The 288,358-nt window shown below is 30.8% G+C and overlaps 3 protein-coding genes and 3 long non-coding RNA genes across 9 annotated transcripts; 3 read left to right on the top strand and 3 right to left on the bottom strand.

The window, feature by feature from the left end:
- Window positions 1-16,379: 16,379 nt before the first annotated feature.
- LOC139907153 (uncharacterized) lies at window positions 16,380-36,256 on the bottom strand. The gene is made up of 2 exons (XR_011783557.1): window positions 36,163-36,256; window positions 16,380-25,714 (listed from the first exon to the last, which is right to left on the bottom strand). It is a non-coding gene; the product is annotated as an uncharacterized lncRNA (long non-coding RNA).
- LOC121129650 (uncharacterized) lies at window positions 25,999-27,532 on the top strand. The gene is made up of 2 exons (XR_005868468.2): window positions 25,999-27,195; window positions 27,315-27,532. It is a non-coding gene; the product is annotated as an uncharacterized lncRNA (long non-coding RNA).
- A 23,228-nt stretch (window positions 36,257-59,484) lies between the features above and the next one.
- Window positions 59,485-82,232, top strand: LOC121129196 (polycystin-2-like protein 1). Of its 2 annotated transcripts, none has more exons than XM_040724884.2 (14): window positions 59,485-59,668; window positions 73,381-73,527; window positions 73,591-73,704; window positions 73,760-73,863; window positions 74,065-74,399; window positions 75,632-75,856; window positions 78,707-78,810; window positions 78,871-79,226; window positions 79,596-79,685; window positions 79,749-79,901; window positions 79,976-80,053; window positions 80,783-80,928; window positions 81,560-81,748; window positions 81,809-82,232. In XM_040724884.2, the coding sequence occupies exons 2-14, from the start codon at window positions 73,392-73,394 to the stop codon at window positions 81,894-81,896; spliced, it is 2,118 nt and encodes a 705-aa protein (XP_040580818.1). In that variant the 5' UTR covers window positions 59,485-59,668; window positions 73,381-73,391; the 3' UTR covers window positions 81,897-82,232. The 2 variants fall into 2 exon arrangements, with proteins under 2 accessions (XP_040580818.1, XP_071749547.1); XM_071893446.1 differs by lacking the exon at window positions 59,485-59,668 and adding an exon at window positions 69,162-69,303.
- On the bottom strand, window positions 65,514-67,746 carry LOC121129197 (sugar transporter SWEET1). 3 transcript variants are annotated; one of them, XM_040724885.2, is made up of 3 exons: window positions 67,572-67,746; window positions 66,706-67,155; window positions 65,514-66,648 (listed from the first exon to the last, which is right to left on the bottom strand). In XM_040724885.2, exons 2-3 carry the CDS (start codon window positions 67,057-67,059, stop codon window positions 66,313-66,315), a joined length of 690 nt encoding a protein of 229 aa, XP_040580819.1. In that variant the 5' UTR covers window positions 67,060-67,155; window positions 67,572-67,746; the 3' UTR covers window positions 65,514-66,312. The 3 variants fall into 3 exon arrangements, with proteins under 3 accessions (XP_040580819.1, XP_040580821.1, XP_040580820.1); XM_040724887.2 differs by having other exon boundaries at window positions 66,706-67,131; window positions 67,572-67,708; XM_040724886.2 differs by lacking the exon at window positions 67,572-67,746 and having other exon boundaries at window positions 66,706-67,176.
- Window positions 82,233-85,588: 3,356 nt separating the features above from the next.
- Window positions 85,589-87,159, bottom strand: LOC121129644 (uncharacterized). Its single transcript, XR_011783619.1, has 2 exons — window positions 86,951-87,159; window positions 85,589-86,769 (listed from the first exon to the last, which is right to left on the bottom strand). It is a non-coding gene; the product is annotated as an uncharacterized lncRNA (long non-coding RNA).
- A 19,590-nt stretch (window positions 87,160-106,749) lies between these two features.
- LOC121129766 (ras-related protein M-Ras) lies at window positions 106,750-225,124 on the top strand. Its single transcript, XM_040725493.2, has 6 exons — window positions 106,750-107,002; window positions 192,239-192,461; window positions 212,204-212,286; window positions 222,262-222,450; window positions 222,670-222,801; window positions 224,614-225,124. The coding sequence occupies exons 1-6, from the start codon at window positions 106,994-106,996 to the stop codon at window positions 224,965-224,967; spliced, it is 990 nt and encodes a 329-aa protein (XP_040581427.1). The 5' UTR covers window positions 106,750-106,993; the 3' UTR covers window positions 224,968-225,124.
- Window positions 225,125-288,358: the final 63,234 nt, after the last annotated feature.

Raw genomic sequence — 288,358 nt, 5'->3', positions numbered from 1 at the left:
GGACACCCCTGCAAGTAGCTAAGCATGTTCATTGCTAGTGTTGTAAATCGTAAGCATTTTTAGTATGTAAAAGAAACCGAAAATTAACTTGATAACCCTTTCAGTTTGTAGAATGTTTGGGGTTGGAGGAGATCAGCTGTAAGCAGCTATAAAACGAGTGACGTTAACACAAATCTTACTCAGTATCAAGCAAGTACACGGGTAGAAATTACTCGCTTTTTTATCCTCGATTCTAATTTGAGTCCATCAATGACTTCCAGATATCCCACCCCAATAAATCCTCAATAAAACTCTCTGTCAATCATGAGCACACACGCTCGTCGTTACACTTTATTTGTTCATATGATCTTCTCAAGAACGAAAGATTACAATGTGCACTCGGTAGAATGTCTAAAATCTAATTGAGTTATGTATCTCAATTTTTTTCAAAGTTATGTTCGATTAGGGATTTTGTACGTGGTGTGTTACATTGTCATTGACCAATCAAAATTTAATGGCCTCTTACTGTGAGGATATATACTCTTCGTACAAGGTAAGATCAAAATCGATCTGTTACTTTTGCTGTAATCCTGGTGACTAACAAACAAAGAAACAGAGGGAAAAGTCTAACCTCCGTTCAACTTAATTGTAGTAGTATTAATAACAGCTTTATAATATAAAAAGAACACTATTCAGGTTGCCAACAACAACAACAACAAAAGCCCGCGCACTATTTGTTATTAGGATTTCAACCAGATACATTATTCACTGCCCATTTATTGATTTATATTCGACAAAAACTACCGTCTTACTAATCTACTTTTCATGTACCATTGCGTCGAATAGATTTATTTTTACTTTATAAGCACATGATATTTATTTTAGTGACTGTGAGATCGCGCAGTCTGAAACAAAACCGTTGTGTAAGTATAGCCTGTTTCCTCAGAGATTAAAAGAAATTATTATTATTAAATCAAAAATGCCTTCGGGACAGCAGAACCACGAATTCCAAAGCCTTTGATTAAATTTAGATTTTAAAATAAAGCCGAATCAATAAAATGTGAGGTCCATTCGGGTTTTCAAAATTGAGAATTAACTCACCATTTGAGTCTCGAACTGATTTGATAATTATTGGGATTGATGCAACACTAAAAAAAATATTGACACTTTATGTATTCTAAATACTTGTAGACATACACATATTGAAATTCAAAATCCAAAAAATTATGATCCGCATGAATAGAATTAATATGTATTCTAAATGCCAGGTGATCTTTTGGATCAGAGAACCCTCATTTTTTTTATGAGCCTGTCTGCACATTCTTTTCAATACATTATTTAAAAACGAATAACTATAAAAACAACGTAGTTTTAAGGCCCATTAAATGATAACATGCAAAAAAAAAAAAAAAAAAAAAATGAAGATTAATTTCTATGAAGATCTTTAAAGAGGAATTATTTGACCCATGCTGCAAATGAAGACATTTGCGTCACGTTACACATATGGTTGGAATAAAAAGTAATGTAGAACAAACTTTCCGTAGCTATTTTTAGACAGCAAAAAATTTGCCCTTAAACACGTGCGTTTTTTTTTTTTTTTGTAGGAAATCCAAGCAGTGGTTTATTTACTTAAAGGTGTTATAATTATTCTTTAATTCTTAAGAAGGGAAGATTTAAATGCAAAGTAACTGCTAGTCAGAGATGTAAAAAGTTTTTTTTTTACTAAAAGTCAACTCTCAATTATTTGCACAAAAGTCCAAATCAAGTTCTCGAATATTTCAATAACGGGTTGAAACATATTTTTCATGTGCAAGTCAAGTCATAGCTTGCTAGTCCAAATCAATTTTTAGCTTTCCAGTACAAGTCAAGTCTCAAGTCTTTGATTATGAGATGAAATTAATTTAAAGGTTTCAAAATATGGAATCGAGTCCAAGCCCCCCCTGCCTCTAGTGCATGCAATTTGAAAGACGGAGAATAACACAAAGGTTTTGTTGGGAGGTTGTAAGTAGTGATGCACATAGGGAACCTTTTGGGGATGTTAATAAAAAGAAACCAAAAATCAACATGTTAACCCTGCCAATTTGAAAATGTTTTGGAGGAGAGAATCTTAGTTGTCATGACATTTCATTAGATCAGCTGATCAAATGAGGGTAGAAGGCAATAAACAAGAACATAGGCAGGGATTACTCGGATGTCGATCCTAAATGTACTTTGAGTTGAACAAGGACTTACAGAGTTATCCCTCTTCAACAAATCCTCAAGGTTACTCTCCGTCTTTTATGAGGACACCCGAATGCTTAATTAGGTTTGTGAATACAATTGAATATTGTAGAAAATGAACTTCACAGCTTCGGAAAAAGATGATTCACTCTTCAGTTTCCCAAAAAAACGTGGGAGCTACAAAAATGACCCCTATTTTCGTCACTGGTTTTAGGTGAAAGTCCTTGTTGGACTCAGAGTAGAATTGATGATCAACATTCGAGTAATTCATGCATACCTATTTTTTTTGCTAGATACTGAGTTTGATTTGTGTTGATTTCCTTCCCCGATCTCTCATAGCGGATTTTGGCTAATCTAATATAACATCATGAAAGCATAGTTACTCTTCTGACAGCAATTCTTTAAACTGTGAGAATTACTATATCTAGCTTCGTTTTTTTCCCCCACATAAAAAAAAATGTATACTTTTAAAAACTTTATAACTTATCTAGATTGACTGAAAAATATATATATTTCCCCTCAGGTTTATAAATGAGCAGTGATGTGCATAATAAGTTCTGCCGGTTGTAAAAATAAAATAATCCAAAACTTAACGTGGTAATCCTAACAATTTGAATAATTTTTTGGATTTTTGCCTGTCATGACGGTTTTTTAGATTAGTTGCAAGGACACCTGCGAGAAAGGAAATAAAAACAAATCCCACACCGTATATTTCTAGAAAATATAGGCTGGAATTACTCCGACGTCGATGTTCCATTCGACTCCAAGTTTAGCAAGGACTTATACATAGAACTCCAGAGCAAACCCTCATTAAGAGTTAAATAATCATTATAACAGCTTTGTAATATCAAAAAACCTGCTACTATTACCAACTAGATAAATCCGCTCCTGTTTACTAGGACATATTTGATACACCTTTACAGATGAGGGTTCTTGTCAAGAGGAAAAGTAATTCTTCTCAGGGAAAGTGGGGTTACACAGAAATTTTTGCAATATAATCAAAATGCCTACCCCAACTTATTTATGACAATCTTCAACGTGTCACTAGAGAGATCTCACGTATCACATTTTGAGAGCCATTGTACTAGATAATGAAATTATTTACTAAATTGACTGTATCAATTATATAATTAATAGCTAATGTAGATTAGTTTAAAAGATAAATCAAAAGTAAGAACATATAATTATCGCTAACAGTAAAGTATTTTTTTTCTTTTAATTTTTCTCCTTCAATGCTATCCCAGTGGTTCGAGTATTGAAAATGAAATCAAACCTAGGGTGATGACTATGGAGGGTATAGTACGTACTACATAGCCCTGATTAAAGCTTGTTGTGAAATAATGCAAAAAGCAGGGGTTTTTTTTTTTTTGTTAAAAAAGGAATGCATTTTGTCAAAATCTGTTTTTTTTGTCTCGATTTTATATATATATATATATATTAGTTCTGAGACTCGGTCCAGCACCGAATTTTTTTTTCCGGTTTGGTCTTAAGTGATTTTTTCTAGACCGATTTTTCCGTCCTGACTGCAGTGTCAGACCGTGGACCAATTTTTTTCGATCTCAATTTATGACCTATTTTTTTCGGTAAATATTATGAGATACCAATTTTTTTTAATGATCAACTGTCATTCATTTTTTTCAAAAAAAAATCTAAAGTACACGATAAGTTCTAGAACAATTACTGTATACAGATAAGATATATATTGCATCTTAAAAACGTGTAAAAAGCTGTTTTTGATACAATTTCTCTGTCTTCAATATCCGGTTTATGATGTATATCAGTAAATACTTTTCGATACATTTTAGTAATTATTCTGGACAACAGAGTTATGCTACCATCAATGCTTTTCCTTTTTCTTATAAGATTGGATAAATACTTATGATGGAAAAGTGTTCTTGCCACACATTTTCTTCCTTAATTGCTTTTTCAGACAAGAGGGGTAACGAAGGAGCTTTGTATAACACCAAGGGAACAATGTGGATAATCTAAAAATCAATCCATCTGATAATTTTAAAACACCTCCATTCTTTTACTTTATTGTAGATAGTAGAATTTAGTGAAATCCAGTTAGTGTGTGTTTCGCCATCTCTCTACAATTCAATGCCCCAAAATTACAATTAGATAAAATATTCATGGCTGTCATTTTTTTTTTTTAAATCACTTGTCAAAAATATTCTATCAAAATTGTTAAAATTTTGTCAAAAAGTCCAATCTCCGTGATCAAAATCATAAAAATCGTGCTAAGAACTACATCACTACCTATTTATAAATGTTTTAAAATAAGTTTTCCTTCATCTTTATCTCCTTGGTGATCAAAACAGTGTTTCGACGACGGTTGAACTCTCAATTATTGTATACACATTTTCGACAATTGGCCTTTCAGAGTGTGGTCCACCTTTGACATCAAAATTACCGGAACGCAATCAACGAAACTAAAATTGCACGTAATAATGTGTTACAATATCAGGACCATAAACATTGTTCAAATTTTCAGTCACTTGGCATGCAGTTTCGACGTTTATCGAAGAAAAACAGTAAAATATGCCAGATTGTGTCTTTGCTGGTGTCCATCTTGGACGCACGCTCAAACAATCACAAAACTGTCGACTGCAATGGGAGATACACATTACAAAAGCCATTTTTTAATGTATTTTTTTTTTTCAACACTTATAATTTTCTGCACAGGCAACTCTATATTTTTGAACTACATGAGCCTCAACTCACAAGGTTTTTACTTATTATTATCCTGAAAACGTAATATGTACCTGAAAATAAGGGAGAAGGTTACCTCATCATTAACCTTTTCTTTGCACAAAAAGAGAACGAATCCATTTCAGGGTTAGGCAAAAAATGTTCCTTATACATGTACCTATAACACGCAAAAAAAACAACCAAAAAAACACAAAAAAAAAAACAGCCATTGAAATACAATGAAAGACTATGAAATTAATTTTCTAAGCGGATTAAAACATGGATTTTTTTTTTTTTTTTGCAATAAGTGCAATATAGTTTTCAGAGATGTTCAGTTATAATAAAAATTACAACTTTTACACAAGGACGATTTGTTTGCCAAATCGTGAGTTATTTACTCGATAAATGCATTAAAATAATTCATTCTTAATATATATTGGGGTTTTCCTGGAGAAAGGATTTCTCCAGGAATTTCTAATGTTAAGAAACAACGGTGTCCAGGGATTATGGGACCCTGAAATACCAAAATACCAAGAGACAATCTCTACTGGGAAATAGATATACCATATATCAAAAAATAAATAATATTTAAAAATGAATAAACAATTTACACGTCTTCCTAAAAGGCATGGCTCATATTTTGGTTTGTTAACGCAAAAACAATCCTGAAAAAATATCAAGAGAATGAATAATTCACAATGCATTATTTTACTTCATACATATAAACATCACATTATTTGAGTCTATTATGGCCTTCATATTCCAATTTCTAATATGGATTCAGGGATGTCTGCAAAATTATTTATAAATATATTTTTTTAGGGGAGGGCTTGGTTTTCAAATTTTTTTTCAAAAAAATTTGAAATATTAAATTTTTCGAAACATTTTTTAAATTTGAAAATTAAATTGGTGATATTATATAGAATTCCCATAAAATTATTTTTTTAATAAAAAAATTTAAAAAATTAAACTTTCTGAAATTTGGAATTTTTTTTGAAGAATTATTTTTTGAAAATCGGGGGGGGTACAGCTCCTCCAGCCGCCCCCTGTGGACATCCCTGGGATTTAGATCCTTCGGAATTTTCATTTGGTATATATGTGATATTCTTAAGTTTCGATATGACCCCTTTCAAATAGAATTGGCTTTATCTTTTTTAAACGTATCTGATAATTTTATTGATTATTAAGTGCAATTTGCAGCACATTTGAATGATTCATCAAAATAAATTATTAATAGAATTTTTCCTTAGAAAACCAGATTAAGTATACAAAAGTAATCCAGCCTCAATTTTAAGAGAAATAGTTACTTCTTGCTTTTGTGTTGAATATCAACATATTATATTTCAAATTACTCTTCTTTGAACGTTAATATTCATACTAATTGATCAATTTCTACTACTAATATCAAATTTGTTGCCGTTCTAACAAATTTTGTTAATCTATTTATAGACTATAGCAGTGAATAGTTATAACTTATTAAATAAATTGCACTTGAATACAATCAGACATACGTCGTTTCTAGGAGCTAAAAAATTGTGACTCATATTTTTTATAACTTATTCTATGATATCTATAAAAAAACTCAGATAGGATACGTTTTGACGTTACATATCAATAAAAAGCATCTATGCATATAGAACTAAATAGGGCACTTGGTAGAGTGCAAACCTAAGCCTATGGTCATTGTTCATAAATTGGATATTTAGTTACATGAAGCAATTTTATTGAATCTACATAATGACAAAAATTTGAACTCTGTACCTCAATATGTTCCGAAGTCATCGTCGATTATGCATTTTTAATTATGCATTTTTAATTAACGTTTGCACCAAGTTTAATAAAAATCGATAAGTAACTTTATCCCTAATCCAGTTGACAAACAAACAAGGGCAAAAACAAAGCCTTCCTTCAACTTTGTAAGGGGGTTTCCATATAAAAATAAGAGTTTTTTTTTGAAATCCATAAAAATTGGAAAAATTTGCATTAAATACAATTAGAGGTGCGAAAAAGCTCAAGTCGAGATTCAAATCCATAATGATAAGATTGAGAGAGACGCAAGTTTTTGAATGTATAATCAAATCAAGTCACAATTGCATAATAAGACTTGTCACTTAAAACCACGTGCCCGAAAACAAAATGAAGTAAAGGTGACCACGAAAATACTCTTCTAAAATATTTTGTCAATTCTTCCAAACATCTCCTGACAACAGCTTTGTAGGAAAAAAAGGTTATTAAAATGTAAGAAGAACCTTAAATATCCATTTCTGTATAACTTGTGTACAAGTTGCAATATCTTCGTCTTAAAATACATTATCTATTTAAAGCATTTGTCAATCTAATTATCAACTATTAATGGATACTATCATTTCGTTTTGATTTATTAAAATTACATGGTAGTATGTATTTATTATTAATATAACTCTGGGCATTTAAACTTTATAACGTGCCACATAGTAATTATATTTTATTTATTATTATTACAATAGCTAAAATATACACCATTAACATTTGGAATATTCAATAATGGTACTATCCTTATCCCAAGTACTGTAAATCAAGCTGTTGACTCGCAGAAGTTTCAGGGCGAGTCCGATTACCGAGTACGATATGAAGTTAAAGACTGAATCCAGCTTGAAATTCAAGATCCGGTCCAGAGTAAAAAGGGAATTTCCAGTCCGAGCCCCGAATCTGGCAAGTCACACACCTAGATAGATATACTTATGATGTAATATGTCTATCAATCTTGATGAACACTACACGAAAAAAAAGATGAAAAAAGAATGAGTAATGGAAACTTAAGTAATATAGTTTTGATTTTCATACAAAAGATAAGTAATAATTATCTTCAAAACTCAACATTTTCGATTCGATTATATATATTTAGAAATATTATATAAGAAAAAACAACTAAAAATTATTTACATTTCCGAGTTTGATGTAAAGGAAATAATTGCATTCGTAAGATCACAGTACACACAAAAAAAAATCTAAAAAAACAAACCACAAATGCGTAAATGCAAACAAACATAGGAATCTTTAGAGTCCACGGGCTTGTTGTAAATCCATCATTTAAAATTATATATCTCATTTGTTGTTTGCAACTTGTACGCTATATTAGTTCTTCATAGCATCTCTCTAAAAGTAAAACGCTATAAACAAAGATTATATAAAATATTATTATTCGTTAATTGATATTTTATTAAAAGAAAAATAGAAAAACGATTAGATGTAAATAGTAATAGTTTACTATTATAATGTTTATAAAAAAACTCATCAGACAATGGAAATTATGAACTGATTGTATTCACAATTGTTTGTTATTGATACCTATTATAGATATAATATAATAATAAGTCTATGATATTAACATACAAAGAACGGATGAGGAGGAGGAAAAAATGAGATACATTTAAACAAACATAACTATTTAATGGAAATTATAGATACAAAACTTATACCTATATCAATGTGAATATGAGCTAAGGAATCTTAATTAATATATATATATATATAGGTAAAGATGAAGGTATAGCTGTGGTAAATACAATTAGACTGACCCTTATTTTATTTATTTTTCGAAATGTTATGGGGACATAATCTAAAAATCAATATATAGTTTAAGCTATAGATGGATATTTAGAAGATTTGCGCAGAGTTATTGATGTTGTAAATTTGACAATTTTATGAAACAAATAGAGTTTTTAACCAAAAAAAAAAAAATAATAAATAAATAAATAATGTGTCAAAAGGTAAATTATAGTTTTTTATAAAATGATTGTTTTTGTATTAAATAAAATAACGGTGCATCGTCTATCACGAGTACTTTTTTTGAACTATCTATTTTAGTTGTAGTAAAAATGTAATCCATTATTTTGAATGACTTTTACTTCATTCATTCTTTTTTTCCCCATTAATGTTTCTCTCCTTGGCAATCAAAACAGTGGTAACTACATATGATCAGACTCGAAGATTTCTGACATTTGTATCCAAATTTTCTACAATTAGTCTTCCAAGTCTTTGACATCAAAATTATCGTCACGGAATCGACGAAATTTAAAATTGCCCGTGATTGGCTGTTACAGTAACTCTACCAAAAATATTATTCACATTTTAAGCCGCGTGGTTTTTTTTTTCGTCTTGTTTGAAGAAAATATCCCGTATTTTCTCTATGCTGGTGTCCATCTTGAACGCAACCTCAAAGAATACTGAGTCAAAAAGTCTCAAAACTCTATAAGAAGTTCTTTTAGTGGAAGTTTTATCTTTCTAACACCATCTAGCGTATACAGATCGCACTCATACATCGCTAGATACCCATTAATAAAGCCATATATTAGAAAAAACAATTGATTTCTTTTATTACACCTATTACAAAATCATATTACAACATAATATATAAATTTTTTTAATCTTTTACATTGTGGAATTGGGAAATTTACGACTCCGAAAGCCTTTGTGCGCCACAACTTAACATTAATCAACATGCCTCAAATTTGATATTTCTTCATTTTTTATGAATAAAAACATTTTCTTACTATGTACACCTGACATTTCGGGGGAAAAAATGTGAACCAGTCTAACGCATGTACATAAAATACCTAAATGGACAATCTCAATATTTTTTCCTTTGGAAATTATTCTGCTAATTAATACATCAAATAATATTACGCAATAATATATTTTGCTCTAAATATTTTAAATATTTATGTGGAAAGATTTATGTACATATTTTGTATGTACATATTCTATAAAAGAATATTTTGAGTGGTCTTCATTATTAACCATTTTTGTAAAGTATATCCAATACATCCTCAAAGGATGAGTTTTTCATTTCAAAACTATGATTTTTTTATATATTTGGGTATTAGAATAAACTTCCATTATACAAGATTTGATTGAGTGGTTTCATGTGACGTACTCATGATGTAAGTAGGTCACGTTATCTTGACGGCCTATTTGGCAAAATAAACAGTGTATTTTCTTTTCCTTGGCTGTTATCAATATACTTTCACTCAGGAGGAGTTAGCTGTCTCTTGTACTACGTACACCTATATAGGTATATCAAAATCAGATTGAACATTTGTGTCTACATATAAAAAACAGAGTTTTACCTTAAAGATTAGCTACATATTTATAATTGTAAGACTCAGAGTAGAATTAAGAATCGAAAAGTTGCTTTTCTCCAAAACATTCATCAAGTTGTCAGGGTTTCTATGTTAACTATTGGGATCTTTTTTTTTAACAATTAACAATTTCTATCACTACTAATATGTATTAAAATATGTTGTTCTGATATTTAAAAAAATTATTATTTACACAGTGTAGGCAATAAATTAACTATTAAATTTGTTAGAATTATATATTTTTCTCCGATTATCCTATTTTTACCATCTCGAATCGATCCAAACCAAAATTAATAAATATTTTTATAACCTGGATGTTAGATTTAATTGAAATGTCACTCTACTTCAAAACAGGTGTTCGTTCTTTTTCATTTTTAAAGGGATTTATTGAAGTTTCTTTAAGTTACATTTAGATATTTTAGGAAATGTGTACATCAAATTAAATAAAGATAGCCATAGACAAAGGATCTCTTCAGGCAAATCTATCAATATTCGGGAATTATTTTTCCTACTAGGTGCTGAAACCTCCTTTTTTATAATCCGTGTTAATCAAGCTTTATAAATGGTAAAAGGGTGGCTGTGGTTTCATTCTTTGGGCAATATATAAAGTTTTCTTGAGAATAAAGTTTGTGTCTACTATACGTTAGAGTAAAAAGGACGTGCATTTACCATCGAAAATAAATATAGTCACATTAATAGAATTCAGTTGATTGCTTCAATTTCTAACATACAAAAAAACGATCTTTTCAATTCATTTTCATAATTTAAAATTACAAAAATTTATCAGTGTATAGTCAAAGGAGGACGTCACTTATTTGATATGATTTTAAAACTGTATAAAAAAAAAACTTTAAATATGTACTATTACTATGAAACAAATATAATACTTTTCTGATTTATAAAACTTGTTTTATTTCCTTTTAAAAACAGCAAATTACAAGGCAATTAATTTTAAAACATCTTGAAAAAAAAGAAATAAAGGCAATCCACAAAAGGAATATTATACAAAAAAAAGCTAACACTCAACCATTACTGTTACTCATCAAAAACTATCATAATTCCATCAATTAATTATGAAGTGCTTTTAGAATATTCTTAAAATTTATCTCTGAACAATTTCGACATCATAATCCTTATTATTACTAAAGAATCAAGTGTAACTCACTTCCCTATAAATTTCTTTTATTCCAGAACATCTAGTTTATATATTTAGTTGACAGTATTATGATATTTTTTATAGGTAATGTAGTATTTCCCTTTAGTCTCCATTTTGTATTGAACATGCTACCAATATCTGAGTACGAGTTCATCATCTTCTACGTGTATGAGCTCCAAACATATCATGCCTCACATTGCCCAATAGGCTGTGGTTTCGGTTAATAATGCAATCCGTGACGTTAGTTAAAAATCTCTAGTGACATTTGATCTACGTATATCCAAATATTATGATTGTATTTATTCAGTAAAAGTCCTGGCTGTGTGCATAATATATAAATATGTTTTTGATGTTTAAGTTCATGAAATGCATAGCTTATGCAATCCTTCATTTCATTTGATATTAAACAAGAAGAAGTTTTGCCTAATAGTTCTTTCAGGAAAATAAATAAATATACCTAATATAATTAGATACGGATATTGAAAAGGGCATAAGGAAAAAATAATTAATTTGTAATCGATTTAAAGGTTTGAGCATTCATTGATTTGCTTTATGAATAAGTGGTACACGATTCAGATATGCCAATATCAATGAATCATCATTTGATTTATAAATTGCATATATAACAATTTGTAGCATGTTTAAATAGATTGATTTACAATGCACGTATTTCTACGTGTTATTGTCTACCCCGTCCTTAAATATAATTTCGGTCAAACCTGTATTAAGCAGTCAGACAAGTGAAACTGAAAACGTTATAGCTTAGTGCAGGTGACCTCTTAAACCAGGTTTGACATTTTCTAACAATTCGAAATTTAAAAACATAATATATCCGATAAGTATTGTTACAAGCTGAAAGTAAATTGTCCTTAGACCAGGTTCGACTAAATACAAACACAAAAAAATTAGGAAATTTTGTTATGTGCTTGTGTGTATTGATTATTCAGTAATTTGATACATTTTGACTAAATTGTCTGTTCTTTAGCAAAAAGTTTTTGCTAATTGTCGTGAAAAGTCTTTAAAGAGTATTTAGATTCAAATTAAGAGCCATCTAGCGAGTAAGAAACAATTTATGACAAATTAAAAAAAAATTGTAGGTTCTTCGTAATTCAGAAAATAATTTTTCTTTCTATCTATGAATTTTAAAGAATATTCATTATAAAAAAATTGTCAAAATAGTTGCACTTAGATGGATTTTTTAGCATAATGTTGTTTTTATGCGAAGTAATTCATTGAAAGAAGAATATATTGTTCTTAAATGAATTTTATTATATCCTAATCGCTCTTATCTAGAATATATAAGGTTGATCTGGGTCAAGAATAACTTAAGAAAACAGTTCTTTATAAAGGCGATTCATGTTATTCTTCATAAATTTTTGATTTATTTTATAACATTTGGTTAAAAAGTTATTTTTTCTTAAATGAAGGTCGGAAAAAGGTCACAAGGTATCCCAATTCGCTGATAAGCTACAATTTATGCTACTACAAATAATTATCGTTGTTTAGAACGGATAAATACTATAATCTCATAAACATATATAAATTATAGAAGGTACTACCAATATATAAAGAATGGTTACTTTTTATAGATCCAAATGAGATCATAACATCGGTTAATAGTTGGTAATTAGTATGACTGTAATAAAACTACTACGTATTTCACACCATTAATGGCATTACCTTGGTTGCACAAAAATATGCAAGGTGTTTTGTTACCAGCTGTCGACGTTTCTACTTTTTTCCCTAATCAGTGCCTTGAACGTTGATGGGTTAAATACAAATCTGTTCTTATAAGCTGTCAATAACTATTGAATAATAGTTCAATAGATGGGAGGAATGGGCTAACAACTGATTTGGGACCTTTTTGAAAGTTTATTCAGGCATAAAAGTTTGCGTAATATACATAGTAGCTTGTACGATTTGCTTAAACAAGTTGCTAATTGTAAAGAATATCGGTAAAAATTATAGAAATAGTGAATAAAGTATGTACCTTCTTTTAAAAGTTGCTTCTGTAAAACGTGTTTTTCCAACACTTACTTTGGAGAATAGGCATACAACTGTTTATTTCTAGTTGCATATCTGTATATATATATACTTGATTGCATACAATATATGAATAGATATGTACATATTTGTACAAAAAGAAGACAATATATAAATGTATAATGTTGACAAATGAAAATATGGAGTGGATACTTAGCAAAGTTATTGTTTTGCATTAACAATTCGATCGACTAAATAGATTTGCAGTTACAAACATAAATGTATTTATGTTTATAAGTATACTCATATTGTAATACTTTGGATGAAATATTGACTATAGGCCTGGGATGATATTATAATATTTTACAAATAATTAGATGTACTCGTATTTCTAAAAGTATTTCTTTTACTTTGTAATAATTGTTTTTTTTTCGTATGAATTTAGTTTTAGTCCTTGTTGGTTAATGATCAAAAAGAGTCACTCGTGAGAGTAATAAAGTACGAATTGATCTATTTGATCCTGGTTTAGTAATGTTAAAAAGATGCCCGTTCCAAAATCAAGATAGCAATTGTTATTAATGCAAACTTGACAAGGGTTGGTAATGAATAAATCTTATTGTGGGTTTATTAATCACCAGAGAGGCAAACTTTGTGTAGCACAAATAGGTACAATCAGATGCATCATTCGTTTATCTGAGGGTTATCTATGGGACCTCTGTGTATTAAGCATTCATGGCTAAAAAAATTACAAAACATTTGTTTTCCATTCCCTCTAAATTTCAAATTTATATAAGTAATAATATAACGGTATTTATAAATTTTAGGGCTAAGCCCCCAAAAGATGAAAGCTAGCAGCGCCCTTGCTTGTCTCTATAACTATTTAATCGTCTTATTTATATGCTAGATAAGATGTATATGCTAGCGTTCTCTTTGCATTCATTGGACTTTAAGTCGTACATACAATTTAATATGAAGTGGTGTGTAGAGGCTTGTCAATTTAAGATTGCTCTTACCATTAATTGAATAAAAGATTTCATTACGTAAGATTTTGATATCCATTACTACTTTAGATGTTATACGTAATAATTATTGAATTATTTATATAGTGGTATTTAAGATGTTTTTGTAGATAATAGAACAAATTGCGCATCCATATATTAATTAGTAAGTTGAATCATGATCATGTTATCAAGGATAATAAAACTTTTATACTGGAATTTAGGCTAAATTCATTATTCTATGTAGACTGAAGAGTTTTTGAAGTAGTTCATGTAATTAAATGACAAGTTAAGGATTTAATTACGTTATTTTTAGCAGGTAGGTGAAAAAATACTTTATTGCATGACTATGAATTTATAATATATATAATATATGTGTTTATAAAAGTACACAGTGCGTACAACAAAATGTTTGGTTAAATTTTCTCATGTTTGGTGAGAAAATAGTGTAACAAACGATCACTGGCTTGCAAAGTCATCAATAAGGTATCTTCTAGAAAAGAATCTAGTACTCCAAGTGGTTTATGCTCAAATGGCAAGAATATGTCTACTACTTCCTCAAACTATCAGCAATAAGGTCATGGATCAAGTTCAACTGCTCTGAAGGAGACTAAATATTAGCAGCATAAAAGACTCAAAAAGTATTTCATGAGTGCTAACTTTTGGTCACCTTAATAACCAGACATTGGGAGCGAATCCAACTTTAGATGTGATATGCTGGAGACATTCTTCTCCAAGATACTCTAAACTTCAAAGTCCAGGGATGGAGTTCAGGGCTGGAAGAGGCCTATATTGAGGCAGACCAGAAGTCCGCCTTATTGTTGCTGGAATAGTTTTGGTTCTTCTTGGCTGTTGGGATAATAATTGACTTCACCATCTTGTAAGCAGTGGAATGGAGATGCCAACGGTCTCTGCTGCCTTCTTGTTACTAACACGTGTTGCCTTTTCTGTTGTTGCTCCGATATTTTTACCTTTAGAGACATTGGTGTTTCTACTGTCCTTTGGTTGCGTCGAAAAATATCGTAATTAAAAATAACTAGGATAAAATGGTGATTTAAGGCTACTTCAAGTTTTGGTTCCTCGCTCCGTAGGGATTTTTTTTTGCTTCATGCGGAATATAGTGGAGGGTTACTTAAAGGTTAGTGAAAGACATATAGGGTAAACATAATTTTGTTTAAAATATATCAATTTCAGTAGGATTCGCATATAGTGTTATAAGCATTTATAGCTTATGTTATGGGACCGTTCATTTTAGCGTATGTGCGTTCTATGTATGTACATCTAAATGAAAAATAATCGCGTAATCATCCCTGTAATAAAATACACTGTTATTATGACTCAATTCTGGGGATTTTTTTGTTAAAATATAAAGTAAAATATTAATTTAGTCGTCATTTAAAAAAAAAAGAGTGTCGACGAATACTACTAAAAAAAAGTATTGTTTAAAAACCATGATTTCCAATAGGTTAAATGCAAATCCTCAGTTCATGAAATATATATTTTAATCATCAATCCTTCATTGGTACAAAGAGAAAACATGTTCACTTGGTGATTGCGAAATAAAAAAAAGTATGTACATGACATATATTGGTCTACGTATTGTAGTATACGTCTTAAAATACATAAACGCCATTGATTGCTTTTCTTCTTGTTCCTTCTTGAAATAGATATAATATACATATGTACATATTATTGACTTATAGCCATATTGAATCTTTAGATTCTCTATCTATAAATCAGTTACGTAATCTTTTGAAATCTTGAACAGAAAATAATCTTTTTTTATCTATTTTTCAATCTTTCTCCAAAACAATACAAGAAAGGTATTAAATTAGTGGATAGTTAATAAATTATGAAATTATCAGCAACTGATGAGTTACCATTAAAAATAACGTTATAGAACTTTTCTAAAATTAAGATGCCAGGGGTTGTTACTCATTTATCGATTATATTTAGTAAACAATTGAATCTACTTTTTGATAAAGGTCCATAATTAACTTATAAAAGTGAGGGAATAGGGTCTTAACATGATTAAATATAATAATGTAAAATTATTATATCCTGACTTTTTCATTACCAAATCATTTCTACTCGAGTTCTTGTATAGATATCATATTAATTTCCATGCTGGATCCTAAATACTGTCAAGAAATGAGCTTAAAATTAAACTTATATAAGTCTTATAAATTTAGAGATACCATTATAAAGTTTTTGTTATAAAAAGTTTGGTAATTTTTTTTTTTTTTGGTTAACCTTTATTTACGAGAGAACAATAAACATAAGCAAAACAATTTTCAGTTTGTTGATGTCTCCCACCCGTATCAAAGCTCTATGAATTATTTTCTGTTGAGGCTCAATCAACCACTCAAAATGATCCGGATTTTGATCAAAAAAAGATCTGCTTCGCCCTTTAGGATCTATTAGATGCACAAACTAAAGTCAGTGATGGTATAGGGTGCAATTAGCTGGTTTGGTAGGGTGTTCATTATCTGCGTGTCCTCAGAGGTCAAAACTAAGAGAATTTAACACGTGGAACCATCCTGGAGCAAACCCTCCAGCAGTGAACCAATTCCCACTTCATGGGAGACTCTTGGACCTTACAACAAGGTGGTGCTCACTCTTACTCATCAAATATGACGTCAAAGTAGTATGAGACTCATCGTTTTTGGAGCCACAACTTTTATCATTTATACAATCCCAATTTGAATCCAATGGATGTTGAAATCTGGTCCATTTTGGAAGAAACGTTCTGCCAGAAAATCAACCCTATTTGGATGTACTGAAAGCCACATTGAATTAAGGGACTGGGGCCACATTCTCAAGGAAGTGACTCAAGCCTAGAGTGAAGTCTTGCATAATAGACTCAAGGCTATAACTTTAGTCACCTTCAACCTAGTTTACTTTTCACTCTTGACATATCAATTTTCATATAATTTTTCAACCATTTTAGAAAAAAGTAGTTTATATAAATAACATAATATCAGTTATTACTAATTTAACCAATGCAGTTACTCTCCCCAACTGTTTAGACATTATCTATTTAAATTTTAAATTTTTTCAGATTTGAGTTCAACATATCACTTTTCGGAGCAGTTAGTCCAGATGGTTGATAACCTGAACTTGAATTAACATGATGTTAAATCATTAAACTTCGATGCAGCTGAAGATAAAATAAGATTTATATTAAAGATAACTGATCAGTAGAATTGTAAGCTGTAATCATTTTCAATATGTACAAATAAAAAATAAAAAAAAACCCCGAAAATTAACATGGTAACCTTCACAACTTGAAAAATGTTTGGGAGGAGAACTCCTTAGCTAACACAAAGTTTAATTAGATTGGCTAGATGTACCTATGAGAGGAAGAAAATAAACACAGGTCCCACTCCATATCAATGAAGGACACCCACCCCCTCCTAATAATTCCCTAGTGTTACTCTCCATCATTCCTGAGCACACTTACTAGTGATTGCTTTATACTAAGATGTTTGCTTATCAAAAATCAGTTAATATTGAGAACAGCTATGGCAAATAAAAACAGATTACTAGCTATACAACTATTTACACGCACGGAAATGCTTAGAATTGACATCTCTGGGTATATCCAAATGTTAACATAGACTAAGTATATTTTAAAAATCTTTCAATTGTCACGGCCTGGATCCGGGTCCGGAAGGAAGAGCAGGCGTTGGCAAGGTAGTTCCATGGTGTATTAGTTATTGTCTACTTGGTAGAAGCAATCAGAGAGTCCTTGATGGTTTGATTTTTTTTTAGATTCAACGTAACCCCAGATAAATAATCCATTAGATTAAGATCCAGACTGCTGCTGGGTAATACTTCCTTCCGAATGAAAGCATAGCAGTGATAACTCAGCCACTTGAGCAACAGATCTGGGATCATCAGTCTCCAAAAAACCTTACGAATCTTTTGCATGATCGGGATTGAGACACCAGTCATTATTGAGACCTCCTTATGTGAAATCTCCATGTTGTTGTGAACAAAAATCATCGTCACAGCTCTACACCGTTCCTCCTCTGTAAATTTGATCTTCTTTATATCTGGAGTAGCTATCGCCATCATCCCCAAAACTTTACTAAAATTTGTTGATAAAACAACATTTCTGCCCGCAAAAAAAAAAAGAGACGCTATCATAAAAAAATCTACAGCACCCAAGCGCCGAATAGATCTTAAACCCTATACATATGTGGATATTATATTTTTGTTTGCAGTAATTAAATTATTATAAGGTATTCAAGTAATACATTGTACTAATGTTTCTTAACTCATGCATTTATTAAATGGGAATTTGTCCTAACGCATCTATATCTTTTAACCCATGTATACACATTGTTCATGATATTTGCGAAGTTTATGTTTTACCTTTGTTATTCAAACTTATGATATCTACATATGAATGCATTCATTTTAATATTTGTTTATTGGTCATACTTTCAAGTTATGTACAAATCTTTCAATTACTTGATGGAGGTCATTTCATCAATTATATATGCAATTGTAGAAGACCAAATGATCATTTCATTCTAACTCATTTTCCTTCGTTAATAATTATTTGATTAAAGTTTGACTTGTATCTTTGTCTATCAAGTTTATGAATGCATCTTGGCTTTATTGAATATTTACCTCAATTGAAATGTTTGTGAGGTGTGTATGAAGGTAAAGGGAGAGCAGGGCTAGTTGGTACACAATGTTTAGTTAAAGCTTTAAAACAAATTGGAGAAAACGTCTGTTAGCTTGAGTAAATTTCTTGTCCTGTAAATACAGAAATGAATAAGGAACAGGCTCGTTTTCTGAGTGACGGGAGTTCAAAAGATTTATATCATTTTAATAGAGATGGATATTTTGAAAGAGCGCGAGGAAAAGGCGGGAGCGAGACATATGGTACTACTCAAGGTAACTGGAAATACAAGGAATGTCAATAATATACGCGGGATTCTTTTCAAATTGTTGTACGGTCCCGAACGCGGGAAAACCTAAATAGAAGGATTGTTTTTGTGACGTCAGAGTCGATGTGAAGAATTCATAATATAATATTGTTTAGTCATCGTTTTAATAGTAATTAGTCATAAATTTCCCTAGTAAGCTTCTATATATTTAGTAACTGCCGATGGAGTTTCGCAATCAAACTTGGATTTATGCGGTTACCATTTGTGTTCATTTAGTATACATTAGCATATGATCATGCTTCTTTTTTTTGGCAAATTTTAAAGTAATTTTTGTATGTTTTCAATATATAAATAATTTCCTTCAATAATATTTTATTTTTAAGGAATATTTAGTTTTAAAAACTAAAAAGCATTTTAGTTTTAATTATTAACATTAATCAATTCATAATTATGCTGGAATTAAATCATTGAATTTAATAGTATATCGGCTATGACGTCACCCTCCATCAAAAAAGGAAAAAATAGGAAATCACGAGGTGGAAGACACACATCAGTCCAAGTATGCGTAATTGACATACCTTGTATTTCAAGTTACTTTGGTACTACTAAATCAAGACCCTTTTTAATATCTGGTGCCTGATATGTGATTTTGGGGTAGAAAATGAATTCGAGCTATAAAGAGGAGAACTTTCTATATTTAAAATACCATTATTGCAGTAAACATATTATAATTATATTTAAATTCATGAATATTTATTTTCTTATACATTTTCATATCAATTCAAAGCAAAGATAGGTGTGAATTTTACCTTTATGTGGAAATGTTGATACCTCCACAACTTATTTAATAATAAACAAATAAGAAGAAAGAGCACACGCATTTGTCGTTTTTCCTTGTCTAAACGGTAATCTTCGGTATTAACGGTATTTTCTTTACAGAGATTCCTTCTTTGCATTTAAATAAACAGATATTCTAATAATATGAAACACCAGCATGTAAAAAAAAAAGAAACAGAAAAATATCATGGTGCCCCAGACCATTTGAAGGATGTTTTGGAGGAGAGCAGCTTAGCTGTCATGATGTTTCATTAGATCAGCTGCGAACAGCTATGAGACTAAAAAAATAATCTCTGTATCCCCAATCCGTAAGCAGGATTTTTGTGTGATGTCGAGCCTCAGTTATGCTCTGAGTCTAACAAGGGCTTCTGCAACAAATCCTCAGATTTATTCTTCGTCTTTTATACACTTTTGATTATTTTGTACTTATTGTTCTCTCTTCAAGAATAAAACAATAATTATGGGAGCTTTGGTAAATAAATAACTATTTTCAGGTAGTAATTACAAAGAGCCCAATTTTTATAATGAAACACATATAATATACAAACTATTACACAATTAAGTCTCCCAAATCAAATAAAGGTTATAAACGATATCTATAATTATTGGGGGGGGAGGTTGCATCACAAAAGGTTTTAAGATTTACAAATCGTTATATTAGAAAAAGTAGTAAAACCCGGTCTTTTTTGAAAAATTACAAATCAATTTTTGTATTGTATAATATGAAGAAAATCATTTTCTATTTTTAAATATGAGTAAGAACAGTCAATAAGTTACTTTCAACCCTTAAAAAAAATCTAAAATTCTAACTAAAAACTAAGAAATCTCGATTTAAAGAAAATATTCAAAAATCTTCTATTTTAACGAATTTTCAAATAAAAAAACACATTTTGGTTCTTAGAAATGAACAAGGATTATAAATTATGACAATATATCTACCTAGTAGGATCTATAGGGTTAGAAGATATTTACAAAGTATATTCAGTGTTCACAAAGGTATTAGGAGGGGGTGGGGGTTGCAAACTACAAGCTAGGATGAAATACACACATAATTAATCAGATGTGAACTTGGGAGAGTGGGGGTATGCAAAAAATACAGAAAACATGAGTGTATGGTTTGTAAATGGGCCCTTAAGAAAATTATATAGTATTCAATATCAAGTTGATATAAATATATCCGAGTTCATTCTACAAATTGTACGATGGACAAACTAAGGACCTTAATTCTTTTATATGGAAAAAGGAACATAAAGGATTATATCCGAGTAAATATTTCCCATGGAATATTTTATGCATGTATATTTAAGGGAAAATACACTTTTTCCCATCGTGAATCATGCAAGGGTCCCTCTCACACGAGTAAATTTTACATATGTGGTATGTCAACATAACAACAATTATGAAAAAAAATCAAGAAAAGGAGAAAGTTCCAATTCATTTTTTACCTCATATTTATATATGTTAAAGTCAAACTAGGGATTTCATTACTTTTTTCATAAAATAACTGAGGATGATTAAATCATGAAAAATTAAAGAAATAAAAAATAATTTTTTAACAGAAAAACCATCATTTTTATTTACCAATCACAGTAAATGCTAAAAAAAAGCAGTAAAGATATAATTAACAAAACAAAGAATAATTTCCGCAGTTCTATTAAAGTTATTGGAGTATTTATGGTTACTATTTGAACAAGCAAGACTACAGTGGCACCTCCTATTACAAACTGTCTCTACATTAAAACACTTTCATATGTTTGTCTGGAACTGATTCTCGCCTCTAATGCAGTTAAAGTAGAAAAATCTTTGACCACCAGAAGGTGTAGGTCTTAGACCTTGACATATTGAGCGGGTATTATCCGTTTTAATATCATAGTTATTTAGTATTTGCTGAGGACAAACGTCGAGTTGATTTCTGGATTACTTTGTTCCCCAAAAACTAATTTAGAATCCCTCCCTTTGATCAGTTGAGTCCTCTTCTTTCCAAACTTTCTGCTTGATTCTTCCGACTTTGTTTATAGATAAGTCCCCATCTCCAAATCACTCATTCATGATGGTCTTGATCTCGAAAGATGCCCTGAGTGCCAATGGACAGGTAACAAAACAAAATTAATTTCAAAAAACTTGTAGGGGTAGGTTTTGTTAATAACTTTAGATAGTCTATATGGACATACGATCTGGTAATTTTATAGTGGGTGTAGAGTGAAAACTTGATACTTTTTCCTAGAAGTATCTATTCATTTTAAAATTCAAATTAGCTAACGCAGAGGTACCAAGTTACACGGATACATACCTATTGAACTTTCTTATCCTTGAATTTTTAGGATAGAAATCTGTAATATTTTCTGAGGAAAACATTCAACATTCACTTAATTGAAATATTGGTTAATTGATCTTCGACTAAAGACAGTGCTCAGTTTCTAGAATACATTGTTTAAACTCTTAGTTGATTGACAAAACAGTCATTACTTACACAACTATTATTCTAACATCTTAAGAATGCAATTATACATAAAATGACATATTTAAAGGTATATATCTCCTTAACCAATTTTGTGGGAGCATTTAAATCAGCATGTAAAATTACATTTGAATCATGTACTATCATAAAAACATTACTTAATTAGCTCTTTTGAAGAGTACATTTTTGTATTAAAATCCATCTGCAGCTGTATTAGTTCCATAGTTAACTTGAAAGTGTGTACATAACCCAAAGTTAAACTGAGTTCTAGGACAATTGGGTGATTCTTTTTTTGCTGATTGGAAGTTTTGCTGAAGGACCATTTTAGATATTTGGCCGAAAAGTGATATTTAATTCATATATTGATAAATGCAATCGTATTGGCGTAATATTATATTCAATTAAAAATTATTGTATATTAAATAGTTATTGTTAATTTACTTTATAGGTATGTCATATAAGGTAAATTATTATGTTTTCTTTTGCAGAAAAATATTTGTTTTATTATTTATATTAAATGTATCAACACAACACAGCAGTATGCTGTAGGAATTTAGTTCGAACCTTTACCGTTCTAGTACTTTAAATAAATTAAATTATAAATAAACACAACACCAACTCGAAAGGAAGAAGTGTTAGTCCCTTCTCCGTTATCAATTAATGATCATACGACATGATGGATTATTCATATTGGATTGAGGAACAAGGATAATGTTAGGCAATAATCGTGACCTTTCCATATAGTTGGGCCCAACCATGCGTATTGCAATTAACTGAATGAGATGATTGTATGAGGTGTCGAATAATTTTTTTTTTGAGATGTTTCTTTAGTCATTCAATATGTACTCAATTATTCAATTAATAATTTAATTATTGGAATTAAATACTGATAAAGGAATTAACTTGAATATTAATTTTATAAATTAATGAAGCTGTAGCCGTATTCTCATTCTAAATAGTAAATTAAATTAAATGAATATATAGAGTTGTAATATTTATATTCTTTGATAAATACCACTTGAGACATTTATAACAGAGAAGGTTACCTATTCAAATGTCATTGTATCATATTAGAGAAATGAAGTTAAAAAATTCGTTGAAGTAGGATATAAGTCAGTAGTCACTTTTTATGATTCTCATAACTTGGATTTGAGATATGAATTCACGGTCCTAGATATACAACTACGATGATTCGAGTCCGTAAAGTGACTACGTAGTGCAGACTGTTTCGTACTATTTGGCCAAAAAATAAAGTTCACAAAGAGACGAATAACCGCGTTATCATCTTTCTTTTCCGATTCGAGAAAGTTCGATCAGTACATAGGCTTACAGTTTTTCTCACGTACGTCCCTCATTTCCTCTTGTTCTTCTGGTGCACTAACTTTGAGTGCCTTTCTGAGTCTTCTCAGGGATTTACCTCACTACAGCCAACAGCTTCTTCTTCTGGCACATTATGAATCATAGGGAAGTGGGAATCACTACTCTTGCCTGATATTATGCTTGTTTGTCAATCCATAAGTATTTTCCAATATGAATGATCCATTTTGTCGAACAATGATTCATTAATAACGAAGAAGTGATAAGCACTTCTTCCATTGGAATTGCTGATGTTTTTGTGTATGATTTAATTTATTTAAAGTGCTACAATGGCAATGATTTGAACCATACCACTGTGTTTATCTAATTATCATTAATGAATGTATTTAAGAAAAAAATATTATTCTACAAAATAACAGTAATTAATTTACTGTATATTACATATATAGAATATGAACAATACCTATTTATCATAATATCATTTTAGATTTAATCAAAATATACAAATATTGTAAATATCGTTTTTCGACGAAATGTCTGTTTGAGAAATTGTTCTTCCGCGAAATATCCATTCCCAAAAATGTTTTCGTCCAATAGTCCACTCACAGTTAACCTACAGGACCTGAACAGACACACACAGCAGCATTTTATTCATATAGATACATTTTTGATGACTAAGGTTAATGTATGGACGTAAAAAAAAATTATTTACCAATTTTAGACAAGGATCATATAATTCATATTTGGAAGTATATCTTAATTATATATTTAAAAAAGTATAATGATTATATTTATACATCACTACATACCTTTCATGGTTAATCAATTATTTCACCGTTACTTTATTATTTCAACATCTCTATCAAACAAGTTTAGGCAATTGGTATAAAAATACCCTGTTTTTGTAAGGTATTCCAACACAAATCTCTGAAAATGTCTAGTTGCACAGTTTGACTGCAACATATACATAAGGCCCCTTCAAATTCGCCTTTTTTTTTAACAAACATGTGAAAACTGATATTATTCCCATTATGTCAGGACAGGGAAGATGTCAGAGAGCATCTTCCCTGTCCTGACATAATGGGAATATACAACATACAATAGTAGTCCTTGGCTTATGTTATTATATTGTTTGTATGTTCCTACATTAATAATCTAAAATTATCACAAAATATTGATTTGTTTACTTGCATATTCAATATTTGTTATTTGCCTTCATTTGGTACCCCTTTCAATACTCTGGGCAGCTGCAATGAAACAAAGACAAAGTATCTCAAATTTTGCAGCGCTAAAAAAAATAACTTCTACAATAAAGCTAAATTGCTTTAGTGGAGGCATACCCAATTTCCAAAGTCAAAGAAAATTTTAATAATTAGCTAGTTTAGGCCTTGGAGAATAATATCAGTTTTGATATAAATAATTTAAAAAAGTAAAATTTGAACAGGTCTAATATACGTACATACACGCCAATATTTTAGTCAATTATAAGCATTTTATTCAAACTTTTGGGACGAGTTAGGATACCCAAGAATTTTCACTATCTTTTATAACCTTAATGTGACTTACATATATAACCTAATTTAGCCACCATATAGCATTTCAAATTAAAATCAATTTATCATTATTTTATTGAGATGATACATTTTGACAACTTAGAGCCTTAATCACGGGAAAGAGAGAGGTGTTTTTATGGGAAGAACAAAGAAAGTATATATACAAATTGAGATCAAATGCTTCTACCAAAAATTGGGGTTGAGGACTTGTGGAGCTGAGGGATTTTTAGAGAACCTTGAACATTAGCTGGCTCAAAAAATTCCGTACTAGTAGAGATATTTGGCGTATAAGGGAGCTACGTCCATGTTTGTATCTAATGACATTTCATGGGCCCAAATTTTCTAGCAATGCCCATTATTTTAAGTGCCTGTTACCAAACTGAGCCTGTATAAAAGAGAACCGATACCATGACCGGTAGAGCCACACAAACTGAACCAGGTACCACCTTGGTAAATATGTATATACACTATATGTAAATTGTGCTGTTCAACTGGATCCTGAAAAAAATATTAAAACACATAGGATCAGTCATTAGAATGTAGAAATCATCGATAAAAATAAAGTCAAACAGCACCTGTGACATAAATTTATATTTATAAAAGTAACACCTATGCTATATTATATAGATAGCTACTACATTCCCATAATAGACTTGATTAAACAGGTATCAATTGGATTCTATAGCTCTTGCACTTACAACAGTCACACAGTAAATTATGGGAGTTCATTTTTATGTTCGTCATGTACATATATATATATCAGTTGATGTATACCTATTCATTATACGCGTACTTATATATTTCCCAGATAGATCAATATATCATACGTATTATAAATGTACCTTTGTAGACCTAATGAGGTCAAAGAAGTGGAAATTTTTGATGAATCACTTAGAGGAACGTAAAGCTACACATATATAAACGGAGCAGTTCTACCTATGTACGTGTGATGTAATATTCAATTGAAGAGGGGAAAAGTCTTATTGATGAGTATGTAAGAGGTTCAGTGACTATCAATGATTCTTTTTAAAGAAATAAGTCTTATTATATCCTTTTTGTAATTAATAAAAAATAGCGTTATCTTGTAACTCTTCCTCCAAAGAGAAAAAAAAAGGCGAATATCAGTTGATAGTCTCATATTCATCTAACCAACTACATATTAAATTATTATTGGAAATGTTCACTGCTTAGGAAGAGCTAATTCAAATTCAACCAATCAAAGTTCAGAAAACTAATAAGGGGAAAAGAACTAGGTAAGAAAATCATCGGTAATTGACAACAAAATAAAATTCAAATTTATAGATTTAGTGAGATAACGTCGTATGCCAGATCTATAATTTTTATATAGTACTTTGTCAGGTGTTAACAGGCTAGCTTTTAAACCTTTATTTGGACGGAGAGGGCTAAAAAAAGTATGTATTTGATCAAATTTTAATTTGTTACGTAAAAATATAATACAGCAGGAGCAAACTAAAAAATATTTATTATCCGTCAGGGGTGTGACTCACAGTCACTTGTGCTAATATATGTATAGATTCCTTAAGGGCGCTAGTATCGTTTAATATTATATCAACTGTTGTGTAAAGCCGGTATATTGTTTAGCTATTTTATTTTTTAATAATATTTCATCTTTACAAATTGCAATATTGGCATTGCGGTATTTCATATTTGTAAATTGTAAGATAGTTATTTTTATAATTTATACAAATGCCATCGTTTTGTGTTGTCCCTGAGTGCTCGAGAGGATGATAATTTCGATTCCCTTCAAATGAAGCTACATTTCTTAAATGGTGGATTGCTCTGAGACGAAAAAACGATAATGGCTTACTCTGGAGGCCATCACCACACTCTGTATAATGTGAAAACACTTCAAGCCAGAAGATTTCCTAGTGTCAAGACAAACTCAAGCTTTCGTTGGCGGAAAAGTATATCGGCATTTGAAACGAGATGCAGCCCCATCTATTTTTACTTAGTCAAAAGTAAGTAAAAATGCCGTTGAAATTTTTTTTTCTTTTGATCAACATTGAAAATGGGGTAAGCTTAAGGTCTTTAAATCTTTCTAAGAAGTTTTAATTTATAAACCCATACTTTTTTATAGAATGGTAACACAACACTGGCCAACACAATTTTTCTTGCATGGGTTCTTTAAAGTGAATCTAACTCCATTTTGGCTGTTGATTCCAAATCTGTCATTAGTTTTTGCCTATCACATCAAGTTTTTGAATAACGGAGTGATGAAAAAATACTACAACACATACCAAAAATCTACGATTTATCTACAAATTTACGAGAGAAAAATAATACATTAGTTTTGTTTTTTGTGATTTTATTTGCATATTGGCTGCTGATTTCAATGTGTCACTTGTTGTTGGTTATCACATGAGGTTTTTGAACTATAGGTTGATTAAAAGGTTTTATTTTATTTTTCAATACAAGACACAACAATCTAGTTTTGTTAAAACATACAAAACTAAAAAAAAATACAAAACATGAAAGTACTAACACATATTTGACAAAAATCAATATTATTACAAACAAAGAATGTTATATCAAACTAGTAGATGCAGGAACAGTGTATTTTTGTTTGTAGACAAACATATTAGTTCATTTTTGGGGTAAACTTCCTTTTTGATGACGCCCTCTTATGTAGAGCATATGTCTCAAAGAATTTTTATACAAATTAAGGTATCTCCATGGTACAATTCATCATAAAAAAACTTACCTTATAGTGAAGTTAGTATTGTAAAGTGTCTTTAAACAAAATTTACCTGTACTCAAGTTTATCAAACTTACTTAAATAAAATAAGTTAGTCAAATAATAATTTAAATAAGACGCAGTGTGATATAAAATAATTATATATTTAATCTCAGTCACTATAAACATATGGCAGCAAAAAATAATATGTAAGGATATGGATACATAACAAAAAGGACCAGGTATCTCCTTTTTGATTACCTCTTTTGATGAAGTTGTGAAATAATACTCAACCCTCGAGATGAAATGACCCTACTTAAAAAATTATACAACTATTAACACCTATACCAAGGAAATCAAAATGTTTAGTCATAGCTGATTTGATATGTATTTTACATAATAATCATTATAAAATTTGATGAGTGGAGGCAGTATATCCTCATTAAAGAATTTAGTAACATAAATTTCTCCATATAAGTATCTTCAAATGTGAAGAAATAAAAAAAAACATTTTGATTTCCTTGTTGCTCGTAGCTGACCCTGAATTTAACATAAAAAAGAAAAGCCGAAGTGATAATTATCAGTTTTGAGTATCTAACTCAAAAATACTAGAAAATTTACACCAATATTTTAAAACTTAGTTATTTATTCCCATTATATCAGAGATCAGATTCAGATAAAAATACTAGTATTTAGATTTCTATAAATCGTATGACTGCAAATTCTTAATGAATGTTGAATAAAAATTATCTTGACTTTCATGAGAAGATATTTTGGTCATTTCCTTAGCTTCATGTGAACGAGTAATTCATTAATGGACTATATTCGTATTATCTTGAAAGATCCTCATCCAAAAGGATGAAAGCTCTTCATTATCTTCGTGAGTCAGTCCTTGCTCACTATAGAAACAGATTCCGAGGATTGAACTTATTTGACATTGGCATCGAAATGAGGAGAGACAGTCCATACTCATCTTTAAACTCTTTTCAAAGAAAAAAACCCATTTTCTTGTTGCCTAGCCTTGTAATAGTAGCATTGACTAATAGATGGCTTAGTTTTAATGGATTTAAATCCAAATTATAATTCAAGGACTACTAGTGAGAAGGACTTGTTATATTTCTTATTTCTTGAAAAGAGTAGATGCTTGAAATTCACTTCTTGGGTTATCCAACTCATCTTTGGAAGAACCACTTTGAGTCAAGAATACTTTTAATTTAATTATCACTTAATAAAAATTGAAGTCACTCTCATAAAGTCTCAAATAAGTAATAACAATGAGTAATAAAATTAATGTAGTTTTGTCAACAGGTCACTCAACATGGTATTAAGTCTTTCTCTAGATAGTATTCTTTGGCCGGATAATCATAATTATACTTCAGAGAGGTTTATTACTTTTTTGCAATGTGGCGCTACTCAGTGGTGATGATGTGTTTACATACGAATATAAGTAAATAACCCACTTGTCCTATGATTTGAGATATTTTGGTTTCTATTCAAAACAGAAACACCCTCAAAAATGGATCTAAATCCACTCATGGCTATTGATCTCCATAGCGCTGCTATGTGAAGCAGATTCCACGGGCCTAAATTCTAATATAGGTAGGGGTAGGGATAAACCTGTGTTGGTTTTATCTTTTACCTTTACGTAATTCAATTAATTCAATCCTGAGGCAAAGATAAAATACTCTTTTTTTTCTTTCCTTTTTCAAAATTTGAATTTAATTTCAAATTTAATTTTTAGAAAATAAAATGCCGGCCTTTTAGAATTATTTTTTTCAATTGTATTTAAAAAATAAAAGTATTTTCTCAGATGACCATTTATTTAAGAAAATATTTTCGTTTTTTTTAGAACAAGAATGTACGAGCAGTATTGTTTGTAGTGTTCTAAATTGGTCCTGGATCTCTCTGCTCTAGACTTCTATAAGTATTGATGCTAATTGTTTACATTTCTAGCTAAACTTTTTTTTTTTTTGAATTGGCAATCTGAAGAGTTATTTTTCTTTTGCTAAGCTGCTCATTGTCATAATAAGAATCCTTGATCCTCGCTAAAAACTCAAGCGAATCTGACTTCGAAATAAGTAGATTTTATCCCTAAATATATAGCATTGTACATTGAGTTGGTGGTATAAAAATATTTAAAGGTAATTGAGTAAATAGCCTACTATTAAATAAATAATACACTAACAGTTGGTAAGAATTCCACGTAATTAGATACCCTTTGGGCCACTTCTTACTCTTTAAAAAAAAAGCTAATGAATGTGATGGAAATTGTTTTAAGCTTCTATGCTGCCTATGTCTAGCAGAACAATGTATCAGCAAAATTGTCAATTTTTGGCATAAAGTAGGTATTCTTGAGGAATTCTATGATACTGAAAACTATTTTGCATACAAAGTCATCGGATAAATTATTTTTTTGATTGGTGAAACAATACATCTAAATAGTATTCTCCCCATTACTTTAACTCTCCCACTAAGTATATTGAGTGTAAAAACTAAAAATGTAAGCAATACTTTACAGAAATATAACTGAGCTGCCCCCTAGACCTCTCCGATGTAAGGATAAATACAAATTTGATCTTCAACCCATTAAAAATAAAATGATACATTCTTGTTCTATTATCTACATTTTTGGCTCTCCTGTAAAATGTGTTAAAATCAGATACATTTTTATCCACGTATGAAATTCAATTAATATTAATACATACTAGGCATTTTAATCAGAGTTGGTTTGAAAGTGGAAGGAGTCTGTGGCAATGTATGGGGTTGTAAGTTCTTTTTTTGAATATTTTCACTTAAAAAAAAAATACTATAATTTTATTTTTTTCAAATGGCCTTTTTTGGTTGCAAAAAAAAATAATATAAAGATTCTATTTTTTTGTTTAAAGGCCAAGCCTTCTTTGGCCATTTTTTGACATTTTTTAGACAAAAATATATTTCTGGCTATTTTAAGACGACCTTTCCTTTGTCTATTTTTATGGTCTCTTTATAAAAATATCTTTCTTTTAAATATATTTACAAATTATATCAAGAACGGGTCCTCAAGATAGTACCTTTACTAAAAGAGACCCTCACCCATATCAATGTTCAACTTAGTGATAAACATTACATCAAGGCAAAATAAAAATCTTATGATATTACAATTCTTTATTTCCTTAAATAGTGATAATTATCAAATTAAGTTACACAAGTCGTTGTCAATCGATAAACAGCACTTTAATGTACACGTGGTTTAAATAAGATTACAACTTAAGATGAATATCTTTATCAATCCCTTTTGTTTTGAGTATGCAGTATTTAATATTAAAAATATATGAATTGACCAATTTGATACATTTGTTAAGTACGATAATAAAGTTATCCTCACTGAGTAAAGTTTGAGTTTTCATAAAAATGATATCCACTGATAGCAAAATAATAATAAAACAATTAATAGGGTATTATTACAAAAATAAACTTTCTCAAAAAACTGCTTTTACTCCTCAAATATTTGGAATATTTGACAAAAAAAAGTTATATTTTTCGAGCAATACTCTGGATTATAATGGATATAGTCAAAAATCAATTATTTTTCCAACAGATGGCTTTATTAATGGGTATCCCGCGTTGTATAAATGCAACTGATTTACGCTTAAAGACATTAGAAAGATCATATTTTGTACTTAAAAAAACTTTGTCGACAGTTTCTTTTTATTTATTCTTTGAGTCACATTGTTTGAGCGAGTGTCAAAAATGGACACGAGCAAATAAAAATACGATTTGTTTTACAGTTTTCTTCAAGAAAAAGGCGAAAAAGCAAGGCAGCTGGGTGAAAATGTGTATAGTGCCTATGGTTCTCATACTTTCTTTAACAATCACGTGGTATTTTGGTTTTGTTAATTCTATTGCGGTAGTTTTGATGTCAAGGATGCATGACGCTCTAGAAGGCCAAATGTGAAAATGTGGATAAAATAACGGAAACTGTCGAGTCCAACTGTCATGTGAGCACACATTTGATTTCCAAGGAGATAGACATTTATGAAAAATAAAATTCCATTAAGAATAATGGATTTTTTTTTACTACACCTAATTTTATAAATTTTGATTTAAAATTTGTAATCGTTTATTTTTTATTGGTGGAGAAATTGAGCCAATTGCAACTGTCCTTGGTCTCTTTGACTATTCATACAGCAGTTTTTGTATCTCATAATTGATTATTTTTTGACCAAATAAGAAAAAGGTGTAACTTTTTTTTTTAACCAAACAGCTAATATTGAAGTAATATGGATGTATGTATCTCTCTCTCTCTATATATATATGTAGTGTACATAAAAATGCGATAAGTGAATGTTGATTAAATGCCTACAGGAAAGTAAATTTCATATTTATGTTTGTAGATAGAAAAAATAATTAATAATAAAATAACAATAATTATTTATTTGAATACATATATTTCCAAGTATTGAGTGAGAAATGTATATTGTAGTTATCATAAAACAGATGTTTCGATCGATTTGTTTGTTAGTGGATGTCGTCATTGACACGAGTGATGTTCAAATTCTCCCTTTTAATCATTCTAACTCAGGTGTTATCATACAATATATGTATGTATCTATTATGGATATGGTCAATTTGAAATTGATTGAAAATAACATTATTTTATTTTGTTACTGAATAAATTACAAGTGGTAATATTCGGCATTGACTAGAGTAATTCGGTGTCAAGTAAAAGACAAATTTTGCTTTAACAATATAGAAGAAAACTCCCAACGAATTCTTGGGATACTCTCCATTTTTTCATGAGCAGACGTAACTACTCAATATCAATTCATATGACGTGTTCTCTCATCAATAATAATGATAATAATTTGAGAAAATATAATAAAAATATGATTGTATGACTGATGAGTACTTAAGCCTCTAGAGCACTCACTAACAAAAACATACAAACCGGTGTTCCCTGTATGCTAATTACAAAACGCCTGCAATTATTGCCATAAGAGACCAAAAAAAAGCTTGATAAACATTATTGGTACTCTGCCCCTTCGATTAGAGCAGTTTATAAGGGATTTCAAAATTTTCAGAGTGCCCATATGGGCACAAGTGACTCTTCCTTCCCTGAAAAGGTTATGGTGACTGTCTTTCGGCATTTGCAAGGAATAATCCTCATCGACAATCTGGAATAGGATACAACTATTATAGGTGTATATTATTCATCGATATTGGACCGTTTGTAAACCGAGCTCCAACAAAATGCCCACGGCTGGCTCACAAAAAAGTCATTTTCCATCATGACAATGAATCAGCTCACACCTCAGTAGTTGTGGTTGCAAAATTAATGGAAATATGGTTCCAACTCCTTTCACATCCCCCCTATTCTCCAGACATTGTTCCCTCGGACTAGTATGTGTTGCCCAGTTGGAAAAATGGCTGGGGGGAGGGGGGATATTAAATTCAAACGTCGAGGGTAATTAGTAAAACGAATTTTTATTTTTGAGACTTGGACAAATCCTATCATTCGGAAGGGATCAACAAAATAGAGCAGCGTTGGAGGAAATGTATAAACCTAAAAGGATACTATGTAGATAAATAAAAAGGGTTACCCTAGACAGTATAGAAGTTTTTATTTTTGCACGGAATTTTCAAACAATCCTCGTATTTTTAAGATATACAGGGAGCGGGGATCAAATTGTCGCCAAAATATTTTTCTACAAAAAACAACACACAATATACATTTTTTGACTTTTTTATTGAAAATCAAAACTATGACGAGCATATAGGTATAGAGTAGCCATTCATTCGACATAATCACCGTTGGCATCAATAACGGCCTCAATACGGCCTCTGAACCGGACGCAGGCTCTTCTGACCATCTCATTGTCCATGTTGCCAAAACCTCCTTGATGGAGTCCATCAGGCTGGCCTTGGTGCTATGGGGATGTCTGTTGGTATGTCTCTCGACATAGCCCCAGACAAAATAGTCCAAAGGATTATGGGAGTTCTCCTCCATTATTAACCAATAATAATAACTTCTTCACTCATTCAGTAATATAACACAACCCCTTTATAATTAGCAGTACATATATAAATTAATAATAAAAAGGATGAAGAAACAGATCATCACAAACTGGCAAACTCCAGAAAGTTATATGATAAAATAATAATAATTAATAATGATTAGACCACATATATAAAGTGAGTATTCCTCATATATTCATATCGATAGAAAAACAGACAAAATTTGATTTATTAATATAGAAAATATTACAAAAAACTTATATACGATTGGAACAGTATTTGCAATAAATGCTCAAATGGAAAAAGGTAGTCGCGTGCCTAGTAATTTTGTCACAGTACCAATTTTTCCACACTGGTTCCATTTTTAAAATGGGTACATATAAGTATTTTAATACTAAAACTATAAAATGAAAGTGTCGTAAAAAGCAATTTACCTTCCCTATGATTTTTAATAAACTTCTAGTTTTTAACTCAGAAATTTGATGACTTTTTTTTTTAAAAGTTAATTTATATTCTTGCTTTTTTTATTTATTAAGAACGATTTTTTAAAGGGATATGCTCAAATAATTGGGGGAGACCTCTTTGGATGGCAATCACAGTTTGTACTGTTCAAAACGTAAAAGTGTAAGAAGTTTGCGTAAATTAAAGTCGTTAAGTTGCATAAATCTGTAATAAATACTAATCAACGATATTAAATATGAATCTAATATAAAATAAAGTTAATCTTTTTGACTCTAAACTATTAATTACTTATTTAAATTAGTCAAATAATCGACTTAATTATATTATTCAATTTTGGAATGGTTTTTACGCAGCCTTGCTGATAAAAAATTCAAATCGACTATTTTTATGACACCAAATCTTATTAAGTTATAATATAAAGTTTATTCTTTAGTTAAATCTATATATAAAACAATTGAAAAATATATATTAACTTCCAAATAAGATCCTTCATTTTTTTCGATTTTTGTATGTTTATCAAGATAACATAAAAAATCATTAATCTTTCGTATACCTACTGCAATATTTTTATAAATTGATTTAAAATTTAAAATTAATCTATATATTTTTTTCAAGTCAAATTTCATAGCTATGAATTGAAACTATCCTCCTAAAAACGTGATTTTTTTCAATAGTGTCTAAATATCTAACTTATGTTGATTGGAATGTTTAACGGTAAATTTTGTGATCTAAACTATAGATAGCCATAATAGACGTGGTTTTCAAGCCGAGGGAAAACATGCTGTAACATAGTGTTATTATTAATACAGACCATGAACCCACTAACAAAAATTTTATTTTATACCTAATAGATGCAGCTTAGAACCTGATCCAAGTGATCAAATAACCAGTAACCAAAACTCAAACTAATCATTTTTATGCAAGATACGTCGTATATCAAAAAAATTTCACTTATAAGTAGGAACAAAATAACTATGGATAACTTCTACTAGTATTAGATTCATCGAAGGCGTTATTGTTGTTTAAAATATTAAATGAACATGTTAGAGAGTGATTCTCAAAATTTTTACGGTATGTACCATCCGAGAAAATATCAAAATATCCATGTACCAAACTCAATATGTGATAGCAGAATCTTAATTATTTATAACGTTCCTCTACTTACCAATAGAGGGACATCACATATTAAAATTAGATACTTACTCCGCCAGAGCATGTGAAGTTCCCTTTCAGCTGTGGACATATTGCTATTCATAAATAGATGATAGTCCAACACAATCCTGTAACCAGAACTATATACAAAGACAGCTCTCCAAATTTTAGGCCGTGACTAAGATTTTTTTACTGGGTCGACTAGCTTTTTTATATTGGTTAGATGGGTTTGAATTGAGTAAGTAAAAGTAAACCCTACCTATGGTATTATAATTAGTCCGCCGGACCTAGAAATTTTCTTTTTAAGTCCATATATATTATGTATATTTCCTTCTCTAGGAGTTACCGAGTAACGAAGCTACAAAAATGGAGTTTAAAGAGAATAATTTCTCCGAAGGGTGTTGTCCATTGAGCAACGTTGCTTCATAAACTTACTTATTTTTTTTATAAAAGGCCAAATTTTAAATAATAAATATTTTTTTGAAATTTATAAATTTACTTAACATTTATGTCATGATTACACCCTTCAGTAGGCACAGGTCTAGAGGAACATTTAAATACCTATAAACAAGGACATTACCATCTTTAATCCATTTGGAGGGGGGCTTAACCCCAAAAATTATCTACACAGTTTTATAATTACCGTGAATATATAAATAGAGAGGGTTGTAGAACGAAACAGAAGAAGAAGATGAGAAGCAAACGAAAGATAGAAAGAGATAGATTTAAAAAAGAAGCGTTTCTTAATGACCTCGGAGGCTCCCCAAAAAATATCATAGGAAAATGCTTAGTCATTGTATATGCCTACTTCCTTAAGTTCAGACTGGTCTCTTCGAGCATTTTGATTTCCATATGAGATAATGATACATGATATGCTTCTGTAGTTCTATGCAAATAAAGTATTAGTTATCGTTATATTTCGCTTGGGGCACAAACATCGTTTTTGCCGGACCTCGTCATCTAATGTCCCCCTCGTAGTTACTTATCTCCTCCAATAGTTGATGATAATTCTACATATTTAAAATTTTGAGTATTTTTTCATAGCTTTTGTGAAGGAAAGGTTGAGAGATACTAGCAATGTAATCCATGGATGAAAAGGTTAGATAACAACACATCACATAAACAATGTACATTACTCATTATTTCTCAGAAATTTCACTCTTTTAAAGAAAAAAAAAAAGAGGTTTTCCTTTCAAGGTAGGAAAACAAAATGGCACTCTATAGTTTTATAATAAAAAAAATACAAACATACCTAATATCTTTGCTACTTTTTTGCAAATACCTACAACGCATATTATTATCATCTTCTAAATAGGGGGAAAAACCACACGACATTTTTTTATGCGTTGTAGTTGTATTAACAATAAAATATTTATGGACCGACGTAGCTCAATTGACAACGCACTTAGGAGAAATTATTCTCTATAACTCAATGGAGGTAGGTTTGTTATTTGATAGCTCATTGAGGAGAAGTGCATATTTGAAAGGTAAATTTTGAAATTTTTCGTGAACGGACGTGGATTTTTGATTTTTTTCTGAAAAATTAAATTTTTTATAAAAAACTATGGATTAAAAAAAAAATGTAATATTTGAATTTTTTGATTTTTTTTTAATTAAAAAAACCAAGCTCCTTCCTAAATATAATCTTGCGGACGGAATGTAGCAACAAGCTTGTGTGTTAAAGCTCAGCACGTCATAGTAAAAAAGAAAGAAAAGGATAGTACATTTATATTTAGGGTTATTAATCCTTGCATTTTTAATGTGCAGGTTTTTATTGTTCTTTCATTATTGAGAAGAGAACATCCAAGTATTTAATAACTACGTGTGAGTTTGCTCATAAAAAATTGAAAGTAACACAAAGGCTTTGTTCAATACTCATGTTTAAACAGTTCGTCGACGCTTAATACCTCGGAGGAATGCTGTTTACAACCGCAAGTATATGATAAATTAAGAACTGACATAGAAGGTGGAACAAAAAGATGAACCACACAAGATATTACAAAATGGGGTCCTCGACATTGATATACTAGTCACCTCTTTAACTATTCTTCCTTTATTACGCAACAAATTTATAAACCAAGTGGCTATCGATATTTCCTCAAACATAATTGTCTACATTATAATTAATTGCAACAACCTCCATGAATTCAACCTCTTTGTAGTGAATTAACAGAGTGAATTCAACTAACAGAATAAAAAATAGTAGACGTCAGTAGGAAAAATCATATATTGACATAGTCCCTGTTATCTGAAAAACAACATCTTAAAAAAACAAATCACGTATCCTAAAAAATATCCTCCAACTCTAGATACTTTGAGGGAAAGTACAGTGTGCTCATGCGAATCGTGAACGATTTTTCCCCAGTTCAACTTATCAAGAATTTCAAAAAGATGTTAGACAATGAGACTTAATAATTTTTTTTTTTACTTTATGTTACAAATAATATAATCTCAAACTGGCCACCCTTGGCTTCTACCATGGCCTCAAACCAAGGGCTTCTTCAAGTATTCCTCAACCATGTCAGCCCACTCCTTCTCCGCAGCAGCCTTTAAGGCATCCACATGTGAGGTTGCTCATGCCTTCTTATTGATGGCGCATCAGATCATGTAGTCAAGAGGGTTATAGTCTGGTGAGAACGGAGGTCACATTGACTCTGGCCAGTAATACGCCAAGTTATCTTTACACCACTTTTTAGATTTTTTGGCTTCCTCTCGTGGTAATGAGACCTTTGGAGCAGGGGACAATGCAGCAGATCTTGTCATCACCGGGTAGACTTGACATAAGGGAGATAAATTTAATTTATCTTCAGTCTCCGTTATGTTATGTGGTCATTCTTTCATATTGGTGAGATTTATACTTATGACGTAAAAAAATTGGAAGGGCTTTTGAAATGTTTTCCAATGGATGTAGTGTTTCAGATATACCGTGTATCTTGTTCAAACTAACAGGTGTATTATGCTACTTGGATTATAGCTTAAGTATGTACACACTACCTAAATATTTATATTACTTTAAAATTGGCAGTGGACATGTGAGGTTGCTTTATCTTTTAATTTATTCTTTACTTTTTAAAATATCTGCTCTACCTTTAAAACTCGACTCGACTCAAGTTGTCGCATCACTATTTTTATATCCACAAAAATGCAATTATATGTTCCAATGATGTATGATGTAGCCTTGAGCCTAATAACTTGTTTTAGGCCGGTCTTTTGAAGAAAAAAACACATTGAAAAACAATGTATATTTTTATTCACAAATCCATTACAAGGATAATTCGACACAATAATACAAATTTTTCACAAAGAACAGATAAATGATAAAAATGGCATACTGTCACATACTAATTATTATTACGATCATCACCCATTCTTTTTCACCAAGTGAAAGGCATGTGCTCTATGGAATAGAGTTATAAATTCTAAACATTTACTAGCGTGCAACTTTTTTGTAGTTGGGAATGTGAATTTTTATTTTATATTCTAAAGCTGTAATAATTAATCTTCAATTTGTGAAAAAAGAACTGTTAAATATAAAGTTACCACTAATGCATGTGTTCATGAATAGCGTAGAATACCAGAAAGGATTTATTAGGGAGTAAGTCCTTGTTGGACTCAGAGTAGAACTGAGGATTGACATCGGAGAAATTTCTGTATATGCCCTTTCCAGTTAAAGTGTAGCAGCTATGATTTCTATTGTAGCTTCTTTTATTTAATCTAACTAAACGTAACTACACCTAAGCAGCTATTCTACCAAATATTTACTTTAATTGGTAGGTTTACCATGTTAATTTTCAGTTTCTTTTATTCTCGCATATCGTCAGTGCTTAAAATTCACAACTTTAGACATTTAAAGTATGTTTAATTTGTGTTTATGTCAATAAGAAACTAATATTATATGAAGAATATTGACTTGAAGACATACCTAAGTAACACTCCTAATTAATTAAGCAAATTTTGATTCATGTGCTATAGGTTGGCTTCTCCTGATCTACAGACTTCTAATGAGATTTCTGGAGTAGAAATTTTCTCATAAATCAATGCATAATTCAAACCAAAACGTACGATTAATTATAAAACCATTGACAGGAATAGAATGAAACATCTTCATGCATTGAAATTTAGAGAATCATGTAATATGATACAATTATACGTCAATTGATTACATTCAACATTCAATGAATACTAAAAACCAGTATTTTTATTTCATTTGGCCACGTCGTCAAACTTCCCAAATAAACAAGGCTTCATTCATTTTTCTTAAATCAATCACTACCTATGTATATATCAGAGGCATCCACAGGATTATATATGTTTTTGGTTTTAAAAAAAAATTAATTTTAAAAATTTTTGCAGAAGAAAAATCAAAAGCTTTATATAAAAAAAAATGAAAAAAATTTCAAAAGTTAAATTACAAATATTAAATTTTTTGGAAAAAAATTTCATAACTCCATAGCTATTCACAAAAAATTAAAGTTCTCGGAAAATAAAGTCTAGTAAAAAGCAAAAATTCCTTAATTTGGTGAGAGGGGCCACATCCCGTCCAGCCCACTTCCTGTGGAAGCCCCTGTGTATGTACTTTAGACTGTCCTTTTTTCAGACTAATATCCCTGTACCCCTGCAAAAAGAAATTTTATGCCAGGGAGAATTTGGTCAAGTTCGAGGCCCCTCGTGCCATTTTTGGTGCAGTATAGTCCATATATATTTTTTAATGAGATTCTTGCGTCCACTTTCAGTAAGTTTTCCCTATTGCAACATCCCCAAATATGAATTCTATGAGTCAAAAATTGTACATTATATATTTTTAGTATTTTTATTATAGATAAAAACTATTTTGTACTTTTTTTTTAACAATTTACGGGGTCTAAGATGCCCTCAATGATTTGCAGGGTACCTGTTTCATCAAAAATAATATAGCAAAATTTTACACTAGGTGAAAAAACAGTTGTTTCACTGAAAGGAAGAAACTATTAATTGAAAGAAACAACAAAACAATGATCACATTCGGGGAAAAATATGAACCTCAAAATAGCAAGGTTAATAGAAGTACAAGGTTACCATCATGCAAATGGGCTGGCTAGAATTCTTATGTATCGTACCGACTACTGGGAAAGACATTAAGATCATTACAAAATACGCAACCAAACATTTTCTATGACGTCACTATTAAAAAGCGTGGTGGAAGTCCAACATAAGTCGTGCACGTATTATGGTATAACCCTGTATTTGTATTAACCCGGCAAAAAGGGACAGTCTAAACAAATTATACTACATTAGTCCTTCATACAACTGATAAAATTATCAACCCCATGATTTTTTAAGAACATAAACCAACATCCTAAAAAATATCCGGAGATCCTTTTTAGAAGTATTAATGCATAATTAATCCTTGAGAGCCTAATGCAATATACATTCAATACATTTACTTTGACGCATTTACTCAAATCTATTGATGGTCTTCCACCCACATATCCTATAAAGCTCCTTTTTAAATTCTTGGAATTGTTGATTTTTTTATATCTACAAATCTAATTTGGTAACTTTACGTATAGTATATATTGCATATATATATACTATTACAAAATGTCTTGAAACGAGCAAACGATAACATGAGCAGGCCCGTGACTACGAGTATGGTGTGTGGGAGGAAGGAAGTAAAACTTCCATATACAAAAATTGGTTGTCAAATTTCTAATATTTTGTCTGAAAGACAACGGTTGTTGTCTAACTTTAAATAAATTTGTCGAAGGGTTACATATTTAACCCTCCGTTACTTTCCTGAGACTAAAAGTATTTGTCATTTCCTAATTGTTTCATATTTTTGCCTCACCCTTTTAATGCCAATTCTTAGTTTATCCTATAATAGCGGTAGTACCCGGCATTGCTTAAAGTTATTAGGCGTCGACGAACAGACAAAATGTATTTTATGAATATAGAACAAATCCTTAATGTTGCTCTCCAATTTTCATGAGCACGACGTATGACGTGCGGGCAAACTTATACAATGAACCCGGTAGGGTTTATGGTAGATGCAAGAAAAAGTTGTAATGCTTTACTTTCTGACATGTAATCTCTTTCAGCCTCATCCTTCAGTTGACGGATTAACTCCTGCAATTATACTGTGCATGGTATACGTTTGCCCCCATGTCATACTTTATTTCTTTATCCAAATTGAAGACAGAAAAGGTGGATAAACACTTCGAGAAGCGAAGAATATATTCTTTAATTAGGTGGTGAAGGATCTCGACTTTTTGAGATCCTTCATACGATTAACACTTTGGTGGATCATGAAAGTAAATTAAAGGGCTCACTATGTTGATAAGGTTGTCTCTAATGAAATGTTCTGGGGGAGGGACTCATCCCTTAATCCGTGGACTTAGGGATGAGTCTGGAGGAGATACCATCTCATTAAGTAAAGCATTACGACTTTTTCTTGCATCCACCATTAAATCATTACGGGTACATTCTATAAGTTTGCACGCACGTCATACTATCTCTTAATTAGAGACAGCAACAGTAAAAAGTTGAAATAAAAATGATCGAATCGTTAGAGTATTATTGTTTTCAGGAATATCTTGTACGGGAGTTGTAAATCACTCGATTTGTGTTATCTATCCCCCATTGCGCATGAGGTCTTTATTTATATATTTTGTATTACATTTTATGGATTTGGATCCTCTAAAGTACATCTGAAAGCGGAAGTTAATGTAAAATAATGAAAAATCTTGATTCATGGTAGATACAAGGAAAATTCGTAGTGAAAAACATATTATGAGACAAACTCACAACTTCCTCCACATAATTAGACCTTCAATCTACTTCAATGATCATCCAAGTTATTTTCTAATTATTAAAAGGTTGGAATGATTGAATGTCAACTTTCTGATTTCGCTGTCTCTCATTTCGAAATATTAGAAAGTATAACGTGAGGGAAAACGTATTTAATGTACCTGATATTTGACTCATTATTATTATTTTAATGTGTCGAGTTTTGATCAATTTATAGAGTTCCAATCAAGTCAAATTTTCGAAAAAAAAAAAAAAAATATCGAATCATTTTGTCAATGAATAAAAATTGAAATAGCATTTACGAAAAAAAAAATCATTAAAAAACACATTCTGTAGAAATTTGTTGGGCAAAAAGTGTCTAATTTTTTTGTATTAAAACAAAAATAGGTAATCTCCTTTTATATACATACATAGAATATATAAAAATGTCCTCTCGATAAAAAAAAAAAGTTCTGACTTAGTAGACCCCCTCCCAAAAAGACAGAAGACACATCATAGTCATGCCCTTGAATATCAATACTATGTTTCATTATCAATAATTACCGGACTACTACATATCATCCATCGTCTCTCTTATTTTACAATTTTGACCATAATATAAATCTACTTGTACTACGAGTAGAGAAAAGATGAGAACAACTATTTTGCAAGGTCAAGTATGTTGTTACAGGTTGAATGCCAAAAGTAGAAAACTCGTTTTTGAAAGCATTTACTTACCAGAAAAAAGTTTAATACGAAAGGTTGATTTTTGACAAGAGATAAATATTTATTTCACACTTTTTGAACATATAATGTATTATTAAAAAAGTAAGACATAAATCATATTCTAATGTACATAATTATTCAAATCAGGGATAAAATGCTACACTGATATTACACACATACATGTGTAGTAGAACGGGAGAATTCATTCTTATGACAACTACATACGTCAATACAAAGGCTAGCTTAGTTCTCCGAAGGAATCTCACAAATATTGTTGTGATATTCCTTATTTAGGACCGAGGACCACAGCCCTACCACACTTTTTGGTCCTTACACAATGTAAAGTTGATCCCTCATGACGTCATTGAGGGTGTTTTTCCTTTATCTAATTATTTTGTTGTACAGACTCATCCATCTAAAATGCAGTACTTTTTCAAAAGAACAAAAATGGTCATATTTCAGAAAATATCCTCAAAGTGGGGAAGTTTAATTTATAAATAAAATTGAAGGATACATAATTGACATCCTCAATCAATATAGCCGCCTTTTGCCTTAATTACCAGTTCTAGCCTGGTGCGGAAATTTGCTAAGCAGTTATTTACAAAACTCAGCTCTAGGTTGGCTCAAACAGTGATGATAGCGGCCTTCAGTTGGTCCTTTGTTGTGTATCGGGCTCCCGAAAGCTGCTCTCTTGAGGTGCTCAAAAACACTTTAGTCCCAGGAGGGGGGCGGTTGGGGCTGTGGAGATACATTTGCATTTTGCAAAAGATTAGAGATTTTTAATCGGGTCACACACTTTACTCAAATCCACGGTGGTCTGGGTTATGTAAAATTCACGAGCAAGGCCTCTTCTGCCTTCAATGGTGCCTTTAACTACCTCAATCAATTCTTTTGACCTCTTGGACCATGATTTGGATCTTGTGGGACCTTTTTGGTATCAATAACGCCAAAAATACCTTATATTTAATAAGTGGAATAGAAATGTATATAAAATTAAAAGGAGGATTCAAATAATTAGGGTTGCGCTCATTTAGATCAAGTCAAATCAAGTGCATATTTTTCTATTATTAAGTACTCTAAATACAACAGCTACATCAAACTTTTCTAGATCAGAATATTTATTATCTCTCTCTGCCTATCTAAGCCAAGTAAAAATCCTTGTCACCTCCATATATTTCTTTTTTTATAGTTAAGAATACTGATAAGGGGGATTTGAGTTTTGTATTTAAAAAAAAGAAAAAAAGAGGGTATTTGTATAGAATTGTATAAAAACAATATGTAAAAAATTAACGAAACCTTGCAGGCTTAAGGCTAACTCATATTAAAAAAAACTGAATTTGACTTTTGAAGAGGTTAAGCAACGAGCTAAAGTACTACTTGGCTAATGACATCATACTAAAAAAACCAGTTATTATTATCCATTTATTCTTAAAGAGAGAACTACAAGTATTGAGTAACTACGTATCTTTTGTCTTCTCCATATTTGATTCTTACGCATTCTTTGTATGAATCTTATGAATATTATAAGCTTATAAGATCGTGAGCTTTTTGAGTTGTAGTAATTATTTTTGAGGACTAGTTATTATGGAAAATAATATACTGTTTTTTTTCCAATTTGGTATTAAATGATTTTTTATGGCCGATTTGGACCAATATTTCGATTCAGAGATCTTAGTATAATAAGGCAATCAGAAAGAGATTTACACAACCACAAAGGCTTGAGAAACTTGAAAAATTGTCGATATCTGGAAAGAGTAATTACAAAGTTTCGTTCTGAGGAGGTTGGTCTCTTTCCTTACTTTAAAAAAAAAAAAAACAGTTATTACTTTCTCAAGGAGGTTCATAAGTTGTGAGACTGTAAGTAGTAGACATCATCATGTTCGTGTATCCTCTAATCTGGTAAAATATCAATGAATGTTGGTACTTGCTCGATAATATTTGTTTCTTCTCCAGTGTTCAGTACTTAAGCGGATCAGAGCTTAAAAACGAACAAAAAACCAAACGAAAAACACTTGTGGAACGTCTTGAATGTCTTAAAAGTATTTAAGACGAAAAGTGGATATTGAATCAGAGTTTAATATCATTAAAAGTATAAAACTTAGGTAGGTAAATTAGAACGAAGTCTGCACTTATTGATAAAAATATCAAATGCTCTCCCTAAATTCTTGGCATAGAAAAAATAATTCAAAGCTCCAAAAAAAAAAATAACTTATAACGGCCAAATCACAAGTGATCCAAGGGAAGTGGCGTAGAAAATGTCTTTTAGTATACACGTAGTAACTGTAAGAAGGATGCTTTATGTACTTTTTGTTGTAAGTGGAGATACCCCATGTGAAAAATACTAAGCGAAGACCTTGATAAGGACTGCACCTCTAAATTCTAAAGCAATATACGAGACGATTTGGAGTCTCTGATTTCTAGAATTAGATTCCAAGTTTCAGTAAGTGCTACAAAAAAAGTTTCAAGTCCCCAGGAACTTCTGGCCTGCATTTTTACTTTATATTAAAGTCGATGTGATTATCAGCAAAGTACAGCTATATACTGTCCGCTGAAATAGGTCCAAGTTCCCTATTGTGCCTCGACATACTCGTGGATCGAACTTTGGACTTCTTGGTGGTGTTTGACGAAAATTGAGGAGAACTAAAACTATGATTATATATTGATATTGCTTTTAATCATTCTGAAAGATCAACCGGAATTTTTTTATGGAAGTCCACTTGTCCACTCTCTCTCTCCTTCTTTTATTATTTTTTTTTTCTCTTTTCTTTTAGAACAACTTATAGTCGTGTTACATACTTCTAATCATAATTAAGTTGCTTAGATAAACTGCTTCCTTCCCCCATTATCAGTGTTGTGAATGTTGATTGGTTGAACTTGAATAAGCTCTTGTTAAGCCATTTTATAGTTGGGAGTAATGAGTTATCTACCCACTTCTGTAAGATTTTTTTTCTGTTTATTCTTGGAGGAAAGGTTGTTTGAAAGCAATGAAGGTAAGGACGTCTCCATGGACCGATTTTCTCCCCATCTCCCAATTAATTATAGGAGTTGTACACAATAGGCAACCCTTTAAACTTGATATGACGCCTTTAAAACATGAAAACACACATGAGGTCATCATTTTAATGCATCTATAAAATGGGTTTACATCGAATTTTAAAGGAGACTCATCAACAACGTTTTATTTGTGGAATTGATATTGACCTAATTTTTAATTGCAACCGATCCAAATTCAAGTTTTTTAAAGGACCGAATTAGTTTGGTTCAACAAAATTGTAAAGGTCTCGGACCGATCTAGCATTTTCAGACCGAAAGCAAACTTTAGTGTATACCTTGATACTAAAAAGTTGTTCATAACCACTTTTCAAAGAAGGATTCAACTACTCAAAAAATAAACATAAAGGAACTCAATAAACAGGATAAAAAGTTTATCATCATAATATGAGACACCAAGAAAGGATGATGTAACAAAATGTTATTGTATGTAGGTATTCAACAACTCTTTTAAGATCACCTTTGTTTTGATAGTAATTTTAAGTACATAATTCAACTCAATTAACAAAGCCTTTTCCAAATACAAATATGTACATACAAGGTACACGATTTTAAAATATTATTTTGAGACGCTGTCATTTTCTTTAATACATACATATTATATTTTTACAGAATGTACAAAAGAATAAGACATTTAATTTTCAGGTTTGCCAGATTTTATGCAGTTTGGCTATGAAAAATTAGATTTGGCCTTTTTTTAATATTTCGTCTAAAATAGAAAAATAAATTTATATTCAATAGTTTTATTTCATATATCAATTTTTCAACAAAATTTGACTTAATAGGTTCTGCAGCCCATTATAATATATTTAGTGGTAATACAGCCCATTATATTAAAAGAGTAAACATCCCTGATCAGAGCATTTTCACTGAAATTGATATTATATTCAGACAATCAAACAATGGTATGATAAGAAATGGTTACAAGAGACTCCATTTTATTTTGAAAGATAAACCTCGTCCAACAAGTTGTGCAGGAGGACAGCTGGTCCCTAAGGTGGATCAAAATCTACAATAATGATCCACCTCTTGAACCTGCGGTTCTTTTGAACAACCCGTGGGTGGGTTGTATTATAGGATATTAAAAGGGGTATTTGATGTTAGGAAAGCGGTGGGGAATAATCTACCTTTTGGACAAGTGGTTCACTTGCACAACCGGTGGGCTGGGGTGTGTCATAGGATGTTAAAAGGGGTCCATGATGCTCAGGATAGCGGCGGCTATAGATTTTTCTAACCTATTAACTAAAAATATAGTTGCTAAATAGGATTGAGAGAGTGATAAATGTTATATTTATTAATAAGGGATAATATGTACATATTGAATTAGTCTATCTAAGGTTATACGTCCTCTTCCAGCAACGGCAGATAGAGGGAATGGAAGGAAGATACTTCTAACATTGTTGTCTCAAGAGATGCTCTTATTCGGAACCCCGTATTTCACGGGACACGACGGGATGAAAATTCATCCGAGGAAAACTACGGAGATTCATAAAGGTCTACTCCTTCCTTGGGAAGATTTCAGGATTGCAACAATGAAGAGATCCATTCACGATGAGTAGGGAATTTCTATAAATAAGTAATAACTTATTCCTTATCACTATGAATGATAAATAAGTTATAAGAGTATAAACAAGACTGTCGTTTTTCATCATAAAAATGGAAATACGCCGAGTTCAGAACAATATACAGAATCATTAAAAACAATTTTATTGTCATAAAAAACCCTTTTACATCAGTTTTATTCATAGTACTTCAAATTTGGTGATTGTCTTAATGACAATAAATGAGACTGAACGAGAATATTCCCAAATTACTATAATCTCATATATTTCTGAAACCTAACAACTTGGGTAAAAACTCAGATCAGTTTTGGATTCTGTGCTGAAAGATAAATTATATTTTTGGCTTCATTTCATTGATAATAATTTCGTATTCCCAGTGCAATCATTCCATAGCGGGGAAGAATTGGCGAACTACCAACTGATTTTGAAATTTTGTTTCTGTTTATTTTTGGAGATAAGGTTTACATGATACAATACAGATTACTACTTCTATTCTAAATGTTGAGTAATGGAATAAAGATCGTCATGCGAGAGACAAAGGCATCACTTAAATGCATATTTATACAAATTGTACAAATAAGTTACTTAACTCATAGATGGGAAAACTATGGCCCACGAATATTTTTTGAAAACCTGTAGCATATCATGTAAAAAAATAATTAAAATGGAATGAAATCCCTCAAATATTGAATATAGTTTGCAAGGATCAAGGAAACGTTGGTATTTGTTCTACTAATATACATAAACAACATAAATCTGAGATTGTACTGATAAAATATAGATCCTCAAAAAAAACAAAAAAAACAATCCTGCTAACTATAGTGAAGCTTGAACTTTTGGACAAGTAGTTGAAGGAGCAAAACTTTGTTCATTTCCCACTTTTAACCACACAATCTGTCTTCATATAAGCATTGTCGGAGAATTACAGTTCTCAGCTCTTACAGTTAAATGAAATTTTATTGGACAATTTGTTGATTTTTACAGTAATGGAAGATTAGCTCCCCTTTTACATGTGATATTAAAACAAAAAATGATGAACTGCAGTTAGAACTAGTGTTGTGTCAGTTCTTATTCAGGACAGTTCAGTCTTTGTCTGGTCCAGTCCAGTTGAGTCCTGCTTATCATTACTAAAGAAGATAAAGTTTGGTCCTTGATGACATCACTCAACTTTATTTCTTCTTCTTTAACCAGTTCTTGTACTGACAGTCCGAAGGACCGACTAAGGACCGGTCGCAAGGACTAATCGGAGCAGTCTTAAGACTGGAATGGACCAAATAAATAAGGAACTAATTGATTTACATGTTAATGACTTTAATGAGTAAAATGAGTGAAAATAAATCATGGATTGAGTTGTATGCATATTTTAACTCAGATAAATGTTAACAACACAAAAACTTTACAAAAAAAACAAACAGCTTGTGATATAGAATCAACGTATATTTGCGAGTAGAATTTTTGAATACTCGAAATTAGCAATTCAAGGAACATGTAACTGATCTCAAACTGATCTTCACTCTGTTTTAAGAATCAGAACAACCATCTTCACCCCTAATTTTGACAAGTCTCTTAATGATTCTGACCAAATTCATATAAAATCATTATTACTCGTAGTTCGAATACAGGTGAGCTACTGCTTTTTTTTTTTTTTTTCTAATACTATGTTATGTAAAATTTAACTATAGTAGTACCTTTTCTCTGAATCTACTCCTGAATGCGGCCCTACAGCTAAAAAGTTTACCCTCCCTATTAATAACACATTTGGACTGTAATTGCCAAAAATCTGCCCTTTAAGCTATATATAATAATGAAGAAATAGATCATGTTATTGTCGTTCAAAAGGAAATATAAACCTTCATATGTTTATATGAGTATGCCCATTTATGCTTGAGACAAATGGATCCACCAATAGCTGTTGATCAAACTTGTATGACGCAATGGATTCACATTCTTTTCAAAAAATTAAATTGCTTGAATGTTTCTTATCATAACGTAAATAACATTTACCCATTTTAAAGCTAGTCAAGAACGAGTTTTGAGTTCTGCATCGAGTCGATTGGTTCATGTTTGAACAATATACCAATTTTCGAGCTTGTTGTTTTGAGTTCTCTGTCGAGTTGACGTTTTTGTGTTAGAAAAATAAATAAATTTTCAATTTCGGTCGAGTTCGAGTTTTTGGAGCTCTGCTCAAATTCGTATTAGGACAACATACAGATTTTTATGTTCGGCTGTTTTCGAGTTTTCTTAATTTCTACATACAAGGTAGTAATGTTCTTTTTCTTTTTAATATAATATCATCTCTTTTAATAAATAAAGGCGGAGCCTTGGCATGACTTTTTTTACCATCTTTTTTTAGTAATAATATATATTTGAAAAATCCTCATTACTTGAATAATTCAGTAAAAGTTTGAGTTCAAGTCAGAATAATTCCAAACACCGCGTTATCCAAAATCCGCAGTGTTTGAAACAGTTTGCCCTGAGAGATTAAGTTAAATCCGAATCCAAAACTATAAATATTCAATAATTATAACAGACAAACCCTCAACATTAATTACATACGATGTAATATTTCTTTTTTTTTTTAAATCACAAATCAAATTTAACATAATTCTCTCCTTGTCCTCCAAATCATTATAATTCATCCCTTAACACCCACAAAACTATAGTCATCATCTATTCCTACGTATACCCAAACCCAGTTAAACAATAGACACCCAATCCTTCATATTTTATTTACACATTCCCTGACACCTCCACAATATATACGCGTATGTAAATGTCTATGCTATTATTCAAATCTATTATTCATGTATACATATTATAATCAAATTATTCCTCATTTACCAACTTATTAATTAACTTCTTCATATTAATAGTTTACCTTTAATATTTTAGGGATCGTTATTTATATATGTACGTTTAAATGTCACGTCGTTATCTACTGACATTATATGGCACTTTGTTGTCAGCTGTCGATTTGTTCTTTTCTAACGGCGTAACCTCACAACGAGCCTTTTTCCCTTTTAAAACGGAAAGAGAAGGAAAAATTTGATCAAAATCTATTGTTGAATCATAACACCGCCTTCAAAAGTGAATACAATACTTTGACTTGATGAAGACCTAAGCGATAGGGAATTTCTAAAACCTATTGACCAAATTATTTTTTTGATTATGAAAAATAATAATGATATATTTTTAGATTCATTTATTATATAACTAGGAGAACATTAAAAAAAATCTTTAACTTATTTATTGAAATGAGATATACGAGGGTCGTTTGAAGAGTTCGTGAAAAGTTCAAGAGTGCACTACTGGTGCATATCGAGGTTATGTTTAGTTAGTAGCATCTCTCGGAAGAACACACACCAACTTTTAGGTAGATCGGTTGATTTATTTCTGTTTGGCATTCGTTTGACTCAAGGAAGTGGAGTGATTTTCAAAAAATGGAAGAAAAGAATGGCATGTCTTGATTAAACATTGCATTATTTTAAACAATTTGTAGCCCTTAAAATATTTGTTTGTTTTTTTACTATTTTATGAAATGATGTTTAATCAACACACGAAATTATAAACATATAAACATTGAAAATCATTGCTTTCCATGTGTTTTAAACTAATTAGATCATCAAATTCAAGCTCTTCACCCCGAAAAACTTATAATTTGATACCAAAATCATACTTATATCATAGTAGTAGTGTTGAGTTTCGGGTTGGAAAGCCTAAACTGATCTAAGACCGTTATGATTTTTGAAAGACCTGAAATAATTCGGTCCTCTAAATAAGTACCGAAATATTATGGTGTTACCTCGTTAAGGCAAAAATACCTTTTTTGATTTATGTTGTAAGTTGTAGATTACCTCGTCCCACTTTATTTGTTATTGCTATTAGAGTACAGTACAGTACATATTAAGGACAGGAATACCACTTGTTGTTGATCCCTCGTCGTATGTGTGTATATGAAATTTTATAAAATATATATTGGCCATTTCATTATTTCTACGAAGAAAATTTGGCTATAATGCAGAAATTCTAATGGTTAGCTAAAATAATACTCGGCAGAACTATAATACAGTACCAAACATCATCCTATGTCCAATTTTAGTATTCGAGGTGATTTCAAAAACTAAGATGATTATGAAAATTTAGCAGGAAAGGTACATTTAGTATGTTCGATTTTTTTATTTTTTTATGTTAGTGCCATGAAAATATATTTACTGTTTCAGCTCTATAATATATTTAGTTTGTTTGTGAGAGGCACAACGGTTAGAAGTATTTGGCGTGTTTGTCGATTTTTTGCTATTGAAAAAGATGGTTCAAAGAATTTTCATCAAATTTAGTGTAAAACATGGTACTAAGTGCTTCAAAACACTTGAAAATTTTACGGTGGCATACGGTGAAACTATTATGAATAAAAATAAAATATTTACAAGCGGTACAAACTCTTCCAAGATGGTTGGTAATATGCCAACGAGGAGCCTCGCTATGGACGCCCAAGCACGTGAACGACAGATGAAAACGTTGAAGCAGTGAAGAAAATGGCTTTTGAAAACAGTCGAATCACTATCAGAGAAGTTCCTGATGATATTGGCATATGGATTGGCTCGTTCCATATAATTGTTTCAACCGTTTTTGGCATGAGACGAGTGTCAGTTAAGTTTGTTACAAAACTGCTTAATTTTGACTACAAAAATCGTCGTATTTTGTATCCAAAAACAACATCACATTCATGCCTCAGCCACCATATTCATCGGATATGACCCCATGTAACTTTTTTCTTGTTCTCAAAAACTGAAGAGACCTATGACAAGTGATACAAAACTCCATTTGATTTTAGCCGGAGGTTTTGCACTCTACCGAGTGCCCAATTTATTTAGTTTATATATTGTATCTCATTAGTAAAATAAACATACCATTAAAATGATAGACTGTTCGTGTCTTTGCCAGTGGGCAAACTGACAAGATTTGCAAGGGATCAAATACTTGTTTTCTTTACTGACACTCATACACTTTTTCCTATTTCTACATATTTATCTCGGAAAGGTTTGATAGATACAATGAAAGTAACGGTGTGATGTATATCCTTTTTTTTAGAACCCCTCTTTTAATTAAGGCTACCTTGGAAAGTATGAATTCATCATTATAAAACATTCATCCTTGATTTAAATCATGGCTTTGATAAATATAGACTTGACAGGTGAGATCCATCTTATTTATAGTCCGTCCCTCAGGGTACAAAAAGGATTTAAATTTGAATGTGCACTGTTGGATAATGTTGTTGTATTTATGTATTTTATTCTTCATGGATTATTATTGCTTATGTTATTTACGAATACATTCCAATTTGAGTCTATATATCTACTCATTCGCTTTACCTACATCACATTAAATCTATAGCAGCCAAGCAGTCAATCTAAATATGGGTTAACTAATGAAATTTGCAGGACGTCGTGTATAGTGTAATATTTTACCCTTCTTAAGTGAAAGGAGAAGTATATCTTATCAGTAACCATACTGATAGTAAATATATATAAAAGTAAGTTTTTAGTTGAATTGATAAATAATATAACTAGGGGTGGGTTTTTTGTAAGAGCCCGGGGAGAAGGCAGGACTGAGACATATGGTACACCTGAATTAAAATCCTCTCTAATAGTAGAAAAAGATAATAAAGAAAATAACCTTCTACAATCAAAATAGCATTAGTACAAAGGAAAATATTTGCATTTTATTTAAATTAATATATTTTTATTTTATTATGCATTTTTAAATTAATTTACACCAAAGGTAGACGAGAATTCTTCTTTGAGGGGGAGACATTACAGACACACATACGACAGATTAAATAATGAAAAAAAAAAAAAAAAGAGGACACAGGTTTTACTTTTCTAATCGCTTTACTAAGTTTTTTCTTTACACAAATCCCATCTTTACAATCCTTGTATCTCTTACAGGGTTGATAATACTTCTTATATTTATTTATATACTAGTGTTGTGACGGCACCAATATTTTTGTTCCGGTTCTGCTACCAATATAGGTATCAGTATTTTGGTCCTTTTCAATACTTTTGGGACTAAAAATATAAGAAAAAACTGTCATTAAAGGGAATGAACATGCTCTTGCAGAAGGGTCCATCGGACTAGGATTGTGTCAGCTCTTATTTAGGACTGAAAACTGCAGTCTCGTCCAGTTTTATCAGTCCTGTATATCAGTCTTAAAACTTATAAAGTTCGGCCCTTGATGATGTCACTTAGCTTTATGATTCAAAAAAAAAAAATCAGTTCTAGTAACAGAAATTTGAGATGTTATGTTATGGACGAGTCATTTTTTTCATGACGTGTTGTATGTATCTGCAAGTACTGGATCCAATCTCATTTTATTATTTTTAATGCATCTGTACCCCAATGACGCTATAGTATAAGTAATTCTAACATCACTGCAACAGTGAGTCCCTGCGAATCGTAACCGAATTTTCCCTAGTTCAACTTTATCAAGATTCTCAAAAAGAATAAGAAGTATACAGTGTGACTTTATATATATAGGATATTTATTTTACTTAATATATACATTAAATCTTTCAGTGGCCACCCTTGGCCTCCACTATAGCTTCTATCCTAGGTCTGAAGGCCTTGTAGATCTTGTTCACGTATTCATGCGACATGTTGACCCACTCCTTCTCCGCGGCATTCAAAAGGATGGTGATACAGGCGTTCTTCTTGATGGGACTCCAGATCCTATAGTCAAGAGGGTGGGAGTCTGGTGATGAAGAAGGCCACATTGACCAGGGCCAAAAATTCCCCAAGTTTTCTTCACACCACTTTTGAGTATTTTGGCCTATTGGCCCGTAAAGAAGTCTTTCTGAAAAAATATAATTCTCCTTGGGGTGTTTTGTCTTCAACCAGAGATATTGGCTACCAAAAAATCCAAGAAGTCCGTTATCCTTTTCTGGTTTTGCTCAGCAGTTCCAGGCTTCCTCTCAAGGCTCTTTTTGCTGTTTTTCAGCCTTTTAATATTTGGTAATAAGATCCTTGGAGCAGAGGACAATGAGAGAAATCTCGTCATAAATCAATCTTGCTTAAGAAGGGCTGACATACGATTTTTGGGCTCTATCTCAGTTGGTGAATAAATTTGTTTTACATGTTTTATTTGGTTTTATTGCTCTACTAGTTGATTTTACGGTACAAAATAGGTAAATTATTTAATACTATGCCCCAGGACAGACTGTACATACATAGACATACGAGTGTCATACTTAACAGGGTATTAGCCAAGGTCCAATGTGAAGATATGATACTAGATAATAGGTGCAATCATGTTTCGACATTTTTGAGTCTCATTAATTCAATTTTTCTACAACCCAGAGAGTACTTTTTGATCTTTCAACCCTTATTAAAACCATTAGTGACCCTTTCCGCTCTTGGATTTAGGTTTCTACTAACCCTTTCACTATTTTAGTCAATAATATTTTAATTATTTCACTTAAGAGCTACTAACATCGTAGTCCTTTCACTCTGGAGAAAAATAAAGATCCAACTCCTTCACACGAGAAAGAAATAACTTCCAAATATCCCAATAGAATGTAAAATATATTTTCATGTCAACTATTGATTTTCTACTACTTTTGTACTTTATTTTAATGTCTGAAAACCAATTAGTTGGTTGAACACGAATTGAAACCTTGAGCAACTATCTCCACTAAATGAAAATAGTCCAATACTGCTAGATAGAAAGGTTGCTTGATACAATGAAGAGCAAATTCAAAAAATTAGTAGTAAATTTTCATCCATGTCACCAGTTGTAACATAAATCAACATAAAGTCATTTTAGGGGCCCTATAGTTTAAATGCATATTTATTGTATATAAAATTGATCAATTTCTCCACAAAAAATATATAAAAACTTTATCAAATACCTTTCAAAATGAAATTAGATTAAATAGCTGAATAGATAACAACTTGATGGCAAAAAAAAATAGTGAAATGTGAATTAAAACAAATATGTAGGTATTGAAAATTCCTATAAAAAGGCTAGATATATATATACTTTGATAAAATCGAGACAAGAAAACAAATTCAAAAGCAAATAGAAAAAAGCTGTATAATGATATGATAATTATCCCATTTTTTCCAAAGCTATAAACAAAGTGATGATTCTCTTGTTAGAATCAGGATATTTCTTGGCTACGTCAAATTATTTTGGAGAACAAATTTATAAGCTACACCATGTAAATAGTAATGTAATAGACACTCGTTAGAGTGCAAAATCTCCCCCTAAAATCAAATTGAGTTATGTATTTCAATTTATTCCAAAGATGTGGTTGATTATGTATATTTTACGTTTTTTGTTACACTTACCTTGACTTCCCATATTTATTGGCCTCTCACTGTGACCATATATAATCTTTGTACTAAGTTCGGTCAAAATTGATCCGTAACTATTGCCGTAAACCTGGTAATTAAGAAAGAAACAAACAAACAGAGGGAAAAAAATAATACATAAACTTCGTTGGCGGAGGTAATAGCATATATTATAAAGCTAGACATTTGATAAATATATTTTTTAGTGAGTAAATGGTTAAATCCTTTTATATGTTCGATACAATTTTGAAATCCTAATACACGGTTGTCATTATAAATTCATTAAAAAATCTCATTGGTTAGGCCCCCAAGATGACTGACGTCAACTATTCTGACGTGATGTAAAAACTAAAAAAAATATGTATCTTTAAATAAATACCGACAAAGAGAGGATACTTAAGATCAACTTTTGGGTTGGTTTAAGTCATCTACAGAAGAACAATTTTACCTCAATAAATACCTTCATAATTATGACCTAATATCAATTTTATAACGAATCAAATATTAATGAACAATGGGATTAGACATTGTATTAACTACATAAGTAAATTATAAAGCAAGCAACAGCTGACATGAAAACCTGCAGTAGAAGCTCCCTCAAGTAGTTTACAATATGTGTCTATTGATGAATGAAGGATTTAATAACCTTATTACTTATTATTGTATTTTCAACCTTTCCTCATAAGAAAGAGAAAAAAGCTGAAAATTATATGGTATTTCGCCAATTATTCCCAACAATTGAATTATCATTCAATAATTATTTTGAATTGTTCCCAGATTACAAGAACTAATTCAAGTTCAAACAATCAACGTCTAGAACACTGATTACAGGGGAAAAACATAAAAACAAAATATAGTGTGTTTTTTTTTGTAAAAGTGAGATAATGCCGTGCTCCCGAACAAAAATATAGCATGTATTTTTTTTCAGCTGTCGATTTTTAATGATTGCTTCAATTCAAATTGTTCCTTATTCCATATTAATCAAGCACAGTGTATCCGTCTGTTTAATGAATCATAATTCTTCTTATCTAGCTAAATATCTTAGAACTGCGTCACTACTTGATTTAAGAAATATCAATGTAGCTACAAGTGTGTCTAGCTAAAGCTCAGTGCTTCATATTTTAAGGAAAAAAAAAAAAAAAAAAAAGATATATATTATCTATATTATTGTAAGACAGTTTTTCTGTTTTTCTTTGTTTGTGGACGTCCTATAAATCCAAGCAAAGGTTTTACACCCCTAGTTGTAGATGAGTAATAGTCCCATAGTTGTGAAAAGGAATTGGTTAACTAACAACTCATTTTGCTTTACTCTTTTTTTTTTCCAATGGTTTTATAAACCAAATAATAAATTATAGATAAGGAATGTGAAAATAAATATCCTAAACATACCTTCTGGTTCAAAATTAAAGCCCACCATTCCATTTGTATTCCTTTGAAACATAAATTTTAAAAAATCACAAAGGAATACAAAAAATAGTGTTTAACATTAAAAGATCTAAAATCAAACACGTAAAGCGTATTATTATTTTTATAAATTAAAAATAACCAAACTACCGAAAAAAACATATTCAACTTAAAGCTAAATTTAAAGAATATTCATAATAATAACAAAGTTTTTCTCCTATGTTTACTTACTTTTCTGCAATCTATCGATTATTGACTAGTTTATGATAATATCTAACCCAAGAATGAAAACATAGTCTCAGACAAAGTCCTAACCATAGGAATTCCCCCTAGGAATACGCCAGGAAAATCTACATGTCTTGCTGCAGACACTATGTTTACCTTCAGATATGTATCAAACCCGGAATTTTTTGGCAAAAGTAAGTCCACTTGCTATACTTAAGTGCTTTAAAACTTATTAATGCCTACTATATTGCCCGTATTTCAGAGCTGTTATTCATTTCCAGAGGAAACACAAACAAAATATGGACTTTCATATGGTTTGAAGGTCAACCCACCAAGCCTAATGCGTTACGTATTAATATACAGATATGATACCCCTTGACACGGTTAAATAGATCCTCGACAATCCTTACAAGGTGAACTGAAGAAAATGTAGACTGTTGAAGCTTGGAACTGGCCATCAATTTATTTCCTTCTCTCACAATTTAAACAACTCCTACTCCTTTTCTGGGTTGCAGGGAGGGATGCAGTCGGAGTTTCGGATTCGGGATCAGGAGTTGGAAAACTTTTACCGACTCCGACTACGAAAATGATTATGTTTTATGTAAATAGAACTTATTTATAATCAAAGGCTTACATTGAGTGTTCGTTATGTTTTTTTCTTAATGGTTAAAAATGTATATATACGTTCTCAATAGTCTATATAATCACAATTTCCGAATAAGTCGTAAATTATAGTTATAACTAGCCACTAGAAATGCTAATTCATTACTTAGCCTTGTAAATAGTCAATGCCATCAGTTTAAAGTATAACGTTGGAGTGAGAGGTTGTATGTATTGTCGTTCCTCAGTTAGGAATGCAATTATTCATTTAAATTTTAATCCCTTTCATTTGTTTTTAAAATATATTTTATTTATCCGGAGCACAATTATTTACTACATTGAACTAATAACTACCTATAGATATTAATTAAATCTATAGTTATAGTCCTAAACTCAAATGACATAATAGAACTTAAATAGTCCATAAAATTATGTGTAGGACATTTTATGTACCAAATCCACAGTCCTAGTGCCCGAACAGATCAATCAATACCTTCTTCTAAATTTCTTATTCCATTAGGTCTTGTAATGACAAGTAGGCATGACACTCAAGATACCATGAATTCAATTAGTTGGACTTCATGGTATCTTCAATGTCGTGATATATTCGCAATTGAACAGAATTCAGAGGTATTCCTCCTCTTCTTCCAATACCTACCTCACCAGTCTTGGGGATGCAGTTGTAATATATAATGTAGATTGAATTAATAGATATATACACATCTGTAAACATAATTTCTTCCATTGAGTAATCTAAACTTGATTTGGAGATGTAAAGGTTTTATATTCAAATCATTTCTCTACCAAGAACATTGATTTTATCCTTGATCAAGGAACCATCAATTTCGGAATTTTTGTTAGGCTTTTATTGTCTCTGAGGAAGAACAACAGTTTTTCTCACATTTAATTGTTCTCACGATGCTTTCTTAGAAATAAAAGAAAAGGAGATCCTAACACAAATTTGCTTCCTCTGCACTTCCTCGCCTATGTCTCTGTTTCTTTTAGGAGAAAGGTTGCGAGAATGAATACAGCTTTGCCCTTGACTATAAAAAATTATATCATATTATCATGAAAAAAAAAAAACATTTATAAATGCAGCATGTATGCATTGCATTCTTCATGTAATATGAGGATACAAAAATGTCAAAGCCATTAAAAGTTTAACCAACTTACATGCAGTGTACATCAAACTATTTTTTTTACTAAAGAGTCGCATTTTTTGCATTATTTACCTAGATATGTCCATTCATTTTAGAAGGAGTAGCAAATGAAATGATTTTTTTGTCTGCTCAAACATATACATATGGCTGTATCGTTTATGAGTTTATATTTTTCCTGCTGCACAAAAACCTTTCTACTACAAAGTTAAAATTGCTCATTTCTAAGCCTCTTGAATAGTGTATAATACATATAATTTACCATTTTCAATGTGATTTCCCGCTCCTTCCTTGGCCCAAGCAACGCCGGGTAAGCTTTTACCAGTAGAAAATAAGTAAAAGTAAGATTATCACAACTTGATGAAGTGATGGTTATTGAACAAAAGTGCGGAACATTACTAATTAATTTTTGATAAAAAAGAGAGGCTGTAAATCATTGAGCATATTTAAAATCCTTAAATCATTTAATACATGCGTTACATTTTTTTAATTCATAAATCAAACCCTAAAAATGATAAAAAGTACGATTTTTGACTCATGCCATCTACATACATGGGAAGGTAATAGAGGCTGAAAATGGCCAATTTCAATTTTTTAAATTAAATGGCCAAATAAGCTTTAAACTTTGTTAGAATCCTTTTTTATCTGTCCCCAGTAGAAAATGTCTTTATGCGGGAGGGGAAAATATTTACATAAAATCGGGACAGTCTAATATTACATATGTATAAATGGATATCATATTCCAAATAAAATCCGTTGGAATGTTCACGATAAATTTCATTATATAAATATTTCTTTTGGAATGATACGGCACTTATTTCCGTCATTGTACAATATTCTTTGAAATTTTTATTCCATGGATTTTTTCAAGGTTGCCAAATAAGTGGCATTATTTTATGCTTGTAAAAAAGATGCCAATTTACTGTTTGTCTGCCTTACAAGCTTCATACATTAATCAAAAAAAGCTAGTTTGGTAGCAGATAATAATAAAGAACGAAATATCATCCTCAGATCATTTGAAAGATCTTTAAGATCATTATTCATATAAATTCGAACATAGTAAGTGCTTGGAATAGGTTATGAACGTTATTACCACCACAAGGATGAACAATTCAATCGTTTGACGCTGACATGTGCTATTGGTGGTCCCATATAAAATATGTTGTATATTTTCTTCTTAAGTATAAAGATGTAATTGATCAGCTAGCTTGTATAGTAAGATGTTTTATCGACTTAGAATTATGCAGATGCCCTCATTGGACGTCATCTGGTTGAGCCTTTCCTTTCTTTGCCTACATTGGCAAAACCAACTTAGAGCAAAAATATTTCAGTGTTCCAAAACTTATACCTAGAAGGAATTATTAGATATAGATCCTTTACTTTTGCTACAAGCAGAGTAACAAGCATTCAAGTTTGTTTCCTAGGAGAAGTTCCATAATTGAAAGTATAAAGAAGAAATTTGCAATACTATACTTGATGTAGCAGGTAAATTTCAAGCTGAACTACTTTAGATGATACTTCCTAAATTGACCAATGTATTTTAAAAGCAGAAAGGTGACATTTATGGCTTGGGTGAATATGATGAATCTGCTTAGCACTCAGTTAGTCAGATAATAAAAAAGTTAGAAAAAACATCCATACACGGTTCGAGCGCAGAATGCAGTTTAGCCTTAATCAACTATGACCTCTACAGAAAGGAAGCTAAGTTTGTGCTTTATCATCCCTAGTCAAGTCAATTGATAAGAGATCGTTAGTATATCTTAGAAACTATGAAAAACTGGTCAAGAAAGCCGGGAGAATGCCCAAAATTTTCCTAGTATGGGATTTAAAAGAAAATTAACTTAAAAACAAAGAATGCTGGATAAATAAATTGCCAATGTTAGAGTTGCTCGGTGGAGAAATAAAAACGTAAAATATTTGGAAAAAAGGGTAGCCTATTTACTTCGGGTGATACAATAAACAAATATCTCCGAGCTGACATAAATTCGGGTATAAAAATACAACGTCTCTATTTGAAGTACGCTATACCAGAGATACATCACTATCTGTACAAAAATCAAGGGATCTTTTCCGCCTTACGAGAAACATCAAAAGGCTACCTCTGAATACTTATTCAATAAATATATAAATGTTTTTCAGTATCATTACTTAAATACTAATATCCCCTTAGAAGACTTTATTCAATCTTTAGACAGTGTAATATAATTATTTAATATAGATAGGTTTATTATACATATATATATATATACGATCATTAATATTATATATCTGTAGAAAAGTAAACGTACAGGGTTCGGAAGCAAAACGTGGACTGTCAATAAATGCTATTTATGTAATTAAAATAGAGAGGTTTTGTAATTTTTCCAGCATATTCCGAATCTTATCTAATCTTTCGTCATGAGTACGAGGATATCAGACCTTCTGGATGCCAAAATTGAGATGGCAGAGATTATGGACATTGTGAAGTGCTCTAGGAGTCTAATTTTTAAGGTGGCCTAGATGATAAAGGATGGAAAAGGCTTCTCCCCCTCTAGTAATACGCTGTAATAAATGAGAATACTTATTTTCTTGTTTAGATCAAGTTTATTCGAAATACAATGTTAACGTAACGTAACGTTTTTCCTAAAAATGTTTGACTTCCACCACGCTTTTTAATAGTGACATCAATTAGTATAACTGATACCAAAAGTAGCTATATATCGTCTTCCTTTAATTTTGAATAGAAATTTTTTTCGAAAAAAATTCAGTTAGACTACTGCTTTTATACTCAATGACGTCAAAATCTGTCTGCCTTGCCAACTTGTCTTGTCGGTACGGTACATAAAAATATAACATACTAGCAAACCCGATTACATAATGGGATCACCTTGAATTTCTATTAACCTTAGTATAGATTATTTAAATACAAAACAAATAAATATCCCTAAATACTAAATTCCGAACTTTTGTCATTTCGGTACATTAATCACATGGTCAAAATATTATTTCAAATTACATAATCTGTGTTCCTCTATAACTCCTAATAATACAATTTATAGTATATCTGCCGAATTATCAATAATTAATAGTTTTTGGGACCTTACCTTACATTATTTAGGTAATAATACAAGAATACCTGATTAAAAGAAAGGTTGCGAGGTTATTAATATCAAATGTTTCTTACATTTTTGATAATATTAATTATATATTTCAACTTTAACACATTATTTTTAAAGATAAAATTATTATCATAAAATATTGATTTATCTATCTTCAAATCTCTATGACACCTGAAAAAATAGCATCTCATTCAATCTTTGTAATGTACAGACAATCGAACTTTGATTAAATTCCACATACTTGCCAAAAAAACAATTTTTTTACGTGTATCTATTATGTTACATGTTATAATCATATTAATGGGTATGCAGAAGTCAATATTCTACTCAAGTAAAAATCCAAACTTGAGATCCTATATAAATATGTTTCAAGCATAATGTATCACGCTTTAACATATTATAAATACAATATAAATAAAAACAACTTCATTTCCGTGTGAATGTTTTTTTTCCTTTTTTGAGATTTAAGATCACAAAAAGGGGATTTTACAACTACATATCCCATAAATTCTTACACTCCGAGAATATTTTATTTTAATGCCCATACACTGAATGTGATTCTATCATTTATTGACCCAATGTAATCCCGTAACCAGACCTATATTCAACCCAAAGTATAGAGACTAGGATTTCTCTTTGAGCATGTAAGAGTTCATTTTTTATTTCAGGAGATTACATTGGTGAGTTCAAATCTTCTTCAACAACAAATGTATTTCAAGATGATTAGATGCTAAGATATTTTTAATTAAATATTAATCTCTATTAATTAAAGAATCAATTTACTTACTGACGTGATCTTAGAGTTGTAGCTAATTTATCTCTTTTGTATATTAAGCAGTCTTTTAATAATAAATAATAAAAAGGTTTTCCAATTTAAATAGATATTTCAACAGATTATTCGACCTATGTTTTGCATATTATCATAAAAACATATTTCTACATAATCCAATGAAACAAAGTTGGTAAAAAATGAGTTTACTAATTTTTTTATACGATGAATTTAGGGATCGATTTTGACGAAGTATGTAAATTGTATATAATATTATAAAGAATATCCGCTAAGGAATTTTTGGATAACTTCTTAAATACGGCGAAATAGAGTCACAAAAGTTAAATTTCGAATTTTCTAGTAAAAAGGAAAAATTCTCTAATTTTTTTGGGGAGGGAGAGCCTACAGCACCTCCAGCCCTGCGGACACCCATGATATTTGAAGTGATAAAATAATAGATACCTATATTAAAAAGTCACTTTTAAAAATATCTTTTGACTAATAAAAATTAAATAAAGTAAAATTCAAACGTTCTTCTCGACTTGGTAATGAATGCATCGCGAGACAATGATTGGGGACCTCTAGTATGCATAGTTGTTTACAAATAGCCAAATAAAGAAAAAATTAACTCATGTAGCACCAAATTCAATTTGAACTTTGGAATTTTGGTTTGAATTTTTAAGATTTTAGTTACATAATCTTCTTATGAGAGCACGAGTGAATTTAAGGCACACTTTTCTTCAAAAGTTATTAAAAGTAGAATTATTAGCAAAAATGAAACCACTTAAATAACTTTTTTAGTCATGGGTGATGGAAGTTTTCAAAATCAAGATAGCAAATTAGGAACTCTATTCAATTTTGTAGCGTAGATTTTACTAAAAGTATTAATTTCATTTCGAAAAAAGTGACTTACCTACAATTTGTGTATTTGATCCACGATATGTACTAGCCAGACCGATATGGATTTTTAGGGGTCAATATTTGTTTGAAGTTACAAAAAATGATTGATATTTATTTCAAATTAAAGCATGTAAACGCAGTAAAAAACAATCAAATGCATAAGTCACGCTTTGGGTTTCTTAAAAATGAACTAAAAATGGTGTAATTTTTTATTTAAAGATGTGAATTTTGATATTTATGAGGAAATATCGTTAACAACTATCTATAATTAATTTATTGACGTGTCAATAACTTGGTAGGCTCTAATATGTTGTTAAAAATAAATCAAGCCTATATTTTTAATTTTTTATATTTGATTAAATGTCATAGTCTAGCATGTTGTTCAATTAATTAATATGCTTGCAATATATTATTAGTTTCAATATTCAATTGACATCATTTATTCTGATTCCAACACTATGGAGGAGACTTGTTACACCTGATTTTTATTATTTATACTCGTAATATATATATATAAATATATTATGGTTTTTTTTGTTTAATTTCATGTTTTACTTTAATTATCAATCACAGTAAATATTAAAAAAAATATTTTTTTAAATTATATTATTAACTTTGCTATATTTCTGTAAATGTTTTATTTGTTTATCTTATATGTGTAATTATAAGTATTTACTTTATGCTGACGAACTGTAATAAAAAGTAAAATAAATGCTTGAATATAACAAATAGCAGTTTTTACATGTTTCTTCCTGTTGTAACATGTCTAATCCTACCCTGCACCATGTTTCCTTCTACCCTGTATCAAGTATCCTACTTTTGCATAGTTTCGAATACACCAATAAATTACTATTAATTATTACACTACATCAAAAATACTTTGGAATTATTTGTCTTAGGTTACCTATGTTATGTTGCCCGGGCGTTGAATTATCTTTTAAATTGTGAAACTTATGACAGTTTAAAAATAAATTGATTTTTTGTAACATGGATCCGGACTCTCCCGTGTATATTCAATTAAACACTTGATTCATTTTTAAAATGTTGAATTCCACAGATTTGATTTGAATGGAAGTTTATTAATTTTATTTTATTATTATTTTTAAATATAAAGAAGTTTCTCAAGTATAAACAACTGCATTTCCTCCTATGTCGCCCACCAGACATAATCATACAACAATTCAAACTAGATCAACTCCAAATCTTTATTTTGACTACCTACATAACAAAACGAAAAAAAAATATTGCAAATATTATTATGTTATAGCCCACAAATAGGACTCAAGAACAAAACTCTTGATCTAGAACATAAGAAATGATTTGAATATAAATATTACATTTGCAACATGAACAAGTAATAAAACCTTTTCTTTTTATACAAACTCTTGTTTATCATACATAATATTATCTATATCTCAAAATTGCAAATTAAGAATGTATTTTTCAAATCTTCATTTTCAATTCATACTATTAAATAATAAGGATTAGTCAATTGGAAACACAGCAAATTACACTTTAAGGTCATAAAATCCTTTTTCAATATAATAAAAAAAATGTGATGGACAGAGGTTTTTGGGCTCGATCACACAATCAAAGACTTGATTATATTTGAAAAACCAAATTGGAAGTCAAACAATGATCAAAATAAATTATTTAGAGTAGGGTATATAGCTAACGTTATAATGTGTATCTCAACCAATCTGAGAAATGGATTTTTTTTAGAGTAAAGTAACTAACTTCAAAATGTTGTTGTAATTTTTTATTTAAAGTTGTTAATTTTTTTTATTTAATTGGTTAACATTATTATGGGTACCTCAGCCCATAAGGCGAATTTGAATCCAATAATGGATATTTGGGGGTTTAGACTAATGAAGCTAAAAATATATACTTGGATAATGTTATATTCTTGATTTTTATTCACAATTTTTTGTGTTAACGCTGCATATTTATAGGATACGCCCTTTTCGAGATAAAACAAGAATATAACTTACTTATGTGAATGAATTGGTTTTTTTTTCTCACTAAACAATGTAAAAACGAACTATCAAATATATCAATATTTACATAATACATAGAGGTACATTAGTTTGGAACAGTGACCTTAAAATATATATAATACTGACAAAATAGTCTTGAACACTTGAACACCAAAATAAAAAATCCCAAATGAAGATCGAGGCTTTTAACTTATATAATACTTTCTTTAGAGAGACCCTCTTTTTTCAAGGAATAACCATTTTTGGAAGGATATACCGCAAAGAGAGAAAGTTGAAACATGGAAATAACTGCATTTGTCCCATTGGTAAAGATTAAAAATGGATCTCCCTTACAGAGTCCGTAAATACCCCAAAGCGAAGAAACAACAAAAACGAATATAATTATATAGAAAGGTAAAACCTCTGTAGATTTGGTTTGGAATACATGGCGTAAAGAAATTAGGGGTGAAGCAGCAAACGCTATGGATAAAACAGATCCAAGCAATCCAGTATAATGTGTAATACGAGCCTCTGATTCAACGATAGTCTGCAAAAGTAAAATGTAGATATATCATACAACATAAAAATTCAAATGTATATGAACCTTAACTCCATGAAGAAAAATAATGATTAAAAAGGAAACCAAACACTGGATTTTAATGGGTTTCATCTTTAAGCTTGGACAATAATACGTAAATAATATGGAGTATGCAACGTGGATCACGCATCCCAAAAGGTTTACGAATAATATATTTGAATCCTTTACGGCTATTCCATATCTGTACCAAACATAGCACATCAATGCTCCAGAAATAAATGTAATTGAAGATCTATCGCCAGTCGTTTTGCCTTTTCGAATGGCCAAACATACTGTGACCCCAGAGATGAATTGAAAAATGGTGAAGAGTGTAGCTACATTCCCAAGGTAATTGACTATATTCTCCGACACTACCGGCATTTTTGAAGAATAGAATATACGTAGTAAAATAAGTATCCAATCCTTTTTGTAAAGGACCTCAGAAACAAACACCTCAAAGTAAATACGACTATCAATCTACAAATGATAAAATAACAGCTGTAGCAAGACAATTTAAATATACAATTATTAATATTATAACTAATACATGAGTTATACAGACGACTGAGTTTTAATACTATCTACAGAATCATATCATATCGCAGGCCTTTAACAAAAGTGTTACAACTGACATTTTGTAATTCTTTTTTTTTAATAAATGAAAGATTATTTTTATATAATATATTTGACATAATTCTAAAAAAATCCAAACATCAACTTTCTAACAATTCAATTTCCAAAACCAATATTTAGAAGTAGGCCCACAATATGCAAATATCTTAGAGCACAAAATCAAATAGTTCTGTTCTCTTAAATTTAGTATATAATAACTTATAAAAAATAAATCTTGCTAAATAGATTGTTAGTAATACTCTCTAGTCTATAACTATTACCTTTCTCAATACTAGAGGACTTTATTAAGATAAACCAATTCATGTGATTTCGACCATTACCAATGTATATTTTGCATATGTGTCACATTTCTCTTAATATTTTTATTATAAAAATAATTAATATATAGTGTACTATAGTCTATAGATTATGTTTTGCTGGGACTATAAGTTTATGTACAATTTCTTTTTGGTTCACAAAACCTTTAGACGCGTGTAGGTATTTATTATATACAAATACACAAATTAGTAGACGGAGAGAGGCAAGAGAAGTGGAATGGAGATAATATGCTTCTCTTTTCTCCATATTTTGGTCTGCTATGCATTATTAAATTATACTACTACATATAAAGAGTTAGTGGGAACTATGATTATGTGTTAAAAAATATATTGACTTGTTAACTTCTGTAGATTTCTATTAGAATATCTGAATGTCGTTGCAATTGCCAAACTAAAGAGAATAGTGTAAATTACAAGGCAAAATAGAGATATCCAAGCATCATATTCGGTTATGTTAGCACGATAATTACAATGGAACTCTATATTCATTATATTCTAGATAAATGACTAATTAAGATCGTTGTAAAAATATACATAATATAAAGACAATGATGCTTGGAAAATATATTGAAAAATGACTTGAATGGAGTCGGTCAAAGTTACGAGGCAACTAATATACCGTATCAATATATATGCTGTCATTTTTTTGATTTTTCATACCTACAAGGGTATAATATGAAAATAGGATGCAAGTCCTCCTCTACATAGTCCCAGTATAAGTACAATACTTAGTAGTAAAACTGTATTTCTGAGGAAAACAACGGATTTTGATTGGCTATATGGTGTAGATGACGTCCTCTTGATTTAAGTGAAAAAAAGCTAAAACACAGAAGAAGAAGTTGTAGTGATATTTTACGGACATCATATTACTATTTGTAATTGATTAAAATATTTTTTCAAAAATAGGATTTTTTAAATTATTAATGTTACATAATATTATAATGCAATTTTATGATTGGACAGTTCATCAAAGTACGTAACTTTTAACTTATTAGCTCTTAAAATATGTTTTTCCTAGAGATAACGTCATGTTTTTATGAAGAAAAGAGATAAAGACTACCACTACTGTCAATCTTTCTCATCTTATCGGAACTTTTTGATTTAGTCATTCACAAAACCTTTCATGTGTATTTAAACTTTAAACTGCACCCTTAAATCATCATAGTATTTAAATACCTAAAAAGTTACATATTTTGTTAATTATAATTTGAATATGAGTTTTAATGTCAAAAATATAATTCTTTATGGGGTGATTGTAAGCATGTACATTATCCAGAATGGATTATATACATTATCATATATTATTTGATTAATATAACATAATTTTTGTATTTTTGAACGCATTGTTTTAATTTTACGTAATTATGACTCATTTTCAAATGCTCATAAGTCCGACAAGAACATTGAATTAAACTAAAACTATGATTCTGCAAATATTTTGCTTAAACTAAAAATAAAATGCTCCCGTTTTGGATACAAAAAATCAAATTAAAATCAATAAATGAATGCAAAACTTTATTAATAGTTGTTGATATAGAGTTCGTGGCTATGGGATGAATATGAAGTCAATAAGTGTTGTCAAAACAAATAAATCCAAGGAATTATAAGTTTTCATTTGTACACAAAAAATATTTCTAGAGTTCATTTTCATCCATATTGGCTCAAAGTGAAAAAGGTAAATTATATACTTAGACAAGCACTTACTTAAAGCAACTCTCAGCACGTTATTTTTTCATAGTTCAATTCCTTTAAATAACAAGCATTGTATGTATTTTAATACCCAATTAAGTCCAAATCCAATCAGTTATGTTTCGACATATTATTTTTCAAATTTCAAGAGCGTTTTATATTGATATAAACGAAAATTCTGAGAATCGTACACGATATTAAAAGGACTATTTCCCCTAAAATGAAACTATTAAACGTTTAAATGCAAAATGCATCTGAATTTAAGAGCCTTGTACAATTACATCCTATGCTGACAGTTTCTTGTAAATAAAATGTTAATTCGTAGCTCTGACAATCTCAAAATTTCTGTTATATCAATGGAGCAAGACAGTCTTGGCTGATGAACTCGTAAAAGATATTAAATTTATGAAAAATTTTAATATCGATCTTGTACCCTAGGGTCACTTTGAATCTATGTGCTCTACATCTCAGTGTCTTATTTAGGCAGGGGATTCGTAACAGAGGAGCTGCGGTCCCCACCATTTCAGACTGCATAATTATCATATAGCAGAAAAATATCAAAATGTGTCTTCTTTTAATCTAAAAAGATACATTTATCTGAGATAGTCAATATTTACCTTTTTCAGCTTGTTATATATTTAAACTTGCAAAATTTTTGGTCTCCATGGATTGGGTACTATGTGATCGGCCAAAAAGTTTGTTATTTTGACTTATTTTTGAATTTTGTTTTAATTAGGATTTTTTTGAATATTTTTAAATCATTAAAAAGTCTACATTGTGCTCTGGTTAGTTATCTCTTATTTTATAAGAAAATAACACTAGGCTATTTTGGATATGGAGTCCAAACAAAGTTATGAGTCTTTTCATTTCGAGTGCGAGTCGAGACTGATGTCGTAGTTTAATTAGGCTTAAGTGCAATTTTAGTAATAGCATCCATGCAGGTTAAACTCATTTCGAATCATGTGATATGAGATCTTAATTTCGTTTATATCTCATTTCAGGGATTCTATAACCGATAAAGGTTCAAAAATATAATAAAAGTAGAGTTCAATATAATTATCTCACAAACATAACCTAATATGATACCATGAATAAGCCTCTTCTGCCTTGTGATTTTGACTCTTCTGCCTTATGATTTTGACTCTTCTCTCTAGATATATATTTTTATATATATGTATGTATATTTATTAATAATACTAGGGAAATCAAGTTTTCTAAAGGATCCCCACTTTATATAGTATGTACTACTTAGTAATACAAACCAATAATAGTTATTTAACTAATAATAAGAATGATTTTTAAGTATCTACTCGCCTGACAAGAATCTTAATAAAGAAATAGCATTTGCAAGTCCAAAATAATACCGAATGAATTAAATATTCGTAATATAATTTTGATATATTTTGAATATTTTCTTCAATCAAACAACTTATAATTATCTCTTAGTTATTGATTTATTTTTGTAAAGATCCCAGATTTAATAATAATAATATTTAAACACAATGCTTCACTCATTTAAATCATTATTTGTACTATTCATGAACTAAATACGTTTGTAATTTGTAAATTGGTCAATTTATTTCAATCTTCTCAAATGAATACTTGCATTTTTGAGATAAAGTTTGGGATTTGTGTACTTTACTCTTATTCTTGTCCTAGTTTTCACAAAAAAGACAATCAATTCCTTTGGCTAACTAGGATAAAGTTCAACAAGAGGATCAGACAGCCTATTAAAAACATTTGCTCTTTCGTCAATGGCGTCATCATGAATACTGTGAAATTCTTGGATTTTATATTCTAATATTTGGCAAAATTTCAATAATTCCTCTAAAGGAATGGTAAGGCCTCCCGAGGAACAAGTATAGTCCAAGAACTAGATTATGCCAGTGAGGTTCTGCTTCACTTGTTTTCCGTCCAAGATGTGGATTTGATTTTTTTTGCTAAAAATACGGCAATGTGGGCAAGACCCTGATCTGAGCAATCACTTTGAATTCTGGAGCTTTTCTTTGTTAATGTTACAAAGTCTCTAAATTTTCAGAATGTCTTGAAACTTCCTAACATTCAATTACATCTAATATTTCTTTATGTGATTCATTAGGCTGATTAATTGTACATACAGAGAAGTCATAAGACAAAGATTTTGTAAAAATTTGGACATCACCTCTCAAAGCTGATTGCTCATTTTCATTAGCTTCTTCCTCGACTGATAGATTTCTATGGATTAAGTTATGATTTTTGCCCATCATGATAATTTTTAATCTTCGAAAGGCCTCAACCGGAGACGGGTGCTCATTACTGCCTCTGAGGGTACGAATTCGAGAGAAAATTTCCCCTAGACAATCCTTATTTAATTGAGTTGTTCAAATAAAGCTGATTCCTTCATTTTTCATGCATTGAAACATTGCTCCTAATTGAGATCAATATTCCCTTTTGAAATGGAAGCTAATAAGGTTTACCAATTACATTCATTCCTAAAACTAATCTTTCCGTTTCATTCAAAGGATGGAGTTGTTCATCAAAATGTTAGCCGAATCCACATGAAAGTTTTGTCTTGCTGTAATAGTACTTCCATTAATGCAATCAAACCAATCATTGATAATTTTTATAATTCTTGGAATAATATGAGTTAACACTAGTCAGTTACACTCAACTTGGTTCCGGGGTGACGTCATCAAAAAATTATCAGCTAACATAATCGTCTCACTTCATTATTCTTCCCTAAAGACCTAACCAAGTAGCGCATCGAAGGCTAACGTTATTATTAATGAAAAAAATACTTTGCTCAAAATTTACTTGTTTTTGGCCACTAGAGGTATTATTATTACAAGTATTTTGGAGAATCATTTCCTGTTCTCTCGTGAATGAGTAAAGTACTGTATTGTTTCTACTATTATTTACTTCATTATTCATATAATTTTTGCTTGAACAATTATGGAGAAGGAATTATGATTTAAAATGATTGTCACATTGTTGTTTCAAATTTGCTTTATAATAATATGTAAATATAAAATATTTAAGACTAGAATAAATTATATACGTATTATTACTTATTCAAACTTATTAAGACTACGTAGTACGTACAGTAAATAAATGAGTGACGTCATATAAAAGCGACATCTTGCGAAAATAGTGACCATACTATTTCCTTAGGCTAACGGTACTCGATGTGCTACTTGGTTTAATGTTTTATTCTTCCCATACACATTACCCAGAGATGTTGGTAACTATTTTATATTTCATCCATAATTGGGTGTTGCTAGTGCTGGATCAGTCTTAGGACTGATTTCCTCATCAATCTCCCCCCTTCAGTCTTTTTTTATCACTTCAATCTTTTTTACCATTCAACGGTATAGCTATCTGGTTAATTTCTTCACTCCTAACTAGAAGAATATAAAAAAGAAGAAAATAATGAATCATATCTAGAATACTTGAGTATTATACGTTTATGTCACATACCTTCTGTGACGTATTTAATAAATTATGTAATTTCAGCTGTTGTAGTTACCATAAAATACCGGTAAGGACCGGTCCTAGGACTGACACATTTTTTTAGGACCGGAATAATAGGATTGCAGTCTTTATGGGTTTTTTAGACGGATCCAACACTATGTTTGGCACAACATTCACATCGACACACATTTTCAATTTGATGTATCGTACTGACTTCTGTGCAAGACAGACAGATTATGACCAAAACACGCAACCAAGTATGTTCTATGACGTGACTATTAAAAAGGACGGTGGAAGTCAAAAAGCAGTCGTACATGCGTTATTATAGTCTTTTATTTCTATTAACATTACAAAAAACTAGCTCTTTGTTAGGTGAATTTTCGAATCCCATATTTTCTGGTAGAAAATCGCCCCTAGCCGAATTATTTAAAATAAAAAAATTATTTTTCTAATCCCCTCCTCTTTATTTGCCCCCTCTAATTTTTGGCACCCTATAAAATATTCATTGCGGGGGGGGGTGAGACAATGGACTCTGTAGCTCCTCCTGCCACTGAATTTATGAACGAATATTTTTATATATCATGTGTGTTAATTTCCTACATATTCCTATAAGGTTATCAAAGTATGGAAAGCATAGAACAGAGAAGAGAAATTGATGACTTTGATGAATTAGAACCCCGTGATGAATGTTCCCTCGTCATGGAGGACAGGAGAACTCGCCGTGCTGCCTGTTGGAAAACTTTTACCCATCTACTTAAAGGTACCTGCAATATAGTATTATCTTTCCTTTTCAACTAGCTAAAGAAATAAAACTACATAATAGGGATATGGTCAACGAAGGACATGTTTACAGGATATTATGAGAAGGAAAAACATATTCGTGCATCCTTACGGGAGTTTGTCATCTATATTGTGTTTTTGGTTTTATTGAGTGTGGGTAAGTTTCAAAAGTACATAATATATTGACTTATGAGATCATAAATCCTTCATAGTAACTCTGAATATGGTATCCCCGGATATGTATCGCTATTCCCAAGTTCTACATCAATTGTTCACTTCTCAAGAGTCCATTAAAAGAATCGACCAATTGTGGGAGGTAGGTACACCAGTGTTAGTATGTTTATCGGTGTCTTTAAACAATTAATCATAATGTTTTATTGGGAAATAAATAAAAAATAATTATTTGAAGAATTCAGGCTCAAATTTGGGGAAAACATTCTAGATTGTCGTTGCGTTGAATGTTATATAAAATAAAACACTATTTTATTTATGTAATACTAATATGTAGCTAGTTTAGTTCTTAGAAAACGATTTTTTGGATGGAATGTATAGGGAAACATGGTATAATGAAGGAAATATTGAGAATCTTAATATGTTATGTAAAGAAAACGCAAAGAAAAAAATATCGAAGGGCCATTGTTTGATTGATCCCATGGATCGAATGGTTTTAAATTCAAGTCGGCTAATTGGAGTGCCTCAGTTACGTCAGCTCCGTATCCGTAATGACTCTTGCCTTGTAAATAGTAGATTTAGAAAGTGGATCAACGTTTGCTATGGACATTATTCTAGGGAAATTGAGAACGTAGATAGCTTCGAATCAATTATTCCTAGGATATATACCAATCCAGACGCGTAATTATATATAACACTAGTCAACAAATAATTATTACCCTTGGATTGAATTACTGTGTTCTTGATTGCTTTTACCCCGAGAAACATGGAAATGAGATGCATTACTAAAAAATTCTAAAATTTGACCCACACAGAGCAACACTTCATATACTGTCGATAAAAATAAATTGCTTAATTAATAAACATTTTTTGAAGCAACAAATCTGTAGGAACAAGTCGTTTGTCTTCACTCTTCAATAAAATATGACTTTTTGCTATTGCCAACAGAAATTAGGAATTCAATCGACTTTCGGAGTAAGGCTCGACTTTTTGTCATTTTTTTTGTACTTGTAAGCCATTTTCTCTAGATTTAGAACCACAAACTACATTGTGTGTTTTTCCTTTAATTTAGATCCTTCCAAGGTCAATAGAAATACAAAATTTGACCATCATGTAATCGGGTTTACTAGAATTTTCAATTTGATGTATCGCACCGACTGCTGGGTAAGACAGGAGAATTTTGACAAAACACGGAACCAAAAATATTCTATAACGTCACTATTGCTAGAATTTTCCATTTGATGTATCGTACTGACTTCTGGGCAAGGCAGACGCGCAACCAATCATATTCTATGACGTCTTTGTTATAAAGCGTGGTGGAAGTCAAACATCAGTCATACACGCGTTATGGCTACCTTGTATTTCTATTAACCTTGGATCCTTCAATATTTAAAAAAAAGTACTCTGCAGGTCACAGAAGCCAAAATTTCGGGGAATAAAGATCAGTTTTATATAATAAAGACTAAACCATTAGGGGCGTCCGCAGGGGAGGAGCTGCAGCCCTCCCCAAAAAATTAAGGATTTTTTTGCTTTTTACTAGAAATTATTTTTTTCGTTCAGGCAAATGATGCAACAAACCAAAAAAAATTTAATACTTGAAACTTTTTGTGAATAGCTCTGGATTTTGATTTTTTTTTCGACAAGTTTAATATTTGAAATTTTTTCAAAAAAAATAATTTTCTGTGAGTTTTCCAAAAAATTTAATATTTGATATTCATTTTTATGTGCCAAATTATCGATTTTTGAAAAAAAATTTCAGACATTTTTAATTTTTGCATTTTTTTCAAAAAAAATCAATAACCATGCCCCCTCTGACCATTTTAGTCCAAGCGTATCAAAAAATTGAAAATTTGTTGACTAGCTGATTCATTTTTTGCACAATAACTCACACTTACTTATTTTATGAAAATTAGATGGATATATCAAAGTGAGAAAGAGCTCAATGAACATAATTTCTGGGGCCAACTTGCTGTGTATAGTGGAGCAGGATCAGTACAGACTCTAACCAAGGATCGGAAGAGTACAAGTAGAATCATACAAGAGCTTAAAGAAGGAATGTGGATCACAAGAGGAACTCGATTCATATCTCTGGATTTTACGTTATATAACGTCAATTCCAATTTATTTTCAATAATAAGGTAAATAAATGAATAAAATGGAAGGTTAATTGATGCATATTGATTTTCTATGGACTTATTCTTTTCAAGTGTTTTCTTCTGCTTAAATTAATTTTCTCTCCAACATTTCCTATGGCTACACGCATATATTAACTATTGTAGAGTATAGGAAAAGGAATATCCTATATATGAAACGGTCATTCTTTTTTCCCCTTCCATTTTTTGGCCTACTAAGGCTATTTTTTATAAATACACTTATAAAGAGACGTAAGGATTGTTGATGTCAGATATTTTGGGGGCTTAAACAAACAAGTTTCATGACAATAAAAAATACTTTTTACATAAATATGTAGTAAGGAAAATAGTCGACTATTGTATGTCAAAATGGAACCAAAGAATAAAAGGACTTACACATTACTTTGCATTAACAAATCATCTCTCTAGTGCATAGTTTTATAATATATGGGACCCTAAAATGTATTCAAAATATGTTATTACTACATCGTTATTTCCATATAGTGTAGATAAAAGTTAACTATTACAACGGAAAGAATAAGATATTTTTCTCTAACTTTTCCGTCCCTAATCAATTAACCAAAATTGTACATTGCTTAGTTATTTTCAGTACATATTACATTGATTTTACTCAAATATCACTGTTGATCATTTGTATCAAGTAGTATTCAATCCAGGTGATATGTTTTTTTATTCCTGAATCTATTTGATGATATTTAGTGAACATTTATTGCAACTTTACAAATTTGCTATCAAGACAGCGTCTCCAAAACTTGAGAATACTTTACGGAACAGTTAGAGTGTCAAATTTTTTGTCCAAAATGCATGGGTTCGTCTTTTAAAAAATTGAAAATTGACGTTAGATCAAAAAAAGAGACAAAAATAATTCAGAAGATGACGGATATTTCAACTAAACATCAATTTTTATGTGTTAAATTCATATAAAAACGAATCTTTAGACAAATTTCTGCTTACTTTATTTTATCTACGAATCCAATATTCTATTAAGACTCCATTTTTTTTCCACCTGAAAAAAAAACAAAAAACAAAAAAACGAAAGTGCACTTTTCACCAATATTTCGTTTTGCTCATAACTTTTTTGATTTTGAAAAATTTAGAAGACATCGTTATTCGTAAAGTTGTTTTTTGAAATGCCAGTCACATTTTGATTTATATCTCAATCCCTATCTACTATCTATTCTCCTTCAGCTCCGAAAATTATTTTTTTAGTTTTGGGTATAGAATGAGCCCCTTATATGACCCCCCTTAAGAAAATTGGCACCCCGTCTTAGCTTGATCAGGTTCAAAAGAGGCACCCATACAAAGTGTCAGTCTCCTAGTTCCAACAGTATGGGCACCCATGAAGGACACAACAATACACCAATTCTAATACATATATTCTGGGTTGTCTATTGAAATCTGAACACTTATTAATTAAATAATTCATGAAGGCTGATGGATTCTTAATTAATTCATCTTCCGATATATTAAATCATAAGCAACTAGTTACCAAACAAAAGAAACTTGAGCTCTCTAGCTTACGTACAAGTCGAGAAAATAACACTTGAACGTGTTTGTGATTTTCATTCGCGTACTCCAAGCAGTTGGGCATCTCCAGGATCTCTGTCTACGCCGTCAGCATGTCTGAAACATTGGAGATGAAGAAGAGCTCTATCAAAAAGGCCAAACTGGACCCGGAAGAGTTCAAGAAAATACCCCAGGCCAATTCCCCTAAAAGTCATTAAGGCCTATGCTAGAGATCTCTGGGTTTCACACGAGACTGTCTAGAGAGCTATCAAAAAAGTGGTTGGAAAGAGCCTTGTCAGGGTGGAAAGGTTACTTTTGACTCCAGCGATGAAAAAAACCCGTATTCTCCATTGAAATACTCTTTTTTGACACTTTTGCCCCCCCTTCCCCCTACAGTCCTAATGTCAATCCCCTCTATTACATATTTTGGGTGCATGTGTAGAGGAAGGCCGGAAGCGTCCTTCATCTAAACATCGATACCTTCAAGGCCACTGTCAGCCAGCACTGGGACACCATGCCAGAGGACTACATCCGCAGTTGGTACCAGGCCCTCCACACCCCCTGTGAGCCATCATTGACGCTAAGGGCAGCTACATTAATGATTAAGATAGCTCAGACAATCATCTATTGATTTAAAATTCAAAGTGTTCAGATTTTAATGGACCACTAGGTATACAGATTGGTTTATGGTATACATCAGGGAGTGTTATATACAATGCACCCTGGGGCTTTTTTTAATGCATTCAGACATTAATACCTATAGATAACCCTTGCTTGAATAATTTAGGGACCTTGTGTAGGGTTACAGTATTTTGATTTCCGGAAAGGAGGACATGTGGTCCGATCAATGAGACAGGATGTGAAAAGAGAACATTTCGGGATGTGGGGGTGGAAGGACGGTTGATCAGTCAAATATATTGTCTCATTGGTAAAGAAGGGATTTGTGTAAAGAAAAAACTAAGTATTTTGTCCGTGTGCTCTTTCTTCTGTTATTTTCATAATTTAATAAGTCGTGGGGTGGTTAACATCAATCTCTAAAAGAAGAATGCTTGTCTATCTTAGGTGTAAATTGATTTTAAAACATATGATAAATAAGTAATTATGAATTTAAACATATTTACAATATTTTCTCTACATCAATTTTAAATATAGAAGGCTCAAGTAATTCATTCCCCCCCCTCCAAAAAAAAATAAATAATGATCATCGTCATATAACAGGAAGATGATTTTAAGAAGTGTCTTAATTCAGAGGTACCATATGTCTTGCTCCCACCTTCTCCTTGCACTCTTACACAAATACAATCTCCACTCATTACATTTCTCTTAAAGGTTCAGTTATGAATTTCCACCAACTGGAGGCGTGGTTCCTTTGCTCACAGTTGATACGGTGAAGCTCCTACGGTACTTGGATAGCTCTGATTATGTCATCATGGGTAAGTATTAGTATCAGACATCATATAAATGGCATGACACTGATTTGAGTAACTTGATAGGTTCCGAGATGGTTCTTGCCTTATTTATTTTGTATTATTTCATTGAGGAGTGTCTTGAAATACATTCTCAACGACTCAAATATTTTAAGGGATTTTGGAATATTCTGGATCTGTTTGTCATCATTGTTACGTCTTTGGTTTTAGCTTTTAACGTATACACGACCTATAGTGTTACTTTTCTCCTAAGAAGTCTTCTTTCAGTGGATGATTATTTCCCAGAATTTATTTCACTTGCTAGAACATATCAATATTTGCAAGAAGTTTCCGCCATTGCAGTATTCATCGCATGGATCAAAGTATTTAAATACATTTCATTTAATAAGACGATGCTTGAATTATCTGGAACTCTTCGTCAAGTAATCTAAAGACTCAGAGCCGTGACTAGGATTTTTCTTAGGGGATGATTGTTGGCTTACTTTATGACAAACCTCTAAAACATTTTTTAAATTTTCATAGAATCTTATTTATTTATTTTTTTGACATAATAAAGTAATAATATCAGAAAAAACTTTTAAAACAATTATTTATTTATAATAATCACTAAAGTTAAAAAAATGGACGACATAATTTCATTTTTTGAGAACAAACACTGCATTTACATAAAATATTTCAAATTTGACAACATTTGAGGGGGGAGGGGGTGTACTTTTTCCTACCCGGAGTCACGGACCTGTAGAGACTTAAGAAGTTGTTTAAAATATAAATTTTTCCCACCTTTCTTTTAGAGTGCACCAGACGTCCTTGGATTTTTATTCATGTTTCAAATCGTATTTGCAGCTTTTGCTAATGTGGCGTATATCATTTTTGGTTCCAAAGTATGTATTTATGTACATGACTACACAAAAAAAATACTAAATGAATTAATATTATTCGGATAGATTTCGTCCTTCTCCTCAGTGATTCAAACATTCTACTCTCAAACCAGAATTGTTCTAGGGGATTTTGATTATGCGGCAATGGAAAATGCAGACTCAGTAATTGGCCCCATATGGTTTGTTTCGTATATATTTTTTGTCTTTTTTATACTCATGGTAAGTGTCTTCTAAATTTTAACAAAAAAATATTTTATTTTAGAACAATTCAAACGGCTTTTATCTTTTCACAGAATATGTTTTTGGCAATCATCAGCGATAAATATTCATTAGTCAAATCAGAAATTGAGGAACAAAATGAAACTTTTCAAGTAAATATTCAAAATGATGCTTACATTTAGTTTGGGAGAAATAGAGAACCATGCTCCCAAACGATGCTAATACAATACTTATTTAAATTTAATTCTACAAAAAAGCATAATTGCGACTCTATATTGTGCTTAACAATAGAATAATATTAAATGCGTCCATGAAAAAGGTGTAATAATTGTATAAACGTAAAATATATTATCTTGTCTATAACAGTAATAAATGCAATTAAATAACGACCTATATATAGAAGGTCATTTAGAAATTTCAAGAATAGTTGAGATGGACATGTTATCTCAAGTTATTCAACCCTCGAGTTACGATCCTGGTTCCCTAGAATTTGGAGTGCCCCTGTTTAGATCAGAACCGGTCTTAGGGGGCATTAAGGTCATTTGCCTCGGTTCTCCACTTGATTAACCAAAAATTTGGGGCACCAAGAAGAGTAGATTTTTCATAAATTAATAAAAAAATATTTTACGAAAGGTCATTTGGAAAGCCTAAATAATTACAAGACCCTGCAACAGAAAAATGTGGATTCGAAATTATTTTCTTACAAAAAAAGATTCGAAATATACTTTTTAATTCAAATTTAAAGAAAAAGAAGAGGTAATTTAACTTTGCCTTAGGACTCACTCAGGATAAAACTGGCATTCAACATACTTTCATCAACTATCTTACCTATATTAATGAATACCTTGAGTAAAATTAATTAATATATGCTTTATTTTTAGGTATCAGACTATTTAATGAGAGGATATAATAATTTAAGGGAAAGGATTTCGTATCGAGACAAGCTCATAGATATTCAGACTACAATCAAAGCAATATCTGAAGATGGAAAGGTCACTTATCATGACATTCGGAGTGCTATGAGAGAGTAATTTTGAGTCCTTACTTCTATCAGAGTAATTCCATAAAAAAATTAACAAAAAAAAAAAGAATTTTATACCAATGACACATATTTATTAGTATATTTCAGTTAACAAAAATTTCCAAATCGACTTTATTTGTGTATTAAATAAGCATCGGGTTTTTTTAATATTATTTTTTGTAAAAAAAGGTACCTAAGGAGACTGTTGTGAGCATTTAAAAAAAGGGATCGAGGCTCAGCATGAGTTTAATTTTTCAACTCAATTCATGATTCTTGCTTAATATATTGAAGTTTTCAAATAATATATAGTAACTTCTATGTATTTAAATGTAAATCAGTCAATATATTTTGGAATGTAAAGAATATACAAGTAGTAAAGTCAGGGTAAAAATTGCAACATGCTTTGAAATGAATGCTATGTAGAAAATCCGGTCTAAATTTAAGATCTTCATAACTCCTATTCAAGTATAGCCTTTGGATTTTAAATTTAAGTGACTTTGATATATGATTGAACACTAGTTCTAATTTTTTTTTTTTTAAAGTTTTAGAAATTGGATGTCTAAAGTGATTAAATTATTTATGGAATTTCTCATAAGCTCTTCGTTGAATAAATAACTGTACCTATTTTTATTATTAGTTTAAACTTTACGGATATAGAAATTGATTTAATTTGTTTGCCATATCAAAATGAGGATGGAACTTATGATTTCCTTAAGAAGAACTTTGATGTTCCGGCCTATGACAATGAAGAAGTAAGAGTTCCAAGTGAGAAGAAGACAAAATGGAATGAATCTATCCATATGACAACGGTGGACGAGTATCTAAAGTAACAATTTAAGAGGCCTTTAAATGAAATTTAATTGTACTAAAGACTTGTGTATTTTAGGGTACTCAAGAAAGTGAGTAAGTTGGAAGACATTTTATTAGACTATTTGTTAAAAGTGGAGAATAGCTTGGACAGAAAGTCTCCGTGATGGATTAAGAAAAAAATATATTTCCAAATTAACACTTTACTTCATATATAATCACTTTCTTAAAACAGCAAATGGACATATCGCATACATACATTTATTAATAAGCTTTACCAAATGTATTAAATTTTCAATTTTTTCACTTTTCAAAAAAACTTTAACCAGACAAACGTTTCATTTTTGAATGATTAATTATCATATTTCACACTGTACTATTACATAGAGCCTTGTATTTAAAGAAATATATAGAAATATGGATTCAATATCTAGTTAACTCATACACTGATGTTATATATTAGATTAAATGCTCTGAACTTTCTGGATAAATTCACTTGTCTTGACTTTCCTGGTCGACTTTTTGACCGCTGATGATGGATCTGGGATAATCAGTCTCCAAAAGAGCCTTACGAATCTGGATTCGGATCTGTATAGGGATGCCAGTCACATTTGAGATCTCCCCATTTGAAATTCCCATAGTGTTGTGCACAAAACATCGTCATGGCGTAATGCCGTTCCTCCTCTGTAAATCTAATCTGCTTTATATCTGTCGCCATGAGGCCAAATAATTGACTTAAGTTTGTTGATACAATAACATTTCTGCCAGAAAAAGGAGACACCATTAGACAGCTATATCATAACAAAATCGCCAGCACACGCAGTTTTTTAAGATAAAAAAGGTACATCCATAAAATCTACGTCATAGTTGTATAATATATTGCAAATTATTGTTGAAAAAAATCAAGAATATTTGTTAATTTTTCTTTGAGATATTGGATAAAAACTTTGTTTGAGAGGTAAAATTAGTTATTTTTGTAGAAATACCCTCAGTATTGAATTGTCTTTCCTGTAACTGATATCATTTGAATTATTCATTATTTTTCTTCTTTTATCTAAATCTTTTACACTTCACATCAATCATAATTTTTTGTCAAAGCAAGGCCCTGAAGAGTTTTCTTGGAGTGAATTTATCCAATCTATAGGACTAATCAGTGATCTATAATGACATAAATCTTGATTCCCCTTGATCTTAATGATTAACGAGCTTTTCTCAGATATTTACCCATATATCAGTGGTGACGTCATCATAAATCCATATTTATTATAAATCTAAAAGGCATAAGTATCTGATGCTTATAACATGATTAATAAATACTTAAATTATACCTTTATTAAGAATAATGATAAACTTTTTTGCGTTTGCCTATTCTAATATAAGGTTATATGATTATTCGCCAAAGGACAATTGATCATTATTCTTTCTCTCCTCTAAAACATTCTTCATATTGTCAGGGTTACCAGGTTGGTTGTCGTTTTTTTTAACATGCCTGTTCTACACTTGATTTTCATCATTGCTTATCATTTATGTTATATGTATATGGAACTTATGATACAAGAAACCTGTGAGAAAAGGCTCAAGTGCACCCGCTACAAATGCAGTAGAAGGAACTGAGAAATAACTTCAATGACATATTATAAGTTCAAGAGGCCATTTATCAACATTTGTCTTACTTTTATTACATAAGCCTCCATTTATTATTAAATTCAAATAGTCAAATTGATACTTTTACAAAAAAAAAAAAAAACCTGAGACCAAAATAGGTCGAACCTGTGAATTACTTAACAACCAATTGATTTGAGGCCTTTTTTCGGGGAAGAGATTGTGAGATAAAATAAATGTAACGATATGATTAGACATAATATTTGTTACAACGTTTAAAGTATTTCCAGAAATTACACAAGAAAAGCATTTTAGGTACTTAAGTCCTCATAACATTACCTTCTTCTTTTCTATAACTCAAATTAGGTATGGAAGAAGTAATTTTGTATTTTCAGCTGTATTGAATGCTTTGTAAGAATTCTAACAATAATCCAAGTATGACCCATTTTGTTCGATGACAACGAGAATCCAACTTCATATAGCCTTTGTCGCTATTGGCAAAAAACTAGGACAACCAATGTTCACAGGCCTCTATTGATGCCAAATGTGTTCGCCCCAGAGCGTTGGACATAGACAAGAGCAGGTATTAGTCACTTGGTGCTAGTTCCAGAATATAGAGTTGAGGTATAAGAACTTCCCATCCGAGCTCCCAGAGCTTCTTACGCGTCATCAAAGATGTGTGTGGCCTAGCTTTGCCTTAATGAAACACGATTCTTCTACTACTCACCATTTCTTTTTGTATCCAATCTTCTGAAAATAGTTATAAACGGTATCATAATCTATGTTCCGCTCCTGAGCGATGCTACGACTGCTAATATGAAGGTCCATCTCGATATTTTTCATCATTCGATAACAGTTCTTCCAGTGGCTATCGGATCATTCATCTCAACTACACCAGAACAAACTTGCTCGAACCACTGCTGCGCAACACAAACTGAAAGAGTATTGGTCCCGTATGTATCGCAAATATTCTTGGTTGCATTGGACGCGTTTTTCCCTTTCATATAGTAGAAATATAAAATATGGCAAATTTATTCCTTTGAGATATCCATACTTGACGCACGGTAATTCACGACTGAAACGGCCAAGCAAAATACTGACCAAGTGTTTGTAGAATACATTAACAACTTTACAACACTTTATTGCATGATCCGATGTAACCAACAATGAACAAGATATACTTAGTTTAAACAAAGGGCGTGAAATACGAAATTATTTACATGAAAAATATGATGATATATGTAGTAATTTTATTGATAAGCCATTTTTATTAAGAAATTTGGAAAAACGGTATTCAGCAAAAAATAATTATTAATTTGTAAAGCAATCAATCTTTATTTGCTGAGGAAACTACTCACCAAATGGCAGCCGAAGATGCCATAAATATACCATTCAAAAAATACAAATTTGGTTATAATTTCAAATATGTACAATGCTAAGCTTATGGCCATGAAAATGCTCTCCGTATTCATAAAAGTATTTCTGCGGCAGAAACATACGAATCTTATAAGTCTTTTTCACAGACTGGAGTAGGGCACCAGTTACATTTAAGACATCCCCATTTGAAATCTCCATGTTGATGTGGACAAAAATTATTGTCACGGTGCAAGACTGTTTCTCCTCTGTAAAATAAATAGTGTTAACATCTGAAGCAGCTGTCGCCATGATGACCAAAATTTCGCTAAAGTTTGTTGATATAACAGCGTTTCTGCCAGTCAAAAAAGAAACACCATCAGGCAGCTACGTAATAACAAAATTGCCGGTGCTTATTTGATCTTAAAGCCCTTTACTTAATAACTTTACTTTATTTGAATGTGAAGTCTTTATGACAATGGATTACCCTGGCATAAGAGTCAGTACATAACCTCTATGTATGTTACTTATACCACCTTAGGAAAGAGCATGCATGTGGTACATATTAATATGTATATTGTACTCAGATACATATATATAAATAACTTTATTTCATTAATCATGAAAATTTCTACTCTATGTTGACAAATAAAAATGATGTCAAGTGAAGGATAATTATTTTATATTTATCATCTTATACAAAACTTTCTTCAACTAAAATTATATTTAATAGTCGTTCATAACGACATTAATTGTTAACCCAATGGTTGTATAAAAATATAAGAATTAATTAGTGCTTCAGTATTTATCCCAACTTTTCTCTGAATAACAAATAATTATATTTACATTATTGTAAATGATAATAATTAGAATGACTGGATGGTATTAAAAATACTCTTTAAACGATTCTTTGACTTCTTATAATTATTTTTCTTTCAATCATGGAATTAGATACAAAAGGTTCTATAAAAAGAGGCTTTTATCCTTCTTTTACTCAACATATAAAAAAATTATAACGAATTACCTGTACATACATACATTACAACATTGGAAATAAATGATTTTAATTATATGATCCTAACCTTTTTACCTAATGTTGTGAATTAATTTTAAGGAGGATTGCCTTCTGTTTTTCTCTATTTTTTTTCTTGGGATAAATTCCCAACTGTTTTACAAAGAAATATTACATTATAAAAATATTACTTGATTAACAATTTGTCAATAATACATTATATTTTGTGACATTAAACACGTACATTGGAGGCCTTGGAGAAGAACCGTCTATGTAAAGTTACTTGAATAACCCCAACAATTGCAACCATTGTAATATAGAGGCAACTCCTATAATCAATCATGTGTGTGATTGCTTGCAATCGCTCAAAATCTACAGTGCGGCGCACTTTTAATAAAAAGATTTGATGTTCTGTCCGGAAGAGATTGAAAACAATTTTCTCGAGGGATTTTGCACCAAAATTAATTTCTCTCATCGGTTCTACCTTTTGCTTGAGAGTTAGGACATCCAAAAGAACCACGAGTCGGGATCCTTTCCCATTGTTGGAGAAACAAATTTTTAAATCGTGCTCTGAATGGGATTCATATTCGAAAAATCCATTTCGTAAGCTTTCAAAGCGATCTAATTGTGCTCCATGTTCTCCATATATGATTGCAGTGAGGTAGCTATAGGAGCCATCGTTAATGTTGACAGAGCGGACACTATATTCAATATTTGCTATTGAACCCGTGTCAACTTCTAAAAAGAAGCATTCCAAGGATTGAGGAAAAAGAACAAAGTTGAGGCTGTGTGTCTTCTCCTTGATGACGACCATGTTTTGATTCTCTTCCTCCCAAACACGAAACTTTTGTTTACCTTTTGGATTTTTAATATAATGTGAAGTTTTGACTCTTGCGGAATTTTTCAGATCACTGGGCATTTTTTCATCTGCAGACATTAAATATTTTGAGTTTTCATTACATGTTGCGGTTTCCGTATAACTTACCAGGGACGTCCGGAAGATGTGGGCTGCAGGGTGGTAGTTCACCCCCTCCCCCCCCAAGAAAAGAAAAATCAGGAATGTTTGCTTTTTACTAGAAAATTTAATATCTTTAATTTTTTCCCAAATCTTTCATCTTCTGTGAACAACTGTGGATTTTTGAATTTTTTTTTTTTTTAAACTTTTTTCCAAAAAATGTTGATTTGTTTTTCAAAAAAAAAATCCAAAAAACAATAATAATAAATATTTGTGGACGCCCCTGAGTACATACTTACAGGTAGTTCATCTGAGTCGGATTCCCGAGTCACAAAGAAGAAAACACACAGTGATACCAAGAATCGCATGATATGTTTGAATGACAAAACTATTCTGTGAGTTGTCACTAAATTCTCACTATTGAGAGAATTGATTGTCTTATTAAGTTAAATCAACACACGTGTACTACTATTAATTCGTGGATATCTCTTTAATTAAGGCTCTACTTTTGTTAGCACTCGAAAATGTGTGCCTAGTTAGTTAAGTGTTTCTCGTTTCCAAATAAATAAACGTAAAATAGAAAAAGAATTCAAGAGTAGTGACATCAATTTATAGATTAATTAATTATAAATTAATAAATATCTTTTGCTGTACTCTAAAGTTACTTTTCTTTAGGATGCCAGTTGTTACGATATTAACTTTTTGATTTATTATTCAATTTGTAGAAGTTACTCGGTTGTTGTATTGTATAAATGCTAATCCATCAACAAATATTCGAATATTGGTCTGTCTAAATTTATTCTATTCCGTCGTCTGCGGATATGGGAATGTAATATTTTGAATAATGGGATTTATAAATAATTTAAAAAAAATATATATAAGCAATCTCTTTTCTAAGGTCCTTATGACATGTATGCTTCCTGAAAAAGTCATTTGAATTAATACAATTATTTAAATCTTAAAATGTACGACATTATATATATTTGGATTAGGGATACCTGATTTATTTTTCAAAGTTCAAAACAATATTCAATTTTTGGCCCTGTAATCTATACACTATGTCTCAAAATAAATGGTACATTGATTAATCAGCCTATTTGTCTCCTGTTAATTCGAACAGATATACTTGTTGTATTAAAAAGTTTCGAAAGTACACTAAAAACAAATTTGAATACAAACACTGTTTATAACTACATAGTCCAGCAGTACGGCTCATTTATAGTTCAAAAGTAGAGGTGAAAATATTAAAGTCCGAGCCTAGTCCTGTATTTTGATTTGAAGGTCAGATCAGAGGCTGTGGGTGGAATAAAGGCTGGATCATCAATCAAAAAGGTTGCTAGTGAAATGGGAGAGAAGAAAATTCTTAGCATCAAGGCAAAAATTATTATTTCCAAATCTTTGGCGAAAAGGCGTCAAAGCTACAGAAAATTGGGTCGTCGTTTTTTGGTCGAGAATGGAGAAATGTTCCGTTTTGAGACTGTTAAGAAATCTCAAGGAATTCAAGTCTGGGGAGCAATGTCATCTTCTGGGCTCTCTGACCTTCACATAACGCCTCAAAGCTTTCGCTTGACAGCTCATAGCTATTTCTTAGATATATTGGAAGGTCAACTTGTAACCAATTGTGACCATATAAAAAACTACTGGTCCAATTTCATCAAAAAAACTGGTTCACAGGAGGTCTGATGTGACTTTCAACACGATGGTGCTCCTGTCCACACTGCTGCTATAACTGAATCATGCCTCAAAGACCAAAATCTTCAGCTTAGGGATAAGGGGATGTACCAGGCAATAGCCAAAACATCAACCTGATTGAAAATCTTTGGTCAATTTTGAAAGACAAGCTTGATAGTCTGTCTACTGGTCCTCGAAATTTGAAAGAGTTGGAGAAAATTCTAACAAGAGAGTGGAACAACATTCTTCTGGGGACTCTTCAAAATATAATTAATTCTATATTTTCGTAGCTAAGGTTCTAAGATTGTAAGCTAAATAGAAATATATATTTTTTGCACTATGTATTTATTCAATGTACCATTTATTTTGAGACATAGTGTTTGTATTTAATTATTTGTTTTTATTTAAGATTTGTCTTACCAGATTTAATATATAAATATATGACTGTACCTATATATAAGTCTTCCGTGATTATTCTAAGAATATATCCGCGATATGATCGGCTAATACAGGTGCCAATTTCCTAACATAGGTTATTGTACTTCAACTGTATTACCAATGTTGGTAATGTTGTGTGTCAAACTGCCCATCTATGAAGCAAATTGCAACAGTAGTTTTTATCGATAAATAATATTAGAAAAAATACTGTTTATTGGTATATTTGAAACCAAATTTAATGTAATAAATATATCCTTTTATACTCTACAGCCTTTTCATGATTAAGGTTCAGGTACCGCTCTCAACTCAGAAATAATATTCTTTTCTCTCCTTTTAAAAAAAAATAATGTCCCAAGTTGCTCCGAATAGCGTGAGTCAAATTACCTCAGGCTACTTTTAGACTTCAAACACTAATATAATATTTACATAAAAAAAAAAATGGTGATGAAATTAAGCTAAAACTTGAATTCCAGAAGAAAATTAATTAACATGAAAAAATTACTCCAAGGTTGTACATTCACAAAATGTGTTATAACTCATAAGGATACCCGCACAAAAAGTCGTAGCTAATGCAAGCCTAATTGGTTGTTATTCCTCGAAAGTACTGGAGACCAACTCTAAGAAACTTGTTAGAAATTGAAGAAAGTCAACTTGCTGGGGTATCCTTTAGTCCTTATACAATAATTTATCAAGTTAAAACCTTTACACATTAGTTTTATTCATTATTAGCATCATGATACTTGTTGGCCAATAAGTCAAAACAGTTTTCCCCCAAATGTAATAATTCACGCCCAGCTCAAACTACTTAATAATAATAATGTGTTGCTATATAATGAACGTATGTGTCAACAATAGGGAGTATTATATCCTCGACCATCCTCTTCAGAACAACTGTAGAATACTACTGCGCAAAAGAGCGATATTCCTAATTACTCCTTCCCTATGGTTTTAACTGGGGGATCTGGCATAATCAGAGATGTAATTTGTATAAAAGCACAAGGAGAAGGCGGGTCGAGGCATTTGGTATTACTGAATTTGAATAGGAGCAGCCTTTTATGTGATTTTGAGGGCGAGAAAATGAAATACTGTCATAAAGAGGAGAACCTTCAACATTTAAAATTTCATTAATGTACGTAAAATATTATGATAATACTTAAATTCATATATATTTATTTTATTTAAATTTTTAAAAAGTATTTACATCAAAGAAAAGCGAGAATTCTTTTTTAAGGGTAGATGTTAACACCCACATGACTGATTAAAAAAGAAAAAAGAGTACATGCAACAACCGTTTTTCCTTTTCTAATCTTTAACATTAGTTTTTTCTTTATATAGATCTCTTCTTTAGAAACAATATAGAATCATATTCCCAGAGTTTTAATTAATTAAATGCAGTTATACAATTTCACTAACATTTAATGTATGATTCTAAATTAAATCCTTACATATGATTGCAAATTTTCTGAACTTGAAGTCATGCAATTTACTTTGTTATTTTTTCAGCAAACCTATCGTAAGGAGGAAAACTCCACACGGATACGTTTTCAAAACATATCTGTATTATTCGGATTAAAACAGTTTCGAATCCACATTTAGAGGAGTTCTGCTTAAAACGTCTCCGTGTGTACGGGACCTCATTCTATATTTTAGTTCTATATTTGTGTTTAAGAAGCTAATACAATTATTTATTAAAAAGAAATTATATGTAAATTATTATGAGTTTGAGGTCCAAGGCCTCTTAAAAAAATAGAAAATCATGGTGTTATCTAACTAATATAAAAATTTACAATGTAGTTTTTACTACTTTTGTTCCTTATCAATGTTCTATACGTTAATTGGTTGAACTCTATAATATGTCTCATTCATGTTCTAACAATTATCTATTGTATTGAAGATTAGTCTCATATCTGGACATAATGGACTAACAACCATCTGATTTTGGATCTTTTTAAGAATTATATTTTTAAAGAAAAGATAGTGAGATATGATATCAATTAGATTGCATTATGGGATTTAAAGCCAAAATAGGTTCCCTTCGCCTCCAGATCTGAAAATCTAAGTACAATACAACCTGACTTGTCATATGTAGGTAAGTATTTAAAGAATTTTTATAAAATATAATGGCTCTAAAAAACTGTTGCAAAGTGTCAGTTCATAATTAGTCATCACAAAAATCCTTTAGATATGGCCTTAAAAATTTGTGTGTTGGATAGAAATATGAATTTAATCCAATTTTCAAATAGGTATTTTGTATTCGATTAAATTCTTAAAATAGACCATACTGTTATATCATCATTTAGTTAGAGAAGCTTCGAACATATTTAACAGCTGTTAAATTCAATGTACATATACTTTTCGTATATACATATAACATCATGTGTCAGGTAGCTATTTATCTATGATTAAAATAGTTATATCCAGAGATTATGTAGGTATGTCAATTTTAACACTTTCACCATACTTAAAAAGTAGACAAACAGCGCTTTATTTGAATATATAATTTCCATTACATATGATCTCGGAGATTACAAAAATCGAAAATCGCTTAAAAAGTCGTCCGTGGCATTTTTAAAACATCGACAAACCATTGGGGGAGTTTGTGGGAGGGGCAAGCCTCCCTCACCCTCAAGACATATAAAATGAACATGTATATTTGATATACTTAGTATGTAAATAAATAAAATTTGGTAAAATCCTAGAACCCATTACAAACTCTGCCTATGGATGAAACAGATTGATATTGACAGTATAACTTCCCTGATGACGAATTTGCCCGGTAGCAAGATGGTGTCCCTGCTCACACTGCCAATATGCCACAGCGCATCTTTGCAGATCACATGTCCTTTGTGAAAGAACATGATACCACGATTTTCGTATGACGACTTTTTCATATTGATAGTATGTAATCACTTTAACAATACTCTGAGGGTCTCTGTCAATGACATTTGATAACAAATGGACGAGGTCACAATGAAGATGATTAGTATTACAACACCTTTGAAAACAATTACAGTGGCTGAGAGTGGTTACATTGAGTTCTAAATTATGTACATATACTTGCCAGCAAACCTTGTGAAGTATTTGAAATATACCATTGGACTCTTACAAATCAATATATTGATTGGAGTTTTTATTTGATGGACGTTTTAGTCATCCAACACTCTGTATATATTTGTTTGGAAAGCAATCAAAATATCGCTTATTTCTACAAAAATAAAAACAGTTGAATAAGTGATGACAATGGTAAAACTTTTGACGTTCCTTTCTCCACATCTTTTATCAGAATTGTCTTTTTTTTAATATTTTGTTCATACTTTGAAGCTTTAACTCTTTTCACAAAGCTGTTGAAGAGCATTTTATACGCTCTGCGAACACATATAAAACTTTTAGAATCGTAATTTAATATCAGATAACATTAAAAATAATGGGACAAAAAGACGTAATTTCTTAACGTTGATTGGTTGAATTAAAAATATCCATTGTTTAAGCTGTGAGCATTTCCCAGCAATTATTGAGTAATAATTCCATAGTTGAAAATAGTTGGGGATTTACCAACTGATTTAGGGCCTTTACTTCTGTTTCTTTTCAGAAGAGAAGTTTCGAGATACAACAAAAATAAATTTTGCCTCAGCTATTCTTCATATGTGGTCCATCAACACAGAAGGAAGTTATTATGATTTTTCTTTAATTGAAGTCGGGATTACATTTGTATTCTTTGTATATTAAATAATCATCAAATTACTCTGATTAAACCCTTAGAGGCTCAAAAAATTGCACTTATAATAGCAAAAAAATCATTTTCATAATAAAAAAATCAGAAACTGTAGGAATTTATAAACAATAACGTAGTCATATTAATTCTTTTTTTTTTTTGCAGGCGTTTTGCATGTATTTACAATCGAGTTTGAGTATTATATTAAGTAACAAAAGTTAGTACATATATATGTATAGAATTGTATAAGAACGGTATGTAAAAATGAATGAAATCTCTCAGGCAATGAGGTCAACTGCTATTTTATACAATTATATACTATAAATATGAGATGAAGACTCATTTTTAACAACAAGTTGTGTATAGTTAAGGCTCAGTCAGGTAGCGCTACAACGACTAAAGTACTCCATGGCTCCTCATATCATATCAAAAACCCATTATCCACGGGAAGTTCTGGTTCTTGGCGCTGTTAGTAGCAAGGATCAAGTTTTTACACTCTTCATCTTCAATCAGGGCCTGAAGGTTAAAGGCAAGTTCTATACATCGAAACATGAAAGGCCGACCTTACATATTGTAGCAAGACCTTGCCATACCAGCAAATAACACTCGATTGTATTGATTCTGAGCATGCAATGTACGTCATGCCGAGTCTTGGCTTCTTAACTCGCCGGAATTGAAACCTTTAAACTAAACTATTTTGTCTGGAGCAATGTTGAAGAGTTTCTAATGTTGGGCCTCTCAACACCTCAAGATATTTTGGTAAAGGAGAACATTCCAGACTTTACTCAGTGGTACGGTCAAGAAGGCAGTGGGACATTACGAACTTTAGGAGTAAGAGTTAACTCGACCGTTGAGAAAAAAAAAGTATGCTTAGGAATGGAGGATGTTGATTGATCCATTTTTGCATAGCTTTAAATATCCCGACTATATAGCATTTTGACAGACGTCACAGATTGTATCATAAACGGAAGTAACACAATGTTGAAGGCTAGAGTTAAAATATTTATTAATACTGAACATTGGTACTGAACTTGGCGCCAAGGAAAACAGTGATATTTGTATTGGAATCCCTTTTGAATTAATATATTTTTACAATTAATGATGCTTAAGATGGATTAGGAACTATCACAATAGGATAATTAGATGAAAATATCCAGGCCTTCTAAGTGTAATAGTACATTTATTTTCAACATTATGTAAATAAAAAAATATTTTTAATACATACATAGGAGAAAACATGACATAAAAATGATTATTAACATCCAATATATGAAACCGATGATCAGTTGAATTTGTGAATTGTTTTTATTATTATTTTCCTTCCCCTTCTTGAAGGTTTATAATTAAAGATGGGTTGTTTGTTCAAATAAATTACTGTTTTGTGATTAGAAAATGAAAACGGTTGTTGCATGTTGTCTTTCTTCTTCCTTATTTTTTTATTCATTATTTATTAATAATTGTTGTACAACATTTCCCTCTAATTACTTTCATTAGTCAAATGCCTTAAAAAAAGTTCCCCTCCTTCCTGGATTGTATTTAATTGGATCTCCATCTATCTCAGAGTTTATATTTTTCCATTTGAATATCCTAGCAATACACCTTCTCATCCTCTCTTCATGTTCTGTTCAAGGCATCTTGTCTCTGTGTGCCTCACTCGATGGATCTTATCTTCTTTAATGGACGGATCGTTCATTTTGCAGATGCCCCTTCCCTTTCAAGGTCTATGATAGTGACTTCGGACTACGTGAATCATTGCCTCTATGTTCAAAAATATATAAATTCCTCCAAATCTTCTACGGAATAATCGTATACTGCTATATGAACTAATGAGTTCCATAAAAAGACAGAATAATCCACTGAAAGCCCAAGTGAGGAACAGAAAGAGTTCTCATCGTCCATCCACTGCTCTTCCATTGAAACTCTCAAGTTCTTTTGTCCTTATGTCAACTCTGCTTCGTATAAGAAAAATATCTCATTTATAAGAGTCATTCAGTTTCTTTGATGTAAATAACACGGTAATAACTTATCTCAATCACAATTTCCATTTATAAGGCTGGGTTTATGATGTATAATCTCTATGGATAATTACCTATATAACCTGGACCCTTTATTTCTTTATTACATGTGTGCTTCTTTTTCATTGGAAAACGAGTAGAAGATAAGTCTGGACTCCAAAGGATAATGTGCCTTTCTTTTCTCGATAGTTTTGTCTGCATTCCAATGGACATTATATTCAACTAATAATTTTTTTTTGAAATAAAAATGTCTCATTTCATTTTGTATATGTATAGTGTCACTAATAATTTGTTGAATTTATTTATATTAATCACTTCTATATCCTATGATTTGTCCTTTTAAATTTGTCTGATTCTCTATTTATAACTTCTTTATTGTTATAAATTAGTTAATATAATTGTTTTTTTAGTTGTATTTTTTTAAAATTTACCCATACTTATTTAACTTACTATTATAAGCATACGTTATAGTACTTTAATAAATTATCTTAATAATGTTCACTATTTCACTCTAATGATACAGGCGTCATACTTCTTAATAATTAATATTTCTACATAATACCGAGCTTTGTACAAATTCAAGTAACGTAAATAATAATTATATTTGAAATATTGAAATTCCCTACTCATCGTCAATGGATCTCTTCTATGTTGTAATCTTTAATCTACTTTGCAAGGAAGGAGTCGAATCTCCTGTCTTGAGATGGGTGATCAAGTTAGAAGTGTCTTTCTTCGATTTTCTCTATCTGACTTTGGTCCTATATCTTGGAGAACATATTTGAAGAGTTGTCGTCTCATGAAAAAATACAAACCCTGATTTTTGCAGTTGTAAGTTAAATTGTATCTGGATTTATGCACAAGGAATATCAACTGTTTGAATGGTCTCAAAGGGGGTCTTAGCTTCAAATGGTATGCAAGGTGTTTGTCTAACATCCGTTTCTTTGGGTAAATACTTGTGTATACTCCATGGATTCGAACATGTAGATGTGGAATTTATTTAAGATAATTTTAAGTATTTTTAGTGTATTTGAAGTATGATAGGATGAAGACAGATTTTATTTCTAAGTGTTAGCCATTAGTTTTACATTACTCTTTGTATACTATATCATATTAACGACTTTAAGGGAAGTTATTTAAGAGATCTCAATGTTAATTGATCTATAATTTATGGATAAGAAATTTCTTTTAATGAGTTTCACAAAGTAAATCAAGTATTCCTGAATTTGAACATTGCTATTGTTAACCGTTCTTGTGTAATTTGAAATATAGAAGATTCTCATTTCTATAGTAGAATCACGTGATATTCTATACTCCAAAACCGTAAATTTATTCATTGGTACCATTTGTATCGCTCCCGCTTTTTACATGCACTCGCTCGATTCCCATTCCTAGTCATAATATACAGGCTTGTAAGCGATTTGATTTGTACCAAGCACTACAACAAGATAAGAAAAACTGGAACGTGCACTAGTTGAGAAACTCCAGGAACGACTGCTACCTTACCTATGTGGTCGATGACGTTCCACCAGCCAACCATATTAAGTCCTTAGCCTCTGTCATTATGCTGGAAATCGTGGTATCAAACAGGAAGAGGATGCCACAGTATTTCTTCCCAAAAGGCCTAAAAATTGGAGTCAAGGAGTACCTGGACGTCATCAATGAGGTGGTCTTGCCATTGGGTGACCAAGAGGGAAACTATGGGTTCCAGCAGGACTATACTGCATCCCTCCCAACACAAAAGAGCTTAATTTATTACTTTTAATGGTCCATTTCCTTACATTCTCGCCCAAATAATGAGCCTCGGCCCAATGATTCAGAATTATTGAACTGGTTACAAGTTCATATGTTCGAGTTAAGGTAGAATACTAGAAACTTTCATGTTCTATTAGAGCCTTCAAAAAGTACCCCCTCAGCCATTGCCACAAAATAGGTCTCCCTAGCGTTTGTCCTTGCTTTATCAGGCCTTTAAGTAATATTTAAAAAACTTTTTATGCAAGATTTCTTTTTATTCCATTCAGATCTAACTTTTAATTGCAGATCACCTTTATAATTGAGTTGGAGGAAGGGCCTTATATTAAACCACATCGAAGGAAGACATTTTTTGAGGAAATATCCAATACATACATATGAGATTGTTAGTTCCTTCCTGGTACATCATATTTCTCTTGTATTGGAGAATGGAGAAGAGCGTTCCTTGAGGAACCTGTTTTTTTGCATCGCACCGCTTTAATTCGCCAACACAAAAATACCCTATGTATTTTGTTGTCATCTGTCGATTCCCTTTTCTCTCTTGATACGTCTTGACGTCATTTTTCAATGCATTATCCTATAAGTATGCTCCGTTTCCAAAAGAACAGAAATACAATTTCTTGTTGATCCCTCGTCGTTAATATAATATATATATCGGCCATTTTATTATTTCTATGTAGAAATTACTGATAACTACTCTTTTAATAAAATATTACTAAGCAATATAGTATCGAATAAAATAATATGTAGACTTTAATAATATGTAATTGATTTTAAAAAGGGTGAAGAAATAATATGAGAGTGATAGTCTGGGATGATATAAAAGGTAAATGGCAGTTGCCATGATTGACTGAAAGGTAAAGGTAACGACATGATAGATGACTTCAGATTAAATAATTTATGTCTCATCTCTTGTAGTTGGATTTGATCTCCTTTTTCTAATTTATTAAAAGTGTTGAAACTAGTGCTTCTGATTTGATTTCCTAGATGGGTATATGTTTTTGGTTCATTTTTGAAAAATTTGTTATCAAGGATGCCTCATCCTTACTTGTATATATATATATATAGAAAGAGAGAGAGGATATCCGCTTGAATATACACCTTTAACCTAATGAATTTTAAACTTATAGTATGGATTAAGAACTTATGTGTGGATTATTCAACATGTTAAGTATGAATTAGTATACATTTTGCCTTTTCTTAATGAAAAAAATTGTTTTTATCGCCACTTCTCAATCTGAAGACACGGCACATAATGAAGTTGGGTTAATATTTCTTTCGTTTCGAATTGATTTTGATAATTTATTGTGACAGCTTTTACTTCCTGATATATATTTATTACATTATATTTAGATATGTGATTACATTGATCACTCAATGTAGTAATTTTGTTCCAGATATCTGTACAATTCCTGAGCCTCTTCGACTGTTTCTTAAGAAATAAATGAATTCATGTGGTTAACGGAACATCAGAATCCTTTCCAAGAAATTAAAAATATTCTTACATCTTCGGATAGCCAGGGTCTATCTCATTTTTATCCTCTACTTCCAACAACTCATCTTACAGATGCTTTAAGACTCAAACACTGACTGAAGGAATGTATCTTTTCATGCTAAAGGATAGGCACTACTCTGTTGGAATCTGAGTCTTTTATATAGGGGGCTAATTAATCAATTATTGGCAACCCTGATTATATTCACATTTTCCCGCCTCCAAAAGTAAGAAGGTTTTTTCTATTATTATTAATTTATTATTCATTCGAAATATAGAACACAAATCGTATGTACCTGTCTCATTATTATTTTGTGTTTGATTACATGTAGAGTTAATTATACAGTCTGTTTATGTAAACAATCCTTGATTATATTGAGAGAGGCCTAAGTCTTCATATACTCCATTACAGTTCACATATTTAATTATTTTCTATAGTTTACATTGTGTGGTTTTAAAATTAATAATTACGGCGCAAAAATGAAACTTGCTTAAACGCCAACTATATATAAATAAAACGTCACCTATACATAAAATGCTTTCTAACGCTTTTTATGTAATGAAAATTGTTTATTTCATTATGTTTATTATACTATAAATCATAAGATATGTGGTCATCAACACCTTAGGCCATGGATTACTAAACATTTCGATAAACTATTCACAAAATCACGCAATCTCTCTAGTATATAACTATTACTGTTTTGATTCAATAAGGTATATAAATATTTTCTTATATGTCAATTAGATATAAATAAATATTATTTTGCATAAAAGAGATTATTCTTCTTAGACGTTAAATATGCCTTCAAATTGTGTGCTTTCTTAATGCCATCCTGGTAAAACATCTGGTGGAAAGCTCAATGATAATAAAATAAGAACTTATTTGCATACATTTACATCAAACATGGAAATTCTTAATTAATGGAAATAAGATATTATAATAAATTAGATAACTGGTAAACAATATTATATATTCATCTTAGTGATATCTGATGAGTGTTTATATACGCTTATTATTGTTTATATAGATGGTAAATCCGTTGACAGCTCTAAAAAAGTTGCTTGCTTTCTTCATTTTAAGTATTAAGATTTTGAAGCAAAAACTAAATGGACAAATAGAGAACTAAAAAGACATATCTTAAGAAAAAGTGCTCTAACATCTTTAGGATTAAAAAAATAACTGATAGTTAAACATAGGACTAGTATTATTTCAATGGATAAGGTCAGACGTAAACGGAAAAGTGATTAAATATATATATAAGAAAAAAAGTTTTTAATCTTTCAAATTCATTGGAGGTCAAACAAAAATTAGATATCAATTGTCTACCTACAAAATTAAGGCTAAATGTTTTGTAAGGGCCATGAATGAACACAAATCTATCAAATTTAGAGTTGTAATGAATTTTCGTATTGCATTAGTTTTAATTGGGTCCGCAGAAATACCATTGGAATCTACTAGGAAGTCAGGAAATTTTACCGAGTTTCCAAATTTAAACTTTTTACATGTTAATAAATGTTTACTCTTTCAGAACATCTCGAGTTCGTTCAGGGAGTTTATCCGGACTAGAAGCCATAAACTTCACTTCATTTTTCAATTTTTTCCGGTCAGGGAGGGGAACTTTCCTAGCAGCGAATTGATGAACTGGTGTGATTTTCTCACGTTCTTTTACATAGATTTTCATTTTTATTTATATTTCACATACTTATGTATCGAAATATACTGTCAAAATAGAACCAATTGGAAACATCAGTAAGACTATCAATTTTCTATATCCCCATTTTTCAGCTTAAAACGTTCAAAAAAATTTAATTTTTAGTAACTAGGTATGTACATACAATCCCCATGAAGTAATAATTATGGGTGATGAGTTAGCCGGGAGTTAGCAGAGTCACGGGTATTTACTCACGGAGTCGGTTTGAAACACAGATAATATCTATGACTTTGATTTGTAATTTTTAAATAGCAGCAGATTCGAAGCTGGGATCTCTAAATAGTATAAATATAACCTCACGAAACTATTCGAAACTGGCTCATGTGATTACATGCAATTCCACACATTTGTCTTATGTGATCTGCTCTACAAAATGCTCAAATAAATATCTCAGCCAAACTAAAAGAATATTAAAAAAATCGGATAAGTGATCATATGAGATATGTCGATAAATGTTTGGAAGTAACTGGAGAACACTTCAATTCGAGAGGACATTATAAATCCAATATGAAAGTACAGGGGCTAGGACAAGTCCGCCTATAAGATGCGATGTTGACATGATATACTTGCTTTTGGTTTGAGAAAAATGATGGATCAATCAATTTCAGTCAAAACACCCACACTGGAATGAATAAAAATTGAATTTGATGTTCATTAGATTGACTTTAAAACAGTTTGGTTCTTTAAAATAATCACTTTTCTTAAAATATAATTATGAATTATAGTAAGGTTAAAATCTTGTAAACGGGAAATATTCTAATATTTTATAATTAATATATTAATGTACTCGTATATATTCTTGATATATTAGTTTATATATTTTTAGTTTGAAATTTTAATATTTTTATTTTTTTGTGAAAACTTAAGAATTTAAGAATATTCTTATATTATTATTTCTGAAGTCGTCTCCAAAGGAGACGAAATGGATAAAAAGTTACAGATCCCATACACATCTAATCTTTATTGTGCTGATTGAGTCAAGTCCGTCTTCCTTAAAGTTTATACCAGATGATGTTGAGATAAAATTACAACTACGACAAATGTTACAGGCTTATAATTGTACAAAGTTCAAATATTTCAACAAGTGGAATGTATCGTCAAAAATGATGTATTTCAACACAACAGGTAGTGTGCTCCTTCTGATAGTATTAGAACTCGTCAGTACAACCCTGCTTATAATAGAACAATAAATGAGGGGGCCGAAAAGAGCCACAACTCTCGTTCACGGGACAGAAAAAAATATATATTGCACAAATACTACAGTTATTCAACTGTCTCCGATGGAAATAAGTTCCAGGGATGTTGCTTTTGTAAACAATAATTAGTGAGAAACTATACTACGGCCCTCGCAACAAATGCCAGCATAATTTATTATTTTGAGGGCCCATTTGCTTATATTCACGGGCAAATGATGAGTCTCGGCCCAAGAATCAGAATTATTGAACTGGTCAAGTTTATATGTTTGAGCTGATGTCGAGTACTAGAAACATTCATATTCGATAAGAGCCTTCAAAAAGTGCCCCCATCCCTATCCTACTGTCACAAAATAGTTCTCCCAAGCGGTCGTCTTTGCTTTTTAGCCCTATAAATCATATTTAAAAAGGTAAAAAAAATAAAATCTTTGATTTTTTTTTTTTTTTTGTAAGTAAAATGGGAGAGGAAAAATAAAATCTCTTTTTCAGCGTTCCGTTCACAGGCTTGTGAGGCCCACAAAAAGATGGGGTAGGATGACTCCATGGGATTCTTACAGAAAGAAAATGTAAAGACTGTTTGTAATAACATTAAATGTAGTATCAATCTGTTTTTCTAGTTATTGGAAAAAATGACGTACTTGGCTAAATACTAAAAATGTCAAGATACACGATTTTCAAAATACAATGATTCAATATATGTAGTTAATCTAATATTGATATGTTAGGGATTTTTTTAAATACAGATTTTGTTGTATAGACTTCTTGATTTTCCTCAAACTTTGAAATTATGAAATTCTGAATCTTTTTTCATTTTTTTTTATTTTAGGAAAAGGTTGAGAAAAACAATCAAAAATGCCTCTATTGAATAAATATCTCAACATGATACATTTGCATTAGGCTAGAGTCATTTTTAAATTATTGAAATATTAGGAATTTGGTGTCCTCAAAAGTATTTTTTTGTCTAAAAATAGCACATCAAAATTTTAAATTGGTTTATGTAATTTTAAAGATTGCTGAAGAGTCATAAATTTTGAAATTTTTACACTTTCTTAGATAATAATAAAACAAAAGCACGATTTATTCTATATAAAATTTATCGAAATACAAATCCTACAAAAAATATTCTATATATTTTTATGATCATTTTGTTTTTACGAATTTAAAAAAACAAAATAAAAAAGATTAATTTAATTGAATGAATTTGGGGCTTTCAGATACTCCTCAATATTTTTTTCAAAGTTTAAAATTTTCATATGATACTTTTGAGACTGTTACATTTACACAACCCACTATTTATCAAAAACTACTTTATGGAACAAAAAGAGAGAATCACGTAAGTAAAATTTTGATTTTTCTATTCTGAAATGTTAAAATGATGCGTGCTATAGGTGATTCATTAAATTTTCCTTGATTTTTTATCTTCTTTTTTTTGGCTCCATACAACTTCTTTGGAAATAACTTGTTTTATACTTTTTATGGGATAGAAAAATGTTTCTCAAAGTTATTTAATGCAAAATAACGAAAAATGATATTGGCATATATATATGTAATAAGTTTTCGCCTTTTTTCTATCTTTGATCAACATGTGCTTCTTAAGTGTTTTCATAAGAAAATACAATTTTGCATAGATAATTTTCATTCTATATTACTACTTTTCCTCACTAGCCTGAATCGGAATTTGAACTTTTTTGAAAAACAAACTGCCCAAATATACATGTCATAAAAGCAAAATGACCAAACCTTGTGATGCAGTCTGTTATGTGAAATCTTCTTTATAACTCTGTCAAAATATCAAGGAAGTCCATGAGGAACTTTAATTTCAATAATTACAATCAACTTATAATTCATTTATGAATATATAAGCGAGGAATTATAATAAAATAATAACATTTTTCATATAAGTAACCTTAAACATAACTTTAAAATGATCGATACGAGTATATTTTCTTTGATAGTCTTTGGGGCTATTAAATAAAGTAATAAGCCTTAAATTTTCTTATAATGAGAAAAGAGAAGCGGGGAAAAAAAAAGTAAAAAAATAAAATATGAATTCATACCTTTAAAAAGAACCATTAGCTATACTTAAAAGCAATAATGGCTTAGCTCAACTTTCACGGGAAATATCACTGCCTCAAGACTAGTGATGTAACAGATCCTTAAATTACGGTTTTGGGTACTATGCTATTCGTTGCTTTATTTTTGCTCTGTTCATCCTCTCAATTTTAGCAGTTGGAGTCCAACCCTTTTCCTCGATTGAGTTGAAGATCCGGTTCTTTATTGCCCTATTTTCTGTAGAAATAGTACAGCACAGAATGATCAGGAAGAGGTAGACACAGGCCTGCCTCTACTGATATAGGTGAGTCAGGCGGTCACCTAGGGTATCCTCAGAGGGGTGGGGAAAAATCTTAGTAAATGAAATAATTGGTTATTATTCTCGCATTTTTAGAAGATAAATTATCTTCTAATTTCCAGGGGTGGTAATGAGCCACAGACCACCACTGGATAGAGAGTATTTTTTACTTTAAATGCTTACTATCAAGCTGGTCTGAAGGAAGGAGGGCACATATTAGATGAATGATGTCGTTTAATTCTTTTATGGGGCTCAGCACTAATTCGCGATTTACGAACCGGTTCATTTTGCAAGAACGGGTTCCTTTACGTATTTTGAAGAACGTTTCGTCGGTAACTGGTTTTTCTCAGTTTAGCGTTTTGAAAACCGGTTCGAACTGGACATCTGTTACATCACTACTCTCAACTACAAATTTGCTGTCCTTTTATCTAAAATATTTTAGTCTTTTTGAATTTGATCTTGTTTTTATAACTTTTTTGATATTGCAGAGGTGATGGAACCAATTTGTAAGTTAATTTGTATTGTTTGAATCCGTACAAGGTGTTTGCAAGTGATAGGACCAACCTCTTTGATACGTTCATAAGCATATACGATATAGGATGAAATAAGGTGACTTTTCAAATTCCACGGCACTCGCTACGATCATTTATTTACTGTTTCAGCTACATAATATTTTTAGTTTCTTTATGAGAGGCATAACGGTTACAAGTATTTTGCGTGTTCGGTTATTCTTGCTATTAAAAACATGGATCAAAGAAAATGCATCATATTTTGTGTAAAACATAAAAACACTTGAAATGTTGATAGTGGCATACGATGAAACTGTTATGAGTAAAAAAAATGTTTACAAGTGATACAAACTCTTGCACGATGGCTGAAAATTTGCCAATAAGGAGCTTCGTTTTGGACGTCCAAGCACGTCAACAACAGATGAAAAAAGAGTAATAACTGTTGACAAATCATGGGCATATATTTATGATATCAAAACCAAATCCCAATCATCCCAATGAAAGAGCCCAGGTGAACCAAGACCAAAAAAAAAGACGTCATGTTCTATTAAATGTCATAATAATGATTATGATAACCACATCTTTGCTTGTGAGAGATCTTTTTTGGCCAAAACAACACCATAATAAATCCTCCGCCACTATATTCCCCGGATTGACCCCCATGTGACTTTTTTTGTTTCCAAAAATGAAGAGACCTTTGAAAAGACGGAGATTGGCAACGTTTGAAGAGCTCAGGGTAATACCGAAAGTTGCTTATGAGAAGTGCTTCAAGGATTGGAAAAAGCGTTGGTACAAGCGTACTGCATCTGAGGGGAATGTCATTGAAGTATTGATGAATAAATAAACATTTTTTCCCCTGAAAATAAAAAGTCACCTTACTTTTTCAAAACACCTCGTATATGATGGACACCCTGACTCCTTCAATCCAGAATAATATTACTAATGTTCTGCTCGTAGATACTTTAATTGCTCCAATAATATTACTTTAGCCTTTCATTGCTATCTAATGTTTTGTTCGACAAGTTTTTAATTCTATTTTAATGAAAAAGAAAGTTTTGGCTTGTAGAGGACAAAACAGTTTAATGTATTCATACCAACACGACACATTATCTTTACAAGTTTGATTATATAAATTATATGCACAAATAAGCTTTACTCTTCAAAAGTATTGGTTCTATTAGATCCGTTAACCATTTCAAAAAATATTCGAGAAGTCTGACTTGAGGCATGCATTAGAGGCTCGATCTTATGAGAGAACAGTTAAGGGAAGGACTGAAATCCAGCTAAAGATCGGATTTGGAATTTTATTCTATAGTCTATGTACAGCAAGTCTTAATGAAGTCGTTACTTAAGGCTTGCACATATTCATTTACAACCTGATATAAAAGTTAACTTAATTGATCGCCATATCCATTCTCTTAAAAATATTTTGCCCAAAAGTAAAACAAAGCATGGTTCAACAAGGTGCGACTTCAGATTCAGGAGTAAAATTACTTGCCTCGGATTTGTAAACAAGCTGCATCCTTAGTCTTATATGGGTGTCGGTCCCCCTGTTAATGAGTGAGAGCGAGTGAAACAAAGAATTATAAGTATTTTTTTCCGTCTTTTGAGTTTTATGGCAGATGATGACGTCATAAAAACTTTGACCTATTATGTTTGCTTAGTCATCACTGATAAATTGTACATAAATACTCACTCGAAAGGGAAATATCCGAAATTACCCGTCAATAGTATAGATATATGTTCCATCTATTACATAATCAAAGATGGTGTTGTATAAAATATGACCTGCTGGTATGTAAAGGTATCAAAACCGTAAACGAATTTGGACAATTTGAAGAATGTCTTGGAGGAGAGCAGGAAAGCTGTTAGGGCGTCTTATTCTGGGTAGGAAATATATAAAGACAAATTCAACTTTTTATATAGACTGAAATTACTCAAATGCCGATCCTCAATTCCACCCCTAGTCCAGGAAGGACTTACAACAATAACTCCCGAGCAAAACCCTCATTATTACTCCAAGACGCTATTGATTACTTTAAACTTAAATATTTTCTTCTCAAAAATGTAATAATAAGGATAATAACTTCATAAAAAACAAAAAAAAAACACTGTTCGAGTTTCAGTTTTCTAGGAAATACTTTAACACCTTTAGTGTAAATGTCAAATAGCAAGTAAAACGGATAGCCGTCAATTAATACAAATCCGAATACACATTTAAAACTGATGAATAATTATCTGTAGGGTAACCGTTTTGCAGGTAATATGCTCATATTTTGATGAAGACCGTTAATATAATTTTTCTTGAACGGGGATACCTTAAAAAATCAAAAAAAACAAAACATTTTAAACCCTCTTTTTTGGAATGACCTTTTTATATATATATAAAAATTTGAATAACCAATTGGAAATACTTTAAAAAATAACAAAAAATCGAAATTGTAATTCTATAATTTTTTTTTAATTACAAAAAATGTATATCAGATGGAGTTTAACCCCCCTCCATTCCACATTCCAAGTAGTTTTAATAGACACAGACGTTCAGTATTTACTTCCTATGACGAGTGTGGTCTGAAAAGAGTCCGACCTAAGAAAGATACAAGACAACATTATTTATTTTATTTTCTAGAGAGTCTCCTTGTACCACTACACGTCTTCTCCCAGCGATGGGCCCATATATATAAACCGTCCAAATAGTACTTGGTCTTTTTCTCTGCAAAATAATTGTTATTGGCTCAATTACTGCAAATTGGATGTACTAAGTTTAACAGAGCAAGCCTTTATATATCTGATATTGTTTGAATCTATTACAAGGTTACACTCTCAAAAACACGTATTCAATGACAGCTACAAACTCCATTCTGTCCATTTTCACAAAAACACAAACATCAACTCACTCAAACGACTGTAACTGCGCGTCGAAAATGGCGGTAAGTAATTGTCAACAGATGCTAGATGTATGTGACTCGCTTTTATATACGAGTGCTACCGTCTTTGCGTTGGGGTCGGAAACTTTTCAGACACACCTCGTATTTACTCATAAAAGATGAGTAGTTGTTCCTATTTCTTTAGGAGCAAGAACTTGATACTACCTAAAAATGCGATACAAGCATGTTTAAGCATGTAATAATTTCTTGTATTCCTTGCTTTCACTATTGCTTTAAAATCCTTGTTCGTACTTTAATATTACTATCTCTTTACGTATGTAGTACACACATGTGTGTGTGCGTTGTGTATGAGTATTTATCTTGGGAAGACAAGATTAAGAAAGTTTCAACACTGTCAGTTTTATAGGCGCTTTACCCTATAACATAACAAATAGTGTTAAATAAGAAATATATATAAATAAGGAATTAAAATGTTGTGAAATATTTAACGATTTTCTAAAGTATTAAGTCATTAATAAATCTCTAGACTCGTTGCATTATACAGAAGTATATTCCCTTTAGTGTTTATTTGTATTGTGAAAATAACTTCAGGAAATCATAGGGCTTATTGATGGCGCAGGTAAGTGATTGATTATAATCCATGCCTATAAAATATAATTGTCGTTGCATCTTTTCATCAGAATACTTTTATATCTAATCTTACTGGGTTAAAAATGAACGGCATTTTGTTATTACTGAATTAAGAATTAAATAAATATTAATTTTGAAAAATGTATTAGCTATTTTATGATGAGTTTTTGTTAAACTGACTATTGAACTGTTTGGTTTTGATTATGAGGGAACTAAAGGCATATTATAGGCATAGGGATACATCCTTAGCCGGTTGTTAATCGTTCCAAAATCATTCCAAAATAAATGTTTTTCATTGAAAAATATCATCCAAAATATTTTAATTTTAGAGACCAATTCTTAGGCTCCAATCATTATATTAATAAAAACTGTATATGGAATATAGTTGTGTTTTTTGTAGTGAACTGACAAACCGGCATTCTGATCAGCCTGAAGTTTTGGAAAGTGAATACCTAATCGCATCCTTTTAAAATATGAATATATTTTCCCCCTTTCTATTTTGTTTGACAAATAATATTTTTAAATTAAACTAAGAACAAAAGATATAATCTAATGAACCCTCCTTTGTAGATCTGAAATACTCCAGTATGCCTCACTGGAAATAACCAGTTAATAGCCAACAAACATTATATTGAAAAAGACATCCATTTTTACAGCTTCAAATATTACTAATAAACATATAACATAAATTAATTCATTACTTTCTATTAGTCATGTAACAATTTCAAAATTTTAACGTCTTCTCCTGAATCTTCAAAGCCTAAAATTCTTACCGTAGAAGAATCTTTAAGCGATAAAGTCATTAGAAATCAATCTCAACTGTCTATGATACAATTTTTAAGAAATAATTAATAATTAAATAAGGCATATATTAGGAATAAAACTAAACTGTTATCGTCTATGAAAGATACATAAATCTGAATTAAACTAGATCAAGTTGTTTTGAGCAAAATTCTTGTATGTAAAGTGGCGCCACTGTACACTTCTTTAGTAAACAACATCTAGTTTTCTATTGTGTTTCTATCTTTTAGCTGCAAGACTTCTGCTTAATGTCACCCTTAACCTAAATTTCATCAATATTATTTCGTAGTAACTTATTTTTATCGCATTGCGTGTTGATTATAGAATAAGAGAGTCTACAGGATTATATAAATATATATATACATTATTATATTATTATTATTTTTTTTTTTTTTTTTTTGGGGGGGCTTGGTTTTTGGATTATTTTTACAAAACATCCAAAATTTATAACTTTTTTTAATTTATTTTTGAAAATATTACATTTGTTATAATAAAAAAATCAAAAATCTATAGCCTTTCACCAAAAAAATTAATTTTTTTGTGATTTTTTTTAACTCACAGCTATTCAAAAAATTAAATTTTTTGGAAAGAAAAATTCAAAAATCTGCATCTCTTTACGAAACATTTCAAAAATTAATAACTGTTTACAAAAATTTTTTTTGAAAATAAATTTATAATATTAATTTTTCTTGAGAAAAATTTCAAAAGTTATATTTAATATATGTAAAATTAAATGAGATTTCAATTATTAATTTTTTGAAAAAAAATTTCAAATATAAAATTTTCTAGTATAAATCAAAAATTCATTTTTTTTTATTGGGGAGGGGTGTGGCTACAGCCTCTCCAGCCCACCCCCTGTGGCCTGCCCAATTTTACTCCCCCTCTTAAAATTATTTTTCGAACACGATTTGGAATATTCCGGCTAATTTTTGTCAAGTACACTACCTCAGTAAAAATTGCCTTTTTAGCCTAGACATACTCACGCCATATAAATATAAATAAAATAGTTAAATTGTAATAATTTATTTAACTTCTCAAAAGGCAAATAACACTCTACTTGACAAAATTAAATATATACATTAAAAAAAAACCCACTATTCTTGTCTATGTAAACAACTGCAATCATACTACAATGAGGAGGTATTTTACAATACTATTTAGAAAAAATGATGGCTTTTAGTAGACACTTAAATTTTTTGAACGTTTTTCAAGGAAGTTCGGGACTGTTCGAGACGGATACAACCCTAGTGCCGAATAAAAAAGTGAACATTATGCAACTTTATTCCACTCTTAATTACCCCATAAAAGAAAAAAAGGACATATCTTTTTATTTGGAACAACGTAGTTTAAATAAATGTGTCAACCTTTCTAACTAAAATATGGACGACCATCCATTCATCAAATATTTTGCATGTACTAAGATGGTAAAATTCTGTCAGGGTATACTTTTTTGCGACACATTTTTATCATACATAATACTACATTCCTTAATATAAAAATAGTTTTTACATATTTAACTAAATGAAGTATATGATAATATAATATTACATATTATCTTAGTCATGCTAAGAACTCGTCTACTACATATACAATAGGGTGGTTTGTTTTTCAACTTTTTCGAATTTCAATTACGGTTAGTTTGGAAAAATTGTGATACGGTAAAGAAAAAACCTATGAAAAATTGAATTGTATTTCGAGGTCATCTTTAGGTAGCACATTCAATTTAAAGTTTCAGAGGAGATAAATTCTCTTTATTTCGTCAATTAAGATTTAAAAAAAAGCATGAATCATTACTATGCATTAGTCAACTATGATAGACATAATTGCAATCTATAAAAAGTATAAATAAAGTTTTTTTCTTAAGCTAACCCATGGAGCATAAAGAAAGAATAAAAAAAATAAAAAAATATCTTTATTTTCTGATAATGCAATAAAATGATACGCACTATATGCGGATCATAAAAGTTTCCTAACTTTGACCATTAAAAAAACAACTTTCCTTATACTTTTTATAAGCTTACAAAAAGAGATTCGCAAATATTTTATGCAAATTCACTAAAAATGTCTTTTTCGTATCTATATTTATTAAGTATAGAGTTATGGTTTTGTTTCATAATTTCATCGAGATTTAAAGATTCCCTCATAGGAGAATAAAATTTTTTATTCGTAATTTTTATACCGTATTAGCGATTGGTCACATTAGTCATAATCGGAATTCGAGAAAGGTTCAAAAACAAACCTACCTAATCTACAATATATACATACGTAGAAGGTAAACCTTGAAAATTGTCCTTTGAATAATTATTGACGCCTTTCATAGCAAAAATAATTACAAAGTATTTAAGAAAGAGAAATTAGATTTATAACATGAAAATAAACGACAAACAATTACAAACGAACAAATTTGTCTTTTAAGTCAAGTAGGATACTATTTTCTTTCAAAAAGAAAAACACATGTTTTAAGAAATAAAGAACAATCATGAGGATTTAATGAGTCTATTTAAAAATGCTCAAACATTTGCAAATTTTCTTATAATTTTTAATTTTCATGACAAGATTATTTACATCACTGTGTACTCCACGAAAAAAATCATTTATATATATTTTTTCAATTGACAGAATAGTATTAGATGTTTAAATATTCTGTCAAAATGGGGGAAATACTCAATGCATTTGTCTCTGATAAGTACCATATTGTTTCCATAATGTTACTTAAGTTGTATGAATGTAGCTATATGTGTGAGTCACTTAAATTTAGCTCATAGGCTTATATAATAGGCATATTGACATAACTTCTCTGTTATAATGTGTGGCAATCAGGCTGTAGAAATAGTGCGGGCAGACGTGGTTTAATTTGTTCAAATGATAGATAGCGGTCAGGACTTCAAAATAAAACTGTTTGTTCAGTTGTTTCTTACATAACTTTTGTGTAATGACCGTTTAAAAAACATGTATTCTGTGACAAACGGAATCAAAAATTCACACTTTTTCATAAAATCCTGGCTTTAGATAGCCATATCTACTGATAGGAAAGGACTACAGGGTTGATTTACATATCATTTTATTAAAATGATGGCCAATTTGAGTCAAACTACTTAATACTTCCGATTTTTTTTTTTAAAGAAGCAACAGAAACTTATTTTTTTAGTAAAATATCCATATTTCGGAACTTGTGATATTGTGCAATCATATGTATGACCAGCAGCTACTTGATAATGACTAAATCAAGGTCCAATTTGTGAGAAAAAAAACTACAGGTTCTCAAAAACATAGGGATGTGACTAATTGATTCACTTGAATTACTTGAAAATGCTGAAAATATATTTTTATTTCCGCCAGATTAGACATATCTTTACAAAAATGAGTATATCTAAAAAACCATTGTAGATTTTGTATTTCTGAATTTATATTTAAAGTCTACATAAAGTTTAGGTTTAAAAAACATATATTACTTATAAGAATTAGATACTTGATATTTCCCAATTTAGGCAGTGAGACCGGGATGGAATCTCAAACCATGTCATACCACAACTATTCCCATTGAAACCTTTTAATGAAAAGTTATTTAAATGTGTACTATATTTATTAATCAAAAATACAACTTTTCTGATTTAAAAGCTAGTTTATTTGCCTTTTGGAGAAAGGAACTTGATGTTGTCCCACCCTGCTTTTTTATTTGTTTATACTGAGTCAGTTTGGCCTATAAATTATTCAACCTGTATAGTATATACTAGGAAAGGAGTAATTTCCTAGAAAATTCATGGTCATTAATATTTTGCGGGTGTTTATAATTTAGTCTTACAATGTTTGATGTAACAGTTTTAATCTGCAGGATCTTTTCATCATTAAATATATATTTTTTCTCGTATGCTTTCCCTTATTTACTGAGTGGTCCATTAGAATCTGAACACTTTGAATTTTAGACTTCAACAAGATATAATTTCTTTACTACCAATAGAATTTCGACAATATTAATACTATAAATAGATGTCTGAGCTATCTTAATCATTGATCAAGTGCTCTTAGCGTCAATGATGGCTCCCATGTGGCTATGGAAGTCCTGGCAAGTGCAAGGGATATAGTCCTCTGTCATGAGGTCGCAGTGCTGACTGACCGTAACTTTGAGGGCCTCAGTATTCGGATGACGGGCACTGCAGGCCTTGGCCTTCACATGGACCAAAAATATGTAGTCGAGGAGGTTGTCATCAGGGCTGTAGGGGGCCAAAGGTGTCAAAAAAGATTTCAAAAGATGGGGTTTCTTTCATGGCTGGTGTCAAAAGGGGCCTCTCCGCCCTCACAGTGCTATTTCCGCCCACTTTTTTTATAGCTCTCTGGAAAGTCTGACGTGAAACCCTAAAATCTCTTACATGGGTACTCATAGACTTGGGGAGATTGGCCTGGGCTATTTTCTTTCACTCCTTCGGATCCAGTTTTACCTTTTCGACAGAACCCTTCGTCCTCTCCGACGTTTTGTACTTGCTGATGGTGTAGATGTTGGTCCTGGACATGCCCAGCTGCTCAAAGTCCTCAAATTGAAATTCGACGATCACGTTCAAGTATCATTTTCTCGACTTGTACCTAGGCTAAAGAGCTTAGGTTTGTTTCGTTTTGTAATTAATTATTTATGCTTTAATATATTGAAATATGAATTAATTTCAATCGCTCAACCTTCATTCATTAATGAATTAGTAAGTCTTCAGATTTCAATGGGTCACCCGGTATACTAATGTAAGTTCTAAAGAAAGCAAAAAAATTATAGTTTTATGAGAATCGAATAATGATTAATTGTCTGATGTTTTGGTTTACAACATTACGATCTACAATTGTTATGAATTATATCAATGATTAGTGCTGTTAAAATATACCTAATTTGTGATGAAGATAACATAATAAATCACTGGAATGGACACTCGATCGATTGCAAATATCCGGTCATTTTTCCTATATAAAATAGCCTTTTTCTCTATGTTAAGGTAAAAATGTGCAATGTTGAATTCCCTGAAATTTAATATTTACTGCATTCATACTTTAATATGTGTTTTATATAATTAAATTTATTGTGCCATAAAGAGATGATTTCAGCTCTGTTTCTCAATTTGTTCAAAAGTGATGATCCGTTATGTGTGTTTGACCTTTTCTCTCACTTTGACCTTAGACTTTTTGCCACATAATACCTACATAATGACACTGTTTTGGGCAATAAATCTCAATTTGTTTCAAAGTTATGGTCGATTTGAGATTTTTTTACGTTTTGTGTTATCTTGAGATGGATCTCTCAAAAGTTAATGTCCTCTTACTGTGACCATATATCAGCTTCATACCAAGTTAGATCAAAATATATGTCTAACTTTTGCTGTAATCCTGGTGACGAACAGGAAAATTCCTTGCAGAGATAATAATTAACCTTCAAATGCTGCGACGTTTTCATCAATTTATTGTAACTTTTATTTTCATCTATAAAGTTATTACAAGTCGAAATATTTGCATCAAAATTATACCTTGAAAAATGTGATTAAAAAAGGCTCTAAAGGCCGAACCTATGTTTGTTGAAGATTTTAATGGTCATTTTTGTATTCTAGGGATGAAATAACAAAAAAATTATGTGGATTTTAGCCGGGAGCTTTTCCAAAACCTGAATTTTGTTACAAAAATTTTTAATACAGCAAATTAGGTTTATAAATTATATGGCTGCTTTATATCATTGAAGATTGTTTTTTTTTTTAATTTATAAGACTTTTGATTATTATGTATAAAATTTTCTTTCTGTCGGTAAACAGGATCGGGTTTAGGGAAGACATTTGGGTTATTTTCTTGGGTCCTGCTCTAGAATATTATATATTCTCTAAAGAAAACAAAATTTGAATGAATTTATAATTTAAAAAGAGCTTCATATAGTCCTATACCCTGCACATAGCAATCCCAGCCCTAATGGCACAGCACATATCTTGATAAATTTCAAATATTAATGTTACAAAATAACTTTTAATTTTAAGGATATGGATTTGATAGAATGTGTATTTTAACAAAATGTTTTAAATGTGCAAGCAATTCGTAAAAACTATGATTGACGAAGAGAACGAGTTTTATTGTATTTTTAAATGATAGATTTTTGTGTTAAAGAACAAATTGTTTACGTACACGCGGGACTATTTGACGTCATTTCATGTTTTTTTTACTCCATTTTTTTGACAAATGTATATTCCTGATATATAAGAATATCAAATATATTTAAAAAAATGAAAAATTTTAATCAAATTCTTTATTTTTTTGCAAGCAGGGAATGTATTGTTGTTTTGTAAACTTTGCTGTCAGGTTTTTGTTTATATATTTAGAAAAATATAAGTAAACATGACTCATAGAGTGCTGGTTTTTTTTTTTTTTTAGCTCTTTTCTATTGCAAACTATTAACAAATACATTTATACAGTAATACCTCGGTACTGGTACAACTTATAAGTCGAATAATTTGTTATTCGACTAAGAAATATTATTATTGTCTTTATGGTTCAACAAAGTTTTTGGAACTCCGAGAATGGTTCCTTATACAGTCAAATCTGGATGTAGAAAATTGCTATTTTTTAGATGAAAAGGGGTATCCAGAGTTTTCTAATATCCAAAGTATGTAAAGAAACACAATTTTTAGATACTTATTTAAATATCTATTTTAGAAATTCCTCATTTCAAGGGAAATGGTATTTGATTATATCCTGTTTTTATCAGATCATCCAAAAATTTTGGCTTATTTTTGAGCAAAACTGTTTTTGAGGCCACTTATGATAAGTAACCGTATTGATTGATAATCAATATCAAAAAAATTTAAAAAGAATTATGCAGAGCAAATATTTTATTGCCAGCTTTCGTTTTGTACCGTTAAAAAGGATTATCCTTTTATTGATTAATTATAATAATACCATAATAGGAAAAAAACTGGACTTTATACGGTTTTTGTACTTCGTGTTTCTTCTATGGGAAGTATTTTATGTATGCAAAAATTGGCATTCAATAGAACGTTAACTATAAGCGTATTTTTATTAAATCCTGATAGACTGTAGTTTGATACTTTTATTTATTCTAGCCATACGTTGAGATGCAAAAAATAGGTGGATTACCTATGAGTGTTTTCGGTATCGATCATAGTTTCTAAACAAAACTTTTTATCGAGTCCTAATATACATTTATTTATAAATATGTAATTGTTCTAGATTTGTTGTTTCAATTGAGTTTTAAATGAAGGAAAACAATTTCTTATTATTCGGGCCAATTGAAACGTATGTAACAAATTTGTTAATGATTAAAGATCCAATTGGAGTTAAAGATTTTGAAATTGTGAAATATATATTATGAAATTCACATTTAAATTTTTGAAATCATTCATATTTCCTATTTACAAAATGAAGTAAAGCTTTAGTTCAAACAAGATTGTTGATATTTAAAAAAATTTATTTATGTATGATTATATGCATAACAAACTTTTAGATAAAATTATCTGTGGAAGCATATATTCAATACATCAGTGGTATGGTGGTTTAATCAATTGATGGTCAAACGGATTTTTGGTATATGTGGAACAGAGATGTTTTTTTTGCTTTCGTAAAATGTGAAATTTTGATTATTGCATTATTTTAACTGTGGATGTAAATGTGGTTACTTCTTTTTATACCCGCAAATTTGTACAAAACTTGTATAAATATAAATCAAAATGCTACAAGTACTATATATAAGATATCGAGCTTATTTTCAATTAATCATTACGACATAAGTTTGGGGTTTCAGAAAGATATAATTTGTTAATCGTTTAATAAAAATATTACATCTTTATTTTGATAAAAAATTGTCTGAAATATTCATTACTATATGCGAATTTTGAAGAATGAAATGCATAACTATCAGCTTCTGATGAGGTTGTGTATATTAGATAGAATAATAGCTACAATATTATAATTTTGTAGCGACTGTTACATTTAAAAAACGTAGAATCTAAAAAAAATCAAAAGGAAATTACTTTTAATCAAAATGGTTTATTATATTCACTAAGCCTCAATTCCAAATGGTTAAGTAAACGACTACATCTAAACAAAGGTATAATCAGGATAAATAAAGATTATCATCAGAATATATTTTTTCAGGCGTATACTGAAAAGTATTGGCGATAATATGTATATGCACAGGAATAAGAAACATAATTAAATGTTACTGCAAGTCGCGTTCCTCATTCTGTAATGGATACACAACCACATTTCTCAACCTATGTGTACTTATTGTTGAAAAAGAAAACCAAACGTATATGAATGCTGATAATTATGAGCTGAAATGATGCCTAACACTTTATTCTTATTTTTGTTATCTGTTTCTTTGAAAATGTCTTGCGTTCATCTTATTTATGTATATTTATTGCAGATAATAATCATAATTAGAAGCTTTTTCTTTTTTTAACGAGATATACTCGTGACCTATTCAAGAATTGTCATTTTAATACTTTAGTTGTTATTTCTGGATGGACAGATTTTTTAAGTGTCTTGCAATTATCCCTGATTTAAAAAGGAAAAAGAATTAAATAAATAAATATAATTCTAATTGAAGACAATTGAAAACGTCATTTAATATGTGATGTTTTATGTTCAAAGCTGTTTATAAAAAAGTGTCGAAATCTTTTGTTGTTTCTCAAATGGATACACTCAAAAGACAGATCAGGGTAATGGTCGGACCGATAAACTAGTACCCAAAACATCTTTGTAAAAAATAACTACATAATACCTCCAAAAAAGGAGCTCTTTTTAGAGGGTTAAATTAAAAAAAAAGTTTTTAGATCTTTCAATAAATTATCCTTGTTTACCTAGTTATTGAGGGGGTAATTTTGAGACTTAACCCTTTTTATGACTAGTTATGTACAAATGATGCCAGATCCAATAAGATATTTCTTATTTTTTTGTGAGGTTATCATTTGTTTTGAAATAATAAATTAGATTAATAAATTGTTTGTTTTCCGTTCTCTCATTCATTACGGGGGAATTTAAATCCAATTAAAAGGTAGGATTTTTGGATAGTTTGATAAAAATGAAGTCATTTATTGATGGCCAGATAATGAGACAAATTTTCTTGTTATGTTTTTGTTTTTTTTTCAAAATGTGGATGACATTTTTGTCAGATTTTTCAGTCACTTTAGGCATTAGTGTATCATTCTATACGTGTTATTTATAACTGATGCTAAATACATATATGGCTACAAACGAATCAAGAATTTTAAACTATCGAGCTCTACCCGAGTCCAGAGTTAAATTGCCCGTGTTTACTCCGTTTGAAAAAATAATACTAGTAAAAATCAATTTCTAATACTCATTATTGAACACAATTCCGTCACCAGATCTATATCGAAAGAGAGGGTCGCAACTAGGAATTTTTCCTAGTTTCTCTAGTTAGAGATGATATTTTTATTTACTAATCATGTTGTCAAGCATAATAATTTAGTATTGGACACAATTCTGTAGGTTTTAAAAAACAAACAAACTATGTTTCATATCTGTCTCCATAACATATAATTCAAAAGAACAGGTGGTTAAATATAAGTGACGTGGAAGCACCAAAGATATATACTTGTTTGTCCTATTTTGTTTAGCTCTTTTTTAAGCACAAAACATCATGATTAAACGCCCCATTGCACAGTTTAATTAACATGCAACGTATACATTTTTGACATATATAATTTGCAAAGGATAACGTTTTTTTGTACAATCGCTTGCTTGACCTAAATTTGATTGTTCTTCAATGCCAAAGACTAAAAAGACGCTATCACTTACTACTACTCCATAAATGTAGATCATCTAAGCACAATTGACGCCCAAGTAGTTTATACATTTTCTTCATTATTTAACTTAAATGATGCTTAAATATCATGTTGATGACTTCAGTTGCAAATAGTAGAATGAATGCAACTTATGAGATGTGAAAAATGTAATGTGATAATAATTTTATTAGACAAATTATTTCATGGTGATATTTGTCAAAAAATGTCGTTTATTGAAGAAAATAGAGCAAAAAAAAAAAAGTGAAAGGAGATTAATATAAAAAACCTTGGACTATTTTACAGGCAATTAAATGATCTATGTTATGTAGGTAAATGTTGAGAAATGGTGCCAGCCAGAGAATATATAGTTGTTTTTATAGAAATTTATGCATGTTGCATGTAGATAAACAAATATAGGAAGTAGTTAGTTATGAGGACTGCTGTTATGTAAATAAAATAATCTACAAATGAGCATTGCAATCCTGAAAATTTGAAAAATGGGAGAGCAGGTTAAATTTTATTGTGTTTCATTAGATAAGTTACAGGCAGATACGAGCGGAAGGAAATTAACACAAATCCCACTCCCTATTCAGCAAGGGCATATGTAGGAATTACTCAATGTACGATTCCCAATTAGTTATGTTCTGAGTCCAACAAGGGTTTACATTAATAACAAATTATCAGATGTGGGATTAATTCAATATAATACAATTCAAAGTTGGGTTGAAATTTGGCGGGACGGGGATTATGATTTCTGAGACTATTGCAGATCCATTTACTCTACCTCAAATAATACCCATTCAAGGCCATTTGATAAGGTTTAAATTCCAAGGATCAAGACTACAATGTCATAATTGTTTTAATTATGGGCATACTAAAAATGTATGTAAAGCTGAGAGTATGAAATCAAATGAATATGATAATTTTTTGCAACAATTTATTATGGAACATGGTAACAAAAGAAATGAGTCTTCAAACAAGCTTAAAGAAGGGCCCTCTGACTCTATAGAAAGCCTGGAAAAAACCCCGAAAAATAAGCTGCTTTCACGACTGAAACAGATATAGTGGATATTGAAGATTTGCAAAGTTCTGTCGAGGAGATTTTCTCCAAATTTAATACCAGTGAAGAGATACTGAATCTAATAAAAGGAGCTGATAGTGACATTCTTTCCGCAATTATTCTCAATACTGATGATTTTGAGGCTACTTCAAATTGAATTTTCACGAATTCTTGCTCCTTCATTAAAAAAAGTAAACCAAGAAGCACAAGGAAAATATGACTTTGATGAGCAAATTAGCTTGGGAACTTTAATAGTAATCCCCCAGAATGGAAAAGATCCTAGATTTATATAAAAAAAATTAAGACCCCTTACTGTGCTGAATAAATCTTATAAAATTCCCAATGGTATCCTCCCCAATCGACTCCGTAAAATCTTGCCACCTATCTTCCTCAAGGCACAAAAAGGATTCATAAAAGGGAGGCGTATGGGACAATTCGGGAATAATGGACTCTTTGGACGGAAAATAAACAAAAGAAAACATCACAGTTATAGCAATTGACTTTTTGAAAGCCTTTGATAGTATTTCCAAACATCACATCTTGGAGTGTTTGAATAAGCAAAGGTTAGAAAGTAACTTCATTTGAATGATCTGTTCACGAAATCTCTGCACCGAATACGGACGAAGAGGAAACTTTTTTTACATTCAGTGAGGTTGCAGACACGATGACTCACTAGCCCCTAGTCTCTTCATTATGCTAGTAGATCAGCTAAGGGAAAATAGTATTTTGACATAAAATTAAAGGTATTACCATAGACAATCTCAGACACAAGATAGAAACATACGTGGGCCGTATAACAACATTATATATATTTTATTATATGCAGCAATTGTTTGTTTTTCACTTTATTTCAATGCTTTATACAATGTGTTACAATCTAAACGTTATAAAATATCGGGAAAAAACACAAAACTACTTCAGAATCTGAAAGTAATGAGTACATAAGAGGTTGGGAGAAAAAGTAATTTTGTATTTGTCAATGCTTTATACAATGTGTTACAATCTTCCGATTGAAACCAAATATTCCCCGTTCTGTTTGATAACTTATTGCCAACAAGAATCCAACTTCATACAGTCCTTTTAATAGAAAACCTTGTCCCCATTGGCTAAAAACTCGGACAACCAATTTTCACAGGCCTCTATTTAGAACTAATCTCTACTTCTTTACTAAGCAGCTTCAAACAGTCTAGTTGTTCACAGTAAAGTGCATAATTGAGCAGAAAAAAATCGCTCTAACCACTGTTTAGCAGCACATACCAAAATATTATCGGCCCGTATACATTCTCAATTATCTTGGTCACTTTAGACGCGTTTTTCCCTTTCAGGTCTAAAAATCTAAAATAAGGCGATTTTTTTCCTTTGAGACCTCCTTATAATTCAATACTGTTCAAAAGAGTTTGTAATATACAATCACACCTTTACAATGCCTTATAGTATGATTTGATGTGACCAATATGATAAAAAAGAACAAAGAAGATATTCTTAGTAAAAAAAAGGGTGAGAAATGCAATATTACTTTTTCCTTATCCCCATATAATAATTTTAGTGTTTTTGTCATTGTTTAAGCTTATCGCCAAATATTTATTAAAACTGTTCATTTTGGTTTTTATTGAGTTTGGAGAGTTATAAAAATGTTATGCTCTGTTTTAAATTTGTGAATTTTTGAAACAATTAAAATACAACAATAATTTAAATTTCGTGTAGATAAAGTATCCATCCTTAGGACCAGTTCTAGAAATTTTTCCTAAAAATGTCTATGGCTTGAATAGGACAGTACACATATCTCATTTAATTCTATTGGAATACCATACCCACTTATTATTTCTATTAAATTCAATAATTTATTATATTACATAACAGAATAATTATAAAAAAATACCTTCCATGACGTCACAAGGGATAGAGTTTACCTTCTTAGTCTAGATTTTTGAATATCATGGTCCGGTTGTCTTGACGAAGACCAAATCTACTATATTAAAATGTTTATTTTTGTAAAGAGAAAAAGAATAATTATTATCTATGTCCCTCGGGTCAGCTGGTCTGAATCCCATAGTCACAACACTACAAAACTTGTCATTTCTATAAATAAATGTCACTATGACTTGTTCCACACTTATTGAACTTGGAAATTGAATTATGCGGAAATTAAAGATATTTTTTCAAATCCTAAATAAGCATGACGAATTTCTTTGTGTTTATACGGATCTTTATGCTTACATAGGTCAATATGAGACAAGGAATGCTTTATACGTGGAACTTACACTCTTTTCTTGACCAACTAAAGGATGTTTCTTTGAGGAGAATAAATATGAAATTAAAGGGATCATATTATTAAAACAATAAATATTTTAAGTAATTAAAAAAAACTTTGTCGGTATATTTATCCAAATAATGATTAAAATACATGTGTGTTTTTTTTTTTTTTAAATTCCTTACAACATTTAGTACACGATTGTTTAAACTCAATTTCATAACTATTGTACAAATAGAAAAGTAGCCTTATGTTGTTCATAAAAAAGAAAGGGAGAAAGAGTGCACGTTCAATGAATAGAATATTCTTTTAACTAATTACATCTCATCTAAAAATATAAGAACCCATTTACTCATGGAGTGACATCTGTCCAAAAAAAATTATATATATATATACAAAATATACCTTAAATTTGTACGAGAAAACTTAATTTTTTATTGAGAGTACTTTTTAAAATTTGTCATTCAAGGTTCCAATTTTATATTTATTTTTTTCATATAAAGGCTTTTGAAATTATATAAGTATATGTACACATATAGTAAGTAGGTAGTCGAATTTCTGAAGTCCTATTGTTTGCTAAGAGTATATATACGTACACAAAAAGTACTACAAAACCCTTAGACTTCATTATTGATTTTTTTCCCCAACTTGGGATAGAATAAAAAAAAGAATGTCAATTTAGTTCAAGGATAATGGATCTTTGTTTGATTTTGTCAATAAATTAAATTGGATCATTATATGTAGTATTTTTGTATATCACCACCATATCATTTATTATTTTATATCAAATATTGACTGGGTTGATAATTTTATACACATAATTATCACTAAAGCCATCATAAAAGTCCTTGAAATATTTTTATTGATTTGCCCCAATTTTTATCGATATATCTTTATATATGACTAAATATGGAATAAATGCAATTATCTTGTCCTTTTCTTTATTTCAAAAGATCTGAAAATATCTTGAGACGTAGTTATAGACAGTCAAACCTCGTATGATACAAATATTCCCGCACATTCCCCCTGAAATATACATTATTAGAAATGCAATTTGTGTAAGAGCGTGAGCAAGATATATCGTATTACTGAATTAGGACCCTGTTTATATTATCTGCCTGTAATATATTTTTGTGGAGGGAAAAGGAATGACTGTTAAAAAGAGGATCCCTTCTCCATTAAAATTGAATTAGTACAGGGAAAATAATATAATTGTATTTAAATTAATATATATTTATTTTATAATGCATTTTTCAATCAATTTACACCAATGATCGACGATAATTCTTCTTCTAGAGAGAGAGATGTCAGCACATAATGAACATAAAAGAAAAAAAAGCTCAATTAACCATCTTTCCTTTCTTGATCGGTATTCTTAGTTGTTTCATTATACTGATCCCTTCTTGATATATTACATATAGAGTGGTTTCACTTACGTCATATATTGTATCATAAATCGGAGCCATATAGTTGATATATTTGCAAAATGCAATGGACATATTTCTAAGAAATTTTAATAAAAACTTGTCCAAAACAACTTTTTAAATTAGAAAAAAAAACTTAACATCTGTTATGGATACATCTTGGTGCTAAAAAAAAGCAAGGATATTGGAATTTCATCAAACTAAAAGGTACTGAAAATCCATGAAATGATTAGATTTTTAAAATAAAACTTTATTTAGGATCCATTAGGGACAAAAAATGTAGGAAATAGTGCATGAACAACCTAAAAAAAAAATATATTATCCGCAAGAGTGTGAGAGTCTGTAACTTGTTTTTAAAGTAATGGCGTATATTGAGAAGAAAATGTAAGTACCATATATCTACAGGGTTTATTAGCAAAAAAGTCCTGTCTTCACTAATTAATTTCTGAACGTAATTACAAGACAACTGGAAACGATATCACAATTTTTTATTGAAGTTATCCAAAACCACAATATTAAAGATTCAAAATTCAAGTTATCTATCATCTGTGGCCTCACATACCTCAACACATTCTGAAAATTTTGGCAGAATCAATGAAAACCTATTCCTTGACAATGTAATCTTTTAAATCAATGACATTGTAATGGGAGGTTCTACAGGCCTTTTTCTGTTGCATCAAAAATCATAATTAAGTGGATTCAAATCGGGGGAAAATGGGGGACATTTTTCCTTTGACCATAATCTCCCGAAGTTGTCCGTACACCATTTTTGGGATTGTTGCTGCTAAGGCATAGAGCTCTGTCTAGCTGCCAAATATAGTTCTCATTAGAGTAATTCTCGTCTACCTATTCAGGGCTTTACAACGTCCTTGCTATTTCAGAAGGACGAATTTGGACACAAAGGAAATCTACTACTTTTTGCCTTTGGCATTCTCTCTCCGTGATTTTCTAGATGAAATGACCTCAAACCAACGCTAGTGGATACATTGTTTAATTATACATTCAATGAGGTCATTTTAATTTATATTGTGCCTTACTTTAGATTCAATGTTTGCGGAAAGACACCGTATTATTTTGCTTATTAGCCCTATATATTTTATATTTAATAAAATGGTCATTCAGGGAGTTGTATTATTTTGCAGCAAGACGGTGCCATACTACAAATGTCGCTTTGCTTATAAACTAATATAAGTATGTTATAATGCCCTACTGGAGAAAAAAAACTTATTTTATCACATCGTAATACATTTTTTTACATAGTGTAAACTATTTGCATATTCACTTTTATAATTGATATCATATACTTTTAATTCATATTAGGGTTATTTATAATATGGTAAAATAAAACGTTAAGGACATAGATTTTTGATGGACAGTAAAGGTCCAATTTTTTTTTTTTTGTTAATCCCGTTTTGACACCCAAATACATATGTACATACACGACAATAGTTGACTATTTTTATAATTTAAATCAAAAAATAGTGTTTGTTGGGATTAAGTTCTGGAGTGCAGGGAGAGAAAGATTATTTATTTGCCAATGAAGTCATAGTACTGCTAACTCAGCTACTTCAGCAACCACCTGGGACATAAAAAGGCGCTAAATATTGTTGCCAAACTCAGGGTACACCTTTTGACACATTTGATACCTCCTAATTTGAAATCTCCATATTGTTGTGGATGTAAATTATCGTCACGGTACAACCCCGTTCTTACTCTGTTTTTTTATTTCTGGAGCAGCTGTCGTCGTGATGCCGAAACAAATCACTTAATTTGTTCATACAACAACAGTTTTGGCGGCAAAAAAAGATATTACCATCAGACAACTACATTATAAGAAAATCCCCGGCTCATGCAAACACCGATTATATCTTAATGCCCTGTAGTTATTTAGGTTCTCAAGATAGTCAATGCTGACGTCACAAGAAATACTCTATTTGGCACAGAGACAGCACGCAATACGTTCATCCAAAACTAATGCAAGTTGAGTTGAAACTCACCTACTTCTTCTTCCAACTATCCACCCTGAAATTATGTGTATGGTATGTAGCCAATTAATTACATCCTTCTCTCCCATTGTTGTCCACTATTTCTCATTTAAAGCTCATAAAGATTTGCATAGCTTCAAGATTATATTTAAATTCTGCAAATTGAGGATCGGAACGCTAATAAGAAGGAGAATGATGAGATACATCAATAGTTGAGAAAAAAAAATAGAAAGGATAAACTTTGTTGTTTCCTATTTGAAAATGATATGCTTAAAATTCACTTGAACGTTTCGTAGCTCTGGATTGGGATATGACCTAATTCTGATTCCGTTTAGTGGTATTGTTGCCACGGGGGAGGGGGGTATAGTGATCCTTCTCTATGAATTATTGTGATGTCAGTCGAAAAATTAGATGATTTATCCTGTGACTGTTTAAAATAACCTATATTGGCGATGTTTTGAGTATGAACATGTTCCATCATAAATCATTAATCTTTTCGATGATTTAAGGAAACAAATGTCATGTAACAAGATCAACTGATTGGAATATGCTTTAACGAAGAATTTAATGTGCAGACCAGAATAGGATATCAGTAGTTTTTGCTTTGAAGAAAAATCCTTGTCCCTTATCCTACTTTATGTGCTATTGTTAGTAAGTTATTGATAGCTCTTTGCATCTTCATATCTTATGGAAAGGGATTTACGAACAAATAAAACCTATTTAATGATTGAACCTGGACACTTGTGACTAAACTTGAATAGTTTGAAGCCAAAAGTTGACAAATTGTAATCAAAGTTTTCAACTCACATTATTTTTTTGTAGTTTTATGAAGGTATTAACATTACTATTTTTTGATTTGTTTCAATGCCAATCATAATACTATGTACATGAATTGATTGTTTTTTCTATAAAGTTTTGGGTTGTATTACAATTATCCCCCTTAAAAAAATCTATGGAGGTCTGAATGACTGCTGCATCTGTCAAAAAAAGATTTAAAGTTAATAAGTTTAAGAAAATTTAATATGAATTCACAGGTATAAAATATAATGATCGTAAAAAAGCATTCAATTTGTTTACGGATGCTTCTTGCTTATACTTAGTATCATATATAATAGTTTATATGGTTAAAATGTTCATTTTTTTAATAAGAGGGCAAACATGATAGGAACGTACCTGTTTTAGGAATTTAAAGGGAAGCAAAATATATTTAAACAAAAGTTTACTAAAAAAATGATTTTATTATTTTCCAAAGGACTATTTTATTTTATTTCTATTTAAATATTTATTTATTTATTTTAATTGTATGAGTACTTTTCTGTTTGAAAATAAGCTATCCACGATTGCCTGGATTGTATACATCCAAATTTTAACATGTTCTAATGATAAAGTTTCATAGCAAAGTTAAGTTCACCACATTATGTCAAGATGAGGTAAAAAGTAAGGAAAACAAACTTTAAGTTTAGTCCTTATTTTAAACTGACGTGTGCTATTTCAATACACGTCATAATTGCATGAATTAATTCCCCTTCAAATATATAAGTAAAAATCATATCCATTCATTTTTGCCAAATAAGGTAATACGAGCCAAAATTTCTACATAACATATTTTTTTAAGGAGTTGATAATAAGAGAAACAATATATTTTTTTCTTTACTCAATGACGTCTATGAAATAACACACAGTGTTTTTGCAATGAACATACTAGACAATGGAAAACAAACAAAGATCAGGCTAAATGACGTTACAAATTTTAGTTGTTCCTTGAGTTTTTATTCATTTTTTGAATAATACTTTATTCATGTACTCTTCAACAATATAGAATAATAAATTTATACTAATAAACTATTCTGTGTAATCCTTCGACTGTCGATACAAATAGTACTTTTTGGTTGCAAAAGTTTCTGGATAATAAAGAAAAGGAGAAAGTATGATAAATTACCATCTCAAAATAATAATCATGTGTAGATATTACTTGAAGTCAATGTTGGAACTTGAGGAAACACCTCCAGGGGTTTTAACTTTAACAGGCTTGCTCTGCGTTCCATCCCTTCTACACTTCAATACAGTTACTTGAATAATATAGTTTGAATGATAATGGCTGAAGTTTAGTTACATTAAACTATGTTTTCTTTCTGAATCCACTATTACACTAGGGACACATCAACTCCCTTGTGTGGCACATAGATGAATGTCATAAACAATTTTAAAGTCCAAGTGAACTAAAGTCATAATACCGTCACCAAGAATATTATAATTAATTTCCATGCATAAAATAAATTTGTGAAAGTGAAATACGATGGAGTTCGTGTGATCAGGGATTCTTATTATGAAGACGACAAATCTGTTTAGACTAAATGTAAGAACATTCTTGAAGGTTTTGATGTTAGTTGACTGTATTTTGATAGTTTTTGATTGTGGTACTTGATATTTTCTAGAATATTATATACTCTTAAAAGTTTTAGAACCTCTATTATAGACGAGTGGTTCTCAAATAGGGTTTCACGTACCCCTTGAGGTACTTGGAAGCACTCCAGGGGGTACTCAAGATTTTGAAATATACATATATCTAGAAAATAGCATTTATTTAAATACAGGAAGCGGGGATCAAATTGTCGACAAAATATTTTTCTACAAAAAACAACACAAAATATACATTTTTTAACTTTTTTATTAAAAATTAAAACTATGACGAGCATATAGGTCTAGAATAGCCATTCATTCGATATAATCACCGTTGGCATCAATAACGGCCTCAACACGGCCTCTGAACCGGCCGCAGGCTCTTCTGACCATCTCATTGTCCATGTTGCCGAATATCTCCTTGATGGAGTCCATCAGGCTGGCCTTGGTGCTATGGGGATGTCTGTTGGTATGTCTCTCGACATAGCCCCAGACAAAATAGTCCAAAGGATTAAGGTCGGGAGAGTTAGGAGGCCACAAATCCTTGGTTACGAGTTACATAACAGTTCTCGGTTAACCACTGCATGGAGATTTTGGACACATGGCAGGGTGCTGAGTCCTGTTGCCACACCCAGGGCCTGTCTCCGACCCCCTTGGATCCAGGGCAAAACCACCTTCTCCATAACATCCAGGTAGACCTCTGTATTGACCTTTAGACCCGTTTCAAACATGTGGGGAGGCATAACATGACCTTCACTGCTGACCACCCCGAACACCATGACCGTTGCAGGGAACTTGGTCTTCATTACCTTCCACACGTGGCTGGTGCAGGTGTTCTGCTTGTTGACCTTCTGATCTTGACAGAAATTCTTTTCATCAGAGAAAACCACAGCATCCCGGGCTGCTTTGGGTGCTTGAGCTTGTTGAGCAATTTTGTTGACTTCATCAGCCTGTTGTCCTTTGCCTTCTTGGTCAAGATCTGGCCCACCTGCATCTTGTAGCTCCTGCACCTTAAATCCTCAGATACACAGTCCCTTATTGTTTTCTCATGGCAGCCCAGATCCCTCTCCATGGCCTTCATGGACCTGGTAGGGTCATCCTCAACCATCTTCTTCACCTTGTCGACAAAGTCAGTGTCCCTGACCTTCCTGTCGGCGCCCTCCTCCTTGGGTGCTCTCTTTATGGTGGCATCAACATCCCAGGTGTCCTCTAGCTTCTTACGGATACGCTGAACAGTCCGTAAATTCACTCCTAAGGTTGAAGCAATCGTTGAATTGGAGATTTCATTATTAACCAATGCCATGACTACGGCGGACCTCAAAAGCTCCTCGTTCCTCTTATAGCTCTTTATCTCCTCATATGATGACGGCATGATGCTAACTGAACTACGTATCGTCAGCTGAGGAGAATAGCTTTCCTATTTGGTAACCGGTTTTTTATTTGATAATGTCGTCTTCAAGTTATCAAGGTTTAAAGTAGGCGACAAGTTTGATCCCCGCTCCCTGTATATTATGCCCACAAATGTAGGTTTTGACTCTTCTGCCACCTATTAGGAAAAAATATATTTAATAGAAAGAATGAGTAAAGTTGTATGAAACTAACAATGTTGAGGCAGTATAAGTCTCTTTTTTTTTAACTGAAAATGCTGTCCCTTCAGGTTAAGGTATGTATCATTAAAAAAGGTTGAAAACCATTGATTCAGACTATTGTTCTTAGATAAATATTCCTTTCCCATAAATTCAGATATAGAGCTCATAACTTGCTGAAATATTAAATTTTTTTTTTTTTTGAATTTCTCCTTTTCTTAATTTTTATTCGAGATTGCTTTTGTGTTGACACAGCACATTTATTGTAGTGTGGATAGATAGACATAACAACTCACTCCTAGCTGCATTTTTTTATGAAAAGAACATTCATCTAAGTAATTGTCCTCGATTTTTAATGTCAGGAGAACATATTATAAGTATAAATACAATACATTCAAGACACATTGCTTTCACATTGAATATCTATCTCAATCGACATTCATTAAAAAACCCCAAGTATAATTGCAGTTTTAAATTCTTATAAATATAGAATCCCCCCATACTCTTATTTTGATCTTAGTGCATCATCTATCCTTTTATAACGATATTTTATTTTCGTATTCTTATAATAATTAGTACAACATCCGAATCGACCTAGATTTTTACAAACAAATCTATTTCGTTATCTGTATAAATTTTAAGGACATTTCATTTTTGAAACATACTACAAATAGATAGAACTACATATTAGACTAGTTCTTAAATTTGTTTTTTCGAAATGTTGGAAAAACAAATTACGGAATTGTTGATTTGGATAAAAAAAGAAAACATTTATAGATTAAAGGTTCTGCAGGACCTTTGAAATAAGATAAAATTCTTCCTTAAAATAGGCTACATAAAAACAAAAAAAATAAAAATAATGATTTTAGGGGAAAGTGTTTGAACACTTTCCCAAAAATCATTATTTTTAATATAAAAGTATAAACAATAGGGGTGGGGATTTTATATCCAGAAAATTTAGGGATCGTGTATATTTTATAATTTATTTCTCCAAATTAATTAAGCAATTCACTAATTTTTTGCTCTGACAACTAAGAATTTATAGTGTAGTCAACAACTAAAACCAAGCACTTCCAACTCCCACCACAGTCTCCAAGGAACTCCTTGTCCTTATTGGACTCTGCCTCGAGAATAGAAGCCCTCAAGAACTCCCCATACAAAGTAGTCAAAGGTGCTTAGATCCGGCGAGCTAGGAGGCAACATTTCCTTTACCCTAACCAAAGAGATATTAAACCCAATTTAAAATTATAGCATGACGATGTAAATATTAACATAGGTTTAAGCTCTCTAACACAATTATCTATGAAGTATTTACATCCTTGAGAGTCTGTGCGACACGGAGGGGCCCAATAATGGCTATTTCAAGTATTTTGATTTTAATCGTTATTTAGTCTTGTGAGCTGAATCTGATGAGCACACTTTCATGACCATAGATTTCAGTGTTGCCAAGATATTGAGGTCTAAACTTGTTCTGGATTTAAAATCCACACCTTGTATATTGATGTACCGCGTATAGAGCGCATTTTGTTGTTCTTTTATGAAAAACCTAAGATCCCACAGATATTTTTTCTATAAAATTGTGAAATTTATAACTTTAAGGGCCCTTTGCAAGCTTTATATATGGAACATTATGGCTCAATATTTTTAGACTACACTACATATATCCTGTCACCATTTAGAAAAAATAAAAACTAATTTATGAATCAGTCTATTATTAGAAATAATAATTACTTTGTATTTAAAGCCAGGGTTAATATTTATACCAATGTATTAAACTTATGTAAGTGTAATTGATAACAAATTGAAAGAAATTGAAAAATGATTCGCATTATATATCCAACTTGTCCTTACTTTTGAGTCATTTACACCATCAACTGATAATACTTTCTATAAATAAAAAGTGTGTAGACTCTTATTTCTTTCAGACTTTACATGTCTTACTGTATCATTAAACAATATCCCTGCGAATAGTGACAAAGAACTGCATACCACAAATAGTCTTTAAGCTTTTTGATGAAATAAATTTGTTCATTAAATTTCGAGTGTCATACATAGGAATTACTTTCAGCTGGGTCATTCCTTGATTGTATAAATACAATCATGATTGGCTTTGTTTCAGATGGAATTCCTTGCTGACAGATTTAGATTTATTTAAATCCTTTGTAGCTACGTGTATCCGTGCGGGTAGGTCCCTCATTCCATCAGTTTATTCTTCTACAAATTTGACGAGTGAGTTCATTCACTATGGTCATTGCCTACATACAATTATTTACTGTCATGATGCTGCCAAAATATTTGATAAACAAGGAATCCCCCAAAATAATATAACATTTGCAAAAAAAAAATTAAAATGCTAATCAATAACTTTGTGAACCATTTCTCATCCAAAACTGTTTGATTTTAAGAATTATATCAGACAAATTTTGTATTAAAACAAAAAATAACACATTTAAATTTACAATTAAAAATAAAAATGTTACCTCTATCATTCAAAAAATCGGTCCTGGTCAACTGACAACAACACTTTTCCCTTTTGAATAAGAAGGAATTTTGTGATTTAAAAACGTTTGTAGGATTGAAATTTTCTCGCAAAATTAAATTTTGGTAGCATGTTACTTATAGACTTGTAAAAATAGGCCATGCATGTATATTAAATAAAAAGAAGTGGAAATCAGAATGGTAATCTGTAAAATTTTAAGAATATATTAAAGGAGAGCAACATAAGTACAGATGAAAATCGTGTGTATAGTGTGCATGTTAAAAAAAAAGAAACTAAAAACCCATATGGTAACCCTTACAATTAGAAAAATGTTTTGTAGAAGATCAGCTCTAATCAGCTGAGGGTCGAAGGAAATAAACAAGGACCTTGGTAAGAATGACTTCAATGTCGATCTCCAATTATAATCAGAGTCTTACAAGGACTCGCAATTATAACTCCCCAACAAATACTCAAGGATACTCCCTGTCTTTTATTTGCACACACGAATGTGCAATCAGGTTCTGTATATATTTGAATCTATTTAGGGAAGAAAGTTTTCTGCTCGTGAATTAAATAATAAAATAAATTATTCAGATCGCCAAATCTAAAAAAATCATACAATTTACATGACTAAACATAGTTGTCATTAAATCTTGTTGGATTGGCTACAAACAAATATGAGAAAAACTAAATAAATACAAGTCCAACTCCGTATCTTGTAAGAACCTACTCAAGAGTCATCCCGATTTTGATCCTTAATTATACTCTGAATCCAACTGATAACTCAACAAATAATCCCCGATGTTACTCTCCGTCATTCACAAACACACACCCTTTATACTGAGATGCAATAACCTAAAGAATTAAAGAACAATGATTATAGCTTTGGGAAAAAAATATAACATTATTCAAGTTGCAAATACAGAAAGTTTTGCTCATGTTTAATGTTATATTTTTTACAACTCTAACGTCTTTACAAATGTATCTTTTGTGAAAATTATAATTATATATTATTAATTAATTCGGAAGTTTATACAAAAATAACTCACTCAACTATTTGAATCAATTTCCATCCTCTCAGATATTATTTATTGTAAGAGTTCATTAAAATGGATCAGTCAGTAAATTAAAAAATATGCATCCTGTTGAAATGTATACAATGTTCTATATACGTCATTACATGTACATTAGGGTGTACCATTTTAGGCTACATATTGATGAAAAATTAGGCTTGAAAATTTTCATCCTTCGAAGGCAGTAATATCTCAGCCCTTTACAATGGTAAAGATGAGGTTTTTTCTTCTAAAATTGGCTAATTTCAAAGGACTTGAGAGGTCTGAATTTTAAAAGTATTAAAGTCATGTAACATCTGAAATCTCAACTTTTAGATTTTTTTTCTTGTTTACTACCACAAACAACAATTTGCGAACAAATTTCCTTGGACTTGGAAGAAAAACCTATTTTTCTATACTACAGTTGGCGTGAGTGAAATAAAAATTCATTCCTTATATTTGTTGAAAGATGAATTCAATTCAAAATTGAGTAAAAGATTCAATTGAAATGGAATAAGGCATAATATTTCTAAAACTAAAAGTCCTGTTAAATTTAGATGTCAGTTAGCTTCTTTTGTTATTATGAGGATTTTGATTGGTCCATAAATAAAGAAAGTATAAACACATTTAAATGAAAGCTTTTCCACGATTTTCATGCTAACTGGAAGCATTTATTTGCATTCTCTTTTTTCATAAGCTGTTACCATTATCAGTTAACTCCATATCATACAAGTAGATCTGATAACATATAACATAATTGATTAATGCAAGACCGGATCGAACATTTGAGTGTACTCATAAAAGACGGAAAGTAACTTGATTAAATTGTTGGAGTGTTATAATTGTAAATTCTTGTTGGACTTAGAAAATAATTGAAGATCGACATGAGAGTAATTTTTGCCTATGTCATTGTGAATTTGCTCTCTTCTTCCTTGTCTGGAGGGTTTTGTAGCTGATCTAATCAAATGTCATGATAGCTAACCCGCTCTCCTTCAAACCAATCTTCAAATTTTCCGGGTTACCATGCTGGTTTTCGGGTTCTTCTTTTAATGCCCTTTAAATGCGAACTATTTTCCTTATTGGTAATAATCTGTCGGCAAATATAGGAAATATAAATAGATTGTCATTTAACTTCAAATAACCCAAGTAATAACGTAATTTGTAGAAATAATTGTCATATTCTGTTTTGTAAATGAAATAACAAATGTTTATTTAAATTAAACCTCGTACTCAATTTTGATTTATATAAATCAATCAACAAATATTAGATACATGAATAAATTTATATTTCACTCCAAACAAACCTTGTACCTATATAGAACGTTTTCATAGACGTCATAATATGAACAGACAGTGCTCTGGAGGTGAAGGATATGTACTAAGTTTTAAAAACTATAATAAAAATCTTCCTTTTAGGTGCGTTGTTTATTTCACATACCGTGGAAACACTTTTTAGGTATTCTTATCGAATGAAGTTCTTGCAATTGAGATTTCAAAAATGGGTTTCATTTCACTTAAAGTTCAAACATCTCAAATCCTTTTTAAGTAGGCAATTTCAGCCGGAAAACATTTTTCAATTATCTAAATGTCTGGAGTTCTCTAAAATGACTATTAAAGGCTGAAACTTTGCAAAGAACCCTTTTTTATTCATACAAAGTATACAATCCCTTGATGCAGAGATAATAAGAGATTATCCTAACAAGAAGAAACTCTAATTTACAAGAAAAAATAAAACTAAAACTTTAAAAAAAAAAGATTTTATTTTCATAGTGCTGTTTATTTTATTTTTTGTACAGTAGTGAAAAATATTTTCATAAGTATAAAATAAATAAATATAGGAAAAGTGTGTAATGATTAATATTCATATATTAAATAGACGTTGCAAAATTCACTCAAAAAGTGCTTAAAAATATTTTTATTTGCATGATTTCAACATCAAAATGGTCCTACATTGAATAAATACTAAAATGACAAGAGGCGTTTTTGAAGATTTTGATCATTTTTTAATGAATTTATTATTATTGAAGTTGCTGATATATTTTATATATGGATTTCAATGTACTATTTAATATCATTAATATTTACATTAGGATAAAAAATAATTGTCAACTCAATCTCAATTTGATATCTACTTACACGGTTTAGTAGTAACACTTAAAAATAACACTTTGACCATTTTATGTTTTAGGGTTTCATTAATTTCTAGCCAGTTATTTACAAATGTGCTAAAACCATCTATAACCATCTATTTGTCTTGTTTTAGCTACTGCTCTTTGAGTGATTAGTAAACCAAATCTTTTGCTGTATACATCAGTCAAATCGTCTGAGTTAACGAATAAATAGAGAAGGTTACAATTTATTTAACTGCATTATCAAAATATATAAATAATTGCCAATATTCATTTTTAATGTTTAAATAGCATTCTCTAGAGTATTTGTGATAAAATGTAGATTCAAAGGAATATGAAGAATGTTTATACAGGGTGCACAACTTATATATGGCGCCACTTTAGCATCCTCTCTTAGCCAAACGCAGGCACTTAGACAGCACTTTTTTGTCGTATAGCTTGTTCAAACATTTATAAGTTTGAGACTTTGGGACTCTGTGAGACACCTGCTCATAAGATAAGAATGGTATTTGAGGCCTCTAAAGGTGATTTTGAGGCAACCGCAATGCGAAATGAGATCAAAAGTCGAAGTAACAATTTTGACAACTTCATTTTGTTGGACTGTTGTACTCCAAGCTCGCCGAATCGAAATCTGATTGACTTTTTTTGTAGGGTGCAACTGAACCCCCCTACAACAATAGGATCAAGAAGAAATTCCAGGATTTGCCAAGGGACATTGTAGTGAAGGCCTGCTTGCACATTCGGCCTCGTAAAGAGGCTGGGATGATTTTATTAAATAAAATAAATTAGAAGCCATCAAGTTTTCAGAATCTGTTTTTATTTTTTAAACTGATTATTAGTTTGAAAGAAAATTGTGTTTGAAAAAAAAAAAAATCATTTTCGCGGCACAGATAGCTTGCACACCCTGTATATTATGTAGTATGTACTCAACGAAGTGTACATACAGTTGTTCAGGCAAGTCCATGTACATTGATATAATATTAAGTATAATATTTGATGACTCATTCTATAACTCTTCCTCTCTTTATATGTAGGTATGGAAAAGCACATCTATCGTGCGGGTACACGTCTAAAGCGTGTTATCACATATAACGTGCGTCTACGCGTATAATTACAAATATAAATATATGCATATTTACTCTTGTTAGTTGATTATAGGAAGTATTTTTTAGAGAAACTCTTCTCCCGATATCATATATATCAATAACGTTTACACGCACGATAGATATAGTAACACGGCTTAAGACTATAAAATAAATGTATATATATATATAAATGGGTACTAGGACAATTGCCCGTGGAAGACTGTCCCGGAGAAAATTGCCACGGAGGAAAATAGACCGTATTTTTTTTCAAACTTCATGATGAATAATAACATACTATAAAGTTACTTCATACTATTTATGAAAAATGTCATTTCTTTAAATTCAATCCAATCTTCTATGAAATGAATCGAGAGGATTGGCAAGGGAATGAGGGGGGGGGGATAAAAAGCTTTGTGCCTCTTAAAATATGGTTGATACGGCCCTTAGATTGCTAAAAAACCCTTCAAATTAATCCAATAGATCCAAGGAACCCTCTCTAATACCAAAAAATATATTAAGCCCTCGAGTTGTGCGGAGTACCTGGGGGGGTACCCCTGGATCCTTAAAATCACTGTCAAAGCATCACATACATCCAATGAACTCCTATAATACCATAAAATAGTTTCAATCCCTCGTGTACTTGGTGGTTTTTAGCAATCCCACACTACCTCTCGGCAAATTCGACGGTGGAGGGAATTCAACCATATTTTAAGAGGGCCTAAGCTATTTATCACCCCCCTCCACTTACCAATCCTCTCGATTAATTTCCTAGACGATTGGATTGTATTTAAGAAATTATATTTGTCATAAATAATATTAAGAGTAAATTTATAATTTATTTGATGATTTTTTTATATTAGATTATCCACCGTATCGATGTATTCTTGTCCAACAACGATTTTGGACGACCCTCACGGAATTCGTCGTGGGGCGAACTCTGACACACTATCTTATTGTACAATAAAAAAGATTATTTATGGTACAGTGAGATGGTGTGTGATCCTCATATAAGGAATTAAGTTCATCGATGCACTATTGTATGGATAACCTTCGTCAAAAGTTATGAAAAATTACTGCTCGAAAGTATTCCCGAGTCAATTTCATTTATTTACCCCAAATAATACATTAAACTTCTATAAAATACTCAAATCGCGTATTATTAACAAAACGTTAGTATAAAGTTGATAATTGTAAATACCCAGCTTTCTGCTGAATACAATATATTAAACATAGTTCCTTTGAAGCCTTTAATATAAGTGGCAACATTACTCGAACATTAAAAGTAATAAATATATATGTTAACATTTCATCATTCAAAATAAAATTATTTATAATTTATCTTGAATAAAATTCCTACAAAATATGTTTAATCATACAAAAATAAAATAAAATGAAGGATCATATTAGGAAGCTAATATTTCTTTCATATTTTTTTCAATTCCTCTAACAATATTATATATAAAACTAAAAAATAAACAGTACCTATGCTAGTATTTCAAAATATTTGCTGTCAAAAAATATTTTGATTGATTTTTTCATTTCAAATTTTAATTTTTAAATAGAAAATTTAGTGAATAAATTTATAATTAAGTTGATTATTTGACTAATAATCAAGAGTAATGATGTGATATCAAGGATGAATCTCAAAATTTAAATATGAAATATACAATGATATGTAAATATGTTTTAATACATTGAATAAAGATATTAGTCTACTCAAAGTGCTTGGTGCAGTCGGTAGGCGCTCACCACCACCTCAGATCGAAGATTCTGAGAGCACTATTAGAAAATTATGTAATGATGATGACTCAACAAACAGAAAAGAACTAATTTTAAATCATAATATAGTCTGGAGATGTAGAATAAAATGGATCACGCCATATAAATCAACATTGAAATGAAAATTATGTAAAAAAAATTATGGTTCCTATAGAAAACTACCTAAGAAAGCAAATAAATATGGCATTGTCAAACTAAAAACGCTGGGATACGTAAGATAACGTTTCATGCTTGGATGTTAAATTTAATTCTCAGAAACGAAGATACGAAGAAATTTTTATGATCTAAATCACGTGATTTATCACTTGCGGAAGTAATTTTGATTTTCCGCAGTGATGAGAAGAGAAAAGTCTAGGAGGATGCATTGAATAGAAAATCATTAGCATTAATATCTAATGTAAAGCAACAAAGTATTAAAGAGATAAGAAATAACAGTAATCAATATTTTAGAGGTAAGAAGATTAACTTCAATTATAATCTGTTTCATATCCAATGTATGTTGAAAGTATTTATTTCCGATTAGTAATCTATCGACGAATTTATATTTTATTTTGGAAAATTTTGCGTAAACTTTTGACTGCTCATTAATATTACTTTAGACGGCAGGCAAAGATGCTTTTACAAAGACCTTAGGTTCAATATGCATGTCAGAGAAGAGATTTCATTTTCTGAACTTAGTAAAGATTAATCCTAAGTTTTAATAGCAAAAGAACCTTGACTCACCGCTAGTATAAGACTGGAACTAGGGATGGATATCAACTTCAAAATATCTCTAATATATCGATATTACATAAAAGATATAAGCAGAGAGTTAAAAAATTCATAATAATGCAAGTCTTTACTAAATTTCAAGTATTTGCTACAATGAGAGCAAGCTTGAGACTACTATTATCGATGTGGATCCACTTTACAATAGATAGAAAAAGCCTGAAATTTCAAGGAAAATATTGACAAGAAAATGAGATTTATATTTTTTTTAAAAAAAGGTCACTCAAGGAAAACAAAAAGGATCTATAAAAAAGGTAATTAGAAATGTCTTTTCTAATAAAAGTGCCTGTATTTTATTTAATACAATAATAAGATTTTTGGCCATCTCTACACATTTTGGTGAAAATCCCATTTCCCAAATTTGTATACGATCATCCAGTCCTTGACTTAATTTTGAGCTCATTTCAAGTCCATTTTAATAATAAAGGGTCCATAGTATTAATACTTTGTTGAGTTCAGTATAAACTAGTTTTCGAGTTCAATTCCAATTAGCTGTCGAATCAGGCCAAGTTGCAACCCTTCCAAATATGGAATCAAGTCCCGATAGAGTTGCAATTATCTTTTAGATACAATAAAGCCCGTAAATTTTGAATCTATTGGGGATTTGTGACCACCAAAATTGAGATTCAATCTATTTGAAAATTATCCGAGCGGTTCGTATTTTCAGGAGTCTATAGGTCAATTTTTGGTGGAATAATGGGCAAAATAGAACTATGCCTCATTACCCAATAGATACTTCTCAATTGTCCATATCGTTTTTCGTGGAGTCTATAAGGTAAAGGTCGTGTTCCTCAGGATAATAGGCCAGAGATTCAATGGGGAAAGGAAGAATTCTTTGCACTAACAACATCAACTGATTGGTTAATTATTATTCTGCTTTATCAATTTGATAGGCATACAAAAAATCAAAGACTGAATAGAAAATTAAATATGAAGATCTGTTTGAGAAAAAAATCAAAAGAGTTGATAGAAAATTAAAGGAAGACCTGTATGAGGCAATAGTGGGGAAAGTCTTCAAACTACAAGTTCGAGTCGAGTCTTAAGTCTTTGCTCACGAATCCAAGTCAATTAATATTTTTATGGAGTCCAGTTCAAGTCCTCACAAAGTAAAATATATTTTGACAGACTACCTTAACTTATATCTAGTGAAATAATTGAAATAATTGAAATGATTTTTGAGTTCAATTGAAGTTTCGAGTTTTTTATTTTGTGATCATTCAAGTATCAAATCTTGACAATAAGGAATTGAGTCCAAGTTCCCATTTCTGGTATGAAGTGTATGGCATCAAAAATATCCTCAAGACTTTCAAAAATTAGCAAAAAAATGTTAAATAATCAAATTCAATTTGATGTCGGAACATCTGAAGTTTAATTTTCTGGTCTCTCCATCAGTAGAAGGGGATATATAAATGTCTTGTAATTTGGCATTTCGTTCTGTTGCTTCAGAAGTTATTATTTTCCTGCATATATTTCAAACTCCAGTATTGTAAGAGATCAATACTTATTTCAGGCTTACAATACATATTACCATGCATAAAGAATATTAATTAGATGAATAATGAGCAAAAATATTTAATATTTTCGATGTTAATTAAAAGTAAGATATTTTCTTTAAATGAGATAAGATTCACTGAGTGAGTTACAAAGAGACGAGATCTCTTAAACATGAAGTTGGAGAGAGGAATGACAGGTGGATACAGATCAATATATCCAAATTCTTCTTACAAAAGATCCATCCAAATCACTGTAAATGAAATCTCTTTCCAAACAGTTTCAACTCTTTTCTCATCTTATCTCACCTCCCTTCCTCTGCTGAGAAACTTGTTTCACATACACAAGGATGAAGAGATTTCGTCAATCAATAGGATAGAGATCAACAACATCCTCAGTCTATGTAGGCGAGTGACACACAAAAGTGACGCAATTGGGCAAAACGGCTGAATTTATCCAACAAAAATTAAAAAGGCAAAAGAAGAATAGAAAAGAATTGCCCCTTTGCTCGATGCTCCAACAAAAATTGACATATTATGTTTTTTTATCCGTCATTGTTATTAAAGTCTTTATTTTGACTTAAAAGAAAGGTTATTTATTTAAAATATCAATTAATATTAATTTTTTATATATTTCAACATTCTTTCAAGTCCAACAATAATAAAAGTAAATAAAATGAGTCATTTCAAATGATTCAAGTTTATGACTGTGTGTTATGATAATTATTTTTTAAATATTCTGAAAAATATATTTATATTTTTTGATGTATCAAATATATTGTGGAAAGAGTAGAATTTAAATTTTCACAATTTTTGATACGCTTATTTGAATGTCTTAACTTTTTTTTAAAGTCAGTATTAAGAATAATCATAAATATTGGATAGTGTTGAATTCGAGTCAATTTTTTTTAGTTCGGTCGAGTTTTTATGTTTTGTGTCGAGTTTAGTTCGTTTTATAGCAGTATATCATTTTTCGAGTTCGTCGAAATTCAAGTTTTTCAGAATTTTCACATCTGTATTATTCTGCCTTTTAATACAAATTGCTGAAATTGGTCTGACCTTGCCTTGTAATATTGTGTTACAGATCAACAAAATTTGATTGATTTTTTTTTGTTAAATATTTTGGGTAATTGTTAATGACTTTTTGGGGATTTTAAATTAATACTTCATTTGTAAAAATAAGTAGTTCTGGAAATGGAATTATGGCAAACCCTGCGTATTAACTTGTCTTTCCTGCTCATTTTTGTACTAAAAGTAGACATTTGACTAATCATTACTCAAACTTTTTGATTTTATACGATTATTTGAATTCAAATTTAGTCAGATTTTTAAAATTAAAATTCGTACTTTTTTATTTTTAGTTCGAGTAATACTAGAATTCATCACTAATATTTGTTAAGACGGGGAAATGATTATTTTACACAAATGTGCCCTTGAGAATTTTTGTTTTTTTCTTTCTCGTATAAAATTATTATTTAACTTTCCCGAATTATTATTGTTTGCTTTTTGAATTTTTTATGAACTATTCACACGAGAAAGTATAAATAAATGAATTTATACATATACTTTAAAAAGACGGTAAACGTCTGCATTCTCTTATTTCTACTTCCGTATGTCTCACTTTAAAAAATGTACATTTTTGTATCCTTAATTACACTTGAAATAAAAAAGATATTTCAATGTAAACACATAGTAGATAAACGGATATTAAAATCGTTCAAAAAAGATATCTTGTCTCTACCTTTATTCGTGTATTTCCTAGCCGCTTTTCCTAAAAGATAGAGAAAAAAGGCTCAAATCAATAAGTAACTCTCAGCCAATTCTGCCCAACGATGAAACTATTTTTCAATATTTGTTGAAAATGTCTAACAGCTTAAGAAGAGTTCATTCTCATTTAATTATTCAACGTTCAGAACACTGATTAGAGGGGGCGGGGGGTAAAATGCAATGTAAAGTCTTTGGTAAGATGACACCTTGGTGGGAACCCAAAACTTGCTGTAGCATGACTTAATTGAATCAAGAAAAAAATCACTCAAAAATAATTTATGATATGTTTAAATAATATTTTTACCTGTATTTTTTATTCAATTTGTTTTCCTTTGCAAGCAATAACAACTTCGACACACCGAGGAACAGATTGGGAGTTCTGTACGATAAAGTACGTATGGATGGCCTACCAATCTGTCATGATGGCAACTTGGAGCAAATAAAATTCGGGTGAGAGGTGTGGTAGACATTCTTCTCTAAGACATCCCAAACTGCAAAGTTAATGGGTTGTACGTCAGGGCTGGAGGATGGCCATAGTTGCTGCATAAGTTTTCAGTCTTCTTGACTGTATTGGGATGTAATGGATTTATTGATGTAGTATGCAGTCCGGGTAGAGATGTTAACCGTCTCCCCAGCCTTCCCTGCTCTGACAACAGCGTGGAGAAAATTGTTCCCGCGTTGTCTCTTTTGTTCTTCCTCCGACATTTTTAAACTTAGAAACATGTGATAAAAACAAATATTTTTATTATTTATTTTAGCTGTCATTTCGTTGCGTAATGAAATGAAATTAATTTGCATTAATTAAAATAATTGGAGATACAATAGTAATTATGTAAATGCTACTGCAAGTTTTGGGTCCTCATTTTATATTTATTATTGATAAGTATTTTGTTTTTTTTAGAGCTCAGAGATGCACATACTTTGAACTATGTAACCCAAGACGACTCACAACATTTGATCTAATTTGAACACTATAGAAAAGTTTATAAATATACATAATACTTCTTTTATGATTAAGGAATACATTTATTTCAATAGACATTTAGGTGTTTATTTAGCACATACACCTTTTTTGACTTACATGTTTATATGTTTCACGATGAAATACTCTTTTAAATTGAAATGGAGTCTTTTAGTCACAGTTTATGTAACAGCTTCTTACAGAAATAGCAAAACTGTCTTATTTCAGTTTTACACTTTGAGAAAGCTCTCTAGAATACAACATAGAAGGCGATTACCTTATCCTCAATTTATCTCCACTAATCTGGAGGTATAAATATCAAGTGTAAATATGGATGTTATACTATTATGGTAGACTTGTTGGTACATATAGGTATAACCTTTAAATGTACTAAAACTTGTACTGAATCAGTTTAATTAGTGAACTAAAGTGCTTTACTATGATATATATAGAGTTGACATATTTGTTATGAAATAACTACATTTAAAAATTTAGAAAAAATATCAGTTGTTATGTTGCCTCTTTTTCCTTATCCATTTATTATCTATTCGGTCCTCGTAGTGTTGAAATTTAGATGGGCCATATGTCTGGCTAACATCTTCTCATTTTTACTTATAAAAATGTAAACTCTAGTTATATGTAGCGTAGGTGTAAATAATAATACTTAGACTAACTAACAGGGGTCTTTAAAATTAGTAAATTGTATCTCTACCTGCTATAAAAACGTTAAACCTACATTATAATATCGCATATCAATATTAATTGGATAATACATCAGCCTTTTCTCTAAAAATCGAAAGAAAAGGGTTCAATATGAACTACAAATAATTTTACCAATTAAGCAATTGTCTTCAACTTTAATCAATATTTTCTGTGTTCATTTAAGAGTGATTAATAATTCATACCCATTTAAAAGACAGTGATTATCAGACTGTGGTACACACACTACCTTTAGTAGTGAGGGAGGAACATCATAAATAGGATAAGTCTTTACTATCGTATATTCAGTTTGACCATAACACTAGGAGATTTTAATTCTTTACAGAAGACTGTAAAAATTTTGAGAATCGCTGAACAATAACATTTATTTTATTGGTAGGATAACGCCCTGACATCTCTATTACATCAAAAATTACCCTGCAGCTACTTTTGTAAGCAGTTTTTCTTCTACTCTTGTTAGAAACTTTGATATTTAATATCATTCATTATAATTGAATTTTCCTAATCTGTGAAATCATTCTTATTCAAATATATTTTTACACTTGTGTAGAATTATGTATGGGCTAAAAAAGAACCAGCCGTTTTTGTCTCTTTTATCTTTCATTTTTTTACTTCCCTGAAACTTTAAACAGGAATATGAAGCCAGGTGCGTCAGTAGGGGCTTGTTTTAGGTGTTTTTTTTAAAGAAAAAAATACTAAAAATAAGATATTTTAGAAAACAAATTTCAAAAATTAAGTTTTTTGTAAAAAAAATTGGAAAAACCACAGCTTCTTACAAAAAATTTAATTTAAAAAAAAAATTCAAATATTAAATTTTCTGATAAAAAGAAAATATTCCTTAATTTATGGCAGGGATACAGCCCCTCCAGCCTACTCCCTTCGGACGTCCTTGGAAGCTTTACTTACCTTTAGTAGTTGTTGCATATGAAACAAATGGCATACTTTTTTACCATTATATTGCATATAATATGTATTCATAACCTGAAACATTAGTTGGATAAAATAATATAAGATTTTATAGAGTTTAAAAGAGATAAATAATCATAGAGATCATAATAAACTATTATGACCTTAGACATGCTCTATACATACACAATTAAGATTAAGCATCTCCTACTCACGTTACCTTTCCCTTTTTTCTATTCATCGTTCAGGTAGTTAAATAATGAGAATGCCTGGAAAGCATTTTGTGAAACCTCAAAAAAGCAACTGGAAATGAAATATTCTACGAATCAAATATTCAGAACCATGGTTCTTGTATCTAAGATATCAGTATCAAAATATAATTGTATCAAAGTTAATTCAATCTTAGTTGTTGGAATAATTAACTCTTGATCTTCAAAGTGATTGATATAGATCCCTGAGGGTTTATAAGTATTCAAAGTTAAGAAAGTGGGTTGATAGATGGAAAAGGGTCAATAAAGCCATTAATTTTCGATTTTGAGTCCATGTGTATATTCAAAATCATAAAACTTTTTTTTATAAATCCATTAAGAACAATGGGGAGTTAGATGGGCGGGTCAAGTAGAAACCCTAAAATTCAGACTGTCAAGGAAACTTTGGGCACTGTCTTAGAGGCATTCAAGATGAAGGAGGCGTGTCTTAAAGTCACGGAGAGGATGGAAAAGGTACGGGCTACAAATGGAGAACACTTCATATAGTGTTACTTTTCGGTCAACTTTTAAAAACATTTCATTAAATCACTTTTTCCTTAAACTTCCGTTCGTAAACATCCTATTTTTAGTTAATGAACTAGAATAAAACGTTACCCCAAATATTAAACTATTTATTTACATTATCAATGGCGAACATAGACTCAAAATTTAAATTACGTTATATAAGTTCATGATATTTTCCTAACTATTTCATCCATTTTGCAATTGCATTTATCAATTAAAATGTGTATAAAACATTATTTTCTTAAAGTTTCATCTTAACAACAAAATAATTATAATTGTATGAAAATATTATTTTGAACAAATTTTAGCTTCTAATAATGTACACATTAGTTTTGATTAAGTTGAATGTGATTTATAAAGTAACAGCTGATATTACACTAACAGCAACGCGTATATCTTCAATAAAATAAAAAAGGAAATAGAAAAGCCAAAGAACAACTTAAAAGTTAACAAACTAATCAAATTCACCAAAACTTTATTCAAATGACCAAATTTACAAATAATCTCCAGAAAATGCTGTTTTACAACAGCAAATATTTGTATTTTTCAGAAGAATGTTTCCAGTGATCAAATGTATTTGAAACTGATTTTAAGCAATTGTATAGAATTAGGGGTACAGAAAATCCCAGTTTACTAATAAAAGGTTAAAAATCACAAACTTACAGAGGATTTTGTCAAAAGGTATATACAGTAAAATTTATGCTATAAAATATGGAGGCCTAGCTTTTGTACACGCGAGGTTGAGCCTTTTTTTTAAATGATATTTGCTTTTCCTTTATATAAATTCAATTTGAAGTACTCAAAAATATAAGATCAATGATGGATTTTTAAATTCATCAAGAGTTTTGAGATCCTTGAACTAAATAATGAAAGACTCTATCATATATTTTAACAGCATAAATATATAAGCCCTTAAATCGAGTAACATTTCAGTAAATATGCAATATATACAATAATTTTCCATCTTTTTTGTAGGAGAAGTTTGAAAAAATGGATTTATAAATCATGAACTAAAATAAATTAACCAATGCTCAATGGAAAGGAAATTTTTCATAAAAGAACAATTGAACAATTTTTTTTTGAATATGTACTATAACCTAATTATGTCGGAGCTGATAATGGAAATGTCCTTAGATTTTTCTTTGTTCTATGCAAGTTCTTACTATATCTAAATGTTTATATCTTAAAAAAAGGAAAAAAAAACCCTGATTCCCATAATCTTATATGAACACGTAATTCATGCATAGGGGATACAAAGTAGATCATATGAAATAATCATAATTGATCTAATTATATAAACAATCTATCACGATTCATTTTTGATATATCGAATTTTGAGCTAAATTTTGATACATCAATCAAAGTATAGATTTTAATACAATCAAGTTTGTTTTTATTGATCATAAATTATATTGTTTTTTTATTCTTTTTGCTACTTTCGAATGAGATGTTATTTAGAAATTAATCATAATATATCTAGAGGGGACCGCGGACACTAGTTGCAACACTTTTCTTTTTTTACACAAATAATGAGACAAAAGATGACTTAGAAACCACCAAAATTTAAAACCACATCCTTACTACATCTGTCTATTATGAATTGAATCTATGAATATATTATATTAACGCGTAGTTTCTTAATAAAATTGCATTTTGTCAAATGTCTCAACTCTCGTCGGTGTCGTGATGAATAATTAACTTTCAACGTATTTTAAGCAAATCAAGACGTATTCAAATGTATTTAACTTATTTTACTTTGATTAAATAAATTTACTACCACAACTCTTGGTTGGAGAGAAAATTGAATTTAAAAAATCATTGTTCACAAATTATATATATAATTTGTGAACAATGTTTGTTTTTTTTGTTGGAGAAAAAGGGCTTGTTTCTACTACAACGTACATTGTGCATATTTATATATAAAGAATGTGCTTATATGCTTATAAATAAATGCTACATATTTTCTGTCTGATCTTAGCATATTTTTAAAAGAAATGATCTTTTTAAATTGAATTATAATGATCACAGACTTTAAAAAAACATAAAGGAAATGTTAAAATTGGGTTTTAAGTTTCATATAATAAAATGTAATTTATGTTGTATGCATATACTAGTCGTAAGTACTTATAAGCATCTACTTGATAGAGTATTAAAGGGAGAGTGAGGACGGGTGCTTAGACCTATTTTGATATCTTTCCCTATAGAATCCTATGCTTTAAGATGTTGGAACTTCAAGAATAATTTTTTTATGGATACAAATATATATACATCTTACAGCTTAATAGCTTAAATATTTTTAAAAATGTCATTTTTAATCATTTTAAGTAGTTTTTGTACAAAAAATATAGATGAAAAACTCGATTGAATGTCAAGAAAGACACTAAACTAAAATATGATTTGTTATGAGTAATACTCGTTATATATCTTATAATTTAAGTATCAAAATTACTTAAAACAATGAAGGTGAAGAGGAATAGCTAGAAAAATGTCACTTATCAATAATCTTCTCCCTTATATCTACCTTATTTTTAAGGAAAAAATATAAATATTTATATTTTCCACCAAAAATAATATTTTTTTCAAAACTAAATTTACTTTTGTTAAATAAAGATTATAAATTAAAAGCATCCAACAATTTTTCAACTAATGACAATGATTGTTTATAGTATTACTATTTAAAAATTAAAAGCATAATAAAAAAAAAAATTTAAACATAAATTTTAACACTATACTTTATTTTGTTTGTTTTTTTAGTGCCGATAACACCTATTTATTTTCAGAAGATACAGCAATATATGTCAATTGTAAAAATAGAAAAGATATAAAGTTGAAAAATGGCCAAATTTTTCATCAATACCCATACATAGAGTGAAATTTAAATAAATCTTACAAGTTATATTAAAAAAAAAAAAAAAAAAAAAAAAATAGGGGCTTGTAAGATATAATTTCCTTCTTCGTTTTCCTTTTCTTCTGGCCAATCACCCATTGTAATTTTCCAGTTACATTGTTTTTGGACTATTTCATCCACTTTGCAAATTAATTACAGCACTAACGGACGTGTGAAGAAAAGGTGTTATGAATTTTCAATCACCAAGGCACAGAAAGTGGTTTTTTAATAGTGAAATTTAAACCCCACTCCTAGTTTGAAACAATAACAATTTTGGAATTGTTATGACTAGTTTAGGATCTATTTAGATCCCAAAAAAATAGTTTTCCAACTTTTCACATCTGAGAACATGAGAAAAAATGTGGGATATATAACAAAATCCAAAATAAGTATATTTTTGAACAGATTTAGGAGTGAATAGTCATGTTTTTTTTCGTACAAAGATCACGTTTTATTTAATTTGAATTTATATCTAGAATAAAATAATGTCAAAATAAAACAGTGCTATCATTACAGAAAAAAATCAAGAGACTGAATGAGAAGGCCAAAAAATAAATTAAAAAGTGAAATTAAACCAGTAATTAAAGTAAAACGGAGAATAAATATAAACAAACTAATTAAAAAGTCGTAGACCCCCTTTGTCAGTATGTGATCAGTTTGTCAACCAATTTCATAATATCTTCTGGGAGTGAAGTTTTTAAAGATTTGAATTTTTTTTTTACAATTAATATAATTTTTCTTGTTTTATATGATTTTTAAATTTATATAATCGGCAGGATAAGAGTCCCGAAAAATAATTAGGAAAGATTTCATTACTAGAGAGCTTGTAGCTGCATTATATAGGTGTAAATGAGAGATTCAGTCTTTATTCTTAAAACAACTTTTGATTCATTGGGGTTGAATATTCATAAATTTCCTATTTGTAAGTCTTCTATCCAAATGATTCAGAGTGATCGAAGAAAAGATCAAGCAAACGCCATATAAATTGTTTTTAAAGACAAAATACTTTGGGAGTGAAAATTACTGCCTGTTTTGAATAACTGGAAGATGCAAAAAGAAAGTTTACCGATTGTCTTTACAAATGAAAAGCAATCCTAGACTTGGAACTAAAAAAAAACGCGCAATTTCTTTGCTATGATACCACAGCTTAAAATACGTTTCGTATTAATGGTACCGTTATGCTGTTGGAGAAATTTTTTGAAAGATAAATGTTTTTATTTGCTACTCATTGATTTAAAAAAGTATTTTTGAAGTTAAAATCAATTATGTCAAAAAAAATCCAAATAGTCATCTCTTTCAAAAATTACAAAAATATTCGAAAAATATAGTTTCCTTCAAAATAGACTCCTTAGAGTCATTAGTACAAAGTAACCTCTGAGTTTTAGAAATTAAAGAATTATTAGAATATTATCCCAGTGAGCTATAAAAAGAAATTGTTGGAGATGACTACATGGAGCTCAAAGAACTATCCATTATATTTTTAATTGGAGATAATGATAAAAAAATTAAAATTTGTTAGTTAGATGACCAGACTAATATATTCTCTGAAAATATCCTTAATAAGTTCCCCGCTTAAAATAAATAAAGACAATAATATAGTGTTATTAGATCTATGTTTATTTATTGTAACAATATACGTTAAGCCTTGGCTTCAATATGTTTTAACAGTCAATGCACCACATAATGATTTATGCTTGTTAAAATCATTGAAAGGCTACAAAAAAATAGACAAAACAATATCAAAATCTGCCTAAAATAAATGTACTTATTATTTGTGGTATTTGAATGATGAAGCTTCTACCCTTTTATTCTTGGATGATGATGTCGATCAAGACACTAAAGAAAAAATGGTTGTAAATTTAACTAATGAAAATATCTCGGACATGACAAAAGATATGCTGCATCGAATGGAGCATTTGAGGGTCCTTGTTTTGGTATGTGAATGTTTTAAAATCTAGTGAAAACTTTATTTAGTGTTTCATTAACAACTCTTCTATCATTATATGAAATTTGATTTCTGATTAAAACAATATGTTACTTCTTATTGGTCAAAAGCAAGACACTGCTTTCCCGTTTCAAAATTGATGATTATATATTTCTTGAATCTCCATTTTTATAATATAGTAATTCTGCTTAGATTGAATACAGCTGAGATATACAAAAAATTACTTCAAAAGTATACGAAAGATTTCCATGGTTTAATTAAAGTACAAGAGGAACAAAAGCAATGTCTACTATAATTTCATAAAAACAAAAATATATGTATCTCCTGAATGTAAATAAAAAATTTAAAAAAAATATATCCAATAACATTAATTTGTTGCGTTATTAAGTAAAAATGATCCTAATATATGAAATAACGTCCTAGTATTTATAAATTCTGAAAGATACACTCAACATTATCACTTTATATAGAATAGGGCGAACTGGGCAAAGTTGAAACATGTTTTACTGAATTATTTGGAGATACTTCAAATTAGACAAACCAAAGTTTTACACAACAGACATACATCTATTTACTAATAGTGAAACCAGCTAAAATACAAAAGTACTTTTTGTGTAATCTATATTTGAATGGAAATTTCCCGATCCACCCTACAATCAAGTCATCGAATTGACTTTATCTGTCGTCGGCACCTTTTATCGTTGTCTCAGAGTTTTTTTATATTTTTTTGAGTAGCTGAGATCAAATAGAGGGTATGCATTTTTGAAAAATAACTTATGATTTTATGGGACGGCTTAATGTATATGTTAAATGTTCATTGACCACAAGTTTGCAATCAGTTAATAAGTCATGTTTTATACTCTTTTTGTACAATTTATCTTTCAAGCAATTTTTAAGAAGGGTGAAAAATATACCAAATCGATAATAAATATATTTTCTTTAAACAGTTAGTTAAAAATACAATTTACAGGGTTGGTGCGATAATGGCAAACTATTCTCTATTTCAATAGGATAAAAAAAAAAGGGGTTGTAGTTCATTATACGATTTTTATTATTAACTAACTAATAAATCAGAGACAAGAACAAGTTATTTTTATCCAATGTGTCCACCCTCTATCTTGATGCATTTTTCAATCTTCTTCTTAAACTTCTTATAAGGTGAGGGCACCAATCCCTATCCAAATTGTCCAAAATATATTATGTCTTTGGTTGTTAGATGCTCCCTAGTGCCTTGTTGGAATCAGAGTCGATATGAGGATCGACATTGGAGTCATCCTTAGCAATCTCCTTCCAAGATACAAAGTGGGATTTTTATTTATTTTCTTCATCTCATAGCTGCTTCCAGCAAATTTAATGGAAAGTTAGGACAGCTAAGCTGTTCTCCTCCAAAACATTCTCAAATAATCAGGACTACAATTTTGATTTTCAGTTTCTTCTTTTTCAGCATACTCTCAGGTCATATTTTCTACAACTCTAAATATTAGAGTAAATTACACTGCAAATAACCTAGATTTCAGGGTTGTTATGACATGCAAAAAAACTAAATATAGACAGATCTATTAAATTAGCACCTTAGTTTAAGTGTCATTCCATTCCGTCAGTCTTTATGTCTCATTAACTAAAAGACAAAATGCAGTTACATATTATACAATTATTTGATGGAAAAATATTATTATGCTCATTCTACAAAAAAAAAAAAATGCATTTGCAAAGGTTGAATATAATTTTTCAGGATTAAATAATAATAATAATAACAATGAAGACACAGTATTTGGGTCAAATAAAATAGTTATTAATAACGATAAATTTAAAGAACTTTGTTTTGAAAGTACTATGAAAGAAAGTATGTCATCATAGGGAAGACCATGTTTAGTGTCAGGTCTTATTTATTAGGCTCTATTAGTATTTGGGACCAGTGCTGAAGACCTCGGTCCTTCCGACTTTCAGTGCTAGAACTTATAAAAAAAAAGAGTGACGTCATCAAGGACGTTATGAGTTTTTAGGACTGATATGGAGGAATGAGCAGGGGTATTCGCAGGGGTGAGCTGCAGGGCCTGTAGTCCCCTTCCCAAATTAAGGAATTTGGGCTTTTTACTAGAAAATTTTATATTTTAAATTTTTTCCCAAAAAATTTTATATTAGACATTCATTTTTGAATTTTTTTGAGAATAGCTATGGATTTTTAGAATTTTTTTCAAAAAATATTTAACTTTTTTTACAACAACTATTGGTTATTCAAAATATATTCACATATATCAGTAATTATTTAAATATATTCAAAGATTATACTAGTGAGTACTTTTTATTCAAACTGCATTTAAATGTAACATGCCAAATGTTACACCTGTCTTTGTATATATAATTATATGGATATAATATATCACTAATCAGTATAATAGATCAAATAAATTCATTCTCACAAACCACATTAATTCTGGTTAATTAACATGCTTACTGTGAAGCGTAAATATCTATATAAAATAATAAAGAATGTTAAAAAATACGAGGGAAATTTGTACCCCCATTTCAACTGGCACCTTTGTACTGATCATAAATAAATCTTAAATATTTCCAATATGACTGGGGTTTGAATTATGATAAAATTATAAAAAGGGATATCGAAATCTCTTTAATAAAACATATTTCCCTGTTTGTTTGTGGTTGCCTTATTTTTTAAGTTATTTATTAAGAAGTATCCAGGCATATTTTTAATTGCCTTTTTTTAAATCTAGTGCGTTTATCTTGCTAAGCTCTAACTTCACCTGAAAATGCTTTCCATATACAACAGTATGTTCAGTTCCACCATGGAGCAGCAAAAGTCAATCCATAAACTCATTGTAGAATTGTTTGAGGGGGGCAACGATGCTAAACCACTCATAAAAGTCACAAAATAAGTAAGAAGCACCATCTATGACGTCTATAATTACCTGAAGTTGGGTATGGGTTTTTTCCATTCCACATTTGGTTCCCAGAAACCGAAAAGAGGACGCGCCACTTCCTGGATGGGTTCAATGACTGATCATGCTCGAAGGAGATCTATCAGGAGGACTTGAAAATTTTGTCCAGATAATTTTGATCACCCCTGTATATCTTAAAAAATAACAATGTAGCAGTTTGGGGTACTCCCACTAATCAATAATAATAAAAATGATATAACTTTTATAAAAAAAAACAAAAAACAGACAACTGACTACATAAATATTGCTCCTTCATAAGTAACTAATACCCCACAAACTCAAACAAAGTCAAAGTTACAGAATTGACAGGCAAACTTTGTGTTGTCCCGTGTTGGAAGTCCCTCCCACATTTTTTTTTGTTAATACGGGGTTTCCACTTATTGCAGTTTTTTTTTTAGGAAAAAGACTAATCTATGCAATTCGCAGTCTACTATAACTTTTTTTTTTAAAAAACCCAATAAAATGGATGAAATTATTTTTCAAATCCCTTTTTACTATTTTCTTTGTTTTTTTGGTGAGGACAATAAAAATCTTTTATTCATCTATAAATTATTTAAAATAATGTATACAAAATACTTGTAAAATCATCATAAAATTTAATCCTTATTGGGTATTTAATTGATTTATAAGCCGGTCATTTAAATACTGTAAAATTTAAATAGTCGGAACTTAACAAATATTTATTTAACAACCTTTTTAATAGCGAGGTTTTGTAATAAATGTTATAAAAATTGATTTAAAAAAAGTAAATTAACTTTTAATGTCAGAAAAAAAAACTATAATATTCTAGTGGTCTTTTTTATTAAAACTTAGAAAAATATTTATCAAATAACGTTGTTGTTGTTTTTAGAAACTAATAATTTATTCTTATTTTATAACGAAATTTTTTTAAATATCACTATTTTATCTATTTTTATGGTCTTTTTGAAAAATGTTTTCATACAGTATAAATTTAATTTTAATAAATTAAGATAATGGTCTGAAAAGTTTCCTACCTCATTGTAAAGATGGCAGTTCTCGTAAATAGAAGCTAGTCACATCTACATAGCATCGGTTGACAGTTACTCCCCAAAGTTTCCCCCATTTTGGACAAGTATTTAATGGCAGCTCGATACTCAATTTTGTCCATTTTTACAAGGACACTAACAAAAACTGTGCCTCCAAAATCGCTGAAACCTCAAATTTAGTACTTAATTTTTTTTTTTTTTCCAAATAATTTAATATTTGAAATTTCATATATGATTTTTTTTTTCCAAATTTTTTTAATCTTTTTGTAAACAGCTGTGGATTTTTGAAATTTTAGTAAAAAAGATAATATTTTATTTCGTTTTTCAAAAAGTTTAATATTGAAAATTAAATTTTGAAATGTTTTCATTCCACGTCAAGTGTACACACTCTTTTGCAATTTACAGCATGATCATCACCGATTTTTGGTGAGCTTGCTTTTCTTTATGAAACAAGAGTGTAATATATTAGGATTCTGTGGCCATTGTAGGCCTGTCAAAGTTGGGCTGAATGATTTATTCGAATATACACATGACAATAAGAAGATATATTTTTGCAGTGAAGAAGTTTATCGAAAGAAAAGACTAGTTTAAAAAAGGTTAAGTTTTGTAAAAACCATTCATGTTATACAAAAACTTAATTCATTTATTCTCGAATTAAACTGATCACTAAGAGTCCATATATATATTGAATCAGAGGGCCAAAAAGTTGAATCTGCTATATTTATTTAAGTTTAAATGAAAATAATTGATTCCATCATACTGTTATTTTTTTTGTTATTTTATAAAATATCCAAATTTTTAGTTATATTTACTTACCTAATCCTAGTTAATTTTATTAATCAACAGAAAATATGTATATTATGTAAAGTATATATATATACCTGGAACAATAATACTAATACGCTATAAATGCGGTTACATACTCCAGTTAAGACACTCATTGGAAGTGATCCATTAAGATCCTACTCTAAATTTTGTATATGTTTGAAAACTTATACTGATACATGTTCTACTAAATTTAAAACAAAATCGGGGTTTACTACTTAGCATGGGTACCATTTTAAAATCCGCACCAGACCCTTAAACCTTTATTTATGATTAAAATAAGTTAATGATTGAATACAAGTTAAACTTGTTTTTTTTTTTGTATCTTTTGACGTAATTTGTGTTAAAATCGAGGCACTACGAGCGGAATTATGGCCTTTTGAACATCACTCGTCCAATGCATAAGGCCCAACTTTGAGTGGGTCTAGAAGGGCCTAGATCAGTCAAAGGAACCTAATATTTCAGCTCCCCAAAAATTATCAAAATCAGTGATGAACATACCGTGATAGTGTGTACACTTGACTTTGAATACTCCTATATTGGATTATATACATTCTATAAAAAAAAAAGAACTTCATTAGTCATGACATTATGAAAAATGAAGAAGTCTCCTTTGTTCAATGTAGGTTCATAGCTCCTTTCAGGTCCTACTACCTCCTTTCATCATCAAATTATATTATGAACCAAAACAAAATAGAGAAAAAAAAATATTCTACAAAGACAACCATATACTTTTCCCAGTGTATACAATATATACATATATATTTATACCTATGTATATACAAAAAAAATAAAAAAATAATAACTTCGCCTTACATTGATATAGTAACTTTCTCAAATAAGGCATAATTTTATCGATTGATTCAATTTCTTGACATGAATGGAATCGATTACACACACGCACATGTAAAAGTAGGGATACTTATTTTTTTACTGTTGATTTTGCTTTAATGAACTTATGATGCCCTTTTAAATACTTCAAATTTAAGAAATGGAGAAGGGCTTATCCCAGATTGAATCATTTTAGATTAGATTTTTCTCTGAAAACAACTTTCAAAGTATATAAATATTCGAAATTACATAAAATATCCGCCATTGTTGTTCCTGCAGGCCTAGATACAGCCTCTGAAACTTGTTCAGGCCTCCACAAACATGATTTTTTTTGTAGAAGAGAACTATAAGAGACACCTTTTAGTCATTAGCGTATCTTTTCTTAGGCTATTACTAAGGTTGCTCCCTTATCGGTCTAGCGGTTCCGGTTCTTCGGCTGCTAGAAGTCGATCCCAGACTGTTATATATTGTTTATCAGTCTCGGTTCATGTGCTTTTGTTCGTAATAGAATATATGTATAAAGAAAATACAATTTATATATTATAAAATAAACAGTCAATTTTCTGAGTTGAGGTTTTTTTGTGCAATTACAGCGGTTTTTTAATTATTGTTTTTACATCACCCGGGTATTACAGTTGTATGGTAGTTCTAAATTTATAAGGACTACTTATGGATCTGGAAAAGTAGTTTTAGGCACCAGACGGGGTAAATGAAAGAGGGAAGGGGGTAGAGGGGTAGATTGTGGATCCAGATCTGCTACTAAGCATGCCAGGGCCCTATAATATGATAATTATAATATTATTTTTTAAGAAAGGGGTTCCCAAACTGTACCATGCCAAGGCCCCCTACACTAATACATTTTTAGCTGCTCGGTTCCCTTTATACGAAGCATGTGTACTATGTATGTGTAGACTGAACGCAATCCTCAATTCTCCATCCTCCCTACTAATCTCCCCTCATGGCCTTTGAAAAACATTGTATTAAGCAACCTTAGTTTTTGGGGCCCCTGCTGGAACTCGGGGCTGGAATTCTTATAAGGTAACTACGACCCTTTTTCTATCTGATATATTTCATACACCGAATTTTCTAGCGACGTCACTTGTTTTAAGTACTTTTTACCAAACTGAGCCTGGATAAAAAAGAACGGAGACCAAAGACCCAAACCTAGAGCGATAAAACTGAGCCGAGAACAAAACTGTTGAAATAAAATAACCAAGAGTGGGACCGACAGAACCTGAACCGGGCACAACCTTGGCTATTACTCATCATTGGCCAGATAAATTTAGTTGCCTATGTTAGGAGAGTTAGTGGGTCACCATTTCCCGGAAATGACATTCCTTACGATCTAACCTAAGGAATAGACAGGGGAACGTCCTTTGCATTCCACTCAATCATTGCTTAAGAACTCTTAGTGCCAAAGAGATCCTTCCAGAGGTTTTAAATGACCTTCATGGTAATTCTGGACAACACAGCGATTGTAAAGGCATCAGTAATAAAATTTGTGCTCATAAAAATCATTAGTCCAGCTTAGCTTGGAGCGTCCTCATTGAATTCAAACGGCTTTACCTCTATTGTTCAGTCACATATCTATGTATATGTACAATTTTGTAACACTATCTTCATCTTGTTTATATATTAATTTGTTCTAAACACCTTGTGCAAGTATATCATATCATTACTCTTCATTATGGGACAAAAAGACATAATATGAGATGTGAAAATTATTTTAAAGTATTTGTTATTTAATTTATTTGTATTTTTAAGCTATTACCCTATCCCAACAATTGACAAGACTACCATTTCTAAGGTTTCATTTATCAAAATACTATATCTAAAAAATAAAAACGAAGCAAACTTTTAATACATAATTAAAAAGAGAGGCAACTGCATTGACGTAACAAGTACGTGCATTATTAATTAAAAGGAAGATATGTTTATGAAGAAATACAGTCCTACCTCGGATTACGAGTATAATTTGTGTCATCCATAGAAGTGCTCGTAATCTCAACTATATCCCAAATGTCGCTTCTTTCAAATATACAGAGTGACCCCGTCAAAGTTTTAAAGTTCAATTTTAATATAATTAGGGTATTTATTCAAATAACGGAAATTTTTTATTAATAAGGTGTATTAATATATGAATTATCCTAAATTACTCAAAGTATTAGCCTCCAGTGACGACGCGTTTATGCAGCCTGAAGCAGAACTTGAACAAATGTCTTCCTGATTAATTAATCCCCAACCATATTTATTAGAGGCTTTGAAGGCGTCAATATTTGAGTGGGGGGAGCTTATATAGAGTGTTTACTAACGGTTATTGTTAAGTACTCGCTCAAGAACCTTACTTTTTGATTTGATTACTTACCTACCGGTTTTCTTTTCTTTTCCTCCTTCAGTGACGTTACCCTTATTTTAATTAAACATATAACATTTCAAATTCTTACATTTACTTTTTTATATTTTTTGTTTGTATAATTATTATTTAAATGTAGTCTGTTTTCTGTTTTGGATTACAAACTTGTTTGATGTTTGACTACTGACATATGTATAAAAAAATATATAAATGGGTAGATTTTTTGTATAAGATAGCCAAAATGTCTTGATATAAGTAAGGTCAAAATATATAAACGTCGAGGGATCAACAGGAGATTGTATTCCTGTCCTTTCGGAAACGGAGCCAAAGTAGAATACAACTTATCACTTCGATTATTTTTCAAAAAGAATAAATTATAAAATAACTATGACATATCAAGTGAGATGAGTGAATCGACAGCTAACAAAAAAAAACAAAGGATATTTTTGTATTAGTAAGGTAACGTCGTGTGTATCAAAATTAAAGGCTTAAAATTTCAGCTCAGAAAGAACCTCATTTTTAATAATTTGTGATAATTATAAAGGCAGGGGTTGTTTGCAGTAGTGGTCTGAAAGGCTGTAGCCCCCCACCCCACACCACACACACACAAAAAAATCAATTATGGATTTTTGAAATTTTTCTCCAAATAATATAATTTTTGAAATTATTTCATATATAAAATATAATGATTGTAATTTTTTCACAAAATATTAGGTTTCCAATATATTTTTGATATTTATTTTTTTGTGAATATCTAAGGATTTTGTAAATTTTTCTACAAATAATGTAATTTTTGAAATTATTTTGGAAATTTTTATATTTGAAATAAACTTTTTGAATTAATTTTTTGTAAAAAGCTGGGATTTTTGAAATTTCTTGTAAGTGGTATGTGGGTTGTTGAAATTTATTTTAAATAGCATAGCGATTTTTAAAATTTTTTTGAAAAAATTGAATATTTGTAATTTTTTTTTTAATGCCCCCCTCTACCTCCCCCCTCTCCCATATATATATATATTATAATCTTGTAGACGCTCTTATTAAATTAAAGGAATTAAAAATAGAGAAAGTCCATGCGGAAAATTTCAATGTGTCATACAGTATTTACATAACTTTTTATATGCCAATTAGTAAGGGCTCAAGGATTGTATATGTCCTGAAATGTCCATTGAAAATGAACCATTGCTCTCTAAAGTGTCTCACTTTCATGGGTATCCCCGTATTGATAACTCTTGCATACCCATTACAAAGTTATGTATATGTATAATATCATACATAATTTTCCCCTGTACTCCAAACAAGCATTTACTTTATTTTTTTATATTTCTCTTTTTCTCACTCATTATTCGTACTTATGTTTTAACTCAATTACAATCGTGGAAATAAAAACTGTCGTTAGTTGATTAACAGTCCATATTAGAGCATTTTTTATATTATATCTTTCCATTTTTTATGAAAAGTAAATATAACTACTATTTATAATTAATAAAATAAAGGATTTTCTTTTATTAAAAATGTGTATATTAGTATTTATTAGGCTAAATTACTCTAACTAAATTACTTGGCTAATCAGGTATGAGTGATATATTAGGATGGGGAAGAAGTAATTACGTTTTTTCTGCCTCTTTTTTAATCAAGTATACCTTGTTCATTATTCGTCTTATCGGATCATATGATTACGTCTTGAAAAGGTTTGAGTGTGTACTAAAAACGCTTTTTGAATTGTATTGCGCCTGGTCGTAATTATCGTGAGTCGAGTCTGGAAGGAAGAAATTTGTCGTATATTATGAATAATGAAATAAAATTAATTTAAAAACGAACAACAAAAATAGGAAATAGGAGTTTCCTTTTATTTTAGTCATGCTCCCAGATACTAAAGTCGTAATTATGAATTTTATATAGCGTGCAGGCACATAATTTATTTTTTGGAGAGGGAATCAAAGTTGTTTATTTTTGTATTTCTTTTAAAGTTTGTTTTATACAGTTTTGAAAATCATATTTTAAAGATAACTTTCCCAATTGTCCATAAATTGAACTTCACTATTTCAATAGCCAGTGATTTTTTTTTTTTTTTCATTTTACAATTGCTCTTCTTTTTTATAAGACATTGAAAAATATAACAAATCCGTACTTTTATATTTTTGTTTATAAACATAAGTTTATAACACTTATGAAATTGTTTGAATAATCCATTATTAAAATGCAATTGAATTATTTCAAAATTCATCACCAATATAGACAAGAAAGAAATTTATGTTTTTTATTGTTTTTGCTAATATTTGAAGGACGCACTATATATCATAGGAGAGACAGGAAACAGTTGCAACAGGTGCAGCCAATGTTATTGCATTGTTTATTTTTATTGTACGATTAAACTTCATATTAATCATGTTTATTAGTTATAGCAGCCCCCTGAATATGTTTTTGAGAGTTAATGTATTATACTTATAATACTGTAGTAATCTTAAGCCCTTGCCTTTGTTAGCGAGATAGTTTTTTACTGGTTGGTAACCTGAAGAGTGCTTCAAAATTTATATTCTTTTATACTTGAAGAAGGAAGCTTTAAGTATAAAGTATTCACAAGTGCTGATGGATGAACAGTAGCACCAAAGAATTTTTGTAGAGTTATAATTGTAAGTCCCTGTTGGATTCAGAAGAGAATTGAGAAACAACAATTCAATAATACTTGCCTATGTTTTTTCTTGATATAGAGTTGTATTTGTGTTTATTTCACTCCTTCCACAGCTGTTTGTAGCCAATCTAATGAAACACTTATTTTCTTTTCATGCTCTTATGTTCAATGATCTCAAATAAAAATCTTATTTTATCATAATCTGCATCAATACATTGTAATTGAATCATTCCACAACATGAAAAGCCTTGTTATTTATTATCAGAAAATTAATTGTTTGTCTATATTTTTAAATTTTCTATTTCGATATTGTTTAACAGTTGGAACATTCAAATGGAATTACTATCAAAACTAATAACTTGTGTAACCTTTAAAAAGATTCAAAATATAGAAAACATATTAATATATAATGTAGTTAAATTTAACGAGTACAAGTAAAACCAACTTGGAGTAATTGAACCAAAAAAACCAAAACATTATGTCGATGGAATAAAACCATTACATACATTGTATTATTTAATCATTCATATCTTGTCAGTGGCATTTATAATTTGAAAATTCCCTGTTATTAAATCCTTCTTTTCCCCGTAAATTACGTTATTATTATTGGATATTTGAGTTATACATATAATAATTCATGTGAATCGTTTGACTCGAATGATGGCTCTATTGTTATTTATACAATTGCTGTATCTAATGTAAAAAAATATATTCATTTCCGAGATTCGTTGAGCCTTATGTAATCATAAACAAATATCATACTTTGGGGCTTTGAGTAGGAGTAAGATATCAATCCTTTCCAGTTATTTGGATAATTTATATTTGAAAGGATCGTACAAGTAGATTTAAATTTTCAATATCTGGAGAAGGATATGAGTTTGTTTTTATGTAGCATCAGAAGGACTCGTTGTCGTCTGGGAACTGGGGCTGAGTTTGGAGGAATATCTAATCTCATTGACTGATTATTGATCATGTAATCTACTAAGACCGTATCTTGTATTAACTATGAATATATTTTTTTGGTATTTAAGAGGTTTTGATAATTGAACTTAAATTTTCCGTTATCTAAACTTATTGTTGTCAAAAAAAAAAAAAAAAAAAAAAAAGATATAGAAAGATAAATTATGACGTATGGACAAAAATTGTTAACTATAACTTTTCATTTTAAAAGGTTTTAAAGTATTTTCATTTAACTTAAGCATCCATTATATGTTACATTTGATACAAAACTTTTTGAAATCCTCGATTGGAGTTGTTTAACAATTTTTAGGCTAAAAAACTTCAGCAATGGAATTGCAAATCAATAAATCATAAAAGAAAGGGAGAAATGCATATTTCTTATGACTTTAGTATGTGGATAACATATCGCCTCAACGAAAACTGCCATATGACCGGTTTTTCAATTGTCAGTCTAATTTTAAAGGTAAAGAAAACGATTCATTTCTCAATAAGCATCCGTAAAAACAGTCAATCATTTGCATTGAATATAAAAAAATTAAAACAAAAACTCAAAAATCTCGATTTATAAAAAAATTAAAAATCTTTGAAAAAAAACACACCCATTAGTGTCCTTTTAAATGAACAAGGATTCTAATTTCAAACAATCAATCAATTTACACAAAGTACTAACCTATTGGGTGTTCTGGAGTTAACTATGATTAAAACCGGTGTTGTATACAATACTAGAGTTAATGATCTGTTTGTTCATAAATTCAATTGATTTGTCTCTCCGTTACCACCTCCTGTTTGTCATTATTGATTAAGTTTATGTGTATATATTTTCACTTTTCTGGTACAGCATTGACCTAGTTTGAACACTGTGCTCTATGCACTTAATTGAATATATTGAATGACTTTCTCTGTAATGATATATTAAGGTGGTTTGTTTTTTCCTTTTTTTCAAATTTACATTTCGGCTAGTTCAGAAAAGTTATCTTGTTGTAAAATGCAAAACAGGACATCTATTTCAAAGTTTGAAAGAAGACAAAAGTTATTTATTTTGTTCAAAAGGATTAAAATACAGCATTAACCATTATTTTAGATTTATTAATTATGATAGACATTACTCTAGTCTATAAACAAACACTAAAAAAGTTTTTTTTTTTAAGCTACCTTATGGATAGAGTCAAAATAGATAATCATGTAAAAAAAAAAAAGGATGCGCAGTATACGTGGATCATAAAATTTTGTTTAAAACTTTTTTCTCACTTTTTGTTCAATTGGATTACATTTTAATTAATTTTTTAAAGATTAAGAAAATGTCTATCAAAACTATTTTATGCAAATTCAAAAAAGGTGTCTTTTTAGGATCTATATTCACTAAGTAGAGTTTTTGCCTTTTTTCGTAATTTTATCGATAAGTGCGACCTAAAAATGACTTTGTAGAAAAATGTAATTTTTATATAGGTAATTTTCATATAATATGACAACTTTTCCGCGCTAGTGCAATCAAAATTCGAAAAATGTTGAAAATCAAACCCCTCTAATATATGAAAATATAAATCATTTATTATATTATACACTATGTATAAGGAATGAGGTCAACCTCATTTGTACTTGTACTTAAGTGTCCTTAAGTCCTCTAATTTAGTAATTATACTTTAATATTCATCCAACAAGAGTACTGATGTTTAAAAAGTAGTACTTATGAATAATTTAATACATCAACAGGGTACACTATTTATACTGCTACATTGGTGTAAGCACGGGCACTCAAAGCAGCTGATTTTTTGTTTGTTAGATAACTTATTTAAACATACAGCAGTTGAAAAAAACAATCAATAGGTACATTCGTTGTCCCAAATATTTGGAAAAGACACAGAACCCTCCTTGGAATCCACGACGGGACCTACAGCATTACAATTTGATCGAACTCTGGGACTGAGTAAGCTGTTCGTTTGCAAAGTTGAGTGGGGACATGAGGGGAAGTTTCTATCCCGCATCATGGCGTTTGGGGTAGTTAGCTCCGAAGGCCACGTTATGTCTCCTTATGTGTACCATCAAGACCTAATGGTCAACACTAATTCCTACTTGGACGTGCTAGGGACACAAGTGAAGGATTTGATCGATATGGTTGCTAATGGCAGGTCTTACATGTGGAAGAAGGAGTCGCCTCCTAGTAACACCTCTAAAAAAAAGTCTCAAATGCCTCTTAGGTAATTTTGTCAAATTCATCTCACCGGACTTTTTGCTTCCAAAATCGCAGGACCTGAATCTGATGGATTTTCTTTGTGTGGCCGTGATTGAACGAAGAACCAACCGAACCCCCTGCAATAACAAAGACAAACTTATTGTTCAGACCAAGAAGGAATTTGACCATTTGCCAAGGGAGCAAGTGGCAAAGGTCCGCTTGTGGTTTCGGCCTCGTATAGAAACTGTGATTGAGACTGGAGGTGACTTTATTAAATAAAATAAATCAGAATCCATCAAGCTTTTGGAATTTGGTTGTATCTCTTCAATCTGATAGTTTTTAAATACAATAAATATTTTAATCAAATATAATATCATGTAATTTTAAGTAACGTACTATCTAGTTGTGTTGCTGTGAAATCTATATCTATTAATGGCTTGTTGAACGATAAAAACGGCTTCATTATGACAGTATAACAATATGGAACTCTCAGCTTCAAATGATAATATATGTGGTCTGTCCATTTAGAAAGATGAACTGTCTTATATGTAAGGAATACCTCAACTAACTTTCTGTAATTTACTGCTCATATGTAAAAGTATACACACTCATCAAATCGAATTGAAACAAAACAATAAGTAAATATATTCTTCATAGTACTTTCATTTGTATTTAAATACATTGCAGGTACTTTTAAATTACTTATATACCTCAAAAAATTAGGCTACCACTTGTTTTTTGTACATAACTTAAGTACATTTAAAAGGAATTTGGCTCCATTCCTTGATTATATATATAGGAAGCCACTCTCTAATGAGAGATATCATATGTTTTATTAGGAAATGATATCCCCCTCATTATGCAGATTACATTATTTGTATTAATTTTTAAATTAACAACTTTCTTTGTTATATGTTAACTTAATTTATGCTGATTTGATATGTTTACAATATATTATCCTCCCTCTTTCGATAAATTACATTTTTTTTTCTTTCAAAAAAAAACACTGCTTTACCTTGATCTCTTTCTTGTTCTTCTTTTTTCGTGTGTAGTCTAAAGAAAGCTATTTTATTTATCAATTTAGAAAGGAACTTTCAATACATATATTGCCCTATACCTAACCCTTTGACAACTTGAAGAACTTATGATGTCATAAAAAATGGTACTCGAATACTACTTTATCATGTACTTGGATTCGTTTCAAAGGAAGAACCATATAGACTCAGAATTATAGATATTTAGGCCTTGACTTTAGACCTGTTCCTTTTCAATAGTTTTAATTTATCACATACATTTTGCAAGAATTTTATGCTCACCTAGATTCCAGTATTTTTTTTTCACTTGAACATAATTGTAAATAATATGATTAGCCGGTATGTAAAAATAAAAGAAAACCGAAAAGAAATCGGTTATCCTGAAACTTTCAATTTTTTTTTGTGATGGAGCAGTATTTCTATCAAGACATTTTATTAGATCATTTGTGAGCAGGCCTGAGTAGAAATAAAGAAACACAAATCCCTCTCCGAATATAGGAATACTATATAGGTTGGTATTATTCCGATGTCGAGCCTCAATTCTACTCTGAGTCCAACGAGGACTTATATGTATAACTCCCAAACACACTCTCATTGTTACTTTCCGTCTGGCATGAGCAAATCCACTAGCTAATCATTTATTCTTTGTTGTTCTGTCTTCAAAAATTGAATAATAATGATAGCGCCTTTGAAAAATTTTTAAAAAAAAACCTTGTTTGGATTACATAAGGAAAAAACTGATCCTGCTTTCTAGAACATATTTTATACACCTCTAACTACATATACATAAGTACAGTTTTTAAGAGAGTGATCACTATTTTTGAAATAAAAAGTTATGAATCTGGCAGTCTAAGGATTAAAAAATAGAGTGGCCCTTACACCAAAGCCTTATAAGACTCAGCATGCCCAGTTTAAAGATTTTGGTTGATTGTAGTCAAAGCTGTGCCTTTATCGGTCTAGCGGTTCTTGCTGTCCCTTTCTTAAACTGCTAGACCCGGTAACGTTAAATTCGAATCCAGACCGTAATATATTGCTTATCGGTCTCGGCTCTTGTGCTTTTGTTCCTATATAGAATATATAAAGAAAATACTATATGCATTATAAAAAATAAATTAGCTTAAATCTATAAGTCAATTTTTTCTTGTTCAATAGTAGCGTTTTCTAGTGATTTTTTTTTACGTTGCCAGGTTGATACATTTGTATCTGAGATCCAAATAGCTCAGGGCTTCTTATCGATCCGTAAAAGTGGGTTTAGGTACCAGACGGTGTAAATAAAAGAGTGAAGAGCTGGGATAGATTATGGAACCAGGTCCACTACAATATTTCTTAAGCCGAAACATGTGTAGACTAAAAGGAATTATCGATTCTCCATCTTCCTGCACACACCCCTCATCCTCCCTCAAGGTCCCCACTTTGAAAACCATTTGTTTTAAGCAACCTTAGTTTTAGGGATCCCTGCTGAAACGTACTCTGCGTATACGGTAGCTGCAGCCTTTTTTGTATCTAATATCATTTCCTGGGTCCCAAATTTTCTAGCAACGCCTCCTGTTTTAAGTGTCTGTTACCAAACTGAGACTGTATAAAAAAGAACCGAGACCGATAAAGCTGAACCGAGACCAAAACTGTTGAAATGAAAGACCCGAGACCAGGACCGATAGAACCGCTGTACCTGAACTGGGCATAACCTTGATTGTAGTACAAGGCTGTGATGATATATCCGAACAATATTTAACTTTGTTGATGTGTGAAGTCAAGTTAGTCCTAGTCTAATAGTCACATACCTCACTTGCATAAAAAAAAATAGACTGTACTTTTAGGCAACTGTCAATGTATGTGCTTCTTTTCTCTTATTTAGTGTACTGCACGTTGATTGGAATAATTAGCTCATTTTAAAGAACAATTCCAGTTATTGAATAATAGTTCCATAGTTGGGAACAATAGGCTAACTAACAAAAGATTTTGGGCCTTTTTTTTTTTTGAGGAAAAGTTACGTTATTGAATAAAGGGATACAACGTGATAAATCACCAAATAACATATTATTGGTATACAGATGTTATTGCACCTTTATTTATAGATGATTTGGACAGTTAATAATGGGATTATATTTTTTCATATCTGTATTGTTTCTGTTCTATTTCTCAATACAATGATTAATATATACATTATACATAAAATTAGAATATTTTGTGATATTTCACGCGTAAAAAAAATAAATATCACTAGAGGCCTAAGATGTGCTTAATGATTAGTGGTTTCCCTGGGTCATCAAACATAACATATTAAAATGTAATCCTAGTTAAAGTGATGGTTGTTTAATAAAAGGTAGGAACATTATCTTATGCTATGTTTGGAAAGACCCTGGAATCTGCAAATCATCGAGCAACACATCTTAGACCCCTTAAATTATTAAAAACACAGTGCACAATATATATTTAAACTTTTAAAACTAATACTAAAAAATATATACAGAACTATTTTTTACCCATAGCATCATATTATGAAGAGTGGTACGAGAGGCCTAAAAATGTACAATTTTCTGCCAAAAATACCATTTTTCTATAGTAAAATGATCTGAAAGGTCAAAATTTTTATTAAAGTCATTTTTTTATTGTCCCCAACAGAAAAAGTCCTTCTGCTGGAAGAGAAACATATGAACACGAAAACAGGATGGACGACTGTGTTTGTAGACTTTACAAAACATTACAGTTACCGCTAAGTACATTGTGTGTACATATTATTCAATTGCAATTATATTATGAACATGGAAAACGGCTATTGCATGCGTATATATTAACGTATAAAAACATGCGTCCCATATGGTATCTTGTAGTAGATCATTTGCCTGCATAAATAATTAGAAATATGATCTGGAGTTCATAAACTGAAAAAAATAACAGTCCTTAATTAATCAAATTATCAATGTACGAAGAGTGTTAAATTGATATGCACCACGGTCTAGTTTTACTAGCTTATACCTCTGGATAACTGGGGAAGAAATTGATTGTGTGACAATAGATTTTTACTTATCTTGCAAAAAAAATTGTATGTCATTGTCCATTTAAATACAAAAAAAGACCTGTTTTTCCCGGCCAAACCTAATTGCTATGATCCATATAGTATGTTTTGTTATTTGTAGAGTAAATATGGATGCAAAACCTTTGCACATAATTTAGTGTTTGGGGGATCTGAGGTGCCATCAGTTACAAGTTGTGTCACAAGGTAACTTTTGTCTCTTAAATGTTTAATTTTATAGTTTCTTGCACCTACAAATGTTCAACTTTTATTCTCAGTGACTATCTTTTAAAGACTTCCAAGCAAAAAGTGGTATAACTCACCCTTATTCTAACATGGAGTTAAATTATTCCAATCATAAACGGGTACTCCAAAGTAGAATTGTAAAAATTGCTGGAATCTTGGTAGGCCTGTAAGAGGCTGTAAGATATTGTCATTTATTCCTAATACAGAAACATTTTCTGTATGTTTATCGGTCCCTCATTTTTGAGTTTTACTACTTCCTCTAAGAAATAACAATGAAGTAAAGAGTGTGTTTAACTATTGCTCAGTGTTACGTATTAAAATAGAACAGAAAAGGGTTAAAATATTTAGGGTTGTAAATTCTAAGCATTTTTAAAGGTGCAAGTTTGGTTGTAGTTGGCAACTTGAACAATATTATTTATTTTACCAAACTTAATTATTGTTCTTTCATTCTTGAGGAAAGAACATCTAAGTATTGAGAAACTATGTGTGAGTGTACTTATGAAAAATGGAGAGTAAGACTGACTATTTGTTGTGGAGTTAGCTTCTATATTATTGAAGCAAAGTCTATATGTTCGTCGACACTTAATAACTCCAGACAATGCCGAGTACTACCAGTGCACCAGTTAACTTAAATAAATTATATTTATCTACAAGACAACATCCCCTCTCCCACAAAATGTGGCTTTTGTGATTACACAGATGAAGCTCCGTGATCTTTTTATCTAATCATGTACAATTTTTTTATATTGTACATTCTCATTTTTCCTCATTCCAATTTTTTCTTCCCTTTTCTGGAGTTCACCCTGTTCATTCAGTTAAAATTATAAAATTCATGGAGGTTCTGTAGCTATTTATAGATTAATATTGATGACAAGTTCAGCATCTCTAGTCGAAATAAAAATATTCACTTACCCAGACAAAAATGGATTACATTTTCCTCATTTCAATACTTGGTTCATAGCTTTGATCTAATTCAAAGTATGCAGGGATAATTCAACAAGGGCAATGTACTGACTTGTAACGCTATTATTCATGAATAAATTGCTATCCATAGGTCTAATATATATTTATAGATATCAAAATATACAGTTAAGTGTAATACTCCCTCAATCCAGTCATGGTGTCTAAATTTGATACTTGTTGAGCATCCATGCCCCTCCCTTACCTGAAAATGATGTGTGCATTTTTTATAATGCGTGCACAGCTATGGTTTTTATAGCTATTAATAGTTAAATGAAATCATTTTAATGTAATTCTACACTTGAGTTGGATGTCAAAAAGTCCACCTACTTTTAAAGAATGAAGGTTGAGTCTGCGTACCGTTTATTTATACTTATTTTTTAAGGCATATTAAGTTGTTTTTTTGGTAAATGTACATATGTACCAATGTCATTACTCCCTACATTTTTTACGAAATATCATAGTACTAATTTAAAAATATATTCCTGTTATTTTGTAAGTTACATATTATAAACTTAAGATTTTTGCGAACAGTGTGGGCTTAATACATTGGTACAAGGAAGTTTTTCTTAATATTTTGCTACAAAGGATAATCAATAATTAGTCATGAAAATCGTGTGTAAAAAAAACAACAACCGAAAATCAACATGGTAATCCCAACAATTTGAAAAATGCTTTGGAGGAGAGAAGCTAAGCTGTCATGATGTTTCATAAGATCAGCTACAATCAGCTATGACAGGGGAGAAGGAAATACACAAGGACTTAGAATTATAAATCTGCAAAAAATCCTCGAGATAACACTCCATCTTTTATAAGCATACATGAACGTTCAATTAGATTTTGAATATAATTGAATGTAGTATAAAGTGCACTACTCAGGCGTTAAATAATATTGACAAACGTGGTTCTAGTAAGTTTCGCCCTGGGAAGTTCTGCCCTGGGAAGTTTCGCCCTCATACATATATTATAGGTTAAAGGTATCTTCTACATATAATTTAAGATTTAAAAATTTTTCCCCCCAATTGAAGTCATTTGTAATGCATTTTTGCATTCAGTAGTGTAAAATGAGTGCATTTAATTCTAGTTTTAATATATTATTTTAAAATAGAACATATGAAATGGTTCGAGTTCATAATGATAAGAAACAACAATTATTTTGTATTAATTACTCATAATTAATTATAAAGGACTTCAAGTTGAAGTAAAGGAAGGCCTTAAATTATATGCGGAAGATAGATTTACACTTTAATATATTTATCAAGGCGAAACTTCCCAGGGCGGAACTGCACAGGGCGTAACTTCCAGTCACAGACAACAACTAAGGAAAAGAAAATACCTTCTATAGATTATCAATTCCAAAATATAACAGCTAGAAAATCCAAACGATTTATATCACTATCAAATATTATATACTATAACTATTCAACTGATCCACTGCAGTCCTGATCCTACCATTATAAGAGTTGTATGTAGTTGGACCCTAGGGCTCTGTAAGAGAAAATATTTAAATAAAATAAATGTTTTGGTGGCAGATTTCAAGCCCCTTTGCTCATAATAGTTGAGAAGCGCTTATTTATACAATAAAAATGAAATGCAATTCAAATGTGTATCTTAATTTTACAGTATACATATATTATAATAGTATTATGTCATATGTTGTAATTAAAGTTATATAGGGTAAGTGGGGTCTATGGTTTTATTTTTGCGTTTGGAGGCTTATCCTAAGGAATTTGGTGGACTTTTCAAATGTTAAATTTTTCCATGGCTTACTTATTAATTTTACTTAAACAGCATTAGTTTGTAATTGATAAATACATTTCAATTAAAGAAAAATAGAAATTGTATTAGACTTCTTCCTATCTAATTAAAAGTAAATTATACTTTTTTTAACAATTTTATGAGATATTTTATCTTAAAGCTGGTCATAGATTTGATGCAATAGTGAATTATGTTTAAGCTAACTGTTTTGTGCAGAAGTATATATTTTTATTGAAGATTTAATATAAAAAACAAAAAACAAGTGAATAAAAGATATCTATGCAGTAAGCAGAGGAAGGAGATTGGAAAGAGTGAAGGACTCGAAACAATTTTTGAGGCACACTACATATATCACTAACATAATCATTTATTAATTTCAATAATCTTATTCTAGCCCCGTTGGACCTCACGTTCGAAAAATGGATTGTTTTGTAGGTAATCCAATTTAGATAGAAAAATAGTCCTTATAGCTGCTGAAAATTTATATAAAAATAAGTTTTACTAAATTTTTTTGTTTGAGTTTCTGGAATTTAAATTATGGCGATTTTTTCAAATCTAAAACTCACGCATTTGACCTCATACTATAAAAGTATCAAATGTACAGGAAATGAGGCTTTTATAGCTGAGGCATTGTCAAACAACTCAAACGCCCCCCCTAAAATATCTAATTATTCCTACTAGCTGTATGGAAGCTTAATCCCTTTCATTCAATATACATATGCTTATCTTTAATTTAATATAGGCTGTCCTGAACACAACATTTCGAGAAATCATGTATCTAGAGGTCTCAAAAGTTACCTTTAAGATAAATATGACTAGAAAAAATTTGATTTCGCCCGGATATATTTTTTATTTTGCGAGTTTGACCGTTAGGTTTTTTTATCAAATGAAACTGTCTCATTTTGTGATAAAGATGATTTTTTACTAATTTTATCTTTAGATATATTAATGCAAGTTAAGCATTTGCACTCCTCAATATTTGCAATGAATGGAAGCTTCATATTTTACTCAAATAGGGTATAGATTAATTATATGTACTTCAATTGATCTAGTTGTAATCATCCGCATTTACCAGATGCTTGGACCTAAATAAAATAGAATCCCGAATAGGGTTACATTTTTACAGATTACTGATTCCGAAGCAATCCATGACCTAATGATTGGAACATATTTATTAGTTATTATTAGAATGATTGTAATAATAACATTGGACAAGTCGTAATACTTTATGGATTTTAGGATCGGTAATAGTTTGAGTACCCTGTTCGATATTCGGCTTTTTTCGGATAATAAATTTATACGTATTCCATACCTGGATACTTTGGATTCGATTTCTGGACTTGTATACATTTTCTCCTACCTAATGTCTATGTACATATATAATTGAGTTAGAAAGTTGGTATTTAATAATAAAAAAACACCTTCATTTCGAGCAGAAAATTAATTAGACAAATGGAATAGACAATTTATATTAGGTATATTTATGGACATTGAAGCTTAAGACATTAATTAAAGAAAGGAAGTGATGAATGAGGAAGAAGGTGTAGTTAAGTAATTAACTGATCTTATATATTTGCTTTTATTAATTTGTTGAGAAAAGATACATATTATATATAGGAGTATATGGCTGTCAAAATCAACAATTACTACTATAAATAAATATATATATGTATATATATATCTACATAGCCGGATAAAAATATCCCGGCTCCATGCAGACGATTCTTAGTGCCTATTAAACGAATAAAAATATGTTTATACATAAATTTATTTACAAATATTTTTCTTCTTATTCATAATTACTTTAATCATTTCTCATTTTACCTCAAGACAACATTATTTATTATCATATACCGGGAGTCAAATAACTACACATTTTCCCACTTTTAAAATGGCTATAAATTGAGGATGCATGAGTCAATTTTCATAACTTCACCAAGGCTGAAAAGTATATAAACAACAACAATGTTCTATATAAATGCAATTTCCTTCAAATTTGATCTTGGAGAAAATGACACTCGAATAAAAATCGTCCAATAGGTTGATGTGGACACGAAGGTTCTCTTCAATATTAAGAGAATTCTAGAGGTTTACAGCAAGATGGTGCTCTGCGCATACTGGTATGTGGATTAGCGTTTCCAGTAACAATCACATGCACTTATGGGACAAAACAATGTGGCCAACCTTGATGCCTGATAGTTAACCAACTATACTAATATTATAGTGTGAATTTGAAAGTAATGCATTCGGCACTCGGCACCTAATGCCCTATGGATCGTGGTTTATGCAGTGTAGAAGAAAATTGACAAGTTTACTTTGAAAAAGGCAATCAAGACCCGTTTGGATGCCATTAATTGGGCGAAGGGCGGCTATATTACGCTTAAAGTTATCGCCATCAACTTTTTTGAAATATTTATGATATTTGACTCCGATTAAGTCAAGTTTAATCTCAAAATCTTGTTGAAGTTTTTGATGGGTGATGCGGGAAAGAGTATCTGCTGACTTCCGGTATTATTCTTCATTCCTTCTTAAAAAAGAAAGAAGGAGAGACAAGAATGCAAGCAGCGTTGTCACTTAGAGTGTATAGACGTTTTTTTTTTTTTTTTTTTTAAAGATTACAACAAAAAAAAATATTTATGACAGATTTGAGGAACACTTAAACCTAATAAAAAACTCATCATTTCAAAAGCCGACAAAAACAATGAAACTACTCGAACACTATACATATATTAGTGTTAAATTTACACACTTTTCTTGAACTGGAATAATGAAGGGTTGATATACTATAAAAAAGAAGAGACCACACTACATATGTATAGGGAAATTTTCTAAAATTTGAAATTGAAAATTAGTATATATTCCTAATTACTACAACTAGACCGACATCCAAAATTTAGACGCTACTACAACACAAAAATTTTATCAATAGTTTGAAGATTTCATTAGTTGGATAAGATTAACATACTAGGTATGCGCCTATGAAATGAGACTTTCGGCTATTAGTCTCTAGGTGTCGCCAGTTAGACATTATAAACCCGTCCAAAAATGTAAATGCTTATTTCGACATGTGTCAACAGTATTTAATTCATTGTTTGTATAGTTTCATTCAACAGAGCATTTTTTTCGCTCGTAAAAATGTCTAATTTTGTGCCTACAAACTACGATGTGGGGACATCATTGATTTTCTGTTGCCAATGGAAGAAAAACGCTTCTCAATCCCATCAAATGCTTGTGGAAGCTTACGGTGGATATGTTCTAAACTGAGCACAGTGCTTTAGGTGATTTTAAAAATTCCAATGTGGTGATTTTGACGTGAGAATTGAAGAGCATGGTCAGCCACCAAAAAAATTTGAAGACGCCGAATTGCAAGGATTGCTCGAAGAAGATGATGGCCAAACGAGAGAGCAGCTCGCAGAACAATTGCGTGTTGACCGATGGACCGTTGGAAAACGTTTAAAAGCAATGGGAAAAGTTTTAAAGGAAGCCAGGCAATACAAGGTAATTTCCCTTGATGGCATCGCACTCAATGACAAACGCTTCGATTCTCACGTTGAAACCAAAAAAATGGATCGATGGCTAGTTTGCAGCCAAAGACGAACAATTTTATTGGAAAGGCATTCATAAATTGCCTGTAAAATGGGGAAAATGTGTGGCTAGCGAAGGCGCATACTTTGAAAATTAAATTTGTAACCATTTTTCAAAATAAACGTAAAAAAATTTAAAAAAGTCTCATTTTATAGGCGCATACCTGTTATGTACATATACTGTTACTAGTGATGTAGCATATCCTGAAATTGAGGTTCCCAATTCTATGTGACTCCTTGCTTTAAGAGTTACTTTTCTTAACAGATCATCATCTTAATTTTAGTAGCTCTCATCTGGTTCCATCCGATTCATCGATTAAGCAGGAGATCATGTTCTTTCTTACCTTATTTCCAGCATAGATAGTACCTACAGTGGAGATAATTGGTATCTGATCCCGTGCCGATTTTTTAAGTTGCCCACTGATAGAGAAAAAAAACAATCTATAAATTTAATGATATGTTTATTTCAACTTTGATAGACATAATATGGAAATAAAAATGAAATATATATCCCCAAGAGCACCATCCCCACCGTCAAGTATGGGATGGAAACATTATGTTTTGCGGATGTTTCTGTACTAATGAGAAAATTTATATTTAATTTTAACTTTAATGAATCGAAGATATTATTACACCCTCTGGGTATTTATGGTTGACAACCTCTTTTCTTTAGGACAGGGAACTGAAAATTGATCTTATGTCTTCCAGCTCGACAATGGCACACTCATACAGCTATGACAACAAATGAGAGGCTCAAGAGAATCACATAAAATTGGCTTGGGATCAAATACTTATTTCCTCCAGTATATCTCCTATGCATACTGGGTGTAGAAAAATTAATGAGACCTTCTAAAAATATAGTTTTGAATAGGTGTTTTTGATTAAATATTAAAGTTTAGATTATTTTTGAATAGCTTCGATTCTAAGCCTTTGATTGATGTACATTTTGTAAACAAAAACTATGTATATGTCGTGATGGAGGCAAGAAGAGCCATCATAGACAATTGAATCCGCGCCAGAAGGACCACCTCGGAAATTATGAAGGCCTTATACGTCAGCAAGGCCAAATACTGTCGGGTAAAAATCGTTTGGCTGATGGGGACCACCTTAAGGGCAAACCAAGAGTTGAAGACCCACGAAAGTGAAGCCTGAAGTCTTCACGGAAGCCTTTAAGGTGAACCCAACGATGAAGATGTCAGAGTACGTCAAGAAGAAAAAGGTGCATCGGTGTACTGCGGGCAAAGGCATCTGAAAGGCTGGAGAAAGGTCGCTTAGAAGAATTGAGAGGCTATTCCTGTCCTAACGTGAAAAAGAACTGCGTTTTCAGGGATGTCAACATCTCTGGAATAAATCTGAAGCACAACCGTAACCGGTTAATTTTTCTCTCTGTTGAAAAGACCTTTACCGCTGTTTGGCGTTGAAGGAAAATGTGGTCCCATAGATCATCAAGACCATGAATAAGTCCAACAAGGCTACGTATGTATTTCACAGAACAGGGTTATAGCCTATATTACTAATATTGTAACAGAAGATGGGTAGCAACATGAACTTCTGGCCCAAGAACCTTTGGCCCTTTTTGAGCCCAGTACTGAATCCACTGTATTACTCCATTTGAAGTGAAATTGAGAAGAAGTCCTGCAAAGTCTGCCACCGGCATGAATATTGATGCCCTGGAGACCTCTGCTAACCATCAGTGGAGGATCGGAAAAAGGACTACGTTGCCCATGTGCAAGGGGTTTCGCAGGCTGTTGGAGGCTGTCATTGAGACTGATGGTGGTCAGATTCATAATTAATGTGTATTGTTATATTAAAAAAAATATTATAAAATCAAATCTTCTGTGTACAACATCATCCTGATCAATTATGAGTATTTTAATGACTACTTAGAGGTAGGTATCAGTACTTATTCTACATCTAGTAGAAGTTGGGGAGCGGGTATTCGAATCTTTCCCGAATATCTGTGGTTAGCATATTTTCATAAATATTTCCTTTCTTTAGAATAGGATGATGACCTTTTTTAAAGAGATTTTTTAACAAATTATATGTTTGGATGACATTTTTTAATAACATTTTTTCCTAATATCTTAGCCTCATCAGCAGTTGTCCCTTGCTTTCCCTCCCTTACCATTGATTTTTACAAATCCACAATTTTTGTATTTTGAAAAGGGCCAGCTGGAAACTCATTTTTCTCAGTTAATCGATTGACAAACTGATTCCTACAGAGATTGGCCTGTAACTTACATATATCACCATATCCTTTTTAACCAAACATAGTAAACATATAACTTGTCAAATTCGATCCTCATTCAAAAGAAATGACGTACGATGTGTACATTATATGTACACAAAATACTAATTCAAATAAATAAGTATTATACGATATAATGACTAAGATCCAAGCAGGCAAGTATGCAAATGTACTAAGTCTCTCACACGTATCACTAAGCACCACCGCGAATTCCTGTAGTATTTATTTATGTTTTATTATAGTAGGCTATTAACCTAATTAAGAATCATTGTTTATATAAATTTTTATGTAATCAATTATTTTTGTTACTCACTTAGTTATGTTGGATAGATTTCCTTTAGTTATTTGACATTTGATCTTATTCTTTGAGGGGAAAACTATTAATCAATATATGATTTTCGTTTCATCATGTTCATATTGTGAAAAAGAGTTAATGCAAAAATAAAATTAATATTTCAGAAAAGTCAAGAAAGGGAAAAAGGATGATTTTCCATGTAGCCAATATTTCATTGACGTATTTCAATCAATTATAGGCTTGAATTGTCTTTTCTAGGATGTTTATATATACTCTAGAACGTTCGTAAGAGTGTTAACCTTTATTTGATATACAATACTTCATTTTGCCCAGAGATCGTTTTTTCAAAAGAAATCCTAAATTTTTAATTCGTTCATTGTGGATAACATTTTTGGTACGTTAAGTGCAATTATTGCAGGCCCTTAAGGATTTATCATGATGATAAGTTCATAAAAATATAAGGATTATTTGGTATCGAAGAATATAAAATATGTAATCAGGGCTCATTTTTTGGAAAAAGCATTCATACATGTTTTTGAGTTGACGGGCCTAGTAAATAGTAACATATAGTAAACATAAGTCACATGATATTTATCTTAGATAATACTTTTAAAATGTGTTTCTAATGAGTTATGCCAATGTTCAATATATTGACACATTTGGCTTTAAATCGAATTTATTCATTCATTCTGAAAGCAATAAAGAGTGCGAAAAGAAAGCTACATTAGTACACCGAATAAAATTTAGGATTTTACTATGCGAGAGAATGCTAGTTTAAAAAGTATTTTTATCCTCTTATGACATTTGAAGTCATTTTTTATTCAATTTGCCCCTACTAAATTTTGTTAGATTTCTAAAATTTAGAGTCAAATCTGTATTAAGTGGTAGGGAAAGGTTAACTAAAAAAGTGACCACTTAGTGCAAAATCCAAATTTGAAAATCAGATAATGCCACTTATTGCAGTCGCATTTTTACAATAGGTGACCTATTATATAGGTATTTTTCCTCTAATATAAGAAAATTGTTACTTAGGTCAAAGTATTGCTATATTTAAGTAAAAAATATATATCAGTCATATTGTTTGACTATGATGATCTAACCGACAAACAGATAGATTGAAAGCTACGACTCACTTAACTAAAACTATTGTTTCTATGGATAGGCAAATAATAAATACTCAAAAAATTGGAAAAATTATTATTAATAGAAATTTTAGTAATCTAAATTTGATAATTTTATCAAAAAGTTGTAATGTGTGGAATATAAAAGATATTTAAAGAAAAATACTATTTTTAAGAAAAAGTTGAATCCTGGGGTATTAATGAAGAGCAATTGTTTTATGTGTTTATTTTTTTATTCACACATATCTTCCCACTCTTACTTCAACAGAAACCCCCTTATCAATCTTAATTATATCTTATCAAGTTTCTCAAATAGGCGAGAAGGAGAATATAAGCAAAGAAGGTAATGACCACAGATAATCTTCATATGTAGATTAGGAACTTATATAAAAATTAAAGCTAAATAATCTTGTTAGTAGAATATCTATTTATTTCTTCATAAAGACACACAAGAAGTATTAAATTCAAGGCCATTGTGAATATGGTGTTCATACTTGCTTGGTGAAACAATATATTTATAAAAACATTTAAATTGCATTATGGAAGTAATTGCAAAAACCTTCAATAATTCTTCAATACACATATAGCAGTTTAAAATAACTTGTAAGAAGAAATACTTGTGAACTTGGAAATATTGTTTCTTTGGGGTGTTAAACACACCCAGTAAAGTATTACCGTTAGGATTTGTAGGCAACATTAGAAGCCTTTTAATTGCGTTCTAATAAAAATTAACACGCATTTCCTAAGAATATACAAATTGTATTTGCATAAAGAAATATATAGTAAAATATATGTTCATTTATAACTTGAAAGACAAAGGAAATTAAATTAAATTATTCCAGGTAATTAAAAAACACATAAATCATTATCACTCCATGAACTTGACTAAGGATTGCGTGACCCAATTTCTTTACAGTCTTGCCCCTACGACATAGTTTTTATTTTTTTATATTGTAAACAGAGAAGAGTATTAATATGTTGACCTGTATTTATTTGAACTAGTCGAGTCCAGTGTTAGGAGTGGTCCTATCGGTTATTAGGATGGATCCTTAACTATCGGTCCTTGAAATACTTTATAAAAATGTCTATTGTATATTAAGCCAAATAAGATATTCTCTAAGAACATTGCACATATCATCCAAAATATATTTTTTTTCATTATAAATCAATATAATAGGACTGACCTGTGGGACATGACTGGGCTCCTCGTTCTTAAATAAGAACTGACAGAGCACTGGCGATGATGTAGAATTAAAAATCAATGATCTCAACTTTTCGAATAATAGATAACAAAGTAGAGGGGATTAAGTAAACCCAATTGCTGTTTTACACACATATGATTTCAAGCCTTTGAGATGGAGGTTGATATCAAATTTTTCGAGTTATTGGGACATTTAGCCCTTATAAGGATATTGATAGTAGGTAGTCTGAAGGTCTGATTATATGAAAGAAGCTGCGAAGGAGTAAACAAAAGGTACTTTAACACAATATCGAGATAATAATAAAACCTATGACCTAGCCAATACTCCTTATTACACGCTATCATTCCTGAACACCAAAATAAATACGCTAAAAAAGTTGTGATTAGTTTCATATACACTTACAAACAAGACAAAAATCCACCCGTCAAATGACGCGTATTAATTGAATGCTGTTTTTATTAACAATTTTTAAATTTATTATATTTTTCGTATTTGTTTACAAATTAGTCGTAATCTTTTGTAGAGTTTTCGTGTATAATGCTGTAAGTTATATCAACAGATTGCAATATATATCTTTTATATTGTTTTTTTATGAAAATAACTTAATTGCTTCAATTTATAATATACAATCATTTACAATTCATTTTCATAATTTGAAATTTTTAAAATTCTTTGAACACAAATACCTCCACGAATCATTATGCTAGAGAACTGAAATATATGCCATCAGATTAGGTACCATCCAAGAATACTACTAAATGAGTGCTGTTTGTTCAAATCAAGTAATTAGAATCGGATTTATTAGGGAAAAACCAAGAGTTTAAAGACTTTTGCGGAATCTCCAATTGCTAATCATGTAATGACTAATCATCCACAATTTAAAAAAATATATATTTTGTCATTACAATTTAACATATTTTAATTTTCTTAATAGAAAGTCATTTAAATGGAAATAAATAAAATGAAAAATCGTCGAGTATTAAAAACTGAAGTTTTATTTATTCAATGAATGGGCAAGGGGGACATGTTGCTGCACCCTGTACATTTAAACAGAAATGCAAATATGATCCTATCATGAGTACTATAAATTGTCTTTGAACCATTCCTGCATTTCATTTGCAGCTTACTTTGGCATGGACCCATCCTGTTGGATGCAAATGGGCATCCCTGGAAACGTCTCCAGTACTCATAATGTCACTTTAATTCTGGAGCAATGCACCTCGGAATACTTAAAATCAATAAAAAGTCAAAGATATAACGTTAATATGCCGACCATCAAAGGAGTAATCAATTATTGAATCGTCTCATCATAAATAGTCTAAATTCTTTAAATAAAAATATTCATCTGATACATTTATGAAACTGATACAATTTGCTTATACAAGTTTCAGCTTCTACATGACATGTATTATAAACAGAGGTACACACAAAGGATATTAAAAATACTAAGTATATTGTCTAGATTAGAATTTCAAAGGCATAACTAATATTTGCCCTAATTTCTTTGATAACGTATCACAAATTAAATATTCTTAGGATTTGCAAGCATGAAAATTGGAAGCAGACTGTGTCAAGGATTTGCAATTTTATATTTAGAAACTACGTATAATGCCCTAGTCAGTAGTTTTGTCTTCAAGATGATCAAGCATTTGTAAACAGTAGATAAGAGTTGTTGTTTTTTCAATCTTTGAAAAAAATTAATAATAAACGCTTGTCTTATCTACATATGTGGCCCGTCAACACAAAAGTATACAAGAATGATTTTTTTTTCAAAGTTGAGTGTAGATTACATTTGTATTCTTCGACGAATTATTGTCGAGTTCTATTAGCAAATTGTACTTAAAGTATTCAAAATTGATCGTCAGAATAAAGAAATGACAAATTGACATACATATATTATTCTAAAGAGCATATCGGGATCTTAAATAAATAAAAGTTATAACATATAGTTAAAATTCTTAGGTATGTTAACTCATACAAACAATTTGAATAATTAAGGCCTACAGGGTATAAAAGATAAATCTGGACAAAGTTTCGATTAATCAAGAGGGTATTGCAGTCGAGTTAATGGGGATTTTTGAGAGGCTAAGAGTCTCAGGAACTATTCGATTCCAATTTTTTCACGAAATTAATATCAATTACCATGGAAGCGACTCCAAGAATGACTATTACTAAATGAGCTGGAGCAGGAAACGGCTCTAGGGCTATCATCAACACTACAGATTATCCAAGGATGACCGTCTACGATGATCTAAAGCCCCTGAACGAGTCAACCGAAGTAAATAGGATTCTCCAAATGCGACAAGAAATGGACCCCGACATTTCTTGATGCCCTAAAGAGGTCAATTGAGGCTAATCGAACAAAGTTGAAGCTGTCCAAGGACCGTCCTTCGAGCACAATGACGAGAAATAGGGAAGTTAAGGACTGGAGCCCACCTTGTACACTGGCAATGCCAATCAGCTATTGTGAGCTGCATCAATATCTAGAGGCAATTGAATATTGTCAAATCTTACTCTGAGATTTTTCTTAGACGAAAAAGGTTTCAGCAACAGAAAGAACCTTAGGTGGATCGCCGAGAGCAAGGCCTAGGTCTTCCCGAAGTAAATGATCTCCATCATGTTCATTAGCGTCATTTCAAGTGAGGGTAGGTTCTTCCGGCCTAAGTAAAGGCTCAAGAATACTATTATTCCATTAATAAAAAAAAGTTGCTCTAATAGTACTCTATACCGGCACACAGCAACAAAAAGGTCCAAGAATGGGTCCAAGCTCTTGTCCCAGCTTTCTTAGACGTCGACACCTGGCCTGCCAACTCCTCTGATATAGATTCTTTGCGCTTAAACGTCTAGGAGGAGTTGGAGAGCAAGGCCTGTCCCAAGTCCAGCCATTAATGAAGGCCTTAAAGGCCAGCAGAGTGCATAAGTCCAAGAGTATCACAAACAGCCATACTAGGTTCAAGTAGAGAATCAAACGCATGGCAGAAGCTGAAGGCCGCTGAATCTAATAATATGATATTTATTTTCTTATGTTGTTAAATATAAGCCGTACACATTGACCATATTAATATAGTTATTCATCTTAATGAAGTCAAATTCTGTCCAGATTTATCTGTTAGACCCTATATAGTTAGTATGCTGTCAGTCCTTATTTATTCGGTCTAGTCCATTCTTAGGACCGTTCCAATCAATCTTCAGGAAAGACTGTCAATCCTTTGTAAAACTGAAGAAAAACCCTCATCTAGTAAATCAATAAATTGGGACTTTCTCCTTTTCTTGATTCTTGTTCAAATTTGTTTTTATGGTGACGCATCACATATATACTCGTGTATTCAATGATTTGCCTGAAAGTTGCAAAACAATTCCCTGAAATAAACACATTAAATAACACTTAGACGTATAATATATATTTATGAAGCCCCATAATGGCGAAATGCAAATATCGTGAGCAAAATATGAAGTAATTAACACCTAACGGTAAAGAGTTATTCTATTAAATCATGGGGAGGGCGGCAAGTTGTACATTAAAATGCATCGTCACATTTAAAGAAATGGGAATTGACATTTTTTTTTTTTTTAAAGAGATCACCCCGGGGCCAAATAAAGTTTTATAAAATACATAAAGGCTTTAAACTAAAGTTGATAGAAAGAGTATTTTAAATGATCCCAGAAATTTGAATAAAAAAACCTACAACAAAGCAAAGTGTCCTTATAAAATATATGTTAGAAATGAGAAAATTAGGTATTTTCTTTTTGTATGAATTAAATAGGATTTAAATTTTTCCCAAAATTAATTATGAACAAATATAACAATAACTATGGATAGCTAAATAAATGATAGCAACAGAAGCGGTCTGGTAGGATAAGTTATCTCCATCTCATATAACTAAGTAGTGGCACTAATGCAAATACGAACTAAATTAAGCACTTGGTAGAGAAAAACCTTCGCCTAGGGTAATGTTTTCAAAATATATGAAGCATCTTTATATAACCTACGTTTTGTGCTACCTTGACCTTTGATTCTTAAAGTTTAATGGCCTCTTACTTTGACTATATATTATCTTTGTACCAGGTTTGATTAAAATCGATTGTAACTTTTGTCGTAATCCTGTTGATCAACATACAAACAAACAGAGTCAAAAACATTACCTCCGTCCAAATGTATAAACATGTTTTCATCAAATAGTATTAAATTTTATTGTTGAGGCCCGTTTTGGTCTTTTAAAAAATCTTTCTAATCGGATTTGGACAAATATTTTGATAGAGAATGCTACTCAGACACAGTTATACAAATTATAAGCATAGAAATACTTTATATGATGTCATTTACCTATATTCACAATTTAGAAAAACACATAAAATGTTAACAAAAATTCATCTGTCAATACCGTTTTTTCCTCAAATTTATCTAAATGGGATTTTTCTGGTGCAAGCCGTAATAGAGTGTCCAGACAAAACACAAACATTTATATGCAATTATTCGCTTACAATTGTAAAATATATACAATTGATATGAATACCCACATCAAACAATTTTGTATAATAAATATGTAGATACAACAATAGGTTCATATTGATGATATAAGTATTTATTTGTAGGTATATTTACTTTACACTTTATAAAAGCAAACACACATGGTTAGGTAGTCAAAAAACAAGTACATACATATGTTTATTTCTTTATATTCAAACATATTTGATTACCTCTATCAATGCATACATATGAACATTGTATTGTGCAAGAAGTGGTGAACATAGTTTGTATAGTAGATATACAGTATAGCAAATAAGTATTAATTTTTGCCCACGTATAAATATTTTCTATGGGATGAAGGTCCGGAGACTGACTAGGCTACTCCATCTCCTTAATGTACTTCTTCTAGAATCGTTCCTTTGTTGCAATACCCGTATATTTAAAGTCATTATCCTGCTGGAAGACGCATTACACAACCTATTTCAGGGCCATGCCCTATAGGAAGAAGGGTGTCGCTCAAAAATTCCCAGAAGGTAATATAATCCTCCCGTCGATGCAATAAAGTCGTCCTTTACCCATAGAAGAGGTACACCCTCAAACTTTTCATTTCCACCACCTGTTTGACGCTGGGGATGGTGTTCTTAGTGCGGCTGGTAATTTCATTCCCTTTAAAATTCATCCCTGGACATTTCATTCCCACTTTTAAAAAGGATATATAGTGACGTCATACGGTCAAAACTAGTTCGTAGTTTTTGGCTAGGCCTGTATAGGGAGGCTGGGCACCTGGAGATGATTGATAAAAAGTGATGGATTGGGGACCGATATGATTGATTTATGGTGTTTATGGACTAGAAATGACGTCATCCGAAATCTTTAATAGTGATTAGGAATAGAATCCCGATCCATGGATATTGTCCATACCTTAGGAAATAGAAGTAAACCCCTTCATTAATCTTTCCATGCTACCGTCTATTGTCTATATTTATGTTCCTTCCCATCAATTTGATTATCACCTTTTCTCTTTACTTCCTCTTCTCATAGTTCAGATCTACAAGAACAATAAGAAATTTTCTCGGGCCTATTAGTCCTCACTCCCTTATCCAGGATCACTTACTCTGACATGCTTTAATTCGGCTCTGGATTGAACCACTATTGTGTCACCAAATATCTATAATTAAAGTGGGCATTAAATGTCTGCGTAGGAATTTTACAGTGAATAAATATACTGGGAATGAATTTACTGAGAATCAAATAGCTTGTCGTCGTTCTTGGGGTTCTATAAAGTATGATTCTTCTTCGCAACATTTTTTTTTTACATATAATGTTTCTCACTGTTAAAGTAAACCTATCATTAAAATTATGGAGCGTTCCTTTCTTTGTTAGTGAGCAATTAACAAGATCGGTGATGGATCAAATACTTATTTTCTCCACTGAATTTTAAAAGGGATAAATATAATTTGAAGTTCTATTACACCATACGTAACATATATTATGATACAGGAGTTACTGAACTCTCGATTAAAGTAGTTTGAAAATTGTTTGGTTCAGAAACTTAATGGATGTAATTGCAAATATATAATGAATGAACCTTGAACACTTGTATTATGTAGAAAAAAAAATTACAGTCATTGACTATATTTTGGGTCATTTTGACCCATACTGTAAAAATGTAACAAAACACTTCAATTTTGGCTATCAAATGTATCTGGAAGATCTTTTATCTTTTAAATATCTTATTTTACAACACTCTAGCGGTTTCAAACTTGTGACTAGTTTCTTTAACTGAAAACAGCTCATGTTTGGTGCATATGCCAAAGAGATAAAATGATAAGTGAAGGAAAATTGAAGTGAAGCTCCTTATGGAGACACACTTCGATCTTTGGGCTTGATGGGCAGTAAAATAATAAAATTAATAATTACCAGACAAAAAATGAACCTCAAAGAAACATTTATTAAGAATCTGGGTCAAAATGAGCTGGTACACACACAAAAACTTAATTGAGTTAAATTTACCTCGAACATAACACAGGAAAAAATGAAAAAAAGTATCAATGGTATTTTATTTTTTGTATATTTGGGATTAATTACTCATTAATTAATTTTTATTTTTAGAAAAAATATTATCAAAAGTTTTAAGTGAGCAGCCAGTCCCGTTAGGTCCATAGTGTAAACTTCCGTTCTAATATCATATCAAATGAATTAATCAAGTCTTAGTTCAGTTATACACAATGGTGTATAATTTATGTCCTGTAGGTATGTAAAAATAAAATAAACCGAAAATGATTGTTTAGGAGGAGAGCTACAAGCTGTTGTAGGAATAAGAAAATGAATACAAAGCTTACTCCTTATATACCAGGTCTAACGAAATAATTGAAACCCTTTCGTGAGCACTTGAATGGGTAGATTTTGTGATTGTTAACACTAGCTAAAGCTGCCGGCATAAATTATTTACAAGCAAAAAAAAAAAAAATTGACACTAAAATGGAAAGCGCGAAAAAGACAATCGGATAAAAGTAATCCCTTAAACCGACGTGACACCCTCCCAAAATTACCAGGCAGTATGGGATTGCAAGGTTGACAGTCCACAGGATCAAAACCCGTTTTTATTCCGGCGACAGCATGGACAGAAAAGCTTGAGGCGGTCGCAATACCAATATTGACTCTAAGAATATCAAAAGGGCGATTGAGACCTATCTAAATAATCTCATACAACACCATACTAAAGATTTTGGTATCACAGATTCTAGTAAGGTTTCCAAGGTACAGCAAGTTCCATGCTCAATTCCACTCCGAGTCCAATCAGCACTTACACTTAAAACTCCTTATTGTTAATATCTTCCTTTCATGAGCACACACTTATTGTTGCTTTATACTTTGATGTTCCCTTCTCATCAATTAAATATTATAATAGTAGCTTCCATAAATAAAAAAGCCTGTTCCGAATACCAGCTAGAAAAAACAACTCTTGTTATCTAGAACCTGTTTTATATTCCTTTGGTTATGCACCAGAAAAAAATTATAATTTCGAATTAATCCATTCAAAAATTTAAAATAGATACAAATAAAAATGAAATGGACCATGAATATTTTTCTTATTTCAATCAAGTTTGGTCAATTTTTTTATTGAGCATGAACGAATTAATGATAATTCTTAAGTTATACATTGTAACATTAATGAATACTATGAGGTCAAACTTGATTGGACTCTTAGGTCCGGTTGGTACCGAGTTGGTGCATTAAAAGAATATGAAATTCCCACCTGATTACCTTATAGTGGTGCAGACAATACGCATCATCAAAAAAATCTTAAACTACGTGCTGTTAGAAAAATTACAAAAATTATTTTAGAAGTGTTATAGGGAGAAAGTTATTTTTTTATTTATAAAAATCAGCAAAAAAAGTCAGCCAACTACTTCGAAGAGAAAAATTTTCTTTATTTCTAACTAAAAAAAAAAAAATGATTTAATAACAAAAAGAAGCTTTGAATTTTAAAAAATGTAAAAAAAAAAACATTTTTGTTCTTGGATATTGACAAAGATTCTTATTTCAATTTTTTTTGTAGTTTTAATGTTGTTGACTTATAGTTATATTGTTAGTCAATATATAAAGAGATTAATGAACTGTTTAGTAGCTCAGTAGTTGTTTCTGTCAATGACTTCAAAAACAGTAATGATTATTTTCACAATTTATTCATTAAATAAAAAAGCATGGGATGTTTTTTTCAGAAAGACTGAGTGGTAAGTTGACCTTTACATGATATTATTACCTTTTTTATGTAAAGTATGTATGAAAAATACATAGATCTATGTAATTTGTTATAATTGTAAAAATTATATGCGTTGTATATTTGTGGCCGAAACAACAACAGCAGCAAAAAAACGACCAACAGGAAAAACTTGTAGATAGTATAGAAAAATAAAATAATATTTTCTATATAAAAGCTGAATCACTGATTCTTGTTAAACATTTTATTAATTAATAAAGTTTTACATAAACGAACTTCATTATTTTTTTTCTTCAAAAATATGCTTAATATTAACAGATATTTTTAATGGATCTTCAACAGGCATATGCAAAAGTAATGCATTTAAAGAAATAAGGGTTATAAATTTTTATTATTTCTCAAACGGACGTGAGGTCTTTCAAAGGGAAAGAGAATATTTATCCATTCCTCTAGTGCTAAGCCATATGCTTGCATAAATACACTTTAATATTTGGTTTTGGTTATAATTTTAAATTATTTGCTGTCAAGAAAAATGACTTTGAAAAATTTGCCTACGGAAACTTTGCCCTGGGCTTACTCGCCTTTTGGAAAGTGGACCCTGGTTAAAACTCGCTGGGAGGAAAATTCGCCATCTTCATTTAATATAAATAATAAGGTTTCAAAAACATGTTATTGTTGTAAATGATATTACTGCAATTTGATTTGGATATCTATATTCTGATATGATAATGATGATCTGAGGTGATTGTTTAGTGTCTATTAAGGAAAAAATTCTATAAAAATGCGTGTAATGTTTTCTTACAACTATAAAAGATGATCATGTATTGAGCTAAGAGACCGTCTGAAAGTATCTTATTGAATCAGGAATTGACGTATTTCTCTATCTCTTATTCAAATATTATTTACTTATAGCATAATAATGGGGTTATTAAAGAGATTTAATACTCCTCTTGCCAATGTCAGACACAATATATTTTTTATTCAAAGCCTCTCACGCTATAAGTAATTTTAAAGTGTTATTTATTTGATTTAATTATACATCTCTACAAATATTAATGAGAAGCTTGTCCTGATATTATGTGCACAATACTTATAGGAAATAATCCCCACAGATCCCAATGATATTCAAAAATATAAATCAATAAGTAATAGTATCGAAATCTAACTTATGTAATGAGTTAGAACAATTTTTTTTTACTTATAATACACTAATTCACACTGAATAATCCTTTTAGATCAGAATGATCATATTTACATACATCATTTAAGGGTATACGATGAGTGATTATAAGTATTATTTAGACAATTTTTATTTTATACATATATATTGGTATGTTATTTGAAGTTTATAAGACAATTATTATTTTAAAATTAATAATACTACATATATTATAGTCAGTGGAGAAAATCCAGTGTACTTTTTTAGCTGGCCCGTTTTTTGGAATTGGTAATCTGAGGAATAATTTTTCTTTTATTTTTCAGTTAACCTTATTTTTTAATTCCTGAGTAGTGAACATCCTTTCCAAATAGATTCAATTCTATTCAAAACCTGAATGAACATTCGTGTGTGCTCATATAAGACAGAGCTCAACCCTGAAGATTAGCTGCGGAGTTATAATTTGTAAGTCCTTGTTGGACTCAAAGTAGAATTGGAGATCAACATTGGAATAATTCTAGCATATGCGTATGTTCTTTTCTCCTTCCCCTCTCATGACAGCTGATTGTAGCTAATCTAATAAAGTGTCATGAACATTGTTCTTTCTCTTCTCTCAAAAATTTTCAAATAGTCGGGTGTTACCACGTTCATTTTCGGGTTTTTTTATTAACATGCCCATTCTACACTTGATTTTCATCACTGATTATAGTGCTTGCCGGCGCCAAAGGGGTCTTATAATTCAAAAACAATTATATTGGCCATTGTCAATGTGATTTACAACTACCTCCTTCGCCCGAGCAACGCTGGGTAATCCTTTGCTAATATATATTATATGCATTTCTTTTGTAAACAGGTGTTTTGTTAGCCATGAAATAAATAACGTAATTTAATGAGAATTAAATTCGTAATAATTAAATTAATTTGAATAATGAATGTTAAAATATAAACATAATACTCATGAGATTTATGATGTAAGGCAACAAAGACTCTTTATAAACATTTCTACGTATGTTAAAAAAATGGATTTACTCAAATGACTACTAAAAATTCTGTACAAATCTACAATATGATTTTTGTTAATAATTATTCAACTTTTCAAGCCCTAATTTGAAGAAGAAAAAGAATTACGTCATCTTACTACACTTTAAGAGACTTATGACGGAATGTTTTATAAACTATAATATATACATATATCTATAACACATGTAAGTTTCTTATATAAATATTATTGAATTTTCTACATATATATTACATGAGAATGTTTGTGCCGTTGTCCGGGAAACACGGTCAAACTAAAGAATGGGTTTTGCTGAAATTTTTCATGTAGGCTTTTAATGCTCAATAAATGGTTGAATTAACATTTTTTTTTTTGTGCTTTCAAGGCCATGGCGGCCTTAAAATAGCATTTTTTCTAGAAACTTTATATTTTACTAACAATCAACAACTTCATTTAAAAAACAAAAACTTTAAAACTCTAAGTATTATTCTCGCTGCACGTTGGTATTGCACACTTTTTTTTAAAGGATACTAGAGTAGGTTTGCCCGGTGTTCCCCGGGATTAAGGGCACTAAAAAACATCATCACCATAACCCTAATCTAAGCTTTTAAAAAAATTGGACTTGAAGCCAAAGAAAAAGACCAAAATATAATTGCTGATTTTCTAAAAATTCATTTTTCCGATATAAAATATTTTATTGTATCTTTGCACTAAAAGGCCAAAAAAAAGATAAAATTAAGCAGAATAAAGACAAAATCATAAATTTATTTAATTATCAACTACTTGGCAAAGGTGAGTGGAAGAAGGAAATAAACGTTATTTACTCATTTGTCTCCTTCATTTTATTATTTACATGTCCAGTGTCTTGAATAGACAAAGAATTGATTGTCTATTAGTGAATTACAAAAATAAGTAATGCCTAATGAAATGCAAATTTATTCATTTACTATTATGAATGACTTGTTTTATAACTGACTGATGACTACATTGTTGAAATCAAGACAGAATTAGGTTAAACTCCAACGATCCCAAAGTCAAAGGAGTCTGTTTTTAAGATAAGTACTGTTGTAAAAGATTTCGGAAGAACTTATGGGAAAGGATTTTTTTTTAAATTTGCTTTAGACGAGACTACAGGTAGATACGGAGATAACCTATTTTAGCATGGACGACCCGGAGTATGATTACTTTGACTCAGAACCTGACAAATACGGAGCATAAGGACTCAGACTCAAATACAGCTCTGAATATCGGATATAATGAATCTGTACACTCTTCTCTGATTATATTTAGTATTTACTATTCAGAATAGTAATTATTTATGGAATATGAAAATAATGAATAATATTAACAATAATATAATGAAGATGCAAAATAATTAAGGAAAATAAAAGAATATATAGGAAAATACGAGTATATTAATAAAAAATATTTATTAATATTTGGCTTCTTATATTGATTATATGTACTATGTAGGTTTTATTGATGATCACCTCTACAAAAATGTTTATTCATTAGTACACATTTAAGTTATCCCAACAAAGGTATTCTATGTTATGAATGGATAACATTATTGATGTTGATTTATTGACTGCATGAATGTTTTCATCCTTACCAGTAAGACTGATTTGAAGTTTTAGGCGTAGTAATCAATCGTTTTCCATCACCAGAATTAATGAAGAAATTCTTAACTTTAAAGAGTGTTGGAATTTTCGAAGAAATTAGAAAAGAAACCTTGCTATTATGTTCAGATCATGAGCGAGGTAAATAACCTATTTCATTATTGTAAAATATTGCCGAAGTTTTGTGACTGTTTTTATACAATACGATAATGAAAACCTTTACTCTTTCACCAAAGATGTAGGAGCCAAAAGCATTGTTGAGACTTTTGACTTCAATATCTGTTATTGTTCTGTTGTCAGACTTCTTAACAACTTTCAAATTTATTTATAAAGAGCAATCTAACAATGGACATACAGAAGACAAGGTAACTACGTCTTTAGATCGTAGTTACGTCTAGGACAAGAAAATTATCATTTCTACAAAATCTTTCTGAATGTTTGACAAAAGTACTTTACATTGGGAATCAATTTTCTTTGTAATCGCGTAGCAAAAAGAAATGAGTTCGCCAGTAAAAAGTTCCATAAATTCAACAAGATTTGAATTTCCCACTCAATGTGAAGTAGGACATTGTAGGAGACATGTATCTTCTTCATAGCCGACATAAATTTCGAAACATTAGAGCTTTATTCAATTATATTCTTTGAATAAAACATCAAATTATGATCGTAAATATTTTTTTTCTTATGCTGTTGAAATAAGATTTTTCTATGAATCTTGTAATCCAAAATCACAAGGGCCACATGAAAAAAATCTGGAAGCTTTGTCATAAATCTAGAGTTTTTCTTCTTCATTATTGGCAAAAATGGTGTTAAAATAAACGTTTATGTTACATGCATAATATTTTATTAAAAAAACAAGCAAGAATTATTCATCAGAATAATAAGAAATATTGCAATTGTAGCTACAATGTGTCTTAAAATACCTGTAGCAGGTAGTCCATTAAAATCTGAACATTTATTAATTCAATAATTAATTATTTGACGTGGAGGAGGTCTAAAATTTAAGTTGTACGCAAGTGAAAAAGGAGTAATCAGCTTTTTCGAATCACAAATCTGGTGTTTGATATTTTTCGATTTGAATTGTTAAGGTACCTCATTATTGACAATATTATGTATGAAATTGAGAAGTTGATCTGACGTTATATTAAATCAAAATAGCAAAGATTAATATGGCAACCCAGACAAGTTGAACAATATTTGGGATGAGAGAAGTTTAAACGTTTTAGTAGATTATTTAGTGACAGCTGTGAGAGAAAAGAAATCAACAAAAATTCCACACTGTATCGAGCAACTACATAGGTAGGAATTACTACGATGTCGATCATCAAATCTACCTTGATTCAAACAACTTCTCAACTAATCTTCATTGCTAGTCTCCATTATCTATGAGATCTTTGTTTTTATACTTAGATGTCCCCTCCTCAAGAAGAATAATTATATTCGCTTTGAAAAATTAAAAAAAAACCCTGTTTAGGTTGCAACTAAAACCCCTTGGCGCTTGTCTAAGATAATAATTTTTACAAGTCTAATTATATAAAGCATTATTCAATCTATATTAATGTCACTTTTTCGTCAGGACTAGTGTTGCGACAAAAACCAAAATTTTCATACTGGTTCCAGTACCAAAATTAGTATCTGTATTTTGATATTTTATGGCGTTAAAGTACTACAAGTATCATTACTAATTTTACAGTCTTATATGCATTGGTACTCTGGTATCACTTAAGAAACAGTATACGGAACAACATATGTTAGAATGTCCCCCTTTTACATATTGTACTGGATGCACAAGGAATTTTTATAAATTACTGGTTTTATTGGAGAACCGGTCGAAAATCGATATAAAAACAGACTAAATAAAAATTTTAAAAGAACAAAAATTGTTTTAATTAAAAAACAAGAATCTTTATGATTTACTTCAAAATATCTACCAATAAGCCTTCTGTTTTTGTAAATCAAAAATGGTCACCCAAAAATTTTTTATATGTGTTAATCTTTTCTATTTACATTGTTATTTTAATATATACTCTTACATTTTCAGCTAGCGCAGTCTCGATGCTTCTCAGATACAGTCGTTCTGGGATGTGGTAAATCCAATCGAGGGAATTACATACTCACGACCAATGTTGAAATTAATGTTCAAGACATTGAAATTATTCCAACAATTCGACTCCTTGTCATTGGAGGGGCGCAAGTGGGGAAAACAGCTCTGACAGTTCGATATCTCACGAAAAGACTTGCAACAACAGAGAGTATTCAATCAGGTGAGAGCAATAATTAATTATAATTTTTGAGAACCGCATGGTTTGCTTCAAAATGAATATGAGGGTAACGAAAGGGCAATGGATATACATACCTAAATATATCTAGGCATTGTGGTACTGAAACGTGTTTCTATATGCCATTAGAAATTCTTTTGATGAGCTTAATTGGATTGAATATTATCACCAAAAATATGTAAAAGTGTTTTTTTTTAAATACAGTCCCTGTATAAAATATTAAATATGATAACATTAATAAAGACTGTAATTACTAATTATTATTAGATATGTTATTAAGCAAAATTTCAATACTTTTAAGTTTTGTAAAGAGAATATCACTTTATGGCATTCATTACTTAGCTTATTAAAGCGAAATTAGGATGAAATTTGTTTTGTTGAAAAGCTGAAAAGCATCCTTTGGCATTAATTTTGTACCATAGATACTCTACTTTATATATATATTATAGCAAATATTAAAGTATTTATAATTCTTACTAGAGTAGATTTTCCAGGCGTTGTCAAAAAATAATTCAGAGCTCTTCTGCTTAATATACAACAAGAATAAATTCGGTAAACTTTTAAGAATGGTTCTCTTGTTGGTTTTATGTGTATGAGTATAATAATATAAGCAATAATCTTCTTTCACGCGATGAGAAAGTATAGTTACTTTACTCTGGTCAGACGCTGAACTAGCTGTCTCGCAGTTGCTTCCCTCATCACCAAGGAACCTCCAAATATCCCAAAATACAAACTGCACCGCTGCCTCATTACTAAGCACCAAAAACCCGTTATTAAAATAAATCCCAGCTCACAGATTATTCATGTGAGCTATTGGAGCCTATCTTGATCAATTTTCAATCTGTTGAGAATGAGACACTGATAAGTCCCATCAAATATTGTGAACACGTACAAAAGCCACTTCTTTTGTCTATGGAATATCCATAATCATCTTCGTTTACGAAAATACATGGACACTAGAGGATAAATTCTTGAGAGCATCATTAATAAACTCAATCTTAAAGTAATAAATGAGGATAATGAACCTACACTTGTTAATCAGAAAACTAGTTCAATCATTGATACAACAATTATGAACCAACATGCCTTCAAAAAGTTGTAGATGACAGGATGGGATGTGGATTATCGACCATCAATGTTGGATCATCGATACATAGTTTTAACTTTGGAAAATACAAACTAAAAACTGAAGAATCAAGAAAATTGAGGAAGCCTCACTGAGACACTTTCAGATACCACACAGACAACGAATCACTTCCTTAAATACTTTCTAATGCAAGTGTGATAGATATATGTGCAGAATCACTAAATGGAGTTATTAAAAGGGACATCGATGTTACCGGCCTACTTAGAAAAAACGACAAAAACAAAACCAGTACCATGGTGGACGAAAGATCTCGCCCCCTTGAGATACAAAGTAATTCTCAGGACAGCCTACACATTAAATAGCTTGCAAGAAGGGAAAGTGGTTTTTTTATCCTAAAAAAGCAAAGATGATTATATCTCGCCAATCTTTTTTAGGGCAATCAACCTCTCAATCTTCATCCTCAAGGGATTCGAAAGAATTGTTCAATGGGAAGTCCAATAAGTTCTCAACACTCAGACAGTCACAGCTGAACTAAAAGGTGATAAAATCAATTTGTGTAGTCCTCAAGGGGGAGTGCTATCTCCCGTGGTCTGAAAAATTATTATGGACACACTTTTGATCAAGTTTAGGTAAAGCTGTAGGCAATGCAAAAGATATCATCCTATTAATAGGTGGAAAACATATTTAAACTCTTGTAAATGCAATAAAGGAAACAATAAATGTGGTTCTGGAATGGGGAAGAGCAAATGGCCTTCCTTTCAACCAAACTAAGGTAAGCACTACAGTGTTCTCAACGGTATACCAATTAAGATCTAAATACTTTCCACGGTTAGATATGGCTGGAAAAGTAATTCAATGAAGTACATGGGTAGAGCTTTCGATCAAGGACTCACTTGGAAAGAACACTTGAAAGAAAAAACTGCCAAGTATACCAAGTTATGGAACATGGCTAATACAATCATAGGAAAAAAGTGGGGGATGACCTCCGATAAAGTGCCCTGGCTTTACCAAGCATGACCTATAATCACCTATGAGTGTCTTTTTGGGGACTCACCATTACTGCAAATTAAGGTAGAGTGAAGACATTAAAAACCATTCAAAGAAAGGCACGCTTGAGCATGACTCACAACCTTCGATCAACGGTGGCTTCAGGAATAGAGGCTGTTTTGGGTGTTGCTCCTATTGACCTCTACATACAAGCAAAAGCAACAGAATTAAGATGGATAACAAGGCATTTCCTATGGGACACTTGGGATGGTGTTTGTAATCCTTCGAGGCGTCGTGGGCATTGTTTCTCCTGTAATAAAATACTTGATCAAGTTAAATTGAATTCACAGTAAACAACAATAAATTTTAACTTAGATCAACGTTCGAGGCCGATTCATTCTTATGAATAGGTATGATTTAGATTATGAATGTCGATACAATTTATATCTTCATTTATGTACGAATAAAAAGTATTAATTTTTGCAAGCTAGAAATTGACCTAAATATTAAAATAACCTAGATCCAAAATAATACGTAAATATGTACAAATATTTATAAGATCTAAAAGGCCAAACTACATAGGTATATAAAATGTCAATTTTTGAAGCTTATTTACCTGTATTCATTTTTTTAATGCATATCTACTTAGGAGTATCAAAATATTTCCTTGACGCCAGACATATTCCCAAATTTCCAGAAATATGTATGTATTTATTCAAATATTCAAGGATCTGCTGTCTGAAACTCAAGATCTTATATCACCATTTAACATTAATGTAATTGGGTCAAACAACAATACTTATTAGATATGGATAAAAAATATATTTCTACCTACATAACTATTTATATAGCAATGTGGTGAGTTAATACAAAAACAATCTTGAGCAAAAATCCAAACAGGATAAATATGTTATACTAGCAGTAGTACACTAGGCGTCGGCTAAAAGACAAATTTTGCAATAAATCTCCAAGAAATTATCAGTGTTACTTTCAGTTTTTCATGTGCACACTATCAAGTAACTACTCAATACTTATATCAATTCTGTTGACGTGTTCTCTCCTCCATAATGGAAGGATAATAATAACAGTTTGAGAAAAAAAAATATTTTGGGATGAATATATATTTTGAACAAACTATATTCATTTTAATATACTAGCGTTCATATTTAATTCAAATTTTAACACATAATGAAAAGGCAGATGAGTTATGAAAGATGCATGATATACATGAGAGACCAATAAAAAGGGGGTTTCATTAAGAGCGCGTCAACTTTTTGTATAAATAAAATACAAACGGTTACAGATTTCAGATCAAATTATAAACATATACATTTATCTATGGGGATCAATTTCTCTAGCGTGACAACCACGAGCTCCTTTAAAAAGTCCAATGACTGTACCCAATTTTCCACTACTTTTTCCAATAAACAATAACAACTAAAATTTTGTGTTCGTTTTTTTCTCTGAGCTCTATTCACGTCGCCGGCTTATTGGTGCAGACCAATGACTTTACGTGACCCAAAAGAAAATACTGTAAAGGCGTGAAATTGCACAATGGAGGCTGATCCATTTCCCAAAATAACGCCCTCACCAAATTTGCTTGGCAATAAATCTATTGTAACGTTTGCTGTGTGACAAGTGGGAATGTCTTGCTGAAATCATATATTTGCCCAGTCTAAACCGTGTAATTGGGTCAAAATATAATCAGTTATCATCAAGCGATATTAATTTCCATTTACAGTAACGTAGCCATTACCATCATCAACAAAAAACTATGCCAATGATGTCTTGTGAAGCACTTCTAAATTGTTGCCTGACCAATAATGTATATATTGCTATTAACAAAGCCATTGAGCCAAAAATGAGCTTCATCACTGAAGATGATTTTACGATGAAAAAACGGTTATTTTGATAATAAATTTGGATAACTTGCAATCGCGTATTAACTGTATATCGCTCCATGATGAAATGTATACTAATGAAGTTTCTAAATGTCAAGGAAGAATAGAAATATGGCATCGTGTTTTCCCTATCGGAAAAAAAAATGAAACTTTCCTAATGATAAACCATTCATAATGTATACAAACGCCTGCAATATGTCATTAATAAGACTAGATTATTATTTCTTAGATTAAAATATGCTAATAATATACATCAGGGACCACTTTATACAGTACATCCGTTGACTCGTTTTCATTCAATCAATCATACAAAAAGACAAAGTTTATATTAATATATATATATGTATATATACATACATGATTTAGCCTAATATTGTATAAACATACTTGGTTCGATTATTGATATTCTATTCAAAATTTCCCTGATCAATTTACAACCCTAAGAGAGTCAAATATAATTTAAAAATTTCGCTTGATTTAAGGAACAGGCGGGTTGGAGCGTGAGCTGACCCGCTAATTAAATAAATGTGCAGAGTCTTTTATCATTATTTCATTTTTAAATTGGATTTTGTTAAAAATAATGTTTTAATAATCCATAACTTTTTTTATATCTTTTTGGCCTTTTTTTAAATTAATTTTGTATATATTTTGAGAGAATTTTCGATATTGACTTTTCTCCTTGTATAAATTTATTTTCTGTGAAATATTTACATTTGCCCTTGAGACTTGATTTGACCCCTATATAATGGTCACTTTTAAATAAAATCCGACCATTTTTAATTATTTGAATGTGAAGATTAATTGTTGATGGGTTTTAAGAGCAACTTGCAGTACCTATAAAGGATTAATCAGAATTTTTTTTCATAGAAATTAACCAGAATTAATTATTCGTCCAATAATAGAAATGTAACACTTATATGTGGCTGTAAGCTTATGAAAAATCATTCTATTTTGCTTGTATGTTGGCGGGATATATATTTTCGTTCTTTGTCTTACTGAAAATACGTCCCTATAGTGAATATATATTTAAAGGAGGTAGACTATAATTTTTGAGCGTCTCTGAATATTCTGTTTTACAAAAAAAAAAAAAATGTTACATAATTTTGTTTGTCTGCAGTCCATTAAAAAAATCATATAAACTTTTTACAACATTTTTTTTTCCTTCATAGATATATGTTATTTATTATATTTATTGTATATAAATATAATAACAATCTACAGAGTAAAATTAAAGGCAATATCGAATTTCGGTTTGGCGAATGCTCAAGTTTATCAACAAAAAGAATTGTAAAGTATAAAATATTATAGAATGAGACAATAGATTTATGTTTCATGCTTATGTTAAAGCAATTGGTGGCAACGTATGAATCGTCATAATTGGATCTGCTTTGTCTCTACATATATATGAAACATAATTTTAGTTCGTTTGTCCAAGGAATACTCTATACAAAGAATGACGTCATCATTCCTTGTCACAAATATGTTGGCTTAGCGATAACTTTTTAGTCCACTAGAGGCATTGGGTATACTTGAATATAACTATCTATGTAACCTTGATTAGTTCCGACTTTTAATTGAGCGGCAAAAAAGTTCCATACATCTAGTTGGAAAATGACATAACAGTGTTAAGTGTGTCATCAGTTCTGGAACAGTAAAAAGGTACATCTTGCGGAGGAAAATGATACTAATGAGACAAGTAATCTACTCTAGCTAACAGGTTGGTTTTCTTATCTTTTTTTCACGGGCATAGATGAAATAAATATGACAATGGCATGGCTTTTTATTTTCTAAGTCTGATATCATGATTCTTTTATTATCGAGGAGAGAACATATAAGTATAAAGTAATCACTAGTGCGTAAAATACGAATTGTAACTCAATGGATTTGTTGAGGAGTTATAAGGAGTAGAGTTGAGGATCGACATTCGTGTAATTCTTTCCTATATCATTGCTAGATACGGAGTAGGGCTCATGATTATTTTTTTCACCTCATAGCTGCTTCCCTTCTAATTCAATGAAACGTCATAACAGCTATACTGTTATTCTTCTAATCATCTTTTGAATTGCAATGGTGACGTCATTCATTTTGGTTTCTGTAAAAAGAAGAGGAGGGTGGTATAGCTTTCATTGATTTCTCGAAGGCCTTTGACTCTGTCTCACATGAGTCCCTGTTGAATGCCTGTGAGAGATCAGGTGTTCCCCCACTCCTCATAAAAAACTTTAGGTTTGTCTATGGTAACGCCTCGGCCACTCTACAGGGCAAGGAACCTTATCAGGGTATTTGTTGAATTTTGTTTTGGACTGGTGCCTGGCCAACACAAATAAAGTTGCCTTCAAAGGCTTCAAACCTTACAAGTTAGGTACAGAGCAGGTAAGAACCCTCTTATTTGCAGACGACGCATTCCTCGTGGCCGAGGACCCTAAGAGTCTGCAGAAGCTCTGTAATAACTTCTTGGGTCAATGTAGGGAGGTTGGCCTTGGCACTAACCACAAAAAATGTGCCTTTACCTACATTGACAACAATTCAAAATCCAATCAATATTTCGTGGATGCAGGAGCGAAACTTGTCATAGATGGCAAAAGTATCACCCCGATGGCAGTTGGGGAAACCTATAAATACTTAGGTATTCAATATTCTGCCTTAGGGGTAGAATATGCCAACATCTATGATAAGCTAAAGGATGGGATTAGAAACCTAGAGGCCAGTAAGTTAAACACCTTTCAAAGGTTCATTGGCCTCAGGGATCATCACATCCCTCGCCTCCTGTACCCCCTCACCTACGGCAAATGTCGCTTTAGGGACGTAAAAGGGTGTGTTTTGCTCATTCGAAAGTATGTAAGGGAATGGACCAAGCTGTCCCATGACACCCCCAAAGAGTTCTACCATGCACGGGTAGCTGACGGAGGGTTAGGACTCAGAGAGCTCCTGATCGCCAGTCGGACTCTTGCAAATGGAAGGGCTCGGGCATTAAGGGACAGCTAGGAGAAAATTATTAAAGAAGCCTGCAAATTCTTTCCCCAAGTTACAGAAGTTAAAACAATCCAAATTGGTGGGTTATCGTGTTCCTCGAGTGATCAGACACCGGATTTATACAAAAAAGCTCTTTATAAAAAAATAGACACACAGAGGCTTGAGCCTTCACAACAAGGCCATAAAAACTTCTCGTTCCTGACATCCAGGACGATGAATATATCTGACCTGGAGTTCGCCTCGGCTGTCCAAATTATGGCTGGGTCTGTCACCACCAAGTCGAAAATCGCAAGATTCAAAACTTTGGAGGGTGGCAATAAGTGCGATTCTTGTGCGGACAAGGTCAAAAACTTGGCCACATGCACTTTTTTTTTAACTAAGTTTGTAGCTTTGCTTTTTTCTTTCCTTGTTTTTTTAATTTTTGACGAAGAAAGTGCAATTATATGTAAGGTGTGCAAGCTATATATACCAACACATTGGCACGCTCTTTTGGGCAAACACGGGAACTAAGGCAACTGATTTTGTTTTGTTAGATAGCTTGTTCAAATTTGTACCAGTTAAAAAAAAAAGAATCAATAGACAGATTTGTTGTTTTAAATATTTGGAAAATGAATATAGTCTTTCTTGGGATCCCCTCGCTGGGAGAAACAAAATAATAATTATTCGAAATTTGGGACTCAGTGACACGTTCGTTTGCAAGATTAGGTGGAAATTTGAGGCCTCTTAAGGATTTTACTCTCTGACACAGATCGAAAAATGTCTTAAAGACCATTATGATGACTTCATCTTGCCGGACTTTTGGCCTCAAAATTGATATATTGTGTGTAGGGCGTGATCGAACGACAAAACAACCAAATCCCTAGCAACACCAAAGATGAAATTATCAGTCCGATCAGGAAGGAATTCCAGGATTTGTCAAGGGATCAAGAAGGCGAGAGCCTGCTTGCGCTTTTGGCCTGTTATAGAAACTGTAATTAAGACTGGATATGATTTTATTCAATAAAATAAATCAGAATCTCTTTCTATTTTTTTTTTAACCTCGTAACTGGTTGGAGAGAAAGTTGCGTTTGAAAAAAAAAAATATTTCTCAGAAATAACATGTGCACCCTGTAAAGTAAAATACTTATAAAATGAAAGAGGGAGTTAATTTTAGAAATAATTCAATATTTGTTGATATTTCTTGAATGTCATCAGAGTAATAATTAATAAAATTTAATTTCATTAAATTAATATTCTAATGACTGATTGTAATAACTATCAAATATGACCATCATACTAACAATGTTCTTAAATGTTGTATTTTTGTTGTGCCTTTTTAATAAAATAAATCAATATTTTTTATGCTGTATTTACCTATAAATTGTGGATTAATAAATAAATTTCAAATTTGTTGAAGGGGCTTCGTGTATTATCTTCTCCGTGTCTCTTCGCTTTTTTAATTTTTGATTAGAAAGAGACAAACAAATGAATAATTGATAACAATTTCTAGAATATTCTATAAATAGCATTAATGAAGAAAAAAAGGGAATTCTTGTTAAATAAGGAGGACAGAAAAGTTAATTTTTTGTCTATTCATTCATTGCTATAAAAAAAGAGATTATATAAAAATGTAATAACATATTTTCGACACATATTAGCGTCTGATATATAATGAAACTAGGCATTGGATGGATGGTAAGGCTTAAGACCTTTCATTTGTTGGTTCCATTCTGACATCCAATAGCTCACTTTTTTCCAAAATATAGTGAAAAAAAAGGATTTTATTATTTTAAAATGATGTTGTTTAGGTCCTCGCAAATGGCCAATATAAACAATGCTGATGTCACTCCATTATTATGTCAATGACGTTCTTAACCTGTTAGTATAATAAAAAGAAACACATTTGATGTCATATTTACGTACTCTTTGTGTTGACAAATATCCTTGCTATATCATTCGTACATCTTGTTGCCTAAATGTATTTATTTATCTGTCATACCCTTTGAATGAATAATGATCTGTTCTTCATATTTGTTCAAAATAGCATTTTTTTATTGATGACATTTTACAATGTTCCAAGGCCAGAATTGCTTCAATAGTAGGGATTGGGTGAAGAGTCAGAATTTTTTTTTCTAATAAGATGTGTAATTATTTATAGTTTCTTTTCTCAGACTCCAGAGAGAGAGCGAGAAAGAAAAAAAACGAGTAAATATGGCTTATCAGCAGGTATTACAATCATTTTATCTAGCAACCTTTCTTGAAATACATTTTTTTAGGCAATACATTACTTGATATTTTTTTTAAATATTACTCAAATAAATCTACCATACTACACCTGATTACACTAATTAAATTTTTTTAACTGTATTTACTTCCTGATAGGTTTTACAACGAGATACATGAAATTACCTTTATAATCCAACATTTCGGATCTTGTGGTCAACAGGGGTTTTAAAAAAAAAATGTTTTTTTAAGACATGTAAATAATTTGGTGTTATTTTTTCCCTTGAAAGATCTAAATGAAAGAAAAACAATCCTGAAATAAAATATTTGTAAATTTATGCTTATAAATTCAATAAATATTTGAATCATGTTTGCATCTTTGTCCTAATCGTAGAAAATGTATTTGAATGACCAAAAAAAAATGAAAATAAGTTAAAAGTCTACTAAATTCCTCATTTTTTATCACAATAAGAAAAGTTAAAGTTTCTTCTGAAGTGAAGAAATAAATCTTCATAAATAAAACTTATATTCTCAAAGTTATATAAGATTTGTTACTTGAAAATACTTTAATGTATATTTACTATTTGGTATCACGACGTATAAATAGTATGTAAAATATTAGTCCCTGTAGACAACAAAAAAATAAATTTTGGACTATATAGGTTATTTTACTGTTTCTCAAAGTAAAAGCAATCAGGAACAAAACATCTCAATCCTGGGGAAAAAAATTGTGGGCTAGTTTTAGGTAAAGTTCCTCCTTGTACATTATTTATAAGGTTTATTTATAAGTTACCCCATACTAAATAGTCTACTGCAGAATGATAATCAAGAGATTACAACTAGACTGATAAAATGATTCGTTCCTGTGAGAAAGCAAAATTTTACAGAGTTTGTATTTTTAATTTGAATGCTTTATATATTTCTAGTAATATAAGTTAAAAAAGATTATGTTATACACAACTATTTCCAATACTGTCAGCTATTTCTTTATTTAAGGATGTCACCATTGGAAGATTCTCCCAATGATTTTCCGGGCATTGCCATCCTCCCTTTTAATGTCCACTTCAATTTCCAAATTATTTTTTATTTTATCAACAGTCTTCCTGGTAGTGATCTTGAGTCTCGTGTCCCACCACTTCGATGCCGTTCTGAACTAAAAATAATAAATGTTTTGCTCACAGCTGATATTTCATAGATACTATGTCGCTATCAACCACCGAATTTTGAATTCTATGATTATGTAAATTATCATTTTTGACGGGGTACATGTCTAATTGTAAATATTCAAATAATTCTTGAATAACAGCGGGATATCTACATACATATATCTGACAAAATGTAAACATGGGTATAAGCTTATTCAGATACACTTAAATCTAAATATTCATATTAAATAAAAAATATTTGTTTATGTGAATTAGTTATGTATAAAGATGAGGAGAATAAGAATAAAAGAATGCTCTTGAAGAGTCTTGAAGCTTAAGGATCTAAAAGTAGTTTTTGTAGAAAGAAAGTCTTAAGAAATCCTTTATTGTATGTACGTATAATAATTTTAAAGTACATTTTTTAGTATAGGTAGGTTTTTATTATTTGTTTCATAATTTACTCCATACATTAACACACACACACTTCTCCCCCCTTACTTTTTACGACCAACTTAAGGCTATTTTTCTATCACTAGAATAGTAATTAAAAAAAAACAGATACTAGGATTTTAAACAGTTCTGTAATGAATATTGTTGTGTCAGTTCTCATTTTTTCTGAAACTAGAACTGATTAAATAAAGAAGAAATAAAGTTGAATGACGTCATCAAGGACCAAACTGTATATGTTTTAGGACGGATATTTAGGATTGTGCTGGATCGAGGCAGGACTTAAATGGAAGGGTCAGCATTATTCAGTTATAAATAAGTAAGCCATACCTTAAAACTCCGTTGTGAACTAAGATATTATAGACCCCACATTTATAAAAATGAGTCTTGCTGCTTTGGATGTACATTTCATCACCAATTCATCTCAGCATGATTCTAAAATGTTGTATTTTTTAATGGAGGTTTTGTGAATTTTAATAACCACTTTTCTTTAAAGACGTTCCTTTCTTTATCGTTAGGTCTTTTTGACCAAGTATACAAACTGCGTTACAAAAAGGATCTATCCCCACAATGGGAGGGTTATACTTTTTTTAATTGTTATTATTCTGATGGTATAAATTTTATAGATGAACCCAAACAATATTATAATTATATAATTAGTTTATTACATGATTATTTTTATTCAATTCCCTCTTTCATTTCATAACTATTCTACTGTTTAAAAATTGATGTTAGTTTGAAAAACTACATGTTAAAAAAAGAGAAATTTTTGACTTGGTTATCATTAATTTTGATAATTTTTAGTATCGGTGTTTATCCCAACAAAAAAACACTATGTATAAAATCTTAGACTTAGGTGATCACGAGGCCTGTTTCGGAGTCCCTCAAAGTTTTTCCCTTTTCGAAGGATCCTCGAACATCAGTAGGACATAGGTAACTCCGCTCAGACTCAACTCAAGCTATAAAATATTTATTTTGATATGGATATAAAATTAATATTCATCTGTTGACAATTGAAAATATGGAAAATAACTATAAAAAACTAGTAATGCAAAGACTGAAGTTTTTACGATCAACTGTGATTAATGATAAAAATACATTTATGAGGTGATTAGAAGTTAAAAGGGTTAAGTAGGAAGGATTCTTCAAGAAAAATAAATAATTTATTATTGGGGTAAATATGACCTTTTTCAATCATAGGCCAGATGAAAATAATTTCAATGAGATCCCAGTTTAATTTTTGCATATTCATAGTGTCTAAGTAGATTAAATTTCTAACAAAAAATTAGCAAAATCAAACATAAACTTTCACTGAAAAGACATTTTTAATATTTCTCAATTATATTTACATCGTATTACTGCATAAATATTGTATTTTAATAAAAATTAAATCAATGCATATACCCTTGTGAGTATTTTAAATCAAACACGTTTGAAATCGATTCAGTCTAAGCGGAGTTATATCCTGCTAAAATTTGATGATCCTCCGAAACAGGCCTTCGTGCTTGCATAATTCTACTTCACATGGAAGGCCCCACATTGAGAGTATTTCTTGGATGAACTGCTCTATTTGTAAAGGTTTAAATTATTGAGATTACATCTTCTTTTTTTATGATTAGAGTAGTGATGAAATGAACAAGATAATTGAATTAAAGCAATTGCGTAATGGTATATTTTTATATTAATTACCAAGGGAGGATCCCTGCGTTGCAGAGCTGAATAGAAGGGAATAGAAACAAAGAATGATGGTGGAATAAAAGAAACAGAGAGGGATATAGAAAGAGACAGAGAGAAGGAAAAAGATTTAGAAAGAGAAATGAGTTTTTATTTCGTTCACAAATCACACTCTTAATGACTTCGGAGCCCAAAAAAATATTATAAGAATATGTTTGATTATTTTATACGTCTACTTGCTAAATTTAATACTCAAATGTTCGACCATTGTGGATTCCATGCGGGATATCACCAAAAACAAACTTATAAATATATATTAGATTATGCTAAAATAAAGGATATTTTAGCTACTTTGGACATTCATTACACGATTGCTTTAATTAAATAGAGCATGAACAAACTAAAAATATATATTAGATATACAAGAGTGTGTGACAGTCTGTAGCTTATTATTTAAATAAAATGACCCTTCTGAAAAAAGTTTTCATAGCGCACTGTATACACCTATATTTGATGTTAAATAATATTATCATTCAGGGTGCTGTATTATTTTGCCGAAAGACGGCGCCATCCCCTGTGCCTTTGTTTACGAACTAATATTTGTAAAAAAAACGCTCACATCCAATTATTAATTTTATTACATAACAATTACACTATAAAAAATAACCCTTAGTTGGTCAAAAAAAGGAAGGGAATAAAAGAATACTTACTCAAGGTACACATTCCTTGTTTACCTTTTATTAATAATACAACACATACCTATGATGTATACCATCATATATAATCTGTAATATTACAGGAAGGATCTGAGCATGTCAAGGGAAAAACAGGTTATGTAATTATTTATAACCAATTCAAGGTGTAGATATTATTTACTATTTAAAAAAATATATATATGTTGTTATTTTTTTAGAGTGTAGGTAGAGGAGGGAGTGGGGCTAGTTGAAACTAACACTTATACAACCTCCTCCGTCTAAAATGAAAAACTTTTTCTAAATGAGAAAAACTGTTATATTTCAAAAAATATCTTCAAATTTGGAAAATTTAATTCATAAAAGCTATCATTGGACAACTTATTTACATTTTCAAGCAATAAAGTCGCATTTTCCTTAATGACTAGTTTCAGCATGGTTTGGAACTTTGCACAACAGTTCATTACAAACTTCGACTCTAGGTTGGATCAAGCAGTATGATGGTGGCCTTCAGTTGGCCCTTGGTTGTGTAGCGGACTCTCAAAAACTTCCCCTTGAGATGCCAAAAAGTACAAAAGTGCAGAGGGGACAGTGGAGGCTCTAGGGAGGCCAAGAGTCTTGCTTTTCAAGATTGTTGAGGAGGATTTTGGACCGTGTTACATGTTTTACTCGATCCAAAGGCTTCAAACCCTGAGAAAGAATTCTTTTGTGGTATTAGGGCTTAAGTAATGCTTCACCAAGCCGTCCAAAGTGATCTGGCTGATGTCAAATTCACGAGCAAGGTCATTGACGGTCACCTTGTTTCTTCTGCCTTCTATGGTATCTTTAATTGCCTCAACCAACTATTTTAGCCTTTCTAACCTTGATAAAGACCTTGTGGAAGCTATTGGTATGCCTTTTGCAGTCAATTGGTACACAGTAGCGGGTTACAGGCCAGAACCTTAGAGATCTCTAATGGTGATTTTCCACGCTTAGATAATTTCAGAATTTTGGCTCTGCGTTCATCCATGTTTTTGGTACGCTCTTATTTCTTGGTTGACTTTGCTTATTTTTTGCTTACACTTTTTTTTTATTTAAATTTAAAAAAAAGTTACATTGGGTTAAACATCAAAAAATAACAAAAGGGACAAGCAAGCCATTTAAAAAAGTGTTACATTTTAGACAGAGGGGATCTCATGATTAACTGATTAACAACATTTAGCTCCTACTAATAACTTTATAATACATTGAAATTGTCGATATACTAGAGATATTACTCTGAAGAGGTTCTTGAATAGTAAAACAAAAATGTAATTCATGATAAAGGTAGGTGTCATCAAATAAAACGTATAAAGATAAGATGTTTGGATATATTACATGATCAAAGTTCTATATTAGTCATATATTGACTGATTTGAAGAATGTACAAACATATTGTGTTTAGTATATATATTAGCGATAGATCGTATTTATATCAAAAATGAGTATTTTTGAATATCAACATTCGAAATTTGCAGATTCAAATATAAAAATAAAAGCATTTCATTTACGAATATTTTGGGAATGGTCATAATTTATTGTTACAAATGTGAATTCATGTATTCAACACATCACTTATCTATAAGTTATCATTAATATACGTAATCATCAATTATATCATCATAATATATTAATCCTTATTTCTTCTGACAATAACAAATACATAAATTCTTTGAAAATGCACTTTTGTTATACATATAATTGATTCTTTCAAAGTTTCTAGAACAGTTTATATACTTATGGAATTAAAATGTTTTTTTACTTAGAGTTATATTTCCAATTATGGGTATAATCAGAGGAAAGTGTCTGTAATATTAAAAAAACTATTTAGTTTAATAGAAATACAAGGTAAGACCTTCATGTAATCGGGTTTGCTAGAATATGATATATGGTACCGACTGTTAGGTACAACAGGCATATTTTGACGTCATGGAGAATAACATTGTTGCTCTTACATTATCAGTCAAGGAGGGCGAGATATAGCCACTTTTTGTTACAATTATTCTCTATGACGTCACTATTGAAACATCCGTCGGTAAGTGTAACGCTATTGTCAAGTATTTCTATCAATCTTGAGTATAAGTAAATATTATAGTATTACAAATATTTTCTTTGACTTAAAAATTTGTTTTTGAAGTTCATATACGAGTACATTATGTATATTTCCTTCTCTATGGACGACATAGATGTGAACCTACGCACATACACTTCAAGAGAATATTTTCTTCCAAGGAAGTTGTACATTAAGCTACTTGACGTATTGAGACTGTATCTTGTATTAATAATACTTTTAGCTTATTTATAAATTCATAATTTATCATATACTAGAGGTGTGCCTGGAGTAATTAGGTATCGACAAAAAAACAAGTTTTGCATTCATAATAAATAAGATAACTCCACAATAGTTCCTTACTGTTACTCTCCATTGTTCATGTGCAAACTCACACGTAACTACTCAATACTTATATCAATTTATATGATGTGTTCTTTCCTCAAGAATGTAAGAATAATAAGAAGAGTTTCAGATTTAATAAAATAATAGGTTGGGATGACTCATGATTACTTTAGTCTTTAGAGGGCTCACTAACAAAAAACAAACAAACTTGTACTCCAGGTAATTTATATACAAAGCGCTTGTGAGAGTTAATTGCATACCAGTGTGAGTTATAATGTTCATCAGAGCAATAAAACACAAATAAATTTATACATACACATCAAGGAGCACTATATATTGTTTACACATTCAATGCTATATGTACACGCCTACTATATTTAATTAATACGACTACATTGTTTTATTCCTTAGATCAAAATATGTCCAATATATACATTAGGGAGCACCATATATAGTGCACTGCACGTCGTGACTGTTTTTCATACATACAGATAAACCTTTCTTTATCCATAAGATTTCCTGTATTCAGTTTTTTTTTTAAAGTACACAGATTATTAACAGTTGACGTGATAACATTTTCTTTTATTTAGGGGGGGGCTGGTTGTAGTGACCATAGATGACTCACCAATAAACAACCATTAAATATGTACTCAAACACTAAATAAGAAGAAGCGAAATGGAAGGGAAGTTAGGGATGTTTTATTCTGCATGGGCCATGTGCCTTATTAGATAATAATAATTTGATAAATTCGAAATGACCCTCTAATTCCTACTAAAAGCTATATAATTTTCTCGAAATTTTGTGTAAATAATAGTTTACATCTATAAAATAAAAGAAGTAAAAAATATCATGGCATTACTGATGCGCATATATACAGCTTCAAATGTAGCAACTACTAGTGACAAATAAAATTTTGTATTGGCAAAATGTCAATTTTAATGTAAGAGTTGTCAGAACACCAAAGGCAAATGCTCGTGTTAGGATTTGTAAGTAAGTAACGGAGATTTAAGATTCTGCAGGAATCCTAGTCCAAAGTCACGATTATTTGATGAAGTTTACAATATGCAGGGTAGAAATATTATATCCAGAACAAATGTATACTTAAATATCTTAACAACCCTGAGATCTATATTTATGAAAGTGTGCTCATCAGATTTAACAGACCAAATTGCATAAAAGAAAAGAAAAATCCTACCGAATTTGAACGCTGTGTGGCCATTATTATGGACCTTTGTGACAGGTGCACGTCCAAGGAATCAAATAACTCCATAGATAACGATGTTAAAGAACATTGATTGATGTTAACAGATCCGGTGTCAAACTAGAATTAAAATTGGTGTGACTTGTCTAAATCAGATTTACCAAATTTATTCTGTAAAAAACAAACATTTTTAAAATCTCTAAGTTTTGAGCTAAAGAAATATGGACTTCTAAGTGGCTGGATCTCAACCTCTTGGACTACTATTTGTCTTGGGGGAAAGATAGTTCCATAAACATGCGCATAACACTTTTGACACTTTGGAAGCTTCCATTCTCGAACCAGAAGCCAATATGGACAAGGAGTTTCTAATAAAGGCCAGTGGTTTACTTAGGGCTAGGCTGGAGCCTGTGGTTGAAGATTGAGGGGTTTGGTTTGAAGAGCAAAATATTTATGAATTGCTTAGTGTATTTTGGGAAATAAATCGTAATATACCATATTCTAAAATTTTCTGGATTTAAAATCCACACCCCGTACATATAGGGTTGATCTTATCTAGTGGCACATATTTAACAAAACCATATAATAGTAGTGCTAGGCACAACTATTATTCACTAAGTGATTCCTCAGCTCTAATAATTGCCTCATTACGAAGCCTAACTCCCTTTCAGACGTTAACTATGTAGTCAGACTCAAGCTTGGTACACTCCTTTTTGATGGAAGCCTGTAGAGATTGAGGAGTAGAACACCCTCTCCTCCAAATGCGCCTAGGTAGAGTAGTCCAAGGGGTTCGCATTTGAAGAGGAGAACGGTCACATGTTGAGTTCCCAAGAGTCCGGAAAGTTGTTTCTCAGGAAGGCCTGGGCCTTAACAGTGTAATGACAAAGAGCTCCATCTTGAGTGAAAACAAAGTTGTCCTGGAACGTTTCTCTAGCCAAAGTAGCCCTTTTTTATTCGACATTTCGAATTTAGCATGTCTCACTAAAGCTGAGACATTTTTTGGATGTTCGGTGGAGATGTTGTGTCTGTTCTGCTTATTCACAGGTACATCAACGGTGAAAATAAAAATTCATCAGAAAAAAACAAAAAATTTAGAATTATTTTTATGGGGTTAAGAAATTTTTTAAATTTTCTCTGCTCTTTCTGACTGTATCAGCTAGCTCTATGCGGAGATAAGTTGTCCTTCTGTTCTTCTTCCGGATTTTGCACCAATGTCATTCCGGATTTTACAAATCAATGACTACATTTCATGCAAATTTTAACTTTATAAAAATAGATCGATTTATGTTATTTCTTAAAGTCCACAAAATTTCGGAGAAGTACAAAAACAATTAAATTGTCATATAACAAGTTAAAAATATACTTGAAGGAATAAATTAATATTTAAGGGAGACCGAATAGAGTTGCAACCTTTTTGTTTTATCTAAATTACTCGGTGCTGGCTTGAGTTAGATTATCCAAATTTCAACATAATATATGTACGTTATTGTTTGAATTTATATCAAGATTAAAACCGTCAGTAGCTTTTCCATAAATTGTATTTAAATGCATTTTACAAATTTATAACTGCCTTCATAGCTTGGGGTAGAGAAAACAGTTGAAAGTAAGGCAAATTTGAGTTAGATATTGCCAAAATTAGATTAAATAATATTTTTGATCAATAAATGAATAGACTTTATTATACTGAAGTTGAATTAATTAATTTTATTGTAATATAGTAGATTAAGGACCTGCCCATATGGCCAAAAATTTTAATTTTATGGTTTTATACAGATTCCAAAAAGTTTGGAGTCCAGACAAGAAAGAAATCTTCTTAATCCCAGCCGGTTAATAATGTTGATTAATGATTTATGCAAGGCTGAATATTATCATTGGAAAAGGGAAAATTTTCCTATTACAAACTACAATTTGTAAATGCAAATGATACTAGTTGTGATGTAAGTAAACGGCATTGTTATATTTTTCACTCTACGTTAGATCTTGTTTAAAGAATATACCTTTTAGTTAAACAGAAAAGTCGGTTTCCTGTTAATGAAAGTCAAAACGGTTAAATATTTTGTGTTTTCGTCAGAAAACGTTTCAATGTGGACATAATAAGATTTATAATATAAATCATTGAACTGTTTTATTAATCGAAAAACGTCCCCAGTCTCTCTTGCATAGTTTATGTATATATTTTTAGAAATGAGTTGTCTGATCCCTAGAGTTGTATAGTCTGCAATGAAAAAAAAACCTTTCAAAAATGGAAAAGACTTTTGTAACTGACTTTCATTTAATTGGCACATAAGTCATCATCATACAAAATGGATCAAATAGTACAATTTGCTGAACCCCTGAAGCAATTCTCCAAGGACTCTGTCCGACTAGTAAATTAGTGCACCAAGCCGGATCGTAAAGAGTCCCAAAAGATCACCATTGCAACATCCATTGGATTTGCCATTATGGGATTCATTGGATTCATGTCAAACCCTTTCATATTCCCATCAATAACATAATTGTTCGTTCATGAAACTTTTTGATCAAGGATACGCATTTTTTTATTTTTTTTTTAACATTTCCATTTTTTGGGAAATATGCGCAAATGGTAGTAGTGTGTTCTTTTAATTTTTTTATCCATAGTTAATTGGTCATTTTTGTTTTAACTTCTCCCTCTGATTAAAGCATTTTCGTTATCCTTGTACATTGTTTTAAGATATACATGAATTTATATATAATTGCAATATTTTCCCTGCAATAAATGCTATTTTAAATGTAAAAACAGCAATAACTCAGATTCTTCCTCCAAAATCATATAACAGGCAGCTCATATTAACAAGGGCTTTAACTCAGATGTGCCATATATCTCGCTCTCGCCTTCTCCTTGCGCTCTATTTTGATTACAAACTACTCAACTCTACTGATACCTTCTTGAGTAAAATTAGTATAAATAATTTGCTTAATCTTATATTATTATTTATTTTTAGGAAAAATATGTAAATTTAAATCCGAGGTTATACTTTTATAATTCCAGACTTTTATTATCGTCAGTGCATTCATCTGGAAGGACGACGTCCGGTTGAAATTGAAATTATAGACATATCAAGTAAACCAGGGGTAAGTAGCTTACATTACGACGCACATGAATCCTTGAAAAATGTAGTACATCAATAATTACAATGATAAAATTATAATTAACTACAATAGGGTATTACGTTTTTTTTTTTTTTTTTTCACAATAAAGAAAAATAAGCTTTTTCTCTTCTTTTATTAATAAGACATTGTCATTATTGATAATAATTAATCAATACATTTAATCTGCTTTGGTTTCCTTCATGCATATTCATAATATATATAGTGATAAAAGTTGTTTTTCCTCTTCATATATATATATTAGTAATTTTCTTATATTCTATCTGTCAACACAAAAGCACGCAAGAATGATTTTTTATAAGCATTTGTATTCTTTAACTTATTATGATCCATTTCAATTAGCAAATTATTTTGATAAATCTTTTTTAAGTGCAGCAAATGTCACTTTAAGTAGCAAAAAATCATTCGACGAGTTAAAAATTGTTATTTTAAAGGTCATATCTGTTTCTTATTCAGTCTCATAAAACTAAGGAGGAAGACCCTTAGAAATAGTCGCTATTTCTGGGTATCTAAACTCATTCTATAAATCTAGATACAGACTCTATACTTGACTAAACTATGTCATTGAAATGTTGGGTTGTACAATATACAGAGTATAATAACGATATTTGGCGATTTATGTATATCTACTTTAAATCAACATAAAATGTCATTTTCTAAGAACAATTCAAAAACTGAAGAACGGATACAATCATTGAAAATGCATTTAACACAATGTAGCCTCGGTGGCGACCTCAATTCGTGTAAGAAAGTTGGGAAACAAGAGCCCAATATAATATCTGGCATTCCGGGCACTTCTTGACGGTGTGAGGAACTCTTTTTACCTTTGGCTCAAGAGTGCTCCAGTCAAAATAATCAATCAGTTTCAGGTTGCGGGAGCCTTGGGACCAAATATCCTAGAACAACTAGTCGTAATAGTGCTCAAGAGCACTTCCAGAGCCCTTTTGAAGATTCCCTATGCCTCAAAATGCAGATGACAACTTCTCCAGCTGATTCAATGATAATATTAGGGGATGGTGTTAATGAATGAAAATGAGCTAATTAAATTTGAGTTCCCTTTTCGGATACGAAAGGATATTTTTAGCACTCTAGAAAAAAATCTGTCCAACCCCCCCATCCCGACCCCTAAAAATTACTTTTTTATCCATGATATGTACTTTTATCTATTTTCAATCTTATAAAAAGAAACTTGCAAATATCGTGATCATTAAAATATTCTTATGCTTCAAACAATAGCTATATAATATTTTAACTTGATAAAGTACAGTTTTAAGGTCATATAAAATGTAAAAGGTGACAAAAAAGGTAAATTTCTTCTAAATTTGTATTTTTGAGTATGTATTGGGGTGTCTAATTTTTAGGGTGAGTTGTTAATTCAATCTCCTATTGTATTTTAATAAAAAAGTTATGTTTGTAAAAATTCAGTCTTCAAAGGGCGTTTTTTGACCTCTAAAGCCATTTTAAAATTACTTTTTTAACAAAATTATCTATTTTTGTAAAGGGATTCAGAAGTAAGCTTTCGCAGAAAATTAAAAATTATTTTTTAGAGTACTCAGGCATTCGAAAAATTGGTCTATAATTGAATTTGATTTTAACACCCCCCCTTCCCTACTACTATCCATATATTTCCCATCATAACAGTGCGCTCTGCCTCTTAAAGTGTAATAGGCTTCTCGTGTTGACTTTATGGTGTTGTTTTGGCTCCTAAGTAAAATGTTTATATTTACCACATAAAAAGCATGGCGTAATTTCATCAGCAAATTTGTCGAAAAATACGGACATCTGAGGTGCAGATGTCGTTGTTACACACTATTATTCAAAAAAAATCAATCAAATAATCTTTATCCTCTTCCTGACGTTTGTTCAAGATTGTTTTTGTGTAAACTCACCACATATTCATCATGTACTTTATCATTACATTTTCACCCAAATAAAATAAAATAAAAATATGTAGGGTACTTAATGAATTTATAGGACAAATAAATTTATTTCATGAGAAAATAAATTATTTTATTGATATTTATTTGTTTATATTGAAAAAGGAATGGTTGCCAAATCCTATAAATTTCCAAAGAAACTTTTTTTAGCCATAAATAAAAACAATACCTCATTACACAGGAAATATACCGGGTGTCCCGAAAGTCTTGACCGGTACCTTCGATGGCTTTCTTCGAGGTTTCAGAGACTTTTTACGTAAATGTTGCATAAATAAAAGTTAAAGACCGTTTTCAGATTCCCAAGTTTTGTTTCTATAACATTTCGAAATTCATAATTGTGTTTGACATGGAGGCTAAAAGACATGAAGTAGCTGCTCTGCTTCGTGTAGGAATCAGCCACAAGGAGATCTCTGAGGCCACCAGCATGTCTGCCAGCACCATTGGCCTCGAAGTAGGAGACCTGTCTTAAAGGCCACCAAGGTCACTAAGAAGAAGATCAGGGCCCAGATCAAGACAAACCCTCTTCTGAGCATCAGAACAATTGCCAAGAAGAACAATATGGGCAAGACTAATGCTGCCAACATTGTCAAGGACATTGGGGGCAAGTCCTTGGTCTGCACCACCCCTCCCATGTTGTCCATGGCCAATATGGAGGCCAGATACATCCGATGCAAGAAGATTTTGAACAACATGAAAAGCAATGGGGACAGAATTCTCATTTTTTCCGATGAGAAAACTTTTACAATGGATCCAGTCTTCAACCACAAAAATGATCGCTACATTAGCCTTAATGGTTATGTGGGATCTGAGAAATAAGTGCCCATGACCAAGCACACAGCCAGTATCATGATGCTTGGAGTTGCTGGCTCAGATGGTAAATCCATGCCTCTATTCTTCTTCCGAGAGGGCTACAGGCTCACCTCGGAGGACTACATCAAGGTGCTCAAGACCAAGGTGGTCCCATGGATCAGGAAGGAGTATCCTGGCAAGAGGGGGTGTCTCCAGCAGGATCGGGCACCCGCACACACAGCCGAGAACACCCAGAAGTGGTTGAAGGAGAATGTGGAATTCTGGCCTAAGGACATCTAGCCCCCCTCCTCCCCCGACCTGAACCCCTTGGATTTCAGTATCTGGGCGCACATTGAGAGACAGGCTTGCAAAAAACGCCACAGCAGTACCACAGCTCTCAAGGCCAGTATTACCAAGGCCTGGGCCAAGATGGACCCCACCTACATCAAGAACACCTGCTTCTCCTTCCGCTCCCGTGTTGTGGCTGTTATGGAAGCTAAAGGCCAAACTGTTGAAAATATATTATAGATTTTAACCAAGCGAAGTTTTTTTAATAAAAAACATTTTTCTGTATCCCTACTTTTAGTCTTTGTAGATCTTAATGAAGTTGGAAGTTAGAAATCAGTCAGGACTTTCCTGACACACGGTATAGGTAAATAATAGAGATGGGTTGGGTAACACTCGTATTCATGGACTCATAAACGATACACAAATGTACTTAAAACAACATCCATTATCCAGGTTGATTTCGCTTTATTATTTAGGCAGTACCCATTTTTACTAGGATATTTGTAATTTATTGAAGGGTAATAGTGAGTCTTTCCCTTTTTTATAAGTTTTAAAGAGCAACTTACTCACAGCTGCCAAACCTCGATGAAATTTTCCATTGGTTTGATTTTGCTAAGATACTGACTTTTATTAAATCAGAAAATATTCAAAACAAAAATATTAGTTCTTTAAAAAAGGCTTTAAGTTCAAATTAATCCCAAAACTTATATTTTTTGTATTTCATATCGTATTGCCCGTATATGTTTCGACATTCGGCATTTTAGTGTTTTTTCAACAATTACTTCAGCTAGTGCTGGTTTTAAGTAGCCTTAGGCCTGGCTTTTTTTAAGTAAAATATAGTGGCCCTGCGTTTTATTTTTATTATCCGTAACTCTGAGACGATAGAAAGAATCTCATTAGTGTAAGTAACGCTTTTTTTAAAGTTCCTTATATAAATAAGATAAACATATATACGATTTATATATAATACATATAACAATATCGTTATGAAATTCGTTCTAAAAATATATACAACATTATTTTTCACAATACGATAAACATCATTTTTTGAAAGGCATAGTTTTTTCTGGACTCAAACAATCATACTCATATATATTCTTGCTACGTCCTTGTAAATATTTTTTGAGTTTTTTGTAACCTTTTTCAAAGCTCTTTCGACAGTTTGAGTAAACAATATTGTCTGGAATGAACAGCTCTTCATTTTCGATATTGTTAATAATTTACTAATCCCATGCTATTTTTAGAATCTCAGGTCTTTCCTTAGAAATCAGACTGAAATAACATTTTCAGGACGACAAAATATGGCATTTTCTTCTATAGCTGGTAAAAAAAATGATGGCTTTAAATATATATCCCTTGTCCCATCTTCTACACTTGAATTCTTCTTCATGGTGAAGCGTATAAAAGTGTAGACAAACATTACAAAATTTATTGGACAAGTAAGAAAAATTAGAAGGATTTCCTTCAGAAAAATACTGAGGTATAATCCTATTAGCAAAAGTAAGCCATCTCGCATGATTTCGATTTCCTAGAGTTAAAAATTAATATTATCTAAAACATAGCCTCCCGATATAGCATGATGAATTTGATATAAATATTTTAGATCTGTACTCAATTCGATATTATTTATTTAAATATACATTCCTCTTTCACTTGTAATGTATATCTTTACACTACTTTGTCCTAACTTGGTTATCCTTACAGAGATCAATAAATTCGTGCACGGAAAACTGCTTTGGGGAAAATTGCCCGTGGAAAATTGCCATGTAAGAAAATTGTCATGGAGAAAATTACCCGTATTTTGATCGAACATCATGATGAATAATAACACATTATAAATTTGCTTAATATTATTTTTAAAAACTATGTATACATATTTGAAGGTTCCCCAAAGGGAGTACCTTCAAATTTGCCACTTCAAGTACACTACAAGCTTGTTCAAAGCCCTCGGGTGGGCTGGTGATATTTTTTTGTATTAGAGGTGTTTTTTGGATGCTTTGGGGGTAGTTTTTAACTATCCCCAATACTTGGAGGTATTGGTACATTGGTCTATCAGAGGGCGGAGAGTCTTCAACCATATTTTAAGAGGCCCTAAGCTATTTATCCCCCCTTCCCCCTTACCAATCCTCTCGATCCATTTATTAGAAGATTTGATTGAATTTCAAAAAATTGCAATGAAATTGTATTACAATAATATTACTCACACTTGAAGGTACTCACTCCCTCGGGGAATGGAACAAAAAAATATGTTTAGATATTTGTCATAAATAATATTAAACGAATCTTCCACTGGGAATTTTCCCTATGGCAGTTTTCCTAGTACCCAATAAACAGACTATGACACTATATCAAATGTATTTAAATATAAAATAACAAGGAATGAAGAAGTTAAGTCAGAATTGTTTTATTTTCTTAATTATTTTTTCCCCATTTATTTCATGTTGGGGGCATAAAAAAGTATAAAACCAAGTTTAGTTGTCTGTAATAGTAATTCTCAAATGGGGGTACGTGGAGAAACTCCAGGTGGTAGGTGAGATTGACAAAAATATACATTTCCTTATTACGAAAAATATTTTGCGCATGAAAGAAAATACGTGGCTCAAAACAAATTTAGCAGGGGGTACGCCAATAAAAAAAGATTGAAAATCACCGATTTTTACAATTAAAATTCTTTAAAGCAAGATACCACTTAAAAAAGTTTAATAATTTATTCAATATTAATTATTAATTTTTCAAATTAGCATCCAATATATAGTAAAAAATTAGATATAATAAAAGAATATGAAATTATTGATTTTTCAATCCCGTGTTGGTAGGTAAAAACGTTTTCGCATCCATCTAAAATTTGGCATGTATGCTTATTTTTATGCACAACATTGAAATATAACGAGTCATACTGGATTTCCTAACTTTTTGGTTTTCAGCCGCCATACTATGTAGCATCAAATCGCTCATGAGTGTGAAATATCCATTTCTGCTCAAGTCTGAAGTTTAATTACTCAATTCGAAAAAATACATATTTGTCATAATCCATTTCTAGTAAGCAAAAATTAAATTGTTACTCTTTTAAAGGGTTTTTTTTTAATAAGTAAAATTACTGTGATCGATAACATCGAATATAGTCAATAGGGCTATACTAACCCAAAATATATATTATCTACAATGACGTTTTATAGTTTGTAACTTGTTAATAAAAAGTTATTTAAATATAAACAAAACAAAAAAAGATAAATCACATGGTATTAAAATTTATATAACAATATCTTATAAGTGTTAAAGGTAACTACAAATAAATAAATAATATAGAATTGAGTGCAGATGAAAAATATAATTAAATAATAATTATTAACTATTCTATAATTATGAACAATGGGCAACACAAAAATATAGAAGGATAGCTACCATATTTTTTTTTTTTTTTAATTTTTAACTGACCTTATGAGAATCGAGGCTGAGAGTGAATAAATACCTAGTCTTGTATGTTGTTCATTTATATTATATTGTTCTTCATATTTACATACGTGCTGACATATCTAATATAAGATGATTCAATCTCTTTTCAAATACCAAACCAATAAAACACTCTTTTTTTGAAAAAGTAAAGTTCTGTTGACTTCAGACATGTTTGATTTTATCAACAAATTTAAATATCTTACTGTAATATTTATTAATATTTGAAAATACAGGGTGTGACAACATGCTTATAAAATATATTTTATTTTAAATAACACAATCTTTGAGGGAGTTGTATTATTTTTCCACAAGCATTGTTTACAAATGAAAATAAGTAAACAACTCTTATACCCCATTTCATGGTCAAGTCATTTATTTATCCAGTAAATAAAATAATGTATCCTTGTATACTTCTCTACTCTCATAATCTAGTTTAATCCAGATTCTATGATTCGGGATATTATTGCACTATGATTTATTATTAAATGACCTTTATAGTGAGGATTTTACTAATAGAGTACAGAAATCCCCCCTTCAAACGATGACAACAACGATTTGCTAACCGTGCATTATGAGTAGGTTATCTGTTGATGACGTTAATTCTAAAATATATGTTTAAAGAATCTAAATTTATTCTATTCGATCCACTGACATGGTATCCAGTTTGAAAAATAAAAACTATCAAAATATTTTGTTTTGATATTAAAAAGGTAATTTGAAAAAAAACTTAATATTTTTATTTACAAACTGATTTTGGTTTGGTTTGCTTTCATCCTTTTTTTTATTTTTGTATGAGAACTTTTGAAAACATATCCAAACCATACCATGTCAATTCGCAAAACAGATACATCCTTCACAGATTCAGAGTATTACTGTATTTTATGTGTAGTATTTTATGTGGTAATAATATGTTAGTCATTGATTTTAATTCTATTTTTTTAAATTTAATTTAGAGATAGATTCTGTATTTTATGTTGAATAACTTTATTATCAGGGTTGCGGTTAGTTAATTTTGACGACGCCATTTGCAAGGATAAATATTTTTGTATTTACTTTTTTTGCAGTCATATTCCTTCATAACTAGTGCAAATATATAAATTTTTATGAAGTGACAAAATATAGAATAAATATATTATTTTATAGATAATAACTTTTTTAATTAAAATTTAACATCATGTTCAATTGAAATTGATAAGTATAAAATAAAGAACAATGTACCTAGTTACAAAATACTTTACAAAATATTATTAAGGAAATCAAAGTTAAGATCATATTTCTTGTTTTTTTGAACAAGAAAAACTGGATAGGGATGGATAAAACGTAGAGAAAAACATAATAATTTTATTATTGGAAAAAGAATGACGGGTGGTACTTCTATTCTTTTTTGAAATTAAGTCTAACCTTTCAAAAACTGTCGTGGTATTGACATATATCTGTATATAGATGTGACCCGTCAATATAAAAGAAAGCAAGCATTTTATTTATGATCCATGAGTCCGGACTATATTTGTAAATTTTCTCTAATAAACTTTTATTTTTTTTATAAATTATCCGAGTTAGTCATTTGAAGGTGTCAGAAATGGTGCTTACAAGTTTCAAAATGTCCTTTAACAGCTAAATGACAAGAATATTACATATTTTTTGAAAAGACTTTTTTTTAAAAAAGACATTAAATCTGTTAAAAAAACTTTTAATGATAGAAACAACATTAAAATGGCCCTAAAACATCTTTCAGAATAAATACAACTTGTTGTTTTTGCAAAAATGTATTTTCTTGGAAATATTTTCAATTTTTGCAATTTTTGAATCAATGTTTGATAAATTTGATTAATATGTTCACTTTTAAGTCGTTTCATTTGCTTTCTTTATTTTGCATTTTCAATTTTAAATATAAGCGAAGATTCAAGTGTAATATCAGATTTTATCCCATATATTATAGTCAATCTCATCAAAGTTAATGAGGCTATTTTTAGTACCAGAATTTGTTAAAAGTAATTATTACTTCTTCATAGAATTATTTAATTGAAAATGAAATTATAATATTTCAACCATAGTAAATACAAATTATATCTTCTTGATGCCCAAATCTAATGTTGATATTATTAATTAGTATAATTTTGAGTATATGTTAACTGTGTATCAAGAAATACAATTCGCTTAATATTTGGGTTAGCGTTTATCTCAAGTGCATTAACTATGTCGGAAAAAAGGCTGTTCACTAACAGTCGAATTAAACAAATTTCTACTCTAAACTTATACTTTTCTTACAAAAAAATTACCTTAGATCAGTTTGCTTGCAATAGCTGGATAAGTCAGTCCACCTCACTAGTGCTCCACGTTTTGAAAAATGAATTTTTTGTCCCTCCATTCTGAGGATTATTGGCTTGTTTGCATGTCATACTCTTAAACCAACGTCTCATCACCAGTTCTATTGCATTTTTATGTACATTGGGTCAGAATTTGCACAATCAAGCATGTCTGAAGAAACTTGGTCACGGTATTATTTTAGCAGAAAATTCACCACTTTTGGAAAAGCCGCGCAACAACGCGTCTCATGCCCAAATTTTCAGTGAGAATGGTAGAAACTGACTCGTGAGAGATGTTAAGAGAACGTGATAACTCACTTAAACGGTTATGAGGATTTTTTGTTTAATAATTTCGTTTATTGTAAAAATCGTGGAGCACTAGTCAAGTAGACAGACTTATCCAGCTGTTGCAAGCAAACTTGTCTACAGATCGTACTTAAATTGGCATCATAATTTAAGTGAGTGCGCCGACCTAGAAAAAAAAAGGTTTTTAAATGGTTTCAGCGTGGGCTATTTAAATTAAGGAATTCCGTGTTCTTTTTTGACAGAATGTATATATTTTTTTGTATACAAGTGCGCATTAATCATATAACTAAACCTTGGTGCACATCATTGTACATTTTTTTTTCTTGTTGGGTTAAAAAATGCATGAATTCATCTCCATAAAAGGAATAAAAAATCAATAATTGACTGTTATTTTTATTGTACCTCACAAACTTCTTTTTCTTTTTTTAAAGTTCCAAAAATAGTTGGTAGTTAACTCATTTTTCAAATAATAACAGCTGAAAAAATTTCAAATATTGAGTTGGAGTTTGTCCTTTTTGTGGATAATAATTTTTTTTAAAATATCCAAAAATTAAAAAAATTTTTAAAAAAATAAAAAAATTTTCTAGTTAAATATTTTTGGATATTATTATGGAATATTCATTTTAATAATTTTCTGGAAATTGTTCACACCTTAAACAGAGCTAATTATATTTCGACTAATCAACGCTCAGAATACTGATTAGGAGAAAGAAAGCAAAAACATCATATTTATATGTTAGCAATTTAACGTCCTCATAAATGAATAAAATAAATAGTTTGGAATCTCTCATTTTTGTGAATTTTACTCAACATTTATTTCGTTAATATTTACACATCACATTTATTCTTTTACACTTCAGGAAATCTACAACTTACCCATTCACCGACTCCGAGAAAGTGATGCAATAATTGTCATGTATAGTATAACGGATCGACGTTCCTATGAATCTGCCAAGGATATTATGGATATAATTTCCGATCTCGAACCCTCAATACCAACACCTATGCTTCTTTTTGGTAATAAAACGGATCTTAATCATCTACGAAAGGTAGCTAATATTTCATTCTCAACAAACTCACTTATTAAATTACTTTTTTTGCATTTGTTCATAATATGTTGCGTAATTTGATATGGATTAAAATGCACTTTTTCCTTTTGTAATTGCAATTTCTAGTCACTTTTGAAATTACATCTTTAAATTGAGTCATTAAATATTAATATGAAACTAATATTCATTTCCTATAATTGCTCTACAAACATATTTCAGATTAGTTCCTATGAAGGGGAACGCCTCGCTCAACGTTACAATGCATCATTCCATGAGATTTCCGTTGCTGATAGCCCAACGGACACAGTTTCTATTCTAACTTCCGTCGTAAAGGAACTTTGGCATACTAAGGTTTGTACATATATTAAAACAAAATATATACATTAGAGGTTGGATAACTCGAATTTTCAAATATTTAGTCGAAGCTATGAAAATGGTTTATCATGAATTGAGCAAATGATCAAGTAACATTTTCTTTCTTGTAAGGAAGTTAATACTACTGGAGGGGACTGTGTGCATGTGCTCCAAGTCCGCCACCCCAGTTTTTTTGGAGCATCGTCTGATGTAAAATAAAATTATGAGCACAGCAAATATAATTAATAGTGCATGCGTAAACTAAAAAAAAAATATATTGTATTCAAGGTACAGCTTGTTACTTAACTAGTTGTTTTAAAAAAATGGTGCATGCTGAAAATAGTTTTTATCGCGCCCTCTATGTGAGTAACGTACATCTATATTTTATATTAAATAATATTATCATTCAGGGAGTTGTATTATTTTTCCACAAGACGTCTATAGTCTCTGTTTCTTTGTTTACAAACTAATGTAAGTAAACATTACTCATGCCCCATTGTGATTCGGATCTATTTTTTCTAAAATAAGGTATGTGCACCCTTTTACACATACATTGCCATATAATTACTGGGACACAATGGTATCATTATTCAAATAATTGAAGAGTTTCAAATATAGGACCTTTTTTTTCTACAACAAATATACAGCTATATTCTCACTTAGTCAGATTTTTATTTATCTGATTTGATTTTTTTTTAAATAAGATTTTCATTTAATTTCTCTTTTAAGCAAATCTACCATTGATAAAACGTAAATTTGTAATGGGCAATGGACTAAAGATAAATTATTCTCTTGAACGGAATACTCGTTTTATATAATTTACTTTATTTATATGGACTTCAAAGAAGATTTTTCAGGAAAATGGAGTAATTGTAAAACTATAATGTTACTTATACTTAATTAGGGTAACTTCATCTGCCAATTAAAAGAATGTTTTTTTGTCTTTTTTTAATGTTAATTTGATGCCGCATTGAATGCCTCGAGCAAACTGGTATATCTGAGATACAAATATTCAGACTATTAAAAAAGACAATGGTTCGTAAACTGTGATATAAAAATATCAAAAAAACTCCAGGGATTATTTTATAGTATGATAACCAAAAAAAAAGAGGACACTATTTCTTATCAGTATTAATCAAGTTAACACCTTAATCACCAACTGTTACAAATGGCATCATGAAATGCTTGAGGACTTCCCGGATATACAATCTACTCTCTGATAGAGTACTGTATTAATAAAGCAAAATGTAATCAAATTTATAAAAATTAAAATTATTGATCATTTAAACATTATCTCTTAAATGAAAATTATAGTTTTCCAGTCACAAGTTCATAGTTTGACAAGAATGGTTAATTCCTCTTCTTTTATAGAATTTTTTTTTTAGATTTATATAAATATAATCTATAAAACCGGACATTATATAAGTTTATAAGAAAGCTCACGGTCAGAGTTAAAAGAAACGAATTTTGTGGTAAAATAGAACCGTTGGTTATCCCACTTTAATACATTTTGCCTCCTCCCAAATATGAAATGGCTTCCTACAACCCTGATAAAGTGATCTAAAGTTATTGTAAAAATTGAAAGAAGTATTGAAATTAAAATATATTGCAATGAAGTACGTATTGCTAATCATTTGCAATAATGTATCCAAAAGTTAGAATTAACTATTGTACGTACTATGATATAAAGTAAACAATAATCCAATGAAAAATGTTTTTTTTTTATTTTTCCCTCAACCTCGAGTTACTCAGCTTCTACTGAATCTCTTACCCTTTTTACTCTAAGCACGTATATATCTTTTTTTATAGACGGACTATTCAAATGATGAATTCAAGCACAAAAGATGGGGTTCAGTCTCCGGCATTTCCTCTTCTAGGTCTCGACATCGAAGAGCAGACGAAGAAGACGACTATGAAGACTATGAAAACATACTCCCACCTCATGTATCCGATCACAAACATCTGGATGAATCCTCTCTCCTTGCTCCTTCGTCTGTCTCCGACGATCCTCGTATTCGAAAACCCTCTGTTTTTGATGTTAGTCGTAGAGTTTTTAATAATTTAATGGGACGAAACTCTTTACCTCCGGAATTACCGTCCTCAAACACCTCAAAACAGTCTTCCATGTCATTGAAAAACGTTTTCAAGAAGAGATCCGTCTAATGGATAAAGTACCTAAAGGCCTAGAGTGTTTGTCTTTCAACTCTTATTTTAGATTTTTATTGTAATATAGATAATCAATTACTTAATTTTGAATCCCACAAAGAATTTGGAGGTCTTTTGTTGTATGTTGTATTTTTATAAAAATGAGTTAAATGAACTTCACTTGTATTTCATTATTTTTGGCTTCCTGTTACATTAGGTGAGTTGCAGGGGGACACCGCGATAATTCATATATTTAGAAAAGTTTTACAGAAATGCCATAACTTATGTGTAGGAGATGAAAATTATTTATGGGAGCAACATCAATCTGGCTTCATTATATCCATTAATGCAGCTCAAGAGTGAAAAACCTTGGCTGTGACTTGGATTTGTCACCTAAATTTTTTTATCGAGGTGAAATTTTCGTTTTTTTCTTTTTCAAGAAAAAATGAAAAAGACTTTTTGACGAAACTTTTAACATCTGACATATAAAATAAAAGTCGACTGATTTATAGAGAAGAGTCATTTTTTTATTCAAATAATTGGAATCGAACCCCCCCCAAATAATAAAAAAATTAAAACTTACCCCTTTTTAACGTAATGTTTCTCATTATTTTTTTTAAATCATGAAAAGTATTTTTTATTTGGCTATTTTGGTTTTTTTAAACATTCAGCTCGCAATGGTATATTTTTTGAATCTGTTAATATCTGTTGTTAACTGTTAAATAACTTGACAACAAATGTTTCCATTAATATAGACCCCTCCGCCCCTGTAGTCACGAGCGCGTAGCAGCAACATAATTGCCCGAATCTGGTTATATTTGCAAAATTGATAGAATAATTACACCCTTACGCTTATTGACACCATAATCAAGCAAGTTTTCATTGTAATTGTCTGTCAAAATTGGGAGGGAAGAATAGTTCCTCAGTCCCCCCTCCTTTTCCTGCGTCTATGGTGTATTGTATTGGATAGTATGTTCATAGAGATCCAGGATTGAAAAAAAAAACTGGAAGAATAAATTTGTTTTTAATATTGTTATGAATGTTAACTTTGAATAGCCTTAAACTGTGCTTATATTTTTCATCTGTTAGGAATCTCATCAAAAAAAATAAAAAATAGTTTGTTCAAAGTGATGTAGGAAACAAAATTGAGAACATATATTTGCATGAATATATTATGTAAAAGTATTGTTTTCTCAAAACAGTCAAATATCAAAGCTATCTGTACGAAATTTAATAGTTTATATGACCATTATGTGCTTATAATGTTAGTTGTTTTTTTTTTTTTTACAATATTAACATTACGTCAAAAAAAAAAAAAATCATCCATTTCAATTTTGAAATAACATGAAGTACTCAACTGTCATTTGCTATTCTTAAACCCTTTTTAGAAACACGATGATTATATCTTAACAATTAACATGACTTTTAAAATACTATATTTTTCCGTAGTCTTTAGATTCTATTTTCTCATATTTGGATTTGTATCCAAAATGTACATATAATTTGTATGTTTTCTACTATGTCTGTATGTTCAAAAAATTTCCATAATGTGAGTCTGAATGCTTATAAAATAAGTTGTAGTCCATTCTTTTACTTCGTATATCAGATTAATCGAATTTTTTTTTATAAATAAATTAGGCCATTGATTCTTAAGGACCTCGAATAATCACAAAAAAAAGTTTAATTCCCATATGAGTGGAAAAAAGGGAGGAATATGTTGAAAAAAGGAAAGGAAGAGAAACTCTCTTATTTTTTTCACTCCATGGGGTCATACATTTATTACGTCCAGTTGACGAAGGGGGAAGGGTTACCGATTAAAATATTGGATATTTCATACTCCCCCTCATTGAGAACTGATTACTGATAAATAAAACCTCATCAATATTAAGTGGTCTTCAAGATAACCAATATATTTTTTATTTAGAAATGCAAACTGTAGTTTAAAATTCGAATCGTTTTTAAACTTTATTCAAGTTTTTAAACAAAATACTTTTCCACAAAGGATTCATGATAGAATGGCCAAGGAAAATGTGGACTAAATTAAATATTCAGTGCTAAATATAATTAAAAAATATTAAGTTCCTTATCTTGCGTGACAAAAAGGAAGGATTTATGAAAAAATATTTTCATAGGATATAGAGGAAATTATTTTTATGTTATCGCTTATTAATGAAATATATGAAAGAAATTATGTTGATTAATTCAACTATTATCGAAAAAAAATATGCATATTTTAACACAAGGAACATTACATTCACTTAATCGTAATTTTTGTTATTTCCAAATTAATGGATCAAAAACAATTTCATGTATTAAATTTTACATTGCTTCTTGAAAGGGAAAAAACACCTTTTCAAGCTAAGTAATAGCTTGAAAAGTGTCATGAAGACTCAGATTTATCAGAAACAACAATTAAATGTTGGTTTGCTGGCTTCAAGCGGGGACATAGAGATACCAATGATGCGGATCGCATTGGACATCCAAATAAGGCTCTAACAACGGAAATCATAAAAAAAAATAACCACAAATTCGCTTTGAATGATTGGAAAGTGAAGTTGCGTGAGTTAGCTGACATTGCGAAGATATCAAAAGAACGTTTTAATTTTTTATTGCATCCGCATTTGTCCATGTTAATGCTCTGTTCACTGCGTTTGCTCACTGTGGACAAAAAATCAAAAAGGGGCTCATGTTTCTGAGAGATGTTTGGCCATGTTTAAATATAAAAAACCGAATTCTCCTGTTGGTATTTGACAATGAATGAAACATGGATCTATCACTTTGGTCCAAAATCAAAGCGATCATCATCTGAGTGAACAACAACCGATGAACCTTGTCCAATGTGGCCGAAAGTACAATTATCCGCTGGAAGGGGTTTCACCACAGTTGTTAGGGATTTGCGTGGCATAATATTCAAAGATTACCTTGAAAAGGTAAATACCATCAACAATTAATATTAAACAGCGTTATTATGGCGTTTAAAGCATGAAATTACAAAAAAATTACCCCATTTGAAGAAAAAGAAAGTACCCTTTACCAAGGTAACTGACCATGTCACAAGTGATTCAAAACTATGGCAGAACTATATGAATTGAAATACGAATTGCTTCTTCATCCTACTTATTTTGCTCCCAGGGACTATCGGCTGTTCGTGGTACTAAAAAAAAAAAAACTTCTCAGTAAGGAAATTTTGCTCCAATGATGAGATTATTGCTGAAGCTGATGACCATTTCGAGGCAAAGGATATAGTGTTTTTTAAGAGGGACATTGAAATGTTAGAGCTGCCCTGAAATGATTGTGTTGCTTTTGATGAAGGTTGTTATATTGATGAAAAGCCAATTTTTTTTTTTTTTTTTTTGTTAACTATGGCACTTTTAATTCCATATTTTAAGTACTTTTTCTTTCCTTCACCGAATTCATTATTTTAATTCAATTAAAAAATGGGGAATTCATGGAGACGGAAAAATTATAGACTAATATATATATCGCTTCTAGTGAGCAAAAATTATCTTCATAGGCAGGGGGAATTAGTAGAATTTACAAATGGGAGGTCATGTATAATTTTTTGCATCTATACGCTACAGATATACAAAAAAGTAAAAACAACTCTTCTTAGGGCTATGTTTGATCTAGTATTTGTTTCATTATTATTCTGTTTTCTTTTTTTGGAAATACAATTTTTTCTCGATTCTCAATCGGTCTTTTTTTAATACGTTGCATGCACGGGTAAACTGTATAAGTCGCCCTTGGGTCATACTTACTATCTCCAAATTGGAGAGTGAAGTTGAAATTCAATTATCGCAATCTTATATTAATAAGAAAATAACTTGGCCAAGTGAAGCGAAGAATATATGATTAGAGTAGGGGAGGGATCTTGACTTTTTCGAAATATTTGGAATATTAGCATTTATAAGGATCATGGCCGTAGATGGAATGTCTCATAAATTGGAGGAGGTATTGATTTCGTCTATTTTGGAGTATGTCAAGGAGGGGGATCCTAGTCGATCTGCAAACTGAGGGATTAGGGCGGAAAAGATCATTATGTAAGGTACTACGACTTTTTCTTGTATCCACCATAACTCATTAGAAAAAAATTATAATCAAGAATACCTTGTACCAGATTTCCATGAATTTCAAGAGTAAAAATGGTGGAAGAGACTAAAGGGGAAGAATTGAACTCATTACTTCCGTTCCAAATATTCCTGAAAATAATGATACTCTAATGATTCATGGTAGATGCAACAAAAATTCGTAGTGTCCCTGTAGGCTCATCCATAAGTTCACGGATTGACTCCGAGCCCCTTCCTTTCCTTACTCTTTTAGAGACAAACTTACAATCTGATCTACATAATGAGACCTTCCATCTACTTTTCTGATCGATTTTCTTTACCTGCCTAGGTTTTTTTATTTTTAAAAAGGTTGCAATAATTAAATTTGAAGTTTCCACTAATTGTTGTCTCCAATTTCGAGATAGGAAGAAAAAGTACAATTCAGAATCCAGATCTTTGTAAATTTTAGCTACCTGTTTTATGATTATAGTAGGAGAAAATGAATTACTGGTATGAAGATGAGAACCTTCCACATTCAAAAATCTTTAGTGCAGGGAAAATATTATATTTTTATTTAAAATCAAATATATTTATGCTATTATGCATTTTTAAATCAATTGACACCAAGGAAAGGCGAGAATTTTTCTTTTAGAGAGAAATGTTAAGACGCACATGATTAATTAAAAAGTTTACAAAAAAGAACAGTTGGACTAACTATATTTTGCCTTTTCTAACCGTTATACTTAGTTTTTTCTTTACACACATTCCTTATTTAGTAATTAGTTATCTTCAGTGTCAACTGACCAGGCATCCCTGTACAAGCATCACAAAAACTACTTACTAGTTTTGCCCCTATGACGTCAATGAATATCCCTCTTTAAAGTGGGAATGAAATGTGAAGGGATCAATTTGACTGGGAATGAATTTACCGGTCACAAATCTTGATGCACGTATGATAGATAAAATTCTTTTTATTTACACACTTTGGTGTATCTAGAATATTAAAAGAACACAAATAATAGCAAGTTATATACAGAGTATAGATTAATAAATAAATATATTTTAGACAGCATACATACACAAGATATGACGAGGAATAAAATGATAATTTATGAATGCCTTGCTTTTTTATGAGTATTTCAAGATGATAAATAAGGAGGAAAATGAATATAGAAATATAATTCAACCAATATATTTACGATAAATCTTACATTTTGCTTGTATATACAGTACATATATCTGATACTGCCAATATTATTATATAGTAATAATAATCTACATGTACAGATTATTTACTTTTATTAAATCACTCTTATTGAATAGTTAGGACAATTACATATGTACAGTTATAACAGGACAAACAGCACATCTCAATATCATATAGGTGGCAATTAAATGAAACTTTTATTATTAAATGTAGAATTTCCAGCCAGAGTTTCATTATATTTTACAAGTTATTTACATTCTATTACTTACAAAGTAAATACTACGTACTTATACTAGGGGTCGGATCGGATTACGGAATTCAAAAGAAACAAAACTTTATTCACGGATTCATATAAGCTATCCATTATCACTATCTATACTTACAAAGTAAAGTGTGTATTCCTTTCTGTCTGAATGTATGAATATATGACAACTAATCACCAGATGCACTATATAGAGTGCTCCATGATGTAAGTCATATTTTTTTTATAAAAATGTATTTGTACTAATTAATTAAATAGCGGGTGTTTGCATGTATACCTGCACGTAGATTGTTTCTGTTTCTTTTTGCTATTGATTTCTTATATATATATCATAATTCACCTGCATTTTCAGTATATGTTAAGTTTTGAATAAAATATAGGCACTAGTATATTCAAACCTATATTTTTATTAGTAAGATTTAAGTTACTTTTGTCTTATTTATTTAGTTTATGGACATAACAATTTTTTAGCATGTGCCCCGTAACTGTTGACCAAAATTTATGAAACTTTCACAAAAATTATTTTTTATGCGATAAAACACTTTTTCTATACCGCCATAACGAAATAAAAACATTTTTAAAATCATGGGGGGTTTGATGCGTCATAGTACCCATAAGTTTTGAATCCCACTGAAGTGATGCAATTCCTTTCATTTGGCTCTCGTAAGCACTGAAAACCATATAATCATATTAAACACACACACACAAAAAAAAGAATGTTTAGTATTGCCTGCCATAGTAATATAACCATATTTTATAATATTCTCATTTCAAAATACTTCATGTGTCTGAGGTAAAAATTTATTCGAATTTATAAATATTTTATACAGTGTGTGTTTATTATAAATAAAACATTTTTATCATACCGCCAATGCAGTATTATTTACTTGTGGGAGTCCCATTTACCCTATCCAACAACATCGCACAAGTCAAGCACCTAGTGAAGAAAAATCCCGATTGAGCGTTTGGGAAGTCTTAACAGAGCTTTGTCCTAGCTACTTATATCGAACAATACTAAACTCTTTTTACGTAAAAGGTTCCTCTATGCAATGAATACCATCACTCAATGTGATGCAGCAATCATATTCTCAACCCAAGAACGAGACATAGGGTAGATCTTCTGGATATATTCTTGGGAATATGCTTCTATTACTCCAAGATGCTGGCCTTCAACTAGATCATATTTCGTTGAAAGGTCAAACATGACATGTCCTCCAAAACACTTAACACACTGTAATCTAGATGAGAATGGGGCTAGACAAAAGGATTTGCCTCAGAATGAGGCAATGTTTTCCAGGTAAAACTTTTTGACCTAGGCAGATGTATGAGTTCCATCTTGAATTCATGCATAATTTCCATTCGGGGTAATTGTTGTACGGCGTCAATTTTTGTATGCCGCTGATGTTATTGTAAAATATGTATTAGAGCATATATGTATAGATACAGTCAGGGGCATTGCTAGCTTTCATTGTTTGGGTGGACTTAGCTCCAGATATTATTAACACCCTTATATACTTTTACAGGGGCACCTTCTATTAATAATCTTATTGCACCAAATTATTACTATGAAAATGTAATATTTATATCATATGTTCAATTTTTTTGTTTGTTTTTTGAGATATTATTTGTGCTTTTCAAGGGATTTTCATTAAATGTATCCCTATTATTTGAAAAGTAATGCGAAATTAATTTAAAAGAAGGATATAGAAGAAAAAAAATGTTGGTGCCAGGTTACGATTTGATCTGTAAAAAAGGGAAAATTAATATGGAAATTCTTCATTCTAACTTTTTTCATCAGACATATGGATTCGTATTAGATAAATAACCAAAAAGGGGGGAAAAGTTGACTTTATGTTGATTTTTATTTTATGTTTCTTATATGTGAATTATTTTATGTAGTTAAATGGAATCTGATAGAACGTTGACGGGTATTTTTATCACATCCGAATTTGACTGTATATAATAGTTAATATATTTAATGTGCGTAACAAGTTAAGAAAGATTACTAAGTAATAGAAATAATTTGAAATACAAGACGGCATTATAGGCAAAAGTAACATATATATTTTAAAAAACAAAAAAACACTCGTTAAAAAAAAGTTTATGAGTGCATTAAAAATTTCAATATTTACTTCATAAATAATGGCATGGACATTTTTTTTTAAATTTCTAATTTGAAAAGAAAAATGCCTCGATAAAAAAAAACAATGTGGCGTATTTGAAGCTTAAATATAATTAATACTACTAACAAAAGAGTTTTGCATGTATGAAGTCAAGTACTGCACCAATATCCATTATATTATACTGGTTTTTTAAACTCAAAATTTATTGAGGTATTTTTTCCAACTTTTTTCCTCTTTTTTTCAATCATATATATTTAATATTTTTAAATAAGTGGCATTGAATAAAAAATAGGTTTCATAGAGTTATAAAGAACTAATTGTGAAACTTGAGAGAACTTACATTCTTTAGTTGATCTGATGAACGGCTTTGGGGCATTTCTATCAAATAATTATTTTAAAAATGTCAATAGAAATAGTTTACAAATTACGAGTTATAGTTAAATGTGACAAGCTCTGTTATTGTTTAGACAAGTTGTTATATAAATGTATGGATTTTATTATATATAAGTTCAATAATTTGACAGAAAATATATTTGATAAATGGTAGAGTAATCAAATTAGATAAAATATTACAGGATGTGTTCAACGTTTCTAGTACAGCTAAATGAATTTTTTTTTGTTGTTGAAGGACAATTTGACGAACAGACATTTCGTATAAGGAACATTTAAAACATTTGGCCGAAAAATAATATTTAATCTATTGATGCAGTCGATTGTATATTTTCATTCAATTTCAAATAGAAGTATGATAATTAGGTATTGTTCAAATATAATATATGTCGTGTGAGGTAAATTCATTAGTGTTTATTTGCAGATTTTTTTTAGTGATAAATGGCCAATATATTAACCCAACACAAGTGTATCGAATTTAGTTTCAATCTTTACTGTTGTAGTACTTTAAATAAATTAAATTATTTTAAACACGTAAACAACTTGAATGGAAGAAGTGCTAATCACTATTCCACAAAACCCTATATGTCATAAGCTTGTGGCAAGCAGTCCAATGATGAGGAGGCCACAAGTTTGGGGCTCATAAATCAGTGAGGTTTTCCTTGCACAAAGCTTGATTGGTTATGGCCTTATAGCCAGGGGTTGAGTCCTGTTGCTAAAAGTAATTTCCTTTCGATTATTTGACATCCAAGCAAGGATTAACAATCTCTTCCATATCTCCTTTACAGAGTGGTGAGCTCGGAGAAGATCTGCTATCCGTTGCTTTTTGACTCCATTGTATTTGTTTGTTGACGTATTGCAACCAATAAAACGGCGTATGAAAGGTGATAAATTTCGAAACAATATATTTTCGATAACGCAACATAGATTGCAAGTAATAATGGCTTTATGGAGAACTAACTGACGGGATACGATTTGCTTACGCCCATTGTACAATCAATAACGCGTGCATTATGACCTGCCGGTATGTAACTATAAATGAAACTGAAATTGAACGTGGTCACCCTGATGATTAAAGCAATATTTGAGAGGAGAGGAGTTTAGCTGTCGTCACGATTAATTCGATCAACCGGATGTAGCTGTCAAAGGAAAGAAATAAGCACAAATCTTACTTCATATACAACAAGGGTGTATAGCCTGGAATTACTCCGATTTCGATCCAGCAGTCAAACAAGGACTTACTTCAAAGTCCCATTCCAACCCTCATTTTTACTTTCTGTTTTTTATGAGCACTAGTTATTATTTTATACTTAAATGTTCCCTTCTTAAAAATTACATAATAATGATAATAGTAAAAAAAAATTAAAACACACTTGTTCAGATTGTCAACTAGAAAAACCCAATACAAATTTTTTGATTTAAATTAACACCTCTGTGTATAATATAAAAAGACTGGAACTTAACAAACACCCGCGTATCAGTAATACAAATATATGAACAATAAAAATAAATATAGGGTTTTCCAATAAGAGGTATTATTTTGATATTAAAAGAAGAATTGCATTTTTTTTTTTTTAGATAAATGATCGGATGCTTATTTTAAAAGAAGGATACGCCATTAATAATGGAAAACAATATCAGTCTACAGGACCATATCCTTTTTTATGAAATTTTCCATCATCAAACCGCAAAGTGGCTATTGTATGCCCTCAATAGCTTCATCAATTCCATCTTTGAGGTCTTGAATCGACGCTGGACTGTTGGTGTAGACCTCATCTTTCACGTAGTCCCAAAGGAAGAAGTCGCAAGGTGTTAAATCACAAGATCTTGGTGGGTAATTGTAATCCCCTCCTTGACAGATAACACTTTCCCGTAAAATAACTATTGTTTCGTTGCTTGTGTGGCACGTAGCGCCATCTTGTTGAAAGTAAACGTTGTCCAGATCAATACAATACAATTCCGACCATAAACAATCCAAAGAACGACGAGGAATGGACAAACCTGGGTTTTCTTCAACACTTTAGGCTACAGCTGCAATATTCTAAGTTGTTCTTGAGCCACTTGCTCGGGTTTTATTCTTCACATCACTAACCTGTCCAAACAGCTCGAATTTTTCCACCAATTTCTATATTGCGTTCCGACAAGGTGCTTCACGATGACCCAAAAATGTTTTAGTTTTACGAACCGTCTCTGCCAAGTTTTTCCTATTTTTATAGTGAATTTTAATAATTTGAATGCGTTGTTGAAGCGTGTATCGTTCCATTTTTATTAATGGCGTAGTTTGTACCTGTCAAATGTAAACAAATTAGAACTTCAAAAGTGGCATCTACCGTAATAGCGGGCTATTCCAAATAACACCTCTTCTTGGAAACCCCTATATATAGTTATATTTCGTCCTTGATGATTTTATTTTAGCTTTTACACAATTAAAATGTAACAAATATAAAGGATTACTTGGTATATTTAATATTCTAATATGCAGAAATGCATTTTTACATATAAAAATAATATTTGATATTTAATTTGGGAAAATGTTTAAACATATTTTATAAATTGTTATATCTGCAGATATACTGCTTAGATATAGAAATAATGCATACATACATATATCGTATATGTATAATAATTATAACAGAAAAAAGTCATTCTGTCAAAGATCCTGGACTACGAAAACTCATTCAAATTATCTACTAGGTTTTATAGAAAAATTGTCGTATTCTTAAACGTTAAGGATTTTTTTATTTTTCCTAAAAATAAAAGGTCCTTTAATAAAGATAGATATTATGTTCTTTAAAAAACTAAAACGACACAATAAGTGACGATTTCTCCATTAGTATCCTACAGATCTATTTTTATAATATCGTTTGAAAACTGTAATTGAATATTTTTGATTCCAAGTAAAATATCTAGTTATTTAGTCAAATGCATACAAATAAACAATTAAAGTCTAGACTCAAACAAAAAAATTGAATCAATCTTTAGCAAATTCAACTTATCACATAATCTATGAGTCAAAAACTGGTCTACAAAACTGTTTAACAAGGAGATTTAAAGTTTAAAAATATTTATTACTTCTATATTGATAGCTACGTAAAAAATTTACAGAATACATTATTAAAAAATATTTTGAGTCCGATACGTAATAGAGAAAAAATTCTGCAGATTCAAGTCTTATTCATAAATTTATTGCCGTGTGTGTTTTTTTTTTTTTTTTTGGTTCCATATTTATTTGTTTTGGAGGTTTATGAGTAAACGCCCATGAATCCTTTTAAACCAATTGGATTTAATATCAAATATAAGTAATATCTATAAATAGCTACAGTCACGAAAACAAAAATGAAGGTATATTTAATTCACCTTTTAAGGATAATTAACTATGATTCTTTCATAGTTAAAAAGGTTAAACTATTATAAAGAGTGTTTTTTTTATCATTTGTGTAAAAGTTGCAACGTTTATACAAGTTACGATTTTTTTGTGTTAAAATGCATTATTTAATTACCAAATTGGTAATTTTGATCAGGATTGTACTTATTAGGATTATCATTTATTTTGATTAATGTATTAAAATAAGATGGAACTTATGTATTTATGTGTAATATAGCTGTGAGCATTTGAACTTTATAATGTGCCACGGAATACTTATATTTTAATAATTTCCTTTAACAAACTTATTCAGAACATTTTTTAATAACGTCATTATAATACACTTGAGAACCCTGTATTATAAATGTAATTTTTGACCATTTGGATGAAAATTAATTAATAATTGATGTGTATACTTTAGCTCAATATAAAGTTCAATTGTATACAGTTCCATTTCTCATCAATACATAATAAATAAGTAATTTTCATCGATCAATAGGCAATATAGCGTTGGTAATTAAATAAGGCGTTACGTAGGTTTCTACTTATATTTCTGGCTTCAAAGAAACCATGCATTATAGGCTCCATATGTTATATCCAGTTGACAGCTTGATGTTTACATGTATCACGTTTTTAATAACAATTTGTTATTTGAACGTAATAGGAGTATTCAAAGTGTATTGAAATATGATTGCCAGTATAAAAAAAATGGAATTGACTCGTAAACACTTTTGTGCAATCATTTTTTATTACATTCAACGTAGTTTCTCAAAGGAACAGGACATTGACGAACTTAATTCCTTGTATAGAGATACAGCACAATTTAATAGTACACTTAAAACTGGTATAACGAACTCAAGCTGGGCCAAAGTTGGCCCCATGTCAAATTTTGTAAAGGTCGTCCAAAATAAGTTGTTGCCCAGAATCCATCGACGCTCTGCATGAGCTAATAAATCAAGATGTTGAAAGATGATCAAAAAATTGTTATATGTCCATTAAAAGCTGTCTATAATAGGTATTTACACAGTTGACGAAAAGAAGGATCGATGCATATGACCCTAGGACAAAACAGCAATCGACTGTATGGTTCTTTCAAAATTAGACAAATCCGACAAAAGTTGTTCATTGGAAATGTACATCATAGCAAATGGTTACCTATTTTTACGGTTTGACAGGTCACATAGCTTCAGTGACATTAAAGTAACATAAAACAGTTAATTCTGAATGGTACCCTCTTCATATGTCTGCAAAAGAAGAGGGGAATAATTCTTCATCATGACAATCTAAATGCTCATACTTCGACAAAAACAAATAGCTTTTTGGCTAGTCAAAACATCAAAATGATGAGGCATCTGCCGAACAACTCTGAATTAGCCCTCAATGACATTTTTGTATTCTCATACATCAAAAATGAATAAAGTGGTCAGAGGCTTTCATCACCAAAAGAAGCCATTGATACATTCAAAATCTATGTCTCAGAGTTACCTCAATCAGAATGGAAAAATGATTCAAAAACACAGATTTAAACTTATGCAAAAGTGTATTATTGATCCTCAAAAGAAAATTTTGAAAAGCAATAGAGACAAAAAAAAATTCATAGGTATTCTCAAAAAATTACTTATTTTGAAAAAAAAATCAATTTAAAAAATTAATAATTTTTGGGCTAAAAATTTTCAAAATTAAATAAAAAAATTTTAAATTTTAAAATCTATAACTATTCACAGAAAATTAAATTTTTCTAAAAAGTTTGACAAATAAATTATTTGGGAAAAAAATTTGAAAAATTTAATTTAATTTCAAAATTTAAATTTTTTGGAAAAAAAAAAAATCAAGAATTAAATCTTATTTGAAACTTTGAATTTTTTGAAAAATTCAATTGAATTTCAAACATTGAATTTTTTGAAAAAAAATCTCAAATTTTATATTAAAAAGGAAAAATCCTTAATTTGGGGGGGGGCACTCCTGCGGATGCCTCTGCTTTATGGATCTTATTGTTTTTTTCTGCCTGATAGATCTATGGGATGGTACCATACAAGATCTGTAGTTATTGATGTATAAACTATACTATATTTATAAGTATAACAACTATATTTTTCGTTGTTTTGGTCAACTAAATTTCGGTTTCTAAACATTTCCCTTACTTTTGCTGAGCGTGAGCTTTCTATGTATTTTATCTCTTAGTATAAATGGGGTTAGTACTGTCCAAATAATTTCACTCTCCAGATAATTCCAGAGTGGGTCCGCTGAAAGAACTGTAGCCCCCCAACCAAAATTTAGGAATTTTTGGTTTTTACTAAAAAAATTTGGTCTGGATGAAAAATCTTATGTGAAAATAGAGGTAAAAATTTTTTTTTCAGGTTTCTTTTCTTAAAAAATAGATTATTCATGCAAATTATGTTGCAGAGCCAAAAATTTAGAATTTGAAATTTTTTCTAAAATTCTAGTATTTGATTTTTTATTTATTATTTTATTTTTTTTTTATTTTTATTTTTTTAATTTATTTTTTATTTTTTTCCTAAAAATTTTATTTTTTGTAAATAGCTGTGAAATTTTAATTTTTTTTTGCGAAAAAGTTGAATATTTGAAATTTTTTCGAAAAAATTATTATTTAAAATTTCATTTTGGAATTTTTTTTTTATAAAAATGTTATTTTTCTGCAAATAGACTTTGAAGTTTTTTTCAAAAAAATTAAAATTAGAAAATTAATTTTTGAAAAAAAAAAAATTTTTTTGTAAGCAGCTGTGGATTTTTAATTTTCTTTTTCCAAATAATTTAATTTATTGTGAATAGCTTTAAATTTTTGTATTCAAAATGTTTTTTTTGGATATTTTTGGAAAAAACTATCCAAAAACCAAGCCCCTTCCTCCAAGAAAAAAAAATATATAATCCTGCGGATTATGTCTATTTTGAGATCTAAAGTTCATGATGATATATAAATTAAGGATTGCTACAGCCTTAATAATACTCTTTTAAGCTATCAAAGGGAAATGAGAAATTGAAACATTTTAAACTCCCTTGTTTAAACAGGATGTATTCATAAATTATTTCATAATATTAGCCTCATAAATGATGCAAAATAGGATGATAATTAAAAGTCCTTCCGATCAGAAATCTTGTAAGAGGAAGTTCATTCCTTTCTTTTAAATATTTAAATTAGAAAGGACTACAATACCATAAGTTCAGAAATCGATATTGCAGGCTATTTCTTTCATTTATATTTATTAATTTAAACAAGAAAATAACTTTGAATCCTCTAAAAAAAAACACGTCCTTCATGGACGTGTTTTGATTTCAAAATCTGTTAAATGGATATGCAAAAAATGATTATTTTAAATTTTTTTCCTTGATAATTATCAAGTTAAATCGAATATATCTTGAAATATATTTACAATATGTGGAAAATAGTGCTAATTTTTGCCTTATAGTATGAGTATTTTATTTCTAAATATGTTGCAAGTAAAAAATAACTCTTTTGGCACCGTGTATTAGACGCGTATTAGTTGTTTCTAGATTTTTACTACTCCAATCCATATTTAGTTTTATCAACTGCATTATAAATTATTGTCAAATTTATTTATACCATGTAAGAAACACAATCACTTCCAAGATAAAAGTGATATTTTTGGGTAGTTAAATAATATGTTGCCTTTAATTAGTTTTCATATTTTTTACCTTCTCTTTGTTTGTATGTATAAAAAAAGAGTTACCTATAATGCATACAACTGGCACACTAATTAAAGAAGTGTACCAGAACACATTCAAGCATGCCAATTTCAGGATAGGGATGCCTGATTGAACCGGTAAAAGCCCCTGACCTACCGGATGCTGGGTTGAAATTTAAATTAGGTGACGAAATTCCTTGGTCATTAGATATGACATTTATTACAAGTTGTTATTGCTATAAACGTTTTAATTGATTATAAAGTTATTATACCAGACAAAAAATGCAAAATACAATAGATAAATTTTGAGATACAATCAAATCAATAGTTGACATTGGATTCAAATCAGCGAATTCAATGTATCTTTTTAGATGGCTGAATGAACTTAACATTTTGTGTGATAATAACCGCAAAATGGATCGTGTAAGAAAAAAAATGAACATCTCACATTAACATTGCATCTAGAGGCTCTCATATTGGCCATCTTTCTCCAGAAAGAAAAGATTCTAAATCAACAACTAAGTATATATTTTCATATAGCTGAAAAGTCAATAGATGAAACATTACACAATATTGACGAGAATCGTTTTCTGTTCACGACTTAGAATTTGTTGATAAATCTCGAAGTATAGATACAACTACAAATAATGGGTACTCTTGCGTGAAAAGTCTGAAAGTTTCGTTGTTGAATGACCAAATTTATGCTTATCACATTCCAAGAAGGGTAAATTCACGAATTGTAGATAAAATTCGAGTAATAACTATTTTGCATTCAAAATGGCTCACAACGGCCATTCGTTCATCAAGTTTACTTAATTCAGAACTGGGAAAAAGAGATGTATTCTCAAAAAAGTAAAGCAACGAAACTGGGGGAGAAAGACACAATACATGATGAATAGATGAGTATATCTATCTATCTTTATCTTCAAGCTCTGAACAAGGAGATATGAATTTTACAACAGTATTATTTATCATTATTAAAAATTATAAAAATGAGGAATGGACATGCACTGGGGGATATTAGTATACGTCCATACTAATCACCTAACTTTAAGATTCATTCTTCTTTTATCTATTGGCCCTTCAACTTCGTAACATATCATGTCATACACAAAGTTGTTAGTTGTGAAGGAAGTAGCTAAAGCCTTATCTTATCAGAAAAAATTGAAATCCCGATAAATGAAACAAGAAAGCAGGGAGAAACAATTAATCATCCATAACTCTTTTTTGAAATATTATAAAATAAAAGTATATGTCATGTTTAACAAATCAAACCTATAAATGAAGGGAAGATAAATACAATGACATATTTTTATAATTTAAAATACTGTTTTTTATAGTCCAAAATGAAAAAGGTGTTTCTTATTTGGTATAAATAAACTCATAAAGTGGGTTTGACAATCATTTAATACACATTTTATATTTAAAAAAACGAGATTTTAGTTGTAAAAATGAAGAAACAAAATGCAATAAATGTGCATAATAGCCAATACCAATTGAGTATGACATCTTTAGGATTAAAACACTCATATTGTGAGGCAAAATAGAGTAATATTATTGAAAGATATAAAATATGTCCAAAAATTGATGGTGGTATTGAAAATATCCGTTTTATAGTTTAAAAAAAAATAATTTTTGGTCGGAATGAAATTAACATTGGCTGATACAATCGTTAGGCAATATTGAATTTTTCTGATGCAATAATTTTCGATGACTGAATCATACATCAGTATAAAAGGGCTCAGAAAACAAAACACCACAGGATGTAAGTTGAAATTCAATATCCGAAATGGTAAGAGAGCACTCGTGGAAGCCAGGCCCAATGCTGTTGGTATGATAGAGGATGGATTAAGCCAGAGAGACGTTGTTCAAAGGTTACAGATTCCTCTCAGGATCATTGAGAATTGTTGTAAAAAAAGAAGGATGAACAACCTCTTGCAAATCAGAAGGGTCGAGGAAGGAAAAAAGAAATTAGCAAAGTTCCCAAACTGGGGATTTCAAAATCTTTGACCAAAAACAGGCAATCCACAAGGAAACATGCAGCAAGATTGACTTCAAAAGGCTATCCAATATCCAAATCATCTGTCCACAACTACCTGAGGTACTCTTTGAATGCATTGCCATACAAACCTAGTCTGCACGCCAAACTTTCAGGTTTGGCTTCAATTCTGTCGTGAGCGGGAACACTGGACTGCAGATGACAGGAAATGTATCCTCTTCAGTGATGGAAGTCCATTTGAGCTATTTTTTTACCCCAAATCCACAAACAGATCGGGTTTGGAAAGAGATAAGGGAGATGTGGAACCCACTCCAACTGTGAAATTTCCTTTGAAAATTCAGGTGTTGGCCGTTATCAGCCACCAGACAGTGTCAGATCTCCACCTGATTCCACGAAATCAAACTGTGACGACCGAGTACTACGTAACAGAGATCCTCAGTAAGTCTCCAATGTCAGCTTTATCTCAAACTGAAGAAACTGGACCTCCTTTGAAGAGGAAAATGTTGTCTGACACATCAAGAGCCATTTTCCACCAGGATGGTGCCCTGCTCACCACTCCAAAAAGGTACAAAAGTGGTGTTCAGACAAATTGGATTATTTCTGGGGCAAAGGCACGTGGCCTGCCAACAGTCCTGATTTGTCCCCCCATTGAAAATTTGTGAGCCTTGGTCCAGAGGGAACTAAATGAAAATCCGCCAGCAACTTCAGAGGATAAATAAAAAATAAAAAAACTGACAAAAGTTTGGGAAAAAATTTATCCAAATACTTTGAATAATCTGTATGAAGGGATGCCAAAACGCATAAAAAAATGTATTAAGTTGAAAGGTCGTCATATGGGGAAGTAAATAAAAGTTTTTCTCTTAAAAAAATCACTTGCTTTGATTATTTCATGATACTTTTTAAAAACCACCATCAAGTTTTGGACATAATGTACATCTAATGTAGGTTTCAATTTGATAAAAATCCTGTATCTCGATTATTTTGATCATAATAAAGGAACCAAATTAAAAAATAATTTTGTCCCATGTTTAACAGATTTTTAAATCAAAATGATTTCATAAAGACCTTTTTTTCATTGGAGATAATACAACATTCAGCACTTTCCTCATTTTGGTACACTCTAATGTAAATGTAAAAATATGCTTATCATTCAGAATAACGGAACTGTGAAATATTTATATTACTATCATAAGCTCATACATACATTCGAAATTGTAAAATTATAGATAAAAAGTTTGTCAAATCCTTGTTAAAATGTCACGGCTATATATATATAAATAATTATGTATTTTATTTGTTGAAAGAGTTGATAAGGTTTCTACAAACTAAAGGAAGTAGTAGCGAAAACGATAAATACTTACATATACATGATACCATGCTTTCTGTGAGTGTTCAACAAATGCAAATGCCACTTAGTTAGAGTTGTAAAAACTATGACAATCGCAATACTTTTTGTTGTTGCAACATGAATTGTTTTTTTCAAATCTACTGTTACTATTATATTATTCAAGAAGAGAGAACATCTAAGTATACTGTATTCACTTTTAGATGAAAGACGAAGAGGATCAATAAGTAACGGCCTCGATTCAGCCTGAGAAATGGAAGAAGGTCTTGATAATAGTCTCCTTTGACAGATTCTGGAATTCACCCCGGATTCTGGACATCAGTTTGTATTTTGTGTTGATGGAGGATCTGTTAGTGTGTCCTCAACTACGCCGCGCACAAAAAACTTCATGGGGTTGAGGTCTGGTGAGCAAGGAGGGAAAACACTGGAAAAAAATAGTCAAATAAATATATCTTACTCAACGTTTTCAAGTCAACGTTTTTGAGAGTCTAATTGAAGATGAATTGTCTTCAGCTGCAACTTCCTCAATTTAGGGCTTGGCATGATCTTCCAGGACCTTGATTTACTCCTCAGCATTAAGACAGCTGTCGAAAACATATCGTCAGGCATCATTTTGTGATCCCCACGCTTTGCTGTTGATTCATAATCAACTCCAGGTTCTTGCAGTTCCTCCCTGACTCTCATGGCTTAAGAAGTTTGCAAACGCAATATTATCTCGTACGGCGCGTATTTTAGTAAGGACACTCTGCCTTTCCCACCATTGTTGAATAAATACTTTGATCGATCCATTTTTTTTAAACTGGCACTAAACAACAACTGCAGGTTGTATTTTTTCCCCGCCTAAATGTAACCTACAGGGACGTATTGACAAATCAGGCTAACGCTAAAAATTTTGATTCTTTTTTTAATATTAGTTTTGTAGAATCCATATAACCCTATCACCCCCCAGATTAATGTTTAACAATAATTTTCTGATTTTTTAAAATTATAATCCTTGTCTAGAAAAGTGCAAATTAAATCATTTTTATGAAAAAGTAAAAAATTGAGGGTTGAAATGCGTTCCTTTTGATAATAAAATATGATTAAGAAAGTTTGAATAATTTCTATGAATATTTAGAGGTAGCTCAAGGGCCTTAAAGCTTTTAAATTTTAAATATTTTTGGAAAAAAACGTGATTTTGTTGTCATAAAATCCGTATACTACATATTACAGCTTGTTAGTAAAATAACAAATTTAATTAAGTTAAACTTTTATCAAAAGTATTTAAGAAGTCGAAATAAAGTAAAATATCTTCGATAGGATATTTATGAGTTTTTGGTTTGAATTACAAAAAAAAATATTAAAAGTAAATGGTTGGCTGGTGTTTTTAAAAAATGATTTACCTCTATACAAAATGCATAAATCTAGATTTGTAATTTTTTTTTAAAAGAGGTCGTTTTCTGCATTTTGAACGGGACAATATGTTTGCAACACTGGAAGGTCATAGATTAGAAATTCACATTTTTTTTGTTTAATGACCCATTGATTTTATATTTGCAATTTCATCAATAAAGTCTATAGGAAAAAAATTGTCAAACTGATCAAATTGAAGATTCTAAAAACTCTGTTAAAGGATTATATGTCAATATAGACCCTTTTTAGCCCACATTGTTTTAAAAAAGGTGAGAAACTAAAGATCAGTACGTTCCCATATAGCAAAATGTTCCTCGTTTAACTTCCCTAGAACTCCTTCTAATGTTCGCATGCATCAAAATAATACTTCCTTCGTAAATAAGGAAGATTTTGTTATTTTAATAATCATAAAATGTAACCTGAGGTTCAATATTCCATTTAAAATATTGTAAGGTTATAACCACTTTTTGGTTATACTGGGTGTCACATAACTATAGCCCGTTTTTATCATTCAATTTTGTAACATAATAATTTACGCCAAAATAAAACTAACTTTTTAATTAATATCAGGCATATGCCTTACAAAATAACATAAAGTGAGACAACTGAGTAAAAGTTACATAATTTATTAGCGCAGGCAATCCCAAAAATTGCTAAGCAAATTAAATCAATCCCAGCTTGTAGAAGCTGTAGAAAAATTTCAATTTTCAGAATGCTGCGCCCCCACCCCCCACCTTACCTCCAAGATGACCTAATGTTTACTTCTCGACAACATTCTTTCAGATTGGATGTGGACTCTAGACTTCCTGGATGAAAACCCTCTATAAACGTCTCAAGAAACGTCATCGTATCGAAGCTTTGAAGGCCTCTGTCGTTGCTGAATGTCAGATAATGAATGATAAATTCATTAAGGGGACATTTGTTATATTTAGACGCAGGTTGGAGGCTATCATTGAGGCCATGAGAGGCTCAAGTTTTATATATATCATGTACATATACTGAAATAGGCAAAGTGTGTCTTTTTTTTGTATAACCAATGAGAGATCATAATAAAATTTAGTTGTGTGAGTGGGCAATAGTTATGTCGCACCCAGTTTATAGATTATTAGATATTATACAAAATGAAATATGTGCTTAAATTTCTTCTTATCTATGTCTTTCTAGATGCTTAAATCAATAGATTTTATACAATTTTATATTTTGTAGACTAATAAGTTATATCTCTCTTAAATAAAGATAATATGTACTTAGTTATTAAGCCTGTGTAAAATAATATATATGTATATTAGGAAGGTTTCATTTTCTTTTTAAAAAAATGTAATATGGTATAAGAATTACTGATATAAATTGAATTATTCTATGAAGTCATCTTTAGGTCGTACATCTACATCAAATTATAAAAATAACCAATACTCTTTAAAGGGTCAATATAGGTACTAAAAATACATTTTTAGTTATTTTGCATAAAAAACTTGATCAATAAAAAAATGTTCAAAAAGTTTTATTCTTAAATTATTATAGAGAACAAAATAAGAGAAAAAGTTAAGAAAATTTGATCATCCGTGTATAGCGCGCATCGTATTTTATTTTTGAGAATGGAAAGACCATAATTTCCTTATGTAATTTTTTTTTTTTTGCTCCATAGGGTAGCTATAGAAAAAAACTGCATTAATATTTTATATAGACTAGAATAATGTCTATCATAATTAATAAATGCAAAATAATGATTTATGCTGTATATTAATCTTTATTGAGTAAATAACTTTTATCTTCTTCAAACTTTCAGGAGATGTGCAACCTAAAGATAACATGCTCAGGCAGTGACATTTTCCTTAGGTGATTTTCTTAACATGTCCCAACTTTTCCAATATAGCCGTAATCGAAATTTGAAAAAAGTATATAAATAAACCGTCCTAATATATATTATATGTTGTATACCTTAAGAAAGGTCATATTTTGTTATGTGCATTACATATTTCTCATGCTGAATTAGAGGGGCCCTCTAGATAAAGAAGTTGCAAAAATATTTCACTTAATAAGTTATATTGTAAGCAAAATTCGCAGATTGAAATCAAATTATCTCATTTTTCTTAATCAAATAATCAAACTGTCTTTTTAGAAAGACATGTGACACTGATTAATGAGCTACTTATTAAAATTGCATGGTTTTGATGGTTTCTACCAGGAAATGAAGAATAATTATCATTGTAGCTCGTCGATTTGACATATATAAAGAACATTCTATTAATATATTCAACAGTCAGTAGAACTTACTTTATTAAATATTTATAGGACAAACTAAAGTAGGGATGGGCACTTTCATGATAAGGAGGGCCAAAAAAATGTCAGCAGTAACATTGGAGGGTCAAATATACATTTTTTATTATTAATAATCTATTTGCGGGCCGGATTGAGTGAGAACGAGGGCTTTGTGCGGCCACCGGTCCGCCAGTTGCCCACCCCTAAACTAGAGTAACCAAGAGTACAGTGGAATCATATAATCCATTTAACCTTTTACTTTCTTAATACGTTTTTTGTTCACAGTAAATGTAGAAAAAAATTATTTTGTGTTTATTTTAGACATATATTTATTTATTTTTCAAATGTATTAAATATTTTAACTTCCAGAACGTTTAGAAATATGACCTTTTGACTTCACTCATTACATTAAATTTTTTGTTCACTTCTGATATATTAATAAAGAAATTGTGTGCGGATAGTTGAAAAGCTCTTAGTTCTTGTAACACAAGAGAGATGAATGGTCTTAAACAATTATTCTCAAAACGTAGGTCGCGTACCATTTGTGGTCAAACGATACTTCAGTTTATCTTATTTTATAAAAAAGGTTAGCAAATAGAATGTATAGGAAGTTTGCTCATTTCAATCATTAAAATTAACTAGCAAAAAATGTAACTATTTAGTCAATCTAATTTATAATAAAAAATATGATTGAAAATGTCCATATTTGTTTTTTGGAGGTAGATGGCATTGTGATTAGATAGCCTTGTTGTAATATCCAGAGTCGGATAAAGGGATTTATCTTTTTGTTTAGAATTCAGTGGAGCGTAGTCAAATCGCTGATGACATACTTATGATACAGAGTGATGAGACCAAGTTTCACCATTATGGAAGGGTTACGTGTTTTGAAATTTCTTGTAATGATTCCTCAGTTTTATATTTGTCTTCCTTATAATGTAGTGTATGAGCTTCTTAAATCTCAGATAACAAAAAATGTAAATTCGCAAGTCTAAGTAATCATCTACCACCTTAAGACTTGAATGGATCAACTCTTCTTTGAATAAAGGAAGTAAGACACATTTATAAACATCACCGACAGAGTTTAAATCAGAGCAGATGATTTTCGTCTCATCCGTGTATAAAAATATATCTTCAGAAAAATTATCCACTAAATCGTTATTGTAAATCTCAAAGAGCGTCTGTCCAAGTACAGATGAAAAGACGTTGCAAGGCTCAGAGACAGTAAATTGATCACTACACACTGTATCCTAATGACGATTAAAATGTTATAAGAAATTTATTTGTGTCTTATGTTGTTTTAATGTATTTTTGAAAGACTTAAGATCAACAAATTTTTGACTGAAGAAAAAAAAGATCAAATTTGGACAAAAAAAGAGAATGTTGTTAATTTTTAATCGACCATTACTTCCGAGAGGGTAATTATTCATCCCAGAAAATGTAATATTTTTTTTAATATCCTGTAAGTGAAATCCTATTGTATCATATACTCGTAATCCTTGTATCCGTTTTTTTTGGTGATGGTAAGGGAGAGTGGGGCTAGTTGGCTCACTGTTCAATTTTTAGGTTATTACTCTGGTTCTAAAAATTTGAGAGCTTTTTTTTTATATTGAAACTTATCATAACATAGTTAATGTTATTTTATCTGTAACACCAATTCTAATGTTGCCTTAGTAGTAATCATTGTATAACAAAATAATTGTATAAGTAAGTATAACTGTCGTAAAGTTTAAATTTAATTGAAAATATATATTTTAAATAATATTATAATTGATAAGTTATATATTATATATTTCTGAGTACATATAAAAAGTGTGTTTCTCTGGGAAGATCTCATTTTTGAGTTTGGTGTTAATATCTTACAATTGCACGACTACTTGATCTAATAAATAACGCAGCAACGACTGTGTGAAGCTAAGCTCAGTGAGGCATATCAAAAGGAAAAGAAGTGTATATATATATTGATAAAGCAAAGATTATCTGTTGTCGACACAATTCCAGGTACTCTAACTAGTAAATAATTAACATAATTTAGTAACAGGACAAATTGGTATTTAAGATTACGGGATGTTTGAATTTTCTATTGGAGGCTTTTTGTCTAAGTATTTTTTTCTTTTTTATTCTTTTTTCTCAACTGGTGTTGAAAAACTTGATCCTTAGCTATTTTTTGAGTTCAAATACTAATATTTCCCTGAATATTTAAGCGATTAAATCAATTTAACTCTTTAATTAATCATAAATAATAATGAATGAAAATGAAAAAAAATATCATGCCAATGGATGTTGCTAAGGCAACACCATTAGATGGTTATTACACAAAATTGATTGAACAAAGCCCGTAAAAAAATCAACTTGCACCAGTCTCTCCTACTTAATTATTAAATTGTGGGATTAATTATAGAGGTTTCAAAAAATAATATTATGCATTTTTTATTATTAAGCTACCCATATTTTGTATAAATCATGACGTTTTATTTGATAATAATTTATTCATTTAGAAATAACATATCCTCTATGATTAGTCAACCAAACAGGTATAATTGCAATTTGTTCCCTGATCCATATGAATATTAATTAATCAAAGTTTGATATTATGTTTTTCTGTTTGTTATTTCCTCATTTTTGAGAATGTTTTTAATATCTTAAAACTGCGGGATTACTTCTTTAATGTAGTAACGAGCATGTATAAATAAAGCTGGACACGTTATATGAAAAAATGAAAGAATATAGAGTGCAAAGTTATATTATTAAAGCAAAGTTTTTATGTCTGTTTTTGGCACCTAATGTTGCATACTCGCAGTAGTAGTAGATATTGTAATAAACAAGGGGTTTTAATTGATGAAAATGAGCAAATTCAATTTTAGACAAACTTTTCTAATAGTAGTATTTTCGTGGAAAAAAAGATGTCAAAAATCGCCCACTAAACCCTTCTACCCCAAAAATTATTTTAGTAGTATTTTGGTTTGTTTATTTAAAAAGAATAACTCAGGAATGTCGTAATAATTTAAGCCCTTTTATACTTGAAACATAACTTTCAATCCTCCAAAATTTTATTTTAGAGTGTCAAGTAGGATTTCCATGTTTATGGTGATGTATTAGTTCGATTTTCTGTGGGTATATTGATGAAAAAGTTATGTTCGAAAAGTTTCCGTCTTCAAAAACCGTTTAAGTGACCTTTAAAAGTTATATTTGAAAAGTTTTCGTCTTTAAAAACGGTTTAAGTGACCTTTAAAAGTTATGTGTGAAAATTTTTCGTCTTCAAAAACCGTTTATGTGACCTTTATAGCCATTTGAAATTGACTTTCATTTAGGATAGTCCCTATTTGTAATGGAATTCAGAGATTTCAATTTTAAATCTATGTTGCTGAGTTTCAAAAGATTATTTTCTAAAGTGATACAAACGAATATAACCCAGATTTGAGACCAACGAATTACTTCAGATACTCACACGATCAAAAAATTGTACTGGCCTCCAAATCCAATCAAACAGCTAAGTATCAGAGCTCAATGCTCAAATTTATTGGCTGAAATAATATAAATTACTGTTATGTGTGGAGTGTCAAAATCAAATGTAGACATAGTTGGACATTTGAGCAAAGGGAAACTGTTTATGAAGTAAAAGACGAAATCCAAAAATGTCTTAAAAAAATGATTCAATATTGTTGAAGAGTATCAAACTTCCATGTAAATAACGTAAAGAATATTTGAAATATTTGTAATCTATAGTATGGATATTTTTGGATTGATGAAGCTATGTATATTATGCTTCAAAATGTACATAGATAGACGGTCAGAAACCACCTTCTATAGAATAATACAATGAATTCTGACTTATTTAGTATATACTGTTCTTTTAAAAGAAGCCATATGTATCATTAAAAGTTAATATTAACAATAACATTAATGATAAAACTAGAAACATTGTTTAGAATGATTTATTGATTCTAATTGATTTGTTTTCAACTTTCAACGTCTTGGAAAAATATAGTATCAAACAAAAATTACCGTTCTATAATAGTTTCAACTTTATATAACATCATCATCAAGATCCCTTGAAATTTTATTTAATAAACGCTCCCATTATTTAATACATTTCTGAAGTTCTTTTGGTTGGATATGATCAAACTTCTGGCCACATCAAAATCTCAAAATCCCAAGACAAATGTCCTACGTAGATGAAAACTTTCGGATAGTTTGGAAAAGCAATAACTTTTACAACTTTATATGAATTAATGGAAAGCCTGACTATTTGGAAAATATCTCAAGGATTTATTGTCTTCAAAACAAAATAAAGTTTCCTCTTTTTAAGTATTCATTTATTGTTTTCAGACATTTGTGGATGTTGCTAATCGTAGAAAATATTCTAAAAAAAAGAATAAATCGACCCTATCAATGACAAAGCAAGCAAGAAACTTTTTGTGCTACGTCCATATTTTAAGTAAAATGATCAATTATAAAAATATAGGTACATATTCACGGAAGAAAAATTAAATTATGTTTAATTTCGTGAGATTTTTTCTTCTTCAGTAAAGCCTTTACTCCATTTAATATTAGAAAATACAAATCAATTAAATAAAGGAAATTTATGGCATAAAAAAACATAGTTTAAAAAGGATTTCCCTTTTATGACCTCTTTCTCCATGTTATAAACACTTATACAAGTTTATACAAAAACAAATCTTTGTACTTATTATTATATATCCTTTTTAACTTAATGTACTTAACAAAGCAACAACACCAAAGCAAGTCAAATAAAAGAAAAATAGAACTCAGATTTTAATTTCTATTAATGAATAATTACAAAAAATAAGATCACATTTGGAATCAAGGGATCAAATCGAGCATATACTGTTTTTGTTCCATTTTTGCTATTGGACAGTGATTGGAAATGATATGGATGAAAAATATTTACTTAATGCAATATTTTTTTAAAGCTTGCGTTTAAGCCAAAATTGAATTTATGCATTACTATGACCTATATACAAAAATATTTTAAGTGACCCACCGATAGTTTGGATCCTGTAGAACAAATTACTTCTTGATTCATCAAATATATAAAATTTATCATTCACAGTATAAATACTTGTTAAATATTTTGAAAAATTAAAAGAATGTGTACTCTGTAGAGCGCAAAATCTCTTCTTAAAAAAATTGAGTGATGTATCTCAAAGTTCCTAAGTTATAGCCGATTATGCATTTGTTACGTTTTCTGTTACATTGACCTTTGATCTTGATGTAACCTTCCTATCAAGTTTGATAAAACTTGATCTGTAACTTTTAATGTAATCCTTCTGACTAACAAATGAACAAATTATCTAGCCAACAGAGGTAAAAAATATAAATTCTGTTGAAATCGTTGGCGGAGGAAGTTACAGTTAAATTTGATTAAGTTTGTTTTTATAAGAAAAATTCATTTTTAGGAGTAAAGGCAGGGAGGCAAAATTCAAAATTATTTTTTCTGGAGTTCTTATAATATGCTGTTGCATCCAAAATTGTATTTTGTCAAATATCGTCTGTGATACATTTAAAAATATAATAATAGACAAATGTGTTGAATTATGAAAAAAATACTTTATTTTAAAGTATGAACAAACTATTATATTATGCCGATGGTAGAAATAAATTAATGGAAAGAGGATAATTAGGCTCCAAGAATCATTTTCTCATTATAGGAAATCATTTCATTTGATCCTCTTTTCTTCTTTAATTTATTATATAAATGCTAATTGCACAATTAAAGACTCTTATGAGAGTGGATAGCAGAAAAAATAATAATTAAGTCACGATATAGTAGTAACAAATTGACATTAGACTACTAAGATGTAATATAACATATTGGCTGAAAAGTCCAGACCTTAAGAAAGAAAGCACATTTGTTGAGTTCAAAATTGTTTTTATTCATTAATCTAATCTCTATCAAGAGAAACAGAATCAATCTAGAGCCGCTTTTTCATTTCAATACCCCTTTTATAAAACACATTTTCCCTCAAAATAGTCCTCAGTTTCAGTGATATCCTCGTCATTGTAGCAAAATTTCTTAGCGGCATGCATTTTTTTATAGGTTTGCGAACAGCCAGTAGTCCTTGGGAGCCAAATATAGAGAGTAAAGTGGATGCATACGCCATTCGAAGTTCCATTCATGTAGTTTTGATTGACTTGTGACATAGTGCGTTATCTTAGTGAAACACAACTTTCTTTTTCTTCAAATGAGGCCGTTTTTCCTTGATTTCGCCCTTCAAAGGCTCTAATAATCCTTGATAATATTTACTCTTGACGGTAATTCCCTTCTCAAGGTAATCTATGAATATTTTGTCATGCACATCCCAAAATACTGAGATCATAACCTTTCCAGCCGATTGTTTTGCTGTTGGAAGATTTGTTCAAGGTTCACCAGTTGCTGTCCCTTCAGGTTATGATCAGTTTGATTCCAGAGGGAGTTGATGGATCCATATTTCCTCCATTGTCTCCTACCGATGCAAGAATTCCGGTTTGATACGTTTAAACACCCCTCAGAATCATCAGCATGTTTTTGTATGTGGTCAACAGTGAGGCACCTTCTTTGAACAGAGCTTTCTCATGAACAAATCATCTTATAATATCAAAGCAACACGTTCTTTTGATATCTTTAAGAGGTCAGCTAACTCACACAACATCACTTTTTGATCATTCAAAACAATTTTGTGGATATTTTTGATGTTTTCGGTTGTTACCCCCTCCCTTGGACGTCCGCGCTGCGTTCTACATCATTGGGGTCGTATAAACATGCTGGAAGTCAGCAAACCAACGTTTAATTGTTGTTTCTGAAGGAAATGAGTCCCTATGACACTTTTCAAGCATTGTTTACCTTAAACGGTATTTTATCAAATCAAAAAACAGTGTAAAATTAAAAAACGAAATTGTTTTTGATCCATTGTTTTGGAAATAACAAAAGCAGGGTTACAATTAGGACAATACCTCACACACTAAAGAACAGATTGTAATGTATTTTTGACAGCTGTCTTTTGAAGGTTGGTACACATTGAAAATGAGGTGAATTAACAATATGTATGTATGAACCCTAGTATTTTCATCTCATGTCCTACAGTTTAGCATGTCTTAAAGTAGGTACTTTTGAGAGGTTATATAGGTGATTAGTAATTACACTAACCGATGAAAAGTCATTAAATGTGTTCCCTATTCTAGCTATACATATTTTTCATATGGCAAGAACAAACTAAAAGCAATATGGCGTAGATGTACGAAGCTGTCTCAATAGACAAATAAGTAAATAAACTACTAATGAACAATAATAAATTGGAGATAGTGCCACGATCCTTGGAGTTGTAAGGTAACAACTCGTAAATAAACAACGATCATGCCCCATTGAATATAAATTTAGGTACATCTCTGCATAATTCAAGAAATATTATATTCGTGGAACTTGGACTTCTTTTTTCCATTTTTCTATCAGAACAATGCTAATGAACAGAAAGATAAAGATGAGCCAGAATAATCGTCTTAAGGAATGCCTTAGGTAACTGAAATATCTTTACGTTGTAATTATTACTCTGATGACATAAAATAAAAAGATCAACCCAAAAATTACCCTGATTGACCAAATGGGGGATCAAAAGGGAGTGAAAAACCATTACTCAAGTATTGCTGTAGAGAAAAGGACTTGAGGCAGAGTTAAGTCAACCGTTGACATGGACCCTTTTACTTTATTGATCATAATACTTGTAACATTATAAAGTGAAACAATAACAAACAAATCAATGAAAAGGAAAAATAATAACTGAATTGAATTTGAGGACTGCAATAAACAGCTGTGTCAATTAGTCCATGTGTAAAGTATTCCCTGCATAATTTTATATTATAGCAGAATGCTAGTGAAAAGAAGAAGAAATTAAAGGGTGTCTTGTGAATTGTGTCACATTAGAAATACAAATATAACAAAATTGTTATAGTGACCGTATCGTTGCTGACTGGATAGTGGATACTCTTTGGCTGTGGGTCGTTTTGAATGTTTATCTACAGATTGACGAGATTTTCCAATAAACTTCTTAATGACAAGTTTTGCCCCTCTGCTTAGCTTTTCAGGCTGCCATGGTAAAAGCTTGCCTTTAGGGCTCTATCCTTATTTATGGGGATTCCACCATCGAGAAAATGAACGACTCCATACTTACAACTACTTTGCTGATGTAATCAAACTAATGTGGATCTAAAAAAGTCTAATAGTACGTTCACGAGTCACTTGCCTAAGATTTATGATATTAAAATAGGCAAAAAACAAAACGAAGTGTATTGAGAACGAATAAACTGTCCAATGCATTGTAATATTTACATGTAGAGCAATAAATTAATTCTTCACATGTCAAGTTTAGGGTATGCAACACTAAGCCACGGTTAATGAGAAACCCTTTCATAAAATTTATTTAAACTATAGATATGAAATAATAACTTCTATAATTACACTAGTCAACAAATTTTTGCCTTTGCATTGAGATGTTCTTCATCTGATGTATTTTATCTTGAGAAATATGGAATGTTCTTTATAATCCGGAATTTTGACTATTTTTTTTTATAGAGTGCAATATAGTGTTGTCACAATATTAACATTTTCATTATTTTGATACTTTTTGGGATAAAATATAAAACAAAAATATATTTAAAACCAATAGACCTAAACTCGAATAGCTCAATAAATTGAGGACTTTTTAAAAAAATAACCTTTCTATCTTTGCCTTTTTTATAAGGTACGATTTTGTTATGGGTGATGAGGGGTAATATATATGAGTGGTTTCACCATGGGCGCCCAATTATTTTGACAATATATTAATAAAGTACCAAGTACAGGTTTTAATATCAGTTTGTTATAGTGGCGTTATAAATCTGTCAGTTACCCGGTGGAAAGCTGGTCTCTATGGTGGATCAAAATTTATAGCCCACATTATCCTGAGTATGAAGGACCCTTCTAATATCTTATCCCCAGCCCACAGGTTCAACAAGTGAACTACTCGTCTAAAAGGTGGGGCATTAACCACCACCATCACTTCCTTGAGGATCAAGGACCCATTTTAATATCCTGTAATATAACCCACCCACGGGTATCGCAAATGAGACGTTTTTCCAACAGCTGGGTCAAAATCTATTGCTGTCGCTTTCATGAGTATCAAGTACAACTTTTAATATCACATTATACACCCCGGCCCACAGATTGTACAGGTGAACCTCAGGTCCAAAACGGTTGATCATTACCCTCCGCTACAGCCTTCCTGAGTATCAAGGACCCCTTTCAATATCCTATAATATATCCCAGCCCATGGGTTGTGCAAGTGAATCGCTGGTTGAAAAAGTGGGTAATTAGCCACAGCCACCGATTCATTGAGCATCAAGAACCTTTGTTATTTTCAAAAATCAAGGGATATAACTTTTTTGGTATTATACTTAGTGGGCTTTGTAAAGGTTTGTGTAAATTTGGTGGTAGTTTATGACCGTCATGTGGATCCTCTGCAACAAGAGGGTTCAGTTGTTTTTTTAATACTAAAATGTAAGCCAAAAAGGTGAGCAATTTGAATGAACGTGATAAAATGTGGGTATATTGGGGTGACTACAGCAACAAGTAAAGAACTAATAAAGATTTACATTAGAATTGTTGATCCTATTTCATAATATTCCAACTACCCAGTTATATATTTCGTATAAATATTATTAGTTTGTTCAAAATAGACATAAACAAAAACTTATTTAGATTTACTTTTCAACATCAAATATAATAATTTCAAAAATCCTCTTTTTGAACATTACTACTATTACCTAATTTTGTACCTAAATATTTTTACTAAACACATTTACCAAATAAACTATTATTGCAGCATGCTGTGCTATTATGGCATTCGCTATTACAGTAGTATCCTTTCTTTTTTTTTTTTTTGCAGATGTATTTATTTGTTTGTAGCAATTACACAATTTAAAGTCTTTTTCCTATTCATCCAACTGAATTATTCAGTCACAATACAAATTCTTTCTCTCTAGGAACTTCATCAACACTGATAAATGACTCCTTGCAGGGGTCAAACTGCATTCTTACATTAAGCTGTTTTAAGACGTCATTTTTTATTCCTAATCTGTAATATCCATCCTCTGATACATGGATCACAACACGCAAGGCGTAGTAAGAATCTGTTTTTCCACCGTGGATCATTGTAACTTGGATTTTGACGCACCGTACTCTTTTTTTTCTGTATACATTTGACACACTGGGCTAAGATATTAAGCACAAACTCAATATCACAACCTCGAAATACAGACAAATCTTGTTTTAGTAGTATGTAAGATATTTAATCATGGATAATAGTTAATAAAAAAGCCCCTTAGTTTGATACGTCACAGTGGCTATTGTTTTATTTTTATATAATTATTAAATCCCAAAAAAAGGACGCTCTCTATTAGATCTCCTTAATGTTGAAAATATACAAAATGCGTTCATTTGTGGTCTCCAATCTTCTCAAATCAGACAAAGAATCTTGGAAAGTGCTAAAATCACTTTAAACGAGACGTTTGATTTAGCTAAATCTCTAGAAATGGCACTACAACAATTAGTTACCTATGATTATTTACGCTTGAATACCGTCGCAAGAGATGAAAGGAAGGCAGCGATAAACAGTGATACAATTATAGCTGCAAAGAATCCTTGTTCCTTCTGTGGGAATGGAAGGCATGCCAGGTTCAGCTGCTCTGCTAGAAATGCCACTTGTAGGAAGTGCACGAAAATAAGACATTTTGCCCGTATTTACTGATCTGTAATTCAAATTCGCAACCTTGGGACAGGAGAGGCTGAACTGAACGTACACGTTGTTACGTCCACATCCTCAAGAAAATTGGGAAAATCAACGGTCACGAAATTTTTATTAATGGATTCAGGGTAATTTTTTTATAGATTCTGGAAGTTCTGACGGTTTTATTAGTCTCAGTAAAGTCAAAGAGATGAATCTAAAAATTAAAAAGTCAGACAAATTATTTGGAATGGCTTCCAATGTTTTTCAAACTAATACCTCGGTTCTGGTTGCACATAATGCAGAGTTCTATGAGCATATCAGGTTCTTTGTTCTTTCAGAATTATGTACCGATATGATCTTGAGATGGATTTTTAGGGCTTCATTCAGGATTGCACATGACTCTGGGAGGAAAGAGGGAGCCTTTTTCAGTTAGCAATTTGAAGTGTATCAATGGTATTCCTTCACCTAGATTATTTCAAAACCTTCTTTCAGATATTAAACCTATCATAACAACGTCACGGAAACGTTCAGAAGAGAATAGAGAGTTTATTCATTAAGAAGAGAAGAGATTAATGGGGGAGGAAATTATAGACCCCAGTACGTCACAATGGAGGGTTCAATTACTGATAATGATAGGACAAAAAAACGAATGGTAATCGATAATTCACAAACTATAAATAACTTTACCTTGTTAGATGTCTATCCTCTTCCCCAAATTGAAGAGCTGTAAATAAGTATGGGTTCGACAAATAAATTAAAATAAATGCGAACATTCAACAACAAAAAAAAAACTTTGGGGGTGTCAGATAGAAAATGGTATGATGAAACCGGATCCAGATAGACTGGAGTCACTCATGAGAATTCCTGAACCTAGGGTTAAGAAAGAGTTACGACGTATCTTGGGGATTTTTATTCATTATTTTCGATGGATACCCTCTTTCTCAAGTATGTTACAGTCTATGGGACACTCTCAAGGTTAATTTTGGAATACAGAAGCAAAAGAGGCTTTTTCAAAAAATAAAGAAGGACATTGGAAATACAGTCATCATGGTTATTGATCCTATTGAAAGATTAACAGTAGAGACGGATGCTTCTGAGAGTGAAATTGAGGCCTTCTTAAGTCAATGTGGAAAACCAATTACGAACTTGGAGGCATTTTCTGATAAGAAAAAACAATTCTCACTTCTTACAGATCAGAAAGCTTTGAGTTTCTTGTTACACCAAAATCATTCAATTAAGATCAAAAATGAGAAAATTTATAGATAAAGGTTAGAATTGTTGCGTTTTTCTTTTGACATCCAATATAGACTTGGAGAGAAAAATATGGTAGCAGATCAATTGTCAAGAATGTGTGGAATAATGTTTGATACCTCGTCTGATAAACAATGGAGTATTCATAAGAAATTGTGCCATCCTGGGATTACCCTAGTGTTCCACTATGTTAGATCTTGTAATCTCCCATTTTCCATCGAAAATGTCAAGAAGGTGAACCAAAGCACTGCAGCCTAAATTCAAAAGGAATGACGGTAACAAATTAATTCAAGCTATTAAGTCTCTTGAAAGAGTAAACCTTGATTTTGAGGGACCCTTACCTTCATATAGCTAAAATAAAGATATTCTTGCCTTACTAGATGAATATTCCAAATTTCCATTCGCTTATCTATTTGTAGACCTCTCCTCTAAATCAGTGATTAGATTTCTTCAGGATTTTGGTGCTACATTCGGTTTTGCCGGAATATATTCACTCAAACCGAGGATCTGCTTTTATTTCCAAAGAATTGAAAACTTATCTAAGTCCAAGAGGAACTGCTACAAGTCGTTCCATGCCTTACAATCCTCAAAGGAACGGACAAGAAGAACGATATAACAGCATTGTTTGGAAGGCTGTGACATTAGCTCTCAAGTCTGGGGAGCTGCCTATAGATGAAGGGGAATTAATACTCAATGAAGCTCTAAGATCTATCAGAGGCTTACTTTGTACTTCTACTACTCAGACTCCGCACGAAAGGATGTTTAATTATGAACGGAAGTTGGGTCTTCATCAGACAATACCAACATGGTTATTAGAAACAGAGATAGTACTCCTTAAAATTTACATGAGAAACAATAAGAACGATATTTGAGTTGAAGCGGTTGACTTAATGGAAGCGAATCCTACGTACGGCTATGTCCACTTCGAAAATGGAGGAGAAACAACAATAACGCAAAAAAAATTAGCTCCTGGATCGAAGGTAGGGGGTGAAAGAGATGAGAATACAGTCAAAGAAGTAGATTAGAATATTGCTGTAACCTAGAATCTGGCTTTATTATTCTACAAGTAAGATTCAACTAACAAAGCAAAAAGCATACATAAATACTTTTATACCCACACACAATTTCAACCACATAAATAACAAATCACTGCAAACAATAATATCACCACAGTTCCTCGAATAAAAGATCTAATATATTTTGTAATAAACCCCAATATTTCCAATCAGAGAGTCAACCTTATTAGTATAATTATTACTTTATGATTTTTTTTTTGTTATTTTCTTTGAGGATTAAACTGTTCAACGGCAAAAATTGTACAAGAACAGCATATGCTTAACTTAGTAGGGTTTGATCCCCCGATTCCAAATATGACCTTATTTTTTCTCTGTTAGCCTCAAGGCCAAGGTTTCCAAGCTTTTGTAAGTGCTTGGTATTGAAGATAGGAATAAGTTATTTAAACTTATTTCAATACTTAATGTTAAAAAGATCCAAAACCACTTTGAAAATGTATCTATCATGATTATAACTCGAGTTATCTTTGTTGGAAATGGAAAATAAGTACTTTTTTATTCAGAGGCTCATAGTATCAAGATAAATACATTCAGAAAGTTTAAAAGTATCTTATTTGATAGCTGAAAATCTAAACTTTTTTTAAAAGCTTCCCCAAAAACTCTCGATATTGTTGTCAATTTGAGAGAAAACAACGACAATATTTGAAGAATAAAACTCATTTTTTGAATTGAGCTAATAAGAAAAGTCCATATATTTGTATGTCACAAGTAGAAAAGTAGATGAAAGAAAGAAAGGGAGAGAAAAAAATGGAGGTGGTATAACTTTAAAACTGTGAAATGAAGTCCCTCTTGAGAGTTGGATCGGTGTTCATCCATGGAGAAGAATGCATATGTGGGAAGAAATCCGTGGTAAAGAAATCCCCGCTAAACTGTTCCTCGCCACTCGGATTTATTTTTGTGGGGACTTTCTCTAAGAATTCCCTTAAATGTCTGTCTTTTGTAATCCCTCACTCACTTCAGGTCTGCAAAGAGTCACCTAGACAAATAGATTTTTGATAGACAGTAAGTTTAAAGTCATGGTTCTTAAAAGTCTTTGTATCTTAGACAAAATGAGATTAAGAGATCATTTCGAAGGCCATACATGTAATCTGGGTAAAGGGTGGCTATTTCGATTTTTCTTTTTCATTTTTAAGAGGACATTAAATTTTGAGAGGTCAAGATCAAAGTAACACAAAATGTAAAAATGCATAATCGACCACAATCTTGGAACAAGTTGATATACATAACTCAATTGTACTTCAGGTGGAGGTTTTGCATTCTATCGAGTGCCCATTCTAGTTAAAGATTCTTATTTGATAACAGAAAAAAATATTTTTTAAATATTTTTATTATTTCCTGATCAACTTTAAATTTATATAAATACTTATTATGTACATTTGGGAGGGAGCCATAAGAAAATGTACTCATAATATGGGTATATACTATTTCTACGAATTTGATGTTTTATAAAAAGGCAGCTCAGGCTTTTGCAGGGTTGCCTGAGCTGAAAGGAGCAAAAACCTCTTTGCACCCCTTAATCTGGGGACATCTCTAAAGAACCAGTGTTTATTGGAAGCAGTGACGTCGCTAGCCCCTTAAAGGGGGGTTTGAAGTCCCTAAAAAATTTATCATATCTTTTATATATTTAGTTTTTTGGTGTTAACACATATGGAATCCACATTGACACTAATTAAGAAATATATTGCATATTCGTAGTAAACATGCATAAAAAGCTATAATTATTTATTTCTACAGGGTGAGGAATAAGTTCGTTAAGATATGTTTTAGTTTATGACTTCAATATAATTTTTATAATCAGCATAAACTTTTGTAAAATGATCAAATTGTAATATAAATTAATTGAAAAAAACTTTTGTTCAAACAGTCATCCTTTGCCCGGATTAGAGGCAGCACAGATTATGTTTTCCACCGTTGAGGCAACCCCAAACTCCCAAAATGACTGTTTTTTCGGCAAGACCATTAACATCGTCCCTTAGGAGTACTGCATCATCACTAGGTGCCAGAATCCGCCCAGTGTCATGGTATGGACCGGTATTATGTAATACTGGAAGACACATTCAAGAAGGTGTAAAGATCTACCAATACGCCTACAAGACAATGTTGATAGACAAGATCCTTCACTGGCTTCAGGACAAATATGGTGACATTCCTTACTGTCTTAAGATAAGACAGGACACCCTCTCACATTACAAAAAGTGTGCAGGACTAGTGAAACGTAAATTTCAGGGGCTTTTGGGAAAAGAATAGATGGTATCCTAGAAGTACTGACTTAAATCACATAGACTTTTGTATGAGATCCATCCTTCAGATCAAGGTTTGTACCCAGCACCTCACCACTAAAGACACTCTGAAGTGTGCCCTCATCCAAGAATGGACCAATATATCTGAAGAAACTGTCCATGCTGCTTTGTCCAAGTGTGTCTTTGTCCTTTAATCCGGGCAAGGAGTGAATATTTTGAGACAAAAGTATATTAAAATTAATTTATATTACAATTTCATCATCTTGACAGAAGGTTATAAACTAAAAAATTACTTGAAGAATTTATTCCTCACCCTGTATTAGAGAAAATCGCTTGGTCTGTATTTTGACACATTGAAGGTGAAAAATATATGCCTAGCAGCGCCGTTACTATCCTCTTTTTTGGGAGGCTCAAGTAAATAAATACACGCTATATATTTATATATGTCACTCAAAATGAACATACAGATAAGAATTACCCTACATCTGGTAGGCTTCACTTATAGGCCTACACTGAGCATGCCTGGCAAAATAATGTATTAATTTTTTTTTTCAAATTTTACAGGAGAGTCAAAAACGGAGGTATAAGAATTACGAATTTATCCTTCATTTTTAGTGGGTTGAAGGTTGTATTTTATTTTGGGTCAGGTAATCGCGTATGAAGTAGTCTTTACAATTTTGTTTTTTACACTCATAATATTTTTGGAGATTAAGACCAATATGAAGAAAATTATTTTGATGCATTGTTGCACCCGTCGAAAAATCATATATTCAATAATTTATTTTTTTTGGAAAATATTTTTCAAAATGACAGAGCTCCCTAAAAATATATATGTTATGTTATGCCAAAAACTGACATACATTAATTTTCCAAACACGGGCATTACAGCTGTTGTATGAAAGTAAATAATATGTCCATCATAAAGAGTTGTAGATAAGGAAATATAAAATGCGCATTAGTTATAATATTATGCCCTATACAAAATATGTATATTTAGTAAAATACATACTCCTTTAAGTTGAAAATTGAAACCTTAGAAGTAAGTATGGAATATGAACATCACACAAGCAAAAAAATATAAAACACAACATGTGCACCAATCAACTGTTTTTATCTATTCTTAAATTTCTTATTTTGCTGTAGCGGTTTTTCTTCAAAATTAAACTATGATTACCTACCTTGTATATTACTAAAACAAGATTTGTTTGTCTTTCGAGGCCTTACTTTTGAGTTTGTTCTTAATATCTTGTATTCCCTTCGAAGTAGTTGGGATCCAACCTCCTTCTTCTCCAATAAGTAGCTCAGGTAAAAAAATTAAATGTTATTACATATTATTATAATTTTTTCTTGTCTATAGCTTATCTAGAAGGGGAGTAAATACACAAATTAGTTGAGTAAGATGCTCCTGAGCTTTAACACCATTATGTGCAATGTAAACAATAATCCAAGACCCTATGTAGAAATTATTTTTTAAATAAATGAATGAGCGATAACATATTGAATAGTACTTGACAATTCCAGTTGTAAAACTTTCGGTGTACAATTTATTTCTGTTTGTGTCCACATTTGTTTGCAATTGAACAGATATGTTCCAATGGTCCTTTTAGGGTTAAAACAAGATGGTGAATGTAGTATCAAATCCAACTCATTCTTAAGGGTGCTTGTAAATCTGTAAGATTCTAAATCACCAGAGCAGTGATGTTAGGAGCAAGTAGGGCGTAATATATTATGTTCACAAAAATTTTAAGTAATGTCATAGATTATTTTTGATTCCTTTACTTCCGGTCTCATTTAAGTGTTTTTCTGAAGTTTGGCCTAAAGATTATACTTTGTTACCGTTATAAGGGCTTTAGCCGTCAAAATAACCAACCAGTTGTAAAAAAAAAGACCCCTACAATAATAATTATTTGCAACAGTTTCCTATTTTCATTACTAATATTTTTTTTTTTTTTAAATATAAACAAATTGGTCTCTTGAGAGTATCAAGAGAATAAGGCAAATCAACAAAAAACCCTATTTCCAAAAAAAAACTTTTATTTTTAAAGAACCTTTAAACTTATGTTGGCTGATTTAATTCAAGTTTTCTCTAATTGTATAAATAGATAAATAACAGAATTTATATAATGCATTTTATCATAATTTTTCATTGCCATTATTTTGGCATCAGTGAAATCTTATAAAGACTGATTTTTATTTAAAACAGGGGAGCGCGAATCAGTTAAAAGAAAGAAAAGAAAAATCTTATCAACGGAAATGCTTAGCCTGGAAAAATCCATTTAAAATTTTCAATCATCGTTCTAGAATATTTGAATTGAGGGCAGCTCATGTCCCCCAAAAAATGATAGATACCTTGTAATAGTACCTTATATTCAGTGGAAAAAAAATACTTTCGAATCCAAGTTGAGTTACGAGTCTCAGCTATTAATTCCAATTATATCTCGATTATATAAATAATGTCTCGAGTCTTTGGTAGTCAGATTAAGCCCGGTCGCAAGTCTTCAAAATATGGACTCGAGTCCAAGTCGAATCGTAAGTCTCAAGTACAAGTCCCCACCTCTGGGGTTTATATATAAATATCGTGAGGTCGTCCAAGCTGTTGTGGCGCTTTTTTTGCTCTCCAAGTTTACTTAGGTAGAAAGTAAAGTGTTTTGATATCTGGGCATTGCGGAAGACAAAACTTCGTACTACAGAAGATAGGCCTGCTGATGTTCGGAACTCGGAACTATATGAACTCAGAATTGGAGTCGTTTGGCCTTTTAGCTAAGAGTTTTTATAACTCTCATTTTAATCACAGATATTTTATTAGAAACTTACACTCGCCTGGATTCCTTTATTTTCTCATTGTGATATATATTGATTAGGTACAAGGCACAACATGGCTATTCAGATACGATCAGGAACTAATTAATAAAATATATCTGGAGTTATTAAACTCTATTGCAATCAAAGCTTTATTTCTGAAAATATATTAACTACCAGGTGTAAATTTAATTATGAGACACTTTAAATGATCAAAAAACAATTTTGTACTTATCTCTTAAACATTAATAACTAGACAATTGATATTGAGCTGGACTCGGACTTGACTAAGACTCAAATACGGCTCTGCCACAAACACATGTTGATTGAAGCATACACATTACATAGACGTACTTGAATTAGCGTAGTATTAAAATCTTGAAGGATCGTCTTACCATTAATCCTCCTAACTGTATATTGTACGTACATATTTACTTTGAGTAATGACCCCTGAGTAACCAAAAGAAGAGAATAAAAAGTATTTTAATTGAATGAATTTAATAAGTCCATCATTATTATAAGAGTATTAAATATAAAAATAAACCGTTAGTCAATACTTTGCTTATCTACAACATACCAATTTATTTTTAGTTAAAAGTATGCTTTTTATAGACCCTGAAAATAAAACATACATAATAGGTCTACTGAAAAGTTCGTTGGACGAAAAATAAATTGTGATAAATCATATGATTTTTAGTTAGTATCAACATTCCAACCATACTAACTTTTGTTATGGTTAAAAACATGGATAACATAGAATTGCGTGTGTTAATGAAGCATTACTTTTTGGTAAAAAAAAAAATAAGTACTATAGATTCCAACAGTTGGCTTGATAAACATTATTTGAACTCAACACGAGCAAAACCAACGGTTCAAAAATGGTTTAAATGGTGTGAAATGAGGGTCAAAGTCCGAGAGAGGCAGCTACCACTGAAAACATCAAAAAAATCCACTAAATAATTTTGAATGATCGTAAAAGGACATTGATCAATAATATATAATATTACATTCTGATGTTTTAGTCAGATTGAATGAACACCAAAGTATTGTCGTGAATGATATTGGAAAGTATTTTGATATTATAAATGATTTATTTTATTCAATGGATATAACAATCATTAGAAAAAATGGTCCAGATTTTATGGATCTGAATCTACAGCAGTCTTTCTAAATAACCTCAAGATTTTGGAGTATATGTTGTAAAACTCTAGATTTAGTTCATACTGTTGTTGCGTTCTTTTTGAAAGCCGTTGACTTCAATAAAAAGTAAAAAGTATTGAGATCTTGGCTCTGCGGAAGCAATTATTCCTTAGTCCAGAAACTAGGTATTTTTACCTTATGTAATGGTACGCCAAAGCATTATGTTTCAAGTATTTTCAGACATCTCAGAGCTTGGATACAGCTGGAAGTTGTTTTCTAAAAAAGTGCTTCTCAAACTCTCCAGTTTTTCATATTTAAAGAAGCATAACTTTTCTTTCGGTAATTTTCCGATAAAAAAGTTGGTAAATAAAGACTTTAATGTTCATATGAGCTTGTATTTATGTTTCTACTCACTCCATCCTTAACATTTTTTTTAAGGATTTATAGATGTTTTAAATCTTTTCTTCTTCCTCTTTCTCACTCAAGCCCTCTACTATTTAGTTTGTATCTTAAACTTTAAAAAAAGTTGCCTAAAAATATTTTGAAATTCGATGACGAAAAATGAGAAGGATGCAAACTTAAGTGCAAATCAAAGTATGTACGGATGTATTTTTTTTTTCAACTTTTGATCCAACTCTAAACTTATTATACAAAGTATTTATGTGTATACAAATAATAAAATGATTCCAATTAAAAATACACGTTAAGATGATGATTTATATACTTATGTAGAAATATTTATAGTTCACGCCATTTGCAGAGTTCGAATCAAATTAAGGAATGTTCTGATTATCTTCAATAACATATGTATATAATACATTTGTGTTTAATATGTGTTTTTGCACAAGTTGCAATTTTTACGTTTCAACATATTAGTAAACTATGTTAAGCTATCTATTTGATTTTTTTTAATGAATACTAATATCTAATATTCGTTGAAGATTCACACGTTTGTAATTTTTTCCCCTCTCAATGTATTTGAATAATAAAAATCCAGATCTTTCTAACAAATGTATAATGTATTGCCTAAAAAGTATTTTTTTTTATATATAAATTTGAGACCCCAAGCCTATATTGATCCCGTCGAGAGTGCTACTGAAATACAAAAATACTTAATAACGCTTATCCGCCCGGTACTAGAACAAAATCCACCGATGATAAGCCTCTTTTGGACAAAACTTTCCCTAGATTAAAAGAAACAAAGCAAAAAACTCGAGGATATACAAAAAAATAACCAACTCCACATAGATATTTTGTCATCCTTTGGCAATAACTACTCAATCATTTAAGTAGTTTTGTAGAGTATAAACAAAACTTGGTGATTTTTGAGCCCTCTCTACGATAGGTTGACTAACAAAATTATTCATAGAGAATGGAAATATCTGACTGTTCACTCCGTATATAGCAATGATATAGTCTGGAATTACTACAATGTTGATCCTACACCCGATTCCAAAAACTTATAACCCTGCAACAGATCCTCAGTACTACTGTGCGTCTTTTACGCCCAAGTGATTGCTATATTTATGAATAACATGGTAGCTTCATGTCAGAGCCTTAAGAGGTCCCCCGGCAGCAGTAGACGCCGCGAAAATCTGTATCATGGAGGATGTGGATACTGCTATCACAAGAAGTACGTCCGATTCAATGAGGCAGCATTATATGGCTCTCAATCGGGAAATTGGACTTTGAGTAGGTATTTGAAAGATTTGAGGAGGGCCTCTTATTTATTCTTGACATCAACAGCTGCTTTCAAAGCAATCAAGGGCAACTGGGTGAAGAGAGACCATAAATTGTTGACATAGCTAAAGCATAAACGTCGGTTTTGCCATCTTCCTCACCTGACTGTTCTCTCTTCGACTAAGGCATTTTAATTGTATTCGAAAAGGGAGCCTATGCATCACCTCAAGGAAATTTGGATAATCTCAAAGACTCAGTCAATCAGAAGTGGGATTAAATATGCTAGTCCTTCATCAAGAAGTACTGCTGCACCCTTAGGTACAGGTTGGAGGCCATGGTTGCATCCAAAGGAAATCATTCTGAAAAATGAGAAGATATACGAATAAAGAAGTTTGTGATGAAGCCTCAATGTTGTACTCCCATTTCATTCTTGCTAAATTTTACCGAAGAGTTCACAATTTGATCTCACAAACTGTATAACTAACTTTTACCAGCTTCTCTAAATTCCCTCTTTTAACTGAATTAATAAGGTGTGTCCTGCAAAGGGAGAACAAAGTCACAAGAGATATGATAGAATATGACAAAGTTCTATCATAAAAAGTGACATCTTGCTAAGGAAAAGAGATATAAAGTAGATGGAAGTACACTCAACCTAAAAGGTACGTTTCATCCCTTTTTAAAAGCATTATATAGTGTAGAGATCCATCCACGTGTCTATTGATGATTATGTAAAAATAATTGAATTAAAGTCCATTTTTCCTCTATTCTAATAATACAGTTGTATTTATTTTAACTAGCATGGCCATTTATAAATGTTCCTTGAAAAATAAACACAATAGTCCCTATATAATATGTATAACAAATGTGATATATGACTCTACAATCTAAGTATGTTAAATGCAATACTACTTATATAAGTACTTGATTGATGTTTTTCGTACTAATACTTAAATCGATTACTTAAATTGTTTTTTTTTTATTTTAGCTACTACTTAATAAAATAAAAATTATTGAAAGATGTATTGATGGAAGAACAAAACGTTCTCTTATTAGGGTGTGTTTGTTTTGATAGAGTTTTTGAATATAAAATCAAATAAGGAACAATAAGTCAAAGGTTCCAAGATAACTAATTAATTGATGTAGCATCAATGTATTTAAAATATACAACTTTAAATCTTTTTTCAACTGTATTTGAACAGTTTCAAAAAAATTGAAAAAGTGTTGACGACAAAGAATAAAAATAAATATACTTATCATTATTTCTTTATAATACTACCAAAGAGGAGTCATGAACAGTTGAAATTATTAACGTTTTGTTCAATTACTCGCATATTATTTGTATTAGAGCATACAGAGTAGGGACTGGGGACCCCGAAATTGCAGTAGCATAAAGTTACAAATTTAAGCCTGTTATTTCTAATTATAAGGTTTCATTACGCAACCAAACGACAACTGAAATCAAAATAAGGAAGTTTTTTTTTTATCTCATGTATGTAAGTCTACAAAAATAGGAGAAACAACAAAAAAATGCACGCCGTGTAAATGCAGAGAAGGCTGGAGAGACTCTTGGGATCTCCACCCGGACTGCTTACTACATCAAAAAGTCAATTACAGTCCCATATATTCAATAAGAATCAAAACTTTTGGAGCAACAATATGGCTGACTTCTGACTTTCCACCCTGTGTCCTTCCTCCATCCCTGACCTCACCCTCTGGATTTGCAATTTGGTACGTCTTAGAGAAAAATGTCTGCCGTAGTTCGCATCCATATATGGAAACTCTCCGGCCTACCTTTATGCCAGGGTGATACGCCATGGACACGGGTTTCATCATCAAGACCTGCAAATCTATTGAAAGCTGTTATTGCTGTTGTTAAGGAGAACATACTGAATAAAAAATATAGGTAAATATAGTACTTAAACAGATCCTCAATTGGTTTTGTAGTTGTCTTTTCTTAATTCCATAAAAATCATATTGGTGGTAATTTAATCATGCTACTGCAAGTTTTTGGGTCCCCACACTATACCACAATTTTGTTCAACAAATTTACATTTTTTTACTAAAAGTCATACTAATTTAGAGACTCTTATGTTGAGGTTTTTAAGTCGTAATATGACAATTTGAAGAATGTCTTGTAAAAGAGTAGCTTCGCTGTCTTAATGTTTCATTAAATTACAAGCAAGTAGAGATGAGAGGAAGGAAATAAACAATCAGCTGTGACAAGGGAGGAAGGAGAAAAGGATATAAACAAGGATTACTTCGATTTTGATCCCCAATTCTACTCTGAGTCCAACAAGGACTTACAAATTATAACTCTGCAACATAGCCTAAAGGTCACTCTGCATCTTTTATGAGCACACACAAATGTTCAGTCAACTTTTGAATATAATTGAATCTATTTAGAAAAGGATGTTTACTACTCAAAAATTAAATAATAAGTACAACTGCTAAGGAAAAGAAAACTCATTCCTCAGATTAACAATTCCAAAAAAACGGGCTAGCTAAAAAATACATCAGATTTGCATCATGTCTTATAACCCAACAAATCTTCAGTCTTAGTCTCCATTATCTGTGAGCTCACGTACTTAATACTTAGATGTTCCCTTTTTAAAGAATTAAATAATAATTATAACAGCTTTGGGAAATAGAGAGCCCTGTTCAGGCAGCAACTACAAAAAAAAACTCAGATCCTAAAAAATGCATAGGATGTACAGCCATACCTATATTTATTACTTTTTCTACAATTTACACATAAGTATGAAAGGTCACTCAAGTCATAGATCAAGTTCAAGTGTATGGAGAAATATTTTTTTAGTATTTATATTATATCTGAGATCAAATTGAAAAAGAAATAAGAGTTAAGTATTTTTTTTAAACCCTTTTATTTTTGTGGGACATGTTATTATTTTTAAATGTGTATATTCTGAGTGTAGACTGTACAGTCATTTGAATATAATGTACTTATTTACAAATACAAGGCCTTTAATAATGTGTCCTTCAAACACAGTCTTGTAAACATATATATTTAACAACATTATACAAATAGTTTTTAAAAATGTTGTTATAATACTTATATGGACTATATATTATAATGGAAAAATAAAAAATACGAAAAAGACAGTTTATATTCGTTTAATATGTATATATGTATTTGTAATAGATTAATGTGTATACGAATATAAAGTACGTTACGTAAGGAGTTGAAATGTTATGTCTGGTGTTTTTTTTTATTTATTCTAGAAATAATTTTGTAGAAAAATAATTGATATTTTACATACAACTTCAATCAAATTGATATTATGTAAATAGAGATTCCTATAAATTCCTTTGTTACTTCCCTTCAACCACAACATTAAGATGGATATTTTTGTAAATTAACTTTTCCTTTGACTTGATAGTTGTTACAAATAGTACTGGGGGGGGATTTTCAATCCGGAAAATGTATAATAGAATTACCTCTAGCTTCAACCAGAGAATCCAGCCTTACGCTGAACCTGGCAAATGCATTGATGAGGAACTCCTTGCCCATGTTGGTCACTGCCTCAATAATGGAAGCCTACAGGGAGTCGACAGTATTATGTGGACGTTTATTGGACTTTTTCTCGATAACGGTCACCAAAATAATAGTACAAGAGGTTTGTATCCAGCTAGCTATGAGGCCATATTTCCTTTGGCCAAAACATAAAATTCTTAAAAATATTGATTTTCCTGAATAAATCTTGTTAAATTCCCCGATTTGGACAAACGGCAACGGTTCACAAATATACCATGACAATAGATCAATTAGCATCAATTTAGCATTATTATCTATGTATTGGCTTGCTTCCTTGTGCGTGTGCCCGGCACGGAGACACACAAAAATAGCTACACAGCGTTGGTATTCTGAAGACATCTCAAGGGTTTTGTATTTTTTCATATATAATTTTGTCAGCTAAATATAATGAACACAATTTGATATACATAGATTTCAGGGTTGCTAAGGTATTGAGGTATAAACTTGTTCCAGATGTGAAAATCCCACCCCAAATAAGTATCAAAAACATATTGAACACTTTTTTTTACATATACAGGGTGTGCAACACAACTTCCTTTTTCAAAAGGCAAGGTAACAAGTTTTGTAAATCAGATAGTTTTTTGTTGTTGTTTTTCATCAGTGGTACACTTTTAAAGTTTGGTTTTACAAATTTTTGAAAATCATATCGGATGGTTCGCGTCCCCCATTGTCCATAAAGTGAATATCCCAAGTTTTTGTATTTTAATATATATCACAATATATTCCGTTTTACATATTTGTACAAATTATAACATATTAAAATTCTTGCATAACATATAATCTGATAACACCAATTGTTGCTCTTTTTCATAATTATCCCTGGAGTTATTTACACTTAAATAATTTTAGAAACATCAAATTATGAAATAAATAAATAAACATTTTTTTTATAATAGAAAATCAAGTATGATATTCATAAATCAAACAATTAGAAACGGTGAAGCTAAATTCGAATTAGTTTAATCTTATAATATATACCGTCAAAACATTTTTGGCAATATTTATTTTTGATGGCAAATGCACGTTCCTCACTACTCCAACGCACGAGAGTAACTGACTGTATTTCGAAGAAAATATCGCCTCTAGAAAGAAACCACATCCACTCTTTACTTTTTCTACAGTCTGAGTATCACGCATGATAAAAAGGAAATTATGTTGTCCATCCTTTATATTTTGAACATAATTTAAAAAGTAGTGTAATTTTGTATACTTTAGAAGATAGATTATATATATAAATAAATACATATTTTTAATCGAACAAGACATATTTTATACAGTATAAAACATCTCGTTTTTTATATATCCATTCAGGGAATATTTATGCAATAGGAACACTTTTTAAAGCATACATCAGTAATGATGAATTCCAGAATTTGTTAATGGCCCAGACACTAATCAGATGGCATTTAAAAAAAACATGAATACAGGGAGAACATGTCATTATCACAATTAATTCATATATTTTACTATATTTTATGACAAATCAAGATTTTAGAACGATTTTTTTGCATTAATTTTTGCCCTCAAACGGTATTGATAGTTTTAAACATTCTACAAGACGTCCACATTATTAATTGAAGGAAATGTGAAGTTGGCGAGCTCTTCAGGAGTCCTGTTAGACAGAGGCACCTCATCATCACCACCACGGATATTAAGTGCAACTTTTTGTATAAATGGAAGATCAGGATTTGGCAGTTTTGCTCAAAAGTATTTCTCATTTGTTGCGAGATTCAATGGGGATTATTCAACAGTCAATTTTGCGCCAAATGTATCTTTCCTCTAATTCGTTTTTATCAGAATCTGGCTCCTGCACATATCTGATCATGTAATCATAACCCTGATTTTATGATATACATATTTTACCTCCAAAATAGAGCTTAAAAAAGAAGGGTTATGATTTTCCATCCAAAATTTCATCAAAAGCTATTGTGTAATATAACTAAAACCCAAATTTTCTATATTTATTTCATAACAATTTAGAAAAATGAGCCAATTTCATTCAAAAAAAGGGCAAAATGAACCAATCCTGAGTCTAGTAATGAGTTTTTACTTAAATTTCCAATGATTAGTTATAAATAATGAATCATTGGTAACTATACTTGCCTAATAATTTACGACATCTAATATAGATATTCAGTAAGTTAGAATGTTTGTCTTTTCTATGTATTTTTCATGAGGTAGTCAACTGCCTTCATTCAATAAATATTTATTCTTATTATTTACAAACAGACGAACATTAGAGTATATGTTTTTATTTATTAATAAGTGTTTAAATAATAAGTGACATGATTTACATAATATATGGATATATACATTAGCATAAGACAATAACCCTATTATTTAAATTAAAATGTCGTCAAATTATATCAACTCTACTATTTCAAGAATTTAGTTGAATAATATATGTGTATATATATAGAAGTAAATTGTTTGAATAGTTAAAAAAACACTCCAATTATTCAATTAAAAATGTATATTATTTGAAATGAATTATTTTGTTTTGTGCCATTAATACAAACAAGAGACATAAATATGTATAATGTAAAAATGATTTAAATAAAAAAATTTACAGTAAAGTGGTAAAAAAATCATATCTTTCTTTCTTACAAAATGTTTTCTACTTATATAAGAAACTTTAAATAAAAATGCAAATAAAACTATCAAAATAATTTTAGTTCATTTATCTATAGTTAATCCACATGACGTCAAAGTTTTGATTAATTATTATTAGAAAGATTAACAAGGTTTTAAAGATATGATTAAGAATTTTTTTCTTTTTTTTCAAATATTAATTTTCGTACGAAATTAATCAAATATTTACAAAATAAAGAGATAATTTGTTTGTAAAACAAATAAACTTACTTCATTTCTGATCAAATGTTTTTTACACCAATTTTCCCCAATTTTTCTGTCTTGGTGTTCCTACAATAGCTCTATTGACTTCAAATCAGGAGAATGAGCTGGACATTGCATAATAGATAAGAAGTGAGAGTCTTTTTCTTTTCCAATAAATAATTACAGAGCTTTGATGTGTGGTTTGGGTTGTTGTCGTGTTTAAAAACAAACTTCCTTCCAATTAATCCTGTCCTGAGGGTTAGCATTTTCAAGATATAATGATAACCATTCTGAGGTAATTAACTACCAATCTCTCATACATGCCAGAGAGATACATTACATATGAAATTAAGCCGGGTCAAAACAGCTGGAATTTTTCAGACAAATAATAAAAAATATTTTATGGATCTATTTTTGTGTAATAATTTTCATCAGGTTAAAGTAAAAAATATTGATAAATGACAAAAAAGTATTTTTCCCCAAACTTTTTCTCGTTAGTGTAAGTATTTTTGATAAGGCAAGGAACTCCTTTTTCCTCGTAGTTGGTCAAAATAAGGGCGTTTTTTTTATAGAGCAGAGTAGTTATCAAATGAAAGAAGGAACGGAATTAAAACAATCGTGTTATGAGTAGAGATGTGAAAATTCACTAAATCCTCGTGAAGGAAACTCAAAAAAGAAATGTTTTTGTAGGCAACTTTGACAAACGAAATATCTACTGAAAAAGATCAGCACTAAATAAACATATACTTTTTTTTAAATGTAATCTCACGAGAATTTTGTCCATAAGGGTCTTAAAGAATGATTATATTTGTTTGTGTTGATTCATTTATTGTATGGCATCAAAATAATCATTAATAAATAAAGTTATTCAATTACTTCAGACATTCACAGTGATGCATAATACATGTCCCGCCGCCGCTATGTAAAAACTCTCATGTTCCGTGTTCAAGAATGAAATAATAAGGCCGACAGTTTGGAAAATAAAAAAACTATGTTCAGATATCCAACTACAAAAAGACACTTCCACTGTGTAGAACATATTTTAGCCACCTCTCATTTTTATCCAATATACTTCCATTGCTCAAATTGATCTAGATTCTTACAAATGAGGCCTTGTTTGATGTATTTATTATGTAAGTTAGTTTTCAATCATTACTATTCCTATGCCACCTAGGATCTCCTTTGCTACCAATGCCCAACTTACAAGCATTCCTCAATAAAAGGAACATAAAGCAATATTTAGGATCCACAAGAAAAATCAATAAGGAGGAGGATAAATAAATGAAAAAAGGAAAAATGATTTTTTGTATATAAGAATTTCTACAATTCAAGTCTTATTAGATGATGAAAAAGTCTAGGAACATGAGTATTGTTATCCTTTTTATCCTTTTTACTTGCCAAAATTATAATAAAAAACTATATATGTACAGATCTCACTCTGTTTACAGTAATGATCCGGACTTGAATGACTCCGATTTCGAGTCTTAATTCTACTCCGAGTCCAACAAGGACTTACACTTATCACTCCTTCATTGTTATTCTCCGTATTACATGAGCACATTTAGTAGTTACTACTTTGGATTTTCTTTTGTCAAAGATTAAATAATAATGACAAAAGCTTTGGAAAATAAGAAATTCTGTTCCGATTACCAAATAAAAAAAGACACACCCGCTTTTTAGCACATTTTTGATGCACCTTTGAACATTCATTACATTTTTATTTCGATTTAATTGTCTCGATTATTTCATTACTATTTCACTAACAGGAAATTAAAAAAGATATCCACGAATTGGTCTGAAAAATGAGAGGATGTTATGTATAGAGTATTCCTTGATCAGGGTTATGAATGAATTTTCTGAGTCAGTCCCTTTCCCCTTCCAAGAATAAAATCCAGCAGATACAATTGTAATACATTGATCCATGGTCGAGAACATTCTTCCATTCAATTTTTAATACTACCATCATACACATTACATCAGCAGATATTAGAGACGAATATCGATATCAGAATGTCGATTCAATAGGGATATTGAACGCCGGATATCAGTATCAATGACAAAGAGGCAATAGGCTCCAGATATACGCCTGTAAATATAATGAATAAATTAACTTTGCTCTAATTTGTAAAATTCGGTAAAACAAGGACTAATTAAAAAGTTAAGGAATAAAAATCACACTCTGGAGTGTCTTAGATACAATGAATCCAAAACTATTGAATTTGTAGGTCTTCCAAACTTGAGATCCAATGTATCTGAAAACTTTCTAAACAATCTGGATTTACTAAAATTAGTACTCAGAAACGTTATTATTTATTTGTTTCCAATTTGTTTCCATAAAAATGGCGATATTTCTGAATTCTTTGGAAGTCTACTGCATCTTATTTCTGTAAAAATCTTTTTTTTTTTTTTTACAATGCAGTCAATTTTTAGTGAAATAAAGTTCACTAACCAAAGGTGTATTTGAACTTGGAGTGAAAAAACAATAATGTACTTTTAAACTTATTAAGTTAGTATGGATTTGATGTATATAACTAATGGATTGCAATACTCTTTTGTAAATGAATGAGAAATCTACTTATTACCTACACTCTGAGTAAACACCCATGTCATAAAATGAAATACAAAACTGAGTTGTTATTCCTTTTTTATAGAAAAGGCCTACCTTTAAATTGCATTTCTTCAAAATTGGATGGACGCACATGCATTATAAGCACATTGTAAAATCAACATTAAATTTTGCAAAAAATCACTCAATTTTTATGCAGATAGCTAATATTTTATTTCTTAGGGGGGTCCAATCTATTACAAGTATAAAAATAGACCTAAGAATTCAAATTGATAATTTTTGATACCAGATTTGATGAGAAACAAAACGAAGATTACAAATTCATATTAAGGGAATTAAGTAATGCTATAATTAAATATGGTATTTAAAAGATTTTTTGCTGGTATTTTATGTAATCAATATCGATGTTTTGTACAAGTTTCGACTAATAAAACAAATTGTACAAGCTACAATTTGTACGTCCAACAACGTTTTATTCCATTACAAAATCGGTCATTTAAAATAACAACTATTCATTGCTCCCATCCTTTTATTAGGATCTGTAAAAAATCATGAGTTTATTATGTACAAAAGCAAACATACAAAAAGACAGACCAATTTTGATATATGACTATAGAAATGTACTCTCATTTTCTTTTAAGTTTTTAATTTCACGAACTTAGCTTTAGTTACACAAATTCGTTTCTACATTATTATTACATAGATTAGTTCTAACATATTTCAAAAATGAAGCATTACAAACAAGTAATATGACTAACTATAGATATTTGAAGTTTATACGATCAATTTGTAATTTTTCATCAAAATAATCAAAAAATTAAACTCTTAATATATTGAATATCCAAGGAATGTTATTGCATTATCCTCATCACAACTCATAGAATTTGCTTTCTATAAGTAACCCCCTGTACAAAACTGCATCATTTTTAGCTAAACTTTCTTATTTTGTACTTTGTACATAAATACGTAGATTTAAATCGTGAAATGTGTTTTTTAAGCACCATAGAGATACATAATTCATAAACACATACGCATGAAGGGATCCCAGAACTTAAAAAGCAAAATATTTACAACGTTCAAAGTAAATAAAGCAACTGTTACGACTTATACTCGTATCATGAATTTTTCCAATTAAATTAATAGATTTTTCTCCGCCTAAAATGTTTTATTTATTAATAAAAAATATGTACATTAGAGTGGTTCTGAAATTTGCTTTTTAGACATCTTGGAGGGAGTTGTTACAAACCGAGGACCCTTTGTCCTCATTGGAGCCTCGTCAAGTGATCCGCAAGATATTACATAAATATTAAATAACATTTTTAGTTGAGTATATTCATAAAAATTAACATACATTTTGGTCAACCATCACAGGTACAAAATATCGATATTGGTGATGTTTTATTATGTTGCTTATGCATTTCAAAAGAAATAAGTAGAAATCGAATATGACAATTTAAAACTGGTTTTTACATCTTATTTCTCAAAATGTTTACCATTGGGCTCCACAAACAGCTCCAAACTACTCCTGACGCCAGAGCATCCCCTCTGTATAAAGTTATCGGACATTGTATCCCACTCCAGGTCCACAACAGTTTTCTGGACATTAACAGATGGGTATGGAATCCGTCCAACCTTCCTTTTAATGGCAGTCCAGATTCCATAGTCAAGAGTGTTGAGATGGGAATAGGATGGGGGCACAAATTGTACTCTCACGGAAGTCAACCAGGTTTTCAGAGAGACACTTTTTTCTTCGCTGTGTCGCTTAGTACTCCATCCTGCTGCCAGACATAGTAACACCGTGAGTAGTTGGCCTCCTGCCAGTAATCTCCGCCTCAGTGAAGATCTTCATCCTCTCCATGAAGTCAAGGGTACTCTTCTTTTTCGTGGGAGGACTCCTAAGAAGTCGTACAACACATCATCTGACATCATACTGGACCAAAATCTGGGGTACTGTTCTTGTGTGGACTCCCAATTCTTTTGCAAAGGTTGAGTGGGTACGGGGGAGACCATTTATCCTCTTTTGATTGGCTTCTTCCATCCTACCTGTTGACAAAAGAGTAAAAGTCAAAAAATAAATGTTTTGTCTCCCCTCTTTCACTACTTGATTATTAAATGTCAACTGATAATATTATAGGATTGTCATTCTACAGCTATTTTTTTCTGATATATAAAAGATAAATTATATAATATACTATAAATCTGTACAAATTAAAACCACTAAGTGGGGCACCATAAGATATTAAAGAATACACTACTGCCCTTGTCCGGCAAAAAAAAAGAAAGGGACTGACTGAACTTTAATCAAATTTTACAGGAGAGTCAAAAACGTGGGCATAAGAATTATAAGATCAAATTGTAATGCATTGTGGGTCAGGTAATCTCCTATCTAGTAGTCTTTACAATTTTATTTTTACACTTAGTAATAATAAATTGGAGATTCAGACTAATGGGCATAATACTATTTTAATGCATCGTTTCACTAATTAAAAAATCATATATTCAATGGTTTATTTATTTTTTTCAATATTTTTCTAAATGGTCGAACTCCCCAAGAATATCTAATTTATTCCAAAAACTGATAACTTTGCAGTTACATTATTTTGCCAGAGATGGGCTGTATAGTTCCCTGGACTCTGCATTTATAAAATTGTTGGGAGCCATTGCTCTAAAAATTGATGAATATTTGGAACAAAACAATATTTAAGAACCCCTCCAAGTTACATATAAATAAAACAAATACTGAAAGTAGGTTCCTCTCTTAATACATTGGAATCCATTTCCGTGATTAATAATATTTAATGGAGCAACTATATATATATATGTTTGGGAATCAAAAAGGTGTGGTGTTGACTATAAATAGATATGCGAGTATTCACATTGCATTTCATAAATATTTATGTATTAACAGTTTCACTCAAGAAGGATCGGAGAAAGGAGTACTTACATAACATTTTCCATCATTGAACAATCGACATTCGACAATCGACATCACTACGAGATCATTGATTTGATTTAGTAAGGTAAGAGCTGCATTCTGCCTTAGTATTAATTGACTTTATTTACATTTAGCAGTGCTTCTGAAAATTTACTATCCATACAATAGCCAGATGCGCGGCAAATTTTCTTTCAAAAAATACTACAATTTTTTTGTTCATAGCATATGGTAGGAAGATATTGAAATATAATATGGGGCTTAAAATCATTAAGGTCCCTTTTAACAATCCTTAAAAAAAACGTTCCACATTTTAAATTGCCCTCTAGAAGCCATCATTTTCAAATTGTATAGATCTCATTAGTATCCCAGTTTACTAAGTTAATTAGCTCAGTTAAAATATAAGTATCTTTCATGTACAAGAATTGTTTACTATTTTTTTTTTTTTCAGGCATAATTAATATATTTATCATTCTTATAAATAATGCTGAAGATTGATTGATGACGACGTCACTGGCTGATATCTATAATGAAGTCATACAGAAAAAAAAATATCTACAGGAATCTGTCATTGAGTTCAATTGAGAACGCGTCCAATAGATATAGTTTGGGACGTCAATATTTTGGGACTACTCCATTAAAAAGCATCCACGATGTTTTTGTCAGGCTTGTGAACAGAACGCAAAAAATACTAAATACGGGATTTTAGGGTTTCGTTTCACTAATTATCTTGGCATTTACTTTTAAAATTTAAATCACTTGCACGATTAGTGTTTCCACTATTATAAAAAAGTGTATTCTAAGGATATCTCTAGAACTTCTTCCGAAAGTTTCTCTAAATTAAATGTTACCAAGTATTGAACACCTATAATCCAGACTTTCTTCTTCTTCATTTCAAGTCTAATTCTACATGTTTTCTGCTCAATCAGGAAAATACTGGATTTGCGTTGACAAAAGGTCAAAATCATATTCTTCTAATCCAAAAAAATTGTAAAAATCTAACAAAAAACTATATTGGAATGCAGGTTGGGTTGTATTTTAAATTTTGTTATAGCGGGTGGGCGGGTTGTCAAAAAAATTAACCTCTGTACACATCACTAATATATATGTTTCGGCGAATTACTCCACAGATACCTAATAATCTACAGGCTGAAGACTCATTAATTAGAAAATTTTAAAAGCCGTTTTCACTTCTACATATTTTTATTTTGTGCCGTTTGTATGGTAAATTTTTGAAACAAAAGTTGGTAATTCAACAATTTTCTACAATTTTTTATTCAATATGTCCCCCTCCATTCTGAATGATGGCTTCAATACGGGAACGAACAGAAGCATAGGTGGCCATAATGTTGTTATTCCACTCCTCCATGATCACGGCCTTTCAGGGCGTCGACATTTGGTTGTGAAGTCTTGTTCTACTTCCCCTCCAAGACACACCAAACAGTGAAGTCAAGAGGTTTAACGTTCGTTGAGGACGAAGACAAGAATTCTGTCGTCCAGACGGCAGCCATATTCTCCCTGCAGAAATGCTACACTTACTTGGACGTGTGTGCTGGGCCCCGTCTTGGGTGAGCACATAGTTGTCCCTGAGGAATATGCTCTTCAAGCATGGCAAGACATAGTACCTAAGGACCTTGTAATAGATGTCTGTGTTGATTTTCTCGTTGGCCTTGAAGAAGTAGGGATTCATCTTAATGCTGTCGGACACCACAACGCCGAGAACCATAACCTGAGCAGGATGTTTGGTCTTGAAGATTCCCTCTACGTGAGCTCTTAATTCAGCCAAGACGCGATCATTTCTCCTTTTCAGAACAGCGTCCACTGTGAAGATCTTCTTGTCGGAGATTAACTTGTACGCGGAGAAGATTGCACACCATCTACTGTTTCGCTTGGACATACTTGATCACACAAAAACAAAACAAACATCAAATTGTATTTTTTTGTCAGGTCTTTCAAATGGCACCAAGTAAAAAATTGTCAGACTTTTAGAACTGAGCGTAGACGGCCTCGAATAGTATTCTAATTTTTGAGTCCTCAGCCTGTAGTACAATTGAATAAAATATTTATGAAATTTTGAGCAGTAGTTAAATAGTTTTAATTGATTTGAATAGAGTTATTAAAATTTTAAAAATAAGATTATATGTCGTTAAAATATTCTCCGACTTCATATCTTTGGAAGTAAGATTATATTTGGTGAGTTTATATTGTTATTTCAGGGAAGTAGTTGAACTCTACACTGGAACAAATGTGTGTAAATGGTGTAAAAAATTCTTTGCTGGAGTTTGGCTAGTACCAAATGTGTATAAATCGTAACATGAAATTGGACCAAAAGAATCGTAGCTAATTTAATAGTTCACATGATAAAATTCTAGCAACGTAGATTTCTTTAGATAGTTCCAAATTTGCTCTAAAGTATGCCTTAATAAAAACATATTGCGTAATTTTATTTCACATAGCTTTTATAAGAGAGTATACGTACCCCAACCTATCAATTTAGACTTACATATAGCTGGTAACCCCAATTTATTTTTCTACTTTATTAATCGAACACTGAATGGAACGCTAAAAACGGCTACAAAAAATATATTCAACGGAACGCTCACAAGCCTGGGTTTGGTCATCTTATTAAAGCACCTTGGATTTTTTTTTTTTTTTTAAACGGTGGCCTATTTTATTACTAATTATTCATATTTTGGTAAGTATTGTTCCATAGTAAAGTCAAATATGGATAAGAGCAATTTAAATAATGGTTACTTTTTCTTGGCAACGCCATTTTTTACTAGATAAAGGACTTTGTTTAAGGGTGACATGCATTAACACAAAAGATATGCTGTGCGTCAACACCAAAGCAATCTTGAACAAATATAAAGGAATATTATATATCTAATTTGTAAGCCTATATATTTTGGTAAAGGTTTGAGCTTCATATTCCAATTTTTAGATTGATTTAAGAAGCACAATTTTGTTTAGATATAGCTCTCACTTCATTTATGAAACTTTATTTGGGAGAAATATGGTCTCCTAAATATAATTTATCATATTCATTTTCTTTATTTGTGACCTCGAATTCATGCAACCTGAAGTACAATTTACAACAACTACAAGGGTTCGTTTCTAAAGACAAGAGGAAATGAAAAATGAACAAAATTACAAATGAAATCCAGACTCTTATATATCTTATTATATCAAGAATAATGATAATTACTTACTTTTATGTTGACTTACTAGATATTTACCAAGAAAATTCATGTGATTGATAAATATCTATTGAAATTAGAACCTTTTTTGACTACCTATAATAACAATCCATCTCAACCTAGAACTTAAATTATCGAGTTTTGGGACGTTGTAAAAAAAATAATTATCTTCCATCAAATTTCAATTTGGCAAAATAATTAAAGAATAAATGATTATATGGCATAAATAACCCAAAATATAACAAGAAAAGTATAATAATTTAGGTATATCATTAAAAGAGATTGGGCTTTTTTAAATAGAATAATATTCGAAAGAAATTCTACTTTAATGAATCCAACAGTTTTCTGAAAATGGTTTGAACTCACAGGTGATCTCTTAAACCAAGTTTCCTATTTTGTAACACTTTTAAATTAGAACACTGAATATAGCCACTTAGTGCAACCATAAGGCCATGTTTGATTCTATGTGGAAATTCTCAGAAACCAAAAATTGGTATATTGTTCCATTACAAACTTGACCTGACAAAGAACTCACAAAATTTAGCTTGACTGAACTCGAAATTTTTGAACCCAATCCAACACATACCTTGATTAATGATTATGAATGTACAAACATTATTTATGTGTATAATAAACGCATATAAAGCTATAAATTGCTTTTGGCACTAAAAGAAGTGAATGACAAACAATGTATTATTTATTATAAAATATTCTGCCTGGTTGATGGTGGTAAAGAAAAATAATCCATTCATGAATTGAGAGTAATTTTCAGGAAGTATTTAACCAAATAGGTAAAGTGCAGTATCTATGCATGTATTCCTATCATTAAAGTCTCACCTATGTAAAGAAATGAATACCTTAATTCTCTCATAAATAGTAAGAATCAATGAGGGATCCATTCCTTAGCCGCTACGTGAATCTTATTGAATTTATTATTTTAGAAGATAAAAGGATGAACGTGAAGATCATTTCAAGGGTGGTCTGATAAGTTTCCGGTTTTACAAAGATAGAAGACATTTTTTCTGAATTTATATTTTATTTTTCAACGTAGTCTGCTTGTAGCTCTACACATTTCTTCCAGCCATGTTCCTGTTTCTGTAACCCATTCAAATTGTAATAGACGTTGTTCTCTGCATAATAATTGCTCACGACCTCTTCATTTGAGAAAAATCTGCCTTCAGCTAGTCAAGTAATGATGCGTAGTATGCTCACGCAATGGTTTTTCCTTTTTGAACATAATCGTTTAAAATAACTCAATGACTATCCAAAAAAAAAACAGACGCCATAACTTTCCCACCCAAAAAAAAAAAACAATAATTGTCCATTTTCACAAAAACACTCGCATCAAATCACTCAAACGACTGTTACATAACAACTACGATTCCAAATTGGCTAAAACTTTGGTAACGAACTATCAACAGACGCTAGATAGATTTGACTATCTTTTATTCACGAGTGCTGCCATCTGCAAGTTGAGGTTAGAAACTTTTCAGACCACTCTGGTTTATTTTAATTTCATTCCTCCAATAATTTGATATTTTCTTTATCTAATGGGCTCCTTTCATTTCACGGATTGTAAAAGCCCCAAATCCCAATTTGGTTAGGGATAGGGATATAAACCGAGGCTATAAATAGTATTAGCATGACTAGAACCTGTTGCAGTGGTTAATGTAGAGTCTCTTATCATTCTTTCATTTTGAAAATTTGAATTTAATTTTGAACCTTTTTTTATTTTTGTAAATAAAATGCTGAGCCTAATTTTGTTTCCTTTGACCATTTTAAATAGGAGAAAAACTCTATTTTTATTGTTTAAATGCAGTAACAAACTCCGTTTCCATAATTATAGGAATACAATTTCTTATTGATCCCTCGTCGTCTTCCAAATTAATAAACCCCAATTTATGTGTCTATATAAATTATATTTATATCTAAGAACTTCATAAAGCCATTTCTTGATTTAAGACGTAAAAATGTAGTCAATGTAGATCTTAGTCATTTAGCATGAAGTATCGAGCGTGTATAAAGGGTACACTGAATATATTGCTCCCTGATGTATATCATATTTATATTTGATCTAAAAAATATCAATGTAGTTGTATTTATAAAATATTGCAGGCGTGTCCATGAAGCATCAAGTATGTCAGGATGATAGTTTCTGTTTGTTCTTGTTACTGTTCTCTTATGTTCATCAGAATTCATAGGAATTTACAGTATATGTTAAGGTTTGAATAAATAGAATTGCTGGTATCTTTAAATGAATTAATTATCACAGGCGTTTTGTATGGAGGATCAAGTGTGCATATTGGAAGCTCTGTTTTTCTTAGTAAAAGCTTTAAAACTAAATTACTCATCAGTCATCCCAGCATTTCATTTTTTTTCTTCTCAATCGCTTATTATTATTCTTTCATTCTTGAAGAGGGAACATGTCATATAAATTGATATTGAGTAATTACGTGTGAGTCTGTTCATGAAAAACGGACAGTAACAATGCGGATTTCTTGAGGAGATTTCTTCTATATTATTAAGGAAAAGTTTGTTTTTTAGTAGACACCTAATTACTCTGGGTAATGCCGGGTACTACCGGCATATACGTTAGTATATAATAAATAAAAAATTGTGCATTTTTAAACGTGAAACCATACAATTATATAACTGTTTGTCACACGCTTAAAAAAACGTCCATTTTTAATTCTTTATTTATTATATACTAGTGTTAGTACCCGCTAAAGACACCAAAAGAATTGGTTGAAGTCAGAAAAGGCAAGGTGACCATCAATGGCATATCTCGTAAATTTGACAGTAGCTAGACCATCATGTAACACTTGGTGAAGCCAGACTTAAGCCTTAATGCCTACCAAAGAACTCTTCGTCATAGTTTGAAGCTTTTGGATCGATCGAGTAAAGCGTGTGCCTCTGTGTAAAGTATTACTCAACAACCTTGAAAAGCAAGGACTCTTTGCCTACCCACAGACCGACTGTTTCCCCCTGGACTTTGGTACTTTTAGATATTTCCAGGGGAAGCCTTCCAAAATCCAATACACAACGAAGGACCAACTGAAGGCCACCATTGTCACTGCTTGAGCCAACCAAGACCATAGCTTATTATAGAGCTGTAACGCAAAGTTCCAGAGCAGACTGGAACTGGTCACACAGACAAAAGGCGGCTATATTGATTCAGAATATAAATAAGGTGCTCCCTAATTGTATTTATGAATGAAATTTTCCAAATTTGATGACATTTTTAGTAATTTTCAAAAAGGGTTGCATTTTCAACGGAGGAGCCTGTATACTGTATTTGTCCTGTGTTTATTCCTATATATTTTGTTTATTTTTTTTTAATAATAAATTGCGGAAATACTCTGTTAAAAAATACTAAAATACTTTAAACCGTCAAAATGACATATATATACATATATATAAATGAAAAGATTCCGTTTCTGGTTTTTTTTTTTATAACGCATACATCAAGGAACTATACAAATAGCTATATATTATACACATTGATACAGGTACAAATATTTGCCTATTGTGAAGTATACAGACCTCCTGGACTTTACAAATATGTATTAGTTCAGTCTGTTTTTATTGAATATTGTTGTGTTTATTTTGTTATAAATCACACAAGAAACATCAGGTTTTTGAACATCTTATTGAATTCCATCAATTAACCTTCTCCTTTACGATTATAATCTTATGATTGATGAAATTCAATTTTATAGGTGTGAAAATTGCTGCAATTGCAATGAGTGTAAAAATATCGCACGTAGATTATTTCATAACAAATTTGATAAGTCTGAGAGACAACATAATATCTGGAGATACATATAACCACAATGGAAGAAGTGACTACTTGAATATACCTCTGACTTTTTATTTTCCAAACTGTTGCCATTATTATTTAATTCTGAAACACAGAACATCACCATATAAAGTAATGAATAATGTGTGCTCATAAAAGACGAAGAGTAACAATAACAGTTGGAACAGGACTTATAAGTATTAGTCCCCTTGTTAGACTCGAATGAAAACTGAGTACTAACATTGGAGTAATACCAACCTAAATGGCCTTGCTATATACGTAGTGGATTTTGTGTTTATTTCCTTTACTACTTTAGCTTCTTGCGGCTATGCTAATAAAACGTCATGACAACTAAGCGGCTCTCCTCCAATACAGTCTTCAAATTGTCAGGATTACCAGTTTCATTTTGGGTTTATTTTATTTTTTACATTCCAACAGGATATTTTTTTTTGTATCGGAGGTTATGACGTTAGAGTTTATAGGGTGCATCAAACTCCATAAGTAAAAAATATTGCCTTGCCCGTATGATAAAAAGGTTTTACTAATAAGTATATGGTTATATTACTATTTGCAGATTTACTTTCATGCAACTTCTGGCTCATCTTTACACTACTGGGCTTAGAGACTAATTTCCTGACCAAAAAAGTCACCGAGTAGATAAATTTGTTGTCTTATATGTCTTTCAAATCAAAGATCAATTCCATTAATATCATTAATGACCGTGCAGAAAGAGGCGTAAAACTAAGCTTGGACAAATGCCCGGCAAATGTTAACAAATTACTTTTTAAATAATCAAAGAGTAAACTCCTGCATTGAATACTACTTTATGCCAAAGAATAACGCTAATGTTTGAATTGTATCATATTAAATATTACTGAAAGTTTATTTAAAATGAATAATTTGTAAAATTAATTTTGATTAGGGTCAATTAGGGGTGGTAAAAGTAAGATCATTGGATAAAAATATCCAGTTAATTTTTGGCTACATTACGGAAATAAGAATATATAATGCTGTAATACCGGATGGTCCATTGATATGTAAATACTTATTAATTCAATAATTAATTAAGGTTCCGTAATTGAAATTAATTCATATTTCGATGTATTAAAGTGTAAACAATTAGTTACGAAAACAAAACAAACCTGAGCTCTTTAGCTTACGTACAGGTCAAGGAAATGACGCTTGAACAAGGTCGTTCAATTTCCATTCGTGCACTACAAGCAGTTGGACTTATCCAGGACGATTGTCTACGACGTCAGCAAGTCCGAAATGTAGAAGAAGAGGCAGGGCTCTATCAAAAAAAGCCAAACCAGATCCCGTAGGAGTTGTGAAAATAGTCCAGGCCAATCTCCTACAGTTCATTAGGGCACATGTAAAAGATATCGAGGCTCACACCAGACTATCCACATAGCTATCAAAAAGTGGTCGGAAAGAACCTTGTGAGGGCGGAGAGGCACCTTTTGAAACTAGAAATGAAAGAAACCCATCTTCTACAATCTACTGGGTGTCCCGAAAGTCTGGAGCGATACCTTCGATGACTT

This window comes from Lepeophtheirus salmonis, chromosome 14 (assembly GCF_016086655.4).
Source record: "Lepeophtheirus salmonis chromosome 14, UVic_Lsal_1.4, whole genome shotgun sequence".
Lineage (NCBI taxonomy): Eukaryota > Metazoa > Arthropoda > Copepoda > Siphonostomatoida > Caligidae > Lepeophtheirus > Lepeophtheirus salmonis.
The sequence above is the reverse complement of the archived record's forward strand: the minus strand, read 5'-3'. Positions and strand labels throughout refer to the sequence as shown.

What these genes read in the sequence shown, in the direction of transcription:
- LOC121129197 (XM_040724885.2), bottom strand. Translation starts at nt 67,059, where the DNA reads ATGCCGGTAGTGTCGGAGAATATAGTCAATTACCTTGGGAATGTAGCT. An exon ending in TTTTTCTTCATGGAGTTAAG is followed by an intron (nt 66,649 to 66,705) that starts GTTCATATACAT and finishes TTACTTTTGCAG; the next exon opens with ACTATCGTTGAATCAGAGGC.
- LOC121129766 (XM_040725493.2), top strand. An exon ending in ATCTTAATCATCTACGAAAG is followed by an intron (nt 222,451 to 222,669) that starts GTAGCTAATATT and finishes AACATATTTCAG; the next exon opens with ATTAGTTCCTATGAAGGGGA. An exon ending in AGGAACTTTGGCATACTAAG is followed by an intron (nt 222,802 to 224,613) that starts GTTTGTACATAT and finishes CTTTTTTTATAG; the next exon opens with ACGGACTATTCAAATGATGA.
- LOC121129196 (XM_040724884.2), top strand. Translation starts at nt 73,392, where the DNA reads ATGGAAAGCATAGAACAGAGAAGAGAAATTGATGACTTTGATGAATTA. An exon ending in CTCTGATTATGTCATCATGG is followed by an intron (nt 78,811 to 78,870) that starts GTAAGTATTAGT and finishes GTAACTTGATAG; the next exon opens with GTTCCGAGATGGTTCTTGCC. An exon ending in ATTCGGAGTGCTATGAGAGA is followed by an intron (nt 80,929 to 81,559) that starts GTAATTTTGAGT and finishes TTTTATTATTAG; the next exon opens with TTTAAACTTTACGGATATAG.